This window comes from Tenrec ecaudatus, chromosome 7 (genome assembly GCF_050624435.1).
Source record: "Tenrec ecaudatus isolate mTenEca1 chromosome 7, mTenEca1.hap1, whole genome shotgun sequence".
NCBI classification, from domain to species: Eukaryota; Metazoa; Chordata; class Mammalia; order Afrosoricida; family Tenrecidae; genus Tenrec; species Tenrec ecaudatus.
In genome coordinates, this window is record NC_134536.1 from 88402312 (window position 1) to 88690669 (window position 288358).

The 288358-nt window shown below is 41.9% G+C and overlaps 2 protein-coding genes, 2 non-coding genes and 3 pseudogenes across 7 annotated transcripts; 3 read left to right on the forward strand and 4 right to left on the reverse strand.

The window, feature by feature from the left end:
* Positions 1-2785: 2785 nt before the first annotated feature.
* Positions 2786-100055, forward strand: SNX14 (sorting nexin 14). Of its 4 annotated transcripts, none has more exons than XM_075554812.1 (29): positions 2786-3074; positions 23027-23147; positions 25115-25191; positions 25273-25351; positions 29980-30023; positions 31978-32065; positions 39881-39965; positions 46542-46698; positions 47730-47805; positions 48076-48120; positions 48210-48290; positions 48380-48494; positions 51256-51411; positions 51768-51892; positions 58050-58108; positions 60065-60091; positions 64201-64333; positions 75693-75894; positions 80709-80792; positions 81773-81873; positions 83844-83955; positions 88268-88308; positions 88538-88657; positions 90209-90332; positions 90925-91089; positions 91246-91341; positions 95688-95779; positions 98576-98632; positions 99839-100055. In XM_075554812.1, the coding sequence occupies exons 1-29, from the start codon at positions 2935-2937 to the stop codon at positions 99875-99877; spliced, it is 2841 nt and encodes a 946-aa protein (XP_075410927.1). In that variant the 5' UTR covers positions 2786-2934; the 3' UTR covers positions 99878-100055. The 4 variants fall into 4 exon arrangements, with proteins under 4 accessions (XP_075410927.1, XP_075410924.1, XP_075410925.1 ...); XM_075554809.1 differs by having other exon boundaries at positions 2787-3074; positions 25118-25191; XM_075554810.1 differs by lacking the exon at positions 60065-60091 and having other exon boundaries at positions 2788-3074.
* A 5548-nt stretch (positions 100056-105603) lies between these two features.
* On the reverse strand, positions 105604-161526 carry NT5E (5'-nucleotidase ecto). The gene is made up of 9 exons (XM_075554814.1): positions 161151-161526; positions 137322-137544; positions 128248-128436; positions 115013-115210; positions 113834-113988; positions 112624-112729; positions 111056-111205; positions 109560-109760; positions 105604-106161 (listed from the first exon to the last, which is right to left on the reverse strand). Exons 1-9 carry the CDS (start codon positions 161487-161489, stop codon positions 105998-106000), a joined length of 1725 nt encoding a protein of 574 aa, XP_075410929.1. The 5' UTR covers positions 161490-161526; the 3' UTR covers positions 105604-105997.
* Positions 119216-120568, reverse strand: LOC142453093 (26S proteasome non-ATPase regulatory subunit 12 pseudogene; annotated as a pseudogene).
* Positions 130015-130578, forward strand: LOC142452845 (sorcin pseudogene; annotated as a pseudogene).
* Positions 150129-150377, forward strand: LOC142452846 (small integral membrane protein 29 pseudogene; annotated as a pseudogene).
* Positions 161527-254970: 93444 nt separating the features above from the next.
* On the reverse strand, positions 254971-255058 carry LOC142454132 (small nucleolar RNA SNORD86). Its single transcript, XR_012785653.1, has one exon. It is a non-coding gene; the product is annotated as a small nucleolar RNA SNORD86 (small nucleolar RNA).
* Positions 255059-277080: 22022 nt separating this feature from the next.
* On the reverse strand, positions 277081-277244 carry LOC142453847 (U1 spliceosomal RNA). Its single transcript, XR_012785431.1, has one exon. It is a non-coding gene; the product is annotated as a U1 spliceosomal RNA (small nuclear RNA).
* Positions 277245-288358: the final 11114 nt, after the last annotated feature.

Sequence of the window (288358 nt, forward strand, 5' to 3'; positions counted from 1 at the left end):
ACAAATTACTGAACTCGTTCTATCCAAATGTCATCTAGGTCGTCTGAAATGAGATTTTATATTTTTATGTGGTCCTTGAAATCTCAGATGATATCATTTAGTATACTAATTCAAACTAGCTATATTTCAGGTAGTGACTAGTTTTAACCATTATTGTATAGGACAGTATAGATCTAGAATTTTAGGGCAGGTAACATTTAGACCTGTTTCCTTTATGTAAACTACAAATTTAATTCCATGTTATTTTAATTTAGAGAGCCAAAAAAGTTAGTTGATTGGGCTAGTTTTTAGTATGCTTGTCAATATTAAAGTAATTTGAATTATCCATGTACAGTGATGTTTTTAAAGGCCTTTCCCCTCCCCCAACTCCCAAACCAATTTAATCCTCTCCCAAATCTTCTGAAGATGTTTCAGTTGATGCAGCTGTGATTGAGATATCTGACCTTGTTCAAAAATATTTAGAGCTGATTTTGAAATGATTACAGATGTCCAACATTCTCTTCAGAAACTTTGAACTTCAAGAATCTGAATGTCAGGTGTCAAAGTGACTACTAGATTATAAGATTAGAAAACATTTGTTTTTCCTAATAAAAGCAGCAGTCTAGTTACAGAAAGCCTGGTGGCGCAGTGAGTTAAGTTCTGCTAATTGAAAACCGGTTAAAAACCCGTCAGCTACCCTGAGGGAGAAAGTAGTTGAGACTGCTGCACAATAGAACCCTGGTGCGTAGTAAATTACTCATTGGGTTGCTGATCACAAGCCTAGCAGAGCCCACCAGCTGTTCAGAGGCTGACCAGTTTAGTGGCAACACCCTGCAGGACAACTGCGTTGGAATAGACTGCATTGGTAGTGAGTTCGCTTGTTTTGGGGACCTTTTGTTGAAAAGATGCAGTGTCAGAAAGCCTATCTAGTATATTCAGTGGCTATAAGTTGGAATATACTGAATGACAGTTAAGTAGCAAGTCTAGTTTGGGGCCCTTGTAGGGTAGTGGTTAAAGCATTCGGCTGTTAACTAAAAGGCCTACCAGCATCTCCAGAGTAAGAGGTGGCATTCAGCTTCCTTAAAGGTTTACAGCCTAGGGGGCAGTTCTGCCCTGTCGGGGCATAGACAAGGCAGTGGATTTGGTTGTCTTCATTTCACTCATTTTAAGTACCTCTGCTACTTAGAAAACCATACAAAGAACTAAAAGCATTTTAGTTTGGTTGGTGTAAAGATGTCGTTACAGTATAAATGAAAACATTCTGGTACACTGAACATTTACACAGTGATTAAAAAAAGCCTTTAAGGGTAAAATTTTTTTTTTTTTACAAAACTAGAATTCCCTACAAAAGCTAATTTAGCAAGAGTAATAGCTAATTCAAAGACAGCTAAGCTTTCATAGTTTCATGTTATACTCTATATTTCATTATCTTTCAATTTTCCTTGAACTTTTTGAAGTATCTAGAGGTATTCTAAGGAAATGTGGCACTATGCATCATGATTCAATGTTTCCACCTTTTCAGTACTTGTATGTGGAATTGATCCTGCAGAATTGGAGATTTTCATAGATAAGATCAAGTTTGGTAATCATAAGCAATTTAACAGTTTGAGAATGGGACATTGTACCGTTAGAGACAACTGATGGTTTCAGAATTGTGAATTTGGAAAATATTCCCAAAGCTACACACAACAGGTTTTTGGGGGCGATAAAGTAGTATCTGATGTGTCCTTTGTCTCCCCACTTTGAAATGTAAAATCCTAGGGATGAGGTATGAAATGTGAAGTGAGGTCTCTGTCCTTAAGCCTGGCCTTTAAATCTCAGCTTTGCTCTGATCTTGAGAAGGCATTTTCTGCCTCCGCAATCAAAATGAGAGCTTGCATCATGAGGTACTGTGAAGATCAAGTGAATGTGCTTAGTGTGTCCCTTGAGAAGCCCTGGTGGCGTAGTTGCTTACCGCAGTGGCTGGAAAAGGCAAGGTGGGTAGCTCAAAAATTTAAAAGTTGCTTTGTGGGAGAAAGGAGATTTTCCACCAGCCTCGGAAATCCAGAAAGGGCATTTCTGCTCTGCCTTAGAGGGTCGCAATGAGTCAATCGACTCCAGCAGTTTTAATGTGCTGTCTGTCGCTTAAACAATTTAGCCATTAGCAAAAGACCACTTTGGGTTTTATAATAGTGAAGGACACGGAAATTAAAACAAGTGATGCGTTAGTAATGGAAAAGTACAAGAAGACAGGAGTACAATTAATCTACCTTCCCATCTCGCTCAAACACGGATTTTAGTTAGGCTCGAGGGTCGGCGAGCTTTAACTTGCCCTTGTGCGCAAAAGATGCTCTCGCAGACGTGGTCTCCTGGTGAGTTAGGGCTGTACCGTATTCCGTGGCTGTTTCAGTCCGCTTTCACGGCCTTCAAACACGGTACTCGGGCAAAACGGAGCCCAGCTAAGCTCGAGCCCCATCCGGAATGCCAAGACCGGAAAATAAGCAGGGGCGAGGCCGGGCTCGCTCTTCCTCTGCCGTCCCGCTCGCCACCTCGGCGCCCAGTCGGCTCCGCGCAGGCAGAACTGGGCGCTCGGGCACAGCCTTTCTTTTTCTTGACCGGATGCCGGAACTTAACGATTTCCGGAACCGGACGGTCGGTCAGCCGAATCATCCTTTGCAGGGAAAGCCTGTGCACTATAATTGGGAGAAGGAAGCTGCGTGACACGAAGGGCCTCGCCGGGCCTGACGACCTCCGACACGTCCCGAAATCCTTTGGGGGGGGGGGGGAGGGGGGAGGTGGCCGCGCACGCGCGTTGGAGTCCGCGGGGGCGGGGTCTTAGGCCAGTGTAGCCGGTGGCGACAGTCCGCCAGTCGGTGGGTCCGCCACCGGGCCGCCGAGGCGGGAACCCGGGGGGACAGTGAGGGTCGCCTCGACTTCGAACTCCACGGTGTCGCAGCCTTAGCCACGCGGAAGGAGATGGTGCCCCGGGTGCGGTCGATGGGGGAGAAGCTGAAGCAGCGGCTGCGGCTGGACGTGGGACGCGAGCTCTGCCGCCAGTACCCGCTGTTTTGCTGCCTGCTGGTCTTCCTCAGCGCCGCATCTCTGCTCCTCAACAGGTAACATCAGCTTGGAGCCAGCCGCTCTGAGGTGGGCTCCTTTCCGAAGCTGGAGGCGCCTGGGGCTGGCGCTGCCTCCCGGATTGCGGTGCCGCGGCCCTTGGTGCCCGGCGGAGTGAGCGGCCTCCAGGGACCGGACACCGCTTCGGGCCCGGAAGTGCAGGCGGTGGGGGGAATTAAGAGCCTCCTTAAATCACCTGAACTGCAGGCCCCGAGTTGTACCCTCTTTCGCCTTTTTTAGAAGACCCAGTGTTTGATCGTCGTTTACCCCACCAAAGAAAGGTGGGTCTGTCTGCCTGGCCCAAGTTGAGATTCTACGAGGCTGTACAATCAGATGATGGCGGGGAGGGTTCAAGGTCTTGTTTCTGTCGCAGTTTTGGACCGAATCCCCCCGCACTGGAGCGTTGCACATCTTCGAATCTGAGTCCTGTCCACAGTGCTGTGGACTAAAAGAGAAGGTCGAACAAGCTTGCTGAACCAAAATAGGAAGTAAAAATAGTTCTTATCTCAATACCATTGGCGTATTCCTCAGGAGGTGAATGATGGCAAATAAGAGCTCACATGTATTAAAAAGTTGAGAAGATGTAAAGTTAATTAACATTTTGAAATCAATCATTCTCTCCCCGAAATAAACGTCTAGTGGATTTTCCTATTTCAAGAATGGTAGCCACTAATGAAGCAAGTAGTAGAAAAATTTCAGCTTTTTACCCCAGATTTGTTTGGGGTGGGGAATCAGGCAGTTGTCAGCGACAACATTATATATACTGTTTTCCCTGATCCCCTCCCCTCCTTAGTATTTATTTTGAGGCAGTTGCTTCAAGTATAGCAATGGGAAGCAAGTAGAGGATTAAGAAATTTTGTTTTGCTCTAGGTTAACTACTGTGGCTGAATTCGAGGTGGGTTTCTTCTCTAGCTGCTCTGTTTTCTTGTTAGTTGCTTGTGTGTTGACATAATGGGTTTAAATAATGAGTTGTTTTATTGGTAAGGAGGGTGGAATTGTGCTCTGATTGTAGGAGTGTGGAAGAAGTAGAACCTTTAACAGAGTGGAAGCTAATTGTTAAGTATGTGCTTGCTTTCTGTCATCTGGGAGGTATTCTAGGCTAGACTAACAGGTTTAGTATAGAAGAAATGCAAACTATATGATCCTCCCTCACTTCCCCACCCCAAGGATTCATTCTTAACTCCCTTGGGAACTGGGTCAGTAAGGTAGGATTTTCTGTAGTAGCAATTTGTGCCAGCTCTCTAAGGTCTTTGTTACCATATCATCTAGTGCTCAACAAGGGGGTACTCCCCCCCAAAACAGAATTCTTTTTCAAAGCTATGTATTTAATTTTTTTTAACAAAAGAACCTGTACTCTCTATTACACCTACTACATTCGTCAAATTTGCGATTCCATCCTTGGAAACATTCTTCAAACTCATCTGTTTGGATGGCTGACAGTACCTTCCTTTTCCACAAAACACTGCCCTTTCATATTCTTTGTTCTCGGTTGCAAGGAGCAAGGTCAGGTGAGTCAGTTGTGTGATGCAAGAGAGGCATGCTGATTTTTGCCAAAAACTGGTGCACTGAGATGGCTGCGTGAGTAGGTGCATTGTCGTGGTGTCAAAAACAGTCCCCCTTCTGCCACATCAGGCTTTTTAGGTCGCACGCTGTTACACAATCTTTTCAGAACCTCTAAATAGAAAGCTTGATTAACAATCTGATCAGGTGAAATGCACTAGGAGTCAATATTTTCCTCCGGTCGGGAAGTTGACGTATGTCCAGACCTAGGTGTCATCAGTCAACATTTCACCTTTTTGGAAATGAGAAGCCACTCCCACATTTGAGGTTTTCCCATAGTGCTGTCCTTGAAAGCTGTGTTCAACATCACAACAGTTTCTGCCGCGTTTTTACAGAGCAGGAAACAAAATTTCACAGCCGCACACTGTTCTCTTAAATCAGCCATCAAAAAAACAAAGTTTAAATGAAACTGCTTTCACGAAAAAATTCACTGTGACCAGAGAGAATCCTGATGCCACTGGGTGCACTGACTCAAAGTGAGTTGCCTGATGGTTTGCCTAGCAGGAAAAATGCACGCTATGCAAGCTCCACCCAGTGGAGCTTTTTCCCATTTTTTGGGGTGGGGGTGGGGGCACCACCTCATATGACTGTTCAGAAGTCATATGTACTGTTGTATACACTGTCTGATTTTTACCCTGTATTCATAGTATGCAAAGAAGAAAAAAACAAATGTTTTCAGTGAGTGTCAGGATTTAAAAAAAAAAAGTAAATAGGAAAAAAGATTAATGTGATTTGGGTGAAAGTTTACCGAGTAAATTGGTTTTCCATTCAATAATTTATACATATTTTGATTTGTGACTTTAGTTGCAATCCTCACAGCTTAACAGCCTCGTGTTTATTGTTTCCTTCTTCTCTTTCTCTTCCTGCCGTCTGAGAGTTCTTCCTGGGCACGTGCTGCCCTTCTGATTTGTTATGGTAGGTTATTCTGAGGAGCTCACCTCACAGGACTACCATTTGGCTGAAAGTTGAGTCATGAGGGCGAGTTCAGTTTTGGACCTGAAAGACACCTGAAGTCCATAGTCTTTGCGGTTCTCTATGCGACCAGTAAACCTGGTGTCTTCTCTGATTTGATTTTTGTTCCACACTTAACCCACTACATCCAGGACCTCCTACTGTATCCTCTGCAGAATGGTTGGCAGTAGTAGCTGGGCAACATTAAATCTTCTGGTGTCAGAATCCTGGGGGCTGTTCACATGGTCCATTCCAACTGGTTGTTTCCTTGTGTATTTGGTTGTCTTCACTCTTTGCTCTGGATGGGGTTGAGCGAATTATTTTTACCTGCCTTCTCTTTTATTTCTCTTTTCCATTTGTTGTATTCAGGAAAAGTGATTTAAAAGATTACAAGATATTTTAAAAATATAGTTAACATACACCCCCTCCAGGGGGGAGAACAACAGAAAACGTGTGAAGGGAGTCAGCTGTTGGTAAGATATGAAAATAATAACAACTTATCATCAAGGGGTTATGAGATGAGGTAGGAGAAGAGGAGCAGATACCAAGGGCTCAATAGAAAGTCAATGACTAGAAAAAAAAACGAAAGCAACATACAAATTCGCCTGACACAATCAATATATGGATTGTAACAATAGTTGTAAGAGTCCCAAATAAAATGATCTTTTAATTAAAAAACAAATACAAAAAAAGAGATGGTTAAGTATTTTTTCAGGAAAAGCTTTTGGAAAACAGTGCGTATAGTGAAAATTTTTCATGCAAACATATACTTATGTATGCTTAGACTCTGTGGAAGATTGTTATTCCTATTGGGAATGGGGAGTACATATATTCAAAGATTATATATAAAAAGTTTATTGTAAAAATGGCCTTTTGTGACACAAAGGATCCCTGGTGGCACAATAATTAAAGAATTTGGTGGCCAACCAGGAGGTTGGCTGTTGAAACCCACCAACTGCTCAGTGGGAGAAAGATGTGGAAGTCAAATCAACTTGGTGGCAATGGGTTTCGGCGACATGATAGGATTAGATTAAATGGAAAGATAAACGTATTCAATATTTTTAATAAGTATACAGGCATTTCACCAAGTTTTAGAAATAATCTTAAAATAAATTTTCATTTTAAAATCTTTACTGGTTAGTTTGGAGTTTTGAAGCATTCTGAACTTAGACTATTTCTAGCCTCTGGCCCTCCTTCCTCTATAGTAGTTAGTGGTTCTCAACCTTCCTAATGCCGCAACCCTTTAAGAGAGGTCCTCATGTGGCAAACCCCAACTGTAAAATGATTTTTGTTGCTACCTCATAACTGTAGTTTTTCTACTTTTATGAATATAAATATAATATAAATTATCTGATATGCAGGATGTATTAGGTGACCCCTGTGAAAGGGTTGTTCGACCCCTAAAGGAGTTGCGACCCACAGGTTGAGAACTGCTGCTCTGTAGTCTTGAAGGTTTAACTCTTAACCTCCCTGTCGGTCTAATTATGTCAGTAATTTTATACCCAAAGCGGTACATTGTTTTGTATAAAATGTGTTGTTTTATATTGTAGGCCTGTAATTCTTAAGAAATTGTTCATTTTAATCTCTGTAGTAGACATTCTAGGTATAAACTTTAATACACATAATCATAAAATAATAAATATAAAAATAATATATTTTTTCAATAATGTAATCAAATAAAAAAACACTTCAGTTTTTCAATTAGGGTGCAACATCAAGGGTGCATTCAATAAAAATCCTGGGTGTTAAACATTTGAAACATGGGACTGCACAAAGTCCGATGTCACCATCAGGACAGTGGAAGCTGGTTTCCTCTCGCATTCTCTTTCCATCGCCATCTCGCTTACAGCAACAAACCACACACATCCTTGCAGGAGCTGACTTTTTTCGTTTGGTGGGATATAGTCCATGGAGTGATGACCAGTCAGGCGTTCTGGGTTGAAAACGTCAACAGCGCGACGTCCAGGTCTGTTCACAGCCATTGATGGTGTTTGATAGTTCACAAAGATCCGTTCAGCAACTTTCCAAATGAAGTCAGAATGAACCAAAGGCTTGCCACTCTTTGCTCTGTGCAAAATGTAGGTGTTGCCCAAGCATTGCTCGAGAAGATACCTGAGGATCTTCTTGTAGTATTTCTTTTGCTGTTTCCGCATTGCTGGGTGGAATGTACGTGCTTGGTCGGCTCTGTGGACACCTCCCATGGTTGGTTGTCCTCTGTCACTACTTGTGGCTTCATGACTTCTTCCCCACCTTTCGTGCGCACCATAACAGTTGAGGTACTATGAACTGTGCTCATTTGGCGCTCATCTTTCTTGTCATGCCATCGCAGTGCCATCATCTTGCCTTTCTGCCAGCAAACCATTTCTCCAGTTTTTAGCTGCTTCTTGCCAAACATTGCTGGCATGTCACACAGTTAACCCTGACAGTTCCATAGGCATCGGTTTTGTTTTTATAAGAAACTAAAAAGTTCAGGGAATGTATAAAAGTTGTCAGTTGTAACGCAATAGCCTTGATTTAGCAATGGCTCAATGAGTGTTAGAACAGAAGATGTTGCCATTCCATAGTCGCTGTACTTTGGATTTAATTTTGTGCCTTTTCCAGTGTGTATGACCGAATTCCACATGTAGCCAGTTGACGATTCACAGATCACATAGGATTTTATGCCAAATCGTGTTCTCTTTGATGCAATGTGTTGTATCCGGGTGAGCCGCCCCTTATATTAGACTTTGATATACGCTGATGTCTCTTTCTGGCACATCGGTCTGCTGGAAATTCTTTACAATCATTTGAGATACTTCCCAAATTTTCTTTAGTTTTGGTGCAGGATGAGTAGTTTCATCAAATACTTCATTGTTTGTGAAGTGAAAAATTTCATAATCAGGGAAAATCTGTATTCCGACATGATGGTGCTAAAAAATGGAGTTGCAAGTAATTTATTGGTGGTCCAATACCATTTCCGCAGGGGTTTCCTCACCACTCCCTGGAGTATTATTAGGCCCAGAAATTTCCAAATGTCATCTTTGGTCACTGGTTCCCACTTTCTGCTTCTTGAAAACTCATGAAGCAGAGTAGCGGATTGTTGTTCTTTGTACCGGTTTGTCTCCGTTGCAATTTTTCCGATGACCTCATCGATCAGAAATACTGGTAGGTACGCCACACGTCTACTCTCATACCAGGTGCTCCAGCAAACGGGAATCTTGGGGGAGCTGCCTGATCCCTACTGCAGACAGTAGAGCACTGAGTTTGCACATTGCTGAGTTCAGGTGCAGAATGATCACTGTAGCCACCTGATCAGTGTTAGTGTCAGATGATGAATTTCCCCACGAATCCACTACCGCTCAATTCTGTGAGTAATTCTAAGTCTCTGTTGCTGTCATTTATCTGGTCTAAAACTCCTTTTGTGCTAAAGTGATCCTTTTTTAAAATGCCATGGACAAAATAATTTCCAGGTAAAATTTTTTCCAAATGACAGTAAAAGGGCAGGCAGAGCACTGGAGACTGATCTAGGGACAAATCTGAGGTGATTTGCTTTGATACAGTGTAATCCTCACAGTTACACTGTATCGCTGTTTGTGTGTGTATGTCTCTTTTAGTTGTACAGTTTTGAATTCAGAGGACACCGCTGGACAGCTAGCAGTTAAGAGACCCCTCTGCAGTGTAATCCCGAGTGTGGCTCGGGGTTACCGCTTCTGACAGTTAACATTGACCCCGAGCCACACTTGGGATTCCTGCCAGGGAGGTTAAAGAAATTTCAGGATGTCATTTAGTATATAGTCTTTTCTTTGGAGAAAGAAATAGTTCTGACATTTGGATCATTTAATTCCTTTGTGGGAACAGTAGAGTTGCATACTTGATATATTTTAAAGAATGTATTCTCTTTTACAGTGTTGTTAGGACAAACTAGGAACAGAGCTACAATTAACTATATTTACTTTTCAATCACAATGTTGAGAATTTGAGTATTCTAATAAATCAGGAATGTTTTACCTTGATGCGAATATGCTGTGAAGTGCATTCTAATTGGTTCTGATGCATAGCAACTCTGTACAGCAGAAGGAAGCACGCTACCTCATGCTGTGGCATCCTCACCATTTTTGTTATATCTGAACCCATTGTTGCAGCACTGTGCTAATCTGTCTCATTAGGGCCTCCTTTTTTTCACTGCTCCTCTTCCAAGCATGATGTCCCTGCCTTGGAACTGGACTCTTCTCATCACATGCCTACAGTACATGAGGTGAAGTCTTACCTTTCTTAGAAGCATTCTGGCTGTACTTCTTCCAAAACATTAGGTTTATTCTTCTGGCAAGCCAAAGTACTTTCAGTATTCTTTGCCAACATCATAATTCAAACACATAAATTCCTCAGTTGTCCTTATTTATTTCCCAGCTTTTTCAGGTATATGAGGCAGTTGAAGATGTCATGGCTTGGATCAGGTATATCTTAGTCTTCAAGGTAGCAGCATCTTTACTTTGTTAATAAAAACAAACAGTATAGCATATTCAAACTTCTCTCTGCTTTTGGCCTTCCTATCTCCCTTTTCATTTATAAAAAAAACCTTTTGGATTCATTAGTTACACATGCATAATCAGACCTAATCTTCTCATTTGATCCAATCTGCTAAATTTTATCACATATATACAAACATTAAAGAAAAACAACAAACATCTGTACCATCATGTACAATTTCTTTGTTCTATCCCATTAATGGATTTTTCTTATTTTCAGTTTATACACATATATTTGGGCACACAAATTTTCTAGGTAATAAATGCTTAAGAAGTTTTGGATCAAGCCAAGCATTTGCAATTTGGATATTGACAAGTTACCCTTTAGGAAAAGTGCTTATATTTATCCACATTGTATGGCACTAATTAGGTATGCCATCATGTTGTTCTCAGTACTAGGCAATATTGATATTTTAAATCTTTGTCAGTTAATAAACAAGCGAAAAAGAAACATTTTTCAAAGTATTAGGTTTTGTTTTTTCAGTATTATATTTTACCTAACTATTCTTGTAAAGATATATTCCAGATTCCCTGTGTTTCTTCTCAGTACTACAAATATTTCTGCAGTGAACTTTTTTTTCCTCAATGTATTAGAGTTGCTATGAGTCAGCATTACCTTTCTGTGGAACTGTGTCTGTTACCTTTGAGTAACATATCCTAGAATGAGATTCCCAGGATCATAGGGCTTATGCATAATTGATTTTCTAGACTTGTCAGATGTTTTCTAATGGGGCCATGCTAATGTACACTCCAGTATACAGCTTTTCCTGTCACCTCGCATTTTCATCAACACTTGATAATGTTCTTGTTACTCTGATGGTGAAAACTGATCGCTAATTTTTAAATGGCATCTCTGATTTCTAGTGTGTTTGGCCATCTCATTATATATTTGTGAGCCATTTATTTTTCCTTTTGTGATTTATCTCTGTTGCCATTCCGGTGATGTGGAGTTCAGACTATTTGGGTCCGAATCATGACTCTACCACATTTTAGCTATCTTATTATTGGCAAGGAGGCCTGGTTGTACAGAAGGCTAAGCGTTCCCCTGCTAAACACAAGGTTGGTACTTTGAGTCCATCAGCCACTCAGCAGGAGGAAGATGAAGCTGTTCCAGGGCCATTACTTTGTTTTTTGGCATCCTTATTTGTGGGTGGGTAATGGTATCTAGGTATTCTATCAGTGCAGTGGCTGAAGCTTTGGGCTGTCAACCTAAAGACAGGTGATTTTCTAACTAGTTAGATGCTGACCATTTCTTTCTGGCACAGTGATTGTGTGTTCCCTCCATGATCTGTTGCTGTTTCTTGCATCATTTACCATCCTGTCCATGATGTTGTTAGTAGGTGCTATAGGGTCAGCCCCTACGCAGGAGAAAGAGGAAGCAGTCTACTTCTGTAAGATTGCCAGCCTTGGACACCTTATTTACAGGTTAGCGTCTCGGCAAGAGCCAGTGGTGCTGAAGGAGGAAGTTCAAGTTCCACTGGAGGTATGATCCAAAAAGAAGGTTCAAGTAATTGGACAAAAGTATCAATTAAAATAATACAACAAACTGATGCAGTGCTGGAAAACTCAATTAGTCCATTCCAAGAAATTTGGAAGACAACTCCCTGGCCAGCCAACTGGAAGCGATCCATATTTGGGTCCTATCCAAAGAAAGATGGCCAAACAAAACGTGGAAATTATTAATAAATAATATCATTCATATCACCTGCAAGCACATTTTTGCATATGATAATTAAAAAACAGTTGCATTGGGCAAATCTGCTACATAAGACCTCTTTAAAGTGTGAAGGAGCCAAGATGTCACTGTGAAGACGAAGATGCACCTGATCTGAGACATGGTCTTTTCAACCACTTCATATGCATATGAAAGCTGGACATTGAGTAAGGAAGATTCTAGAAGAGTTAATGCCTTTGAATAATTCTCTTGGTGAAGAATACTTAAAGTAAAAAAAAAAGAATACTTAAAGTTCCATGGATTGCTAAAAAACACAAAAATCTGGCTTAGAATAAGTGCAGTCAACAATGCTTCTTAGTAGGGAGTATGGTAAGACTTCATGTCACATGTTTTAGACATGGTGCCAAGAGGGATCCTTCCCTGAAAAAAAGGACGTCATGCTTGGTAAAGGAGTGAATCAGTGAAACAGAGGAAGACTCTTAAAGAAATTGATTGACACAGAAACTGCAACAGTAGGCTCAAACAACAATTGTGAGGATGGCACCGGACTGAGCATTGTTTTTGTTCTGTTGTGTATAAGGTTGCTATGAATTTTCAGTGACAACTGCACCTACTTTATATTAAGTTGTAATCAATATTGAAGGCTGCAATCTTTGAGTTCTATCAATCAGCAAATGCTTCAAGTCCTCCTCAATTTCAGCAATCAATGCTGTGTTATCTGCATATAAGTCTTCCTATACTCCTGATGCCACATACTTCTTCATATAGCCCAATTTCTTTTATTAGCATCCAGATTGAATAAGAATATTGAGCATACAATCCTGCCACAAACCTGTATTACCTTGTTCTTTTCACACAACTGTGTCTTGATCCATGTGCAAGTTACGCATGAATACAACTAAGTGATCTGGAATTTCCATTCTTCTCAGACTATTCATAGTTTTTATAATTCACATAGTCAAGTAACTTTGCATAGTTGATAACACACAAGGAAATATCTTTCTGATATTCTCTGCTCTCAGCCAAGAGTCATCTGATGTCGGTAATGATATCTCTAGTTCCATGTCCTCCTCTGAATCTGGCCTGAATTTCTGGAAACTCCCTGTCAGTGTACTGTTGCAACTATTGTTAAATGCAAGCAAAATTTTATTTGCTTGTGACATCAATGATAATGTCCTGTTAAACAGAAAATATTGAAATTGTCAAGGATTTTATCTTTATGGATCCACATTCAATGCTCCTGGAAGCAGTGGCCTCTAGAGATTAGACAACACGTTGTACTGGGTAAATCTGTAGCCAAAGGTCCCCTTAAAGCAGTGAAAATCGAAGTTACCATTTTGAGGATTAAGGAACACCTGACCCAAACCATAGTATTTTCAATGGCCTCATATACATGTGACAGTTGGAACCTGAATAAGGAAGACAGAAAGAACAATCAGTGCATACAGTTATGGTGCTGGTTGAAGGATATTGAAAGAACTGTGGACTGCCAAGAGAACAAACAAATGGGTCTTGTAAGAAATGCAGCCAGAATGCTCCTTAGAAGCAAGGATGCTGAGATGTCATCTCCTGTACTTTGGATGTGTTATTAGGAGGGACTAGTCCTTGGAAAAGGACATCATGCTTGGAGAAGTAGGGAAACAACAAAGAAGACCCTCAACAAGATGGATTGACAGTGTGGCAGCAATAATGGGATTGAACATAGCAACCATTGAGGACCAGTCAGCGTTTTGTTGTTTATAAGGTCACGCTGAGTCAGACTGGATGGCATCTTAATAGCACAATGGTTGCTAACAGCAACAACAGAATTTAAGGAGCCCGGATGGCACTATCGTAAACAACACACTAGCAACCTTGCAGGATGAAGATGTGTTTCCCTAAAGGAATTCCTTCTATTCCCTATAAGGGAATGCTATCTTAGAGAGTCACTATGAGTTGGAATTAATTTGATTGCCACAGGTTTTGATATACTAGTATCTCCCTCAACATTGTATGGTTGAAATGAGTTGATTATGTACAGGACTGGGTAATGAATATAGTAGATTTTTATTATTTTTTTGAGGGAATGCGCCCTCGTTGATTTTTGGAATTTGAATATTAACCTCTCTGGCAGTAATCCCAGATGTGGCTCAGGGTAAATGTTAACTGTGTATTAAAGTTTATCATACCTGGAATGTCTACTAGAGAGATTAAAATGAGTAATTTCTTAAGAATCACAGGCTTACAATATACAACAAATTTTACAAAAACAATGTACCACTTTGGGTATAAAATTACTGACATAATTAGACTCCCAGGGAGGTTATTAAAAATTTTTTAAAATTTATTTTATTAAAAAAATATTTTTCAAAACCATTTTATTGGGAGCTAATACAGATATCATTCCATAATTCAGTCACATACAGTTGTTACCACAATTATTCCTTATTTTAGAAGATGGAGATACATTTTTATGTGTTTGTGGTGCTTAAATGGAAAATTCATAATTTTTATGTTGGCTAATGCTCTTAGTGAATATGCGGTGGACTCCTAACCATAAGGTCAGTAGTTCTAAGCCACCGGCTACTCTAGGGAGAAATATGGGGCTTTCTACTCTTGTAAAGATTTACAGTCTGGGAAATCCACAGGGGCAGTGCTACCCTGTCCTATAGGGTCTTTATTAGTTGGCATTGATTCATTGACAGTGAGTTTGGCTTTGAGAGTAGTAGAGGGTGTGAATTGGGCCACACTCTTAGTTTAATGGTTATCTTGGGTCCAGTTATTTGTCATGGATGTAAGGAGTAATAGGCTACAGTTGCAGAGAAAAGCTGCTTCTGAAGTGACTTGGGGAAAAAACAGCTGAACTGAGATTAATAGGAGGCCAATGCATTACTGGAAACATCCTGCCCGAGGCTCCTATCATACGTGCATAAATGGAATACAGTCCAGGGGTGGAGAATGGATTTTTATATTTGGGTGAAGGGTTATATGTTAATTTGATTACACAATTGATACTCAAAGGAACTCACACCAAATGACTTTCCCTGCATGCTTCTGGTAAGATGAGGAGAGGGGGAGATGCTGATAAGATTTGCCTGTGAGTAATTGTGAAAAGGATTCCCTGCAGCGCCATCCTGCAGAGTATAAAATGCGCCCTCTGAGAAAGTAGGGTTTGAGCTCATCACCGGCAAGAACATCGAGTGGAGGGTGTGTATCTTCTGGATCCACCATCTGGCTTACCTCTGCCTGACCTTCGGATATTGGATTGAACACCACCCACCACCGTGTGAGACATTTTCTCAAACTTTCATGAGTTTCTGTGGGACACTGCAGCCATTCGAAGAACCCAGAAACCTGAGGAAATATACTAAAGAGAGGAGGGAGAGGCATGGGGGGGGGGGGGAGGCGCAGATTAGTATCTTGGAAGTGTTGGAGATTTGAGATTTCTTTAATTTCCAACTCCTTGGAACTAGTTTGATATTAATTATTGCAAAAGAAACATATGAAATGATTTACTGTGTGTTTTGTCATGTCACCTACTGTTGATGCAGACACAGTGGCTCTGTAAGTCAGACTAGAACTACCCGGTAGGGTTTCCGGGGTTGTGATCTTTTATTTCTCTCCTTCAGTAGCTGCATTTTAAGGATCAAACTGCATCTTGAGGTTATTTTGAGTATCAGTACAGAGACATTATGAACAAGGCAGTCTTAATGTATAAGACATCTTAATGTACATTCCCCAATTCTAAAATGACATATAGGTTCAATTCTTTGATAAAGTCCAGTGACTTAGGAGCTTTACACTTGGAGGCAAATTTTTCTTAAGAGGATATCAAGTATCAGTAACTTCAAATGTTGGTAATGTTGATGACTGTTCAATTAATTCACAACTTAGTACCTCACACTTGTTGTTAGGTGTCACCAAGTTGGTTCCAACTTGTAGTTGGAAAACTATGCAAAACAGAATGAAACACTGCCTGGTCCAGCGCCATCCTCCCAATTGTTCTTAAGCCAGACATTGTTGCAGCTCCCCTGTCAACCCATCTTTCCAAACTTGGCTCTAAGGAATGGTCATACATCTTCCAAGACAGATAGATGGATTCAGCAGTCAGTGGTCCTTCATGTTCTTCTCCAGCAGCACGATTCAAATGCATCTATTCTTCAGTTTTTCCTAATTCAGTGTCTGACTTTCACATGCATATGAAACAATTGAGTATGCCATAGCCAGGGTCAGGCGCACCCTTAGTTCTCAAAGTAACCTCCTTCCTTTTCACCATTTTAGAGAGGGCTTGAACAGAAGATTTACCTAATGCAATGCATCTTTTGATTTCTCAGTGCTGCTTCATGAGCATTGATTATGGAGCCAAGCAAGACAAAATCCTTGACAGCTTTGACTTATTTTTCCATTTATCCAGATGTTAACTATGGGTCCAGTTGTGAGGAATTCGGTCTTCTTTACATTAAATTTTAATCCATACTGAAGGCTGCAATCCTTGATCTTCATCAGCTAGTGCTTCAAGTCCTCACTTTCAGCAATAAAGGTTGTGTCATCTGCACACTACAGATTGTAGTAAGCCTTCCTCCAATCCTGATCCCACACTCTTCTGCATATAAGCCAACTTCTCGTATTTTGAGCTGAGCATACAAATTGGATCGGTATGGAGAGTGGCTGCAAACCTGGTGCATACCTTTCTTGCAGTCTCCCCTTATGCTGATCCACAGGAGCACAATGAGCTGTTCTGGAATTCCCACTCTCAAGGTTTACCCGTCGTTTACTATGATCGGCATAGTCGAACACAGTCACATAGTCTTAAAACACGAGTAAACACCATTCTCCTTTACACAGGGCAGACTCAGATGTCCAACCTTCCACAGCACTTTAACAAACTTATCAGGAAAACTGGACTACCATGACCAAAGGTGTTACAGAATGTACAAAGTTCTGACAAGAGAGCAATGATGAGGTAACGGTTTAAGACACTATTCTGCTAAAAAACAGCATGGAAAAAGAATAAGATGAAGTGGGATTTCCTCCTGCAGAATGTTTCTAGTCCTACTAAAACTCTTGCTTTTACAAAATAATTGATAAAAAACATTCCTTTGGATGTACAAGAAAGGACGGACAGGGTCCTTTGAATAAATACTCATTAACTAGATTTAGCGGCCTTTGCGTCTCCATTTCCAGCAGGGAAATCTTTAGTTTTCTTGGTTAGCTGCTAAAGTCTGTGTCTATGTGTTCCTCTTTCGCCTTTTGCTTGTACTTTCCCCGCAGAAGGTTTATCCTTTTCTGCTGCCTTTTTTTTACTTCATCTCTACTTTTGCAGATGTGGTTTTGTTGACTACCTCTGATGTCCTCTTGGGCCCCTCCTTCTTTGCTCCTTCAGCTGAGGCTGCTCCTCCGCGGGGAGCAAGGTGCGGTGGATCATCACTCGAACACTCTACGCCACCCACAGCTCTTTCTGCCGCCGTCTCTTGGGTCTCTGCACCCAGGGAATGGCGGGAGGCGGTGGCAGAGACTGCTCTCACGTCCCCCCACTTTGTTTAAATCTCACTGGGAGGTCAGCAGTTTCAAACCACCAGCTGCTCCATGGGAGGCAAAAGAGAAGATTATCTGTCCCATAAAAAACTGTCGCCTCAGAAACCCACAGGGGCAGTTTTTCTGAATCAGAACCGACTTGATGGCAGTTTGTTTGTTCTGAAGAGGTGTGGTAGTTATATAATCATTTTGAGAGGATTAAGAGTCAATTTGAGAGGATTAAGAGTAGACTAAATAGGGATTGTGTCTAATTCAGTTATTTGTCACTCATTGTCATTGAGTCCATTCTGACTCAGAAGACCTGCAGACTAGGGTAGAATTGCTCCCATGTGTTTTCAAGACTGTTAACTATTTCTGGGAGTAGAAAGCCTCTTTATTTTCTTCATGGAGCTGGCTGGTAGATTTGAACTGCTGACCTTACAGATAGCATCCCAACAGAACCCATTAAGCCACCAGTGCTCCTTTAGTTCTCTTCTCTTTCAAAGGGAATAATCTATACTTAACCAATTCCATCTTAAACTTAAGCCTAGATTAGGCTTTTGCCTGGTTGACCAGTTTAGAAGTTTCTCAGTTTGCTTTTTATTGACAAATATTTGATCATGTTCATCCCTATTAAAGTATCTTCTTCTTTTTCAACTTGTCAGTTTTTGTGATTTGCCCTTTGTTTTTCTTTTAACTTTTCTTATTACAAGATTCCTTTTGCAGATTTCTCTTCTCTGCTTATTTTTAATTTTCCTTTGTGTTTCCTTTTACTCTGTAGTCTCTCTTTTAGCCAGATCAGTGATCCTTATGCTGATGATTCCCAAATCTTTATCCTTAAGCCCATATTCTCTCCAATTTTCTAGACTCCCTAAGATTTAGCTGCATATAAAACCCCTCTGCCTAGCTATCTTGAGATACTGTCTAAAAGAACGGATTTGTTTCCCTTGCCTTACTAGTCACTTCTGGGCAACTATTTAATCTGTTTAATTCTTCCAGATTTCTCTAAAAAAAGTCATTCTATCTCTACAATTCCTTCTTAGTATTGGCCAGCATTGATTATGGCAACAACTTTCTACTTAGCCTGTTTCTAGTCTGGGTCCTTTTCTTTATGGTAGCCCCAAGTGGTCTTCCAATGATGCAGTGAAATAGTACTAGTATATCCTGCTTTCCGAAACTTTGCCTTACGCCACTTCACTTTTCTTAAAGACCCACCTTAGTGCCTGTGGTTGCTCTCACTGGAAGCGGCAGCATGCACCCTGAGGGGGCAAGCTCTTCCTCTGGGAACTATGCTGTACATAATACCTCCAGTATATAGGCTGTGCGTCCTATGCGTCTTGCTTTTCCTCTATATCGTTAGTGTTATTTTAGGTTTTAAGCGTTATGTGACCTGGCTGGTTACTTTTTGGAGGTGGGAACACAAAACCTTTCCTTGTGTGGCATCTGCTGCCTCGCATCTCTCCCATTGGGCTTGTGAAAGATTCCGTAGGAACACTCTCCTTCAAATGGAAGGGCAAACCTACACCCTTCTCCATCTACATGCTCTTAAAACTGAAAAATTGTCAGTGTCTCCAAGTTATTACTTAGGGCTCTTGATGGGAGATGACTCGGCAAAGAAATGAATTATCGAGAAGCTATGTATGCGTACAAAGAACTGCGGGGTAGCTGGACCTCAGGGGCGTGTGGAACCAGGATCTGGGATATCTCTAATATGTTCTTCACTTTCCCGTTTTCCCTCTGTCCACTGGCCTCATTATCTTCCCTCCACGGCTTCTTTCAAGTGCTGGAGCACATGGCTGCCAGTGTTAGTAGAGCTTCACATTCTTCCTCCTGTAAGAACTGAGGCCCTGGTCCCATCTCGCTCATGGAGGCACCCTGTTCTGAGTGCACCCCACCTCTCAGATCTGTTGGTAACCCATTCCAGGACCATTCAGCTGTCACCAACAGGTGGAGGTTCTGTGATGGAAGGTCCATCCTGGGTTTTATGCCCCCTCTTAGTTTAGTTTCTCTTGTGAGGGAGATAGAACCTGAAGAAGACAAGAGCTTCTCTTCCCACTTGAACCTCCCTGTTAGAGTCAAGAAGAAGATAGACTTCACGGGGCATGCAAATTATTAACCATCTAGTGCAGTTATTTTAGAAATAAAGGCCGTTTCACTTTGCAAGTAGTGTGGGGTAGTAAAAATGACTGTGCGAGCTGCAGTTATGTGAAGTGATCTTGGTAATTAATGAGAAATGATAGTGGTTTTGTGATCTTTAAAGATTTTTGCCAAACATTAGAAACTGCCTTAACTTGATGTTGGTTGATATAAATGGAAGGGTAAATGAAATGTATTTACTTAGTACACTGTAATTAGAAACATTCAAAACATTGATGACTAAAGTGTTATTTTTAAAAGTGATCAAGAGTAATTTAGATGGTTCTTGCCATCTCATCCGGTAAGTTAGGATATGGAGCACGTATTTTTTCTAGGTGTAGGTTGTGCCTTTAAGTTCAGATCAGTTTCCAACATTTTATCCAGTGTCATAAAAGATGTGTTCTGTCTCACACAGCATGCCCTCCTTTCCCTATACTCTCCTTTTCTTCTGGGTTCTCCGATTTATTGCAGGAGCCGCATGAAACACACAAATGATGCTCATGGTTGTGGCATTTATTAGGGAAGTTAACAGGTTACAATTCAGTTGAGAAATGCCCAGTATATTGTTCAGTCAAGACACATTACAAAGTTCTTTTGGGATGCTAAATGCCCACAGGGCATGCCACTCAGCTGTAAGCCTGTGGGGTCGGCAAACTCAGGGTCCCCAATTAAGTGACCAGAGGCATTCCACTCTACAAGCCAGCCTCACTCCACTTTACTTGCTCTGTGGGCTGGGAAGGTCACTGCTTTGTCTCCCGCTCTGATTTCTGTTTCTCCTGCTGCTGTTCCTGTCACTCTCATCTAGATCAAAGGATGGTCCATGGTCCGTCCAGCAGATTTGCTCCACTCATGTTAATTGCAGTGAGAATCCTTCTTCTGCTTCTGAGCTGGCTCACTTGATACCCAGCAGAATGGCAATCAGTGTATCTTGTTAACAAGTACCCACAACTGAATCCTATCAGTATCTTCCTCCACTTCCCATTACGAAAAGGTCGTTGGGGAGTAGTGGGGTGGTGGTACAGAGACTGTGCTAGAAGAGCCACATTAAATAATTCACTGCCCTGCACATATCTTTAATATGAAAAATTAGTTTTTTAATATGAAAAATTTTGCTGGTGTCATTTCCTTGGGAACATTTTCATCCTTTTAATCACAAACACTTTCATAACTTATACCAAGAAATGCCCTTTACCAGCTTCTGTCTATAGTCCTTTAATGTCCTCATCCCTAAAATTAGCCATTTTTTCCATAATTTCATTTACACTTGTAACATGGTCACTTTTTATTTCTTTCTTACACTTTCATATTTGTAGGTTAGTTCCTCGTTAAAAGTTTAATTTTTTTTAAATGCCACACCAGCTTGCCCTGGGGAGATAAGGAGGTGATGCACTGAAATAAGGAGGTGATGCACTGAACGTTTTGCTGTCTGTGTGTGGACTGAATAACAGGTTTGTAGTGACTGATTGCTGACTGGGTGAAATTTGAACCGTGTTGTTGAATGACTAGTATTATTTAATAAAGCCATGGTAACCAAAATTCATGCTTGTTTGAACTGTGTAGTACAAGGACTGCTTGTATTGGGACTTCTTAATATATGTCACAAAGTCATTTATCTTTGCTTCCTTTTTGAGATTCATTTCAAGACCACTTCTTCCTTGAACTATTCTGTGATCCAGGGGTGGGTTTCCCAATAAGGAAGATATACATAGGCTTGCTAATGCTAATTTACTAATCTGGTGTGGATAACTTCTCCTGGGTCTCCTTGATGTGGTGAAAAGCAGACACAGCTGTTCACTAAAGATTAGTAAGCAGGCATTAGGAGGCCAGTGCTCACCTGAATGGGTAGGTGCTGTGTCCTTCTCATGAACTGTAGAGTGACAAGAGAGAGATGCCAGCCATACCTGAAAGCAAAATCTTGGATGTGAAAAAAAAATTAAATTGGTCACTGTAGATTGTCTGTAGTAAGAACACACATGCCTGTGTTTACTTTGCTTGTTGGGAAAACGAACATTACTTGGTTCTTAGTCCAAGTGGTTCTCCCATGTTGGAATTCCTTTGCCTCCTTCTCACTCCCCCATCCCTCTGCTCTGCCCTCTTCTCCTGGCTTACTCCTATCTACTCTGCACGTTTTCCAACAGGGATTCCGTTCTCGGGAAAAAGACTCTTCTGTTTTTTCCAGATTTGGGCGAAGTGCTTTCCCTGAGGTGTTACTTTCTCTGAACATAAATTCACGCTGTAGTGACATGTCTTCGTCCAGCAGGCAAGGTTCTGCTTTAGTGAATGAGCATTACTGGAAATGTCCTCTCGCCAACCCTCATTGTTTGCGTAAATAATGTTCATTCACTTCAGTTTTTAATCTGCACAAGTCAACAATCCATGTCTTTTAGTTTAAAAAGCTGTCCTATATATGAATACTTTCCTTTTGTCAATTCTATACTATTGACTAAATTAACAATACTATGAGTAGAATTACCATATGCTCCATGGGGATTATTTATAATGTTGCCCAATAAAATGATAATGTTATCTCTGAAGTGGACCAGGGACACATATAAACTGTAGCTATAAATTTGAACTTGCATTTAATAGTAAGCTCCAATCAAAGAAAAATTAGTTCTTATGATATGCCTTCATGAAGAAATCACTCAAGATTTGGGTCCTATAGCAAAGTGTGGTGAAGAAATCAGATGGTGACTGGCCATCAGAAAGAATAGCATCTGGGATCTTAAAGGTTTGTATTAAAACAAGGGACCTATCTAAGTGAGGTGTCAGCTAACTCTGAACCAACCAGCATTAATCAAAGGATTAACAATAAGATCCAAGATCAGAAAAGGAGACTTATCAGAGTTTAAATTATGTGTACTCCGTGTACAGAAAGCTGTGGATGACAGTGAAAGCTGCAAATCCATTTAGAGAACTCTCCATGGACGAGATCCATTGAATTCCCAAGACCCATTGACTAAGGAGATGAATAGACTTGCCCCCAGACAGAGTGCATAGGAGCCCCAAAAGATACAGTAGAACTGGCCCTATGGTTTCTGGAGATTGTAAATCTTTCTGGAGTAGAAAGCTTCATCTTTCTCTCATTAGGGACCCTGTAAGGACAGAATAGAATTGCCCCATACGGTTTCTGTGGCTATAAATCTTTAAGGAAGCCAATTGCCAAATCTTTCTCCTCTGGAGTAGCTGATGGCTTTGAACTGTTGACTTTTTCATTAACAACCTACTGCTTTAACCACTGCACCTCCTGGGTGTCTTTTAATACATAATAGGCACTTGGGAAAAAATTTTAATATAATGACACTCACTAATGACAAATTTAGTATGGTATGTATAATGTAAATATCAGAAGGTATTGTAAAAAAATAGTGTAGGCTAGTTAGACATAAAAACATAACTAAAAATTATGAAATAGAGAATTATATGTTTTCTTATACTTTAAATGAAATATATATTTCATAGCTTACGTTAATGCTTTTATGTAATAAAAATATTGCAAAAGATTAATCATGATTTCAAAAAATTGCTTCACCCTGATGTAGTATGTACTCAATTTGTTTTATCATGGAAAAGATAACTTGGTGTTATTTTCTTTTTAGGGGTGCTAATAATTACTTTATTTATTCTTAAGGTATCTTCATGTTTTAATGATTTTTTGGTCATTTCTTGCTGGAGTCGTCACATTCTACTGCTCATTAGGACCTAATTCTCTCCTACCAAATATATTCTTCACAATAAAATACAAACCCAAGGTAAAATTTATGTGCTCTTATTTTCAAAATAGCCTATATGTATGACTTAATATAATATTTATTCATGAAAGCATGTTAAACCAGTGACTTTTAAAAGCCCAAATACTTTTACTTAATAATGGAAGACATGAAGTCAATCAGAAAACCTTCAAAGTGAAGTTTACATGTGTATATCTTTGTAAGATATGCAGTTCTCTTAGGCAGAAACAAAAAGGGGAAGCAGAAAATTCCTAAAGAGATGTGATGTGCATTTTTACTGTCACCTTAGCTGCATATTACTTGTATTATAAGCATACATGTGTATTACTTGTAGGATAAGATCTTAAAGTAGACTCCCAAAGGTTCCAGTAGAATCATCTTGAAAATCTTTTTATTTTCCAGGTCCTCTTACTTAAACATTTTTTTTAAATCATTGTATTAGGGGCTCATACAACTCTTATCACAATCCATACTTACATCAATTGTGTAAAGCACATTTGTACCTTCATTGCCCTCATCCTCAAAACATGTGCTCTCCACGTAAGCCCTTGGCATCAGCTCCTCATTTCCCCCCCTCCCTCGCTGTTCCCCCCTCCTTCATGAACCCTTGATAATTTATAAATTATAATTTTGGCATAGTTTGCACTGTCTGACATTTCCCTTTACCCACTTTTGTCCATCCCCCAGGGAGGAGGTCACATGTAGATCCTTGTAATCGGTTCCCCCTTTCCAAACCACCTTCCCTCTACCCTCCCAGTATCCCCACTCACACCACTGGTCCTGAAGGGATCATCCTCCCTGGATTCCTTGTGTTTCTAGTTCCTATCTGTACCAGTGTACATCCTCTGGTCTAGCCTGACTTGCAAGGGAGAATTGGGACCATGATAGTGGGGGAGGGAGGAAGCATTTAGGAACTAGAGGAAAGTTGTATGTTTCATCGTTGTATACTGCACTCTGACTGGCTCATCTCCTCTCCGTGACCCAAAGATCTTTAAAAATACATTGGGGAAAAAAAGTTGCTTTAAAAACAAATAAATGTGTGTGCCACACTGCTAAATTTTGATTGAATTGTTAGTTCCTGTGTTGTTTTCCAGTTGATTCCAACTCACGGGGATGCTATAGGACAGAATAAAATGGAGGGCCATAGGGTTTTCAAGGCTGTAAATCTTTATGGAGGTAGATTGTCACTTCCTTGCCCAGAAGTTTGCTGATAGGTGTGAACAGGTGGCCTGTGGCTGAGAGCTCCTCAGTTGTGGGTCAGGCTCCTGTAATCATGCTTGTGTAAATCTCTGACGCTGCTTCTGAGGCACAGCCGCAGCTGTTTTGAGTAATGCCTCTGTGTCCCATAGAAACTGTTATGCGTTTCTGAAATGATCAGGTTGTATTTGTATTTTTGAAATTTGATAAAGGTGAACAGTACATTTGATCTTTCTTTATAAAGCAAAGGTCCCTAGTAGTAAATAGATGACTATATATTGAGATATCTTAAAGTCTTCACCTGGTAAGTCTTCAAATTGTTGCCCTCCCTTTGTTCAGATTTTTTGGTATTACTGGTTCAGGAGAAACACCAAGGAAAGTGGTGCCTCATTTTGGTGAGGAGCCATCCTAGTGATCACATCTTTTCCCCATCCCGAAGTCCAGGTTTTAGAAAAGTAGAAAATGTGTTCCTGTTTATTTGTTGTAGAGTATCATTTAAAAGTATTGATCACATTTTTTACTTATGAAAGGTTATAAAACTAGACTTTAATTTTAAGCTGAGAAATTTGACTTAAGTGATATGAAGCATTTCATCAGGCATTATTTCTGTTAATAAACATTTAAGCTTAAGAAGTATTATTACAGAGAACGGTGTCAGTGTTAAAGCAAACAAAACATAAAACATTATGACCTCTGAAATCATACATTGATTAAGAATATTTTAAACCGATATTCTTTGATAAAAATCATATTTGAAAAGGCAATTGTTGTTTTTCTTCTTTTTTTTTTAGCAGTTAGGAGTCCAAGAGTTATTTCCCCAAGGCCATAGCTGTGCTGTTTGTGGTAAAGTGAAATGTAAACGACATAGGTAAGTTCATGATTTTTAATTTGCTGATCTTTCTAATTAACATTTTGGATTTCAAGTGATCTAATGTTATGATTTCTTTAGGCCTTCCTTACTGCTTGAAAACTATCAGCCATGGCTAGACCTGAAAATTTCGTCCAAGGTTGATGCATCTCTTTCAGAGGTAATTGACCAAGCATACACCCCCAATTTTTTTTAACATACCAATATTTTTCAAGATGTTTCTATCTAATTATTTAATCATAGGACCGCTTAATATGTGCCACCACATTGAAGACACAAATGATACGCTAAAAATATTTTCAAATTGCCTTCTTAATTTAAATGGACATATTATTGAAGCAAAACCAGAGTTTTACTTGGTTGCCGCTTGCCTTCTATAAAAGCAGTCATGCTTATGACTAGGCAGCAGAAATTAACATTTTGCTTTTCCAAAGGAATGCTTGGAAATGCAGCAAAATATTATAATTCTTGCTGAATTATGATGAGCGTTTTTACATGAGCTTAGAGGTAAGGTAACTTAATTAGTTATTAATTAAGCAGGCATGCTGACTTAATTAGTATTCTCTTTTACTTCTCTAGGTTCTGCTATCCATTGCAATTGCTAAGCATAGCTCAAAGACAAAATTCATGATTAAAGAAGTTAACAAATTGTGATACCAGTGAGAAAAGCTCAGGGTATTTGTTTATCAGGACATTTACAAAGTTTCAGATCTGCTAATAAATGACCAAAGGAGCATGCCACACTGCTGGCAGCTCACCCCAAAGGCATTCAGCTCAAGCTCTGTAGGTCAGCAAACCCATCTCCCAGAATTAAGTGCTCAGAGGCATCCCCTTCCAGTAAGTCTCAGTCTAAAGGCACTCGGGCTATTCTGTGAGTTAACAAGTCCAACTCCCCCAATTCACTGCCCTAGGCACCCCACTCTGCAAGCTAGCCGCCTGCACAACAGTACTTACCTTAACTTGCTTCCGGGGTTTGGGAAGTCCCTCACTCTGCTCCATGCTCTGGCTCCTGATTCTGCTGCTTCGCCTCGGAGGGTCTAGCTGTCATCTGGATCCAGGAGGTTCACTGCACAGGGACCTCAGGTCCAGAGGATGGGCTCCACTCCCGGCTCTTGCTGGTAATGCGATCCCACTTGCTTCTCAGAGGGTTCATTCTATATACAGCAGGATGCCACTCTAGAGAATCCTGTTTGCAGTACTCACAGGTGATCCAGTCAGTATCTTCCCCTCCTTTCTTCTCCAATCTATGAAGTGAAAAGTCATTTGACAGGAGTTGGGAGACTGGCTAGAAGAGCCACAGTAAATAATTCACTGCTCCTGTGGCAGAGATGGGATTGATTTTTGCAATTGCTATGTAATACAGGAATTGAAAGCATGTTCTTATAATTTTCTCCATCATATTTTATGAATACAGTTTTGGTAACATATCAGTTGTATTATCAGTTTGTCTTCTCCATCATTTCTGGGAAACCAGTCAAGTCCTTGAAGGCAGAGCCTATGATTTCATTTCCTCGGGCACCAAACATAGGGTCATATGGCTTTAAAACAGTGGTTCTCAACCTTCCTCATGCCACGACCCTTCCATACAGTTCCTCAGGTTGTGGTGACCCCCAGCCATAAAGTTATTTTCGTTGCTACTACATAACTGTAATTTTGCTACTGTTATGAATCAGGTGACCCTGTGAAAGGGTCCTTTGATCCTAAAGGGGCTGCGACCCACAGGTTGAGAACCACTGCATTAAAAGGTTAAGGGGAAAAATTCTATTATCTTTAAGTTCTGTTTCCCATGAATTTTTTTGAGGCCCTTTGTATTCTAGGTAGCTCGTTCACTTGCATCAAATTAGTTACTGCTAATTAGTTGAAAATAGCATTAGCCATTTGAATATTGTTTAATTGTTCTTTTTTCCTATTTTGTGTCTTTCTTTGCCTAAGGATTAGCTGAACAAAATGCTATTCAAGGCTTTGGCCTTTTTCTTTTTTCCATAAAAATATTTTAATCAATTGTAATTTGCTTGGAAGTTTACGGAGAAAAGTAGTTTCACATTTAACAAGTGACACACATTTTGCTTTGTGACATTAGCTGCAGTCCCCTCCATGCAACAGCACGTCTCCCACTTTCTCTTGGGTTTCCTGATTTCTCCTTATGACCATCTGAGCTCTGTTTTTGAGTAAATGCTCCTCTTTGGGTTCTGTAGTTGATTATTTTGGAGAGTACATTCTTCAGGGGTATTAGTGTTCATTTAGTATACCTGTCTATTGTTTGACTGCAAGGTATGCTCCCTGGGATGTGTTCATTTCCAGAGTTTAAGGGGGTCTAAAGGCTGTAGTATTGGAAACTCCATTGCTATATTCAAGTCTGGTCTTTTTTTTTTTTTTTTTATGATTTTGAGTTTTGTTCTACGTTATTTTCCCAATCTTTCCAAGTCATTTTACTGTGATCCTGAATCCGGGTGGTAGATAGGGGTAACCTGGCACCTCTCGTTCTTTTGATCTCAGGGGAGTGGAGAATGTGGTATTCATCGTTCATTAGTCACTGTATAGCTTTGATTTTTTTTTTCATTCTTCTTTGTTCTGGGCAAGAAGAGACTAATAGTTACATTTTAGGTGGTTGTTTGAAAGCTTTCAAGATGTCTGCCTCTACTCAACAAAGTGAGTGTAGAACATTATCTTTATGGACTGTGTCATGCCAATGGACTTAGCTCTTCCTTGAGATGGTGATCCTGTGCCACCACGTCCAGTGAGTCAGCCACCCAAGGTGTTTGATTATGGTTAAGAAGTTTAATAGCTTTACCCCTTGTATGCTCTGCGATATACATGGGTGGATACAGTAGCACATGTAGACCGTGCTCCTGAAGGATACAGGATATTTGTTGTGGTTTATTATGAAGTTTTCAGAAAATTGAAAACTGCATTGGGGAGAAAAACACCAGGAAAGTTGAACAAAGCAATTTTTTTTATCATGACAATGTGAATGCTCATTTTTTTGAGGGTGAGTAGGATGATTGAATCCTCAAACTCAGTGTTTCAAAGAAACATGATTTGAGTCCCTCAAAATAGCTCTTAGATAGGAGCTTTTATGCCAGGTTCTCACGTCTATTCTGTTGATATATATGCCTCTCATTGTACCAATACCGACCTATTTTGCAACCTTCTGCTTTGTTTTTCTTTACTAGTGCTTTGCTTATCTGGAGGTCTCTTTTCCATAAATTTGGTGGCTAGCTTTTTTGTCTCTTTAAAGAATGGTGATTAAGATTGCCTAATATCTATAAATTGCTTTGGGTAATGTGGACAATTTCACAATGCTAAGCATCCTATCCACGACCATGTTATGTTCTTCCATTTCTCTAGGTGTCTTTGTTTCTTGCAGTAGTGTTTTGTAGTTTTCTTTATATTTTTTGTCTCTCTGGTTAGAATTATACCTTAACATTTTTTTTTGGGTGGTGGTGGTGGTATCTGCCTTATTTCCTTTTCAGAGTTCTATTTCTTGGTGTAGAAGAATATGGGTTTTTTTTTTGCCCCCTTTCTATATTGTTCTTGTACCTGCCACTTTGATGAAGCTTCTTATAAGTTCCAAAAGCTTTCTTGCTGAGTCTTTGGAATTTTCTATGTATAGAATTATACTATCTGCAAATAGAGAGTTTTACCTCTTCCTTACCAATGTGGATGGTTTTTATTTCCCTTTCCTGCCTTATTGCTCTAGTTAAAATTTAAAAGACTTCAGTAAAATACTGAATAGCAGAGGCGATAAAGGACATTTTTTGTCAAGCGGAATACTTTCAATCTCTCTTTGTTGAAACTAATGTTGACCATTTGTTTTGTATATATATATGCCTTTAGTTATATTGAAGAATTTTCCTTCTATTCCTATCTTGCTGAGCATTTTAACTAGGAATGGGTGTTGGATTTTTGTCATAGACTTGTTCTGCAACAATTGATATGCTCATGTTATTTTCATTTATCTTATTTATTGATACATTATGTTTTCTGAAGGTTAATCATCCATGCCTACCTAGTATGAATCCTACCAAGAAATGTGTGGTTCTTATCTACCAGTTGCTCTGTGAAAGAAAGAAATGGCTGCCTGCTCCTAATGAGATTATAGCCTGGGCTACCTAATGAGATTATAGCTTGGGCTACCTAATGAGCAAGTTCTACTCTTTTATGTAAAAAAACAAAAACCAAGATAAAACAACCCAACCCCCTGTCATGGAGTCCACTTGACTAGTGACCCTGCATAGGGTTCTGAGGCTATACATCTTCACTGGAGCTCACAGCTGCTTCTTTCTCCGTAGTTGCTGGTGGATTTGAGCTGTTGATATGGTGCTTAGCAACCCAGTGCTAACAGACATCACCACCAGGACTCCTTATATGATTCCTACGAATTGCAGTTGGTTTGATGGCACGTTTAACAATTTTTTTTGGTGACCTGGTGTTTTTCATTTTATTTTGGAAATATACTGCCTTAGCGGCATTAAGAATATAAAAAGATCAGCCAGTTATTTCCTTTTGGTTCAGTAAAACTGCAAACTCAGGAATAATTTCTGTGTTTTATTTGACTATAGAAATATTTGGAAATTTGTAGGCTTTTTCATAGTGTTTTAGAATTTTTAATAGATTTCTCATAAGTTTGACATAAGTATTTTGTCATATGAAAGAATATTAACAGTCATTATTTGAGTAATAAGATTGGTTCTCAGTATTATTATGTGTTACTAAACAGTACTGTTCATTTTTTCAAGATTCGTTTACTAATATGCTTTTTTTCCTTTAAAACTACTGTTTATGCAGGTTCTGGAATTAGTGTTGGAAAACTTTGTTTATCCATGGTACAGGTATGTTTTTCCTGTCTTTTTCTCTTTAGTTATACTATCAGAACTAGGATGGTGTTGTGTTTTACATGTAGACTGATGTTTTTCCAACCTTGGTACTACTGGCATTTTGGGACAATAATTTTCTGCTCTAGGGCACTGTACTGTAAATTGTAGGGTATGTAATAGCATTCGTGACTTATTTCCACTAGATGTCAATAGCACTTAAGTAGATGCCAGAAACTACCCCCATCCCCACCCCAAATAGTTGTAGATATTGTCACATATTCCCTGGAGGGACCAGAGAAAAAAAAATCACCCCTGGCTCAGAACTGCTGAGGTAACCACTAAATGATAGCAAAGGGAAAAAAATCTATACCCAGAGTTACCTTTTGGGAAAAAAGTAACTTGTAAAATTTATTGTCACTCCTAAATACATTTTTCATTTTTGAAACAACTAGCTTTGGGGAGGGGAAATCTATATTTAGATGCTTTATTAAACTGCATGGTAATTCTGATAGCATTTTTGGGTATATATTTCTAAAGTAACTTTGTTTTTGGTAACTACTGTGTAAGTACTAGGTGCGTGGGTCTCACAGGATGTAGAAAATATGTCTTTAAAAAAATCTAGCTTGAGAATCATAGAGCCAGCTTAAAAATCATTTAATAAATTAATAGAAAGGGACTTTGGAAAGTACATGGAATTGAAAGGTAGTAGAATTCTTCCATGAACATTTTGAAGCCTCTTATATGTGTTTCCTGCAATATTATGTGTGCATAGTTAAATATCTGGGCACTTAAACTTACCTGACATCGCATGTAGAAGATCTCATGATACTTATCTTAGTTTTAAATTAATTTGGTATATTTTGGATTTTTCTAACAACAACAAAAATTATATCATTTGAGTTCATCTAGGACATAACAAATCAAAAGTTAAATCTACAATTTTTATATATCACATTTTTGTAAAAAGTATTGGTTGTTTGATATTAGATTCTATCTTAAATATGGGCTGTTTGCTAATTAAGTAAAGTTCATGGTGAGGCCTTTTGTAAAGAGTTTCCTCCCACCCTGCCACATTATGGGTCTTCAGAAAATAAATCAGGCAATATTTGTAGATGTCAGAGTGTGTGTGTTCTCTTTCATCTAGCTATTGATTCGGTAATAATATCCCCTTCGCGGATAAATAGTGGAAAGCATTGCTAATATAATTATCTTCCTTGTTCTGCTGAGGGACTTGGCGTTGGGTTATGTATTGGGCTGCTACCGGCAAGTCTGAAACCACCAGCTGCTCAGAGGGAGAAAGATGAGGCTTTGTGCTCCCATAAATCTTTGCAACCTCAAATTCCCACACGGGCAGTTCCACTCTGTCCTTATAGGACCTCTGTGAGTTGTATTAACTTGATAGCAGTAAGTTTTGAGTGAGACCATCTTTAAGTTCAGGATATCACTCTTATTTCTTGCCTTAAAATGTCAGGAAAATGAACTATAGCTCCTCAGAAGAGGATTGTCCAGTTTTCTATTTAAAAATGCTTGAGTTTTAGGCTTCTTCCCCCCCAAATAGAACACATGTGTGTGTTAACTTTCAGAATTAGTTTATGTCATTAATTTATATAAATATTTAAAACTGATTAAAATGTATACTAATTAATTCTGTTGCCTCATTTTTCTTTGTTCGATTTCTTTGATACTTCAGAAAAGACATTAAGAAATATAACTGTGTACAATGTGTATACCTGGAAGAAATACATATTAAAATTTAATAGTGATTACGTTCTGGTGTATAAATTGTGAGAAGTGTTTATCTTTTTCTTTATACATTTTTCTTTAAATCTTGGTGAAATGTATTATTTGTATAAATAGAAAATAGCTTAAGTAAATAGGAAAAAGGAAGTTCTAGACTTCTTGCCTTTTAGAAGGTGAAGCTATGTAGTTCCCTAAGCTTCTAAATGTTTGTTTTTCTCCTCAATTGAAGGGATGTAACAGATGATGAATCTTTTGTTGATGAGCTGAGAATTACATTGCGATTTTTTGCTTCTGTCTTAATACGGAGGATTCACAAGGTATATGTTTATAATGAGCCATTTGGGAGTTTACCATATTATTGTTAGTACAGAGATTTTGTTAAACACCCATTTTTAGTTTCTCCTAATACGTTTTTTTCATCATATATTTATTTATTAACTTTGGAAAAGGCAATAAAAGTGGTCCAGCTTGGCTTTTAAAAATTTAATGCTTGGGTATCTTATCTTGGTTTATGAAAATTAGAGAAAAAAGATAGCTATAGAAAACAACAGCTATATTCTAGCTAGAGAAATTTACTGGGTAATGATCATCATCTACATTAGTTTCAGATCCATAGTTTGTGTATGTTTGGGTCTTTGCCTACATGTGTTTTTAGTGTTGACATACGCATGTCTACTCCCTTCTGAATTCAATTCAGTAGGATTGAACAGACTTTCAATGAGTTGATCTATAATATCTGCCAATGAGTAAATGAAATATAGATTAATCTTGTTAAATATTTATGTATACCTATGCAAGAAGTAAACAATATAATCAACCACTGTAGGAAAGATGTTAAAAATATGAGTAAAAAGTTCACAAGAGATATATATAAAGTAGCCAGTGAGCACTTGAACACATAAGGGCAAGTTAAGAAGTATTGCTATAAAAATCACAAAAAATAACAGACACAAAAAACGTGAAACTATTGTTTGTAGACATAAAATCCATCTGGGTGTACATACTTGGGAAAGTCGTATTTCCATCTCCAACCATTCCCAAAGAATTCGCATTCTTTGATATCGGCTACATCAAAATGGAGCTTTGGCATCCTCAAGAGACTCAAATCATGTTCCTTTGAAATGTTGAGTTTGGGGAGCAAACAGACGTCTGCAGGCGCAAGATCAGGGCTGCAGGGTGGTTGAGGTAAGGTTTCCCAGCGAAACCAGGGGCGGCACAAGCTACCCTCGAAGAATGAGCAGAGGTGGTGCTGAGATGGAAAGAAATTTCTCAGTGCGACTTGCTCAGCCTGTTTTCTCACCAAACCATTTTCTATTTTCTTAAAATAACTTCATTATAAGCCCTGCAATTTTCCTGTGTCCTTGGAGAAAAACGAAAACCCCTTATTTCCAAGCAGGGTCATATTTACAAGTCCATAGTTAGGATTTCAGTAGACATATATTGAGGATACATGATTCAATCCATAACTCCATATGGTTCACTCACATAAAGTGTACAATTCACTCATGTAAAGTGTACAATACGGTAATGTTTAGTATTTCACAGTTGTGCTTCCATCTCCACAATCAGGTTTAGAATACTTTTATAATTCAAAAGGACTTTACCCTTTAGCCATTAGGTCCCAGAACTTCTCTACCCTGGGCCTCATGAGGATGTTCTGCCTTTATAGACTTTATCTGTTTTGGGCATTTCATATAAATGGAATCATATAATATATAGTTTTTTGTGACTGTTGGTTTTCACTTAGCATGGTGCTTTTAAGGTTTATTCATGCTGGCAGGTTGTAGCATATGTCATTTTATTCTTTTTTATGACTAAATAACATTTCCCTATATGGAGACACACACACACACACACACACACAGAGTTTGTTTTCCCATTATCTTTGATAGATATTTGAGTTGTTTTCAGCTTTTGCTTACTAGCAATACTACTGTGAGCAGTGTGTACAGGTGTTTTGATGGCTATGTATTTATATTTTCTGTGGCTGTATTCCTAGGAATTGAATTGCTGGGTAAAATGGTGACTATGTTGAACTCTTAGGAAATGTCAAATTGTTTTCCAAAGTGACTACATTATTTTACTTTCCTACCAGCAGTGTATGAGGGTTCTGATTTTTCCACACTTGTTATCTGACTGTTTGATCAAAGCCCTCCTAGTGAGTGTCAAGTGGTATTTCATTGTGGTTTTGGTTTGTATTTCTTTGATGACTTTTTTTACAAATAATTTACATATCATACAATTCAGTAGTTAAATTGTTCAATCATATCAAGAATAATATATTGTACAATAACCATCACATCAATTTTAGAGCACCCCTCCCCCACCTTAAAGATGGTTAAATCTTCTTTATGGTGAATTATGCTATCACATTGTTTTAATGCTCCCTCCCCCGCCCATCTTCATCATTTACTCTCGAAATTTCCTCCCCCCCCCATCCACCCCTCACCCCTTATATTCTCTATATCCCCTTGTGTTAGTAATTTTCATTAAGCATCCACTCTTCCTGTGCTTAACAGCTGAGAGATCCAACCGAAAACAATAAAGAAAATCACACTAAGGTGATAAGGATAAAAGCATAATATAAAGACAAAAATAATGTGTAAGAAGGAAAAGACACCCAACAACATTAAAAGTGTTAGGGAAGAAATTTCTGTCACAGAACCAGTGAGAGATACTTGCACCCAGAACAAATTAAGTTCGTGTCTATAGGGTAGTCAACTGGCCAAGTATCAAGTTCACTCCAGCATTATCAAGATTACAGTGGTTTCTGCCTGATGGAAAGGCTACTTGAGACTCTTGCCTGTGGCTGGCTCAGTCTGACTAGATGCTCTGCAGAAGGGTTTTGGGCTCCGACCGTCCCGCATCGCCCACCACAAATTGGGTGTTCATAATTTTAGCGCTGATGCTTTTCTACTCCTCGTATTAAAGTTTTGTAATTGTCATCTCTGGATCACACAAGCTGGTGTGCTTCTGTGTGGACTTAGCTGACTCCTTGCTGAGAGGGCTGCTTGTGTGAATATAAGCCTTTAAGATCGGAGGCACTGTTCTGATTGAGAGCCGGCACCATGTGCTGGCACCACACTTTGCTGTAGCGCCCTTATCTTCAGTGATCATTTCGTGAATGTGAGTACCCCGCAGGGCACGATGTAAGAACTGATTGTTCTCAAGGTGGGCCTACGATTTGGTGCAAGTCCAAAACCCATTCCTAGATCTATGCCTTTTTAAAAAAATTGCTGTAACTTGGGAGTTAATACATATGTCGTATCGTTCAATAGTTCAATCATGCGTAACATAATTGTACAATTGCTTCCATAATCAGACTCCAAACATACTTTTTCTTCCTGGGCTTCTTGACATGTAATGACTAATTATATGAAGCATGTTTTAATATGTTTATTGGACACTTTAATATTTTAATTAGAGAGATATCTATTAAGATCCTTCACCCATTTCTAATTGGATAGTTTTAATCATTGACCCTTAAGAGTTCTTTGTATATTCTTTATTAGACATAATGACTTGCAAATATTTTTTCCAATGTTTGGGCTCTTATGCTATATATTCTTCCTTCTCATTTTATCTATATTATTATCATGGGAGATAGGTGATCAGTTTGCCCATTTTATAGCAAGTTAGTGACTTTGTGTTAGTTACATTAATAAGCAAAGGATTAGGCCTGGGTATGTTAGTCATAAGAGATTGTTCCATCATCAAGACCATCGCCTGAATTCAGGCCACCACTTGTAGGGGAGGGCTTTCTGGCACTCTTTCATCGGGATGGGTTCTTTTCAACATCTATGGCTTTGGAGCCCCTTGGAGCTCACCATGAGTGTTGGCCTAAATCTTCTCTTGGGAGATTCACAGCTTCGGGTCCAAAAACCTTGTTCTAGATCTTCTTTCTTAGTAATACCGAGGTCCCTATTCTGTGCTCCATTCTGTTTCCGTTTATTTCTTGTAAAATAAAAGGTAATGTAGTCACACCTTATATGGGAATGCCCCTTTTAGTCAGGGCTCTGACTTGATGAAAAATGTTGCATTTAGTCCCCTTTTCACAGATTGACTGAGTACATTAGATCACATCTTGGAGATGATGACTTTATTTTGCAATTGTCAAATTACATCATTATATTACCTAACTGCCAAACCACTGAGAGTCATGGCCTAGCCAAGGTGACACATATTTTAAGTGGGGGTGTGGGGCTGGGTTGACTAGAGAAACAAATTCAGTGACACTCATAAATGTGTACTAGAGAGCTTTATATCAAGGAGTAATTATGTATCAAGCAAACATCCCATCCCAATCCAGAGCAAATTCATAAATCCAATACTTGTCTCTAAGTCCCTCTTCAGACTCACACACCCACATGCAAGTATGCAGAAAGCAGGAAGATACAGGCCAGTGGGTGCAGGGTGGTGGGGATCCAAAGGTGGCTGTCCATCTCACAAAGCTCGCTCAGCTCTCGAGAGGTTCACCACAGGAAGGTGAAAGCCGAGAGGGGGTTGGACAGCCCCCAGAGAGCCACTTATCTTGGTTGCTTCTCTAAAGGAAGTTGGCAAGCTGTGACCTGATTGACAGGTTAAACTGCACCCACATCTTCTTACAGGTGCTGGTAGAACAGAACTTCCCAGCCCTGCACTGCTGTGTTCACAGTTGTTCCTGCATTTGAGCCCTTGTTGCAGCCATCATGTCCGTCCATCTCTCGGAGGGTGTTCCTCTTTTTCACTGCCCTCTCCTTTACCAAGCACGCTACCTTTGTCTAGGGACTGCTCACTTCTGAGAAAGTGTCCAAAGTGTATGAGACAAAGTCTTGTCATCCTCACTTTTGAAGAGTTCTGGCTGTACTTCTAAGAGATTGGTTCATTCTAGGAGTCCATGAAGTATTCAGTATTCTTCAGTAACATCTTAATTCAAATGTAGCATTTTTTCTTTTGTCTTCTTATTCCTCTATCATCATTTGTATGTACCTGAGGCAATGGGAAATACTGTGGTTGAGATCAGTAAACTTTAGTCATTAAGGTAAAATCTTTGCTTTTTAATAGTTTAAAGAGGTCTTTGATAGCCCAGTGTTAATATGTTATTTTTTCCCTTACTTTTTATTTGATTTGGGTGAAAATTTACAGAGCAAATTGATTTTCCATTCAACAATTCATGCCCATTGTGATTTGTGACATTGATTGGATTTCCCCACTGTAACAGCACTCTTGTATTTTCTTCCAATGAATACTATTTCCACTCATCCTCCTGTACCTTCCTGCTTGCCAAGCTTTATGCCTGGCCATATGTTGCCCTTTTAGTTCATGCAAGTGATTGTTCTAAGGAATGTGTACCTCCCTGTTGTTCATCTTACAGACATGCCTAATTTTTGACTAAGGTGCATCTGGTGGTACTGGCAAGCCAATGTCAGACTGTTGAGCTCAAGCTTGAACTGCAGTTCAAGCCATTAGCCACTCCGCAGGAGGAAGTTGAGGCTGTGTACTCCCATAAAGGTTTGTAGCCTGGGAGACCCTGTATTGGGCCTGCTGTTTTCATAATCAACTCCATGGCAATGCTTTTCAAATGTTTATTGTTTGGCTATAACTTGAACCAGGGATGCAATTTCAATTCTAGGATTAAAGGATAACAAAAGGCCTTCGTCCTTGGGGGTTCCACCAGTGTAAGCCTGGTCGTTCTTGGGATTTTGAGTTTTAGTTCATACTTTTCTCAGACCTTCTTTGGTGACCTCCTTGTAGAGGGGTTGTCAGTAGTAGCTAGCCACCATCTCTGGAAGTAGGGGTTCATGTGTGAATGACCCTTTCACAGGGGTCACCTGATTCATAACAGTAGCAAAATTACGAAGTAGCATCAAAAATAATTTTGAAGTAGCATCAAAAATAGCTTTATGGTTGGGAGGTCAATACAACATGAGGAATTGTATTAAAGGGTCACGGCATTAGGAATGTTGAGAACCACTGCCTTAGACTAAGGTCCTGAGCTCCTGAGCCCAGTGACTTACACCCTTAAGCTGTTTTGTTAAGGCAAAGGCATTTTCATAATTAGTCCTCGCATGCTCTACTATATTCATGAATATATTTGCAGCAAATTCAAATACATATATAGTAATATCCTCTGTCAAATCTCTATTTTCTCTTTTTAATTTTTTAATCGTTTTATTAGGGGTTCATACAACTCTAATCACAATCCATACATACATCAATTGTGTAAAGCATATTTGTACATTCATTGCCCTCATCATTCTCAAAACATTTGCTCTCTACTTAAGCCCCTGGCATCAGGTACTCATTTTTCCCCCATTCCTTCTTGTTTCCCTCTCCCTTATTAACCCTTGATAATTTATAAATTATTATTTCGTCATATCTTGCCCTGTCCAATGTCTCCCTTTGCCCACTTTTCTGTTGTCCGTCTCCCAGGCAGGAGGTCACATGTAGATCCTTGTAATCGGTTCCCTCTCTCCAACCCACTGTGCCTCTACCCTCCAAGTATCACCACTCACACCACTGGTCCTGAAGGGATCATCTGCCCTGGATTCCCTGTGTTTCCAGTTCCTATCTGTACCAGTGTACATCCTCTGGTCTAGCCAGATTTGTAAGGTAGATTTGGGATCATGATAGTGGGCCGGGGGGGCGGGGAGGAAGCATTTAGGAACTAGAGGAAAGTTGTATTTTTCATTATTGCTATGTCGCACCCTGTCTGGCTCGTCTCCTCCCTGAGACCCCTCTGCAAGGGGATCTCCAGTGGCCTACAAATGGTCTTTGGATCTCCACTCTGCACTCCCCCCCTCATTCACTGTGGTAAGATTTTTTGTTCTGATGATGCCTGATACCTGATCCCTTCAAAACCTCGTGATCGCACAGGCTGGTGTGCTTCTTCCATGTGGGCTTTGTTGCTTCTGAGCTAGATTGCCGCTTGTTTACCTTCAAGCCTTTAAGACCCCAGGCGCTATATCTTTTGATAGCCGGGCACCATCAGCTTTCTTCGCCACAAATTTCTATTTTCATGGATATAGTCCCATTCATCTTCCCATACCTTTTCAGCTTACATGTCTGTGTATCTGCTCATAGGTTATTGTTATTATTGTTATTGCAAGATTATATATGCAGTAGCATATGCCTCCGTTGGCTTTTATTTCTGTTGCTCTTCCTAGTGCCTTCCTTTACCTTGATGATTTTGTACTGACTTTCACTTACTGTATGTAGCTTCTCTCTTCCAGTTAACTCCTGTCTGTCCTCTAGTTTAACTTACCCTGCCTTCACCTTAGTCCTCATGGTGCCCTCTTTGCTTTTTAACACTTGACAGAGGTCTTTTGCAGATTTGCCCAATGCAGGATGTAGCCATTTCTTGACTACTGCTTTCATGGGTGCTTTCTTGACTACTGCTTTCATGGGTGTTGATGGCTCTCTTAAGTAAGATGAAATCCTTACCAATTTCAATCTTTTTTCAATTTGGTCCAGCTGTTAGGATTTTTGTTTTCCTTTTGTTGAAGAGTAATCCATACTGATCATTAGTCAGTGCTTCAAGTCCTCTTTACTTTCAGTAAGTACGGTTTTGTCATTTTGAATATTGCAGGGTATTTGTCTTCCTCCAATCCTGATGCCTTGTTTTTCTTTAGATAGTCTAACTTCTTGGATTATTTACTCACCATATAGATTAAATAAATATGATGAAAGGATACATCTCTGGTACATTCCTTTCCTAATTTTAAACCATGTAACGTCTCTTTGTTTTTATCAGGAAACTCTTGGTCTATGTACAGGTTCTACATGACCTTGGGTAGACGTTAAAACCCCTAGGAAATAAGTTACTGGAGATTTTTACTTGGAACGCACACAGAACAACATAGAAAGAAATGTTAATAGGAAGAATTTAGTATTAATATATGTATATTAAGAGACATTTTATTACTGTGAAAGAAAAATTCTAGTCATTTAATTAATGTGACTCAATGAGATATAAAATACCTTTAATATATTTTTAAAGATTTAAAGTAATACCTTTACTTTTATTTATTTATTTTATTTTTTCCCCTTTTTAAAATACCTTTACTTATTAAGGTATATTTCAATGCCCTAATTATATTATTTCCATCAATGTATCTTAGTTGTTTTAAAATTTTAATGTTGAATTTTCCTAGGTGGATATTCCATCTATTATAACCAAGAAACTATTAAAAGCAGCAATGAAGCATATTGAATTGATAGCTAAAGCCCGACAAAAAGGTAATAATACAGTTTCTTGCCATAGATTGAATAATTTCATTTATTTATTTTTTATACTAAAATTTTAAATCATTTTATTGTGGGCTCGTACAGCTCTTATTACAATCCATATGTACATTCATTTTGTCAGGCACATTTGTACCTATGTTGCCATCATCAAATTATTTCATTTTTATAAACTCGATATTTTACATGAAATTTCTGACCATGAGTACTGATGAATTAACTGATATATTTTCAGGTGCTATGAAAGTATTCATCTAAACTGAAATCCCTTTTAGTTATTATATATAGACAGGTACAGCTGACTCAAATTTATTGTTTAATATTTGCAAGAGGAGGTTATTTGGTACCATAATCCATACTGACATGAAATAATCACATTCATTATTAACATAGGCATTAATAAAATCCAAAGAATGAAGGACCAGATAGTCACACTGACTCTAATTGTAGATGAAGGCCTGACTGATCTAAATATTATGGTAGGGAGGGAGCTAGATTTGTAAAAAGAGCTTTAGTTTCTGAATTTTTCTTTTAAGCTTTTAAAAATATTTTAATTTTTTAATGTGTGACTTTAATTTCTAAATTCCTTGGCTGCACAATTACACCTAATTGACTAAATGAAAAATAACAAGCAATAATAATTTACAGTTTCTCTCCTCATGCTTAGGCACCCTTTCTCCCTTGATACTATATGACTAATCAGACACATTTGAGAATAGGAATTATATAGAGGATTTCTGTTTGTGCAATGGTAACATGGACCTCTGAAATATTGAAATACTGGTTTAATTTATATTTTATTAATTTCCTTTTATAGATCTCTCTTTGTCATGGAAAGTCATGAGTTTTCATGGAAATTGTCAAAGGAAATGTCAATGTGACTTTTCAAAATTTATCCTATTTCCTATTACTTTTTATGGTTTTATTAGCATATAATTCACATACACAATTCAGTTCAATCATTCATGTTAAGAAGAGTTGTTCAGTCATCACCACAAGTCCATTTTAGAACTTTTTCTTTTTTCTTTTACTTACTGTAATTACTGCCTCGTCTACCCCCACCCCAGTCTTCCCTGCCATACCCCCTAAGAAACCATTAATCCAGTTACTGTCTATAGAATTACTCATCCCAGATTTCATAGAGAAACACACACACACACACACACACACACACACACCCAACAACAATAAGTAAAACAAAAATCCTGAATAGAAAAGAAAGCAGAAAATCTTAAAAATTAGAACAAATATAAAATGGGTCAAAAGTGAGAGAAAATGATAAGGTGTTAAGGTGTGTGTATGTTCTGAAAACTATCAGCTGTGATTAGGTAATAGTTATAGTGATGATTATTTTGGAATGCCCATGCTGTTTTTTTTAAATCGTTTTATTAGGGGCTCATACAACTCTTATCACAATCCATCCATACATCAATTATATAAAGCACGTTTGTACATTCATTGCCCTCATCATTCTCAAACATTTGCACTCCACCTAAGCCCCTGGCATTAGCTCCTTATTATTTTGTCATATCATTCCCTGTCTGACATCTCCCCTCACCCACTCTTCTGTTGTCTGCCCCCAAGGGAGGAGGTTACATTTAGGTCCTTGTAATCGGCTCCCCCTTTTGAATCGAACCTCCCTTCACCCTCTCAGTATCACCACTGGCACCACTGGTCCTGAAGGGATCATCCACCGTGGATTCCCTGTGTTTCCAGTTCCTGTCTATACCAGTGTACATCCTCTGGTCTAGCCAGATTTGTAAGGTAGAATTGGCATCATGAAAGTGGGGCAGGAGGAAACATTTAGGAAGAGTTGTATGTTTCATCATTGCTACATCACACCCTGACTGCCTTGTCTCTTCCCCAAGACCCTTCTGTAAGGAGATGTCCTGTGGCCTATACATGGGCTTTGGGTCTCCACTCAGCACCCCCCACCCCCACCCTCCCATATTCACTGTGGTATGATTTTTGTTCTGATGATGCCTGATACCTGATCCCTTTGACACCTCGTGATTACACAGGCTGGTGTGCTTCTTCCATGTGGGCTTTGTTGCTTTTGAGCTAGATGGCCGCTTGTTTACCTTCAAGGTTTTAAGACCCCAGAGGCTATATCTTTTGATAGCCGGGCACCATCAGCTTTCTTGCCACATTTGCTTATGCACACATTTGTCTTCAGCGATTGTATCCAGGAGGTGAGCACACACTAATATCATTTTTTGTTCTTTGATGCCTGATAACTGATCTCTTCGGCACCTCGTGGTCACACAGTCTGATGTGTTTCTTCCATGTGGGCTTTGTTGCTTCTGAGCTAGATGGCTGCTTTAAGCCTTTAAGACCCCAGACGCTATATCTTTTGATAGCCAGGCACCATCTGCTTTCTTCACCACATTTGCTTTTTCATCCGCTTTGTCCTCAGCGATTGTGTCAGGAAGGTGAGCATCATAGAATGCCAATTTAATAGAAGAAAGTATTCTTGCATTGAGGGAGTACTTGAGTGGAAGCTCAATGTCCTTCTGCTACCTTATACCAAACCTATATATATATGCACAAAGATCTATTTCCCCATCCCCATATATAAATATATTTACATATGTAACTGCCTTTGTTTAGACCTCTATAAATGCCCATTGCCTCCTAGCTCTTTCCTCTATTTCCTTTGACTTTCTACTTGTCCCACTATCATGCTCAGTCTTCATTTGGGTTTCAGTAATTCCACTTGGTTACATTACCCTTGATCACGCCCTACCAGGCCTCTTACACCCTCCTCACCACCGATTTGGATCACTTGTTGTTCCCTTGCACCTGGGTTTGTTAACACCACTTCCTTTCCCCCCACCTCCCCCTCTCCCCTAACCCCCTGGAACTGTTGGTCCTGTTGTTTTCTCCTCCAGATTGTTCATCCAGCCTATTTTATTTAGACAGACCTGCAGAGATAAGAACTTGCACAAAAACAAGACAGCAAATTCAAGCAACAATATAAAACAAAACAACGACAAAAAACCAATGATACAAAACAAAACACAACAAGAAAGAAAAGCTTGTAGTTAGTCAAGGACTGTTTGTTGGCATTTAGGAATGTTTTCCAGTCCAGTCTGTTGGGGCACCAAGCCCTGGCCCCATAGTCTACCTTTGGCATTCCCTTGGGACCTCACTGCTCCGTTCCCTTGTTCTGTTTTACCCTCTTAGTGTTTTGTCTTGATGTGGCGTGATCAGATTGGGTGCAATTCCAGCACTGTGTCTCCGGTTTTGTCCCCTGTAGGACTATGGGTCAGTGAGGGATGTCATGTCTCATAGTGGGGCTGGCCATGTGGTCCTCTCTGTGGACTGGCTGCTCTAATTGGGAACATTGTCCTAAAGGCCTGGTTGGCCAGGATGTGCTCCACTCTCCTCCCCCTTCATCTGCTCCCATGTACTCTGATCAGATATGTCCCTCTCCCAGAGCAGCAGGTTCAGTGCTGTCCTCTGAAACAAATTCTTCTGGGGGAAGGGGCTGGTGTCCATGTGTAGTTGGGATTGGGGCCGGCCCCTCAGACCTCTCCACTGGTCCAGTACTCCACGAAGGCATATTGCATTCATATCTTGAAACACTGGCTTGAAGTCTGGTCCCTCTTTCCCTGTGGAGATATAAACACTACCCTCCCCTTGGGTGGGTTAGTGCCCTGTGCCCCGCTACCCATTTTTTTATTATTTTTTTCCTTGCCCCACCTCCTTTTTAATTGGCTACCTTATGTATCCCTGGGTTTGGTCAGGTCCCTGCCCAACTACCTGGTCCCCACCCCAGGAATCTTTGTATACAGTAACTTTTCCCCTATGCCCCTTTTGCATTTTTTTTTAAAGCTTACCTCAGTGGACTCATATTGTACTTGTCCTTTTGTGCCTAGCTTACTTCGCTTAGCATGATTTCCTCCAGTTCTTCCCATGCAGTGATGTGCTTCATATGTTCATCATTGATTTTTAGTGATGCGTAGTACTCCATTGTATGTATGAACCACAGATTTTTAATCCACTCATCAGTTGATAGAAATTTGGGTTGTTTCCAACTCCTTGCAATTGTGAACTGTGCCACAATTTACATTGGAGCACAGATGTCTGGCCTTGGTTTGTTTCTTGCCTCTTCTGGGTATCTGGCTCAGTAGGGGATTGCTGGGTCGTATGGTAACTCGATTTCAATCTGTTTTAGATATCGCCAGATCGATTTCCCTAGTGGCTGTACATACTGATGGGAGATGAGAGTTCCTGTCTCCCCACAGTCCCTCCAACACGTGTTGCTTTTCCCCATGCTGCTTTCTAGCATCTCTATTTTGTTTATATCCTCAATTTAATTTAAGGTATTTTCCCTCTATATTATTTTGGCTTTTCCCCCAAGCTCTTTAGTTTCTCATTCATTTGTCATTTTCAGTATATGCTGTTGAATTGATTCAGACTTAGTGATCTCCAATGACAGAGTGAAATTGCTCCGCAGGGATCTGAGGCTGTCATTTTACAGGGGCGGGTTACTAACTCTTCTTCCCTAACAGCACTGGTGCATCGACCCGCTGACTTTGGGTAGTAGCCAAGTGCTTTGGCCTCTGTGCCCTCACTCATCTCTCAGAGATACACAGCTTATTTCTCCTTAGTGATTTCATATATATTTAAATAATCTGTAAATGCTTAATCAAATCAAATATTATGTATTTTACTTGGTGATTTTTTTCATGTCAATTATTACTTAGTTCTTTCTCAACCATGGTTTAAAAATTTAATTTTTAGATTAAGTTATCCTATTTAAGTTTTAGGTATAATTAAATTTTAGGTATAATTCTGTGGCTCTGCTTTATTTGCATAAATAAATGGAATATGATTCTTTCCAATTAGTGCCTGTGGCACAGGTAAACTAAACTAAATTGGAGGATTGTTCTCACTCATAAGTACTGATTTTGAGTTTACAGAAATGCTTTCAGATTCATTATCATGATCCCAAAATTAATGGAAATGAAGTCGATCCAGACTCATAGCCAGCCCCTCCCTGTGTGTTTCTAAGACTAACTTTTGACTGGAGTAGAAATCTTTTTCTTTCTTCCGCGGGAGGCTGCTGATTTCCAATGTTTCACCTTACAGTTAATAGCCCTACATGTAACCACTACACCACAATGGCTCCTACTGATTCCAAGTGGGCAGGTTATTATCCTCATTTTACTGATGTTGAAACTGAAGGTCAGGGAAATACATAATTTCTTCAGAGATCATATCAGTTGTTATAAAACATAGCTTAAACTTAGTTCAACTGGATCTTCTGATTTTAAAATCCATACTTAAAATAATCGAGTCTTTGAAGACCTGTACCCCTCATTCTGGCTGGTGGGGGGGAAAGCTTGGCAAATATGGTAAAATGCAATTCTTGTAAATGCTAATTCTCCTTAAAAAAAAACTTTTATTGGGGGCTCTTACAGCTCATATAACAATCCATACACCAGTTGTCTCAAGCACATTTATACATATTTTGCCATCATCATAAATACTAATTGTTTTTTGTCAATCCCCTACTTTTGTAACTCAGACCCAGCAGACCTTCATTCGCTTTCTTAGTAACCAAATCATTCAAATGTACATACTGACCTTTTCTTTTAATGTGCTTGTGTTCTCTTTTAATAAAAATACATGTACTTGTTAAAAAATAAATGCCTTTTGAATGAAAGTTAAGATCCTTACATAGACTTCATTATTTTAAATCTTGGCATCGAATACAGAAAGGTAGAAATATGATTTGGCTTTTTATGGAGCCTTTTGATGTCTATAAAAAGTAGCAGTAAGAATATTAATTGTGAAATTTTGATTCAGTGCTTGTCCATTTTTTAAAATTTATTTTGGGGGGCGGGATGGGTGTTGTTATTGTTTCAGTTTCACTTTCCTCACTTTTCTTCTTTAAGCCATAGACCACTGTTTAGGTTTGAGAGCTAAGGTTGCTTGGCCTTTAAAAAAAAATTCTATTAATACCATTTTATCATCCATTAACACTTATTAAACAGTCTGCTTTTTAAAGGTCTTGACCTTTTTATTGTAGTTTTTAGTCAGAAGATACAGGGTGCATCAAAACATGTTCATGTAAAAATGGAATTACAGGATAATGGGAAAAAAAGATAATGAAATTTCCCCACAAATTTTTTGAAGCTTCCTTGTAAGAATTTAATGAAAGAAGTTGTATTGCCTTTACTAGAAGTGTCTAAAAGATTACCTGGGTGATATTGCTGTGGAAGCAGATGCTCTTAAAGTTAACGAATTTTGAATAGGGTACTTTTGTTTTATACAGGATGGGAAAGATGTGTGTGCTAAGAGAATATTTTCCATCGTTTTTCCATTTCTGTCATTAGTTTTTCCTATTTAATATAAACTTTATTGCAAAAATAAGCAGACTTCCCACTAAGAGGAATTTCTCTAACTTCTGTTTGCGAGTTTCCCTATAATACATTTGTTGGATGTAGAAGAAAAGGGAAGGAATGACTAGGGTAATGATGTTTTATTTGCTAGTGGAAATGTATTTAATATATATTAATAGCCAGCTTAGCTAGTTATATTTCTTGTCTCTACTTACAGTAAAAAGTACAGAGTTTTTACAGCAGGCTGCTTTAGAAGAATATGGTCCAGAGCTTCACGTGGCTCTGCGAAGTCGAAGAGATGAATTACACTATTTAAGGAAACTGACCGAACTGCTTTTCCCCTATGTTCTGCCTCCAAAAGCAACGGATTGCAGGTATTACATAGTCTAGAAATAGCAGAGCAGTCAGTATTTGTTTATCATGCCATAGGTATGCTGTTTGTCACTCTTCATTTTAGCATTTTAGGTTAGCCTCTGGTGTGGATACTTTTTCATTTAAAAAAGTATCATTTATTAAGTCTGAAATGCCAGTTAATAGCTGACCATGTTTGTTATTAACTGTGTTAGTTGTCAAGATGTGTTGGGCTGCTTTCAATTATTTTCCTTGAAAACGAAGTAAAAATTTGTGAACACAACTAAATTTTGTGTGGAATCATGATACTTTGTTATTTCCTTGGTTTTTCTATTGAAAGATAGGTACATTGTGATGCACATTGGCAGAAAAAAAACACTTCTAACATATTATCTAGACAAGTTTGAATATTAAGGTGTCACCTGGGAAGAATCATCAGAGGTTGTGTCATTCATGCAGCCTCCTGTTTTTTCTTGTTAGGATCATGTTTAGGCGCCCTAAGGTCACCTTGTTACTTCTGCCCTAGTGCTCCTTGGATGAGAAACAGGGACTTATTTTTTAATACTTAAATATTTCAAATATTTTAAACACTTGGAATGTTTAAATATTATAATTAAAATGTAATTATAACACTAAACATTTTAATATTAAGATAATTATAACATTGCATTTTATAATAGTTAAGTATTATAATTAAAAGATAATTATAACATTTTAGGTATTTATTAAAGATACATTAAGCACTTAAAAAATTCCTAGGCAGGAAATATTTCCTAGTGTTTACCCAGGTTCCTCCTGCTATGAAAATACTTTTTTTCTTCTTAAATGTCAATTATCTTACAACAAAGTAAGAGTCCAAGTCCTCGGTCATTCAAAGTATGGTTTCTGAACTAGCAGCATTATTGGAAGCTTGGTAGAAATACAGACTCCTGAGCCTCACCCAGGTATATTGACCCACAGTTTTCATTTAACCAGGTCCATAGTCATTCATATGCATGTGAAAGTTAAGGATTGCTATATGTCACTAAATAAGTTAAAAACATTTTTTTTCCAGACCTCTGACCTTACTGATAAGAGAAATCCTGTCTGGTTCTGTGTTCCTTCCTTCTTTGGATTTCCTCGCTGATCCAGTAAGATTTTGAAGACACAGAATGTTTAAAAAGTATTTTAAATGCCAAAGTCAAAGTAGCTTTCTGTTGCCAATTTCACGAAGGCGGAAATATCCTGCGTTGTGGGTTTTAAAGTGTCTCCCTCTGCGATACAGGAATGCATACGCCTTACCACTGTCTTCACTTGCTTCCACCCGTTTCTAGAAACTTGTGAAATAACGATAAAAGTTCAGAATTCAGGACAGGATAGTAATGGGATTTTTAAAATCTGTGTTTATTATTTTCCACTAGGATACCGTGAATCATTTGCTTATCATCTTCATTGATGACAGTCCAGTGAGTATTGAGCATACTAGGAAACATTTCCATGCTTTCAAATCAAGGGGGATATTTTTTCTAAATTGATCCATTTCCTTTTTTCAAAGCCTGAAAAAGCAACAGAACCTGCTTCCCCATTGGTTCCATTCTTGCAGAAATTTGCAGAACCTAGAAATAAAAAGCCATCTGTAAGTATTTTCAGCAATAACTTGATTTACTTTTGGATAAGCAATATTCAGAGAGTATTCATTCGAACTTACTATTCTCTTGTGTCAAGGTGCTGAAGTTAGAATTGAAGGAAATCAGAGAGCAACAAGATCTTTTATTTCGTTTCATGAACTTTCTGAAACAAGAAGGAGCAGTTCATGTTTTGCAGTTTTGTCTGACTGTGGGTAAGGCTTACTTGCATGCTCTAGTTACTAAAATCAGTTTAACATTTTTTAATTGGTGATTTTGATCCAATTCTGCGTTGTGGTAATACAATTTGTCATTCTACTAAATCTCGTTTTTCAGATACAAAGATGCCTTGTTGCGTTGAGGTTATGTGTTGGGCTGTTAACTTCAAGGTCAGCAGTTTGAAGCTACCAGCCACTCTGCAGTAGAAAGATGAGGCCTTCTACTCCCGTAAAAAGTTACAGAATTCACTCCACAACTCACTGCCATCTAGTCAATGCTGACTTACAGATAACACCTTCCGGGTTTCTGAGACTGTAACTGTTTAGGGGAGTAGAAAGCCCAGTCTTTCTCCTACTGTAGTCTTAGAAACTCACCGGGGTACTTCTGCACTGCCTTGTAGGGTTACCAAGAGTTGGAATCAACTCCATGGCAGTGAGGTGTGTTTTTTTAAATACAAAGAACACTTATGGGTTTTTCCCAAATGTCTACTTTTTCCCAGATTGGAACATGATCTTTAACTGACTATTATAACATCCTATTAGCTAGAAGAGGAAACTCACTTAAAACACAGTATAATATAACTAGAATATGGACCCAATCAGTAACCAGTATTAACAACTTTACTATAGTCTTTGTTAAGGATTGTTTAGTATAGAAATACTTTAGTCATAAATTCTGTAACATCTTGGATTATTGGGTTTTTGTGAAATTTTATGGGCTATGAAAACATTAAATTTCTTTTTTTAAACATTTTATTAGGGGCTCATAAAACTTATCACAATCCATACATATGCATACATCAATTGTATAAACCACATCTGTACATTCTTTGCCCTAATCATTTTCTTTTTTTTTTTTTTTGCTTTTCTTTTTTTACATTTTATTAGGGGCTCATACAACTCTTATCACAATCCATACATATACATACATCAATTGTACAAATCACATCTGCACATTCCTTGCCCCAATCATTCTCAAAGCATTTGCTCTCCACTTAAGCCCTTTGCATCAGGTCCTCTTTTTTTTTCCCCCTCCCTCCCTGCTCCCCCCTCCCTCATGTGCCCTTGGTAATTTATACATTGTTATTTTGTCATCCCTTGCTCTATCCGGAATCTCCCTTCCCCACTTTCTCTGCCTTCCATCTCCCAGGGAGGAGGTCACATGTGAATCCTTGTAATCAGTTCCCCCTTTTCAACCCACTCACCCTCCACTCTCCCAGTATTGCCCCTCACACCCTTGGTCCTGAAGGTATCATCTACCCTAGATTCCCTGTACCTCCAGCCCCCATATGCACCAGTGTACAGCCTCTGTCCTATCCAGTCCTGCAAGGTAGAATTCGGATCATGGTAGTTGTGGGGAGGAAGCATCCAGGATCTGGGGGAAAGCTGTGTTCTTCATCGGCACTACTTCGCACCCTGATTGACCCGCCCCCAATTACTTTTTAAATACAGCTTTCTTCAAATGTGTAATTTATGCACAGTGATATATTCAGAACTTAAATGTATAATTTGACAAGTTTTAACATGTACACTTCTGTACAACATACCTTTATTAAGATTTAGAATTTCCATCGCCTCAGAAAGTTCTGTTAAGAATTTTCTCCAGTAATCTAATCCTCCTCACTTGTGCCAAAGCTATCTCACTTAGTCTCACTTTTTCACCATAAGTTTATTCCCTGTTCAGTTTTCTTGTACAAATAGAATCAAATTTATATTCTTTTGGAATCCTCAGGAGAATGCTTTTTAAGGGGGTGCAAGGAGTTTTAGTGTTGTCGTGTAAAGAGCCATGGTGGTATAGTGGCTGCGCATTGAACTGTTAGCTACAGGGCCCACCGTTCGACATCACCAACCTCTCTGCCGGACAAAGATGAGACTTTTTACTCCTGTAGAGGTTAGTCACTGAAACCCACAGGGGCAGTTCTACTTGTCATCGAGGGTTACTATTGAGTTGTAATCGACTCAGTGGCCATGAGTTTGGGTCTTTGTCTCACTAAACTTTTTGTTTGTGTATTGGAGGCTCTCATCAATTTGGAAAATTCTTAACTTTTCTCTTTAAATATTCTGCCCTACTTTCTTGATCCTTCTTTTTGTGGGGCACTCAATTTAATCAAAATCACTTGGTGTTATCTTATCGGCCTTAAATGCCCTGTTCTAGGTTTGTTATCTCCCACCCACCATTTTTTTTAAAGCTCCATTTCCCCTCCTCTTTCTGCTTTACTTCTGAATAATGAAGAATTAAGGAAATCAATATTTAGGTTACACTACCTTTATTTTCACCATAAGATTTATTTATTCAGACTTTGGTCTTGACCACTGGTGTGTAATTTCCATAGGGGAGGAAAATATTAAAAATACAGATCAGAAAGTTAGAAAGACTTAGTTTTCATTGTAATTTAATGAACCACAGTTCAAAATATTAAATAATTTGTTATGAGAATTAACCTAATACTTTCTTTAAGGAAAATTATATAAATGGGTGTACCATTACACATTTTAGAAAATTTATTATAATGCAAGTATTTACATATTTTTCTTATAAATACAAAATATTGGGTTGAGTTTTCCTTTTATATGAGTTGCTATTTAACTCCCAATTGAATCTTCTTTTAAAGGTTAAAATGATTTAATTAGATTTTTTTTTAACAATTGCTGCTTTCAAAATTGATTACAGTTAGAATGGGAAGATGACATTTTCATGAATTATATTGAAATTATATTAAAACAATTAACTTTTCTTTCTCTTTCTTTGATTTGCTAGAGGAATTCAATGATAGAATTTTGAGACCAGAGTTATCAAATGAGGAAATGCTTTCTCTTCATGGAGAATTACAGAAGATTTATAACACATATTGTTTGGATGAAAGTATTGACAAAATTAGATTTGATCCCTTCATTGTAGAAGAGATTCAAAGAAGTAAGTTAAACATGACAATAAGACTAAATTTATATTTCTTTTGTAGTTTTCAAAGAATTTCTCCATATATTCTCTGTTTATTATCTCAACAGCTCTGGGAGTTACATGGGCAATAATTATCTTTTTTTATTGGTTAGACTAAAGTTTGTTAGAAAATTTATTCTTGATTTATATAAGTAATAATTAGAACTGGAATTTAGTTCTAATTTCTCACTCTAGTGTGATTTTAACATCTTAGAATGAAGTTTCTGTAAGACCTGATTTTAGAACTGTTATTACTATGATGAATTTTATGATAATATATATTGGTATTTATGCTGACTTAAATAATTACTACAGTACTTTTTTTTAAATAGTTGCAGAAGGCCCTTATATAGAGGTTGTAAAACTTCAAACTATGAGATGTCTTTTTGAAGCATATGAGCATGTTCTTTCTCTCTTGGAAAATGTGTTTACGCCCATGTTCTGCCATAGCGATGAGGTAAGTAAACACGTTACTTTTGTTTGAGATTTAAAAAATTTTTTTTATTTTAACAATTTATTGGGGCTGATACAATTCTTTTCACAGTTCATACATATACATACATCAATTGTATAAAGCACATCTGTACAGTCTTTGCCCTAATCATTTTTTTCTCTTTTCTTCTTTTACATTTTATTAGGGACTCAAACAACTCTTACCACAATCCATACATATACATACATCAGTTGTATAAAGCACATCCATACATTCCCTGCCCCAATCATTCTCAAGGGATTTGCTCTCCACTTAAGCCCCTTGCATCAGGTCCTCTTTCCCCCCCCCCCTCCCTCCCCTTTCCCCCCTCCCTCATATGCCCTTGGTAATTTATACCTCGTTATTTTGTCATATCTTGCCCTATCCGGGGTCTCCCTTCCCCCCTTCTCTGCTGTCCCTCTCCCAGGGAAGAGGTCACATGTGGATCCTTGTAATCAGTTCCCCCTTTCCAACCCACTCACCCTCCACTCTCCCAGCATCGTCCCTCACACCCTTGGTCCTGAAGGTATCATCCACCCTGGATTCCCTGTACCTCCAACCCTCATATGTACCAGTGTACAGCCTCTGTCCTATCCAGCCCTGCAAGGTAGAATTCGGATCATGGTAGTTGGGGGGAGGAAGCATCCAGGATCTGGGGGAAAGCTGTGTTCTTCATCGATACTACCTCACACCCTAATTAACCCATCTCCTCTCCTAAGCCCCTCTATGAGGGGATCTCCATTGGCCGACACTTGGGCCTTGGGTCTCCACTCTGCACTTCCCCCTTCATTTAATATAATATATATATACACATACATATATACATATACACATATATACACATACATACACACACATATCTTTTTTTTTTTTTTTTTGCATGATGCCTTATATCTGGTCCCTTGGGCACCTCGTGATCGCACTGGCCGGTGTGCTTCTTCCATGTGGGCTTATTTGCTTCTGAGCTAGATGGCCACTTTTGTTTGAGATTTTATAAAATTTAAAATTTTTTTAGTAAAACTTCTTTTTTTTTAAACATTTTATTAGGGACTCGTACAACTCTTTATCACAATCCATACATATACATACATCAATTGTATAAAGCACATCTGTACATTCCCTGCCCTCATCATTTTCAAAGCATTTGCTCTCCACTTAAGCCCTTTGCGTCAATTAACAGTTTTCCTTTTTATTGTAGTCGTTTTCTCTTTTGGCAGAATCTTTTAAAAAATTTTTTTTGTTGTTTGTCTTGTTTTTAAATTCAGGGTTATTTATTTATTTTAATTGTTTCATTAAGGGCTCATACAACTCTTATTACAATCTGTACATACATCAATTGTGTAAAGTATATTTGTGCATTCATTGCCCTCATCATTCTCAAAACATTTGCTCTCCACTTAAGCCCCTGGCATCAGCTCCTCATTTTTCCCCCTCCCTCCCCGGTCACCCCTCCCTTACCATTCCTTGATAATTTATAAATTATTATTTTGTCATATCTTGCCCTAAATGATGTCTCCTTTCACCCTCTTTTCTGTTGTCCGTCCCCCAGGCCGAAGATCACAGGTAGAGTCTTGTAATTGGTTCCCCTTTTTCAACCCACCCTCCCTCCATCCTCCCAGTATTGCCACTCACACCATTGGTCCTGCTCCAGTGTGCTCCGATCAGATATGTCCCTCTCCCAGAGCTGCAGATTCAATGCTGTCCTTTGAAATAAATTCTTCTCGGGGGAGGCACAGGTGTCCTGTAGTAGTTGGGGTTGGGGCCGGCCGCCCAGCCCTCTCCACTGGTTCCCTACTCCACGCTAGCATGTTGCATTCACATCTTGGAGCACTGGGTTGAAGTCTGGTCCCTCTTTCCCTTTGGAGAAATAAACAATACTCTCCCCTTGGGCGGGTTAGCACCCTGTGCCCACTCTACCCATTTCTTTTTTATTATTTTTTCCTTTCCCCACCTCCCTTTTTAGTTTTTAACCATTCACATCCCTGTATTTGGTCTGGTCCCTGCCATAATTCCTGATCCTCACCCCAGAAATGTTTGTATATTGTAGCTTTTTCTCTTTACCCCTTTTGCATTTTTCTTTAAAGCTTACCTCAGCGGACTTATGTTGTCCTTGTCATTTTGTGCTTGACTTACTTCACTTAGCATGCTTTCCTCCAGTTCTTCCCATGCAGCGATGTCCTTTATACATTCACCACTGCTTTTTAGCATAGTACTCCATTGCATATATATATACACACACATACACACACACACACACACACACACATACTACAGCTTTTCAATCTACTCGTCACTTGATGGAAATTTGGGTTGTTTCCAACTCCTTGCAATTGTGAACTGTGCCGCAATGAACATTGGAGCACAGATGTCTGGCCTTGGTTTGTTTCTTGCCTCCTCTGGGTATATGCCCAGTAGGGGATTGCTGGGTCATGGTAACTCGATTTCCATCGGTTTTAGATATTGGCAGATCAATTTCTATAGTGGCTGTACATACTTATAGGTCCACCAGCAGTGGATGAGAGTTCCTGTCTCCCCACAGCCCCTCCAACACTTGTTGCTTTCTGATTTTTTGAATTGGGCTACCTTTGAGGGTGTCAGGTGGTACCTCATTGTTGTTTTATTTTCCTTTCTCTTACGGCTTAAAATTGGGAACATTTTCTCATATGTTTGGCCATTCGGATTTCTGCCCCTGTGAAACTTCTGTTCAGGTCCTTTGCTCACCTCCTCAGTGGGCAATTACTTTTTTTCTTTTTGGAACCTAGCAGAGTATTGTAGAATTTCCTAATAAGGCCTTTGTCTGATGTGTCATTGCTATAGATATTTTCCCACTCCGTCGACTCTCGTTACTCGGTCATTTCTTTCAGTGTACACAGGTCTTTTATCTTCAGTATATCCCATTTGTCAATTTGTGCCTCCTCTGTGTTTGTGTCCTTCCCTATTTCTGATAGCCTATGTATTCCCTGTGCCAAAGTTCTCAAGTTTGTCCCAATTCCTTCATTGATGGCCCTAATATTTAGGGTTTAGCTTCAAAGTCTGTGATCCACCTTGAGTTTATTTTTGTGCCTGCAGTGAGGTAAGGGTCTTGCATCATTTTTCTGCAGGTAATATCCATTTATTCCAGCACCACTTGTTAAAGAGGGCATACGCTTCCGATTGGACGTTTTTGGGGGCCCTTATCAAAAATCATTTGTCTGTATGCTAATGATTTTATTTCTGAGTTTTCAGTTCTTTTCCATTGGTCTGAGTAGCTGTCATTGTACCAGTACCATGCGGCTTTGAAAACTGGCTGTATAGTGTGTGCTAAAGTCAGGTAATGCAAGCCCTCCCGCTGTGTCCTTCTTCTTGTGGAGTTCTCTGCTAATTCTGGGCTTCTTCCCTCTCCACATGAAGATGGTAATCAGTTTTTCATTTCTTTGAAGAAAGACGGGCGTAATTGTATCAGGATTGCATTAAATTTTCTATAGTGCCTTCGGCAGAACTGACATATTGACTGTATTGAGTCTTCCAATCTATGAGCACGGGGCATTCTTCCATTTGTTGAGGTCACTCTTGGTTTCTTGTAATAGTATTCTGTTCTTTTCCCATATAGATTTTTTTTCTTTTTTAGTCAGGTATATCCCTAGATATTTCAATTTGTGTTTGGCTATTGTGAAGGGTAACACCTTTTTTATCTCCTCTGCTGTGGTCTTATGTGATGTGTATAACAGTCCGATGGACTTCTGTTTGTTGATCTTGTATCCTGCCACTCTGCCAGACTCCTTTATTGGTTCCAGTACTCCCCTTATGTAACTTTCGTGATTTTTCATATATAAAATCATATCATCTGCAAATAACGATAGTTTCACCTCAACTTTCCCCAAATACTTTTGATGTCTTTTCTTTGCCTTATGCTGTTAGCTAAAACCTGCAGCACGATATTAAATAAGAGTGGGGACAAGGGACACCTTTGTCTGGTCCCCTTTTTCAGTGGGATTGTGTTAGTCTTTTCTCCATGGACTACCACGTCGGCTGTTGGTTTTTCATATATAGCTTGTATTGTCTTGAGGAATTTTCCTTCCATTCCTATCGTCTCAAGTGTCTTAAACAGGAATTGTTGTTGGATGTTGTCGAATGCTTTTCTGCATCTATCGATATTATCATGTGGTTCTTAACGTTTTTCATGTCTATGTGACGAATAACACTAATGGTTTTTCGTATGTTGAACCATCCCTGCCTCCCTGGTATGAATCCCAATTGGTCATGGTGATTGATTGGTTTTGGTATCAGAGTTATACTAGTTTCCTAGAAGGAGTTTGGGAGTTTTCTGCCTTTTTCTATGTTCTAGAAGGGTTTGTGTTAGTTCTTCCTTAAATTCTTGGTAGAATTCTCCAATGAAGCCATCTGGTCTCGGGGATTTTTTTATTGGTAATCCCTTGAAACCTTGTCTATTTCTTTTATTGCTGTGGGTCTGTTGAGATTCTTGACTTCCATCAAGGATAGACTAGGGAGGGATTGTTTTTCCAAGAATTTTCCATGGCTTCCAAATTGTTGAATTCATTAGAGCACAATCCTTCGTAGTGCTATGTAACTGTGCTTTTGGTTCCATTAGTGTCTGTTGTAATGTGTCCTCTTTCATCCCTTATTCTTGCTGTTGAAATTTGTTCCATCCTTTCTTTGGTTTGGTTTGCCAGTGGTCTGTCAATTCTGTTTATCCTTTCAAGGAACCAACTATTCACAGCATTCATTTTTTCCATAGTTCTCTTATTTTCCCTCTTCTGAATCTCAGACCAGATTTTTATTATTTCCTTTATTTTGCTATTAGTAGGATTGTCCTGCTGACTCTCCTCTAGTTGTTGTAAATTTTGTGCCAACATATCAATCATGAGTCTCTGTTCCTTTTCAGGTGTGCATGTATTGCCATGAAACTTCCTCTGATAACTGCCTTTGCTGTGTCCCATAAGTTTTGCTATGTCGTGTGTTCATTCTCATTGTTTTCTAGAAATTTCCTAATTTCATCTTTGATCCGTGCCAGTACGCACTCCTTTTGCATTAGAGTTATTCATCTGCCAATTGTTTGCTCTTGTTTTATTCATCTTCCTGTTGTTCATTTCCAGCCTTATGGCACCGTGGTCAGAGAGAGTTCTGTATGATATAAATGTGCTTAAATGTATGTAGCTTTGCCACACGCCCAGCATGTGGTCTATCTTTGAATATGTGCCATGTGTACTTGAGAAGAATGAATTTTTTATATTTGGATGAAAAACTCTGTAAATATCTATCAGGTCAAATAGTCTAATTGTAGTGTTTACATCTCTAGCCTCCTTGTTGAGTTTCTTTTTCTGTGATCTATCTTTCTCAGAGCGCAGTGTATTGAAGTCACTCACTATAATTATTGAGGCTGTGATTTATTTTTTCATCTTTTGAAGTGTTTGCTTGACGTATTCAGCAGATCTCATTGGGGAATATATGTTTACAATGCTTAGTGGTTCTCTGTCTACCATGCCCTTGAGCATTATATAGTGTGTTTGAGAATTTTTATATAAAATTTGAGTGCCTCTTATATATCATTAGTTGAGTGATTCAAGAAATAAATTAAGAATGAAATAAAGCAAGGTTAAGAAAGTAAATACTCTTAATAGCTTTATAGAGATTAGAAATTAATTGTAAAAACAGCAGTACCCAAACCTCGTTTTTATGTATCTATTGAGATCAGATTGATTCACCTGATTTGCTGTATGCCTAAGTTGTTTTGTAATACAGAAACATCTTTTCTCTATGTATACAGATTATTTTACAAAATGGTGGAAGTCAGACAGACTGGTTTTATCCATTTGCAATATTTTAATTTTTATCCTGTTTTTAAGGAGGTCTGATACGATAGTAGTTTATGCATTGGGTTGCTAATCACAATGTCATCAGTTTGAACCCACAGACCTCACAGCAAGAGAAAGATGAGGCTTATTGCTGCTGTAGAGATGTAGAACTGCTAAAACCCATAGGGGCAGTTCCACTCTGCTTCGTAGGGTTATGTGAGTCAGAATTGACTCAATGGCAGTAAGTTAACTATGGCTATATTCATTTGATTTAAATAATTCTTTAAATTAGGAAAAGTAGTATTCTCAATGTCAAATGTGAGTTTAATAACTTAATATTATTTTTAAAGTATTTCAGACAACTTTTAAGAGGTGCAGAATCACCAACACGAAATTCAAAATTCAACAGGTAGGCATTTTGAACCATACTTATATATTTTTTATGCCAATCAATTTCAAGCTTATCTCTTTATTGTCTTTTCTGAATGACTATGTGATTTTGTTACTACTTATGTAGACTAAACATTTTATTAATGAACTGTAGTACTGAACTATCTGTCTTTCGCTTTGCTGTGTGCTGCTGAGGCCGGGTGTCCTAGACTGTAGTCTTTATGGGAGTACATCAGCCAAGCCTTTTCTGTTGTCAAGCCTCTGGTGGGTTTGAGCTACCAGTGTTTAATCACTATGCTCCAATGGCTCCTTCAAGTGTACATTACAACCTAAACTTGCTTGAAAGTCTTTGAGAAAAATTTGATAATTAATCTATATCAGTAAATATGTATACGTATATCAATCATTGCTTGGTCATTAGGTTTATTGGGGACTATGAACTACATAAAAGAGCCCTGGTGGCATAATGGTTATGAGGTGGTCCACTAACTGTAAGGCTGGCAGTGTGAACTCACCAGCTGCTTATCGGAGAGGTTCTCTACTCCTGTTAAGGAGTTACTGTCTTGGGAGCCCACAGGGGCAGTTCTACCCTGTCCTTAGGGTTGCTGTGAGTCAGCATCGACCGATGGCCGTGAGTGAGTTTGTTGTTAACGGACTACCTGGAATCCGGTTGCAGTAGTGGCTTACAAATTGGGCTGCTTGCTAACTGTAAGGTCAGCAGTTTAAACCATTCAGAGGGAGGAAAAAGACTTTCTGCTCCCATAAAGATTTATAGCTTCAGAAACTTCAGGGAAGTTTTACTTCGCCCTATTGGGTCTCTGCATGGAAATGGTAGTGGTTTGGGTATGGAATATATATGTAAGTGAAATCGACAAACAACTCAAATTATCGACAGTAGTGAAACATTTAATTAATTTAAAAAAATAGTCCTACTGTGTTGCTAACTGAAATGCCTCCAGCAGTTCTGAAGGAGAACAGCCCTGGTGATCAACTTTAAAAAATATTGCATCCAGAAAAACCCTCTGGGGCACTTCTACAATTTAGAACTGCTCTAAAAAGCAAGAGTATCCTTGCATCTTAAAGTAGCATTCTTTACCCAATCACAGTGCTTCTTCAGTTGAATGTTTTTCTAAGGACTTTTACCAAAATTTCCAACATCAGTGGAGAAACATTTTGGAGTTTATCTCTTTGTATCTACTTAGGATGTTTGAAATCTCATACTAATATATTGGGTTTTATGAAACTCTTGTATAGGATCCATTCAGAGGGATCATTCCTTTGATCCTAAGACCTGATCTAAATCTAGGCAATGATTTCAGAGATGGGAAAAAAATTATTTTTGTCATTGTGAGGCACTTTTCATTGTCTTCAACATTTTGAAGGCACTTAATATAAAATAATAGGAAATATGGATTTTTTCCATTTTGAGTTCTGATTATGGTCTTTTAAATGGTATTTTCTTCATATTGATTGACTTGAATATTAGCTGTTGAGGACTCTGCTTCTATGATAATGACTCAGTTAATTATTGAGAGTGAGAGAACTTCTTAACATTATTTCATTGAACATTTAGAATACCTTTCACTTTTGCTGTTAAATGACTTAGTATGTACGAGATCTATTTATATGTTATCCTTACATTTTATATATTAAATAAGATTTTAGTGCATTAGCAGTATTCTTTGTTCTGTTTCATTGCATATCCAAGCAAATGTTTGGTTAACTTTGATTCTAGTTCTTTTAAACATCTAAATTAAAGCTGTGTGTAGCATGTACAGTAATACTTAGTATGAACTGCAGCAGTCCCATGTTGGAGCACAGGGGCTGTTCCGTCTCTGCATGTTTTCTGGACCATCAAGTAAACGGTGTTAATTAAGGCGAAACACCTTGGGGTCTTCTCTAAAGGGAACCTTGTTTTTATCTGGGTGTTCTCTCTGTCTTTTCCTTAAATAATTTCACATATCTATTATTGCAGAGGTAGCCTAAGTTTGGATGATTTCCGGTAAGTGTAAGACAGCATGTGATTCTTTTCAGCATAAATTTTCTGTCCAAGTCCAGAAAATATACCCATAACTGAAAAGGGGGAGAAATACAAAAACACTCTATTATGCCTTTATAACAATTCTTTGGGGGGATAGCTCTTTAAATTAGCTCTCTTTTATTCTAGATGCCACCTCTCTGAAATACATGAAGTGAAATACATGTAGCATTGTTACATGTCATAAAACAAAAAATGTCTTGATGCTTGTTAAAGATTTTAATGATTTGTTTTTTCACTTAATATCTAAGTTACCAAGACTGTTGATGGGGATTCCACCAGTCATAATTGACTTGATTGCAACGAGTGATTATTCTTGCTAAATTACTTGTAAAATTATTTGTTTAATAGCCTTTTTAAAATAAGCATGAATAGTGTTTCTGTATTTCTGAGCATAATCACAACTGAGGCATTTTAAGTATATGTTATATTAAAAAAAAGTTCAATTGTTTTATAACCTATCTAGATTCTGGACTTTAGAATAATCTTGAGAGATAGTCTAGATTCTACAGAGCTTAATTATATTTTTTCAACATATTCATATTTGCCTTTAGGAGCATTTATTTTTTCAGAGAGAACTGTGTCTATAATTTCTGGATTTTTAAGAAAACACTAGTTGCTTCTTTAAATAAAATAAGCTTTGTGTTTAAGTGCTCTTTTTATGATGTACTAATTAACATAAATTTAAAAATAATTTTAGTAATTTTCTGTGATATGTAAAATATAATTTTCTCTGATATGTGAAATGTACAATTCTGTCCAAAGTTGGGCCTATATCAATTTCCATAAAAACTGAATTGCAGTAAACAACTTAACTTTACTAATAAGAATATTTGTTATCCTTTGATTTTGACCTTCAAAGCAAACTTTTCTCAGATTTTGAAATAGCCTATTTTACTTGGGTATTTACTTCAAATATTATCTCAGCTTACATAGTGAACATGTTTGTTTTAAAAATAATTTTATTGACGGCTCGTACAACTCATCACAATCCATCCATCCATTGTGTCAAGCACATTTGTACATTTGTTGCCACAATCACTTTCAAAACATTTTCTTTCTGCTTGAGCCCTTGGTGTTAGCTCATTTCCCCCCTCCTTCCCTCATCCTTCCTCCCTTATGAACCCTTGATAATTTATAAATTATTATTATTTTTTCATGTCTTACACTAAGCAGTGTCTCCCTTCACCCACTTTTCTGTTGTTTGTCTCCCAAGGAGAGGGTTATATGTAGATCCTTGTGGTTGGTCTCCCTATCTCCCCCACCTTCCCCTTACCCGCTTCCTATCGCTACTCTCATTATTGATCCTGAGGGGTTTATCTGCCCTGGATTCCCTGTTTCCAGCTTTTATCTGGTCTAGCTGGATTTGTAAGGTAGATCATGATAGTGGGGGGAGGAAACATTAAAGAACTAGAGGAAGGTTGTATGTTTCATCGGTACTATACTGCACCCTGACTCGTTTGTCTCCTCCTCACAACCATTCTGTAGGGGGATGTCCAGTTGCCTACAGGTGGACTTTGGCTCTCTACTCTGCACTTCCCTTCATTCACAATGATATGTTTTTTTGTTCTGGGTTTTTGATGCCTGATACCTGATCCTATTGACACCTCATGATCACACAGGCTGGTGTTCGTCTTCCATGTGGACTTTGTGGCTTCTCAACTAGATGGCCACTTGTTTATCTTCAAGCCTTTAAGACCCCAGACACTATAGCTTTTGATAGCTGGACACTATCAGCTTTCTTCACCACCTTTGCTTATACACCCGTTTTATCTTCAGCGATCATGTCAGAAAGGTGAGCATCATGCAGTGCCAGGTTATTAGAACAAAGTGTTCTTGTGTTGAGGGAGTACTTGAGTAGAGGCCCAATGTCCATCTGCTACCTTGATTCTTAACATATAGACATGAGTACATATATCTATTCCCCTCTCGTTATATATAAATATATTTACATGCCTTTATTTAGACCTCTATGAATGTCCTTTGCCTCCTGGTTCTTTCCTGTTTCCTTTTACTTTCCTCTTGTCCCATCATCATGGTGAACTTAAATCTTAAATAGAATAAAAAGTATTTTTATATTTGTTAATTTATGTGACAATAGACTGGAGTAGTTTTTAATGTTAATAAAGTTACATATTTGTTTCTTTTAAATCATTTTATTAGGGGCTCATATAACTCTTAACACAATCCATACATAACATCAATTGTGTAAAGCACATTTGTACATTTATTGGCCTCATTATTCTCAAAACATTTGCTATCCACTTAAGCCCCTGGCATCAGGTCCTCATTTTCCCCTCCTTCCCCACTCCCCCCTCCCTCATGAACCCTTGATAATTTATAAATTATTATTTTGTCATATCTTACACTGTCCAACATATCTCTTCCCCAACTTTTCTGTTCTCTGTTCCCCAGGGAGGAGGTTACATGTAGATCCTCCCTCCACCCCCTGGTATCGCCACTCTTATCACTGGTCCTGAAGGGATCATCCACCCTGGATTCCCTGTGTTTCCAGTTCCTATCTGTACCAGTGTACATCCTCTGGTCTAGCCAGATTTGTAAGGTAGAATTGGGATCATGATAGTCGGGGGTGGAGGAAGGTGAATAGTGGGGGTGGAGGGAGGGAGCATTTAGGAACTAGAGGAGAGTTGTATGTTTCATCGTTGCTACACTGCACCCTGACTGACTCGTCTCCTCCTGTTGTATTCTTTTTTAAAAACTTAAATTTGGTGCATTTGCTTTTATCCTTTGTAAACTCTTTTCTGTGATGTTTTGTCCTTTTTTTATTACTTGAAAGTTAAATATATTTTCTACTTTATTCCTCATTTTAATAGTTATATTAAAAGTTTTATTATGACCATAGTGTTGAATTTTTAGACGTTCAGCAGTGATCCAAAATAAATAAACTCATTGCCATTGAGTCGATTCCACCCCATAACAAACACTGTTGGCAGGGTACAACTGCCCCTGTGGGTTTCTGAGACTAACTTTATAGAGGCTTAGAAAGCCTCAAATTTTTTTTTTTTTTTTTGGAGAATGACTCATGGTTTTGGACTGTTAACCTTAAGGTTAAGCCATCCAACAAGTAAGCACTATGCCACCAGGGCTCCTTATTTGTCAATGGTAAGGAGCATAACTGCTTTTCTGCGTTAAATACTAAGTTCCTTCTGAAAATGAAGTACATAGAAGGTCATAGTTTTTCTGAGGCAGTATGTAATTGTAGTGGTAGAGTTGTTCCCAGTGAATATTCCATTTTCACTGTTGGTCTTACCACATTTTTATAAGAGTGTACAGGCCATCTCTGGTTCATGAAAAGTTCTTTTCCTAAGTCTGTCTGTAACAGTTCATATATCGTTCTGTTGTATGTCCGTCATAATATGTGGAGTGGAGCTATCTATGCATAAGAGACATTAAAGAAACACTGCCAAATTGACTAAAACATCTTACATACAGTAACAGTAGTAATTTTGATTCACCTTGCAGATGAGTGTCCATTTTGCGTGTGCCTCGTATTTTTAATATGATCAGCTTTATGGGGCTTGCACATAAATCTGATGCTTTAACCCATGAATTGGCTATATTTTAAAATATGTATTGTAAGAACTATATACTATTAGAGGGCTCTAACCTTATTAGGTATTTACTGTTTTTAAGGTAATAGTAGCTCATTTCAAATCTGTATTCATCCCTCAAATTTAAATTTAAGTACTATAGCTTCTCAGGTGTTAAAACTTAGTCTGTGACTTGTAACTTTCAAAGTGGTGTTTACCTGTTTTACATTTTGAAAACAAACTCTCTGATTATTGTCCGGAGCAGTGGTTCTCAACTTCCTAATACCGTGGCCCTTTAATACAGTTCCTCATGTTGTGGTGACCACCAGCCATAACATTGTTTTTGTTGCTACTTCATAACTGTCATTTTGCTACTGTTAGGAAACAGGCGACCCCTGTGAAAGCATTGTTGGGCCCCCCAAAGGGGTCGTGACCCTCAGGTTGAGAACCGCTGGTCTGGAGTAAAATAGGTTTTGTAAAATTTGCTATGTATTTAATAGATTTTTTTGGTGTAATATCTAGGTGCACACAGAAAAGAGGAGAGTCATTTGGAATCAGCAGAATAGGTAGCAAAATTAAAGGAGTTTTCAAGAGCACTACATTGGAGGGAGCAATGCTGCCTAATTATGGGCTAGCTGAAGGGGAAGATGACTTTGTAAGTAAAATTTCTTCCATTTGATGTATGTTTAATTTCACATCTACTGTTATATAAAAGTTGGACACGATGGCTTATTATTTTCCTTTCCTGTATATTACTTCTTCCTTCATACTTTTTTCTAATCTCTATTCTTTCATTAGTTATTGTTTAATGGCTCTAATCATATTTTGAATTCCTGAGTTGATTGTTACTTACTAAGACAGAATACCATATATATTCGTGTATATGCCGAGTTTTTCAGCACATTTTTAATGCAGTTTTTGTGGTGAAATTTAGTGGGTTGGCTTATCCTCGAGTGTATAGGATAGATTCTGTTAAACTGAAATACTTTTTGACTACTTTTGTCTCCAGTCTTATACTCTAGAGACATAGATTAAACCCACTGCTATTGAGTCTAATCTGACTCATGGCCACCCTAGATAGGCTTTTGTAGGCTCTGTATTTCCCACAGAGGGACTGGTGTGTTTGAACTGTTGACCTTGCAGTTAGCATCCCAGTTTATAAGCCTGTACACTGCAGAGCTCTTTTCTAGAGACACAGAGTTGCTAATGAACACCCTAAAGCTTTAGGTCTGTGGTCAAATTGTAGTCTGGATCAGCAGACTCAGAAGCAGCACCTGAAAAGTTATTCTGAATCTGGCGGTTAGGCCCATCCTAGACCTGCTAAGTCAGCGTACGCATTTTGACAAGATCCCCAATGGAATCATAAGCACATTTACCTCCCTGGATGTCCTTCCTTTCTTACTTTACTTTATAAAATTCATATCTATCAGAACATAGCCCCCAATGTCATTGACTTTATTTCAATCATAGCAACCTCATGAGACAGAGTAAAACTGTGCCACACAGATGACCAACCACATCACTTCCTGGCAGTGGGTTGGAAATGCTGACTTTTTATCTAGCAGCTGAATGCTTTAATCACCGTGCCACCAGAGCACCTCAAAACACAGCTGCTCTCTAAGTAAAGTTGAACATTACCTCCTTGTGCACCTATCATATCATATGTGAATGCTTGCACAATATTGTATGGTTGTCCTTCCTCCAGTCAGATGCATGAAGACAGATTGTTGCATTGTGTTTTCATTTGTGAAATACACCTTGCGTCCTCATTTTGCCTTTCAGTCACTCTAGGGTCTGGAATAAAAAGAGCATTAAGATAGAGATTTTATTCTTAAGCAGTTCAGATAATGGGGGGCCGAGGGGCAGGGAGCAGAGCTGGATAACTGGCTGAGTATAACAGGGAATTGGCATTTGGGGAGCAGAGAGGAAATAAGGATTGACAGTGACCAGGAAGAAAGTGCAGAAGAACAGTAAAAAAGCCCCTACTCCTCTCCACCCCTTCCTTTTGACCTCCGCCCCGGTCACTTGATGAATTGTTAATTCATTATTCATATTTTGGAAATTCTATACTTCAGACTTTTTCATAATGCAATTAATTGCACTTAATAGCCTACAGTATATTGTAACATAACTTTTACGTGCTCAGGGAAACAAACAAAAAACTCGTGACTTGCTTCATTGTGATATTAGTAATATTTATTATGAGGGTTAGGAACCAAATCTGAAATATTTCAGAGATATGCTTGTGTAGAATATTCACTGATTTGGATCTACATATAACCCCTTCTCTGGGGGACACACAACACAAAAGTGGGTGAAGAGAAATGTTGGACAGTGTTAGACATGACAAAATAATAATTTATAAATTATCAAGGGGTCATGAGGGAGGGGGCAGGAAGGGAGGGGAAAATGAGGATTTGATACCAAGGGCTCAAGTAGAAAGCAAATATTTTGAGAATGATGATGGCAACAAATATACAAATGTGCTTGACACAATGGATCTATGTATGGATTATGATAACAGTTGTACGAAACCCCCAATAAAATGATTTAAAAATATATTCACTGATTCTTCATAATAATTAAAATGAGAAATGTTTAGGTTATTAGTCTAGAAGAAAATCAGTTAAAACTTTTTTCCTTTTATAATAATCCAAAAATAACATTTTGTTTGTTTTTAAAAATGTGGGTAGAAGAAAGGCAGAGCAGAGGAGGGGTTCTCTTTCAAAGTAGTGTTTATTTATATATTCTAATTTTAAGAGTATTTTAGTCTTAAGGTTTTCATAATACAGGCACAGACATATTATGGCAACAGATGTACAATATTTGTTTTCCATTTTGCAAGAGTTTTATTTTTTTTAATTTTTTTGTGGTGATGATTGTACAACTGCTTTCAGTGTTTAAACCATTAAATTGTATATGTGAATTCTATCTCAATAAAACTCATTTAACTTGATCATTCAAAAGTATAAATAGCATCTATCATTGATCACATACTAGGGGTGCCCAGAAAAAAAACAGAATCATCTCCCCAAATTTAAGTATTTAAAAACAACCATTATCATTTTCAAAGTACTCTCCATTACACTTAATACATTTGTCAAGTCTGCAATTCCATTCTTGGAAACATTTTTCTTTTTAAATTAATAAATCTTTTTATTGGGGCTCATACAACTCTTATCAGAATCCATACATATATCAATTGAGTAAAGCACCCTTATACATTCATTGCCCTCGTCATTCTCTAAATTCGCCTTCCACTTGGGTTCCTGGAATCAGCTCGGTTTCCTTTTTTTCCCCTCTACCCCTCCCTCCCCGCTACCCCCTCCCCCCTGCTCCCAGATGTACAATATTTGTAAAGCACACTCTATTATGCTTTACAAATAATTACATTTTGTAAAAGGTTTGTGGCATCAAATAAGTTTGCCAGTACCATTTTTTCCAACAACATGTGCTCATTAGTGTCTCTCATATGATTCTAAACCAGCGGTTCTAAACCCCTTACGGGGGTCGAACAACCCTTTCTCAGGGGTCGCCTGATTCATCACAGTAGCAAAAGTACAGTTATGAAGTAGGAATGAAAATAATTTTATGGTTGGGGGTCACCACAACACGAGGAACTGTATTAAAGGGTTGCAGCATTAGGAAGGTTGAGAACCACGGTTCTAGATTTTTTGATGTTATTGCACACTTAATAGGCTACATTATAGTGTGAGCATAAGTTTTATATGCTCAGAAAAATGAAACAAATACCACTCAATGTATTTTTATATTATCTTTATTATGATGGTCTGGAACCTAAAATATCACCCAGGTGATAAAAGTAGAAAGAATTTTTAAATGCCACCCATATCCTATCATCCAATAACCACTACTATTAACATTTCATTGTTTCTTTGAAAAACCCAGACATTGCTGTTAACTTGATTCTAACTCATTGTGACCTTACAGGATAAAGTAGACTGCCTCTCTAGGGTTTCCAAAGCTGTGAATCTTTCTCTCCTTCTCCCAGAGTTAGACTGTGCGATCAGGGGTTTGCTCTCTTGCTTTCTTTTCACCTAACATAACAAAAGCATTGACCCATGCTGTTGTGAACTTTAGAAACCATAATGTTTGTCGGGAAGATGTGCCTTCTATTATTTGTTTTTCCCTATTACTTGAAATACAATCTGTACTTTTGTTTCAGGAATAGGTGGCTATAAAGGCTCAGATTTTTTTTAATAATGGCACAAGGAAGAGGGAAATAATTGGTTGAAAGCAAAGATAATAAGAGAAATAGGAGAAGCAGATAAATTTATCTTAAATATGCTCCTTAGTAAATCAGGAGAAGATAGGCTACCTACCTAGACTGAGATGGTGCCACATTGGCTTTATGTAGAGGGCACTTATGGAGGCAAAGCTAATGAGACTTCATCTCATGTATTTTGGACATGTCAGGAGAGACTAGTTCCTGGAGATGGTCTTCGTGTTTGGTAAAGTGGAAGGAGAGCAAAAAAGAGGAAGGCCCTCAACAAGATGGGTTGACCCATGGCTACAACAGAGGCCCAAACATAAGAACGATTGTGAGAACCAGGTAGGGTTTGGTTTTGCTGTATAGAGGGTCGCTCTGAGTGGGAACTGACTTGATGGCACCTAACAACAACATGGAAGTTTGAAGGAGCCCGCGTGGTGTACTGGCTAAAGGGCTTGGCTGCTAATCTGAAGGTCAGTGGATCAAACCTACCAGCTTCTCTTTGAGAGGCAAAACATGGAGAGCCTGCTTTTATAAAGATTCATAGATTTGGAAACCCTATAGGGACAGCTCTACTTTGTCCTATAAGGTCAGTATGAGTTAGAATCAAGCTAACAGCAATGGGTGGATATTGCAAGTTCTTTAGGTCCTGGGAGAAGAAAGCCAGAAGCTTAGCATTTTTCAAAGAGAAAGGGTCCCATCTCCCTTTTAGTCTCTGCCTCTCATTCCCTATCCTCTGGACGAAGCATCTCTTTGGAAACCAAAAAAGTCATTTCGATTTCTCCTGATTTTACTTTTTTAATCACAATGTTTACATATTATCAAATAATATTGAGGGAATTCCTGAAAATTCTTAGGGATATATTGCCCTAGATGTTGTAAATATAGAAACCATTTAAATGGTAGGAGTAAAAAAATTATCAAAATTTATGAGCTATTTTTATTTAAGAAATAATTTTTTTTTGTTGCTTTTAGCTTACCCATTTCTCTACTCATTAGCAAAATCCATGAACAGTGTTCAGTTGTAATGACCATGTTAAGGAGGTAACTCTGACCCACGCAGGTAAAACCTACCACCAGCCATCTGTTTTTATAGTTTATCTTTTAGGCCTTGAAGATTTTTAAGGTCTTGCTTTGAATAGACCATTAAGAAGATCTCCCTAAATCATTAATAGTCTTATTGTAGACTATTGAAAAGCCAGGGTGGGATAAGAACAAAAACAGAGAAATAAAAAATAAGAACAGGATAATTCTCTGGGAACTTTTGTGTGGTGGTGTTTAGGTTTAGGTGTGGGAGGAAAATAGAACCGCGAGTTAGGTGGATGCTAGAGTGGTAGAAGCACTGCCTTTCCTTTGTGGATTTATTCTGACCAGGTAATCAGATTCCCTTAGTCTCAACTTTTGATTGGTGTGCTTAAAACAGAGCTGCCCCAGATGGGTTTGTTTTATTTATTTGTTTGCCCCCTTTATTTTATTTTATTTTTTTTTAGGTTTAGTATTTTTTTTTTAATTTTAACAATTTATTGGGGCTCATACAATTCTTTTCACAGTTCATATATATACATACATCAATTGTATAAAGCACATCTGTACAGTCTTTGCCCTAATCATTTTTTTCTCTTTTCTTCTTTTACATTTTATTAGGGACTCATACAACTCTTACCACAATCCATACATATACATACATCAATTGTATAAAGCACATCCATACATTCCCTGCCCCAATCATTCTCAAGGCATTTGCTCTCCACTTAAGCCCCTTGCATCAGGTCCTCTTTTTTTTTCCCCTCCTCCCTCCCCCTTTCCCCCTCCCTCATATGCCCTTGGTAATTTATACATCGTTGTTTTGTCATATCTTGCCCTATCCGGAGTCTCCCTTCCCCCCTTCTCTGCTGTCCCTCTCCCAGGGAAGAGGTCACATGTGGATCCTTGTAATCATTTCCCCCTTTCCAACCCACTCACCCTCCACTCTCCCAGCATCGTCCCTCACACCCTTAGTCCTGAAGGTATCATCCACCCTGGATTCCCTGTACCTCCAACCCTCATATGCACCAGTGTACAGCCTCTGTCCTATCCAGCCCTGCAAGGTAGAATTCGGATCATGGTAGTTGGGGGGAGGAAGCATCCAGGATCCGGGGGAAAGCTGTGTTCTTCATCGATACTGCCTCACACCCTAATTAACCCATCTCCTCTCCTAAACCCCTCTATGAGGGGATCTCCATTGGTCGACACTTGGGCCTTGGGTCTCCACTCTGCACTTCCCCCTTCATTTAATATGATATATATATACATATATATACATACATATATACATATACACATATATACACATACATACACACACTTATATCTTTTTTTTTTTTTTGCATGATGCCTTATACCTGGTCCCTTGGGCACCTCGTGATCGCACTGGCCGGTGTGCTTCTTCCATGTGGGCTTATTTGCTTCTGAGCTAGATGGCCGCTTGTTCACCTTCAAGCCTTTAAGACCCCAGACACTATCTCTTTTGATAGCCGGGCACCATCAGCTTTCTTCACCACATTTGCTTATGCACCCATTTGTCTTCAGCGATCCTATCATGGAGGTGTGCAGTCAATTATATGATTTTTTGTTCTTTGATGCCTGGTAACTGATCCCTTTGGGACCACTCGATCACACAGGCTGGTGTGTTCTTCCATGTGGACTTTGTTGCTTCTGAGCTAGATGGCCGCTTGTTTATCTTCAAGCCTTTAAGACCCCAGTCACTATCTCTTTTGATAGCCGGGCACCATCAGCTTTCTTCACCACATTTACTTGTTCACCCACTTTGGCTCCAGCCGTTGTGTTGGGAGAGTGAGCATCATAGAGTTCCAATTTAATAAAAGAAGGTATTCATGCATTGAGGGAGTGTTTGAGTAGAGGCCCAAGGTCCTTCCGCCACCTTAATACTTGACCTATAAATATAGACACATAGATCTATTTCCCCATCCTCCTATATATATTTGCATGTACATGTCTTTGTCTAGACCTCCATGAATGGCCTTTGACTCCTAGCTCTTTCCTCCATCTCCCTTGACTTTCCTCCTGCCCTACTACCATGCTTCATCGCCACCTGGGCTAGAGTATACCTCTTCTCTAAGCAACCTAACCCTTGATCATTTCCCACCAGGCCTGCCACTCCCACTTCTCTACCCTTTGGGGTCCCATGTTTTTCCCTTGTCCCTGGGTTTGTTAACACCACTTCCTTACCCCCCCCTACCCCCCCACCCCAAGTCCCCCCAAAACTGTCGGTCCCGTTGTTTTTCCTCCAGATAGTTCATCCAGCCTGTCCTATTCAGACAGACCTGTGGAGTCACTAACATGCACGAAAACTAGACAGAGGAAAACAAAGCAACAGTATACAACCAGACAACAAAACAACAAAAACAAACCACTGACAAAGAACAGAATAAAACAGTTCACAAGAGAAAAGCTTGTAGTTAGTTCAGGGATCGTTTGCTGGCCCTTAGGAGCGTTTTCCAGTCCAGTCTGTTGGGGCACCACGCCCTGGCCCCGAAGTCCACTTTCAGCATTCCCTGGGGACCTTGCCACTCCATTCCCTTGCTGTTCCGCTGCACTCCCCCAGTGATTTGCCTCGGTGTGGTGGGATCAGGTCAGGTGCAATTCCCACACTGTGTCTCCGGTGCTGTCCCCTGTATCGCCCTTAGTCACTGAGGGGCATCATGTCTCATAGTGGGGCCAGCCATGTTGTTCTCTCTGTGGACTGGCTGCTCTACTCAGGAACATCATCATCACGGCCTGGTGGGCCAGGCTGTGCTCCACTCTCTCCTCCTGCCCCTTCATCTGCTCCCGTGTGCTCTGATCAAATATGTTTGCCCCCTTTAACAAAAATTAGAAATGTGTATATGTTTGCGTATTCTCTTCAAATTTAATGAATGAGACTTTTTCTTCTTTCTATTTATATACTTCTGTTATTTATGGTTTTGGTTTTTTTTAAATCATTTTATTGGGGACTCGTACAACTCTTGTCACAGTCCATACATAGATACATCCATTGTGCCTCAAGCACATTTGTACATTTGTTGCCCTCATTCTCAAAACATGTGCTTTCTACGTAAGCCCTTGATATCAGCTTCTGATTTTGTCCCATTTTCGCTCCCCCCTACCTCATGAACCCTTCATACTTTATAAATTATAAATTATTATTATTTGGTCATATCTTACACTATCTGATGTCTCCCTTCACCCACTTTTCTGTTGTCTATCCCCTAGGATGGTTTTGGTTTTTAACAAGTCAAAAGTTTTCTAGTAATATTTTTAAACATTATTATTTTGGAAAATTATATAATTAAATCTTTAGAAGGAAAATATTTTTAAAAATATTTCAAGTCCACAGAAATGAAATTGATTCAGCCTTTTTTGTCCCCTAGTTTTTTCTTACTGCACAAAGTGTGATTATTATGCACATTGATTTTTTAATTGTTTTATTAGGGGCTCATACAACTCTTATCACAATCCATACATACATCAATTGTGTAAAGCACATCTGTACATTCATTGCCCTCATCCTTCTCAAAACATTTGCTCTCCTCTTAAGCTCCTGGCATCAGGTCCTCATTTTTCCCCTCCGTCCCCACTCCCCCCTCCCTCATGAACACCTGATAATTTAAAAATTATTATTTTCTCATATCTTTCCCCATCCGACATCTCCCTTCACCCACTTTTCTGTTCTCCATCCCCCAAGGAGGAGGTTACATGTAGACCCTTGTGATCGGTTCCCTCTTTTCAACCCACCCTCCCTCCATCATCCTCCCAGTATCACCTTTCACACCACTGGTCCCAAAGGGATCATCCTCCTTGGATTCCTTGTGTTTCTAGTTCCCATCTGTACCAGCATACATCTTCTGGTCCAGCCAGACTTGCAGAGTAGAATTGGGATCATGATAGTGGGCGGGGAATACACATTTAGGAACCAGAAGAAAGTTGTGTTTTTCATCATTACTACATCTCACCCTGACTGGCTTGGCTCCTCCCTGAAACCTTTTTGTAAGGGGATGTCCAGTGCCCTACACATGGGTGTGGGTCTCCACTCCGCACTCCACACCTCATTCACTATGGTAAGTTTTTTGTTCTGATGATGCCTGATACCTGATCCCTTCGACATCTCATGATTGCACAGGCTGGTGTGCTTCCTCCATGTGGGCTTCGTTGCCTCTGAGCCAGATAGCCACCTGTCTACCCCCAAGCCTTCAAGATCCCAGACGCTGTGTCCTTCAATATCCGGGCACCATCAGCCTTCCTTACCACATTTGCTAATTCACATGCTTTGTCTTCAGTGGTTGTGTTGGGAAGGTGAACATCATAGAATGCCAATTTAATATAAGAAAGTATTCTTACATTGAGGGAGTAGAAGCTCAATGTCCTTCTGCTACCTTAATAGTAAACCTAGAAATATATGCACATAGATCTATTTCCCCATCCTCATATAAAAATATATTTGCATATATACATGTCATTTTCTAGACCTCTATAAATGCCCTTTGCCTCCCAGCTCTTTCCTCTATTTCCTTTGACTTTCTTCCTGTCCCACATCATTCTTAGACCCCATCAGGATTTCAGCAATTCCTCTTGGTTACATTACCCTTGATCATGCCCTACCAGGCCTCCCACACCCTCCTGACAGCCAATTTGGATCACTTGTTGTTCCCTTGTCCCTGGGTTTGTTAACACCACTTCTTTACCCCTACGTCCGCCTCTCCTATGTCCCCCAGTAACTGTTGGTCCCGTTGTTTTCTCCTCCAGATTGTTCATCCAACCTATCTTAGTATTTTTTTTGATTGCTTCAATTCTTTTTTTTAAATCATTTTATTGAGTCTCATACAACTCTTATCACAATTCATGATTACATCAATTGTAATTACACACTTACATATTTGTTGTCCACATCATTCTAAAAATTTGCCTTCCGCTTGGTTCCTGGAATCCGCTTCTCATTTTCCTTTTTCCCTCCCAGTCCCTGCCAACCCCCCTCCGTCATGAACCCTTAATAATTTATAAATTTTTATTTTATCTTATCTTACACTGCCCGGTGTCTCCCTTCACACACTTTCCTGTGGCCCATCACCCAGAGAGGCGGTTATATGTAGATCCCCGTGATGGGTTCCCCCTTTCTACCCCTGCTTCCCTACCAGTATCACCACTCTCACTGCTGGTCCTGAGGGGTTCATCTGTCCTAGATTCCCTGTGTTTCCAGATCCCATCTGTACTGTGCATCCTCTGGTCTAACCAGGTTTGCAAGGTAGAATTGGGATCATGATAGTTGGGGGGAGGAAGCATTTAAGAACTAGAGGAAGGTCGTGAGTTTCATTGCTACACTGAACCCTAAGTAACTCATCTCCTCCCTACTATCCCTCTGAAGGGATGTCCAGTTTTCTACAGATGGGCATTGGGTACCCGTCATACGCTCTCCTCATTCACGATAAGATTTGTTTTCCCCGCCTTTGTTGCTTGAAACCTGGTCCCCTCGGCCCTTCATAATCACACATGTTGGTGTGCTGCTTCCATGTGGGCTTTGTTGCTTCTGGGCTAGTTGGACGCTTGTTTATTTTCACGCCTTTATGTCCCCAGACACTATATCTCTCAATAACTGGGCACTATCAGCCTTTTTGACCACACTTACTTATGCACATATTCGTCTTCAGCGTTTATGTGGGGAAGGTGATCACACAATGATGGTTTTTGTTCTTTGGTGTCTGCTACCTGATCCCTTCAACAACTCGTCATCACACAGAGCCTTTTCTTGTTCTGGGCCCCACTCAACAATGGAGGCTTTTCGTGTCACTTGATAAATAGGTCGAAGTAGAACACCCAAGTGAGGAATATGTTGCCTCCAAAATCCTAAGAGGCCTACTAGGTGTTGTGCCTCTTTTTTACTCTTTGGGGGAGCTAAATGTAATAGCTTATCCTTCACTTTAGTAGGAATATCTCGACATGCCCCACACCACTGGACCCCTAGAAATTTTACTGATGTTGATGGTACCTGAATCTTTGTTGGGTTAATTTCCGAACCCCTTATACGCAGATATTGTTCTAATGTATCTAGAGTCTTTAATACATCCTCCTTAGTGGGTCCAATCAGCATAATGTCATCAATATTATGGACCAGTGTGCCATTTTGTGGAATAGACAGGTAATCAAGGTCCTCGGACTAAATTATGGCACAGGGCAGAAGAGTTGATGTACCCCTGGGGGAGAGTTGTGAAAGTATATTGTTGCCCCTGCCAGGTGAAGACAAACTGCTTCTGGTGGTCCTTTGAGACTTGTTATGGAGAAGAAGGCATTAGCCAGATCAATAGCTGCATACCATGTACCAGGAGAAGTATTAATTTGCTCAAGCAATGTAATCACATCTGGGAAAGCAGCTGCGATTGGAGTCATCACAGTCCAACTCCTAGCCTCTATGCCATCGGACTCTTAAATAGAAAATGTTAGCACACTAATTCTTATTTCCCAAATTCTTACAAAATTGAACATTCAAAAAATATTTGTGTATTTTAAAATAATTTTTCTAATGGTTTCTGAAATATCTACTGTATATTTTCTATTTTATTCTTATGTATTAGGTAATATAATAAATCCTGATGGTGGTACTAGTAACGTTAAAAATTAGTTATCACCTTTTAGTTTGCTAAGTCTTAAAATATATACAGTTGATATAGATGTATTTGTTTTAGAATTGTAGCTCATATGCTATGTAGTTATAAAGTCATTAGAAATGCTAATTAAACAAATGATTATTTTCTAGATTGAAGAAGGCATTGTTGTAATGGAAGATGATTCCCCAGCAGAAGCTGTCAGTACCCCTAATACTCCCCGAAATCTGGCTGCATGGAAAATAAGCATTCCATATGTCGACTTTTTTGATGATCCCTCCTCTGAAAGGAAAGAGAAAAAGGAGAGAATACCTGTGTTTTGTATTGATGTTGAAAGAAATGATAGAAGAGCAGGTAGGAATTTTTATGAATGCTTTTCTTAAAAGATGTCCATTAGTCTTGTTATCAGGTATCATAAACATTGTGTAATTTCTGACTACTGAGTATGACTGCATATTTAAAAGTTAAGTGAACAGAATAGAAAGTTGAATGAAAACTTTGTTTTAATATTTTCAGTTAATTAACCCATTCAGCTAACACCTATTAAGCACTGACAATCTAGGGAGGCATTTAAAATGATGCGCTTTTTTTTAGGTTTATTTGCTATCATCATTAGCTATTATACTGAATATCATTAAAGCATACAGCAATATGTTGGGTAGTATACCAATCTAAGACAGCATTTCCTCTCCCTTATTATAATGGGCTCTTTAGAGTTGATAAAGATATTTTAAATTGCAACTTTGTGACAGTTTTGTTCATGTTTTACTATGTTATTTTTCTTTTGTTATTACAGGTATTTTTTATAGTAGAAGTATCCATAGCAGGAAAGTAGTCACCTCCTGGGGCTTTGAAACCCAGAGGTGGGTCAGTTGATATAAGCAAAAGCAAAAAAAAACAACAACCCCAAAATATGCAGATTATGGGAATGATGACCAGAAAGAAAGAGAGAGAGAGAGAGAGAGAGAGAAAGCAAGCAAGCAAGCAAGCTCAGGGAGAGGGAAATAATCTGTGAGGAAACAAAATTACAATGTTAGAAGATGGTTTTGTGAGAGCGGTGACTCATAATGTGGAAGTCAGTACCCATTATTCCTCTTACTGACTTAAACAAACAAAAAAAACCATTTTCTGACTGTTGAGAAGCTGATCCTAGTTGAAGAGTGTCCAGGTAGCCCCTTGGCAGCCCCCATGGTAACGGCTAGGCAGCTCTCTCTCAGCTTCTGGTGCAGTGCTCTCCTTTTGCTGTGGCTGCTGCCAAGGCTTGCTCTACCTGTTGTTTTAGCTCTGCATTCTAGCAGGTCTACCCCAAACCATTGTGTGTGTAGGCTTTGTCTCCTGATTCTACTGATTGGTATCTAAAGTGTTGGAAAGAACTGAAAAGAAAGCCCCTTGATAGATAGCAGGTTCAGCGTCTTCCTGGATCTAGTGTGTAAAATATGTTTTTCCCCATACTGTTCATCTCATCTGTTGAGAAATTATTGAAAACATTTGACTGTTTTGATATAAATTCCCTTCAATATAAATCTGTGAGGAAGTAGTAAACTACTCATTTATATGTGATACACTTCAATATTTTGAGTATCCATTCCTTTTTATATTTTTGGTAGTCATCTGTAATTTTTGTTTTATTTTTTACGTGTTTGGCTTAAAAATGTAAACGAAATTGGAACTTGTAAAGACAATTTTTGCCAACTGTGCATCAGACTTGTCTGTTGTAATATGTTCTTAGGCAAGCATGGCCTGTGAGGGAGAGTGTCTGTCGGTTACTACCTTGCGTGTTTGTGTGATGCCTGGAGTGGTACAGACAGTGAATGCACTCTGCCTCTAACAGGTCTCCTCAAGAGACTTGAGAAGAAAGGCCTGGTAGCAGTCTCCTCATGAAACACCGGCCACTGGAAACCCTGCGAGTGTAGTTGTGCTCTGACCCACTTATGTGCGTCCCCATAAGTCAGAGTTGATGAACAGAAACTGGTTTTGTTAATTTGCTTACATATAGCACTCTTGTAATTTCAGGTTTTAAAAATCAAAATGCAGTCTTGAGGACAAGTCACAAATGTCGCTGCTAGGGTTCCAGTTCGGTTTACCCCTCAAAGCCACCACTCGTTTGGCATACGTTGGTGGCTTGCATGATTGCAGTGCTGCTAGGGAACGCTGCCACTGGCAGTTCATCCATCAGTGTGGCCACCAAGGTGCGCAGGTTCCAGAGGACTAAGCAGAATGGGAAGAGAAGAAGAGGCGATCCACTTCTGCAAAATTAGCCCCTGAAAACCTTATGACGGGCAGGAATGGGCTTCATTCTGTTGCATACAGAGTCACTGTGAGCGAGAACCAGTTCCATGGCACCCATCCTCATCACCAACATTCCAAACAAAACGTGCTTAAACATGGCTCTGCCGTCAGTGGGTGGCTGCCAAGTTAATGCCAAGGAGGCCACATCTGACAATGTCCGGCCTCAGTAGGGAGTGGAATCCAACCCCATACAACACACAGCCAATTACAACAATGCAGAAGTCAGACACGCTTCCACCCTCTGTCCTGTTTTACCCAGTCTGACACCAGCTGTTCCTCCTACAGCACTGGGTTTGATAACTCATTGCAATGGCCACATAGAACTCACACACAATTATGGAGGTTTGTTAGGGAAGATAACAGGTTACCACAAGCCCAGATCAGAAACATTTAGGATACAGCTATTGGTCCACAGCATCCCCTCTTCTCATCCAGGATGTGTGTCTCCTCAGCCTCTCAGCAACATGGTCTTTTGACTTCTGCCTTGTGCTGTGGGCTGGGAAGCTTGCTTGGTACCCTCTCAGTCTCATGGTCTCGGGTCTCTATTCTGCAGCGTCTGGTGCCTCTGTGGTCTTGACCACTTCAGACAGGGGTTTCACAAATACGCCATTGGAGGCTCTTCTTTCCTGATGTTTCCAAGAGTCTCCTGTTCTTGCTTCTGAGATGGGTCACTTAAACAGAGGAATGACACAACTGACCAGTCCTCCAGCTAAAGTCTTCTATAATTTATTTTTGTGGGCCCCACCAGGCATTTGGTAGGAATTATTGAGAAATGGACAAAAGAGCCATATTTAGCAATTTCATTTCAGCACAGCTGCAAACAAGCTCTCTCGGTAATTCATTTGTCTTAGTGTCCTTAGGGTTCCAAAAAGAGGTCACATCCAAAAGTGGCTTCCGAGGGAAGTTAAAGTCAAGGCAGAAGGCTATGGTGGCCATTTCCTAGACTCCCAAGGGGTAATCTTCAGGGATTTTCTTGAAGGACGTGGGATAATTATGGGGGCTCATGAAGAAATCTTCAGAAAATTGAAAAGTGCATTGAGGGAAAAAAGTGGCAGGAAGATTGCACCTTGGACTGTTTTCCATCAGGACAATGCGCTGGCTCCTTCTTCGAGTACAGCACGGCTGTCCTGTAAGAATTCCACTGGGAGCCATTACCTCTTTCCCTCCGCAGCCCGGGTCTTGCCCAGTCAGCCTTCCTGTTCCCAAACTCCTCAGTGGGTCAAAGGAATATAATTCAAGTTCCTTAAGGATGCCAAAATTGCTCTTTTAACGTGGTATAAATGAAATAGTACAAAATTTTTAGGGGACAGTTAGAAAGACATAGGTGGAGAATATATCAAGAAAGAATAGCTTCACATCTTAATATTTACTTTTAGCAAAGTGTTTGATGACTTTGTAACAATATTTTTAAGATCATTTTATTGGTGACTCTTACTCTCCATACATCAATTGTATCAAGCATATGTATACATATATTGCCATCATTATTTTCTAAACATTTACTTTCTGTTTGAGCCCTTGGTGTCAGCTCCTCTTTTTACCTTCCCTGCCCCCTTCCCACTCAGCATGACCCCTTGATAAATTATAAATTATTGATATTTTCATATCTTATACTGACTACTGTTTCCCTTCCCCCGTGGTTGTAACAATACTTTTTAATTTAGCCTTTGTAAAATATTGGCTTTCCAGACTATTGTCGAAGAGGAAACTTGGGACTTGTTTTATATGTTGTGACTGTATCAAGTTGACATTTTATCTAAGTACAGTTTTGTATTTTTGTGGATGTGGTTGATTTAATCCATTTCTTTTAAAAAATAGTTTACTGGCATATGCTTCATGTGCAATATAATTTAATCATTCAGTCATATTAAGAAGATCTGTGTAATCATCACCACAGTCCATTTCCATTTCAGAACATTTTTTTTAATACTCCTTGTTAGCTCCCAATTTCCTCACTTTTTCCTGAATGTAATTTTGTATTCTGTGAGTTAGGTTGACTTGATCCATTGCATTTGTAAATCCATACTAGAATGATAGGTGATGCTAAGAATAGAATTTAATATTGGGGTGGTGGTGGTACTTACACACTGTACTGCTTACTCTGGCTATATAAAGGGTTTTGTGTGAATTATTTTAGGTTATCAAAAAACCCAGGCCAATTTCATTGCCCTCGAGGCACTCATGGTGATCCCATAGTAGAACCGCCCTCTGGGTTTCTGACAGTTAGATCAGTTCACGGGCTGGCATTCTCATCTGTATCCTACACAGCAATTGGTGGGCTCATCATAGCTCAATGTCTAGCCTGCTGTAGCACCAAGACTCCTTGTTTTCTGAGTGAGGTGTGAATGTTCCCACTCTTTTAGATCTAAGCAAAGTGAGGTTAGTTGTCCAAGACAATCTAGTTAGTAAATAGTAAAAAGGGAATTGGAATAGGGAATCATAATTTCAGGGAGTCTCTGTCCAATTGATAGTCCATAGCCACTTGTGGCCAGTAAAATTTAAACTTGAATGTCATCCCTGCTTGGGTGCATTTCAAGTACGCAGCAGTCATTAGGTCCGTAGATGTATCAGTCATGGTCGACACAGAGGACATTTTTATAATTACTTAAAAGTTTTTTTCAGCTCTGCGATTCCATTGTGAATAATTCCCCCCCCCCCCCGACACAAATACACCTAACTACACAAATAGGTATTTAGCAACCTTTTCTAAGTGAATTAAAATATGGGATAAAAGACGTTAATAATGTGGTAACAAATAATAAGTTGTTGGGACCCAAATAATTTCCAGCTTGGTATACTTAAGGTGTTAACTATCATATCTTCTTAATTGTAGGTTGTAAAAGTATTTGTTACTAAATATATATTCATTTAATTTACAGTGGGACATGAGCCTGAACATTGGTCTGTTTATAGAAAATACCTTGAGTTCTATGTTCTTGAATCAAAACTAACAGAATTCCATGGTAGGTTCTTTTTTAAATAAAACTTTATGTATTATCATTAGCCTAGAAATTTAGCTTTTTGACAATGACTACCAAAAGCAAATATAAATCAGTCTTAGAAAAAATGCAACCACAATGCTCCTTAGCACCAAGGATGGCAACTCTTGGGCTCGTTTGGATATGTAATAAACACTTTGCCTTTTTAGTTCTTTCTCTTATTTATTTTAGTTAATGTGAAAGTTAAAAAAATGTTTTCAGGCATTTTTTGAGTAGGCTAGTGAGTTTGATTTCTGTATTCCGAGTTTTTCTTGTGAAAGACTAGCGTGCCCCTTGAGCTAGCTTTCCATGGGTTCTGAATTGGGAAGAGCTGCAGCTCGTCTCCCTTGGTCTCAGAGCTAGGCCTGGGATGAGGAGCTCCTCCGAGGAGGACAAAGAAATGCAAATGCTTCCTTGTTATCTTGGTTGTGAGTCTTTCTCTTTGCCAATTTGAAGTAATGCCATCCATGCCTTGTTCTTTCCTTGAGAACTTTTCTGATTGTTATGACTAAGAGAAAATTTCCCCAGACTTTAAATCGCTGATGAGCCAAAGTTAGTTGCATTCTTAGTGCTATATTAATTCCTTTTTGATACTAAAATTTCCAAAGTCAGCCATATTTAAGAAAGCTTCATCTTGGTTTTTAAATTATGTTTTCATGTGTGTAGCATTGGCAAAATACTTTTTTTTAAACAAGGAAGTGTATATTTCTTTAAAGATCTTCTCATGGGATTTTCCCAATCTTAAAATAACCTCATGATAAAAAAAATAGAGCTGTTTTAATAAAATTATTTTAATAGTATACAAGGCTAATAAGCAAATCTGTCAAGGACGAGTGACTATTGATAGAGATGAATATTTCGGACATCAATGTAGGCTTAAATTCTTTAATCTGAACTTCTGAATGTCAGTTTGTTTTTTAAGTGGAGTAAAACATAATTATAATTTTAATATATATTAATTTCAGGCACGTTTCCTGATGCTCAGCTTCCTTCCAAAAGGATCATTGGTCCCAAAAATTATGAATTCTTAAAGTCAAAGAGAGAAGAGTTTCAGGAATATTTACAGGTATGGCACCAACTATACCATTTAATATGGAACATTGTTACCAGTTGCAGTCTCTTATTTGCCCCCTTTTGTATCGGCATGCTTAACTTTTTTTGGGGGGGGAAATCTATCCTTGTGGATTTTTAAAACTCTGTTTTCTTCTTGTGTTTTAAATTGGTAACTAATGAAATACCAGATATTTTGCTAGGGAAATGTACATTGGGCTTAGTTAAAAAATACTTGGTGTGGGATATATTTTGAAAAGGAGAAATTTTTGTTATAAGACATTAAATGTATTCTAAGAACACTGGGTAAGTTTTGTTAATGTTTATCTCCCTTTTTGTTTGGTTTCAGTTCATTTTTGGCACGTTCTAAACTTTGGATTCCACGTAGTCCTCAGTCCTTTTACCCTTCTGTGCACGCGTTTTGGGATCTCTCAACTCTGTGCCATTTACCTCTTAGAATTGAATTTCCATGGTTCTCAGTATGTGCACATTGTATTATATAAACAATGCATTTGGTATGTTATACCAGTAGAGGGTGCAATCATTCTAATAACTACTTGTTTAAGATATCTGGCTTTCCAAAATTTACTACCATCTTTCTTTAGCAAATGACTTAAGACCAAAAAGAGAATACCTTTGTTGAAAAAAGAAAGTCTCTCAAGTTTAGGCATGGAAATGCACAGTTTTTGTTAAATATTAATTCAGTAAAATTTGGTTACCACTCAAAAAGATTACATTTTTCAGTTAAAACATTCAGCCGTATTAGAGGTATTTAAATTTTATTTCCTCTTCTTGAATAGTCAAAAGCCTTTAACTAGAAAATAGTTCCGATATAATTGTTTTATAGTATGAATTGAAATATGAAATAACTTAATTACTGCAAGAATATTTAAACATGACAAATGAAGTGGCTTACAAAATTAATGGGAAAATTACATTAACTTTAAATTCCATTATTCTACTTAACTGTTTGAAGCCCCTCATATTAATTTGTATCTTTATTGATACGGTTAGTATATATTTTGAATAGATTGATTGTTTCTAATAATTAAATAATTTACTTTAGAAATATTTTCTCATGGGTTTCAGTTCGATATGATGGCATTACTATTTGAGGCACAGTGGTTAAAGTGCTCCCCTCTGAACCAAAAGTTATGCGCTGCAAACCCTCCAGCCACTCTGGGGGACAGATTTAGCAGTCTGCTTCTGTACGGACCAGCGATGGTGGAAGTCCTGGGAGGCCTTCTCCTCTGTCCTGTAGGGTTACTGAGTCAGAATCTACCAGCCGCAATGGGGTTGATAATGATTTTTTAAATAATAGATTTCTGTTCTTAAAGTTTTTAACTACAACATAGTTGTATTGAAATATTAGGTAAGATTCTTAATTTTGTCTTTAAAAAAGTCAGTTTGTCTTGTAAGAAAATAGTACTATAAGAATGGCAGACAACAAGTTTTTCTAAGGAATTACTTCATGTTTTCACATTTAACTTTCTGCAGCACCTTTTTTTTGCTGATTTCTTTTCATTATCAAGGAAGTTGGGTATTATGTATAGTAAGAATCATTTTATAGTTGAGAAACCCAGAAATAACAATGTTTATTCTTTGGTGCTATCAGATTCTGTGCTAATAGACGTATAGTGGCAATATCAAGTAGGTAGTGTTGTTATTCCCATTTTACAGATGAGGAAACTAACTCTTGGGTGATTTATGAACTTTTCTAAGATTACCTAGTTAATCAATGGAAGACCCAGGATTCAAGCAGATATGCATCTGCGTATAAAGGCTGAGGTCTTACACACCATGCTGTGCTATTCCCTCTGTATTTACAGTCTTTTTGGCTTTTGAAAATCAAATTGGCCTTTTAGGTTTAAATGTTTTTCCTAGTTTAAAAAATTGCTTTAATATCATTTTGGTAGCATTTCATGATTTTTTGAATTGTCTTCTTCTCTCTCTCACTCTCTTTTCTTTTTTTTCAATTCATTCAAGAAACTTCTCCAGCATCCAGAACTGAGTAACAGCCAACTTTTGGCAGATTTCCTTTCCCCTAATGGTGGGGAAACACAATTTCTTGATAAAATACTGCCAGATGTAAATCTTGGTAAGTTAGTTTAAAGAATCATATACAAGAGGATAAACTGGAAAGAACAAATTAGCATTTTCAGATTAAGTGTTTTAAAACTATTTATTTAGATAGCCAGGTGTCAAATTTCAAAGGCCTTTATTATCGCTACCTTGTGAAATAGGTTTTCAGATAAATAAATCAATTATTGGGTTAGCATGAAAGAGGCAGCATGGAAGAGGATACTGGAAGCAGTTAGAATCCTATCTGAGACTAAATCTAGCGTAAGACCATGGATGTGCAAGACCATTTTGAGAAATTATAAAACTATTAAGCAATATAAAAGAAGAGCTGTGTAAACTAAATTCATTTTTATGGTTTCAGGCTGAAATATTATAAAGATGTACAGTTACATTTTAGATGTAATTTAATCTTAAGTCAGTATCAGATTTTGTGTGTGTGTGTGTGTGTGTGTGTGTGTGTGTGTGTGCCTGCCTTGATTTTGGCATAGGCCAAGAATAGCTAAGACTCCTTAGAGAAAGAACTTTGGCTAGCGCTCTCAAATGCCTGGGTTTATACTTTCATATCATTGCTAGTGTTGTCGGTTGCTACCAACTTGATTCTAATCCTAGATGATAGAATAAAACTGCTCTGTGGATTTTGTTTTATGGCTGTAATCTTGCAGGACATGACTTTCTTTATATTAACATTTTAATGGGGGCACGTGTGGACAAAAGTGGTGCTGGCTGTCTCTGTTTTCTGTGTGAACACACTATTCCACGCTGTCCCACCAGCAGTGGATGAGGGCTCCAAGTTTTCTTCTTCCTCTCCAGCATTTGTTATTTTCTTTGTGTTGGTTTTCAGCTTGGCTTTCAGTGTCTGTTTAAGGTGGTATTTTGTTGTTGCTTTGATTTGCATCTCCCGATGGCTAGTAATTGTGTGTATTTTTATATTCTTGTTGGCCATTTGGGTGTCAGCTTTGGTAAACTGTGTTTGCTGCCTACTTTTCTTTTTTTAATCATTTTCTTGGGGGGTCTTGCAGCTCTTAATAACAATCCATACATCCATTGTGTCAAGCACATTTGTACATATGTTGCCATCATCCTTATCAAAACATATTCTTTCTACTTGCACCCTTGGTGTCAGCTCCTCATTTTTTTCCCCTCCCTCTCCTACCCTCCCTCCCTCATGAACCCTTTATAAGTTATTATTTTCATATCTTACACTGACTGCTGTCTCCCTTCACCCACATTTCTGTTGTTTGTCCCTCTTGTGTGTGGAGGGTGGTGGTTACATGTTGACCATTGTGATTGGTTTCCCCTTTCTCCCCCCGCCTTCCCCTACCCTCATGGTATCGCTATTCCCATTATTGTTCCTGAGGGGTTTATCTGTCCTGGATTACCTCTGTCTAGAGTTTTTATCTGTACCAGTATACAAGCTCTGGTCTAGCTGATTTGTAAGGTAGAATTGGGGTCATGATAGAGGCGGGGAGGAAACATTAAAAAACTAAAGGGATGTTGTATGTTTCATTGGTGCTATACTGCACTCTGACTGACTTGTCCCTTCCTTGTGACCCTCTGTGAGGGGATGTCCAATTGTCTACAGAAAGGCTTAGACCCCAGATGCTGTATCTTTTGATAGCCAGGCAACATCAGCTTTCTTCACCACATTTGCTTTTACATCCATTTTGTCTTCAGTGATCATGTCGAGAAGGTGAGCATCACAGAAGGCCAGGTTCTTAGACTAAAGTGTTCTTGTGCTGAGAGAGTACTTGAGTAGAGGCCAGTGTCCGTCTGCTACCTTATTAACACACTGGTTTTCAACCTGTGGGGTTGAGACCCCTTTGGGGGTGGAACGACCCATTCACAGGGGTCACCCGATTCATAATAGTAGCAAAATTACAATTATGAAGTAGCAACGAAAACAATGTAGTCAGGGGGTCACCACATGAGGAAGGTTGATAACCACTGACTTAACATATAATATATGCACATAGAAATATGTCCCTATTGTATACAAATATAGTAACATATTTGTGCCAGTATTTAGAACTCTGTAAATGCCCTTTCCCTCCTAGTTCTTTGCTCTATTTTCCTTTACTTTCCTCCTGTCCCACTATCACGTGCAACCCCCATTCTGCACCTCGTTCCTCTCGGCTACATTGCAGTCAGTCAAGCTCCACCAGGCAGCCTACGCCCTCCTCACCATCAATTTTAGATCACTTGTGCCTTTGTGTCTGGGTTTGTTAGCTCCCCCATTCCTTTCTTCCACCCCCCCATCTTCCGTGTCCCCCCAACCCTCTGCCTCAAACCTTTGGTCCTGTTGTTTTCTCTTCGGGATTGTTTATCCTGCCTATCTTATTTAGATAGACATGAAAAAAAACAACAACAAAAAGAAAAGCCTATAAATAGTTTCAGGTCTATTTGTTGACCTTTATGAGTGTTTTCTGGTTGAGTCTGATGAGGTGTCACGCCCTGTCCCTGAAGTCTATTTTTGGGATTCCTCAAGCTGCCCACTTTTGAATTAGGTTTTTGTCTTTTTCTTATTGAGATGTTGCAGAGTTCTATAGAATTTAGAGATTAGTCCCTTTTTTGTAACAACAGGAATTCATGGACATAAATTGGAAAATCAGTTGAAAGCAGTTTGGTGTTATGAATCACTCAACAGTCTTTTTTCTGAGATGTATACAATGGTGTCTTTAAGGATGTTTGCAGCAACATTCTTTATAACAGCTCAAACTGGAAACAGCACCAATGTGCAACAGTAGAATGGACTGACAGATTATGACTAGGTGCTGTATGTTGATGTGTGTAGAGCTATGAAAGTCAGTAAGCCGTAGCCTGTGGGATGGAATGCACTCTAAGACAACTAACAGCAACTTGTGGATAAATCTTTTAAAAATGTGCTGCCACACGAAGAATATCAGTATGTACAGCAAGGATTTATTTAGGTAATTTTCAAAATTAAACCAAACTAAGATTAACTGAAAAAGTTTGTGTGAAGTAGTTTAAAATAATGATAATAAAGCTTTATTTATAAATATATTTTATATAATGTTAAAATGTATATATAATTAAATCAGTTAATTAAATATTGCAAGTAGGCATTTGGCTTTCAGTTCATGCTCCCAAATTAATACATTCGGTTGTATCAAAATTTGGGGTGTGTATGGGTGAGGAGGGGAAGGGAGAATTTCTTATGAGAGGGAACTATTAGGGCATGGTAACGTATTGTGCTCAGGAAATAGAATCAGGTAGACCTGCGTTCTTAGGTTTGACTTAAGGGGAAAAATGATCAAAGGGTCTAGATTTGCATCTAAACAACTGATGAATGCAGTTGTTACTTACTTGAGATAAGAAGATAAATTGAGCATTTTTGAACCTCAATTTATATAATATAGTTTATTAAATTTTATAGAGAAGGGCAGGAGAAGGGCAAGGTTTAGAGTCTGAATATTACTTGACATTATATTGACCAAATAAGATAGCTCTGGAAAATGCTGGATGAAACTCTGTGAGGAACACAGACGTACATTAAGTAGGAGAGGAGAATGATTACCTAGGAGTATAAAAATCCAAACAGAAATACCTGGTTGGAGTGCTGTGTTTGCATATTGTAAAACAATCTTTTTTATTATAATGTGCCCTACTGTGCTATAAGTCTTATATCAGTTGAATTTAAAGAAATTGAAGTTTTTGCATCAGTTTTAACAGTCATTTCCAGATAATTGGGAAAATCTCTCCATCTGATATTTCATAGTCAAGGAACTTGGAGAGAATATCAAGAAGGAATTTTGGCAGACTAGAGCATCTAAAATTTAAAATATAAGGGATATTCAGATTATCAGTCTAAATGCTTTAGCAGTTCTTAGGACTTTTATTCTTATGTCTACCTTGTACCTATCTTGCATATCTTAAATATTATTGGATACTCATCATAGTTTAAGATACTTAGAAAATTTTTCTTAAAAATATTTGCAAATACAATTGATGTATGTATATGTATGAACTGTGAAAAGAATTGTATCAGCCCCAATAAATTGTTTAAAAATATATATATTTGCAAAGACAGAGAAAGCAATGTAATGACACCATCACTCTAGTTCAACCATTATCAGCATTTGACTCATGCCGTTCTTTCTCCTACTTCTCAAATCCCCACTGTATTTTTAAAAAAATCTTGAAATTAGTATGATTTCACAGTTCATAATACCATATTTACGAGATATTTTTATTGTGTGGAATGGTCAATTATAAATATTTGCTGATAGTTTTGATTGTCTTTAGTAAATATTCATATGAGAAATCATAAGAATACTTTCATAAAATTAATGTTTCACTTTTAATTGCAGGGAAAATTATAAAGTCTGTTCCTGGAAAACTTATGAAAGAGGTGAATAACTGCTTTAGGTATATTTTGTAATATAATATAAGTATATATAATTTTGCAATATAATGAATATAAGTATATATAATAAGTACCGTATTTATATAATAATATAAGTATATATCATAATAAAACAGAAGGACAATCAAATATACATGAATTATAATAGTTCTATGATACTAAGAATTATAGCTGTCACTTGGGTTCTCAGATACTGATTTTTATCTTACCACAGAAAGGCCAGCATTTGGAGCCTTTCATCATGAATTTCATTAATTCCTGTGAATCTCCAAAGCCCAAACCAAGCAGACCAGAGCTGACCATCCTCAGCCCGACCTCAGAAAACAACAAAAAGGTACTGCGAGTTGCGTTAAGGAGCCATTAAGTTTAAAGTTGCCCTAATTGAGATTCTTTAAAAGAAATTAATAGTAATGTAATTTCGGTGAGAGCTCACATAGCAAGTTAGGTACTTTTTGGCAATTTTCACACAAATTGATCAATGACATTTTTCACATTTTCATCAACAGGCTCATGAATTGTTCTGATAGTTCTGAGTTGACTTTCTATAATAAAGAAGTTTCATTGTTAAAGAAATGTATGAAACCTTAAACTTTTTTGAAAGTGGTCTTTATTGTAGTTAATATTTCTTTAGATCATTTATTTATAAATTACTACCATTTGTGTCTTTGGGAGATTTTAAGTAATGGTTTTCTTAGGATATAATTTACCAGCTTCTTATAATCAAGGTATTACTTGTAATAATATATTTATTTATTTCTGGTATTATCTTTTAAATGATAATTTTTAATAGCTTATAAAATACCCATTTACTAAACAAGCATTTAATTGTGAATCTACTCTTGACTGCTATGAATTGGGTATATAAATATTAATTTTAATGATCTATGTAATATTTCATCGATTTCTTAAACAAGCATTTCATTGTGTGTCTGCTATTGCCATTGATTACCTTAGTTCATATTTGCTATGAACTGGGGTTATAAAGAAGCTCAGTTTAGTGCCAACACACTACAAGCTTGGGATGCTGTGGTAGCTCAAAGTTAGAGCCAGCCCTCCACGAAGTTATAAACCCTTCCATTTTCTTGCTATTAGTATTTAGCATATTTATTTAATAGACTTATTATTGGTAAGCAGAAATTCACTTAATTATTTGTGTATTGAATTTTTAAACCCACCAGTACCCCTCATTTCTATTATCTGTTAGACTTCTCAGAGAGCATTGATCTGTATTGGTAGTCCGTGGTGTGTGCACATTAAATATCACATAGAAAACACTTACATGTATTTTGAATCGACCTGTAAATAAATAAAATAAGGCTTTAGTTAAAATTACCTAATATACATTTGATTATTGTAATAGAATTTTGAATAGTTTGGGGATAATCAGGGTTGAAATGATGTTTCATGTCATTTTTATTGTTACTAGTTCGAATTACTTTTTTTCCACATTGATTAAGCCTCTGGGCTTTGATTATTATTGTGCTAATAAACTCAAAGTTTATTTTCACTTCTAAGTACCTACTAATTAAATTGTGATTTTTAATTTTTGAGTAATGTAAGTTTCAAATGTCATTACCATCAATATAATTATATATATTTATATGTTCATTTCCACTCTTTGGTAGTTAAAAAAATAGTTGGTTATGTATCATGAATTATCTGTCATATCTAAAATGAGTATAGTCTGATACAGTACTTTGGAGGAATATGTATTTTTAACATAATGTTGGGTATAAATGTGGAATTTTGGAAGGAGATCTTAATCTGGTCTACATGTCTGTGAAAAGTTTAGATGCTTTCATTGGTCACTTAGCATTGGTGGGTGGAATTCTGAGTAGGCATTAATGAGATATGTTTCTCTTTATTGGTTCAACTTTTGCTTTAGCTTTTCAATGATCTATTCAAGAATAATGCAAACCGAGCTGACAATACAGAGAGAAAACAAAATCAGAATTATTTTATACAGATGATGACTGTGGAAGGAGTCTATGATTACCTGATGTATGTAGGTAAGATCTCGGTGGTGTCAGTGAAGACCTGCGGTTTAGTCGTCGATTTTATTTTTTCTGAAATGCAAATGAATGCTTCTCAGTATTGCCCCTTCAAAACGTCTCAAAATTAAAATGATTTCTCTTATAAGAATTTAATACAATTGATTTTGAATATACTAACATGTTTACAAATGAAATGTCATTTGTGTGTGTGTTGTTGTTTTTAAATCATTTTGTTGGGGGCCCTTATAGCTCTTATATAACAACCCATTTATCAATTGTGTCAAATATTTGTACAAATGATGCCACTATTACTTTATAAGCATTTATGTTGAACCCTTGGTATCAGCTTCTCTTTTTTCCCTTCCTCCCCCCATTTGTAGCCCCTTGATAAATTATAAATTGTTATTATTTTAATATCTTACACCAACCGCTGTCTCCCTTCCCTACAGTTTCTGCTGTTCGTCCCCTGGGGGAGGGGAGAGGGGGAGCGGGGATTAGTTATGTGTCAATTAATGCGATCGGTCATCTGTGTTTTTTGTATTGAACATTATTCACAATATCTGTTTATCTTCATAGTGAAGTAAGTATTCCTTGTGGTCCTTCTTAGGACGGGTGGTTTTCCAAGTGCCTGACTGGATTCATCATTTCTTAATGGGAACTCGAATCCTTTTCAAAAACACCCTGGAGATGTACACCGACTACTATCTTCAGTGTAAACTGGAACAGTTATTTCAGGAGCACCGTTTGGTCTCCCTCATAACACTTCTCAGAGGTTTGTATTTCCTTGGGTGTTTGGTTTGTGCTTTGAGTACTCTGAGCAGTAGACCTAAAAGACTAAGAAGTTTCTCCCTCTTTGGTTTATTCATATTTCTTTGTGTATAAATAGTTGAAAATTTTCAGCAGAAATTTCATTTTGTCTCTTTTTTAGATGCTGTATTCCGTGAAAATTCTCAACCTCGTTCTCTCCAAGATAAGCAAAAACGAGCAAAGGAGAGTTTTGAAGAAATGATGAACTACATTCCAGGTGTAATATTAAGCAGTAACTTATATTTATATATATGAAGTAGGACTCCTTTAAGGTCATGACATATTAATTATTGAGATTCATTTTTATCAGGCGTTTTCATTTTAGAAATATATATAGAGAACAATTAAAATAAATGAATTAATATTTGACTTTTATGATACTAGAATTTCAAGTTAGGTTATATCAAGACATATCCACAGGATTGCTAGTAAACATTCAGAAGTTTTACTAAGGACCAATCTTTGTAGTAATGGAACTAATACTTAACAACTGTGCAGTCAAAAGTAAATCTGAATGTTTAATAAAGATATTTTAAAATGGGCTTTGGGTGACTATTTCTATAGCAAATCTTACTTCCATTCAGCAATTCTTACCTATTGCTCTGCAAAGTTAGGTATAGTCCCTGTAATGTGTCAACCTTTTCATGATTTCCATCCTGCCTGCCCATTTCTAGCTACGCAGTTTTTCTGCCCCTGTTTGCCTTATTGACTTATATTTTAAAAGTGTGCATAATACATTTATTGCAAGAAACCCTCTAAGCTCATGATTGGGTACAGGGATCTTTGCATTCAAGTACACATTGAACATGAGTCTCGTGTATGCAGTTGATTATTTAAAGGTACACACTCTTACTGGGGATTATGGTTCATTTTATGAGCTGCTCTGTTTGTCGGAAAGGTAACCTCTAGGAGAGACTTCATTTCCAGGTTCAACGGGCGTCTTAGCATGTCAGTCTCATTTCTTCTAGTCTCCATTATGAATCTGAATCCATTGGGCCATAAATTAGTGCCTAAATATTTGTATTTCCCAAAATGCGTGTTCTGTGAAATAAATTATAGTGATTATTGCAAAATGTAGAGAAATAGAGGGTGGCTTACTGCAGGAAGGTCAGAATGTAGCACCTTGTCAGTGATCTTCCTCTTGACCCCATGTATAATTGCTCCAGTTTTAAATATTTTCTGCTTTGTTATAGATCATTGGTTCTTAACCTTCATAATGCTGCAACTCTTTAATACATTTCCTCATGTTGTGGTGACCCCCCAACCATAAAATTATTTTCATTGTCACTTCATCACTGTCATTTTGCTGCTGTGATGAATTGGCAACTCCTGTGAAAGGGTCGTTCGACAGGTCGAGAACGGCTGTTATAGACTGAGGTTTCTGTCTCAGTGTGTCGTTTTTGGGCCATTTATTTGTATTCTCTCGTGATTCTTTTTTAATTTTCAGTATATGAAACCCAGATTAGGTAAACCTAGAAGAAATTGGATTAATAGATTCAAAGGACCATGACAGGGATGCTAGCAGGAAATGGGGAGGTGACAATAAAGAGGACAAGGAAGAAGAAATGTCCTGGAATTGATTGTAGTGATGGTTACGTATTTCTTATGAATGTGAACTTTTGAGGGGGTGCCGCCCTCCAGGGGCTCCTCTGTGACCCGTGGGTCCCAGGCTCGAGCCCCGTGCTCCAGAGCTTGGGAGGGCCCTCTTGGACCTCGGAGCGGACGCTGGTGGCTTGAACCCAGATGGGGTGCAGTGTCAGCTTGTGGGGGACGTGATCCAAGGCTTCAGACTGTTGGGGATGAAGATGCTGCAGGCTCCAGAGAGCGTCCTGGCTGAACATTACCATGATCTGCGAAGGAAGCCCTTCTACCCACCCCTCATCAGCTACATGAGCTCTGGGCCTCTGGTGGCCATGGTCTGGGAAGGCCACGACTATCCGGGGAGATTTCAGCATCCACATCAGCAGGGACGTCATCCATGCCAGCAACTCCGTGGAGGCGGTCCAGAGGGAGATCGGCTGTGGTTCCGGAGCAGTGAGCTGGTGGACTGGCCAGACCTGGCCTCTCAAGGCAATGACTCTGCAGTCTGAGAGGGCCAGCTGCTCTCCACTGCCCTCGTTCGCTGGCTCCAGCCCCCTCTGTCACCAAGACTCAGCCTACACCCACACTTTGCCCAGCCCCCAAATCACTCTCCTGGGAACCTTCCAACCGAAGTAGGAGATGTTGAGTCATCGATTTTCTGTGCCTTTCTGTGTTTTAAGCCCACACGGCATTGGACCAAATCCTTCCAGTACCAAAGTGCCGGACCACCTGTGAGGTGTGTGACCAGCCTACCCACCAAGGAAAGCATTAAAGTTCATTGTGCAGCAAAAAAAAAAGAAAACCCCCCAAAATCCCTATGAGACTGTCCTGCTCCATACTCATAGATTTGTAGATAGTTGTTATTTTCACTTAAAGAATACCTTTATAGTTGTAAAGAACATATCAATTGTGTTTGCCAAGGAGGGTGGGACCCCGTATATCTGATCTTTTTTTTAAAAAAGGGCAATGTCTATTTTAAAAATTACTTCTATAAAATATTCAGTATATATTGCTAATTGAACAAAGCCTATCGAACTCAACTGCCATTGAGTTGATTTTGGCCCTATAGGACCAGATAAGAACTGCCCCTGTGCGTTTCCAAGACTGTACATTTTATGGAGGGGCAGGGCCCCATTTGTCTGTCTCTTTGGAGTGGCTGCTGGTTTCAAAGTGCCGACACTGGTTAGCAGCCCATTGTGTCACACCGAGCCACCCGTGCTCCTGTGTTACAGTCCGTGGCACAGTCCATCTTCTTAGGCACCAGCATAACTCAGAGGCACTCCTTTTTCTTTGGCCTTCCCTATTCCTGGTCCAGCTTTCCTTTATATGTGAGGCAACTGAAAATACCACGGCTTGAGTCAGGCATACCTCAGCCATCTTTGCTCTTTAACGCTTTAACAATTGGCCCAATGAATCTATTGTGTGAGTTCTTGACTGATGCTTCCATGAATGTTGATTGTGAATCCACATATAATAAAATCCCTGACAGCTTCCAGAAAATCCCATACAATAAAATGTCCCGTGGCTTCCACTTGTGCTAACACCCTCCTCACCTCTTACTCATTGCCACACCCCTTGTCCAGACCTGTGTCACCTCCCCTGTGCCTAAAAGTACACTTGCCTTTTAAGTGGAATCCTGGCCTTTGATGTCTCTATATTCCAAATCATTTATCTCTATAGCTAAAGCTTACTACATAGGATTTATCATATTTATCCTCTTATTAACCACAATCCTTATGTGGTTTTCCACTACTTCATGGAACAAATCTTTAAATTATGACACATTCGTATGCAGAGCCAATCAGCCTTGCTTTCAAATGTTTATATTCCACTATTATTCCTGTCTTCTCCACTCTTTCTGAATTTCACTAATTGCTATTTTCTAAACAACTCTATGCCCCATGCTTGAATTCCTCCCTTCCAAATGAATGCCCCCTGTTCCCATTCTTATGTCCGTCTTTTAAATTCCTCAGTGATGAGCTCAAATGCCAGTTTATTCATGGTCTATATGAACAAAGAATTCTATAGCCAAGAAAAATTTCTTTTGCCCCTGAATGACCACAAAATTGTTATTTGGGGGATTTTTAAAAACCACTTTATGGAATTCATTACTTTTGTCATTATATTAGTTATTTGTAGAGTTGTCATATTTTATTCTGTTACTGGACTGCAGTCTCCCGAAGGGGACATATTTCATCTTAAATTTAGGAACATTTCTCAGTAGAAGCTGAAATGGAGTTTTTAAATTTTAGAAAAGAATATTTTATTTTACCTCCCTTTGGAAGATTCTTGAATAATTTATCATCGATATTACATCATACATTTGCAATGCAATGGAAATATTTTGGCCTTTTTCTCTTGATACTTACTTTCTGTGTAATGTGAAAGTTTTGATTGGATACTAATAGGGTGTTAAATACTCTCTGAGTTAATAAAAGATTGCTTATTGTCACAAAAGAAAAAAATTTTTTAAGGTGTTCTCATTTATTGAAAAAATTATAGGTAAAAAATTTAGCTTTATTTTGAAACTCTATGAAAATAGACTACAAAGAGTCCCGTCTGCTGCATAGAAGGATCATGTGCTCCAGTTTGATGTGAAACTCTGCAGAGTTTTTCTATATAAATATACATGTTCACTCATCGTTTCAGGGTTTTATTTTACTTCATATTATCCTAGTAGGATAATAAGTTATTTCTCACTTATCTGTATCACATAATAGGAGACCATTTCTGTGTTGCAGCTTTTCTCGGAGTGGTCTGTCTTGTGCATTGATTGGGAATCTTCAGTACTGTTACATCTCAACTTGACTGTAGAGCTATTTTTTCCAGGAGCATCTTATAGGAAGGAATATTAAGAACTGATGATTTACCATTTTTAAGACATATCTGGGAAATGGGGCATTGCTTAATGATCTACTTAATGATGAGTCACTTTATAAGATAAAATTGTTTCACTTGTTGCTTTTTTGTTTGTTTGTTTAGATCTGATAGTCAAGTGCATTGGAAAAGAAGCTAAGTATGAAAGCATCCGACTTCTGTTTGATGGCTTACAGCAGCCAGTACTCAACAAGCAGGTAGTTAATTGAAGCTAATAGCCTAGTGTTGGCTAGATTTGGTGATGGCATATTTTTATTACTAAATTAAAACAATATTTAGCATAATATACAAAATTAAAATAACATTTCAGTAGAAAAAGTATGTTTTGTTACTATTTTTTTTCTGATTACCTTTTTCTTACATAAGAGGAATTATTTGGATTTAAATGAACATACACCTACTCCTTACGTAATGACTATATTGTTATCTAACATTTCACACATTTATGAATCTACTATCCAGTGACAATGTCACAATGTGAGTGTGGGAGGGGGTGCTAGAAGGGGTCTAGGCCCCCTCCCCTGAGGGACTACATGGAAGGAGCCAGTAAGGAGCACTGTGGGTGAGTAATGAGGACAGAACCTTCTGAAGGGATGGGTCTATGTGGTCTCAGGGGCAAGCAAGTGCACTGGGCAAGGTAGGCTAGGGGCCCCTGGCAGAGCCAGAGCAACAGCAGCATTGGGTCAGCATTCTGCACTGGGACCTGTTGCAGCTCTGTGGGCTGAAGCTCTGTGAGGAGGGGTAGGGAGGAGTGGGTCAGGCCACACAGAAGGGGACAGGGGAGTACAAGAGGAACATGGTAGCTGTGGCCACAATCCCAGTCTGTGTGTGTCAGGGGCTGCTGGATGGAACAGACCAGGGTGAATTGTAACACCACCAAAAGGGTGGGGGCAGCCTATAATGTAGGAGAGTAGGGAGAGACTTACAGTAGGGTACAGGGGAGCTGCTGCAGGCTACTGCAGTAGCCGAACAACTGACTGAGTTTGGAGGTAGCTCCTAGTAGCATGGGGAGGGGCTTCAAAGTTCTGGGGAACGGGAAAGCAGTGGGTACCTCAGCCAGGCTCTGGGCCTGGGAGCGACCCCTTACACACCAGGAGAGACTTAAGCTGGTAGGTAGGGTCCAATCCATTAGACTCCAAGGCCCTGAGAAGGAGGGGTACAGGAGGGACATGTATTCCAGGCTGTCTGGAAACAAGAAGCAAAAGCTATTTATAGAGGTATGTATATCTCTAAATGTACTAATTTATAGTGAAAGGGATAGAGGTCAATGTACATATATGTTAAATATTATAATATAAGCAGAAGGACAATGGGCCTCCACTCAAGTACTCCCTCAACACAAGAACACTTTGTTCTAATAATCTGGCATTTTGTGATGCTCACCTTTCTCGACATGATTGCTGAAGACAAATGGGTGCATAAGCAAATGTGAAGAAAGCAGATGGTGCCTGGCTATCAAAAGATAGAGTGCCTGGGGTCTTAAAGGCTTGAAGTTAAAACAAGTGGTCATCTAGCAGGGAAATGACAAAGCTCACTTGGAAGAAGCACACCAACCTGTGTGATCATGAGGTGTTGATGGGATCAGGTGTCAGGTATCAAAAGATCTAAAACTAACAACTGGAGTGGAGACCCAAAGCCCATCTGTAGACAATTGGATATTGGATATCCCCCCCACAGATGATTATAAGGAAGGGCTGATTCAACCAAGGTGTAGTGTAGTACCGAAGAATCACATATCATTCCTCTAGTTCTTGAATACTTCCATCCCTCCACCTCCCTTACCATGACCCAGTTTTACCTTACAAATCAGAGAGCACACATTGGCAAAAATAAGACCCCTCGAAAACAGGACAGATAAACCCCTGTACTGTTCAGGACAGGAACAGTAGTGTGCGTAGCGATATCTTGAGGGGAGGGGAATGATTGGGAAGGGTGAAGGAGGAGAAAGGGGGAACCCATCACAAGGTTTATATATAGCTTCCCACTACCCCGAAGGGAACAAATAACAAATGTGGGTGAAGGGAGACAACAGACAGTGTATGACAGGAAATTATAATAACACTATATAATTAATTGATCAAGGATTCATGAGTTGGCGAGAGTGGAGGAGGGAGGGGAAAAAAGAGGAGCTTTTATCCAGGGCTCAAGTAGAAAATGTTTTGGAATGGTGATGGCAACATGTAGAAATATGCTTGATACAATTGATGTATGGATTGTTATAGTAAGAGTCCCCAATAAAATGATTTCAAAGGAAAAAAATATATATACCCGGAGGGAAAGTGGTCCCAGAAAGAAGGGCCTTCGAGTGGCATAGGATCTGAAGGTACAGGCATAGGAGGAATGGTAACTCCAAGATAGAGGGGACACAGGATGCAGTGGTCAGGGAGACTTGGCACCCATGCCTAGAGGTGTAGTCAAAGCTGTGTGTGCAGGGATGCTGGGAAGGAGGTAAGGAAGTTCTGTAACATTCACCAACCACCAATTTTCATTTAATTAGCTGTTCTTGGAACCTAACCATGTTGATAAGTGAGGAGTGGGTGTACAGTCATTATAGAAAAATTAAAAATACAGATAAGTAATGAAAATGAAAAATTAAAAACCCAACATTCTTGTCATATAGAATAAACATGTTCACATTTTATGTTTACACCTATGTGTATTTTGAGATATTATTGGAAGTACAGTTTGTATCCTGCCTGTTTCTTTTAAATAGGTATAAATAAAAACACTTAACACAGCAGCATGTTACAGGACATTATAAAACATACACATGTGAACAAGTGGGTACCTAACTCCCATGTTGTGAAGCAGAACACTATTAAAATATGAAAGTACTTTTGGTGCTTGTTTTATAATATATTGTTAATCCTAGTCTCTATCTCCTCATTTAGAAGTAACCACTGTCCTGAATTTGATCATTTTTGTATTTCATTATTTTGTTGGGTTTTTTTGGTGTGAATACCTTCAAACCTTCCCCCCCCTGCATCTTTTAGCTGACTTACGTTTTATTGGATATTGTGATACAAGAACTGTTTCCAGAACTCAATAAGGTAAATGAAACACAGTAATTTATTCTTTATTCTGATAATGCTTATGCTGCCACAAATTCTCTGCCTCGCCTCCCTCCTCCCTGAGACCTGGGTTGACCTGGGGTAGGGGGAGGGGAGGGCAAGTGTGGAGCAGTTGGGGCAGGGCGAGGCCTGCGGGGAGGGTGGGGATACAAACGTCAAGGAAACCCTTGTGACTATGATGCTTTTAAATTCGAACAACCCAAGCAAATGGCCCTTACTGGTGTCCTTATTTAGTATGCCTACACATAAAGAGGGTTGTAATTGGGGTCAAGGACTGAATAGCCTCACTCTTGACTTCATCCCATCCTAACCAGAAGCAGATAAGGACCTTCGTTTGGTGGCAGCTGCTCCAGAGGATGAGGAAATCCTAGCTCTGGAGTGGCCCAAACTTGACAGGCTGTAGTCGACAGCATGGTATATTTTGAGTATTTTTTTAGGCACAAGTCCCAGAGTTTATATGAACCCAGAGCACAAAATGACTAGCCATGGGAAAAAGGCCATTCTACATTGAATCTTGAAGATTTAGCGATTTTGAGTAAATGTTTAAGTCATTTTTACTGTTTTTCTTACTAATCTTTTTAGTCAAAACTAAGAGCTCTTTGAGATTATAGGTTAGCAGTAATATGTCAGTCTTATAGAGAAAATCAGATTAGTATTTTTTAACCTTTTAACTATAAACTTTCATGAGATAATAATATTAAATGTGTATTAAGGCAGGATAGAAATTAGAGATTTATGTTCAATTAAATAGGAATGAATACAAAGAAGTCTCGCTCTCGGAAAATTTGTAAAGCGTTTCAGTAAACCTTATTTACTTATCTGTAAAACATAGATATTTTCTGCAGCAAATGCCAGCTGATTTCTTTTGGTACATAACCCTTACGTGTCTTAGTCTAGGATTGTACTATCCTGATTGTCTGGAGTCCTGGTGAGAGTGCTCTGATGGGGAAGCATTGGACTGCTAACCCCAAGGTCAGTGCTTCATGCCCACCAGCCACTCCATGGGAGACAGATGTGCCTGTCGCTCCTGTAGAGGTTTACAAAGCCTCAGAAACCCTAGAGAGGGTCAAAATGATTCTGACTTGGTGGTGATAGATTTAGGGTTTTTGTTTTGGTGTAGAGCTGTTAAGAAATTCACAAGCGAACCTTGTTTTTTCTGAAATGCATTTATTTTAACTTTTGTAGGTACAAAAGGAAGTTACCGCTGTGACATCCTGGATGTAAACACTTGGACTTGGGATAGAATAACCAGTTGAAATTTCTGCTGTGCTAGTGTAGTAGATATGTCCTTCCCACCCCCACCTTTACTTTTGTAAATTTTTGTACATATCATGTAATTCAGTATCTGACATTTTGGGGTTTTTTTGTTTTAATAAAGACTAACAATAATGATGAAACGTGATTGAATTTCTTAGTCTTTCATTTCATACTTGCTGTCCATACTTTACTAGCACAAAAATCACTTGTAATTGACATTTTTTTTCTAAATTAAACATTTTATTGAGGGACTGTCACAAGTCTTATAACAATTCATCATTTAGTAGTATTAAGCATAATGGTACATATGTTGCCATCAACATTTCCAAGACAGTTTTTCTTCTTGAGCCCTTGGTATCAGCTCTTTTTCCCCTCCCTCCTACTCCCACCCTTGTGAATCCTTGGTCAATAATCAAGTATATATTAGTGTTTTTTTAGTGTCTTAAACAGTCCATTGTAATTAACATTTTAAAAGAGATCATTGATAATCCTCTTAGAGCAAACAGATAAGACTGATAATTTTTATATTGTATAACTGAAAATAATTCTTCCTAGTGTGGAAAAACAATGAAATCCATTTGGCTTTATTTATAGTTAATATATTTCAGAAGATTTGTTTTTCTCATATTTTTTTAATAATTAACTGTCTCTCTAAAAACAATATAAATACTCTGGTGTTTTATAATAAAGGACCCTCTTTACTCTTGTTGGACCAGTGACTGACTATACATCTTTGTTGGGTGTGAAAATTGAATACTTACAGATGTTTGTGATTGTGCAGTTACTAATTTTCACTGAATATATGTAGCTGTATTCCAAAAGATCATGTAAACAATTTAGATAAGTAAAATTTTGGTTAATGATATCCTTCCAAAAGAAAAATACAAATTAAGTATGTTCCTCAAGAATGTTAAAGTATTGTTTTAAAAGATACAGTGTTTCAGAATTTTACTTAGAATTCCTGTCATACTATGCTTTTCACCTTGAAACAAAATTTTTTTTCAGGAATGAGCATTTTGAGTCTTCTTACTGATTATAGTGTTCATTCAAAATATGCTTATTGTGCATTTGTTATGGATTAGATCTTAAGTTGAATACTGTAGGACGTCTAAGTACACTTTGGAAAACTAACCTGTTTAATGATGCAATCCATTAATTTTTTCCCCAAGATTTTAGAAAATGGCCACTAAGATGTCAAAAGTTTTTAGAAGGTATTACTGGTTTTATTATACTTTCACATACTCAAAAATCCTAGAATATGAATGAGTTTCTGTGAATCAAAGCTTTAAAACCAAACTTTCAACGTTTCCTAATTCTTAGGAACAGGTAGAAAATTAACCACACTAACTATTCACATTCAAATCCAGAGAGTTTTGAACACAGGTGGCGATATTGAGGGCGTATTTCATAATCTTTTTATGTCATTCTCTTCTCCTTTAGATTGTGTTTAATTTAGATGGGAAGAAATGTTGTTAGAGGTGCACGTGTTTTAAAGAAAAGTTGAAATATAAAAGTCTGTCCATTGAAAATTAATAAATTCATTTGGCAGGCACGCTGCTCCCGTTACCACATTTCATCATCACAGTAACTTTGTGTAGTGCTATGCATACTTATAGTTGGAAATGTTGAGGTCAGAAAGCATGGTGGAGATAGGATTCATGTTGTTGTCCTTGCTGCTGCTCCAGAGAGCCTTTGTTAGGCTAAGAGCAGTCACTCTCGGGCTTTCAAAAAGTGTGCTACCTGATGTATTTCAAACCACTTACCTTGTCCATTCTTTTCCACCCATTTTTGTGTGTCTACTAGGGCCTGAATCTCTTGGAGATCTCTTGAAAAGTATTTGAACAAACAGAAATATGTTTCTGGTTGGGAGGGTAAAATAAAATGTATGGGTTACATGTTGAAATTTGAAGGAATGTTATAAGACTATAAATATAGTCACAGTTACAGATATCAGGAGATTCTGAAGAATGGTTGAGTCTCAAACCCTTTATGATTCATTGACTTACTGGAAAGCATTGGATTTTACAATAAAATTTCCCATTGTTCTTCTTAGCAGAACACATAATGCTATGTAATTATGGTGTTATTTCAGCTACAGGCAGGGTCTTTGTGGTTGTTCAGAATTGGACCATCACTGGGGATAGTCCAAGGGAGAGAGGTGCTGGGTTTTGCTATGGAAGCTTGAAGGCTGGGAATTAATTCCTCTCTCAGGAAAGACAGCTTGGGTATAATCTTGGAAACCCAAGGGGACAGTTCTTGCAGGGCAGCATGTCCTGGAATCAACTTGGTGGCAGTGTTGGCTGGTCTTGGATGGAGGAAGTTATGAGGCACGAGGACAGACAGAGGCCCTTGTGGCTGAGGGTGCTGTGGAGCTGAACTTGGGAGCATTGCGCGTAATGCAGGGCGGACAGTTTCAGGGTGCTGTGCAGAGGCCAGGTCTATGGCGGGTAACTTTCCCTGTGCTTCACTTTCCGTACTTGTCCATTTTCTAAGCTTCCGAGGCCTGGCTCTCCACGCTTTTTACTCTGGGTGTTTGCTTCGTTTTTGCAACCAAGAATCCTGATGACTATCTCTCCATGTGATTTCCATTGGTTGTTTGATTATACCAGACTTCCTCATCATGGACCAGCATTAATAGGTCTCAAGCCTAACTAGCTTATTCGTGTACTGAATTTGTTCGCCCACTTTCAGATTAAAAATCCAGGGGTCGGTGCCACTCACCAGTGATTTGAGATCCCTTCCGTTAATGTTATAAAAGCTTTTAGCACCCCCCCTTTCAGGGTTTCCAAAGCCATAATCTTTGAAGAGCAGGTTGCCGATCTGTATTCCTACCAGCTGCTGCGTGGATCTGACCTTCAGACTTTCACCTAGCAGCTCAAAGGTACCATTCATTATCATCTTTGGTTGCCTAGTACATAGGACCCAGAAGGTGCTCCTTGCTGCAGCTGGGTGTGTAGTCCCCCAACCCTGGTGCCCTTGGTGGCTGAGATCTAGCCTGTGCCCCATTTGTTAGGCCTGCGTGTGGGACTGGTGCAGCAATTATGACTGCTGGCCGAGCCTATGTCTACTGGACTACGTACTCCCAGAGAGGGAGCAGCTGCTGTTGGGAGGTGCATGCAGTCCAGTGGGTCCCAACGGATAGTGACTCCGAGTGCAACAGAAGGAAGTGCTGCCTAGACTTCTCCCAAGCCCTTTACTGTAGCCACCGGGTCATTCCCTTTTGTCAACAGTTGTCCTCTTTGTTGCTGCCCTTCTATTTGAACAAGCACAATGTCCTTTTCTGAGGACTGGTTTCTCCTCATAACATACCACAAGGAACAATTCTAGGGAGCTTTCTGGCTCCCTAGGCAGATGTTTATTTTGCCAATTGTGTTGGACAGGGTTCTCTAGAGAGACAAAACCAGATTGCTAGTAATTATATTTAAATATATTTATAAAGATAGATATATAATTCAAGAAATGAACCATTAAATTATATACAGATAGATAATACAAGAAATTAACAGTTAAATTATAAAGCACTGAGACACTAGCAGTCCTTTAAGGCTTGAGAGCCGCCAGTTCCTTTCTGTAGAGAGAGCTGGGCTATATATATCCAGGCAACAAACAGCAAGGCAGGTCCCCAACTGTCATCAACTGTCGGTCCCCAGCTCCAGAGATGAACATTCCAATCGTGTGGGCTTAAAGGGACCTCAACTTACAGCGACACAGTCCACAGGCTAGGCATCCCACAGGTAGTGTACCCCTTTAAACTGAGGCACAGAACAACCAAGGTGAGGCTCACCGAGCCATTTACCCTTCTGCTCTTCAGTTAATCCTATTTGTGTTTATCGGCCGGGCTGGCACAATAAACTGTCGCACCAGTCATGGTACTCTCCAGTATCTTCATCAGCATCGTAATTCAAATGCCTCACTATTAGTATCTTTAATAACCAAAAAGTTTCTTTCTCATAAGAAACCCAGTCACTGTGGCCTTTGCTGAAGGCAGCCTTAGTACCAAACAGGAATTATCTTGTCTGGTTGATTATGGTGTAATAAAATTAGTTTACTATATTACTAATAGGTTCCTACATTAGATTCTGTCCATCAAAACAAGAACACTTATGAGTATTACTTAAAATGACTTTACTTTTCTACTTAAAAATTGCATTCATTTTGCTTTAAACATTTTTGGGGGTGGGGGGGTGATAGCAAGGAGGTTAAGATCAAGAGATGGATGAGTGGTAAGTTGCCAGCTTTCCTCAGTCATAGGTTACTGCTTCACAGGTGTTGACTAGAGAAATAACTACCGAAGACCAAGGAGCATGTTGTACATTTTATTTTGGAATAAAATTTGGAGAGTGGTTCAAGGTCATATTTCAATACTGTTGCACAAAACATACACATATTTAGAAAATTTCACAAAATTCTGTTTTAAAAAACTGCTTCAATAGGATTTATCCTGTTTTACTGGCCGAGCATAAAAAATATATCCCAAATGAACCTTGCTGCGGTTTTCACAACCACACTGACATTTGTTGTAGCTAATCTATGCATAGAATCCAAGGCATGACTTTACTGCCACAATCTTTGTAAAAATGCTGTGAAACTCAAAACTATATTTTATATCAAGAATTCTTAAGTATTTGTAAACACTGTAGTACAAATATAGCTCTCTCCAAACTTCAGCTGCTGTTGGCTTATGCTTTTGACGGTGAAAGCTCCCATTTCTTGTTGAATCACTTGCATGCTGCTGAGCAGACCCACAGGTTAGCATCACTCACCCCCACCACCAACAAATACTGTATTTTTACATAGCAGTAATTTTGTCCATCTGTGTACTTCCTGAGCACCCCCTCAGAGGGATCCACTCCTTGGACTTGAGGGGGACTTAAGGGTGATTGTTAGATATGGAGGCAACGTTGACTTGAGACATGCATAACGATTCACAAAACCAATGATTGGCTCCTTTCTGTATATCTGTATTTTCCATAAGTGTGTGTGAAGTAGAATAAGTATAGTGCTAAGGAGGGGCAAGTGCAGGTGTAGAATTAGAGTTCCTTCTAGACGGTTCTCATTGGCACCTTCATTTGAGGAAGAATGAGCCAGCAGAGAGCCAGAGGGGGTTAAACCCATGAAATTACTAACTGCTAGTATCCTGTGCCAGGCACTGCTGCTACTCCCTATCAGGCATCCAATGTCCCTGAGCTGTTTTTAGTGTGACTGCATCCGTCCCGGGGTTCTTCCTTTCTCAGGAGCTGCACGGGCGTTCCATTTCCGAGCACCTGAAAGCACTGAGTGATGCAAGAGGGAAAGCTTCCCTGTGTTTTTAAACAGATCGCAACAGGAGCTCGGAGGGCAGAAGACGGACACAAAGACTTAGAGGCTTGTCATCCGTGAGCCTGGGGCCACTGGTAATTATCAAAAGAAGAGACTATTAAGTATATCATTCTCAACAGCAACTTGGGGTGTTGAAAGAGGTTCAGAGACGTAGGCCCAAGTCTTGGCTTCATCACTTTTATCTCTACAGCTTGGAGCCAGTCAACTCCCTTCAATTCCCTCATCTGTAAGCTGGGTTATTCAGTAGAGTGCTAACCACAAAGTCAACGGTTCAAATCCACCAAGTGCTCTCCTAATAAAAGGATGAGGCTCTTTGCTCCTGTAAAGATTTACAACTCCGAAACAAAGGCGCAGTTCTACCCTGTCGTATAGGGTTTCTGAGTTGGGAATCAACTTGATGGCAGTGGATTTGGTTTTGATTTTTGGCTTTACCTACCAAAGTAAGTTGTGGCTTCAGTGTGCTTAAAAATCCCTAGCAAATTATATACTTCTAGGTAAACAGAAGTTGTTTGATAAATTATAACCAGCTTGATAATTTAGTTTTACATTTGACTTTTTTTCTTGATCCTCTCTGTCCGTGTTGTCGACCTTGATAGTAATGTCAGTTTCTTCTTTTTAGAACACTGTAAACTTGTGCTTCTAGGCACCAGCGATGATGTTCTGTGCCATCACAAAGTCAAGCCCTGAAAATAAAGGCTTGGACTTCACTTGGGGCAAAAAAGAAAACAAGGTAGCTTCGTGCGCAGTAATGGCAGGAAGAAACCTTGACTATTGGCGTAAAGCAAGGCACACAGCCAAGAATGAGAGAAAGACTAGGAAGAGGTTTCCTTGGCAGCGACTTCCTGCAGAAAACTTGATCCGACCTTCAACTGCTGGGTAAACTACTTGCATTTTTAAGATGTATTCAGAAACCACGCTGATATCTTGGTCACCTAGAAAAACACATAGCTTATTTTAACCACAGAGACAGTAATTATTAATTCACAGGTGGGGTTGGGCTAATGCTTTGTAGTTATAGAATGGGTGAAAGTCTTTATAAGCCGATAGTAGCCATCATGTGCAATAAAATTGCCTTTTTATGGCCCCTATGTGAAATGTGCCCGTTATTCTATGGGGTAATTGGGTAGAGGAGAGCTGCCTCAGCTCGCGGAAGACTCGAGAGAGGTGGTTGGCATTTAAGCCTTTGAACCGTTCCCAACGAAGGTACTCAGGAACTGGGTCAAAAGCATCTCGCCGAGAGGTACAGGTGGTTTCCTTTGCTCGCCTACTGAAGAATTATTTGGACACCATGGGTGATGCGACAATGTAGTCTCACTTCCCAAAGGGGAGAGAGATGACATGTACTAATTACCTGTATCTACAACAAACCCCTGGGGAACACAGAAGTTCATTTTCAGAGTACCAACACTTTCCAAAGTAATTCATTTCTCTGTGGTTCTGACTCTGGCTGTACATTCAACTCATTGGCATTGCACTGTGATCCACAAGGTCAGCAGTTCAAAACCACCAATTGCTCCTCAGGAGAAAAACAGGACTTTCTACTCCTGTACACATAGTCTCAAAATCACAGGGGCAGTTCTACCCTGCCCTACAGGGTTGTCATTGACTCAATGGCAGTGAATTTTTTTTGGGGGGGTGTCGGTGAGGGAGGGTTTGGGTTGTTTCTCTGTGGTTCTTACTTTGATACTCATTAGAAGGAATCTTTAAAAATGTTGGTGTCTGGGATGTGCCCCAATTAACTAGATTAGAATCACTATAGAGTTGGGTCCAGATCATTGGTGCTTTCTTTAAAATTACCCCCAATAACTCCCCCAGGTATTCTAACATGTAACCAGGTTGACAGCCCTTCAGTGTGCGTTCCTCAAAAACCCACGCGTGTGGGGTCGAGGGCGCCTCTGTGCCAGGTGATGCTGTCACTGATCGCATCGTCTCAAGAGGATGCCCTTTTCGGCTTGCCCTTCCATCTCCTATCAGGGCGTGAGTGGAAGTAGTCAGTGTTCTCCCCACAGGAAGGGTGGTCTGGGGCCTGGTCTTGCCCTCCACCCTCTGTGGACTAAGCTGCTCAATCGGCAGGCCCACGAGGCAAGGCTCAGGAAGAGGCTGGCTAGGTTCCCTCCTGGAGACAAAGAGGTACCAGGCACGTCTCCTCCGCATGGAGGTGGAAGTGGGTACTATGGTGTGCACAGGGTAGCTTGCTAAAGTGGATTGGAGTAGAGTGTCTCTCAGTGATGCTGAAAATAGCAAGTAGGTCAAGGATGGCTGCTTTTACAATGTGGTACATCAGCGCCAAGAGCTGAAAGAGGAGGCATATCTTATCCATTCCTACCTGCCCTATTGACACTGAAAGCTTCTTCCAGAAAGAACATCTAGAAGCTTTACCCTGCAGACTCTCCACTGAACCTCCCTTTTTGTTAACACAGGTCGTTTCTGCCCTGCGAGGGCTTCCACTCCGGTGACTCCGTGCTAAGTCTGCTGGACAAGTGCAGAACCTCTTTTTTTTTTTTTTTTTTTTAAGTTTTCACTACTGTTGCCTTTAAAAAAAAAATTTATAGATCAGATTTTTATTTGTCTTTGGAGTTTGGAAACAAACTTAACAGATATATTTTAAAATTGTAGTAAATATGAATTGTATAAAAGATTTCATGTTGTAAATGTGGTTCATTTTAACTCAGATATGTTGCAGGTTGGGGCCTACAACAAATTAAATTACTACATAACAGTGCTACACAAATAATTCAGAGACATTGGTTACATTTTCCACAATGTTTTAGCCTCCTCTTTAATCTGGTTTTCTTCTTTCCTTACCCCTTGACCTGTGCTTTGGAGTTATTGGTCACCTCAGGATGGTCACATGTCTCATTTTAAAAAGATGTGTAGTAAGAGGGCAATTTTTTTTTACGGTGATAAGGTTTTTTTAAAAAATTAGGGCCTCAAATGGCTCTTATCACAATCCATACACACATCACTTGTGTAAAGCACATTTTTACATTCATTGCCCTCATCATTCTCAAAATATTTGCTCTCCACTTAAGCCCCTGGCATCAGCTCCTCATTTTTCCCTCCCCGCTCCCCATCCCTCATGAACCCTTGATAATTTATAAATTATTATTTTGTCACGTCTTGCACTGTCCGATGTCTCCCTTCATCCACTTTTCTGTTATACATCCCCCAGGGAGGAGGTTATATGTAGATTCCTGTAATCGGTTCCCCCTTTCCACCCCACTCTTTACCCTCTCGGTATCGCCATTCTCACCACTGGTCCTGAAGGGATCATCCGTCTTGGATTCCCTGTGTTTCCAGTTCCTATCTATACCAGTGTACATCCTCTGGTCTAGCCAGATTTGTAAGGTAGAATTGGGATCATGATAGTTGGGGGGAGATCGGAGTGGGGGAGGTGGAAGCATTTAGGAAATAGAGGAAAGTTGTATGTTTCATCGTTGCTACATTGCACCCTGACTGGCTCATCTCCTCCCCAAGACCCTTCCGTAAGGGGATGTACAGTTTGCTTACAGATGGGCTTTGGGTCTCCACCCCGCACTCCCCCCTCATTCACAGTAATATGATTTTTGTTCTGATGATGTCTGATCCCTAATCCCTTTGACACCTCATGATCACAGGCTGGTGTGCTTCTTCCATGTGGGCTTTGTTGCTTCTGAGCTAGATGGCCGCTTGTTTACCTTCAAGTCTTTAAGACCCTAGATGCTATATCTTTTGATAGCCAGGCACCATCAGCTTTCTTCACATTTGCTTATTCACCTACTTTGTCTTCAGCAATAGTGTAGGGAAGGTGAGCATCATGGAATTCCAGTTTAATAGAACCAAGTATTGTTGCATTGAGGGAGTACTTGAGTAGAGGCCCAATGTCCATCTGCTACCTTGATACTAAACCTATAAATATGTGCACATAGATCTATTTCCCATCCTCATATATAAATATATTTACATATGTACATGCCTACATTCAGACCTCTATAAATGCCCTTTACCGCCAAGCTATTTAAGAGGGCAATTTTTATGTAAGCACCAACTTTTATTTTTCACAACTGGAATAGCTCTTTATTTGTACTTGAAAGAACTTTGAAATATTTTTTTATTTAAAACTTTTCTGTCTGAGGTTGGAGGCTGGAGCGTGTGCCCGGGGAGAGGGCCACGCCAATGCAGTGGTGCCGGTTCCCACCCAGCAGAACAGGAGAGTTTGCGGCCCTGGAGCAGCACCTGGCCTCTGGCTTCACCCTCATGGGTGCCTGGAGCAACTCCCCACCTGGGCCCAGTTCTGTGAACCTTTAGTGCCACTGAAGTGACAGGAAATAGAAGAGACGTGCATGCTTACCTGAGTCATGTTTTAGTAGTTCATTTTTTATCATCTGGAATGAATCTCCACCATTGGCAAGGAAGTTTGGGAGGACCACCTTGTATACTTCATCCATTTTGAGGGGCTCATAAGTGGGCACTCGACACTTGGTGCAAAGAACCTCTACGCTGACCACTCTGTTCCCAGGCTCCTGGGTAAGGTCATATACCACGTGGATCCCTAGGAGAGAGAAACAAACAAATAGACCCCATGTTTCCACTGGAGCCAAAGGGAAATTTCAGTTACCTACTACAGGGCTCTGGCCCATGCTGGAATGGGGCCAGTGGCCTTGGATTTCATTGAGATCGAGCTGGAGTGGCATTTCAGCAGACAGCTGAGGCAGTTTGGCTGCCACTTGTTTTGAGTCCTTGTGGGAGGTCTTGGGATAATCACTGAAAAAGCTAGCTTCTGGCTCAGCATGGGTTAAGAAATGCTTGGGAAGGGGTGGTGGTGGGGGTGGGGTGAGGGTAAGCACTTTATTTTTTTAACCTCTAAAATCCTGAATTAATTGGCTCAGTAACTTGATTCAATAGCTTTGGAAATGAGAAGTCTGTGACCAGGCCAGAATATTTTTCAGAATTTTGAGGATGACTCCCTAATTTGGGGCTGCCCAGCTGACAAAGCACACAGCAACTCAGGACTTTGCGGCAGCACCAAACACTCGCTGTTGCTTCGACTTTCTCCTGGTAAAATGCAAGATACAAAGGCCCCACTGATTCTGCAAATGGCCACGCCTGATAGATGTTCCGTAGAGGGCGGGCTCAACTCGGCAAAGCCACTGCCATCAAGCAGGAACATCGTCTACAGCTGAAAACAATTGAGACTAGAATTTGATTTCAGAGTAAATAGGCTTGTTACTTTGAGGATGAGTTCCCCTTACTGTGGAGTTAAACATTGACAAAAAGCATTGCAGTAGTCCATGGCACTTGGTGGAGCACTGATTTTCATTACGACCTGTGTGACAGGAGTTTTTCTTGCTGAGACGAGGGAGGGTGGAGACTTGTCCGATCACAGAGGAACTGGAAACAGGTGCCCAGGGTGCTGACACAGCCCACTCCTTGAAAGTCTCTTTGGAACACTGATTGGCCACTGCCTTCTGGTGGACATCAATCTAGGTCCAGGCCATTAGAACCAAAGCAGATAGCGGGTTACTAATATTTATTCAAGCAAATAAGTCTGACTCATCAGCTAACACTTTAATAGAGGCAGGCCTTCAAGGCATCTGACCTGCTTGGACCCTGGAAGGCCAACTCCTGCAGAGGCCCATCTATACAACAGACTTGGGAAGGCTCACTCATTGCCAGAGCTTTGGAGGTTGACCCTTCCTGGGAGTCTGCAGCTCTCGAAGCCCATGTGTTTGCCTTGGGTGAGAGCAAACCTAAACAAACGTGGCAATGGAGGGGCGTCCCAGCGGGGGTGGCAGTGGTGACCGAGCCACCTCCATCCCTTGGGCAGTCTCGCTCAGTCTGACTTACCGCCCACCTGCAGGAATTCTCCAGTGGACTGGCCGTGCCGATGGACACTGTGCTCCAAGGCCTTCTTCAGAGTAGAGCCTTTTAATTGGACCAGGTCAAAGGTGCCTCCAAAGGGCAGTACAGCAGCTAAGTTCTCCCAGGTAATTGTGCCTGAGCATAGAGAAGAGGCAAGGACAACAGCGTGAGAAAATGCTAATCCTACACGCAGATTTCCGCAGGACTGCAGGAGGGCGTGGGATGGAAACCAGAAATTAAACCGGCTTCTATTAAGCCCATTTGCACTCATGACCGGGTCCGGGGTGTTGGAATGGAAATGTTCTCCACGGGGGTTTTGTGGGCTGAAGTCTTGGAAGTGCCCCGCTAGGCTTTTCCTCCTGTGGCATCTCTTGGGGAACCAGAACCTTTATCCCTTTGGTTAGCAGCCCACCATGCCGACTGTTTGTATCAGCCAGCGACATGGGGGTACTTTAAGAACAGCATCCGCTCTGGTGAGCCGGTCAAGGCAGGAGGCTGGGTGGTGAAGTGAGGTGTCCTCAGGCTAGATTTGATGACGTCACCACTAAACCGAACTTCCTTTGGGCTGAGACTGGCTGGGAGAGTGGGGTGCCTCTGTACACTTAATTGGCAAAGCTAAAAGAGTTTTCTAACCCCAGCCCAAGCAAAGTAGAGGCAAGACCTGGCCTAAAAGGGACAGGCCAGAGAGCAGCCTGCCTAGGGGCATGGCCAAGAAGACGCTGTCCTGATCGGAGAACTGTGTCCTGAGCGGTTACTCCCGCGCTCGCCCCTGTGACTGTAAGTCTGCTCTGTGACTTGTGTGTGAGCGCTGCAGTGAACACTGAATCCACGAGAGGAGAGGAGAATGCTGTGTGAGGAAGGGCCAGGGTCAGAATTGGGGGAAAAGGTTGGGAGAGAAGAGGTATGCCTGACCTCTGACCTACGAGTCAGCCTCGGGCTGTTGCTAAGGTCACACACCCCTGCCATCGCGTTTTTATTTGAATTTCTGCAAATACACTGCGGTTCGGGCCTGGCAAGTTGGCTTTCGCCTAAGCACACGGCCCTGTAATAGAGCAGGTTATCCGCGGCTGCTAGGTTTAGAGGAAGCGATGATGCCCTTTTGTCCTGTGGAGCCATAGGGTGGCCTTGAACCGCTAACTCTAGCAGCCGAGTGCGGAACCATGTGCCACCAAGGTGGTGCGACAATGTGGCTACAGTAGAGTCACAGTGTCATCCGGTGACAGGTCTTTTCCAACCCAGAAGTCTGCTGCTTTTATTTTTCTATTCTCCACTGCCACGGCGGAGGCTATCGGTATTTGCATCCATCATCAATTATTCCTGAGCCCCGGGAGTCAGAGGTTTAGATCAGCTTGTGTGACCCCTACAGGAACACGTCTGTGTGGGTGTGTCCTTTCGATCAGGGCTGGAGCGGCGGCTAGCACACACTCCAAGGGCTGGTACTCTGCTGTGTGGCTGGCAGCAGAGCGGAGCTGAGGTTGCCCCAGGCCAGGCCGTGGGCAGGGCAAGTTCCTGATGCCAAGACTGGGCGCAAGGATCCCACGCCGAGAGCATACCGTTGTCCCGCTCGTCGATGGGCGACCGGATGCTGCCTCCATTGATAATGCACATGGACACGTGGTTCCAGGTCATCTCATCTGGGTGTCTGAGGTTGTTGTTAATCTGCAGCGGTGGCATGAATGGACATTAGTTATTCCCAGGCTACTCCTTTAGGATTCGTTTTAGAATTCTAGTTTGCCTTCTTGAGAAAGTGACCTTGGGCGGCACCAACAAGTAAGGGCAAGGCTACTCACTAGAAGGGGGCACGGGGAGTCCACCCAGAGGTGCCACAGGAGACCTGGCGATCGCCCGGGAAGGACCAGGCCCCTGTGCAGTGCCCTTCTACTTTAAAGCACGTGGTTCGCCAAGTTGGACTCCACGGGGCAGCAACTGTTTTGTCCCTCCCTTTCATTGAGGTAAGCTGTTTTTCTCCTGCTCCTCTGTTCCTGGAGACTTGCTGAGTATAATTCGTCAGAGCTAACTTTCTGTTCCGAGAGGCTAAACATGATGTTGTGGCTCATCTGAAGTCACAGTGAGCTGGCTCTTATGTTTCGGCTCTTAGGAAGTGGCGGCTTTTAGCTTCCTCTCCTAAGTCCCCTGTATGCCAGCAGCTCTTTCTGGGCACCATGCTGAGCCCTGACTAAGGAATGGTCTTGGGGGGGGGGGAGGGGTGGATGTTGAGGGAATGGTGAGCCTCACCTTAGAGACTACGGTGAGCTGGTCCTAGGGGGCTACCACGGTCATTCTGCCCACATTGGCAGAAGGGTACCTTTTGTGGATGACCGTGCTCAGTCATGGGACTTGATCGCCGCATGCTGTAATTCTATGCTGGTAAAGGAAGTTCCGATCACAGTAGGCCTGCGTTCTCTGGAGCCGTGGACAGGCTGTTGAAAAACAAGCTGGCCAATTGAGGCTCAAGCAGCTGTGTTTTAGCTATTGTGTCTACCTATCCAGGGCAGCAGGGCGAGTCTGTGTGTTCTGGTCATCTTACAAAATGAAGCAACATCTGGAAGTTGGACATCCCAGACAAACATCTTAAAGTCTGTAGTTCCTGAAGAGCAGTAAAATGAGGAGCACCGGAACTAGTTCTGGCACCTTCCCAAGGCGCCAAGGATGCCATCCGATAACCGTGAGTACCAGTGTGTTCCTCCTAGTGGCTGACCTCCCTCCCTCCCTCCCTCCTCCCCGTCCTCCTTAGCTCCAGGCCTGTCTCTGTGGATGACTTACCATCGCATCACAAATCAAGTTGCCCATGTTGCATTCTCTGAAGCGGCATGACTGAGTGGACCCATCCAAATAGACAATTGTTCGCCCCAGTTCCTGGGAAGAATAGTTATCTAATTTTATCCTCCATTTGTTAATATCTGCTTTAATGGCTGGATCTAGAGGGTGAAAGAAAACCTACAATGAAAGCCTACCTCTCACTGGCTTCAATCTGGAGAAGAAACCAAACAGCTGCCATGTGGATGCCTGGCTTTACCATCTTTGTGTTCATTTGGGGGTTTGACTTGCAAATTCCCTTACTCTCCTCACTGCCCCGGAGTCCATGCTGACTCACAGTGACCCGCTGTGGGTTTCTGAGATGGTGACTGTTTCCAGGAGTAGAAAGCCTGGTCTTTCTCCTTTGGAGCTGCTGGTGGTTTCAAACAGCCAACCATGAGGGTTACAGCCCAACTAGTAACCACCACACCACCAGGGCTCCTGGAGGAACCTCTAGATCCTAACATCAACTCAGACATCTGTAGAATGTACCTGTCAGTACATTCAAGCATCAGAGGTGTGGTACAGACTATCAAAGGCCCAGGGACAGGCATGCAAGGCCTGTCCACTCAGGCTCTTGTATCTGTGTTGTCCTGATCTCTTCCCCTGCAGCTACTGGGAGACCTGTGTTCATCCATCCCAGATCTGCTCATGGAACAGGTACTGAGATAAGGGCGGCAGTGCATTCATGTAAACCGTATTCGAAGGGATAGCAGAAAGTGTATTTTCAGCCAGAGTCCCAGACAAAAATGTGTGCTAGACACTACTTGTCCAACTTCCTCATGTGATACAGAAAGAAGCAGGCTAATAGAGACTAGACAATGTGTAGAAGGCACATTAAATGGTAGGGCCACAGTTTGAGCCCTGCTCAGCCCAATTTCAATCTCGACACTTCAATAACAAGTTCTCCTCTGGACATGGGTAGTGGGCGTGGCTGTCCCACACTGGAAGAAGCATCTGTGATGCCTAGCATCTGATGCTGAGAAGAAATGGAATTTTTTGGCCTTTAGGTGTGTCTTCAGTGTCTTTGAAGTAAGAACAAAATTCTTCAAAAGTTTTACAGCCTTTTCCTGAAACATTGAAAAATGAAAAACTCCAGCCATCTAATTTTTGGATCAGCTGAACAGCCCACTGAATTCCACATACCTTCAGGAATACTGCTGTTTAGAAGAATGGGATTTCCATATGAACTGATGACATTGCCTTTTTCATCAAACTCAACATTCAAGTAGCCCAAGTATTTGCCAAAAGCATAGGCCTGGACCACGGGAACCTTGTGTCCGTCGTCGGAGGTGACTATGAATGGGTACTTCCCAGCAGGCTCTTCTTTGGAAGGTGGGGTGCCTGAAATAAGAGACAGAGCTGATCAAGTCGACCCTCATACACACTGGCTGCAGGCCAGCAGCCCACTTTCCAGAGGGCTGTGAAGCTTAAATGATTTGCCAGCTGCGGCTCCATTGAGCTGGTCATTCAGAGTACTGCCCAGGCATGTCTCCATTGTCCAGTGCCCTATGACACATGGGCATGTATTCACTCACTGCTACGGAATCAATCCCCATGCGTAGTGACCCCAAAGCCAGAGTAGAACTGCCCCTGTGAGTTCTAAGACTATAAATCTTTACAGAAGTAGAACATCTCATCTTTCTTTATTCTGAAGAGTGACTGGTGGTTTTGAATTGCTGACCTTGCTTTTAGTGTGATAGGTTTATTGCCAACCTGGCCAATAGAAACACATGGGATTAATCAGGTCTCAATTTAATAGGAGGGCAAAGAGATAAATGTCTCTGAAACGCCACCCCCCTCCACCCCACATCCCCCGCACCCTTGCTCTCTGGTGATCAGAGCCTGCTGGAGCCTGCTGCTGCTTTAGCTAGTTCTCTGCCTCATCCTGTAAGCTATACTACCTATTGGTTAAGCCAACCCGTGGATCCTCTGCTAGAACTTGAGTCTCCTTCGAGATCTGCTTCACTGCTGATGCATACATCACATGAGCTTGAAGCTGATGGATTCATTTGCCTAGCTTAAGCTCCCAAGCCACTGACAGCTGGTGACCTACCCTGCTGTTTGCTTCCTTGACCTTGGACCCAGCAGCTCATGAGTTGAAGGACTTCCAGTAGATTATAACTGTTCCATGGCAGTGAGTCGAACTGAACCCTCTGTACTGCTATGTGAACTATTTAGTTGTTATAGGCATTCTCACTGTATAAACTTATCCATATATATGGATATATAATATATATTATATATGATCATAAGTATCCTGGTTTTGTTTCTCTAGAGAACCCTGCCTAACACATTTAGTAACCCAACTGGTAACCCTTGAGTCTACTCCAAGTAAGGAGACACAGCTGCAGAAACCTGCTAACGGTTGGAACGAAGTATGAATGTGGGAAAATCGGAGGTCGTCAAAAGTGAAATGGCACGTATCACGATCAATATCCTAGGTGTTAGTGGGTTGAAATGTATTCAAAACTGGCCATTCTGAATCAGAAAGTCAGAATCCATTCAGAATCGGAAATAACACAATCAAGAGACCCTGCCAACCCTGTCTCAAGAGAGGACCCTGGGGCGAGCTGGGAGCCATGCATCTCCCTGGGGCTGGGTATCCTGCCACTCTTTCAAGGATACCTACCTGGACGAGGACCACACAAGAAACGTGAAGCCCAGCTTCTAACCCTTGGGCATGATTAAGTGCTTTCATAAAAGAATCCGTGTCTGCAGTCCTCCTCAGGCACACTGGGGCTTGCACTTTACCTCCCCAGAGATGGTGACACATCATTTCGTCTGCTGTGAATCAGATGCCCTTGACTCAGCTGTTTCTATCACTTCCCACCTGCCCCTCTTGTCCGTCTCTCCTGTTACAGGTACGCTGGCGAGCCTGGGAACATGGGCCAGCTGTGAGTGTGCTGGGTACCAGGCCCTGGGCTTGCTTTCACTGACGTCTTCACCTAAGAGGCAAGTTTTATTCTCATCCCCCACTTTCCAGATGAGAAGACCCACTGCCACAGGCAACGTAATAAGGTCGTATCTGTGACGGAGGCCAGCAGTGTGGCACGGCACCACACAGCCTCAAAACACCTGCACCAACAATGACAAAACAAACAGCAGAAAGCCGGGCAGGCACAGGACCTTCATCTCTGGGCCTTCCCCCCCACGATGAATCAGGCGAGATGCTGCGAAGAACCCATCGTGGTCATGTTGTGATGTCGACCCACAGTAACTCCTCCCAGCCCAGTGAACAGCAAGGCCAGCACTTCACAAGCAACTAACAGCTGCTGGGAAGCTAAATGTCTCCTTGTCTTGCCCCCTCTGGGGGGGGGGTGAATAAAGGAAAACCACCTGGAAACTTTTCTTTTACAGAGACTCCCATTTGAGCTTCAGTAAGCATCTTGTCCCATCCTGTGTCAGGGTCATGCTGAGATGTTGGTTGTTGCATTAGAAGATCCCTGCAGAGTGGCAGGGAAGGAAGGTTCATACTCAGTCATCCTCCTCCTGGATTAGCCTGGAGTGTGGTCTTTACTTCAGGGGCCAAGGCATGTGGCAGCCCCCTCCTACCCATTCTGCAGGGGCGGTTTTGGGGAAGGTGGAATCCTTGGCTGAGTCCAGACCCTGGGAAGGTGCTGTTCTGCGTATGCCCACAAGGTGGCGGACAATGCCCCCATCAGGAAGGCAGAGTAATCCTCAGGCTGGGGGTGAGACTGCAGATTCCTGGAAACCCAAGAGAAGGGCAAGCCTTTGTTTTTTGCCTTTTCTACAAGTAGCCATACTTATCAAGAATTCAGACGCTGGGAGCATGATGCGTTGGTCAAATGCCTCATCAAATCAGTGTTCAGGCAGCAGGTCCAGAGTCCTGTTGGACTGGCTCTCTCCTCTTCTGAAACACCACGTTGTGGTTCTTTTCCGCAGACAAAATGTGACCTGGTCTGTGTCTTAACCGAATGGATTCAGGAATAAGGTGGCCGCTTCAGATGTCTCTGATGCAATGGCAGGCCAGGTTTTGCTAGTCTCTGCTCCTCCCGCCTCAAAACCCCAGAAAGCCACTGGCAGAAGAAACAACCCAGGGCTTCCCCTTTTCCATACCACTTCACGCCATCCAGCCAACGATGCTCAACTGCTTTAGAAGCTCAACTCCTCCTCTTGGCAAGAAGAACTCGTTCACGGGAACTCGATCTCAGAACCCATGGGGTTGGAAGGCACGGTGGGTGGGTGAATGCAGTGTGGTGCCTGAGGAGGGTCAGTTTCAGCCTGGCCGGGTGCTGCGGCCACAGCAGTCCCTGGAACACGGTGGTCACAAGTAGAGGCCTGGGCAGCCGATGTCCCAGCGGTCAGAACAGGCGAGCGAGCAGACTAAGGGGCGACAGAGGTGGAGAGCAGCATTCTGACGCTGTTTTCTTATTAAATACTTTTACTGGGGGCTCTTACCTCTCTTATCCCAATCCACACATTCATCCAGTGTGTCAAGCACATTTGCACATATGCTGCCATCATCATTTTCAAAGCAGTTTCTTTCTACTAGAGCCCCTGATATCAGCTCCCTATCTATCCCCCCTCCTTCCCTCATGATCCTGTGATAAGTAATAGATTATTATTTTCATATCACCCACTTTTTCATAATTCATCCCCTGGGAAGGGGTAATAGATTGATCCTTGTGATCAATTCCCCCTTCCTCCCCCCATATTCCCCTAATCCTCCTGGTATCTCTAGTCTCCTTGTTGGCCCTGAGGGATTTATCTATCTTGGATTCCCTGCTTTTAACTATAGCAGTGTGCATGTTCTGGTCTACTCCGATCTGTAAGGTAGAATGAGGTCATGTTAGTGGGGTGAAGGAAGCATTAAATAAGTAGAGGAATGTTGCATGTTTCATCGGTGCACCCTGACTGGCTCATCTCTTCCCTGTGACCTTTCGGTGAGGGGATGTCCAATTATCTACAGATGGGCATTGGGTCTCCACTCCATGCTCCCCTCCCCCCTGTCCCCTGCCCCTGGCTTCACACTGGGTATTTGATGCTGTTTGCTTTCTTTCTTTTTTTGCACACACTGCTTTTATCAGATGATGGTTGTTAAATGAATGAAAACAAATAATAGTTCAAAAGTGACACGTAGAAAAACATACTTGGGTATGTTATGACACATTTTTTTAGTCAGAGAATAAAAAAAGGCATATTCTTGCACCACCTGCCAATGCAAGAAGTTAAACAATGAATAAGTCAACTTACAAGGTCAAAGACAGCTCCAAACATATTCACGATCTTTTAAAATTTCAGACAAAGAAACAGAATAGAAGAAAAACCCAACACACACACCACGGTCATAGTCTTAATTTCAGTGCCTTTCATTTCCCCCCTTTCCTAAAAGCACGACGGGTACCGCGAGCCTCGTTGCAGATCATGCAGCAGCTCCTCATGGGCTGCGAGGCATGTCATCTGTTCCCTAGCGACATCAGTGAGCTCCGCTTCGGAGACCAGTCATTTAATAAATCGTTTGGATCCTTGGGTCTCTGGAAGTTGACAATTCCTGCCACCCTGTCGACTTTCGCAGAGATGGTCTTGTTAACCACGAGACTTCAGAGCGAGGCCTCTGCCTCATCCACAGATCCAGGAGCTGTGCCATCGTCTTCACGATATCCGGGTATAATAGTTGGGCATTATTCTAATATGTTCAGCAGCTCTGTTCTTCAAGTCTTTCCATCTTTTTCACCTTCCTCTGTGGAGCTAAACGCATCAGTGACTGGACTCTTGCAAGAGCCTTTCTTAATTCCATGCCATAGTCCTCCACAAGCGTGGTCCAGCGCACCAACGCCATGGTGGTAAAAGCTTCAGAAGATCCTTGAACTTGGGGATTTCTTCTAGCTTCTTGTCAGCACTCGCTCGGTGAACCAAGTCTGACTGCTGCTTGTGGAACGGAGCCAGGATAACCGAGTGAGAACCATGCTCTTCAGAGGCGGCTGCCACTTCCCCTTGGCAGGGAGTGTCACGGACTGCTCTGGCGTGTTTACCGACAGACAAGTAAGAGCCCTCGTGTGGATCCAGCTGAATCATTAAGTTATAATACTTCAACTTTAATTTCTCTGTGTTTTCTTCCTGGAAAAACTTGGTGTTCATTTTCGGGCTGACGATTTGTGTCCAGATGTAATCCTTCACAGCACGGCACAGCCGCATTTGCTCCAAGATCAACTCCACTCGCTCTTTCGTTCCCATCGACCGGCACGTTTCCACCTGTAGCTCTTGTAAGATGGAGGCTGCCTTGTTCACGTTACCATTTTCTTCTTTTATGGTTGTCAATGTTTTAGTCGGGCGAGCCCGCTCAATTTCAACATAAACGGTCCCCTCTGTGACCCTTTGTAGAGTATCACTTAATCCAAGTTTGGTTGGGAGGCCTGTGATTTCCTCAACGTTAGGTACAGCGCTGTCGAACCATTGTTGGAACAGCTTGTCTTAACTGCATCTTTTGTCAAAGGCTTAATATTTTCACTTAGTAAATCCCATTCTTCAGCCTCACAGCACAGCTTCCTAGTGCCACCAGGCTCCGGGACGTAGACACCATGTCTGAGGCCGTAATGCCGTGCTTTTCCAAAGAGACGAGGTCTCAATTACTCCTTGAAGTCTTCCTTCCTTGGCCAGCTTCTCGCACACCAGCAGACGCTGAGCTACTTCCTGCTTGACGATGCGCCCATCAGACCATTCCCAGCCACCGTCCGCCATGGTTTCTGCCCCAGTGTCCCTCGACGTGCCCTGTTTCTCCCTGAGGCTGTTTTCAACAAGCTGGATTCTGGACTGTTTCAAGGCTGTTCACACTGTGGGTTTGAGGCAGACAGTGCTAACTGAAGAATCTAAGGATTGGGATCCTTATTGAAACAAATGAGTAAAAGTAATTAGCGCTTAGTTGTTTTCATTAGTTGCGGCCTTAGGTCTTTTGTCTTGCTATAATAGAAATACCACCAGTGGGTGGTTTTAGTCAACAGAAATATATTCTTTCATAGTTTAAAAGGCTATAGGCCCAAATCCAGGGGAGGTGCTCTCTGTGTGTTAGCTCTGGCGGAAATCTTCACCTCCTTACAACATCTGGATCTGATGATCTTGGAGAGACACACGTGTCTTGGCGCTAGGAGATCTGCAGGCGCTAGGAGATCTGCAGGCGCTAGGAGATCTGCAGGCGCTAGGAGATCTGCAGCCCAGGGACCTCCAGTTCTTCTTCCTTGGAAGTAGTCAGATCCTTGATCTTTGCGTAATCCTGGACCCCTTTTTGCTAAGCCTTTTTTAAGGTGACACTCAAGGACACTCGGTTTACATCAGGTCAGGCCTGTTCCCCACCTCGTTGATGGTGTTCTTTTCCACCTGAATCTCCTTGCAATTGATTGGGTGATCACACCTGATCACATCCGGGGATGATCCATTACACAACATCCAAAAGTTCATGGGGTAAAAATTCATTATCTTTCCATTCCACTGCCCTACAGACAGTTTGAAGCCTCTCAGTATAACTGCTAAACCACTGAGAACCATGGCCCAGGCAAATTGACACATACTTAGGGAGGACGCTATTCAATCCATGAGAGTTGTCTTTGCGTTGACCCTGACCTTATAGAAAGCAGAAAGAACCGTTGTCCAGCGCTACGGCATCTTCAGGATCACGGGTAGATCTGAGTCCATTGTTGCAGATAGTGTCAGTTCCTCTCACTGAAGGAAAACTACTAGCTCTACTTTACTAAACAGAAGGTCCTCTGACAGTGATCGCCCTTCTCTGAGGACACATCCAAATGCGTTAAGGCAACGTCTTACCATATTTGATCCTAAGGAGCATTCTGGTTGTATTTCTCCTCAGAGGGATTTGTTCTTCACACTGGTAATTAGCATATTTCAAATCAGCGCGTCTAGGGAGCACGAGTCTCTCCTTGAAATGGCTTACACGTGCGCTTTCTCCACAGGCACTGTGATCAGTCTGCTGCTTTAGGTTTCTCAGCCAGAGCCGCACTGTTGGCCACTATTATCTTGTGTTTTGGTGGCACCAGGGGTTAAGGGAAAGGTCGGTGAGTCCAGCCCATCAGCCACTCCCCAGGACAAAGGTGAAGCACACTGCTTCTGTGAAGAGTCCCGTCTTGCTGTGCTCTGTCCATGAGTTGGCATTGACTCATGGGCAGTGGTGAGTGCGTTTCTGCTCCCTTCCCAGAGGCCCATTCAGGCCTCTTTCTAATCCACATGACATCCTGAGTGCCCTTCCTAGGTACGATCACGTTCCTCCCAGAATTCAACTCTTCCCCTGGAGGAAAGACAGAATGTGTCATGGGAGCATCATAGATGATGAGAGCTACGCGGTCCGGCCCGTCTTCCCCCAGCTCTATCTGGAGCAGCCCCTCTGCACCGTGCTCCCTTGGTCCATTTCTAGACCACACCCACCTGCTTCAGAGCCTCTGCGAATGAACGGCATTAAGAACTTTTGGAATCAGAGGTCCGCATCTGGGTTATCTACATCTTTTCATCTTAGTTTATTTCTCTGTGAAGGGGAGAAAATTGTATGCCCCATCTCTCAGGGTTATTAGGAAAATTAAACAAGTTACTGCAGCGAATTAAACTTGACTTGAGGTTAATAAAACAAAAACCAACCTCCATGCGGACTCCTCCCTCGCAACACTGCAGGGTTGGGGTAAACTGCCCTTGTGAGGTTTATAACCGTCTACAGGATGAAAAAGCCCGTCATTCCCCAGCAGAACGGCTGGTGGTTTTGAACTGCTGACTGCAAAGCGAGTATCGTTGATAGCCCCGGTACCCAGGGCTGGGTGACATGAGGTAAGCGCTCAGTAAAGATTCCCTCTGGAGCCCCTAAGGAGCCCTGGGCTGCTGTCGGGTAAGCATTGGGTTACTAACCACACGGTTGGCGGTTTACACCCCTCAGCTGCTCCTCAAGCTGGAGAGGAAGCTTCCTCCTCCTGGAAAGATTTACAGCCCCAGAAACTCTATACAGATTCCTGTCCTTTGTACTCAACCTTATCTGGCTGGTACGAGTTCGAATCGATTCTACGGCAGTGGGTTTCGGTTTTTATAGTGTGCCTGGGTGGTACAGAGGAGCCCTGTGCCATAGTGGTTACACATTGGACTGATTCACAAGACCAGACGTTCGAAACCACCAACTGCTTCTCGGGAGAAAGATGGGGATTTGCTCCTCCCATTAACAGTTACAGATTTGGAAACCCCCAGGGGCTGTTTTACCGGGTCCTATAGGGTCACGTGCTATAAGTTGGCATCCACTCAATGTTTGTTTGTTGTGGTGGGGGAGGCAAGGAGTTGCTATAAATATTACTCAGATAATAATTTTTTAAAATCATTTTATTGGGGGCTCGTACAACTCTAATCACAACCTATATATCTATCCATTGTGTGTCAAGTACATTTGTACATTTGTTGCCATCATCATTCTCAAAACATTTGCTTTCTACTTGAGCCCTTGGTATCAGTTCCTCATTTCCCCCTCCCTCCTCCCTCTCCCCCAATCCCTCATGAACCCTTGATAATTTATAAATTAGTATTATTTTGTCATGTCTTACACTGTCTGACATCTCCCTTCACCCACTTTTCTGTTATCTGTCCCCCAGGGTGGAGGTTATATGCAGATCCTTGTAATTGGTCCCCCCTTTCTACCCCACCTTCCCTCCACCCTCCCGGTATCACCACTCTCACCACTGGTTCTGCAGGGATCATCTGCCCTGGATTCCCTGTGTTTCCAGTTCCTATCTGTACCAGTGTACATTCTCTGGTCTAGCCAGATTTGTAAGGTAGAATTGGGATCATGATAGTGGGAGGGGAGGGTAGGAAATGCAGATAATAGTTTAAAGAGTGATGGTTTGATTCCACTCAGAGGTGCCTCAGAGAATAAACCTGGTGATCTATTTCCAAAAAATAAGCCATTGAAAACTCCATGGAACACAATTCTACTCCAAAACACATGGGTCACCATGAGTCAGAATCTACTTAATGCCAACCGATTATTATTAAGTTGATATCTGCTCTTAGCCAAATGCCGGTCCCTCAGAACTCCTTCAATTTGACTAGATCCTTCTATTGTATTTTCACATCTTGTATTTCTCTCCTCTCTAGCACGATTTGGAATGATTTATTTATACATTTATTATTGTCTATGCATATGTGTATTTTTTAAAAGTCTGGTCAGCATCCATGTCCCTTTCAAGACAGTACATTTTATGAGAGTGGGGGATGCTGTGTGTCTATGGTTTGTCCATATTTTAGACTGCATGGATCACAACAAACTCTCTAACACTGTGAATGAACAGAAATTCCAGAACACATTGCTGTGCTTGTGCAGAGTTGCTACATAAAACAAGAGGCACCATCTGAACAGAGCAAGGAAACACAGCAGGGTTTAACATCAAGGAATGTGTGTGTGAGGGTTTTACCCTTTTGTCATAGTGAATAAATAATCCAAGAGACTGGAGTATATGAAGAAGAGCATGGAATTGGGATTGGAGGAAGGGTCATTAATCACTTGTAATATTAATATGCAGATAACATAAGTCTGCTTGCTGAAAGCTTACTAGATTTGAAATACTAATGAAAATCAAAGAATATAGCTTTCACTATGAATTATAAATCAATGTAAAGGAAACCAAAATCTGCCCACTGGACCAATAGACAACGCTATTATAAGTGGAGAAAAAATTTACGTCGTTAAGGAATTCATTTTACTTGGATCCACAATCAATGCTCTTGGAAGCAGCAGTCAAGAGTTCAAACACTGGGCAAGTTTGCTTCACAAGAGCTCTTTAAAGTGTTCAGGAGCAGAGATGTCCCTTTGAGGCCTGAGGGGCACTTGACCCAGGCCATGGTGTTTTCCTTTGTCTCATCTGCATATAAAAGTTGGACAAGGAGTAAACAAGCCTACAGAAGAATGGACACAATCGAATTGTGGCACTGACGGAGAATACTGAAAGTGCCATGTTCTGGGAGAATAGCGAAGAATCTGTGTTTGAAAGAAGTAAATCCAGAATGCTTCTGAGAAAGGAGGATAGTGAGACTTTGTCACACATATTTTGGACATGCTACGCGAGACAAGCACCTGGAAAAGGCTGCATGCTTGGTAAATCACAGGGTCAGTGAAAAGAGGAAGATGCTCAATCAGAGAGACTGATACAGTGTCTGCAACAAAGGCTGAAACATAACGATCGTGAGGATGGGGCAGGCCCGGCGGGGTTTAGTTCCGCTGAACATACATGCAGGGTGGCGAGTTGGTTCCAGCTCCACAGGACTTATTAACTAATACCATGTATTTGTAGCTGTTCTTGTTGGCTTAGATTCCTCTTTTTTCAAAAAATAGTATTTATCCTTCCTACGAACAGTGACTGCCAGACATATGTCATTTTGTCATTCTGTATTGTGTTGTGATGCTGGGCACGATGCCACCAGTCACTCACAGTGGACAGGTTTCAGTGGTGCTTCCAGACTAAGACAGACTAGGAAAAGGGAAGAGATGGTTCGCTTCTGAAGAACTAGATACTGAAACCTTCCAAATAGCAGTGGAACATTATCTGACACAGTGCCACAAAATGACTACGTGGGTTCGAAGACACTCAAAATCCAACTGGGAAAGAGCAATTTCCTCAAAACAGAGTTGATCTTAATGACATTAGTTGGGATTCAGTAACCTTAACTATTTGTTATATATAATATCTATTTAGAAACACACGCACACACACACACACAACAGCAACAACAATCCAGTTGCTAACAATATGATTCTGACTCATAAAAGCCCTAGGTGCTTACGTGGAGAGGAAATGTTTTGAAAATGATGAGGGCAATGAATGTACAGATGTGCTTTACACAATTGATGTATGTATGGATTGTGGTAAGAGTTGTATGAGCCCCTAATAAAACGTTTAAAAAAAAAGCCTTCGGTGCGTCAGAATAGAACTGAACTCCATAGAGTTTCTTGGAAGATTTTTTTTAATGGAAAAAATGTAATTTAGCATTAGCCAGAAGGCCTCTGTTAGATGATTCTGATTTTGTTGACAAGAGCTAAAGCATCATGGTCAGGAGCCAGTCATACACATGCCTTCTTCTCTCTGTCAGGCCTGATCAAGGTGTTGACCTTGGCTACATCAGTGTCGTAGAGCTTCTTCACAGTCTGTTTCATCAGGTGCTTGTTGGCCTTGACATCCACCCTGAACACAAGTTTGGTGTTATCTTCGATCTTCTTCACGGCGGACTCTGTGGTCTGGGGAACTTGATGGCAGCATAGTGGGCAAGCTTGTGCCTCCTGGGGGCTCTCTTCTGAGGGTATTGGTCTGCCTTCTTAGTCTCAGGGTCATGGGCTGCTGAAAGGTGGAGGTGCAGATCTTTTTGTGTATGTGTGTATGCCTGTGGACACCTTTCAGCATGGCTTTCTTGGCTTTTCACACCTTTGCTTTGGTTTCTGTTTTGGGAGGGGCAGGGCTTCCTTGTTCCCCATGGGCTTCATCTTTGTAAAAAGGTCCATGGGTCTGTTGGTAGAAAGAGGGAGAAGGCCAACCCTCTAGCGGGGGAAAAATGATGAACAATACTTTCATGGACCCCAAGAGGAGAGTATACCTGACATTATGCTTCTTATAGGGTACATTGGTCCGAGTGTCTGTACTGCCCTCAAGGATCCCAGTTCATACCGAGACATTGACCCCCGAATCTTCAAGGCTCAAAACATACTCCAAAGGCCATACCAGGAGGATGTGATGTGGAAACCATGAGATGAACTGAGCTCTACGTCAATCACACCTGTAACCTGAAGACTTAAGGCCAAAATTACAAGGAATGTGAAGAAGCAGAGGACAGCTACCCCAAGAGTATTGTCTGTCAGCAGGCAGACTAGCATATACGTACTACTTCAGTGCCCTCCTTGTATTACTAAGATGCCTCTTAGTCTGGCAGACCTGGGTCTGACATGGTCAGTGAGTATTATGTAAGTTTTACTTGACCACTGACTCCCACTGTTTGTGTAAATAACGTCCAGTCACCCAAGGACTTAATCTGTGCCAGCCAGGTACCGTGATGTGTGGTCAACCTACACTTATTTAATCTCCCTTCCTCAACTGTGTTCTAAATACATGATCATGGGCTAAATTGCTGACACTATAAACAGAAGAACCATATACTCCAGGAAGAGGATCCGTAAGATTTGTTACCATAAAATAACAAAGCTGTCTCTCAGAGAACCAGAGGTAGATAGAAAACATAGATTTAGGAATGGGTTTGGGGCTCAAATGATCCCAGCTTCAGAGCTTCAATCTAAGAACTTACGACATGGCCTTGCTTGACACCTGTCCTCACAAAGGAAATACGGGGTGCTACGGCAAAGTGTAGGAAAGAAATTAGGTGGTGCCTGGCTACCAGAAAGAATAGCATCTGGGGTCTTCATGACTGGTTTTCAAACAAGCAGTCATCTAAGTGGGGTATCAACTACGCATACATTGAAGAAGCACATCGACATCTGTGAGCCAGGGGTTATAAAAGATAAAATCCAAATCCAAAGGAGGAAATATTATCAAGACCTTAAATTGTAAAATTCTCATTTGCAGAATGCTATGGATGACTGCGGACATCCAAGACACATTTGTAAGATTTATGCATGGAATACGCCTTTGGTGATTCACCTGCAACCATTATGAAAGGATGGGAACAACCTGGTTATCGGACAGAGTATCAGAGAGATGATTATTACAGATTAAAAAAGGATAAATCTGATGTAATGGTGAAAACCTTGTGATCTGATCTTCCTTTTGATACTCTTTGACTTACTTTACCTGGTTTTAAATTTTTTTTTTCACATAGGGCCTTATCTCTGTTGTATTTTGTTATTGTTGTAGCAGTTTTGACCCTCTGATACGTATTTTTAGTTTAGGAAACCAAGTTTGGGTGAACCCATAGAGACAATAACTAGAAGAAAGGTTCCCGGGGGTATGGCAGACGAGGTAAAGGGGAGTTCCTATGGAAGAGCTCTATACATCTTTACCAGGTTCTGCAGCCCCATCTTTTTCCAGCACAGCAGCTGGTGGTCTGAACTGGCAACCAGGAATGGAATTGACATGCAATTGTGAAATCAACAAATTATTCTTAGTCATGTCTCTTTTTTGTAAGATTTGCACACGTTGACATTCAGTATATATTGAAATACAGTAACAAAAGAACTGTTGCAAAGGCAAAAGAGACAAAGTAACTCATGTAGCTTCAGTATATATTGAAATACAGTAACAAAAGAACTGTTGCAAAGGCAAAAGAGACAAAGTAACTCATGTAGCCTCAGTATATATTGAAATACAGTAACAAAAGAACTGTTGCAAAGGCAAAAGAGGCTAAATAACTCATGTAGCTGTCCTGGTTGTGTGGTCTAATGAGAGAGTTACCTGTATACAGAAACGTGTTGGAGTGCCCTCCTATCACCACATCCACGCCTCTCACTTTCTGAGCAATGAGTTTATCCATTTCAAAGCCAGAGTGTCCCAGTGCAATAATCTTGGTCACATTTAGAGTTTTTAGCTTATCCACTTCCTGTTGCACTGTAGTGATTTCATCTTCAAACACTAAATTCGTTCCTACAGAACAAATGAAGTAAAATGGACATTAATTAGCATTATTTATTATTACATTGCTTACATACATGCCAGGATACCAAGTATAAGCACCTTAATTTGCCAAAGCTCTGAGATGATTTAGACTACAACATGTTTGCAAATTCAATACATTTAAATTAAATAAAACTTAAAGGAATATCATTCATTCACATTCACTTAACACTGCAACCATTACTTTAACCTTGTGGATGATATCGTTCTGCGCAAACTAAATTCCACAAAACAATGAGATTTCACATCTGGATTTGTTTCAATCTATTTTTATATTTAGACTTCCATAAGACCACCAGTGCATAAAATGGCATCGCCTGTTTATAGAACAGTACTATATAAGGCAACTGCAAGGCTTTGTTTGCAAGTTCAGGATCATCGGTCTTTAAATGTAACAAAACACTGCTAGCAAAGAGTCTTTGAACACCAATTTTAACATGCTGGCTGAAAACTTTGTTCAATGGAAGATGAGGTTAACATATAGGCATGATTGAAAACTGTGTTAAATACGGTTCTAATCTATTTAGTGCTGGGGCTGGAATAGTGAATATTCTTCGCTGTCTGTGTACGCCATGATGTCATGGAACCAAACATTGCCCCTTGGCAAGTCTCACTGCATTAGCACTAATTTCTCCCACTGTTTCTGTTTCTGTAGCCAGCTCTGAGCCAACCCTGCGGTCTGTGGCTTTTATTGGTACAGATTTGACTGCAAACCCAGGCAGAGGGTCGCTGTGCAGCCCTCTGCTACAGGGGAATCCTCCAGATACGTCAGATTTCCAGGTGCTGATTTGTAAAGACCATCATTAAAATAAGAATGCCTCCCCCCAAATTAGTAACCTCTCATATAGGAATTTCAAATGCCCTGAGTCTGCAATTCACAGGTGGAAAAGTATTGACCCTGTCCAAGAGCAGTAAGAGTGCTCAAAACAGTGGGTGAAGGGAGACAGAGGACAGTGTAAGGTATGAAAATAATAACAATTTATAATTTATCAAGGATTCATGAGGGAGGGAGGGATAAAAGGAGCTGATACCAAGGGCTCAAGTAGAAAGAAAAATATTTTGAAAATGATGATGGCAACATATGCAAAAAAGTGCTCGACAGGAATCAGGTATCAAGGAACAAAAATCAGATTATTGTGAATGAGGGGGAGTGTAGATTGGGGACCCAAAGCCCATCTGTGGTCAACTGGACATCCCCCCTTTTTTTTTCTTACCCAAGATACTAATCTTTTTTATTGGGGTAAAAATATATGTGGCAAAACCCCTGCCAACTCAGCAATTTCTACCCGGTCAATCCAGTGACTTGATATTCATCATGTTATACAATCACCCCTATTCCTCTCCAAATGGTCCTACAACCTTGAATAGGACCTAAATGTCCCCAAAGCAACGACTCCCCCCAACCCCTCCTGCTCGCCCTTGGTAACCACTAATCAGCGTTGCTCTCTGTAGGTTTGCCTATTTCACACAGGCCGGCTCATACAATACCCCGGGGTACTTCTTGTAAAATCGCTCCTAAAAAAAGGCCCAACCCTGAGCGTAGGCACCATGTCGTACCCCGGGCACCCAAGCGGCGGAGGAGCAGGCGGCAGCTTCTACCCAGGGGACTACGGAGGGGCGCCCAGAGGGCCCGCGTTTCCTGGACAAACTCAGGACCCGCTCTACAGCTACTTTGCTTCCGTCGCCGGACAGGATGGGCAAATCGATGCAGACGAGTTGCAGAGATGTCTCACCCAGTCGGGCATTGCCGGCGGCTACAAACCTTTTAACCTGGAGACATGTCGGCTGATGGTTTCTATGCTGCATAGAGACATGTCTGGCACAATGGGTTTCACTGAGTTTAAAGAACTCTGGGCTGTACTGAACGGCTGGAGACAGCATTTCATCAGCTTCGACAGCGATCGAAGTGGCACCGTGGACCCTCAGGAATTGCAGAAGCCTCTGATGACCATGGGATTCCGGTTGAGTCCCTATGCTGTGAACTCAATTGCAAAAAGGTACAGCACCAATGGGAAGATCACCTTTGATGACTGCATCGCCTGCTGCGTCAAACTCAGGGCGCTCACAGACAGCTCTTGAAGACGGGACATGACCAGCAAGGTGTTGTAAACTTCCCATACGATGACTTCATTCAGTGTGTCATGAGTGTCTAAATCAAGAGGAGCTGCGTGGCCACTCGACATTCCTCCTGGGCTCTCCTGTCATCCTCCTCAGCCGTGTGTACACTTAGGTCTCCATGTATCCGCAGCAGCTTGTAAAAGTTTATGTACTGCTTCAGTTTTGTGTGTAGTTTTGATAATAAGTTCTTTGGAATTTAAGTAATCCACAACCATGACTATCATACCATTTTGAACTTCCTGGAGCCACCGTCAGTCATGTCAGCCAGCCACGCCTTATTTTCTTGCTAATGCACTTTCTTATAGACCATTTCTGTACAGTCCGGCTGCTCATCCTCACTATAGAGCTGGGAAGGCAGGTTGTAAATCCGTAAGATGTTATCAGCACTATTGGTCAGGATGCAAGAACCATCGGGGTCCCACTTACAGCCTTTGGTTGGGTGCTAAACTCTGACCAGGAACCACTGAGAAATCGAGGTGGCTTTGAGAAGCTGTAGGTCCAAGAGATGCTTCCCTCATTCTCTACTGCTGGTTCCTCAGACACACCTTCCATGGCTTCTCCAGGCTCCAACTCTGACCCGTTCGTTTCTTCCACAGGAAGGCTGGCATTTTCCGGGTCTTGCTGCTCGATTTGGGGGCTCAACTCACTAGGAGTGCCAGTAACCCCCGTTTCCAAGAGAGTGGCGGGAGACACTTCCTCACCCGGTTCCAGGGCCCCAGATGAGATAGTTATGGGGTCCGGGGATGTCCTGAGGGGATTGTCCCCGTCGGTCCCGGTGGCAGTAGTTCAGGGTCCGCATTCCTGTCCTCCGGGGAACCTGGGGCCTGAACTGCAGGCAGGAAGTCCGGGGTTAACGGCTGCGCCTCCAGGGTCTTCATGCTGTGCTTGCCTTCCTCTTCCGGGAGTGGGCAGACAACTCCAGCTGGGGAGCCAGCCGATGCGACCTACCGAGTAGAAAGCCTGGACATCCCCTTAAGAAGGGTCACGGGGAGGAGATGAGCCAGTTAGGGTGCAGTGTAGCAACGATAAAACATACAACTTTCCTCTAGTTCTTAAATGCTTCCTTTTCCCCACTATCATGATCCCAATTCTACCTTATAAATCCAGCTGGACCAAGATGTACACTGGTGCAGATAGGAGCTGGAAACACAGGGAATCCAGGGCGGATGATCCCTTCAGGACCAGTGCTGAGAGTGGCAATACAGGGAGGGTGGAGGAAGGATGAGGTAGAAAGGGAGAACCGATTATAGGTATCTATATATGAAACCTCCTCTCTGGGGGATGGACAAGAGAAACGTAGGTGAAGGGAGACATTGGACAGTACAAGACATGATACAATAATAATTCATAAATTGGGAGGGAGGGGGGAAATGAGGAGCTGATACCAAGGGCTGAAGAAGAAAGCAAATGTTTTGAGAATAATGATGGCAACAAAGGTACAGATGTGCTTGACACAATGGATGTTTGTATGGATTGTGATAAGCGTTGTACAAGCCCCCAATAAAATTATTTTTAAGTGCTTGACACAATGGATATATGTATGGATTGTGATAAGAGCTGTAAGAATCCCCAATAAAATGATTTTTTTAAACACTAAAAGCACATTCTTTGTTGCACTGTAAGGAACCAATACTTGTGTACTGAACACCTTGAATAACACAAACTGTTAAGTGCTTGAGTACTCAAGAAAACAACAACAACCCCCAAACCCACTGCCATTGAGTCGATTCTGATGCATAGTGACCCTACAGGGCAGGGGAGGAGAGACCCTGACTGTGTATGGGAGTGGAAAGTCTCATCTTTACAGGAATAGAAAGTAGGGCACCTGGTGGCATTGACCTGCTGACTTTGTGGCTAGTAGCCCAACTCATGACCCACTACACCACCAGGGTTGGAAACCCACCTAGAGGGGAAGCCTGGTGGTCTGTTTCTAAAGTCCCCAGTCTTGAAAAGTCCTATGGAGTAGCTCCACTGTGCACACCTGGAATGAACTTGATGTCAACTAACAACTAACTACAACACTGTATGCTGTGGTGGGGGAACTCTAAAGGTTTCAACATCAGTCACTCAACATGTGGACATTAGCATGGGAGATAAACCACTTGACTAATGACAGAGATACGAAGGTCCCACCCAAATGGCCTAAAAATCTGAAGTTCCCGTATGTCTTGTGTTTGGGGTGACAGCGAGTCCAGAAACATGTAAGCAACATTCAAAGCCCGGAGTTGCAGCAGCTGTGCCACCACTGTCAGCTATGACACATCAAGAGTCAATGTGGTTGCCCTGCTTGCTCTCAGCACTATGCCACCTTTCCCGTGACCCTTTCCCTGGCTAGGCCTTTAAGGCAGCGGTTCTCAACCTGTGGGTCTCGACCCCTTTGGGGTTCGAACGAGCCTTTCACAGGGGCCGCCTAAGACCGCTGGAGAATGTATTTCCAGTGGTTGGGGGTCAGCACAACATGAGGAACTGTATGAGAGGGTCACGGCATTAGGAAGGTTGAGAACCACTGCTTTTAAGTAAAGGACGTGCCCTCCCCTATGACACACTTGCCTTTGCCTCCTCCTGCTCAACGTTCTCCGTGGTGCCGGCCAACTTTACACACACTAGACATCTCAAGTGTTCTCCCACTGAATATGTAAGCACCCATGGCTAGGGATTTTTGTTCTTTATCTGAGGAAGGGAGTTAGTAATCTTGATGCCTTGAATAGTGCCTGGTATGTAAAGAAGCACTAAGAGCAATGGATGAACAAATGAAGAATGGAATGCTGGGACCGTCATGTAATGCTCCCAGCAGCTGCTTTGGTGTGACGGCAAGAAGGAACAGCCAAGCTCAGACTAAAGCCTCCGAGGACAAAGGGATGCATTCTCTACACACATCAAACTCCTACCTCCCGGGACCAGGTACCACACCAGGAAGCCAGGAGATGGATTTCAGGATGCCAATAAGAGAATTGTAGGCATCTTAGTTCCTCACCAAAATAAAGGAACTAGGAGTCCAAGTTACAGCTGTGGGATTCCAGACTGAGGGACTGGGCTGGGTTAGGAGCCAGAGATTAGAAGGAACTCGTGCCAGCCTGCTGAGTCTTGGCCTTAGAAGAGGTCCCACTCACTCCAATTCACCCCAAAACAGTCAGTGGACAGTCCAGCCCAGGATTCCCGGGAGCTGCTATCAAGAGCGCTACCCCTTCCGATGCCGCTGGGCCCCCAGCACAGCTTCCAGCGGTTCTCCCCTAACACTACCCACTGCAGTCTGATTCTCCACATCTCTATCAACCACCTCTCTCACCTCTTCTGTCTTTGTGGCTGACAGTGAAACACGCATGAAACTTTTCTCCACATTCTGCCTGAACTCAGACAGGTGTTCAAAAGACCCTTCACTCAAGTCTCAATTCAACCCGAACTTTCCTTATTTGTTACCTGTGTGGCTCCCACATTTCTTGCTCTCATGTATTCATTCCAGTGAAAGAGGTGGACAAAGTTCCCATGCGCATCAAGCTTAACAATCTAGTATGTGACTCCAGATTCCCTTCTGGAATGCCTTGGCTCCCAAGATGCTTCACGTGGAAACTCCTTGTGGGGATCAGGCAGTTCTTCCCCAAGACTACCTGATCCCCAGGCCAACTATCAACTTCCTTCCCTGAGTCCCGACTTTGTTCATGATTCTCTTACAGCCCAGAATCACATTTGGTCTTAAATGAACCAAAACAAACCCAGGAAATGAAATACAAATTATACAGACAGTCTGCTTTTGAATTTGCTATCTAATGAGCACTTATTCGGTTTTTCAAGAAACTCACATCTTCATCCAAAGATCATAAAGTAGTCTCTATAATAGGCTTCAAATGCAGTGAGGAGACACCTAGGCTCTGACCGCAGGTTGCTCAGGTCATGTGGGAAGCAGAGGGTAAGGGGCAAATGGGATACACCAGTGTGGCTGTACCCAAGGACACATGTGTGAGCCGGGCATTGGTGACCCAGAGGGAGAGTGCCCGCCCTTCTGGGCCATGTGCGTTCTCTAGCCCTCTCCATGTCCAGAGCTGGTTTGTTAGCATGTCGGGCAGTCTTTCCCCACATTTTGCAGATAGACTAGGGAGGCCTGTTCTCTGTGGAGGGAGCTGGAAGGACCACGGGCTGGTTGGACAGGTTGGAGAAGGCCAGCCGCAGACTGCTTCGTCAGGTCCTTGTGGTGTGATCACATCCCTCTTAGTCAGCAAGGTACTCCCTGAACGTTTCGAAAGCGAGAGAACGCTCAAGAGGGCGCTCATACGCACATGCTACCGCAGTAATCACCTTCAGAGGCACAGCTAACACCAGTGGCTTCAGGCAGTTTAAGAAGGCTTGCTCACCCCCAGGCAATGTCCCGTGCCGCCTCTAGCACGGATACCCCCTGCCATACTGTGGCGAGCAGAAAGGCCCCACTGCTGCCCGGCCTTTCTCAACAGCTGACCTTTGTATTGATATTTTTCAATGGCCTAGTCTTTCTGCAACAAGAATAAATATACTTGTTTTCTTGTTGTGAAATCTTCTGTCAGTTAATTCCTAATGGAAACTCTTGTTTCTGAATGGCTAGCTCCTACCTTCCTTTTTATCCTCCAAATATGGAAACAAACTTAATTTGGATACATTCAGAGAAAACGCATTTCTGCTCTCCCTGCCAACGTGTTTCAGTAAAAGCAATTCAATGGCAACTGATTAAAAATAGTTTTTGAATGGTTATTACATATACACAAGAGGGCTTCAAAAAGTCCGTGGGAAAATGGCATTAATCATTTCATTTCTGCACAATCTTTTTTTGAAGCCTTCTTGTATTTCTATGTGTGTGGACGCACACACATGTGAATGTATATATAGCCACGTATGAATGCATACAGACATATCTTGGCGGCACAATTGTTAAAGCACTTAGCTGCTATCTGAACGTTCTAGACCACATTTTCTTTGATGGAGAGACGTGGCCGTCTGCTTCCACAGGACTCACAGCTTTGGAAAGCGGGTGGGGTAGTTCTATGTCCTCACCAGGCCGCTCTGAGTTGTCCACAAATGGATGGCAATGACTTTGGTTTCTGGTTTTCTTTGGGCACTATTGAGTTGATTTCAACTTGATGTACACAACGGGGCTTCGGCAAGGTCATGGGAAAATGGAATTAAAAGATAAAGGGATATTTCCACGAACATTTTGAAGTGACTCATATATAGGAGGGTAAATAAAAAGATATTGCTACAAAGTCATAGGAGTTTCCGTTAAAAATACCTCAGAACGTGAAGCTATTGTCCCTTGACAGAGCCCCCATCTCGGCCTGTGAAGGCATTCTTTCCATCTCTCTGACCCTTTCCCAAAGATTCTGCCCTTTTCCATTTTTCAATTTTAAAGTATTCAAAGTGTGTTTCTTTGAAGTATTCTTTAAAGTTTCAAGGAAAAACAAAAGATGAAGAAGAAGTCTGAAGGGGCCTGATTAGGACAGTAGAGTGGGTGGGGTAAGGTTCCCAATGGAATTCTCCTTGCATGAGAATGAGTAGGTTCATTGTCATGATGGGAAAAATTTCCATGATTCAAAGTTCTTGCCATATTTTCTCACCAATACATGTTTAAAATTTTCCTAATGCTTCTTCCTAATAAGCCTCTATGATCATTCTGTGTCCTTGGAGAAAAATCTATCAAGTTGACCCTGTTGGAATCCCAGAAAAAAAGTTACTATAAACTTCTGAGCTGACCTCTGTCTTGAATTTAGTTGGCTCAGCAAGTCCTCTCAGAAGCTGCTGTTTTGATTGGACCTTATTTTTGAAGCCACCTATGGAGACCAAGACAAGTGTATTACTGGGAGAACTTGTCTGTAGCTATGCACGGATGGCAGACAATGTTTAAACATCTTTTGTTTGGCATAAACTCATTCATGTATCAACTGAAACCCTGATAGCAATCATTTTTTACTCACTCTCAGATATACACAAAATGTATATATATGAGAATGAATCAAAAAGCATAAATATATATATATACATGTATGTATGTATTCTATATTCATGTGTCTTGAATATATAGACACATCTCAACTGATACACACTACCCATAGAATATACATATTTTCTACAAAAGCTTTAATATAAAGAAAGTCATTAAAACTACAAAATATCCAAAGAGGAAAGGAACATAAAGATCAAAGATAGGCAAGCTGCTGTAACTGATCTCAGGCCCCAGGTCTGGAGTTCCGTCTCCACCCAGAAAGAGGTTGTGTGACTCATTCTTCAGCAGGGCTTAGCTCTGGATCCAAATGGCTTTCACCTCCAATTTAAAAGTACAGGACAAACTTAGAAAAAATGATCATTTATGTCAACAAAGATGCTCACTGTGCAGAAGAGCAAAAATCTGTAAGAAAAAACTTCAGACTCTGTGGAACTGAGGAAACCTTCTGCCCAGTCCTACACATTGTTCCTACTCTTACCACAAAACAAAACAAAACTCATTGCCACCACATCAGTGCTGACTCATGGCGACCCTAGAGGACAGGGTAGAACTGCCCTTGAGAGAGTTTCTGAGACTCTTTATGGGAGTAGAAAGCCCTGTCTTTGTCCCACAGCACCTCTGGGGGTTTCAAACTACACACCTTGCAGATCACACCCCAACACCAGGTCTCTTAGCACTTCTACCTACATTCTGTAAAAATAATGCCATGCTCTGATTTACTGCATCGATTTTCAAAGAATGTGTGCTTTGTAGTGATTATATAATGAGAAAATACCTGGATTTGAGAGAAAAGGGGTCTCTCTTGAGGTGTATCCAACTATTCCCACAACTTCACGACCAACATTAAGAATTTTGTATGGAAAATAGAGACCAGAGATTTGAGATGCTAGCGGCCCTTTTGCCTTAATGTTAGCACTCAGAATTGGAAATTTCACATTTCTAAGAAGAGGATCCATCAGTCCTTCTACACCATTATCGAATTCATGGTTTCCCAGGGCCTAGTGGAAAAAGGGAACAAGAATTAGATATTCTGAATGTCCAATAGAAACACACTTTAGACAGTATTACTCCAGGGTCTCCCAAAGCTGCCAAGGGGTCTATGGAACAGAGATTCCAGGACCTCATGTCCACACATTCCAGTCAGCAGGCCTGGGGTCTGCCTCAGGGCCCCCCAGGCCACCAGGCTGGCCTTCAGCTGCACACCACCTCCTGAAGATGACCTCAGGGTACTTGAGCAGCCATGGCATGGCTGTGTGGAGTACAGTGTTCCACAACTCTCAGACATTCCCAATTTGTCCGTGGAGGGCAGGATCAAGGGGATACACTGACCAGGCACTGTTTAGCCTATAATATCTCTCATAATCCCACATCATGCCAACTGCCTTGTGGAACAATTATAACCAACAGGATTTTAGCAAAAGGTAGCGCATGTCGCCATCAGATACAAGAGGTCTCTCTTCCTGGTCATGAGTCCTCCATATTCCTACAGCAATCCTGCCCCACCCCCACCCCAGGGACTCGAGTAGTCCTCTCATTGTTCAGGGAAAATCAAGATCCCAAAAGGCAAATAGGATAGCATTGTCCCTATTGACAGGTGGCAGTAGTCCCTTCCTCAGGAAGATCAGGGTCACCCTTTGTTTAATCTCTGGCAGCTTCCCGTCTGCGGAAGAAGGTGGCCACGCTGCCATGAACCCGAGCTGCCTCCCCTCCCCTTTCCCTGATGACCTGGAACAAGCTTTCCAGTTTCCTTTAAGTGCCCGCCCATCGAGTGACTCCAGGGGCTAAGGCTCTTCTACGAACTCAGTGCTTAAAATGAATGGGTTGCAAACTTCCCGCCCGCCTGCCCCCCTCCCACCCCCAGGCTTCCTTATTATTTTATTAATCGGGATTTAATACATATATCACATCATTCTTTAGTTCAATCATGTCCAGTAAAATTGTACAATTGTTACCACAATCAGTTTCCAAACATTATTTCCCTTTTAAACCTCCCCCCTACCCGATCTGCCCCCACTCCCCCCCCACACACACTCTACTCGCTGTCCCCACAGGCTCATAAATCCTGGATTTCTTAAACTGAAAAATGGTAGAACACATTTTATTGGTCAATGTACTTTGGAAGAGGACGTCAACCCGACTGCTTCCAATCCCAGGAGGAATTGCTGTACCAGTGTCAAGGGGCCCACAGGGTGTTTCATGTCCCTGTTACTTACCCATCCAGTCACAGCCAGGAGACGTGTAGCCCACCCATTCCTCCGGCTCAAACCAGATGCTGATTTCGTTCTCGGAGCCTTTGACCCAGTCTCTGCCATGAATGCTGTTCGCACCCACTTGAACACAGAAGTCCCCCTCGAATAGTGCTGGTTTGGAATCCACTGGGTTGGTCTCCCCCAGCATCACCCGGGCTGTCTTCACCACTGACGGCCCCTCCCAGACCATAGCCACAATGGGTCCAGAGTGCATGGACTTCACCAGCCCCATGAAGAACAGGTGGTCTTTGGAATTCACTGAGTTGGTCTCCCCCAGCATCACTCGGCCCGTCTTCACCACCTACGGCCCCTCCCAGACCTTGGCCACAATGGGTCCAGAGTGCATGGACTTCACCAGCCCCGCGAAGCACGGGTGCTCCTTCAGGGCCACGTAGTGCTGCTTCAGGTGTTCCTTGGAGCCCTTAACTCACTTCACGACCACCAGGCAGAATCCCGCCTGCTCAGCGCGCCTGATGATGTGGCCCACCAGGCCCGTCCGGCTTGATGGCAATGAAGGTGCCCTCATTGTTGGCAAGGGTGCGAGTCAGCTGGCGGGAGTGGGTGACTGGAGCTGGGCCAATTTTTTTAAACACCATACCTGACATTGTAGATTATTTGGGAACAGGCCTGGGTGTGCTGGCTGGTGACCCTCCCATCTAGAGTCCTTATTTATTCTCTTATAATGTCCATGTGACGCAGTGGCTTATTGGTGATGTCATGCATTTATGTCTGTCTTCTCCATTGACTGAGTGCACCCTCAATTACCATGTCCTCAACCCCCACCCCTGTCCTGCTCAGTGTCACAGCTCTCACTTGGCACATGGGGATTTGTTGCGTATCTGTGTCACACAAGATTAGGTGTGACATATCCTTCTGTGTATCTGTTCCACAGAGAAAGTGACATAATGTCTTTAAATTCCCACATATCATGCTCCTAGGTTTTTTTGTTTGTGTGAATCTTTTTTTTAGCAAGCATTTTTAGGAAAAGAGGTACACAATTTTTTGAGCCCTCTACACAGAGGGCACCCTAAAATAATTCCCACATATCTGTCTCCCTTATTAAATTTCAAATTTCTGAATTTGCCAGTTTCTCCATCGTGACCCTTTTTCACTTCTTCACCATAGCAAATTCACTTCCTTCTTAAAGGTTTCTATTCTGCAAGTTTCTCCCAGTCTGGTCCTTTTCGCCTCTATTCATCATGGCTTCTTCCTTGGCAAAGTCAGTCCTTATTGTATTACAATCACCAGGCTGCCTAACTAATTTTTAAAAATGAATGTTCCTAGAGAAATATTATTTCCAAAATAACTCCTAAAATTTATTGTGGTAATGATTGTACAATTCTTCTGGATATGGTTGAATGATTGAACTATTGAATTATATGCTATGCGGATTAGGTACCACTAAAAATGTACAAACAACAAAAAAAGAAATAGTATTTCACTTGACACCCCCTTTGCAATCTACTGGCAAAAGGCTCTTTCATGCTTTTGGCAATAGTTGAAGTTACGTTTTTCACATATCTGCTCCTTGTTTAATGTCCCCCTCATCTTTCTCCATTTGAGTGTAGCCTTTTGATTATGAGGCTTTGACTGCCTTTTTCACCCCCCCCCCCCACCCCGTGTGTTGGGAAAAAGAGCATCAATGGTGTTTTAGAAACACTTGTGAATTGACCAACCCAATGGTCTCATTCACAATCACATCTTCAGCTCCAAGATTAAAAGTTCCAACTCAGACTATTCTCTTGGCCTCTAGATCTGTGTGTCTAACTTCCATGGCACAGGTCTCACAGATATGCCTAGATTATCATGCTCAGAGCCCCTCTTCTAAGATCCTCCTCCTTGGCCCATGGGGCTGCCATCTACCCAGTCAGATCCTAGAGCAGCTTGAACCCACTGCGCCCCTCTCCGCCCCACCCCTCACCGTTTCTCCAGCCCTGCTCTCTTCACCACTGTGGCTGATTATGGTGGAGTCCATTCTGCTCCACAGTGTCCCAGTATCTACAGAATAGAACTTCTCCACAGGGCTTCCAAGGCTGTGACCTTTTGGAAATAGATTGCCAGGCCTATTTTCCAAAATGGCTTTGGGGACTCTGAACTGTCAACTTTTGTGTTAGCCATCAACTGCTTTACGTTTGCACCACCACGGCAGATAGCTAGAAGGACATCAGTTGATATCGAGTCAGTTCTTACTCATGACACCGAGTAACACTGTGTTGTAATAAGGCTTTTCGTGGCTGATTTTTTTGGAGTGCATCATCAGATATTTCTTACATAGTGCCTCTGGGTGAACTTGAACCATCAACCTTTGCATTAGCACCATAGATAGATAAGCAGAAGGACTAGTCCCTCTTCTGTCAAGTGTGCAAACTGCCTTGTCAACGAATGGCTTCAGCTCCTATAGTCTAGTAGTCCTTCCAGATGACGTACTGCCTAACCACCATCCCTTGTCTTCCCTGAGCTACATGCAACTCCTCTGCTTGGATGGGCATCCCTGTGCGACTCTGCCAGCCTCTCCTCTGCTCATGGAGGGCATAGCCCCTTCACAGGGTGGCTTTCCTCTTAGTACCGTCTGGTAAAGACACAACAAGAAGCATCTCTAACAAATAGATTGTCTTTCTGTGTTACACAGATAGCTCTTCCTACAACAACGATCAGAAAAAATCCTTTCTTGACAGGTGTTTTCTTTAGAAACTCTTATTTCCATTTTCTCACCTTTACTTGGACCTGTTTTTTCTTTCGATTGCATTGACTGGAGCTTAATTATCCACCAGTTCTTTTAGAAGGAAGGTCATGCCACTTATCTTAGGGTACCAGGCACCCACCACATTGCTGGTAGTAAATACATTAATCTTATTTATATATTTCTATTATTTTATTAATAATATAAAAATACCTCAGAAAAAATTCTGCCCAAGAGAAAAACATGAAGCAATAAAAGAGAGACCAGCATAACAGAACAGATCTTTCATTCTTGAACATTTTATAAAGCTTTTGGAGCACAAACACAGGACATTAACAATTCATATTACAGTATTATTCCTCCTTTTATCATCCTCTGTGATTTTCATCCAACTTTCCTAGTGCATGCTGGATAACTTCTGTGTCTCAGTGTCCACAGTCCTCATGCCATTAATCTAGATTTTAGCTAAACTGTTATTTGCCACTTACTCCTTTAATGCTTGTCTTAGGCAAGTGATCTCCCTGACCTTCACTGCTTGTATACGCACATGCACACAGGCTCGCTTTCTCCCCCATCCCAGCATTTCATTTGTAAAGCCGGCCTTAAATATTTTCTAATCCTTTTGATTCACCAATGCTCAGCCTATGGCAATGTTGTGTACTTTTACTATAAACATTACATTTCACCAGATGTATTTTTCAAACAACTTAAGAGAGCTGATTCTAGCAAAATTATCTTCATTAGAAGGTCCAACACCAGAAGCCTAGAAATGCAATATGAACATTGTGTCCAGCTGCACCTCCTCAGCCCCAACAGCTTTGTGCAGGAGAAGGCCAAAGACGCTAATATATATCTGTTGAATACATTTGTGACAGCAATGATCGAACCTGTGAGTGTCCTGTATTGCGGTGGCTTGTAGGTTTCTGTGATGCTAGAAGCCACACCTGGCATTTCAGATACCAGCAAGGTCACCTCTGGTGAACATGGTTCAGTGGAACTTCCAGACTAAGAACAGACTAGAAAAATGGAAATATGTTGTCTACTTCTGGAGATTAGCCATTTGCATATGTATAGCATATGTATAGCAGTAAATCTTATGTATAGCAGTGAAACCTGGTCAGATACAGTACCAGAAGATGAGCCCCTCAGATTGGAAGGCACTTGAAATACAACTGGGCAAGAGCTGCCCCCTTAAAGTAGAGTCAACCTCAAAGACAAGGATGGGTTATATCTCTCAGGACCTTCCTTTCCTGATGGGGCATGATTCACAATGAGGAGAAACAGGTGAAAACATCTATTAATAATAAGAACATGGAATGTTCAGCGTAGGAATTGAGAAAATTTGGAAATTGTCAAAAATGAAATGGAACCCCCAAATGACTACCTTTGGCACTAGTGTGCTGAAATGGACTGGTACTGCCCATTTCAAGTTGGAGAATCATATGGTTTACTAGCACGGAATGACAAATTCAAGAATGGTGTCCCATTCGTTCTCCAAAAGAACATTTCCAGATCTATCTTGAAGAACAATTCATTCTGTAACAGGATAATCTTTGTACACCTACAAGGAAATCAGTTAATACGCCTGTTGTTGAAATTTACATACTAACTACTAAAACTAGTGAGGAAGAAATTGAAGAAGTCTTCTAACTTCTTCAGCTTGAAATTAATCAAACATGCTATCAAGGCACATTAATAATTACTGGCAAGTGGAATGAGAAAGTTGGAAACAAAAAGAAAACTTTACTAGTTGGAAAATATGGTTTCGGTAATAGAAACAAAGCTGGAAATGGAATGATATAATCTTTTAAAGACGAATGACTTCATCACAATTATCTTTTTTCAACAACATAAATGATGACTATACAATTGGGCCTCATCAGATGGAATACACAGGAGTCAAATTGACTTTGTGTGGGAAGAGACAACAGAGAAAAAATATCATCAGTCAAACTGAAGTCAGGCACTGGCCGGAACAGCCTGTTGATTACTTATAGATAAATTCAGATTGAAGCTGGTGAAAATTAAAACAAGTTTACGAGAGCCAAAATAATGCCTTGACTATATTCCACCTGAACTTAGGAGAGATTTCGAGAACAGATTGGACACAATGAACATTAACGACTGAAGACATGATGAGTTGTGGAATCACTTCAAGAATAAAGCAACAGATCATGAACAAGGTAAGGAAAAAAGAAAAGACCAAAGTGGATATTAAAGGAGACTAACAGGCTTGCTCTGAAATGTAAAGCTGCTATAGCAAACGGAAGAAAAGGAAAAGCAAGAGTTGAACACAAAGTCTGAGTGATGTCAACAGCCATGTTGTCAGACAGAGAACACTGTGACGTCTATTATGACGGACACAGTTTCAAACATAATGTCTTATCATTTGCTCTCCCTTTGGACTCATGCTAAAGTGGTTTCAGTTTAAAAAGAATTGAAGAGGAAATACATGTTATGTTAGCCCCTGGTGAATCCCCCCTGACCAGAGACAGGCATGTGAATACCCTTGCTATAACGCAGAATGCACTGGGGAGTGGATTATTGCAGTTAGATGGAAAGTTGGCACGTTATCATTTGATCTCCCTTTTATCCCACTTTTAATTTGCTCTAATTAAAAAATGTTTTCCACTCTCTTTTTTACTGAGGGTTTCCTCTAGTTTACTTTGTTATTATTGTTAGTGTTTTAATGTTTTTGTGCATAGGAGATCCAGGAAAGGCAAGTCTCTAGTGACAGTAACTGGATTAATGATTCCTTGAGGGCATGGCAGGGGAAGTGTGTGTGTGTGTGTGTGGGGGGGAGGATGGAAAGCTAACAGCAATGAAGAAAAGAAGGAAGAAAATGTTCTAAATGTTCTCAAATTGATTGTGATGATGATTGTCCAGCTCTTCTTACAATGATCGAACTATTGGATTTTATGATTTGTGAATTATATGGTAATGAAACTTCTTTTAAAAAGGTAGAAGGAATCACTGTACCCAAAAGAACTTGATGACACTCAGTCATTTTTCGAGGTAGTGTATGATCAAGAACTGGTGGAGCTGAAGGAAGACCACTACACTGCACTGAGAGAATTAGCAAAAAACAAGCCCCCAGGTATTGACAGATATCAAATGAAATGTTTCATAAGATGATGAGACACTCATTTATCTGTGCCAAGAAATTTGGAAGACAGCTACCTGGTCAACCAACTGGGAAAAAAATCTGTATTTGAGTTCATTCTAAAGAAAGGTGGCCCAAGAAAATGCAGATGTTATTAAACAATACCATTAAAACCACATTCAAGTAAAATTTTGCTGCAGCTAATTTTAACATATTTATAGCAGTGCATTAACAGGGAACTGCTAGAAATTCAAACCTGATTCTGTAGGGCAGTGGTTCTCAACCTTCCTAATGCCTCAACCATTTATTATAGTTCCTCATGTTGTGATGACCCCCAACCATAAAATTATTTTCATTGCTACTTCATAACTGTAAGTTTGTTACTGTTATAAATTGGGTGACCCCCAAAGGGGTCATGACCCACAGGTTGAGAGCCACTGCTCTAGAGGATGCTGCATACGGGATATTGCTAATGTTAGATCTATCTTGGCTGAAAGTACAGAATACCAGAAAGACAGGTACTTTTATTTTACTGACTAAGCAAAGGCATTCAGCTGCCTGGATTAGAACAATAGCTGACATGAAGAAGAATGGCAGTTCTAGAATAGTTAATTGTGTTTATGCAGAGCCATAACACAGGCCAAGCGACAGTCATCCAAGCAGAACAAGGAAGCACTGTGTGGTTAAAAAAAAAAGATGTGTATTAAGGTTGTATCTTTTCATCATACTTGTAAAACCTGTAGGCTGAGCAAATAACCTAAGAACCTGGACCATATGAAGAAGAGTGTGGCATCAGGATTAGAGAAAGGCTTATTACCAACCTGAAATATGCAGATGACAACCTTGTTTGTTGTGAGCAGAGGACCTAAAGAACTTTTTGATGAAAACCAAAGATGCAGCCTTCAGTATGGATTGCCACTCAATTAAAAAAATCCTCATAACTAGATCAACAGACAACATGATAAGAGATGAAAAGATTGAAGCTGTAGGGATTTGAGTTTGCTTGAATTCATAGTCAATGTTCATGGAAGAAGAAGCAATGAAAAAATATGCAAATTTTAAGTTTTTATTGGACAGATTTGCTGCACAAGACCTCTTCAAAGTGTTAAAGAGCAAAGATTTCACTTCAAGGACTAAGGAGTCTATGACCCAAGCCATGACCCCCAAAGACCTGAGGACGACACTCCAGCTTGGAGCAGCCACGGCACAGAGAGGACCGTAGGGCCGGCCCCACAACCAAACACATAGTCCCCTCACTGACTCACAGCACTACGGGGGGTAGCACACAGTGTGGAAATTGTGTCCAGTTTGACCCCTGCCCTCCCCCCCCATCCTCTACCACCCACCAGGGTGAAACACAAAGGGAGAGCAATAGAGCAGCAAGGGGAGCAAAACACCGAAGTTTCTGAGGAATCCTGAAAATAGACTTCTCACTTAAGGGACAGGGCTTAGCACCTCATCAGACTCTATCAGAAAATACTCAAAAGGGTCAGCAGACCAGCCTGGTTCTGGGAAGACATGGAAGAGGAGAAGGCGGGGGAAAGGGATGTGGGAGCCAAGAAACCCTTGGACAAGGGAACAAGAGATCTAAAATCGATGATGAAGAGGGTATAGGATACTTATACCCTCCTGGTGGGGTTTGATCAAGGGCAATGTAGTTGAGAGGAATTATGGAGAGCTGAATAAACATCGAACATGATAGTGGGACAGGAGGAAAGTAAAAGGAAATAAGAGGAAAGAATTAGGAGGCAAAAGAAATTTATAGAGATAGAAATATAGGAATGTATAGATGTAAATATATTAATATTTAACTATGGGGATATAGGTCTATGCACATATATTTATACGTGAAGTATGAGGGTAGCAGGCAGACATTGGACCTCTACTCAAGCCCTCCCTCAAAGCAAGAACTCTTTGTTCTAATAACCTGGCATTCTGTGATACCCTCTTGACAGTATCCCTGAAGACAAAGCAGGTGCATAAGAAAATGTGGTGAAGAAAGCTGATGGTGCCCAGCTATCAAAAGATATAGCATCTGGGGTCTTAAAAGCTTAAAGTTAAACAAGTGGTCATGCAGCAGGGAAGCAACAAAATCCACATGGAAGAAGCACATGGGCCTGTCTGATCACGAGATGTTGAGGGGATCAGGTATCAGACATCGGAAGAGACAAAACAAATAATCATGCCAGCAAATGAGGAGGGACGGAGTGGAGACCCCAAACCCATGCATGGACAATTGGACATGCCTTTACAGAAGGCTCACAAGGAAGGATTGAGTCAGCCAGGGGGCAGTATAGCACAAAACACACAACATTCCTCTAGCTCTTTAATGCTTCTCCCCCGCCCCCCCCATTCCACTATCATGTCCTCAGTTCCACCTTACATATCCGGCTAGACCAGAGCACACACATTGGTACAGATAAGAGCTCTGTACACATGGAATTCAGGACAGATAAACCCCTCAGAAATAGTAATGGACATAATGACTCCAGGAGAGTAGGGGGGACATGGGAGAATAAGGGGGAGAAAGGGGAAACTGATTATAATGATCAATGTATAATACCTCCCCCACTCCAATAGGGATGAACAACAGAAACATGGGTGAAGGGAGTCAGTGGATGGTGTAAGATATAAAAATAATTTATAATTTACTAAGGGATCTTGAGGGAGGGAGGGGGAAAAGGAGCTGATTCAAAAGGCTCAAATAGATAGAAAAATGCTTTGAAAATGCTGATGGCAACATATGCACAATGTTGATTGATACAATTGATGTTTGGTTTGTTATAAGAGCTGCAGGGGCCCCCAATAAAATGATTAAAAAAAGAAATATCACTCTACCACATGATCAAATCCGTGCTTATTTATTTTCAATGCACTTTATGCTAAAAAGAAAACTTGAAATTCGATAATCATGTCTTGAACAGCAAATTAAATGGAAAGCACCTCGTGCCTACTTTAGCTGATGGACAAACAAATAGACATTATCATAATGCCACCTTATAATTGAGTCCGTCTTTCCCATCGAATTTGAACGGAGCCTCAGAATCCTTCTGATCCTGGAACTCCAGGCAATTCCCGCCACTCAACTAAAGACAGCTCTTCAGGTAAACTTATTTTGCATGCTGGCACTAAGACAAGAATTATAGCCACAAGATCTGTTTCAATACATCTTTAGCCAAGAACCAGCGCTAGAAGCAATACATTCCAACAAAGAGAAAAGCAGTCGGTCTCATGAAGAATGGATGGACTGAACTGAACTCAGCTCTTCCACCGGCACATACACTGCCAGCTCTCAGTGTCCTCCGAGGGAACAGGCTCGTTCTTTCCGAAAGCTCTTCCTGGGAGGAGCTGCCATTCAGCCATTTACTCTTCCACCGGTAGGCAAACGCTTCCATGGGGGGGGGGGGGGGGAGTGAGTGAGTGGATGAATGAAAGAAAGAGTCAGAACCCGTCTGGGGGTGAGCGCACTTAAGGGAAGTGAATGCAGGTGGGGAGCATGAGTCAGAGGGATTGTGGTTAAGAGAGGAAGGAGAATCAGGCCTGGCCCTCAATGCAGCTGTTTTCTCATCGTCTGCAGGAGACAGAGGATTCCGTGAACCTTCACTGGCTCTCTATGAAGGCCTCCATTATCCAGGGGTGTTTTCTTTTTATGGAGAAATGTTCCACTTTGCGCTGTTCCCAGCTGCAGTTAATTATCAGGAGCAACCTCTCGTCCTTGCTCTTAAACAATATGCACGAGCTGATCTTCAGAACCCATTTAATATGTGCCCTGATACACATTTGGAGCCTGGGTGGTACACACGCTTGTGACTGTCTGTTCACCGAAGGTTGGTGGTTTGAACCCACTCCATGGTGCCAGGGGAGAAAGGCCTAGTGATCTGCTGCTGTAAAAACCACTAAGGAAACCCAGTGGAGCTCAGGCCTACTCTGTAAAACATGAGGTTGTCATGAGTTGAATCTTTTGTTCATTTAAGTTTTTGGGGGGGCTTCAATACTTTTTTACTGAATGAGTGAACCAATAAATAAATGGTAGAGGGAATTAGTGAATTCCAAAGTTATTTGTCACTCAGTCCCTGGACAAGTTGCCACCAGCAGCCTCATCCATGCAGCCCAGAATGCTGTATAAATTCTTTGTGTAGGATGCTAGGGAGAATAGGTTGAGAACACCAGGCAACACACTGGAACGGGGGCCTGCTTTGAGAGCCTCTGATGAATAGAGGCAGCAGCTGCAGGGTGATAAGTTTACCAAGAAACTAAACCATGAAAGTCAAGCAAATCATGAAGCCTTGCAAGCTGAAGAACTCACAGACCATAACCAGTACGGCCTCACCCTCAGACAGAGCCTACCTCCCCAGGTGGGACAAATGTAGCAGTGGAGGAAGGGCCCTGTGGTCCACCTCTGCGGAGCTCCAGCTGCAGCATCTCTGGCTAGTTTGCCTCAACTCCAATCATGGAAACAGCATACAGGTCTGTGCAGATCTGTGCTCCAAAGGGTTTTCAATGGCTATTTTATAAGCAGTCCGTCAGGCCTTTCTTCCGAGACACTTCTGGATGGACTCAAATCTGTAAGCCTTCTTAGTGAGCAGCGGAGTATGTTAATCACTTGCACCCCCAGGACCTCCAAATGAGTTGCAGACAATATGAAAATGTACGGGCCCGGCAAGGGGCAGGGGACCTCTCATTTTCCTCCCTCCAGGAGACACTGGGTGTGATGGGACGGTCACTGAACCTTCTCCCCTCCCCCTCCCCATGAATGTCACTCTTCTTTGTCCCTGACAGCAGAGTCCCCTGCAAGGTAAACCACCACTTACTCCCAGTCACCAAAGAACAAGATCAAAATGAGGAAGTAGGTGGGCTCAGGCATCAGGAAAGAGCCTTACCACGTCCAGTAGGAAGCACTTGGGGAAGCAGTGAACCGCTGGGATCATTCTCACCACCAGTCCTTATGCCCAGCCAGGCGCAAAGTCCTGTTGCTCTCTCGCTGAGCCATCTCCTCGAATGGCCATCTCCGCCCACCCCCATGGTCCCACGCAGCCTCACTGCTGCTCACCAGCCTGTCTGTGCTACCAGACTCAGCACGTCAACCCATTCACCACAGGCCACCAGAACACACAGCCCATTTCTCACCATTGCTTTCACACTGACAAAGGACCTCCCGCTTCCTGCCAGAATGCTTCAGCACACCACATGAGACCCTCCCTCGTTTCTTCAGCTAGTGCCCTGTGCTGGCTAATTTTTCATACCAACCTTTCAGGTGCTCTACCCTCCAGGAAAGGGGGAAGTGGTAGTTCAGTGGTAGAATGATCACCCTGGTGGTGCTGGCTTAGGTACTGGACTGTTACCCAAAAGGCCCTGGGTTCAAACCCACCAGTCACTCTGAAGGAGAATGATGAGACTGTCTGCTCCCATAACGATCTATGGTCTTGGGGCCTTGGAGCCAACGAGGGCATTCCTGTCGGGGCTGCAGCGGTGGGAGGGAGCCCGCGAGAGGCGCCACACTGCCCATGCTGCTACCTGGCCTTCCAGGCTGGGCCTGCCACTGCCGATGTCATGAGTAGCACCACGGTGCCCACCGTCCCCCAGGCCAACAGCGACTCCATGGTAATGTACATACGGAAGAAAAAGCGGGTGGACCGGCTTCGCCACCACCTGCTCCCCATGTACAGCTACGACCCTGCTGAAGAGCTGCACGAGGCTGAGCAGGAGCTGCTTGCTCACGTCGGAGTCCTCAAGGTGGGCCATGGCTGGCAGAGCAGCTCCCAGCACAAGAGGATGCCCTTGCTGGAGGTCAAGACCTGATCTGGACCTTGCCCCGCAGTGTCTGGTCCTGTAACTGCTGCACCCCCCTCCCTACACCCACCTAGCCCCCTGCTGGGGTGAACCTGGTACTGAACCCCTTCTCCGATTCACCCCAAAGCCCCATTCCCATGCCTACTTCACAGGCAGCCCTTCTCTCAGTTGTCCTGTCGGCTGAGCTTTGGGGGGAGGGGATGTTAATGTGCTAGGATGGAATGGTCTTGGAAGGCCTGGGAACCTACACCCCCAGCCCAGACTGACATAACCTGGGGTTGCCCCAGTGCAGCAGTTCTCAACCTTCCTAAGGCCTTTTATATATAGTTCATGTGCTGAGCCCCCAACCATACAATGATTTCAGTTGCTACTGCATAACTTGGTCGGGCAACCCCTGTGAAAGAGAACCATTGCCCTGGCAAGACTGCCTCTCCCCAACTTGGCTTTGATGTAAACTCCCAGGAGGGCTTGCTGTATATTTTGTAAATAAAATGTTTTGTGGCAAAAAAAAAAAAAAAGATCTATGGTCTCAGAACCCTAAGGAGTAGTTCTCCCTTGTCCTTTAGAGTCACATCAACGTGGTGGCAGTGGGCTTGGGTATGTGAATGACCTGGCTTTGATTACTACTCAATGGACTTCATAAAAGGCCATCTTCTGCCAAAGGGGGCTCATGTGTTGTTATAATGCAGACTAGGTTCCAGTTGAATTTCCAGACGAAGTCAGACTAGTAAGAAAGGCCTGGTGACCTAATCCTGAGCTTCGCTTACAGAGAAAATCTACTAGCAAATGATATCAAAGGAAAAGACTAGTGAGGGAATAAAAATAAGTGGGATGAGGCAGCAAAGAATGTTTGGTAGTGAAGACAGAAGCCTTAAAAATGCTATTAGGAGGAGAACAAAAGAAAGGAGAACTGATTTAAGCGGAATGCGGTGAGTATGACATTTTCATCCATGGAAATCAATGGCAATAACGTCATGTAGCCATTTGTCAGAAATTTATCACACACTGATTTAGCTGGTCGTGCCTATTGAGCTGATTCTGTAATAGAGCAGCAGATGAAGCAAACCCTGTAAATGATTGGTCAAAAGGAGGCCTCATCCATTACACAATGAGGCTCACCTGTCAGTCTCTGGGGGACTCGACCACATCCTGAAGATGAGGTGGCCGATTGTGGGTTTTATCGCTGAGACAGTGAATTGTTTCGGTGGTTGCGTTGTGCGCCATCTCCCAGCGGCTCCCAAGGCACGCTGGCCCTGGAAGGTCAATGCCACATCACATCAAGTGGCAAAACACATTTGGGGTTCACACCAGCTCACCTGCCTTCACTATTTGTTGAATGAAAAGGGAACTGAACAGGCAACATTCAACATGTCAGGTGACACGGTTTACAAACTCTCTATACATGAATCAAGTGCATGTCAATGCTATTTAGAAACAATTGCTCAATTAATTGGAGTTCAGGTAGATAGAACTACTCGGAGCACTTAGAGGGTGTCAATTGATGTCGGAGGATGTCCAAATGAGTGCAGAGACGTATCCGGAATTTTCTAGTTCAGTGGATCGAGGGAGTTTCCAGAGCAGCCAGGCACCCTCTGTGACTGGAATACAGACGCTGCCCGTATGGTGGTCTGTTTGGTTCGTTCTCATTTTCAGTGAGGACAACACAGATGCACAGACAGAGAGGAAAGGAGCCAGGAGGTCCTCTTTTCTTCTTCCTGCCTCTCCCTGAGGCCCATCTGGAGCTTGGACTGGAAGCAGAAAGCATAAGGTCACAGTCATAGGTTGGAGCTGGGGTTGATCAGATTTTTGAAGTTTGGGGATCCATGCCCCTCAAGATGTTTGCGTGTTCTGAAGTCTTAACTAAGGAGAATTACTTTCTTTGCACTAAAAAAGAAAAGAAAAGGCTATTGCTGCAGCATCCCTCTCTCCGGCTTCGCACACTGGCATTGTTCAGTTCTCCTCCTAAGCAGGGGCTGCAGTGGCCTCGTTCCATGTGGGGCCGCGATATGAAACGTCAACAGCTTGAAACCACCAGCCGCTCTTTAGGAGATAGACGGGGCTCAATAGAAAAGTGGGTGAAGGGAGATGTCAGGCAGTGTAAAATATGACACAATAATAATTTATAAATTATCAAGGGTTCATGAGGGAGGGGGGAACTGGGAGGGAGAGGGAAAATGAGGAGCCGATGCCAGGGGCTTAAGTGGAGAGCAAATGTTTTGAGAATGATGAGGACAATGAATGTACAAATGTGCTTGACACAAATGATATATGTATGGATTGTGATAGGAGTTGTATGTGCCTCTAATAAATGGTTTTAAAAACATGTCAGTGAAGAGACAGAGACTCAGGAACTCACAGAGGCAGTCCGCCCCATCCTGTGAGTTGGCATCACCTCAGTGGTAGCAATTTTGTTTTGGAAGTAAGGCTTTGTTGTTCGAGATAAAACTGTAACCTGGGAAATTTTTTGAGCACATGAGTATCAACACCCCAGGTTTCTTGGGAATTATTTGTGGGGTAGGGGGGAGCACGAAACCTGTTCACTTTCTGTTTGGGCAAATCCAGAATTTGCGGTCCTGGGTGAGTCTCTTACAAAATGGGACGTAGCGTTTTCTAGAACTCCCCATCTCCAACCCGAGGCCCCTATGCAGCTGTCGGGGCTTCAGTCTATTTGCTTTGCTGTCTATCCCCTCTGCTCCGTAGATCTCACCCAGGCTCGCTGTGGGATTCCAAGTCGAAGGAATCTAGTCCTGTAGGACAGACCAGAACCGCTTCACGGGGTTTCCAAAGTGGTAACCTTTCGAATCAAGTTGCCACTTCTCCCCAAGGAATGGCTGGTGGGTTTGAACAACGGATCATTCATGAAGCAGCAAAGTGCTTAACACTGGGCCACCAGGGCGCCTACTGTGTCAGCGATTCTCAACCGGTGGGTCACGACCCCTTTGGGGGTCGAACAACCCTTTCACAGGGGTCGACTGATTCATAACAGTAGCAAAATGACAGTTATGAAGCAGCAACGAAAATAATTTTATGGTTGGGGGGGACACCTCAACATGGGGAACTGTATGAGAGGGTCGCGGCATTACCAAGGTTGAGAACCACTGTTCTCTGTGGTTCCGAAGGGCTCATATGGGCATTGCCTCCTCTACTGTCAGGCTTAGGAAGGGTTTAAGGCTACACTTGTCAAATAGCCGCCTTCAGGTATCAGGAAATAAGTGTAAGCAGAAGAATCCGCATGCCATATAGTTGAATCAAAGTCTGTTCACTTTCCAGGTGACCCTGATTTGAACCTTCTTAGTCACCTTTTGATTACACACTGTCCTGGACTACCATTACCGATGGAAGGTGAGTACAGCCATGGTTTACTGGGGCTCGGTTCTTTGCATCAGCACCTTACATGGAATGTCATGTCCCTTAAGTCCCACAAAAATGTATGAGGCGGTTACGGCCATCACACCCATTTTACATGTGAATACAGAGCTTAATGAGATCAAATAACCTGTTTCCTGTCCATAGCGTCTAAGTGGCAGAGAAGGGACTCGTGGGGTTGACTCAATTAGCACCCCACCCCACTGCCTGCATACTGACAATTCCTATCAGCCCTCCATTATTCTCTGGTCCAGGCTAATGGAGCATCTCAAGTAATCACCTTGCCTCTGGGCTTGTGCCCCACCCCTCTATCCCTTCACTAAATCAAAATATCCCATGTGTCAAAATGGAATCAAGACATTTAGTAGGACTGCGGTTGGTCAGAGATGCAGGGTACCTCAGATATGGGTTGACTCCGCTAGATGAGGAAATGGTGACCCAGAGATATGAGTGGACCTAGGCACAGACTAGAGAGCTGTTCTCTCGAAAGGAAGAGAGAACGGGAGTCATCGCTGAATTTTCAAACAAGAGTGCAAGGGCGGTAAGCTTCAAATGAACAAACTACATAAACATCAAAATAAATCAGTGCAGTTGCACCCAATAAAGAATTTATGCTCCATGAAAGACATTGCTAACAACATGAATAGAACTATATAATCAAAGATAGTTTGTCTAAAATAGCAAACCATTTCCTCCAAATTAAGAAAAAAAGAGAGATAAAACCCGCTAAGAAAAAAAGACTGAGGGCGATGAGGCTGCAGATAGGAATGAGGAAACCCTCCAGAATAAACAGATCAACAACAATGAAAGAACCCAAAAGCCAGAGCACTGAGGCCGTTCTGCTCACGGCACAGGGTCCTGGGCCGTGGTCTTTATGGAGGCAGGTGTGCCAACCTTTTCACCACAGTCCTGCTGGGTAGGTTCAAATCTCTAGATGAATTCTAACCAACTCAAACCAACTGGCATGCGGGGCCTCCACTTCCCAGTGAGAAAACCTACCTACAGGATGTCTGAGGCTACAAATCTTTTTTTATTTTATTTTATTTTATTGGGGGCTCGCACAACTCTTATCGCAATCCATACATCCATCCATTGTGTCAAGCACATTTGTACATTTGTTGCCATCATCATTCTCAAAATATTTGCTTTCTATTTCAGCCCTTGGCATCAGCTCATTCCACCCCCTTCTCCCTGCTCCCTCCTCCCGCATGAACCCTTGATAATTTATAAATTATTGTTATTTTGTCATATCTTACCCTGTCCAATGTTTCCCTTCACCTACTTTTCTGTTGTCCGTCCCCCAGGGAGGAGGTTATATGTAGATCCTTGTAATCTTTTCCTCCTTTCTCCCTCACCTTCCCTCCACCCTCCTGGTATCGCCACTCTCACCACTGGGTCTGAAGGGATCATCTGTCCTGAAGTCCCTGTATTTCCAGTTCCTATCTGTACCATTGTCATCCTCTGTCTAGCTGGATTTGAAGGTAGACTGGGGATCATGATAGTGGGGGGGGGGAAGCATTTAGGAACTAGAGGAAAGTTGTATGTTTCATCGATACTATATTGCACCCTGACTGGCTCGTCTCCTCCCTTTGACCCTTCTGTAAGGGAGTGTCCAGTTTCCTACAGGTTGCTTTGGGTCTCCACTCTGCACTCACCCTTATTTACAATGATATGATTTTTTGTTCTTCGATGCCTGATCCCTTCGACACCTCATAATCACACAGGCTGGTGTGTTCTTTCATGTGGGCTTTGATGCTTCTGAGCTAGATGGCTGCTTGTTTACCTTCAAGCCTTTAAGACCCCAGATGCTATATCTTTTTATAGCCGGGCACCATCAGCTTTCTTCACCACATTTGCTTATGCACCTACTTTGTCTTCAGCGATCATGTCGGGAAGGTGTTCATCATGGAATGCCAATTTAATAGAACAAAGTGTTCTTGCATTGAGTAAGTACTTGAGTGGAGGTCCAATGTCCATCTGCTGAGGCTGCAAACAATCTTTATGGAGTATATAGCCTCATCTTTCTCCCGAGAAGAGGCTGGTGGGTTTGATCAACAGATCTTTTGTCCAGAATTCCAATGCTTACTCAACAGTGGTGGAGCACAAATGAAGCGCATCACCCAGGAACCTATGCAAATTGAAAGGTGCTCAAATTCACTCATTATTAGACAATGATGAAACAAAACAATAGTGAGATGTAATATTGCACCTGCTAGAAAGATAGATAATACCACCAGGTAAAGATACAGGATTTATATATTGTGTTTGAGGAGAGTTCACGGCTCCAGTCATTTAGGAAAACCAAAAGTCAGTGCTGAACCCACTGCCAGAGAGTCCATTCCAGCCCCTAGTGACCCTACAAGACAGCGTAGAACTGCCCCTGTGAATTTCCAAGGCTTTTAACCCTTTCTTGGAGTAGAAAGCCTCATCTTTCTCCCTCAGGGTGGCAGGAGGTTTCCGACTGCTGCCCTTTTAGATGGCAGCCCAATGCAGAACCAACTCACTACACTATCAGGCTTGGAGATGCCTGCAGGAGGGCATTTGGAGCAGCACAGGGTGTGGGGACAGGGAGGTGTAGGCAATCACCCAGTGGCTGGTGGTGTTTTAGAGCACAAAAGAGACCCCAGACTCTAACATACTCTAAGGAGAATATTTATTGTCTTAAAAGGGAGAAAGACACAGACCTATCATCCAGATGAGGGAGGACACAGGGTCATAACAGCATCCAAGGATTCATGTCAGGAAGCCAGTTAGAGAAAGCATGGAGCAAAGGAGACTGCCACAAATTCACGATTCGTAGCAGATTCATACATACAATTATAGGTGAGACAACAGGAATGGGAACATGATTGGGACACATACATCATATTAGATACAAGTTTGGTCCAGGGCCTTCTGACCAAGGCAGTCAAGGAACGACGGAGGGCAGAACTCATGAGTATTAGACCCCCTGGACCATTCCCAGTTTGACGGCATCCATGAAGGACAAATCCAAGCAAGCGTCTCAGAGAGATTACCCCTCTCTGGACTAGCTGGAGAAGAGTGATTATCATCCAATTTCTAATGTACTCTGCCTGGGGCAAGACTATAACCTTGGCTAAAGACCAAAAGGAATTCAGTGAAGTCTTAATCTACAGGGAGACTCTGCAAGTAGATGTTGGGTTTTCACTGACATCTATAGTCTTCTGGAAGTGGGGTGATCAGGATATGCACTCTAACACAGCGAGTAAAATGAAAGACCACCTCAGTGCACCACTGATGGATGCACGCATGACAGGAGTGCACACAGCAAGTGGACCAGCCACAAACGTAACCACTTGAGAAGAAGTGAAACAGAATGGTTAAGCTAAAAGGTTTATTTGTATAATTTAAGAGCATGTGTATGTATAAAAAAGACAGCATTCAAATATAGAAGAGTTGTCATGGAGGATGGGGAGAATGGCGACAAGGGCCACTGAGAAGAAACCTGCCTTATCCCCATGAATGAAACAGGCCCGTGGCCCCCACTTTGACTTCTAACTTCTAGTATTAGAATACTGCAGCTGCTGCAGTCTTTTGGATAGAAAGTGAGCTCAGGGGCCAGGCCCTCAGAATCAGGGGTCATTCACAGAGACAGTCTCCCTGGGAGGGGAGGGGGTAACACACAAGAGACTCACTCAGACCGTCCTCCTCACACCAAGACTCAGTGCCAAGAACACCATTGCTGGAGATGAATCTCTTTGAGCTTTACCTTGTAGGGGAAGCTCACGAAGCTGCTCAGTCAGTTGACATGAAGAATAGCTTAGACAATGGGGCTTTGAAAACATTGTCCTAATGAAGTAGAGATCAAGTACCAAAGGCAAAATATGGTGTGATTTCACAACAGGCCTATCTCATGTTATTGCACTTCACTTTATTAGGCTTCACAGATATTAAAAAAAAAACTTAACGAAAAGAAAAAAATTTAATGCCAACGTTGCATCAGCGTGGGTATTGGTGCCATTTTCCCCACTGTATGTGGTCACTGTGCTCTGTGTCACATTTTGGCAAATCTCATAATACTTCAGGCTTTTTCATCATGCAATCGCACACCTAATAGACTAAAGTATAGTACTGACACAAATTCTATATGTAAAACTTCCTTAAACCAAAAACTTCACTATTGCTTCATTGCAATATTCACTTTATTGTCATGGTCTAGGACTGAACCCACCTTATCTCTGAGCTATGCCTATACACGAAGTACCTAGAATAGGCAAACATGAAAAGATCACCCTCAAGTAATAGTTGTCACCAGGTGGGGGTGGGCAGTCATTATTGGGGACACTTTGAATTTCTGTTTAGGGTGATAGAACATTTGGAAAAGGATGACATATACAGATGAAAAACGTTGAGTTGGCAAATGTTGTGCTACCTATATTTTTACAATACCAATAATACTTAAAAAACGTTTCGACATTGGGACAGAGAAAACATGAGAACAAGGGGTGGGAGTAGACCGGAGCTGCTGGAAAGAGATAAACCAAGATAGGTAAAAATCAACTATTCCCTTCCTTACAATGTCAAGTGGGGTGGACCACAGGACACATAGACCGACGGCTGCCTGAGCACCTACTACGTGCCAGCTAGGAATCCTTATATTACTTCATGCATTGCTCACAAACCCCTCTGTAGTTCGGTTACCGTTCCTATTTCCCAGTTCAGAAACAAACGCCAGAAAAGTCTGCAGGCCAAGAGCCCCCTGTGAGCGCACCAGATGCCACATTCCAGAGAACTGCACAGCCTCCTCCACAACAGGTTTCCACTCTAATCTGGTAACAAGACCTTGGCACATGAGTGTGGTGGGGAAGCTTCAGAAGGCCATAAATTCCCTAGTGGTTTTATAATATCAGCAAAAGGGTGAGAAATTTCTGTAAAGCGCTAATACCCCAGAGCTTTATCACATATTTCGGCATTGTAAGGATAGGCTTTTACACGGGTCAAATCATGTCAGCCAAACCCTCCAAACTGCAGAGGCTAAATCCTGATGCTATCAGAGATCCAATCATCTGCCTTAATGTATAATTGCTTCCCACTCCTACCTCCTACATTAAAAAACATTAAAACAAAGTAAAACAAAACATTTTTTTTCCTCCCACTTGAGGCCCCAGGCCAATTATTCTGAGCAAACATAAAAGAAAGTAGTTCCATTCAACACATATTTTAACCACTCCTGGTTGGGTGGGGCTGTGACTTGTGGTAGATTGTCCCTGCCTTGCCCAGGTATCCTGTCATAAACACTTGATACCATCATCAACACTATGAGATCCTTTGACTTAAAGAGGAAAATTCTCTGAGGGGGAGTAGAGAAGTCTCCACTCTATTTTCACTATGAAGTTTATATGACTGGGAAGGAAAGGCTGTCACAAAAAGAAACTTTTACCAAATTGTAGGAAATGGGGATGTGGGCTTGTCACAAGTAACTTGTATAAATATTTAGTTTGTCATTGGTGTGCACAAAGCACCAGGCTGGTCTCTATCTGGGGACAACATGTGGAGAGACCATTGACTCCTTGAATGCCCCCTTTTTCTGAGGACTCTAAAGGTCTGGGGAGTTTGGGGATCTGTGAAACGGCTGGATTTTCCTGGCAATCCTAAACACAACAGTCAGAATGGAGAGGAACCCTCTGTCTTCCTCTCTCTAATGTGTTCTGGAAAATAAAAATGACACTAAGAAAACCACACCCCAAACCATCCTCTCTGGCCGTGTTTTCCCATGCAGGGGAAGCAACAGTCAGGGTGCTGTGCTCTCCTGACCCCTCCTGGTCCTGCTCTACTGTACCTCCCCGGGCCCACACCGCCCCTTCTCACCACACCAGGCTCCTCCAGGCCAACTTCCTTGGAGCCTAGCTTTGTTCTTTGTCTAAAGCTTCTAAGATTCCACCCTCCCAATGCTCTCCAGACTTGCTGAATTCTTTCTTCTTTTATACAATGAAACGCTGTCAAATCCACTCCGATTCCTGGGAGCCCCGCACGTATCAGAGTAGACGGTGTACAGCGAGGTTTTCACTGGCTGACTTTTGAAAAGCAGATAGCCAAGCAACCTCCAGGTGGCTCCCAACCTGCGGCCTTTCCATTAGCACTGAGGGCCTTACCTGTTTTCTTCCCCAGGGATCCCTTTACTCTAGGCTTTTACACAGACATCCAAAACAAGGTTTGTCACCAATTGACATTTCCCCCCTTTTAGAAATGGAAAATCCACTCGTACATTTGACATTTTCCCATAGCACTGTCCTTGTAAGCTGTGTTCAACATCACAACAGTTTCTGCGACATTTTTTCCAAGCAGGAAACAAAATTTCACAGCTGCATGCTGTTCTCTTAAATCGGCCATCACAAAAAATGAGGTTCGAGCAAAATTACTTTTATGAAAAAATTCACATTGACCAGAGAGAATCTTCCCAGGTGAGGCCACTGGGTGCACTAACTCAGAGTGAATTGCTTGCGGGGGTGGGGGTGGGGGTTGGGAGTGGGGTGGGGTGCGCATAATACAAAAGTTCTGCCAGCACAGCTTTTTTCCCCTGTTTTTTTGGGGGGTGTACTCCCTCATATGTTTCCATCATATTTATCTACAACTCTGTAGTCCTCCTCTTTTCCTTTTCTAGAATTCAGTCGAGCAAGCCAGGGATAGTTTTTAATAGAATTGAAGGGAGCCTGGACTAAACTCTCGGACGTATCTGAAGCCCCCTTATGGTCAAGCCGTACGCTTCCTGAAGCTCTGTAGCCAACCTGATTTTACTGAAATCGTTTGAAGCCCCAATGTTTCCACACGTTATTCCTCTTCGAAGTGGTTTTTGTTTCTATTATTCTTCTTTTCCTTTGAAAAATATATACCGTAGTGTGTGGTCCCAATAAGAACACACATACATCGACAGGGTCAAGCAACCCTTTGAGTTAGATACAGTAAGTACCCTGATGTTATAGAGGATCAAAGAGAGGCACAGAGAAAATTAGAAAGCTGTTGGTAAGCCCCACAACCAGAAGTAATCTGCCCTATGGTTATGGGCTTCGTGTCTCCATCTTTTGGCCCTGGTGGCATTTGCTCGCCTTCTCTGACCCTCAGTTTCCTTGCAACAAAATGAAGATCAAGCAGTCTTGCCAATACAGGAGAGAGAAGCGAGACAGTTCTATCTCAGTCTCTGACTCTCAGTAATCAATTCTCCAGTCAGCCCAGCTGAGCCCCTGGCATAACAGCTGGGCCTCCCTCCTGTACATTTAGAGGGTGGTTCAACACTGTCTGCACAGTTAAAGGGAATCATCCAGGGAACTTCGATGTCCACATCCACCTGGCACATCCGTGCTTTATTCCCTGCATTTCTCCGCGCCTTGGTTTCCACCGCTGTGGCACTCTTCTTACCACATTGTCTCTCAGCCCCAGCGAGACCCCCCCTCTCCTTACCATGGCATTGTAGGACAGGGCGTTCATGAAGTGCACCACCTCGGCGCCCTTGTACACCGTGAACCAGATGGTGCCCTGATACTGGTCGCCGGCGTCTAGCAGCAGCACGTTGGGTTCGGAGTTGCGGATCTGCTTCACCTTGGTGAAGAGCCGGGCCACGCCGCCCACGCAGAGGCTGGGGTTGACACACTTGCCCGAGTCCTCGTTGGTCTGCTCCAGCCGGCTGTGCACGTCGTTGGTGTGCAGAATGGTGAGCTTCCAGGCGCCCGCGGAGGACCACAGAAGCGCGCCCAGAGCAACGACTGGCAGCGCGGGCGCTCGCGGCGCTCCGGGACGCATGGCTGCGGCGTGGGCACCCGGCGCGAGTAGGACGCGAGAGTGGATGCCCGCGGCAGCACGGGAGGCGGCCCTGAGGGCCGGGGAGGGGCGGGGCCGCCGGAGGGGCGGGGCCGAGGGGCGGAACCGTGGAGCGGGGCCAGGTTCCGGCTAGAAGCGGAGCTGGTGGTCAGCACACGCCCGCGCGCTCACCCGATCCGACCCTGACACGCGGATCCGCTGTGGCCCTGCAGGCAGCTGGCACGCGCTCCTTACAGGAACAGTAGGGAGGTTGTTCCCTGCCTGGCGCTGGGCGCTGGGCACTGGCCACTGGCCACTGGCCCCGATCGGGTCCGAGAGGACCGAGCGCGCTGCCAGTCTTGACGCGGGTGCCTGCTGTGTCTCCCGTGCGGGAAAGGAGGTGGAGGGGTCCGGCGGGCGCGTCGGTCCTCGCTGATGTGCGCCCCTTAGAAGGCCCGGGTTTTTCTGAAAGCACTAAAGGTCTGTGCTGGCCTCGTGAGAGCGCGAAGGTGGGAAAGAACTGGGCACTGGGGTGAGTAGGGAGGGAGGCAGAAGAGGGAGCCTTTATCTGGGCTGCACTCATTCACTGCCTGCCGTAGAGTTGATTCTGACTCAGAGCGACCCTTAGGACAGGGGAGAACTGCCCCTGTGGATTTCTGTAACTACAGGATTAGAAAGGCGTTATCTTTTTGCCTCAGTGGGGCTGATGGTTTCGAACTGTTGATCTTGAGGTTAGCAACCCAAAGCATAACTCACTACTCCACCAGGGCTGCAATGGGAGAACCAGCTCCCCGCCCCCCACCCCAACACACACATACACCCCGCTTGAGAGACATCAAACCTTGGGTTCTTATACTCAGATCCGCGCGGAAGCTAAAGAAGCATCAGAGGCCAATCCCGCCCTCATTTATTCACGCTTAAAACCTTGTAGTGATAAACAGCAGTGCTCAGGGAGCGCCTGTAAGTCGAAACAGAAGGTGCCACTGCCTTTTTGTCCTGGATTTTGAGGTTTTCATGGTTTAAGGATGCTTGCGTTTCCTGCCTCTCTGTGTCCTTTCTCCTCACTTTCTCTGTTCTAAGGCAAAGCCTTTGGCAAGGAAGACAATAACAGGAATGCATAATTAAACAAACGATCATCTATAAAGCTGCAGAAGTTCTCCATGCTTAAGGATTGTCTCCTGAGCTTAAATGGAATGTGACTAATTCAGTCACTTGTGGAAAGGTAGGGGAAAAGGAATAGTTTTGGAGTTCCTACGAGTTGTCCTTCCATTTATGCTTCACTCAGGAGAGCGTCTGTAATTCTTACACTCTTCAAAAATGCGCCAAGCCAACCTTGTTTGGAGAGAAGGGGTGAGGCCAATAGTGTAAATCATTTCCCCGGAAAGACTGTTTGGGAGCAGCAGAGTATAAGACTATGTGAGTCCGTGCTAGAAAATAGCAGAGGAACAAATAGTTAATGTTTTTTAAATTAAACCTTAATATAGTTACTTTTACAGTTTCATTGACATATGACTCACATATCATCCAGTTCAACGGTTTTACAATCAACGTCTCAATTAGTTTTAGAGCATTTTCTTCATTCTTGTACTTGTATTAGCTCCAGATTTCCCCCAAACCTCAAGTATCACTGGTGGTGCAAAGGGTTACAGTTAGGCCGCTAACAGCAAGGCCAACAGTTCAAAACCATCAGCCAATCTGAGGAAGAAAGATGAAGCTTCCTACTCCCATAAAGATTTACAGTCTCAGAAACCCACAAGAGGAAGTTTAGCCTGTCTTATAGGGTCACTGTGAGTCCACACTGGCTCCATGACAGTGAGTAAGAGTCACTATGAATAAGAATGGACACTTTGACAATGAGTTTGGTTTTTGGTTTGTTTTCCCTGTCATAACCCCAAGAAATTATTAATACAGTTATGGTCGCTATAGCTATACCTATCCTCGATTTAACGTAAAGAAAAACCTACAATCTTCCCCCTTTCCAAGAACAACACTTATAAAATAAGAGACAGAAAGGCCTTAATTCAAATGGAAGCAAAAAATAGAATAAATTATAAATGGGCAAAAGGGAGAACAAATGATAAGGTCTTAGATTTTAACCTAACCACATCTGCATTAACTCATTTCCCAGTGCACTGTGACTGATAGCAAGGCTGCTTACGTCTTGATCAATGGTCAGAAGGGTTTCACTGTAGGCTTAATTTTTTATATCGTTTTATTAGGAGCTCATACAACTCTTTTTTTAACAATTTATTGGGGCTCATACAATTCTTATCACAGTTCATACATATACATACATCAATTGTATAAAGCACATCTGTACAGTCTTTGCCCTAATCATTTTTTTCTCCTTTCTTTTTTTACATTTTATTAGGGACTCATACAACTCTTATCACCATCCATACATATACACACATCAATTGTATAAAGCACATCCATACATTCCCTGCCCCAATCATTCTCAAGGCATTTGCTCTCCACTTAAGCCCCTTGCATCAGGTCCTCTTTTTTTTCCCCCTCCCTCCCCTTTCCCCCCTCCCTCATGTGCCCTTGGTAATTTATACATCGTTATTTTGTCATATCATGCCCTATCCGGAGTCTCCCTTCCCTCCTTCTCTGCTGTCCCTCTCCCAGGGAAGAGGTCACATGTGGATCCCTGTAATCAGTTCCCCCTTTCCAACCCACTCACCCTCCACTCTCCCAGCATCGTCCCTCACACCCTTGGTCCTGAAGGTATCATCCACCCTGGATTCCCTGTACCTCCAGCTCCCATATGCACCAGTGTACAGCCTCTGTCCTATCCAGCCCCGCAAGGTAGAATTCGGATCATGGTAGTTGGGGGGAGGAAGCATCCAGGATCTGGGGGAAAGCTGTGTTCTTCATCGGTACTACCTCACACCCTAATTAACCCATCTCCTTGCCTAAACCCCTCTATGAGGGGATCTCCATTGGCCAATACTTGGGCCTTGGGTCTCCACTCTGCACTTCCCCCTTCATTTAATATGGTATATATATACATATATACATATACATATATACATATACACATATATACACATACATACACACACTTATATCTTTTTTTTTGTTGCATGATGCCTTATACCTGGTCCCTTGGCACCTCGTGATCGCACTGGCCGGTGTGCTTCTTCCATGTGGGCTTTTTTTGCTTCTGAGCTAGATGGCCGCTTGTTCACCTTCAAGCCTTTAAGACCCCAGACACTATCTCTTTTGATAGCCGGGCACCATCAGCTTTCTTCACCACATTTGCTTATGCACCCATTTGTCTTCAGCGATCCTATCATGGAGGTGTGCAGTCAATGATATGATTTTTTGTTCTTTGATGCCTAGTAACTGATCCCTTTGGGACCCCTCGATCACACAGGCTGGTGTGTTCTTCCATGTGGACTTTGTTGCTTCTGAGCTAGATGGCCGCTTGTTTATCTTCAAGCCTTTAAGACCCCAGTCACTATCTCTTTTGATAGCCGGGCACCATCAGCTTTCTTCACCACATTTACTTGTTCACCCACTTTGGCTCCAGCCGTTGTGTCGGGAGAGTGAGCATCATAGAGTTCCAATTTAATAAAAGAAGGTATTCATGCATTGAGGGAGTGTTTGAGTAGAGGCCCAAGGTCCTTCCGCCACCTTAATACTTGACCTATAAATATAGACACATGGATCTATTTCCCCATCCTCCTATATATATTTGCATGTACATGTATTTATCTAGACCTCCAAGAATGCCCTTTGACTCCTAGCTCTTTCCTCCATCTCCCTTGACTTTCCTCCTGCCCTACTACCATGCTTCATCGCCACCTGGGCTAGAGTATACCTCTTCTCTAAGCAACCTTACCCTTGATCGTTTCCCACCAGGCCTACCACCCCCCCTTCTCTACCATTTGGGGTCCCATGTTTTTCCCTTGTCCCTGGGTTTGTTAACACCACTTCCTTACCCCCCCTACCCCCCCACTCCAAGTCCCCCCGGAACTGTCGGTCCCGTTGTTTTTCCTCCAGATAGTTCATCCAGCCTGTCCTATACAGACAGACCTGTGGAGACACTAACATGCACGAAAACAAGACAGAGGAAAACAAAGCAACAGTATACAACCAGGCAACAAAACAACAAAAACAAACCACTGACAAAGAACAGAACAAAACAGTTCACAAGAGAAAAGCTTGTAGTTAGTTCAGGGATCTTTGCTGGCCCTTAGGAGCATTTTCCAGTCCAGTCTGTTGGGGCACCACGCCCTGGCCCCAAAGTCCACTTTCAGCATTCCCTGGGGACCTTGCCACTCCATTCCCTTGCTGTTCCGCTGCACTCCCCCAGTAATTTGCCTCGGTGTGGTGGGATCAGGTCAGGTGCAATTCCCACACTGTGTCTCCGGTGCTGTCCCCTGTATCGACCTTAGTCACTGATTGGCATCATTTCTCATAGTGGGGCCAGCCATGTTGTTCTCTCTGTGGACTGGCTGCTCTACTCAGGAACATCATCATCACGGCCTGGTGGGCCAGGCTGTGCTCCACTCTCTCCTCTTGCCCCTTCATCTTCTCCCGTGTGCTCTGATCAGATATGTTCATCTCCCGGAGCTGCAGAGTCAATGTCGTCCTTTGGAACAAATTCTTTTCGGGGGAGGGGCAGGAATCCACTTAATTTATGGTGCTGGGGCCAGCCTCCCAGACCTCTCCACTGGTTCCCTACTCCACGCCGGGATATTGCATTCACACCTTGCGACACTGGGTTGAAGTCTGGTCCCACTTTCCCTGTGGAGATATAAACAATACCCTCCCCTTGGGTGATTAATGCCCCCTGACCCCACTACCTTTTTCTTCCTTGTATTCATCCTTTTGTTTTCCTTTCCCCACCTCCTCCACCATTGTCTACCATGTACATCCCTGGTTTTGGTCTGGTCTCTTCCATACTACACAGTCTTCACCCCTAAAATGTTTGTATACAGTAGCTTTTTTCCCTATGCCACTTTTGCTTTTAAAAAAATTTTTTTAATTCTTACCTCAGCGGGCTCATGTTGTACTTGTCCTTTTGTGCCTGACTTACCTCGCTTAGCATGATTTCCTCCAGTTCTTCCCATGCCGCTATATGCCTCATACGTTCATCACTGCTTTTTAGTGATGTGTAGTACTCCATTGTATGGCTCATACAACTCTTACCACAATCCATACATACATCAATTGTGTAAGGCACATTCATTGCCCTCATCATTCTCAAAACATTTGCTCTCCACATACGCCGCTGGCATCAGTTCATTTTACCCCTCCCTCCCCGCCTCCCCCTCCCTCATGAACTCTTGATAATTTATAAATTATTATTTTGTTATCTCTTGCCCTGTCCTACGTCTCCCTCCACCCACTTTTCTGTTGTCCATTCCCCAGGGAGGAGGTCACATGTAGATCTTTGTAATCGGTTCCCTCTTTCCAACCCACCCTCTCTCCACTCTCCCAGTATCACCACTCACACCACTGGTCCTGAAGGGATCATCCTTCCTGGATTCCCTGTGATTCCAGTTCCTATCTGTACCAGTGTACATCCTCTGGTCTAGCCAGATTTGTAAGGTAGAATTGGGATCATGATAGTGGGGAAGGGAGGAGGGGGTGAAGGAAGCATTTAGGAACTAGAGGTAAGTTGTATTTTTCGTCATTGCTACATTGCACCCTGACTGGCTTGTCTCCTTTCAGAGACCCTTCTGAAAGGGGAAGTCCAGTGTCCTACAAATGGGCTTTGGGTCTCCACTCCGCACTCCCCACTCATTCACAGTGATATGATTTTTTGTTCTGATGATGCCTCATACCTGATCCCTTCAACACCTCGTGGTCGCACAGGCTGATGTGCTTCTTCCATGTGGGCTTTGTTGCTTCTGAGCTAGATGGTTGCTTGTTTACCTTCAAGACTTTAAGACCCCAGATGCTATAACTTTTGATAGCCGGGCACCATCACCTTTCTTTACAACATTTACTTATTCACCCACTTTGTCTTCAGCGATTGTGTCAGGAAGGTGAGCATCATAGAATGACAATTTAATAGAAGGAAGTATTCGTACATTGAGGGAGTACTTTAGTGGAGGCCCAATGTCCTTCTGCTACCTTAATACTAAACCTGTAAATCTATGCACATAGATCTATTTCCCTATCCTCTATATAAATATATTTACATATGTACCTGCCTTTGTTTAGACCTCTATAAATGCCCTTTGCCTCCTAGCTCTTTCCTCTATTTCCATTTACTTTTCTCTTGTCCCACTATTACGCTCAGTCTTCACTGGGATTTCAGTAATTCCCCTTGTTACCAGGCCTCCTACACCCTCCTCACCACCAATTTAGATCACTTGTTGTTCCCTTGTCCCTGGGTTTGTTAACATCTCTTCCTTTCCCCCCACTTCCCGCTCTCCCATGTCCCCCTGGAACTGTCAATCCTGTTGTTTTCTCCTCCAGATTGTTCATCCAGCCTATCTTATTTAGACTGACCTGCAGAGATAATAACATGCACAAAAACAAGACAGAGCAAAACCAAGCAACAATATACAACAAAACAAAAATGACAACAAGCCAATGAAAAAAACAAGCCCTGGCCCCAAAGTCTACTTTTGGCATTCCCTGGGGACCTTGCCGCGCCCTTCGCTTGCTGTTCTGTTTCACCCCTTAGTGTTTTGCCTCCGTGTGGCAGGATCAGATTGGGCACTAATCCCACACTGTGTCTCCAGTGTTGTCCCCTGTAGGGCTATGGGTCAGTGAGGGATGTTATGTCTCATAGTGGGGCCAGCCATGTTGTTCTCTCTGTGGACTGGCTGCTCTACTCAGAAACATCATCCTCACGGCCTGGTGGGCCAGGATGTGCTCCCCTCTCTCCTCCTCCCCCTTCATCTGCTCCCGTGTGCTACACTGGAGACTTAATTCATGTGAAGATGCTGCCAATGGATTTAGGGTTTTGTTGTTATTTTTAAATAAGAGTTTCCAAATACCCTTTACCCAGCTTCTCTAATGTTATCATTTATCAAAAAACTCACTTCCATTGAGTTGATTCTGACTCATAATTACCATGTAGGATAAGGCTGACCTGACCCTGTGGGTTTCCAAGACTGTAAATCTTTACAGGAGTAGAACACTTTGTTTCTCTCCCATTTCAAACTACTGACCTTGCAGTTAGCAGCCCAGTGTATAACCACTATGCCACAAGGGCAACTCTATATGAGGATGAAAACGAAACGAAATGAACGTTGATGTAACAATTATTAATAATGCTACAGGTTTCATTTGGTTCTACCAGTTATTCCATTAGTGCCTTATTTTTATGTTTGAGGACACCACACATTTCTAATATGTCCCAGTTTCTCCATCTTTCCTGGCTTTGGCACTTGTGAAGAGTTCTTTTTAAGTTTTTGTACATTGTTGTAACATGCCATTGTATCCTTTCCAACTCACAAAGAGTCTGTGTGAAACAGAACTACATACAACCTGATCCTGCCCCATCCTCACAATCCTTGTTAAGTTTGAGTGCCTTGTTGCAGCTCTGTCAAACATCTCCGTGACAGTCTTGCTCACTTTGTGCTGACACCAGAAATGATGTCCTTATGCTAGTAAAACTTAAAAAAAGAAAAGAAAGAAGGAAAGAAAGAAATATCAAGACTGCCATGCTGAGTGAGAAGGTATTTATTCCTTTTTAGGAATTCCTCCATAAAATTCTCTTGCAATTGAAAAAGAGAAGAAGGGAAAGGAGAAGAGAGAAGAGAGAAGAGAGAAGAAGAAGAAGAAGAAGAAGAAGAAGAAGAAGAAGAAGAAGAAGAAGAAGGAGGAGGAGGAGGAGGAGGAGGAGGAGGAGGAGGAGGAGGAGGAGGAGGAGGAGGAGGAGGAGGAGGAGGAGAGTTATGTTCTTTTTCAGCGACAGTTCATTCCATAATATGTGAATCCTTGTCATCTTCTCTTCTCAGGAGCTATACTTCTTCTTTGATTCTGACTTTCACATTCCAATCACCATGACTATCACTGCATCTTGATTGAATGTTTGATCAATTCCAGACTAAAGATATTGGTAACGCCTAGATGTTAGTGTACTGAAATGGACTGGAATTGGCCATTTTGAATAAGAAAATCATATAGTTTATTATGCCCGGAATAGCAAATTCAAGAGGAATAATTCCACATTCATCATCAAAAAGGACATTTTAAGATCTATAGTGAAGCTCTAATATCTATCTAAATACAAATACATCTAATCGGTATAGCTATAATTTAAAATTTTACACCAACCACCAAGGCTAGAAATTGAAGAATGTTACCAATGTCTTCAGTCTGGAATTGATCAAACATTCAATCAAGATGCAGTGGTAGTCATGGTGATTGGAATGTGAAAGTCAGAATCAAAGAAGAAGGAACAGTAGTTGGAGAACAGGGCCTCCATGATAGAAAAGAAGCTGGAGATCACATGGAATTTAATGAGGTCAGTGTCTCCTTATTGCAAATACCCATTTTCAACAACACAACAGCAACTAGACATATGGGCTTCTCCAAATGAAAGAACCTGAATTAAATTTGATTATATCGTGGGAGGAGATGATGGTGAAGCTCAATATCAATAGCTAAAATAAGACCACTGTCAACTATCGAACAGACCATAAGCTGTTCATATGTAAGTTCAGGTTGAAGTTGCAGAAAATTAAAACAAGTCCATGAGAGCCACAATGCAACCTTAAGTCTATTCTGCCTGAATCTTGAGACCCTCACAATCACAGATGGGGTACGTTGAAAGAAGAGCTCATGAGCTGTAGGATGACATCAAGAACACAATACAAGTACAGAAGACAAGAAGAAAGCAAAAGATCCTTAAAAAGGCAGGAAAGAAGAAAAGATCTTCTTTTCTTTTGACTATTGTCAAAAGAGTCTGTGAAACTTGCTAAGGCAACACTTCTTTGTTCCTTTATTCAGTGAAGGTTTATTGAGCACTTACACTCAGTGCATCGGGCATTCTACATGGTTCTGGGGTTTCAGTGAAGAACAACACATTCAGAGTTCAGAGGAAACCAAAGGCAAAAATGAATGAATCACACAACTGATACTGTACATAGAGCGTGTGTGTAGGAGCACATATCTGGACACCTCACCCAGGTTCTGAGTGAGGGATGTGTTCTCTGAGGAAGGGCCACCTACATTTAGATACAGAAAAAATAAATAGGAAGAGGAATGTGTCAAGTAGAGATATAAGGCCCAGAGGAGAAACAGGAATGAGGGGGGGGGGAATCTTATAGGGAAAATGAGAGAGGGTATGGGGAAATGAAGACCAATCAACTTCAGGTTAAGATTTACCTTAGGTTAAAGATCATGGAGGGATAAGGATAGAGGCACCAGTCAACTGCAACAGACTCAGGGGCTACACACACACACACACACACACTCTCTCTCTCTCTCTCTCTCTCTCTCTCTCTCTCTCTCTCTCTTTCTCTTTCTCTCTCTCTCTCTCTCTCTCTCTCTCTCTCTCTCTCTCTCACACACACACACACACATATAATGGTTCTTCCCCTGCTTAAACTTTTTTTCCTGAAAGTATAGAGGGTTTTCTGAACCAACCAGAGCTCAGTGCTGGAGCGAAGCCCCAGAGGCCTTGGCAGCAGTGGGCAGATAAAGAGGAAAGCATGCAAATTGCTCTTCGATGGGTTTTACAATGTGCACGTGGTTCTACACAGCTGTCCACCCGTCTGTCTTCCAATTCATGCTGCCAATCTTACACCAAAGTGCCATGGAAACTAAACAATGGCCTGGGGGGGGGGTTCCTTGAATTTTAACAGTTTTATTGACATATGTGTCACATATCATACAATTAAATGTTTAAACATATAAAAAGAAGTGTGCAGTCATCACCATAATTGGTTTTAGAATGGGTTTGTCTTTCTTATACTCATTATTATTAACTCCTCATTTCCCCCCAGCCTCCATTGAAATAACCCTAAGAAACAATTAATCCATTTACTGTCTCTATAGCTTTACCTAGCTTGAATTTCATATAAAGAAAATCATACCAACCGTCCACACACACAATAGCACAATAAAGCACAGAAAAACCTCAGTGAAAAAGAAAGTAGAGACAGTGGATGTATGTATGGATTGTGATAAGAGTTATACAAGTCCTCAATAAAATGAATTTAAAAAATTGAACACATTTAAAATAGGTCAAAAGGGAAAACAAATGAGGTCTTAAACTTTAACTTCAGTATATCTGCTTTTGTCCACTTTTAATGTACTCTGTCTAACAGCAAGGTCATTCACAACCACTGGAGCCAAGGACCGAGGTTGGAATTTAGCCCGGAGAGAAAGACCTTACACTAACATTTTTTAAAAGCCAGAATGTCTATGAGTGAAATGATTTGAATTATATTATGTTTTAACCAATGATTTTTTTTCCCTAACAGAATTTTGAGCTTACGAAGAGAATTTATGCTTGGGGTGATAAGAAGAATCCACATGATCTAAGGAAATGACAAGAAGCTTGAGCCCAAATCTTAAAAATTTCCCAGGAAAACTTCCTAGAGAAAAGGCACATATCCAAAAATGTGTGTGTGTGTGTGTGTGTGAACCTCTCCATTTTTAGTAATATGCTCACTTTTAATGCTATTGCTTTTAATTCTCAAAAATACATCCTTCCATGTAATTATAAAAAGAAAACAAAAAATTTGTGTACATGGTCTGTCTTTGTTAGATGCCATCGACTCAGCTCTGACTCATAGTGACCTTTTTTGCCTCATAGCCTCACAGTTGCTATGTTGGAGCCTATTGGTCCAGCTGGGAGGAAGACAGCCTTTGTACTCCTGCACTGAGTTAGTTTCAGAAACCCAGAGGGGCCGTTCTTTCTGCCCTGTCATGTAGGGTGGCCATGAGTCAGAACTGACTCAATGTAAGTGAGCTTTGCCCATGTCAACCTACCTCCTTAGGGGCTGCGTCCTTTTGCCGACCTTTTCAACCAGCATGTAGTCCTTTACCAGCAACTGGTCTCTCCCAATCACATATCCATAGTAAGGGAGACAAAATCGCTCTGTCCTTGCTTCTAAGAAGCATCCTGTCTGTCCTTCCTTCAAGACCTATTTGTTCATTCTTCATATCTCACGCACTGCCACTGAGTTGATCCAGACTTTTAACAACCCTATAACCTCATTTGGGTGCCTTAGAAATTAAGGTCCAATCAAAACAATGGCTTCTGAAGGAAATTGCTGGTCCAATTAAATTCTAGGCAGAGAGATAAGCACAGAAGATTATGCAGCAATTTGGAGGGGATTTCCAAAAGCTAATAGTGATAGATTTTTCTCTAAGTCATCACAGAATGAGAAGCATAGCATGAAGCAGTTTTGAGAAAACTGAAAAATGCATTAGTGAAAAAAATGCCAGGAGAGTGGCACCATGTAGTCTTTTAAAAAATCATTTTATTGGGGCTCATGCAACTTATCACAATCCATCCATGCATCCATTGTGTCAAGCACATTTGTACATTTGTTGCCATCATCATTCTCAAAACAGTTGCTTTCCACTCGAGCCCTTGGTATCACCTCCTCATTTTCTGCTCCCTCCCCGCCATCCCCTCCGTCATGAACCTTTGAAAATTTATAAATGATTTTTATATTGTCATATCTTACACCAAATAATCTTTTTATATTAGGACCCAGTACCTGCTCATTCTTCAAGGGCAGTGAAGGTTGTCATATCCTATGCACCTTACAGCTCTTATCTGCTCCTTAAGATTTGTTTTTGTCCATAAACTCAGAACACCATAAAGGAGCACAATTTGAGTCCCTCCAGGGTGCTCGAAGTGCCACTTTCACATGGCATAAATCAGAGTGCAGGATCCTTTAGGGGAGTGAGTTGTAGTCAATTAATATAGGCCTTCTAGCCCCAATTCCTTATGGGAAATGCTGTAATTCTGGGCTCTACTCCTGGGGTTGTCACCCCGCTTTGGAAGGCTTCTTCTACTTTAACAATGGATAGGATTAGGAGGAAGCTCAAACCTGCTTTTAATAGAGGGTGTGAACAAAGTCATACCCTTTTCCTTGGGCTAGCTTTAGATCCTACCTTATTTGTGGTGGTTGTTAGATACTTTCGAGTCGGTTCGACCCACATGGACTCTATGTACAACAAAACAAAACACTGTCTGGTCTGAGACACCTTCACAGAACCCAGTTCTTATGCTTGAGCCCATTTTTGCAGCCACTATATTGATCCATCTTGTTGAGGATCTTCTTTGTTGCTGCCGCTCTATTTACCAAGCATGATGTCTTTCTCTAGGACTTCCAAATTCTATCACACAAAGTCTCACCATCCTTGCCTCTAGGGAGCATTTTGGCTATAGTTCTTTCAATATATATTTGTTTGTTCTTTTGGCAGTCCATGGTACATTTCATATTCTTTGCCAGCACCATAATTCCAATGCACTGATTTTTCTTTGGTCTTCCTTATTCAATGTCCAACTTTCACATCCATTTGAGGCAACTGAAAATACCAGGGCTTGGGTCAGGTACACCACAGTCTTCAAAGAAGCATTGTTGTTTTTCAACTCTTTAAAGAAGTCTTGTGCACCAGATTTCCCCATTGCAATGTGTCATTTGATTTCTTAGCTGCTGCTTCCATGAGTATTGATTGTGGATCCAAGCAAGGTGAAAGATTTGACAACTTTAACATTTTCTCCCCGATGGTATCTGAAATACCAGCAGCATAGCTTCCAGCATGCCACCACAGCAAGCCACCACAAAAGACAGACTGACAGTCAAGTTTTATTGTTTTTAGGTCCATTGAGTCACTTTTGACCCATAGTGACCCTATTCACAACAGAAGGAAACACTGCAAGGTCCTGCGCCATCCTCACAATTATACCTGGGCCTGAGCCCACTGTTGCAGCCACTGTGTCAATCCCTCTCGTTGAGGGCCTGCCTCTTTTTCACTGCCCTTTCTCTTTACTAAATATGACGTCCTTTTCTATGGACTGACTGGTCTCTCCTGACAATATATTCACAGTATGTAAGACTATTCTCTTGCTATCCTTGTCTCTAAGGAGCAGCCCAATGCATAACCTACTACGCCATCACAGCTCCTTCTAAGGAGCACTCTGGACATGCTTGTTCCAAGATTTGCATGTTCTTTTATCAGTCCATGATTCTTTCAATATTCTTTTCCAGCACCATAATTCAAATGCATCAATTCTTCTTTAGTTTCCTTATTTAATGCCCAACTTTCACAGCATATAAGGCAATTGAAAATACCATGACTTGGGTCAGGCTTACCTTTGATTTTCAATACTTGTGCAGCAGATTAATGTATCCTGTCAATGTTTGAATTTTTTTGCACTCTATTTTTTGAAGCTTATTAAACAAACCAAGATTCAAACAGGATCACATTTTCTTCTTCATTCGAAAGAAAGATTTCAGACAAGGGACAATATTCAGACCAGAGTCAGATAAAAGGTTTGAATTGAAAGAGTGTGTTTTTTTAAAGATGTACATTGAGGTAGAGCACTGTGGGAGTCACCTAATCTGGTGTCAATTTGAGGAGTAAGGGTGTAGGGGTGGAGTCTAACTTGTCAATCAGATCATAGCCAATGAGGCCTGTGTGTGGGCATGGCCTTCTCCTGAGAAGGTACTTACTTCCGGGAGGTGGGAGACTACTCACACTCTGGGAGACATAGCAGCTGACAAGACACATAGACCCACCCTGATGCAGCCCTGGGAAGCCATGCAGAGACCCCTGCCAGTGCTGAGATGTTTCCAATGCCACTAGATCCAAAGACTTTCTACCCATCGGCCCTTGGTCTTCTACATTCGGTGTCATTGCATGTGTTTCTTGAGTCTGAATAGGACTTTATAGATTGATATCAGACATATGGGTTAATATCACACTTATGGACTTGATCTGGACTGCTCTGGGCTGTTTTCTCAAGTTTCAATTGCTCTCTTATCTAAATCTCTTTCTTATACACACATGTGTGTCCATGGATTTGTTTCTCTAGTCTGCCCAGACTAATACAGCACCAAAGGGCTCTCAGCTAACCCAAGGATGTGGTAGAAGGGAGATGTAGACCTTTATTATGCCAATGGCAGATCTTCCACCAGTGACTGGCTTTCTGGAGGACCTTCCCATAGCAGGCCACTTCTCCTCAGGTATTTGCACTCCTACACCCTAACTTTCATGCTGAACCCTTGTCTCCAGGCCTAAAAGAGAGTCTATTCAGCCATGGGGGGGGGGTGGTAGTGTAAAGATACTGTCTGCTTTTAGTCTCTTTTTGCTTTTAACTGTGTGTTCTCTTCCTTTACCTTCCTTGTATTAGGAAAGCCTGAGGAAATGTGCCTCCACCTTTCCTTTCGTTTCTATTAGGGTTCCTGCCCCTGTCACCCTCTCTTTTCTCCCCTTGCCTGGTTCTGTCTAGCCAACACATTGGCCATGCCATCAGGAGGGATCAGTCCCTAGAGAAGGATATCAAGCTTGAGAAAGTAAATAAAGGATCAGAGACAAGCTTATCAATTGTTAGCGTGTGAACTGACTGCATGGCCCCCAATCACAGCAGGTTGACTGAAAGATGACTGCTGGGGGTAGCTTTTGTTTTAGGTTTATGGTTTAAAGTGTAGCACAATAGTTTCAGGAAGCATCCAGCCACAGTGACTGAAGAAACTCTGGATTGCATGAGGATTTTAAATTATTTCTCACATTTTAATCCATTTTAAACAACTTTTAAAAATAGAATCTTTGATCAAACATTCAATAGTAATTTTCAGAACTATCCAATTCTAGTCTCATGGCAAAGGAAGCAATTGCACATGTGTTCAAGTTCTTCATCCATTTCCTGACTAACTTCTGCATTAGAGCTTAAATTCTTGAGCACTCTCCACATATATTCAGCCTCTTTTGAATTCTTTCCGACCCTTTAACCAGCAAGATCAGCAATTCTAAACCACCAGCCACTCAGTGAGAAAGACTAGAAAGGCGGGGCTTTCTAACCTGTAAAGAGTGAGTCTCAGGAACTCACAGGGGACAGGTCTGCCCTCCCTTTTATGGTTGCTATGAGTCACCCTGTACTCAGTGGCAGGAAGTTTGGTTTTTGAGCGCACAGTTTTCCCCTCAGGCCTCAGAGATGGGTTGCTGCTGCTCCCCTAGTCAGATGGGGTGATCAAGTCACACAGCTGTGACTGCTTTGGTTGGATGGCCCGGAATTAATCTTGTAAACTCTTCTGTCTAGAATAGATCATGGTTCCCTTCTTGGTTCTGTAATGACACCTGTAACTGCGAGGCAGTCTCCACGTCCTTTTAAAGTCTCCCAAACTCTACTCTTGGGGCCATTGCAACTTCAGGCTAATGCTCTTCCTTATCCAGATCATAGGTCTTGGCTTTTCCTGTTAAAGAATTAATAAATGTTCTCTTTAAATTGTATTTGAGATGTAGGGATTCTATTGTACCTCAAAACACCTTCTCTGCAGCCAAAGGCAGATAGAAACCAACTGTATTTGTGAGATGTGATTTTGAAGTGCTGGGAACATTTTGTTCTATCACCAGAATTTCCAAAAAAATTCATAGAACCTCACCTAGCTATGATATTTATCAACTTTGTATCCTTACATCAATGCTTGTTCAATGTTTCTGCACTTTTAGGTTTAACATTGAATGGCTACCTTCCACAAGGAGATATTTACTGGGGACATTGTCATACTGTAGGCTGTCAATTTTTAATGTCTCTGGAGTTTTTCTTCTCATGTTATTATACTAATTATTATTCTCTCTCTTACTGCCATTGAGTCAATACTGACTCATAGCGATCCACTCAGGTTTATGAGATTGTAACTGTTTACAGGAGTGGAAAGCCCAGACCTTCTCCTGAGGAGCTGCTGGTGGTTTTAAACTGCCGACCATGCCTGCTGACCATAGCCCTGTATGAGTAACCACTACACCACCGGGGCTGCATAATAATCATGAGCACACCAAATCACATCTCTTTATCTCTCTTTTGTATTCATTTATTGGGGCTTGTAGAAACCTTATCACAATCCATCCACCCATTGTGTCAAGCACAGTTGTACCTTTGTTGTCATCATCATTTAAAAATATCATTTTATTGGGAGTTCGTACAACTCTTATCACAATCCGTACATTTGTTGCCATCCTAATTTTCTTTTATTTAGTATATTAAGAACATTATATTGAGTAAAGAATCCCATCTCAGAGGCCACAGTCTATATCATTGTGTCTTGTTTTGTCTTTTAAAAAATATTTTATTTGGGGCTTGTATAACTCTTATCACAATCTGTACATTTGTTGCCATCATAATTTTCAAAACAGTTTCTTTCTACTTGAGACCTTGGTATCAGCTTCTCATTTTTTCCCCTCCCTCCCCACCTTCCTTCTCTCATGAACCCTTGATAATTTATAAATTATTATTTCTTTACGTCTTACATTGACTGGTGTCTCCCTTCACCCACTTTTCTGTTGTCCACCCCCCTGGGAGGGGGTTATATGTATATCGTTGAGATCAGTTCCCCTTTCTCCCCTACCTTCCCCTTCCCCTCCTGGTATCAGTACTCTCAACATTGGTCCTGTGGGGTTTATCTGTCCTGGATTCCTTGTGTTTCCAGTTCTTATCTGTACCAGTGTACATGCTCTGGTCTAGCTGGTTTTGTAAGGTAGAATTGGGATCATGATAGTGGATATGGAGAAAGCCTTTAGGAACTAGAGGAAAGTTGTATATTTCATCATTGCTACACTACGCCCTGACTGGCTGGTCTCCTCTCCACAACATTTCTGTAAGGGGATGTCCAATTGTCTATAGATGGGCTTTGGGTCTCCACTCCACCTTCCCTTCATTCACATCAATATGACTTTTTGTTCTGAGTCGGTCTTTGATGCTTCATACCTGATCCTATTGACACCTCATGATCACATAGGCTGGTGTGCTTCTTCCATGCGGGCTTTGTTGCTTCTCAGTTAGATGGCTGCTTGTTTATCTTTAAGCCTTTAAGACAACCGACGCTATATTTTTTGATAGCCAGGCACCATCAGCTTTCTTCACCACATTTGCTTATGCTTCTACTTTATCTTCTGTGATCTTGTTGAGAAGGTGCACATCACAGAGTACCTGGTTCATAGAACAAACTGCTCTTGCGTTAAGGGAGTACTTGAGTAGAGGCCCAGTATCCATCTGCTACCTTAATACTAAACCTATAAATATATGTACATAGATCTATTTCCCCATCATCATATATAAATATTAATTTACATATGGACATGCCTGTATTTAGACCTCTATAAATGCCCGTTGTCTCCTAGTTCTTTCCTCTATTTCCTTTTACTGTCCTCTTGTCCCACTATCATGTTCAGCCTTCATTTGTTCAGTAATTCCTCTCGGTTACATTGTCCTTGATCAAGCCCTACCAGGCCTCTACACCCTCCTCACCATGTCCCCCAACCCTGCAACCATTGGCCCTGTTGTTTTCTCCCCTGGATTGTTTATCCCACCTATCTTATTTAGATAGACCTGGAGAATTAATAATAAGCACTGTCAGGGTATCTGCCCTAACACATCATCACTGGTCCAGTAGGCACATTTGTACAGTGATAATAAGTAAAGATTATAGTAAAGTCATAGACAGCATGAGAGATAGAAGAGAGATTGAAATAATGGAGTCAGACACAATTCCTGGTAGCAATGCTCACCTCAGCCTCACTTGGTGGTCCAAGTGGAGAGAGAGAGAGAGAGAGAGATATTTAATGCTAACCAAGGCTTTCATATTCTCTGGGGATGTGCACGCCCCCTCATTACAGGTGAAGACATACGTAACAGGAAAGGGTTGTGCTATAGGTAATACAGTGATGGAAGGGAGTGATCTAGGGGTATACACACAATAGGAAGAGGAGGGATTGGGGGTATACATGTGGCAAGATGGCGGATCCTAGATTCATGATGGCTGCTTAACTTGGATGTCACTGAGTCGGTTTGACCTGTTCCCTGGCTCAACGGATAGAAACCATCATCAATAGAGTGTGAAATTCACCCATAGGAACCAAATCCATGACTGCAAATCTCTAGGGAGTAGTCTATTGTCCTTAACAGCAGGGAGCTGTGACTGACTGTCTCCAGGGAGGATGTCTGTAAGCATCTGACTTCCCCTCATATGCTAGCAAAAAGCCTCTAATGTTTGGCGTGACTTTGGGGGAGACAAAACTGGGGAAAAGTCTCTTTATAATCCCACAATGCACAAAAACAAGACAGAGAAAAACAAAGGAACAAAAGAAAACAAAAAATGACAACAACAACAAAGAAAGAAATGCCTATAAATAGTTTAAGGTCTGTTTGTTGAACTTTCAGAGTATTTTCTGGTCGAGTCTGATGGAGTGCCACACCCTGATCCCAAAGTCTATTTTCGATGTTTCCCGGGGACTTCATTGCTCTGTTCCCCTTGCTGTTCCGTAGTGTTTCACCTCAGTGTGGCGGGGTCAGATAAGGCATAATCCCCCCACTGTTACAACAGGGTTGTCCCTTGAAGCGCTATGGGTCAGTGAGGGACATCATGTCTCATAGTGGGCACGGCCCATGTTCCTCTCTGCATTGGCTGCTGTAAGCAGGAATATCGTCCTCAGGGTGTGGTGGGCCAGGATGTGTTCCTCTCTCTTCCTCCCCCTTCATTTGCTCCTGTGTGCTCTGATCAGACATGTCCTTTCCCTGAGTTGTAGCTTCAGTGCTGTCCTCTGAAGTGAATTCTTCTGTGGGGAGTAGGGACTATCCATGTAGTTGGGATTGGGGCTGCCCCCTTTTGACTATTCTTAAGTCGAGTTATTAATCATTCTAGTGTTGTGTTATCAGTCTGGCTTACAAATAGTTTGATTCTATGGATTGCCTTTTTCACGTTCTTGCTGGTGTCTTTTAAAGCATAAAAATTTTAATTTTGATGAAGTTCAAATTATCTATATTTTATTTTATTATTTGTGCTATTGGTGTAGTATCTATGAAACCCAATTTCTCTGTAATATTTGTACATGTATGCATATCTCTCTTTGCTGAAAATATACCCTGAATGTGGCTGAACATACATGAAGTGAAGTTATGACAGAAACAAGCCCCTTGAAGGCATGAGACACTAGGCCTGGGGGAATAGTGTCAATGGGATGCCAAGGTCGCTTGGCACAACACAGTTTACAAAGACAACTTTCTGCATTCTATTTGTGTGAGTAATAACCAGGGACTTAAAATCTCATGAGCAGTAATCTAAAGGACTACAGGGGTAACCACTGGTTTCTCCCTGTCCAGAGCAAAGAAACATGATGAAAATTGATGACCTTCATATTAGAATAATCAACTATTTAAGATCACAAGATGGTAAACAAACAAACAAACAGTCTTTTGATTGAACTAGCTTGTGTGTCACAACAGAATTGAAGAAAGTTTCCATTTTCCTTTTTTCCCTCTTGTAACCACTCAGACCAGTGCTTAGATCTGATGGTAAAGGAGCCTGAAGGGGGTTTTAAGATTGTGACATTTTTCTCTCTATTAAAAAAATAGTTAAATTAAAAAATTGTTATTATCTTTTCCCTTTTATTTGTGGAATATAAGATATACCAAGAAAAACATCCTGTACATAGTTGTACAGTTCATTGTACCAGAACAGTGGCAGCATCCCAGCAAACCTCCACCCTCACACTCCCCTGCCATGCATGTGACTTTCCTCCTTTCTGCCCACACTCCTTCCTGTCCTCCTGTGCTAGACAGGGTTCTCCAGAGAAACAAAACCAGAACGCTAATAATGTTACATATATTTATACAGATAGATAGATGTATAACATAAGAAATAAACAGTTAATTAAATTATGAAGCAGTACAAATGGCTCAGTGCAACTCACTGCCGTGAGACAGCTGTGAGACACTGGCAGTCCTTCAAGTCTTGAGGGCCGCCGGGTAGTCTTCTGTAGAGCAATTCAGGCTATCCGGGCACAGGCAGCAAACAGCAAGGCAGGTCACCAATAATCAGCCAGATGACAGGGTCCAACAGTTCCCAGTTCAAGAGATGTAAGTTCCAATAGTGTGGTGAAGCAGGTCTTGAAGGAACCTCAAATTTCAGTGACACAGTCCACGGGTTAGGTGTCTCACAGGTTGTGTAGTTTGCAAATTGAGGCAAAGGACAAACAAGGCAGCTGCACACTGGTCCGATAATCAAAGAGCAAGAGACAAAAAGGCAAGGCTCGCTGAGCCATTTATCTCACCACCCTTCAGTTAATCCCACATGTGTTCATTGGCCATGTTTGCACAATAAACATTAACTATCTCACTTCCCTGTTCCTCTTGTATCCCTTTCTCCTCTGCCCAGTCTTGTTATAGTCCTCAAAGTCTTCCCTTGGTAGGAAGCCAGTTTTGCCTTGTTTTATTTGCCTTTATTATAATAATGTCATGAAGTATTTATCTTTATGAGATTGATTAACTTTGCTGAGAATAATAGCTCATAAAACTCTTTAACAATCCATACATACATCAATTGTATAAAGCATATTTGTACATTTGCTGCCCTCATTCTCAAAACATTTGCTTTCCACTTGGGCTCTTGGAATCAGCTCCTCATTTTTCATTTTTCCCTTCCTCCCCTCTCCACCCTCCCTTATAAACCCTTGATAATTTATAAATTATTACTATTTTATCATATCTCACACTGCCTGACGTCTCCCTTCACCCACTTTGTTCATAAGATATTGACCAGTCTTGTCCTTGTTTTTTTGTTTTGTTTTTATGTCTTTGTCTTATAGGGATGCATGAAGTCCATTGTGTATGTACCAGAGTTTGTTTATTCATTCCTCCACAGACACAATTTTTGGTTATGTCATCTTTTTGTAATTATAGAAATTGCTGAAGTATACATAGGTGTGCATCTATCTGTTTGGGCTTTGTTCTTTATTTCTCCAGGGTACAGACCCCGTGGAGAGATTTCAGGATCAGATGGTAGCTTTGTGTGCATCTGTTTAAGGAAGCCATGTTGTTCTCCGCAGTGGCTGTGCAGTTCTGTGAGTCCACAAGCAATGCATGAATATTCCCCTTTTCAGATTCAGCTCCTGCATTTAGTATTTCCTGCTCTTTTAAATTTTGATAACACTGTTAGTGTGACGGGGTTTCTCACTCTTGTTTTAACATTTATGTTCATTATAGGTAGAGATAATGAACAGTCTTCATATGATGGTCACCTGGAGGTCATCTTTAGTTATTATCTCTTCATGTCTTTTGCTCATTTTTCAGCCAATCCATTTTTTTGATTCTCCAGTTATTGACATTATAGAACTAAACTGAAATTTTTTTTTAACATTTCACTCTTACATTTCTTATGAACAAACAGAAATAAAATAAAATTCATGAGCCAAAAAAAAACAAAAACCCAAACAAAACTAAAAACGGGGGGAAACTCTGTAAATTTTAGAAATTACTTTTTTATCTGATATTTCTGCACAAATATTTCTTCCTAGTTTGTGGGGTTCTCTTTTTTTTTAAAATTGTATATTCCTTTTGTTGTGGTGGTAAATCGTTTTATCGGGAGACTCTTATAAATCTTACAATAATCCTGTATTCAGTTGTATTAAGCACACTTGTTGCCATCAACACTTCCAAACCATTTTCTTTTTACTTGATCCTTTGGTATCAGTTCCTCTTTTTTTCCCTCCCTTCCCCTCCCACCCTTGTGAATCCGTTCTTTCTTTTTAATTTCCTTTGTGAATCCTTGATAATTATATATTATTATAGTTATTTCGTATCTTACGCCATCTGTTGTCTCCTTCACCCACATTTCTGTTATTCATCCCCCTCGGGGGTGGGCTATATATCCAGCCTTGTGATGGGTTTCCCCTTTCTCCCCCTCCTTCCCTCCGTCCCCTCATGATATCTGTTCCTGAGGGGTTTATCTGTCCTGTATGTGTCGAGACCGCCTATCAATGTGTATACTCCAGTCTAGCAGGATTTGGAAGGTAGAGCTGGGTCATGGTGCTGGGGGTGGAAAAGCATTCAGGAACTAGAGGAATGATGTGTGTTTCGTTGGTGCTACACTACACCTTGGTTGAATTGTCCCTTCCTTGTAACCCTTCTGTGGGGGGATGTCCAATTGTCTACAGATGGGCTTTGGGTCTTACATGAAGTCTTTTGATATACTTTGAGAAGTTACCAGACCTCTGTTTGTCTTCTGTGATGTGGGTAATTTTCATGATACTAAGTAGTGTCTATATGGCTTGTATTAAGGCTCTTAAGTTTATCTCTATTTTTCATTTATGATCATTAAGGTTCTAGGGTTTTCATTTAGGCTTAGTCTACCTTGAGTTTGTTTTTGTACATGGTATAAATTTTGGGCTCTATTTCATTCTTTTGCAGGTGAAGTGCTCTTTTTCTCCAGCACCAGTTTTTGAAAAGGCTATCTCTTCCCCCACTTAATGTGTTTTGGACATTTATTAAAAATCTTGTGTCTGGAGTGCTGTAGTAGGCTACGAGTTGGTCTGTGAACCAAAAGGTCAGCAGTTTGAAACCACTAGTCCCTCTGTGGGAGAAAGATGAGGCTTTCTACTCCTGCAAAGAGAGTCTCATTTCTATCAGAGGGATGAGGGATACTGATGAGAAAGTCAAGTCTGAAGCAGGGAAAGAGAGCAGACATGTCTGGGAGAAGACAAGTTTGTTGGTAGAAAAAAGGGGAAGGACCACCTTCCTGTTGGGGAAGAAATTAGATGGTGCCTGGCTATCAGATAGAATAGAATGTGTGGTCTTAAAGGCCTGTTTCCAAACAAACAGCCATCTAAGTGAGATGTTAACGAAGTCCACATGGAAGAAGCACACCAACATCTGTGATCCAAGGATTGTAAATTATATAATTCAAATCTGAAGGAGAGAATAGTTTCAGAGGTTAAATTGTGAGATGCTGGTGTGCAGAAGGCTATGGATGACAGTGGAAACCCAAAATACATTTTCAGGATCAACACAGGGAATAAGGCTCTGGTGATTCCCTCCAACCATGATTGAGGGATGGGAACAAATGGTTCACCAAACAGCGAGTGTTGGAGAGACAGCTGTAGTAGATTAAAATGACAAATTTGACTTGCATGGTTAAATCCATGTCACTTTATCTCCTCTCTGATCCACTTTGGTTTTAATCTGGTTTTTAATATTTTCTGTTTTTCATATTGGGGTTTATTTCTGTTGCATTTTGTCATTGTGGGTAGCTCTCTTAACTATTTGGTAGGTGTTTTTCTGTTTTTTGGCCTATGAAACCCAGGATACATGAATCTATGAGACAACAATTAGAATAAGGTTTTCTGTGGGGTACAGTGGGGGAAGTGGGGGCCATATGGGGGAGCTAATATCAAGTTGTTCAATAAGGAAGAAAATATTTTAAAATTGGTTTTGGTAGCAATGTACAATACTGCTTGATGTGATTGAAATATGGAATGGTATGGTGTCTGGATTAACTCCTAATAAAATGGTTTGTGGGGGGAAAAGATAGTCTTATAAAACCCACTGGGGTAGTTCTACTAGGTTTTATAGAGCCCTGTGAGTCCAACATAGACACTATAGCAGTCAGTTTGAGTCGTTGGTTAATTGTGTTTCTGGGCTCTCTGTTCTAACCCACAAGTCTATATATCTATTATTGTACCAATGATACCAAGTTGGTTTGATTACCTTGGCCCTCTAATAGCCTTCGAAATTGGGGAGTGGAAGGCATCATGCTTTGTTTTGATTTTAAAATAATATTTTGTTTATCTTTTTTTCTTCCATGTACGTGTAAAATGAGTTGTGAAATAATGCTTCCTCTTCTATTTTTGGAAGAATTGGCCCTTAAACACTTGCTAGGACTTACCAGTGATGCCATCTGGGCATGGGCATTTGTGTATGTGGGGAAATTTTTTGGTTACTGTTTATTTACTATTGATTTATTTAGATTGTCTATTTTTACTTTATTTCTTTTTTATAAATAATTTTGTTAGGGGCTTTTACAGATCTGATAACAATCCACACATCAATTGTATTAAGCGCATTTGTACATATTTGGCATGATTTTCAAAGCATTTTCTTTCTACTTGAACCCTTGGTATCAGCTCCTCCTTTTTCCTTCCCTCCCCCACCCTCGTGAACCCTTGATGAATTATTATTATTTTCACATCTTACACCATATGCTGTCTCCCCTCACCCGTGTCTCTGTCATTCTTCCCCCTTGGGTGGGGTGGGGTTATACGTCAATCATTGTGATTGGTTCCTCCTTTCTCCCCCTCCTTTTCCCACCTTACCCTTATCCTCATGGTATCACTACTGTCCTGGATTCTGTGTGTTGAGAGCTCTTATCGATCCTGTCTAGCAGGATTTGCAAGGTAGAACTGGGGTCATGATAATGGGAGGGAGAGAGCATTCAAGAACTAGAAGAATGTTGTGGGTTTCATCGGTGCTGACTCGTCCCTTCCTTGTGACCCTTCTGTGAGGGGATGTCCAATTATCTACACATGGGCTTTGGTTTCCATTCTGATCCTGTTGTTTGCGTCACTATGATTGGTTGTTTTGGGTCTTCTGATGCCTGATCCTGTTGACAGCTCATGATCATACAGGCTGGTGTGCTTCTTCCATGTGGGCTTTCTTGCTTCCCTGCTAGATGGTCGCATGTTTAATTTCAGGCCTTTAAGACTCCAGATGCTATAGCTTGTGATAGCCAGGCACCACCATCAGCTTTCTTCACCACATTTGCTTACGCACCCATTTTGTCTTCAGAGATCATGTAGGGAAGATGAGCATCACAGAATGCTAGGTTTTTAGAAAAAACAAACAAACAGTTCTTGTGTTGAGGAAAGACTTGAGTAGAGGTCCAATGTCCAACTGCTACCTTAATACTTAACCTTTAAATATATACCTATATCACTGTCATTATATATTAATATATTTACATATGTATATGCCTATGTTTATATCTCTATAAATGTCTTTTGCCTCCTAGTTCTTTCCTCTATTTCCTTTTACTCTCCTTCTAGCTCACTTTCATGTTCAACCTTCATTTGGCTCTCAGTAATTCCTCTCGGCTACATCACACTTGATCAAATCCCACCAGGCATTCTACTCTCTCCTTGCCATTGCTTTTAGATCTCTTGTTGTTCCCTTGTCCCTGGGTTTGTTGGGTCCCCACTCCCTTTCGCCCTTCCTCCTCTCCCATGTTCCCTTGAAACAGTTGGCCGCCATTGTTTTCTCCTTGTGATTGTTTATCCTGCCTGTTGTTATCCTGTCTATCTTATACAGATAGACATGAGCAAAAAACCAACCAATAAATAGTTCTATTTTGGGGATTCCTTGGGGAGTTCATTGTTTTATTCCCCTTGCTGCTCTATTGCACTCCCTTCATGTGTGTGTGGGACAGATTGGGCACAATTCCCACACGGTGTCTCCAGTGCTGTCCCTCATAGTGCTGCGAGTCAGTGAGTGGGTGGGGTGTCATGTCTCCTGGTGGGGCCAGCTCTACAGTCCTCTCTGTGCAATGCCTTCCTAGAGGCTTGGTGGGACAGCATGCGGCCCACTCTCTTTCCCTCTTAGTTTGATCCCCTGCGGTCTGGGCAGACCCACCACTCGCCCCAGGTTTATCTTCCATGCTGTCCTCTGTAGTGAATTCGCTGGGGAGGGATATGTGTGTGTATGTGAATGTAACAGGGATTGGGGCCGGCCCTGAAAAGCTTTCTGTTAGTTTGCTGCTTCGTGCCAGTATGTTGCCCTCGAGGTTAGGTGCACCAGGTTGAAGTCTGGTTCCCCTCTCCCTTTCTTGTGGTGTCATAAACCCTCCCACAGGGAGGGTTAGTGCCCTGTCCTCCCACTATCCAAGTCTTTTTTATCTTTTCCGGCAGTAATGTTTCCCTGTGGTTTAGAGGAAAGGCCCATAAGCTTCACATCACCCAAAGTAGTCTCTATTTTCCTTTCGGCAGTATTTTTTTGAGTATTGTCCTGGTTGCCGGACCTATCGATGACATATCTCTCTTTTGTGATGTTATACTGGATGGGATTGTCCGTGAGACACAATCTCCACAATATGGTTTTATAATTCTTTCAAGTCTCTAGTCCACAAGGATAAAAAAACTGCAGAGTAGATGAGATTACATTTCCTTCCCTTTGTACAGGGAAGACATGAGTCATTAACCCACACCGTGATTTCCATACCTTCCCAGAGAGCAGGATGTAAGAGGGGTGGATCAGGAACAAAAGCCTAGTACTGCTCCCTGCACAAAGTCTTCAGAAGCACTTGGAGGCAAATTACCATCTGCATGGTTTGCAAACTGCACCAACCTTTCTGGCAGTCACCTTGCTCCATCAGCATCCTGTGGGAAAAACACAAACATGTCCTCATCCCCATATTAGTTGGGGCCATGCCATGAGGCAAAACAAGCCAATGATATCTCTTCATAGGCTCTTTAAGGTTGGTAGAAAGAACTCTAAAGGCAAATTTTTTACAATCATTTGGATCCAACGGGATAGTGTAAAAACAGTCTTTTAAGTCTATATGTATTGGTTGGAATAGCAGAGGGGGAAGGGAGCCCAGGCTGCAGGGCTACCATAAGTTCCATAGTATCATTAATCCTCCTTTACTGTTTGTCCTTGCAAACCAGCTGCTATAGCAAGCCCCCGAGTAAAGGAAGGTCCAATGTCTGAGCATAGTCTGATATAATAGGACTGGCTGCCCTTTTTTTCTAAAAGGTCTCAGCACTGCCTGGCAGGCAGTATTTGCATTTTTTAAAGCCAATTGTTTAATTTTTAATACAATTCCTGATTTGAATTAGACAAAGGGACAAAAAGTAGCACATACTTGAAGATTACATAGTCTACAAATGATGGCAATACTTTCCTTGGGAGAGTAATTTTGTTGGTATAATTATTTTTTTTAAATACTCAAAAAAAGGATCAACTTCAAGCAGTAATAAACACAAGCAAAAGTGATTTCATCCTTAAAATAAATATTCAGAAAAACCTCTCTGTACATACAAGTGAAAGAGTATGTAATACTTTCACATGCACGCGCGCGCGCACACACAATTTGTTTACGCAAACAGCTTCCATCTGCTGTATTATGACAACCCTCATGAAACTCCGATTTCCACTAGTAATCTCCTCCCGACAAACACGTTTGAGTCAGCTGTTTCCAGTCTCCTGCACAAAACACATCATCTCCTATGGCGACTACTAATAACTGCATAGTAAAGGGAGCCACGGGACCATATTGAGAACAAGCAGATTTTAAATCGTTTATAGTTTTAAACGGAATGGGGGTGAACATTCGCCCCTGTCCTTGAGTGTTTTGTGCCCTAACTGGGTAACATCCTGGAATTCCTAAATCTACTCCCTGTTCTGTTGCTAATGATGCATAAGCTTTCTCCCAGGCTACCACCTTTGTTGCATCCCAGCAGGACTCCTGAGTCTTTTGCACCCGGTCTCTACTCTCAGGTTAAAGCTTCTCAGAGGTGGCAAACATTCCTAAGTCCTCATCATGATAGTGTACTGACTCGTCCTCTAACTGCTCTGTTTTCCCAGGGTCAAGGGGTTCCTCATGCTCACTTTCAGAGCCCTCAAGTTCACTTTTCAGCGGCTTCAGCAGCTGAGGAGGTGGAGGCGGAGGTGCAGAAGGAACTTTACATTCACTTTTGTTAGAGCATAGAAACGAATTATTCTCACCCCAGAGTCCCTCATGCCTAGGATCCAGGCTATCTCTAACTAAATTCCACAAGCTAAACATGTCTATGGGAACGTTACTAGGTCCATTAGCGGTATAGTAATCTTTTAACCATTGCCCTACTTTTTGCCAAGTTTCATTATTTAGAGTCCCGTCCTTAGGAAACCAAGGACATACCTTAACCACAAAATCTTAAAACTTCTCTAGTTTTGGTAGCTTACTTTTGCTCCTCTAGCTTTTAACATATTTTGAAGCATATTTACATACATACATTTACTAGAAGGCTGTCCCATCATTTATTACTCCCAACTTTTCACCACTTACCCTTAATTTTCTCTGTAAAGATTCATGGCCTTGCTACTCAATGGTGTCCGTCACGAGGTCCTTGGTTTTCAAAGTCACACGTTGGACACCAATAATGCGGGTGATTGGCCAGCTATCCTGCATCAAGCTGCATCTGAAATGAGGCGTGCAGATGAAAGGAAAAGAAAGAGATACACACAAAGTATGTTATTGGGTGAACAACAGTCTGATGGACTGAAATACTGAGTATATTCAAAGCTTGGTTTTTATACTCTTCTTACAAGGGTTACAAAACAAACATCAAAGAACTTAAAAAAATTCATAAACTCTTATCTATTCTTAACATTTGACTAATAAAAGCACTATGTTCTAAGACAAGCACACGGATACGCAAGGTTCAAAAGAATCTTAAAGAGGTCATAAATAACTGAGTTATCTCTCGTTTTTAGCTGCAAGGTCATAAATAACAGTTATTTTGCAATGCTTTTTTCTGCAAAGACATAGAGGCACAGGGGACTAATTGGTCACCCATCAATAAACACCTTCATCAGCCAAGGCCTCCTACATTTTCCCCTCCTTTTAGTTGGCTACGATATGCATTTGTGGGTTGAATCTGACCCCTGCAAGAGTGCCTGGACCTCACTCCAGGAATTTATGCTTTTGGTGGGGTCCCCCTATTCCCCTTGTGCTCTAAAGCTTCCCTCAGTGGACTCATGTTGTACTTGTCCTTTTGTCCTTGACTTACTTTTCAGCATCGTTTCCTTCAACTCCTCCCATGAGACAATGTGCTTCATGAATTCATTGTCTGCTTTTTCCTGAGCCGGTTTCAGCAATGCACACTTTTCTAGGTCGTTTTTCTATTTCATTTAGGTGATCTACTTTGTTGGCATGCAGCTGGTCATTGTAGCTCCTTATATCCTTTTATTTTTGTAAGGTTCATAATAATATGCTTATTTTCATCCTGATTCATGTTACTCCTGTGAATGATCAAGTTTTCCTATTACTTATATTTCCTTACAGAGAATTTATTCAAAACCTCAAATCCACTGCCATTGAGTCAATCCCAATTCATAGCAGTCCTGTATGGTAGACTGGAACTGAGGTTGTAAATCTTTGCGGGAGTCTAAAGCCTCATCCTGAGGAGCAGCTGGTCAGTTTGAACTGCTGTCCTTGCTGTTAACAGCTGAACACAAAACTCACCACTCCACTGTCCAGTTTTCATAAGTTGTTCCTTGGGATATTGTCCCACATAATCATTTGGCCTTCTTCAGATTCCTTTGCTCTTTTTGCTGAGTATTCCTCTCATTTGATGTGGGTGAGACATTTGTCTTCAAGCTCGCTCATTTGACCTTCCATTGCTTTGACTCTTTGTGCTGCTCTTCAAAAGGTTGTCTAATTTTGGTATTATAGGATTCAGCTAGTGGATGTCTATTAGTTTTCTTGTTGTAACATTTCTAGTTTTCCATTGTTCCTCCCTGTAGCTCTCTTAATCTCCACCCATTGGAAGTATCTGCACATTCTTCTTCTGAATCCCTTTTAGGTAATTCCAGAGTCAGCAAATTCCTGTGAATTTGGGTATTGTTTCTTGCTTGTGCTTGTTTTTCTTTCTTTCTTTCTTTCTTTCTTTCTTTCTTTCTTTCTTTCTTTCTTTCTTTCTTTCTTTCTTTCTTTCTTTCTTTCTGTGTGCACATGCACTGATGTGAACTGCCATGTCCATGGCATTACAAGGAAGTTGTTAGGAGTGGGAGGGAGGCTGGGTCATGTGGGGGTAGTTGGTCAGTGGAGCAGGAAAAGAGTAATAGGAACCACTAAGGGAAAAAAGGGATCAAGGTGAAAAAAGAAGAAAGAGATAGTGAAAAGGAAAAAAGGCAATAGAAAAAGATATTTAAAATATATTATAAAAGGGGAAAGGGCGGAGGGGCAGAGGGAGAGGGGAAACGCCCTGGGTGATCCAGCTCTTCTCTTATTCCAGTAGCCTTGCAGTTGTAGGGGTGAGCAGCGCTGTTGAGCTGCCTCAACCAGGGCCAGAGGGTGTGTGGAGCCCACGCTGGTGGAGTGCATGCAGGCCCCAGGCCTGCCAACAGTCAAGTGCACAGCAGTCGGGGAGCATGTGGTGGCAGCAACAACTGGCGATGGGGTAGTGCATGGCAGTGGCAGCACCCCTGTTTGGGAGCACTCAGTGGGAGCAGAGGCCAGTGGTACGGGGGTGCGCATTGGTGGTGGCACCCTGTGGTGGGGGAGCCATGGCGGTGTCCTCACATGGTGGAAAGGTGTGCTGTAGAAGCCCTGGCAGGAGAGAATGAGGCTTGGGCAGTGATGGTTTCCAGTGAGGGAGTGAGCACACAGGGATGGCAAGGGAGCGGGTGGGGTGCCTTTTGAGTGGCTTTGGTCCTTATTTTGCCTGAGTTCATGTTCCTGTGATGTGGAGACCTCAGCTCATTTGCCTTTTAATTTGTTCTCTAAGTTTCCAGGGGGTCTGCCTTTAACGTCCCATCGATCTTTCCCTGATTGTTGTAGTGGGGGCTCCTCTTGCACAATGTGTTTCGGTGGCCATTGGACCGGAAAATCAGTGCGACCATTCTTTCCCCTCCTTTTCTCAGTTGTTTCTCCCATTGAACATAAATTAACTGCATACTGTTTCCTATTTCATCTTTAAGGTTGCTGCTGTTAATCTGATCTCAGGTAGATAGATATTAAAAGAGCTTAAGTGGCTGCTGAATGCAGACATTTTTTTTTACAAGTTAAGTTAAACTATTGATTGCTTTTGCCAAGATTTCAGAGGATACTTGTGGTTTAAGGTTTAAAGATGATTTCAAGGCAAACGTTTTTTGGGGGCTGTTCATTGTTCATTGTTGTAGAAAATCTCTGGATTCCGTGAGAAGTTGTGTTCCTCCTTTTGTTCAGGATTCTTTTATAGAATCTTTGATCAAAACTTTCAGTCATGGGAAGCAATAACCATCGAGTTCTGGTTTCATGACAAATGAAGGAAACAGATTTTGACTAGCTTAATTCATTTCATTTCTTTTTATTTTGGATGGGCACAATGCACTTTATTGATGGTACATGACAGTGTAGCCCAGGATGCTCTTTAGGGGACCATCTGACACCCGCTTCACCACTTTCTTGATGTCATTGTACTTGGAAGCTTTTTCCTGACGGCAGGTGAGATCCACGACCGGCACATTAGGGGTGGGCATGGGAGGCCATGCCAGTGAGTTTCCCATTCAGCCCGGAATAACCTTGCCCACAGCCTTGGCAACACCAGTAGATGCAGGGATGATGTTCTGGGCAGCCCCATATCATTGCATTAGGCTTTCACAGAGGGGCCATTCATGATCTTCTGCATGGCAGTGATGGCATGGACTGTGGTCATGAGTACCTTCACGATGCCAAATTGTCACGAATGACCTTGATGGGAGGTGGGGTGGGGACAAACAGTTGGTGGTGTAGGAGGCATTGCTGACAGTCTTGACGGAATTGTCATACTTTTTGTGGTTCTTGATCATCACAAAAATGGAGGCAGACGGGGAAGAGATGATCATCCTTTGGGTACCACCCTTCAAGTGAGCCCCATAACTTCTCTATGATTGTGAAGAAACCAGTGGACTCTACGACATACTCGGTACCAACTTCACCCCACTTGATGTTGGTGGGATCTCATTCCTGGAAGAAGGAGATGGACTTCCCATTGTTGGTAAACTCCCTGTTCTCAGCCTTGATGGTGCCATTGAACTTGCCATCAGTGGAATTATACTGGAACATGTAGACCATGCATTTTAAGTCAATGAAGGGGTCATTGAGGAAACAATGGCCATTTTGACAGAGTTGAAAGCAGTCCTGGTTACCAGGTGCCCAATGCGGCCAAATCCATTTTCCGTGAACTTCATTGTCTTGTCTCCAGGATGTGCTGGGATTGCAGCAGAATGGGATGATGTGGCTGCCTGTTGCACAAGGGGAGGCAGAGAGCCAATTCCTTTCGTTTCTTACAAACTAGATATTTCTTGCATTAAAAAAAATATTGTCAGTGCTCTCTGGTGTCGAAGGATGGCTTTGGTCTGGAAGAGGCCCCTGTTCACCACTAAGCGGGCTCCAGAGATGTCATTCTAGACATTGTGCAGGCCTCACCACACAGCTCGCCTCTCATTTGCACATTCTTTCACCGTTTCCCTCTCTTGTCTTCCATCTCTCTCCCTCCTACCCTTTCCTTCCCTCCTGGCCTGTGTCTGGTGAGCTCTAGTAGCAAAGTCAATCAGTTACCCAGTAACCAAAAAAACAAATCAAAGTGACTGTCAAGGTGATCTGACTCGTGGCAACCCCACGTGTGCAGAGCAGAACGGGAAACCACGGGGTTTTCAAGGCTCTGACGCTTCTGAAGAAGATCACCAAGCCTTCTCCCAAGGAGATTTTGGGTGGATTCAAACCACCCACCTTTTAATTTGTAGTCAAGTGTTTAACCATTTGTGCCACTACATAGGAACTCTCAATCATTCAATAGACATCTATGATGTACTAGGCATGATGCTGGGAAATACGGAGGATACAAAGGTCAATGAAACATGTATTTGTGCTCAGTGAACACATACCTTACCTAGAAAGACAAGCATATGAAGACATAAGAATACATTACTCATTGCACACTGTGGTATATATGTAAGTATTATAGGAGAAAAAAACTCTGAATTCTTGGTAGGCTTGAACTGCTGACCATGAGGATCACAGGCCAATGTGTATGGGTCACTATACATGAGAAATGACTTGATGGCTATGAGAGAGAGTGTGAGCCTGGCCTTGCCATAGGTAACCAAAGGAACATTCATAAGTCTTTTATAAGTCACATAGGGAGGGTGCTTATTTGAAGCAAGTCATTTTCCTGAAAACAGAGTATTTGTGGGGGTTCTTTTTATTTTATTTTGTTTTTTTGTGTTTGTGTATAAGAAAGAGGTTTATATACAAGAGCAATTGGCTATTGAGAAACCATCCCAGCCCCATCCAGATCAAGTTCATAAGTCTGATATTAGCCCATATGTCTGATACCAATCTATAAAGACCTCTTCAGACTCAGAAAACACATGCAAGGATGCCAAATGCATGAAGATCACAGGCCAGTGAGTGGGAAGTCTTGTGGATCCAGTGGTGGTAGAAGCATCTCAGCATTGGCAGAGGTCTCCATGTGGCTCCTCCAGTTCCCAGAGCACAGGGTTTATCAGTGTGGGGCCATGTGTCTTGTCAGTAGAGCATCTCTCAGGAAGTGAGCAAAGAAAGAAAATGTCTCCTGCCTCCAAGGAGGAAATACAAGGGTTCCCAGAATTCTCAGGAGAAGGCCATGCCCACACAGAGGCCTCATTGGCTATGACCAGATTGACAGGTCAGACTCCACCCCTACATTCTCAATCCTCAAATTGACACCAGATTATGTAACTACCACACCTTCCTCTCTCCTCCTTCTTTCCAGTTCTTCTTCTTTCCTAATCCTTCTTGCCATCTGAATTTCATTCTTGAGCAAATGCTGCCCTTTTTTCTCAAATGGTGGATTACTCTAAGAAATGTGTATCTGTGTCTGTGTGTGTATATATATATATATATACACACCACATTGAATGAAGGGGGGAGTGCAGAGTGGAGACCCAAGGCCCAAGTGTCGGCCACTGGAGATCCCCTCATAGAGGGGTTTAGGAGAGGAGATGGGTCAGTCAGGGTGCGAGGTAGTACTGATGAAGAACACAGCTTTCCCCCAGATCCTGGATGTTTCCTCCCCCCAACTACCATGATCCGAATTCTACCTTGCAGGGCTGGATAGGGCAGAGGTTGTACACTGGTACATATGAGGGCTGGAGGCACAGGGAATCCAGGGTGGATGATACCTTCAGGACCAAGGGTGTGAGGGGCGATGCTGGGAGAGAGTAGGGTGAGTGGGTTGGAAAGGGGGAACTGATTACAAGGATCCACATGTGACCTCCTCCCTGGGAGAGGGACGGCAGAGAAGGGGGGGAAGGGAGACTCCGTTTAAAGCAAGATATGACAAAATAACTATGTATAAATTACAAAGGGCACATGAGGGAGGGGGTAGCGGGGAGGGAGGGGAGAAAAAAAGAGGACCTGATGCAAAGGGCTTAAGTGGAGAGCAAATGCTTTGAGAATGATTGGGGCGGGGAATGTATGGATGTGCTTTATACAATTGATGTATGTATATGTATGGATTGTGATAAGAGTTGTATGAGTCCCTAATAAAATGTAAAAAAAGAAAAGGGGGAAAAAAAAGAAAGAAAGACATAATACATCATCTCCTTAAATTATGTTTGAGATTGGGGTCTCTTTTGAACTCTAAAACAAAATATATATAGTTTTAGAAATTTCAAAAAAAAAAAGAAAAAAGAAATGTGTATCTCAATAGTGTTATTGCTCACCTTATGGACCTATCATTTGGCTGAGAGTGTGGCTGTAAGAGGTGGGCAGGGTAGTGATGAGTTAAATTACAGGTCTGAAGGGTGACTAAGGGCCCATAGTCTTGAGGGTTCCTCTAGTATCTTTCTTATCAGTAAGCCTGGTCTTTATTTTAAATAATTTTGAGTTTTGCTCCACATTTTCCTCCCTTCTCTATTCAGGACCTTCTAATGTGTTCATTTTCAGAGGAGACGGCAATATCAGCTTGGCACTATCTAGTTCTTCTGATCCCAGGATGGTAGATGCTGAGGTTCTCATGGGTCATTGGGACACTGGACCAATCACTTTTATTTATTGTCATTTTTATTCACTCTTCTTTGCTCTGGATGGAGAGAGACCAATAGTTGTCCTTTAGATGGCTGTTCACAAGCTTTTAAAACCCCAGTTGGTACTTTCAAAGTAGGATATAGACACAGTCTTCAGAGACTATGTCATGCCATTGACCTTGATGTCCCCTGAAATATGGTCCTGAGCCCCCATGATGCAGTGTGTTGATGGAAGTGAAGGTTATTAAAGATGAGAGAATTCACTCATATAGACATTATATCACCTCAGGAGCCAAGACAGTATCTAGGTGGAGCAGGCAGTGGGTCCAGTGCTTAAATCTTCAAATAACAGGAAGGGGGTAAAAGGAAGGAAGGACATTCACAGCATAGTAACTATCGATTGGTTCAAACCCACCTAGCAGCTGAGCAGAAAGACCTGCCAATCTGGTGGGGTTTCTTTAAATGCCACTCATAAGGTGGCAAAGTTTAATATTAACACCAGGAATGTCAGGGCTACTAGGATTTGGAGACATCAGAGATCAGTCATTAATTTCCATCCCTTGGTGCACATTTTAGTATAACCTTTGCTATTTAGAAAGGAAATTTCAATATGAATGCCTTTTGTCTCCTTGCCCACGCTGTTTTGCCCTTTACTTCCATGCCTTCCTCTTTGGCAATGGCTTGACTTGCATGTGGTGTGCAAATTTCACTTAACTGACCTTGGAAGGAAGAAAGAAAAGCCAGAAGGTCAAGGGCTTCTGCTTTTTGCCATGGGATTGCAACTACTTTTCCTACACTTGCCTCTGTCCATGGAGAGATGGGGCACACCGGGGTAAGTGTCGGACTGCTCACCTCACGGCCTTTGATGCAAATCCACCAGCCTCCACAGGGTTGACCTTAAGGGATGCTCTGGTTGGAATAAACTCAACAGCTATGGGGTTTTATTTTAATGCTCTGTGCAGGTGGTCCAATTAGTGATCCATGTGTGGGGGAGTGAACTTTTGTAATATGGCTCTTCTACTGCTGTCCTAACTCCCACCAAACTGAGAGGTGGCCCTATGCAAACAGGGCATATGTGCCACGAATAGAGATATTGGTCCATATTTTGTTATAACTCCCTTCCCCCGCCCCTCTGCTCTCATCCCCAGCTATCAGGATGAACCCTCTTTGAAGCAGGAACAGAGAAAGGCCAGGGCCATTGGAAGAGCACATTCCAGATTGCTGTCTGAAGCGACAGAGATTGAAACCAGAGACTGTGGTGTAAACACTCGGAGAAGTAGTATTCAGACTGTGCAGTACCTTCTCATTTGGCCCAAGACTGTGGAACTGTGAGACTGAGTGACAGGTGGTCTGACTTCCTGGCCCGCAGAGGCAGAAGAAAGGTACCACAAGACTGAAAGGCTGAGGATCAGTGAGAGGCTTGCCTGAAGGCTGAGGAGAGGTGTGGCTATACACCTTACTATTTATTAATTCTGACTGTGATAACCCATTAACATCCCTGATCAACCCCTATAATTGTCAGCATTGCCTGTGAGTTCTGTGTGGTCATTGTGATGAATTACTGAATGCAGTCTAGAAGTCGAGTACCATGGGAGGAAAGGCTTTTATCAGAATAGGAAAAGAAGGATGGGGCTTGGACGCATCTCTGACCCCTGCCTTGAGGCCACTGGGAAGCCAGAGGAAGTCAGATATGGCCACCTCCATGACCTTTATTGTAGTTGGTGTCAGAAGTTTGGTTCCTTGCAAATGCTACAAGCTCATGGACATAAGGGAATTTTTAAGAGAAAGAGCAAAGAGGACATAGGAAGTGAAATTTGTTATGATTGGATCACTTCTTTGGTTATTCTACTTGTACTTGCTGGAAGAGATATAAAATTCAGAAAACTAATTTCACCTAATTGATGCTGATTCATAATGACCTTATAGGACAGAGCAGAACAAAACCTGTGGGTTTCTGAGTCTGTAATCTTTTTGGGAGTAGAAAGCTTCATCTTTCTCTCATGGAATGGCAATGGTTTTGAACTCCTGACCTTGAGCATAATCCACCTTATGCTACTCCACTAATGCATAATCCACTATGCTACTAGGGATCATGAAAAGAATGTGTGTTAGTCCGGGTAGACTAGAGAAAAAAATACACTCAAGTGTATAAGAAAGAGCTTTATATTTGAGAGCAATTGGATATTAAGAAAACATCCCAGCCCAGTCTAGATCAAGTCCGTAAGTCCATATGTCCAATACCAATCTATAAATTCCTCTTCAGAGTCACGAAACACATGGAGTGATGCCAAATGCAGGACCATCGCAGGCCAGGGGGTGGAAAACCTTATGGTCATTGTAAGCATCTCAGCACTGACAGGGGTCTTCATGTGGCTTCTCTAGCTCCAATCTCTGGCTTCCAGCAGACTGTCTCCATGTGGTCTGTTAACAAGAATGTCTCACAGGGACTGAGCATGTGGCTCACCTCCAGCAAGCTACTTATCTCCTTAGCATCTTCAAATTGAGGTCATTGCAATCTGATTGACAGGTAAACTTCACCCCTTCACTTGTAAGTCTCAAACTGACAACAGATTATATAACTACCACAGAATGTATGAGATAAGGGATAGTAAACTGCAGCTTCTGGCCAAGGCTTGCTGGATACATCTTGCTAGAAACCTAAGACCATATGCATTTAATTAGTATAGTCATGATAAGAGAAGAACTTAACTATTTTAAAAAGATTGTGTTTATAATTATTTGTTTATGTGACTGTACAAGGATCACCTATATTGGTTTGTCCCATAAACATAAGATATGATAGAAATGGATATTGGAAATTATAATTAAAGAGAAATTGTAAATTAGAAACAAAGATGGATCAGTAGTTTTAAAATATGATAACCAAAATGACACTAGGGAATCACACGAAAGAATTGTACAAGAACAATGACTTCATTGTATATATTATTCTCAGCAACGTAAATACCCATCATACATGTGGACTTTGTCAGATGAAAGTGTAGGAGTCAAATGAACTTCAAATGAACTGTGAAGAGAGATGAATTTTAATAGCACTAGGGGCGACTGTGGAACACATGATTACTTACTTTTATGTAAGTTCACGTTGAAACTGAAGAAAATTTAAACAAGTCAATGAAAGCTAAAATATGGCCTTGAGTATATTCCATATGGAGTTAGAGACAATCTCAAAAATAGACTAGGTGCATTAAACATTACAGGATCAAGGACCAGATGAGTTGTGCAATGATATCAAGAACATCAAGTAAGAAAGAAAAGGCCAACGTGGATGTCATAAGAGATACTCGATCTTGAATATAGGTAGCAAGACTGAATGAAATAAAAGACACATTCCTGAATAGAAATTTTCAAAGGGTAATTCCAGAAGAAAATGTAAAGTATAACCATAAAATGTCCAAAGATTTGGAGTGAGAAAAACAAAAGAGAAGATACATGTTCAGTGTTGTTCAAGCTGAAAGAACTGAATAAAATATTCACATCTTGAGTTTTACTGCTAGAGGATTCCGTGGGCAAAGTATTGAGTGATGCAGGAAGCATCCAAAGACAATGGGAAGAAGACAGAGTCACTGTATGAAAAAGTATTGACTGATGTCCAACCACTTCAGGAGGTAGCATATGACCAAGAGCCAATGGTATGGAAGGAAGAAGTCCAAGCTGCACTTTTCACATTACTGAGAAACAAGGCTCCGGGAAGTAATGTATACCAACTGTAATTGCAAACCAATGGGGCACTGGAGGAGCACACTCCTTTGTGCGAAAACATTTGTAAGCCTACTGACTGGAAGAGATCTGTATTTGTGCCCATTATAAAGAAAGGTGATCCAACAGATTGTGAACAATTCAAGAACAATATCACTAATATCAAATTCAGGTTATAAAAATGATTTTTGCATTACATCAACATGAACTGCTAGAAATTCAAATCCGATTCACATGAAAATGTGGAACAAAGGTTACCATTGATTATGTGAAATGAAACTTGACTAAAAGCAGAGAATACCAGAAAAATGTTTACTTGTACTGTATTGATTACACAAAAGTATTTGACTATGTGTGTTAGTCTGGGTAGCTAGAGAAACAAATTCATAGACACTCATATACAAGAAAGAGCTTTATATACAAGAGCAATTGAATATTAAGAAAACTTCCCAGCCCAGTCCAGATCAAGTCCTTAAGTTCCATAGAAGTCCATATGTCCAATACCAGTCTATAAAGTCCTCTTCAGACTCATGAAACACATGCAATGATGCCAATGCAGGCAGATCACAGGCCAGTGGGTGGGAAGTCTGTGGATCCAGTGAAGCATCTCAGTGCTGGTGTGGGTCTTCAGGTGGCCCCTCCAGCTCTAGGGCTCGGACTGCCACAGTATAGCTACAGTAGGCTTGTTCAGGCTCCTCGGAAGTAATGTAATGCAGGAAGTGAGCGTATCTGGCATCCAGTGAGCTATTTATCTCCATGGCACCTCCCAGTGAAGTCATCAAGCCAGATTGACAGGCTAGATTCCACCCCTTTACAAATTGACACCAGATTATGTAGCTACCACAGTGTGGATCATAACAAACTATGTATAACATTGCAAAAGTGGTACTTTTAGACACTTCATTGTATGCAGACCAAGAAGCAGTCACCCATTCAAACAGAACAAGGGGCTATTGAATAGTTTACAATCAGGAAAGTGTGCAGCAGGGCTGCAGTCATTCACTGTACTTACTCAATTTGCATGCCAAGGAAAAAATAATCCAAGAAACTGGACTATGAGAAGAAAAAAACAGCATCAGGATCGGAGACTCAATAACCTTTTATGTGTGGATGACACAACCTTGTTTGTTGAAAGTGAACAAGACTTGAAGCATTTACTGATGAAGATTAAAAATATACACAACCTGTAGTTATGAAAAACCTCAATGTGGGACACCAACGTCCTGTGGCACAGCATAGTCCAAAAAGAAAATGTTTAATCCTAACCCCATGAGTGGCTACTGAGGTCTTAAAACCTTGTGAATGACCATTGAAGGTGCAACCACTGAACTTCCTCCATCTGGAGCAAAGATGAGTGAAGAAATCTAAACACATGGACAAAATTAGGCCATTGGACTCATGAGCCATGCAAACCCCAACCTCCATGAACCTGAAACCAGAAGAACTTGGTAGTTCCCAGCTACCACTACCTACTGCTCTGGAAGGGATCACATTAGAAAATCCTGCATGGAGTGGAGGAAAAATGTGGAACAAAACAGAAAATCATTCAAAGCTTTAGGTTCATGGATCATTTTGAGATCGGTGGCACTACGTCCCTTCCTTGCAGTACAGGCCTGGAATTGAACTCTCCTGTGACTCAGTTTTCCACAGGAAAAACAGAGGTTTGCAGTGTGACAGTCACACTAGGGCGGTACACACCTCTTAGAACAAGCAACCATTTGAGGTCAAAAAGGCAGCATTTGTCCATGGACCAAGTTGAGGAGTCAAAAAAGGGTCGGAGCACAGGATGAATGGAAGCAGGGAGAGTGTGGAATAAGTGAAACTACATTGTGGTCATTGCAGTGAATGACAGGAAACAGAACCTGTATGAGTTGTTGAATGTAAAACTGAGTTTTCCCTGTAAACCTTTCTTTATCCAGTTCACAATATGATGTTGACAACAACAAAATAAAAAGAATTGGTAAAAAGCAAAGATGCTACTATGGAGGTAAAGGTGTATCTGACCCAAATCATGGTGTTTTTAATTGTCTCACATAAGAATATGAGACAATGAATAAGGGAGATTTGGTACATTTGAATTGTAGTACAGAGGAAAACTATTGAATATACCATGGACTTTGCAGATGAATAAGCAAATTTGTCTTGGAAGAAATATAGCAGGAATATATATATGTATATTAGATTTCTTTTAAAAACATCATTTTATTAGGGATTCATACAATTCCTATCACAATCCATACATACATCAATTGTGTAAAGCACATTTGTACATTTGTTGCCCTCATCATTCTCAAAACATTTGCTCTCCACCCAAGCCCCTGGCATCAGGTCCTCTTTTTTTCCCCTTCCTCCCCCTCCCACCTCCCTCATGAACCCTTGATAATTTATAAATTATTATTTTGTCATATCTTGCTCTGTCCCACGTTTCCCTTCACCCACTTTTCTGCTGTATGTCCCCCAGGGAGGAGGTCAAATGCAGGTCCTTGAAATAGGTTCTCCCTTTCCAACCTGCCCTCCCTATGCCCTCCCAGTATTGCCCTTCACACCACTGGTCCTGAGGGGATCATCCGGTGAGACTGGTGACACTTTTTAAAAAAACAATCATTTTATTGGGGACTCTTACAACTCTTGTTACAATCCATACATTAATTGTATCCGACATATTAGTACATATACTCCATCATTCTTTTCTAGACATTTACTTTCCATTGAACCCTTGGGATTAGCTTCTTTTTTTTCCCCTCCTCCCGCCCCCCCCATCCCCAACCCCACCCCCACTCCTCACCCCTCATGGTCCCTTGATAGATTGTAGATTGTTAATTGTTTTCAAATCTCACACCGACCACTGTCTCCCTTGCCCTCTGGTTTCTGTTGTTCTTCCCCCTATCAGTGCCCCCCTCCCTCCCCACCTCTCCCCCACTTCCCCCACCCTTTTGGTGTCTCTATTCCCATTCCTGCTCCTGGGTTCCATGAGCTGTGAGCTTCATCTCCTGCCTACACCTATGCACATGCTCCCGTCTAGTCTAAATAGGGAAGCAGCACTGAGGTCATGGCAGCAGGGGGTGGGGAGGGGAGAGGCAGGGGGGAGTATTTTGCGTACTCCGTTAGTGCTCTACTGTGAGACTGGTGAAACGTTATCTCATTGGAAGCAATCAGTCTGTGGAGAAGGGCATTGTGCTTGGTAGAGCATTAGTAACAAACAGGAAGGCCTCAGTGAGACAAGGATCGACACAGTAGTTGCAACAATTGGCTGGCACAGGAGTGGGCGTTTTGTTCTGCTGTACACAGGGCTGTTATAAGTCGGAACTGAGTGGATTACACTCGACAACACCGATGCTGTCAGGATTCGCTCATATCGTAGCGTGTATCAAAAGCTCACTCCTTCTGATAATGCCTGGAGAGTATTCCATTCTGCGGGTATATTCCATTTCGTTTATTTATCCGTTGATGGTACTTCGGATGTTTCTGTCGTTTTGCAATGGCATATTGTTACACAAATTGTATGTGGAGATTAAACTGGCCATTCGAGAGCAATAAAGTGAAATGCCTGAGTTAATTTGAATCGGGAGGAGGCTTGAGTAAGTTTCTCTCTCAAAGTCATCCTTCTTTTTCTCTAGTTTCGCAACACTGCTCCGTTCAAGGTGGCTACGGCTGAGGGCTAAGACCTCCGGGGAGAGTCGCCTGAGCAGACACCAGTGTACGCGCCCACGGCGCGGGGAGTGTTCCCGAGAGCCCGCTAAGGAGGATTCTGCTCGCCAGAGCCTCCCAGGCCCTCATGCTGATCTTTCGTGGCTGCTTCCCTTATCTCGAATCGTGAAGAATGCTATTGTTTGCGTTCTCCTCCCTGTTCTGATGAATTTCCGCCCTGAGTAATGATTCACATTTTTCTCAAGCCAGCTCCTGTCGGATGAGCAGGAATCTAGCAACAGAAACACAAAGTATTTTCAAAAGGCCTTTTTACTAAAAATCCCTAAACCTTAACTTCAGAGGGACTAAAGTTTTATAGATGTGTGCAAATAGAGGCCAACCACAGAGTAGTTTCCATGGATACAGAGCTTTGCTTGTTTTCCCGATTTCGTGCCTGGTGGTGTGTGGGGAGGAGAGGGAGGCAGCGAGGGAGAGGGAGGGCAGAGGCCCGTGTGTGTCTGTGCGTCGGTTGCCATTGAGTGGGTTCCGGCTCATGGAGAGCTCGTGGGTGTCTGAGTAGAGCTGGGCGCCACAGGGTTTCAGTGGTGATTTCCCGCAGCAGACCACTAGTTCATTCATCCAAGTACCTCTGGGTGGACTTGAAGCTCCAGTCCTTACAGGAGCTGTTCAGGAGGTTTCCATCGGGGCCTGTGTGTAGGGGTTGTCTTTTAGATCCATCTTGGTTTAGATTCATTATCGATTCTCTCCCTCCCCCACCATTGCCACTTTCCCCCTAGTTTTCTTTTTTCACCTGGTTTCAAGGTATTTTCTTCTTCCTTGCTATCGCACCCTTTGGCCTCCAGAAAACACAAGCGAGATGAGCGGTCAGCTAGATGACAGCAGCATGGCTGGAGTGGATGTTGACTGCAGCCCAGACTCTCTACCTCAAGGCAAACAGCTGTGGTTCTGAGCGCCGCTGGCGTGCTTCTCTTCAGCTCCCAGACTCGCCATGACGCAGGGCTGCATTTGACATAGCCAGGGTTGGGTTGGTCTTCTGGAATCCTGTGTCAGTGCTGCTCCTTCCTCCACCCACTCTGCTTATTGCTGCCGTCTGTGCTAGATCACTCAGTCTGGATTTCTATTATCGTGCCCTGAAAATAACAGGCATTAACACTGTAGAGCCCTTTGCTACTTAGCCAGTCTTAGTTCTGGAAGTCAGCCACGATTTAGGAAGGAAACACAAACACACACACACACACACACACACACACACACCCTTACTTTGCTACTTAGCCAGTCTTAGTTCTGGAAGTCAGCCACGATTTAGGAAGGAATCACACACACACACACACACACACACACACACACACACACACACCCTTACTTTGCTACTTAGCCAGTCTTAGTTCTGGAAGTCAGCCTTATCTCTGAGCACACATTCCATAACGTGCAGGCACTGAGGATTATGCATTCCCTCATTAGGAAGAATAGTCTGACCATTTTGATTGATGCACCACAGACCTGTCTATCTTCCCGAAGCTGGAGCTTCCTGTCCCTCGGCACATTTAACTTCAACTTCAGCGACCTCCAAGGCCCTTTTCAAGAAAAATATATTTTGCACATGGTAAACACGAGATGCATAAGAGCTCAGTAAATAAATAGTCAGGGACTGCACAAGGTCACTTTTGGCGCCAAGGGTCTAGGCATGTGGTTGCTTGTGTTTGCTGAAGAGAGTGTAAGTGTGTAATTATGATTCTTCATTCTTGAGCACTACTTATCCATGGCAACCAAGTGAAGGTGGGATGAAATGATAAGCGTGAATGTGGATGTCAGGATGTTTGGAAGGGAAGTGGTTTGGTTTTTTTGGAAAAAGTATTTGAGTTTTCTAAGTCCTAAGACAGCCAAAACGAGAACCCAATGCCTAACGAGTCAATTTCCAGTCAGAGAGACTCTGTAAGGACAAAGCAGAACTAGAACAGAGGGCTTGCACACCTCACAAATCTTCACGGAAAGCATACTTGTGACTTTCTCCTGCCACCAAATGTTTGGTGGGTTCAACCCATTGATCTTTCCATTAACAGTTGAGGGCTTTAACCACAGCCTGTCTGGGTCTCCTTGATGACAATAAAGGCAGAAGTTCAGAATGGAAACCAAAGAAATTCCTAGTCTCTTGTTGCTGAAGAGTCATTCATTGTTTTCGGCGGCTCTAGAGGGCCATAACCACCCCCCCACCCTACTCACACTTTCAGGTTTCCTGAGTTTGAAATCTGGGTAGAGTGGTTCCAGCAACCTAAAAGTACTCCTTTGCAGAAAGTCCCTGTTGAGAATCATTGGGAATGAAGAATAGAGAAACTCACGCGTGAGGCAGATACAGCTGGTGGAAGGGACTAATGGGGATCTGAGTGGAACATCAATATGGTTTCGATAACAACTGTCAAGTTGGATAACTGGAATGTACTTCTGTTTTCTATTTGTAAGATAGTGTGCCAGGGTTCTTTTGAGAAATAGACTAAGTGATTTGTGTTTAGACAAAGAGGAAGAACACAGCATATCTCCAGTTGCAAGAACTGTGGGGGAAATAATGCAAGCCTGGAGTTAACTTAGTTGGATCTATGCTCAATATTCATGGAAGCAGCAAATCTGCTTCACAAGACCACTTTAAAGTGTTAAAAAACAAAGATGTCAGTTTTTACCTGCACTAAATCATGGTGTGTGTGTGTGTGTGTGTGTGTGTGTGTATTCATTCTGGGAATTTGTGGAAAGGTAATAGAATTTTTCAACATATTTTTGAAGCCACCTCTCACATGTTCATGAAGAGAAAGTGAATTACCTTACAGGGTGCACAGTGAAACAAGAGAGAGTGTGTGCGTGTGTGTAGTCTAACAAAATATTTATGGTCTGGAGGCAGAACACACCCTAAGCAAGGTCCTCTTTCATCTGATTGATCACATCATATTAGATTATATTACGGAGTGTGATTACATCACATTACATTCTGGAATAGCAATTAGTTTGGTCAAGTTGATACATGAAAATTAAATACTTTATGTGTAATCAAAATTAACTATAAAAGAAGGGTATTCAATATTTTCTTTCTGTATCAAAGTGCATGGAGCTGAGGTCTGAAATGCCAGTAGTTTGAAATAGTAGCTGATCTGAGGGAGAAACATGGGCTTTCTATTCTGATATAGAGTTAGCATCTTGGAAACCCACAGGGATAGTTCTGCCCTGTCCTATAGGGTCGCTATGAGTCGGCATCAACTTGATGGCAGTGAGAGTGGGTTTTTTAAAATCTTTTCTTAGCTATTCAAGCTGTTACAAGTCATGGTTAGTTAGGTACTGTCTAGTTGGTTCCAACTCACAGTGACGCTATGTACAACAGAACAAAACACTACCTGCTTCTGTGCCATCTTCATTCTTGTGGTTCTGTTTGAGGCCAGTATCTCAATTCACCTTGTCAAGGGTCTTCCCTTTTACCACTGCCCTTCCACTTTACTATGCACGATGTTCTGTTTTTAAGGTCTGGTCTCTCTGGTTATATGTCCAAAATATGTGAGATGAAGTCTCGCTAGTTTTTCCTCCAGGGAGCATTCTTGTGGTCCTCCTTCTAAGACAGATTGGTTTATGCTTTGCCAGTCCATGACGCTTTTAATGCTCTTTGTCAGCACCATGATTCAAGTTCACCCATTCTTCTTTGGGTTTCCTTATTCAATGCTCAATTTTCACAGGCATCTGAGGCAATTGAAAATATGAGGGTTTGGGTCAGGCACACATTAGTCCTTAAAGGGACCTCCTTGCTTTTCAATACTTTACAGAGGTCTTGTGCAGCAGACTTACCCCATAAAACATGTCATTTGATTAAAATTTTATTAGGGGCTCATAAAATTCTTATCACAATCCATACATACATCAATTGTGTAAAGCACATTTGTACTTTCATTGCTCTCATCGTTCTCAAAACATTTGCTTTCCACCTAAGACCCTGGCATCAGCTCTTCATTTTTCATCTTTCTCCCTACTCCCCTCCCTCCTGAACACTTGATAATTTATAAATTATTATTTTGTCATATCTTGCACTGTAGGATGTCTCCCTTCACCCACTTTCTTTTGTCCACCCCCCAGGAAGGAGGTTATATGTAGATCCATGTAATTGGTTCCCCCTTTCCACTCCACCCTCCCTCTACCCTCCCAGTATCGCCACTCTCACCACTGGTCCTGAAGGGATCATCTGCTCTGGACTCCCTGTTTCCAGTTCCTATCTGTACCATTGTACATCCTCTGGTCTAGCCAGATTTGTAAGGTAGAATTGGGATCAAGATAGTGGGTGGTGAGGAAGCATTTAGGAACTAGAGGAAAGTTGTATTTTTCATCGTTGCTACATCATACCTTGACTGGCTCATCTGCTCCCCGTGACCCCTTCTGTAAGGGGATCTCTAATTGCCTACAGATGGACTTTGGGTCTCCACTCAGCACTCCCCCATCATTCACAAGGATTTGATTCTTATGTTCTGATGATTCCTGATCCCTTTGACGTCTTGTGATCACACAGGCTGGTGTGCTTCTTCCATGTGGGCTTTGTTGCTTCTGAACTAGATGGCCATTTGTTTACCTTTAAGCCTTTAAGGCCCCAGAGGCTATATCTTTTGATAGCTGGGCACCATCAGCGCTTTTTTTTGGCCACATTTGCTTATGCACCCATTTATCTTCAGTGATCATATCATGGAGGTGAGCACATAATGATATGATTTTCTGTTCTTTGATGCCTGATAACTGATCCCTTCGGCACCTTGTGATCACACAGGGTGGTGTGCTTCTTCCATGTGGCTTTGTTGCTTCTGAGCTAGATGGCAGCTTGTTTACCTTCAAGCCTTTAAGAGCCTAGTTGCTATACCTTTGATAGCCGGGCACCATCAACTTTCTTCACCATATTTGCTTATGCACCTGCTTTGTCTTCAGTGATTGTGTTGGAAAGGTGAGCATCATGCAATGCCAGTTTAGTCATTTGATTTCTTGACTACTTGTTTCTAAGAGCATTGTGTACCCAAGGAAGATGAAATAATTGAAAACGTCAATCTTTTCTCTGTTTATTAGGATTTATCTATTGGTCCAATTGTGAGAATTGGCCACTAATATTAGAAATCATTCTTGCTAAAAGCCTCAGAAGCAAAGTAGCTCTTGAGAAAGGAGAGAAATCCCAGAAACAGATATACTTCAGACCCCTTGGAGCCCACATACCCTCTGATCTAGACTGAGTTGTAGTTCTTTCATAAATTAAAAAAAGTAAAATCCCCCAAAATAGAAAAACAAAACCCAAACCAGAATAATCGACACCCAAATACTGCTTTCTTTGTTTCATCAGCATTTAGTATCTTCCCACTCCAACATATACATGATAGACACTTTCCTTTTGTAGACCTTATAAAAGTCATACGCAGACATTAGGACACTTCTCTCATAAATAATGAATTTTATTCAAAGAAATTTTTATTTTCTTATAAAACAATCACAATATCTGCACACATAAGACAATATGAATTCAGTAATATCATCCAACTTATAGTCAATGATCAAATTTTGGAAACAATTTGTAGAATTTTCAGTCGCAGTTAATGCCTTGCATTCGGTTGTAATGCTTCCTTAGTAGCCTCCAGCCTAGAGCAGTCTTTCCTTGTGCCTCACTGAATATTTGAAGTGCCCGTGACAGAAGCCCTGCAAAGCACTTCAGAGATTCCCATGACTGCTTCCTTTTTCAGTTGTATTTCTGAATCAGCTTCTATTCAAATTCATCGTGAGTTTGTTTGCCTTTGGTGCTAGGGTGTGAGGACCTGCTGGGTGTTTGGGTTATACACTAGAGAACCCAGGTCAGTCTGCACACATTTGGAGGTCCAATTTCATTAAAATACCTGTGGAGAATTTCAGGCACATTCCATTCCTGTTCACCACCACCACCCTAACCTATGTTGACTGTGGGGCTAGTCATCTTTGCTACACAGCATGACCTCTGAAATAATTGTTAAAATGTGAAGCAGAAAACAACCAAACCCCCAAATACCACTGCTATTGGGAAATTTTCACTCATAGCAACACAAATGGACAGAGTACAACTGCCCCATAAGGGTTCCAGGTCTGTAAATCTTTTTGACAGTAGATTGCCACATCTTGTTTCTCATGACACAGCTATTGGATTCAAACAGCCGACTGTTTGGCTAGCAGTTGAGTGTTCCAACCACAGTACCACCAGGGCTCCTTAGAAAGGCACAGGATGCTTACTCCGTTGTTCTCTAGGTTAAGGAAGTCAACTGATTCTCAAGAGGCCAATATTAAAGTGAAGTTTGATTTCAGATTTGGAATAAAAGTATTTGTTGATTCTACTTCAGATGCGTGTGAAGAAATCTCCGCATCTTCCAACTTCCCCACAATAGATTTACATTTTGTAAGTGGTTACTTGGGAAAAAATTGTGAAATGTGAGGTGGGTGGGTTATCACTGTCACCAACTGTGGATTATCACTGTTGCAGACTATGCAGCAAGTAGGCGATGAGGAAATGCAGAGGAAGCATTTTCCCCAGGTTACCCAGTTTGCTGCTGGGATGCTTTGGGATCGAAGTCTGTTTCCTAAATCCAGGCCTGTGCTTTTTCTATTCTCTCCCAAAGATGGTATCTTTGGGTTTGGTTTTTATATGCCTTATGAAATAATTTAAAAATTGATAGTGCAGATAAAGAAGACATGATGAATTCAACAGATTGGAGAGATGTTTATAATTGTGACCATCAGAGCAAGACGTGTTCTGATACGACATTCTCTGTAGCAGGGTACAGCACTTGCTTCCTGGAAGCACTTTCCTTTTGGATCTGCCAAAAATCATAGTCCAAACAGCCAGCATTTAACCCAAGCTCCTATCTGTGGCGGTACTTTTTTTCTTAGTTTTTTTTTTTTGGTCTATTAGCTTGCAAAACAGAATCAGATTAAGAAATATAACTGAACAGGCATGTTCTTTCTGAAGTAATTTTGCAAAAACTTCTCTTTGCCTCCTCCACAGCTACATAAATACTCTTTGAAATTACCCCCTGCCTGTCTTCACCTGTCTATTTTTCCACAGGGAGTTTATAAAAGTTCCAATTATGTGTCACATTATAGATCCTGACCTAGACTGTGCTTTTTGGTTGTTTTATTTCTTCACGAGTTTTAGTGTGTTAAAAGTATCTATAAAGTACTTTAAAGAAGTTTGTGGAAAATTCCATTTTCCCACAATTTTTTTCTTTCCTTTTTTTTTCTTTTTAAGAGTACAGTGTTTAATGTTTGTCGGGTTGCATTTTCACAGCTGACAAGAAGAGCGTTACTAGGACCCAGATCATGTCCCAGGGAATGTTTGTTGGGGGATCCCGATCACACCGCAAGCCCATGACGATGCCCAGCATCCCTGTCTTGGTACTTTCTTCCTCTTTCTCTTGGGGCCAGTGACCCGGCTCCTGTGAGCACGATCGGCCGTCAGTCAGCCCCTCGGCCACACCACCTTCACCAGGGGGCTCTTTGCCCAGGGCGCCGGCTGCCTTTCCCGTCCGTGGCCCCCGTGGCTCTTGCGTGGAGGGTTGACGTGAGGACCAGCTCTGACGCATCCTTGCTTGTTACCTCCAAACGGATGGCTGTTATTTGTTCATTTCTGTCTGGTTTATTTCATTCAGCATAGTATTTTCAAGTTCAACAACACAGGAATGTGCTGTAAGATGCCAGGGAATGGGTGCCAACCCATAGCGACCCTATTCACCCCAGCAGGAAGCACTGCCCGGTCCTGGGCCATCCGCACAGTTGTCTGATGTCGGAGCCCGGCCGTGCAGTTACCGTGTCAATTAGCCTCGTTGAAGGCCTTCCTCCTTTTCTCTGCTCGACCGACAGCTTTACCGAGCGTGATGTCCTGTGTCAGGCACTAGTCTCTCCTGATAGCGTAACATGAGACAAGTCTCACCACCCGGGCCTCTACAGGAGCTGTTTCATCGAAGACCGATTTTGACGTGGGTAGAGTGAAGCCTGTGGGAATAAAGCCTTAGGACTTTCATTTGATGATGAAGCGTGACTCAACATGAGAGGAAACAGGTGCAAACATCCATTAATAATCAGAACTTGGAATGTATGAATGATGAACCTAGGAAAATTGGAAGTTGTGAAAAATGAAATGGAGCACATGAAAATTGACATTCTAGACATTAGTGAACTGAAATGAATTGATATTGTTCATTTAGAATCCTATGGTTTCCTATGCTGGGAATTATAATATGTATTAGCAGTTTATTTCTCCTTAAGGTTGAATAATACTCCATTGCATGGCTAGTTCCATTTGTTTATCCATTCATCTGTCGAAGGACACTTTCACCGTTTCCACCAATGAACATTGGCATAAAAGAAATACCTACGGTTTTTAATTTTGTGCCTTTTGTAAATTTAGATAATTTTAAAAAGCTGTATAATAAATGCCACTTTCTAATCTGGTGATATAAGGAGATTTTGCTTGGTTTGCTTTTTAATCTCTCAGGTTATTCTTTTGTTATTTCAACTATATAATATATATGTCCCCCCCAGCCCTTTTACAACTCATTGAATAATACAACAAGCCAAACTCACTGCCGTGGAGTCAGTCCTGACTCACAGTGACCCTATAGAAGGGGAGAACGGCCTCTGGGAGCTTCTGAGATTGTAACTCTTCACAGGAATCGAAAGCCTTGTCTTTCTCCCCCAGAGCGGTTGGTGGTTTTGAACTGCTGACCTTGTGGTTTACAAGCCATTGCATAATCCACTACACCACCACCACCACCACCTCATTGAATTATAGATATGGAAAACAGAGTTTCATCTACCATCCTGTATTATTGTGAACATTCCGGATAAGGCTAATTTTGCTTCAGAAACAACAAAATTCTCCAAGTGTGGAGATTGATCTTTATTAACAATGCCACCTAACCTTCCCTGTGTGGTTTATTTGCAGTTACTAATTAGTTGGCTTACAAATATAGTTTTACTTTGCCTCCAGAAGGTAATCTGCCATGACAATTAGATGAATTTATTGAGACAAGAAGCTGATGACCGTCCCTGTCATGTTCCTGCGCTCTTCTCAGTGTTCAGTAGTATGTTCAATAAATACTGTTAAGTTGAACAGTTGTAGTGGCACAAGTGTAATTTCTCTGACTGGCTCCTCCTCCCGTAGCTCTGTAATAACGTCATCTGGGCTACTTGTATGTCAGGTCTGGAGATTGGGGGCTTTTAAAGATCTTCAATGAACCAGTCCCTGGAGAAAGACATCATGCTTATTAGAATAATAGGGTCAATGAAAAAGAGGAAGATTCTCAACTAAATGGATTGAGAATGCGACAATGGGCTCAAATATAATAATTGTGAAGATGGCACGAGACTCTACAGAGTTTTGCCCTATTGGAGGGAGTCATGCGGCCACTGGGAATTGCAGTCAACTCCATAGCACCTAACAGCAACAACACATACATTTATGTATCATACATTATAATTAAACAATCGTAATTGTTATTGTTGGATGCCACTGAGTCGGTATAATAGAGTGGAATGTTTCCTGCACATCCTCAAGATCTTTGCTGGATTTCAGTTCAGTGTTGAGGCCACTGTGACAATCCACTTTGTTGAGTCTTCCTCTTTTCCATCGTCCTTCTATTTTAATAAATATGACGTTCCACTCCAGAGACCAGTCCCTCCTGATAACATGTGCAAAGTATGTAAGACAAAGTCTCGCCATCCTTGCTTCCATGGAGCATTCTATTCTTCCAAGAGAGACTTACTTATTTTTCTGGCGGTCCACAGTACTTTTAATATATTTTCCAATACCATTATTTAAATACATCAGTTCTCCTGCAAACTTCCTTATTCATTGTCTACGTTCCATATGCATAAGAAGCTATTGAAAATATCATGGCTTTTTGGGGCAGAAGCCCCTTAATCCTCAAAGTGACATCCTTGTTCTTCAACATTTTAAAGAGGTTTTGTGAGGCAGATTTGCCCAGATCAGTAAGTCGTTTGATTTCTTGACTGCTGCTTCTAGGAGCATTGAGTGCTGATCCAAGTAAAATGAAATCCTTGAGAAGTGGTATCTTTCCTCCATTTATCAGCAGTTGTCTAAAGGTCCAGGTGTAAGGATTTTAGTTTTCATTACATTGAGTTGCAATTCATACTATAGATCTTTAATCTTCACCAGCACGTGCTTAAGTTCTCCTTGCTCTCAGCGAGCAAGCTTGTGTTGTCTGTATCCTTATTCCAAGTTATTAATAAGTCTTTCTCCAGTTCAGATCCTCATTTGTCTTCATGAAGTCTAGCCTCTTGAATTATATGCTTAGCGTAGAAATTGAAAATTATGGTGAAAGGATACAAATTTAGCACATATTTTAGCACACTGATCTAAACCACAAAATACTCCCTTGTTCGGTTCAAACCACTACTTCTTAGTCTATGTACAGATTCCATAATAGCACAATGAAGTGCTCTGGAATTCCCATTCTTCTGAATATTATCCATGGTTTGTTATAAGACATACAATAAAACACAACTAATAAATATTTCTGGTACTCCTGCTTTCAACCATCATTTTTCTGATGTCAGTAACGATACCCCTCATTCCACATCCTCTTCTGAATCCAACTTGAATTTCTGGCAGCTCTGGGTCAATGTACTGTTGCAACCATATAAAAATTATCTTCAGATAGTTTATTTGTGTGTGATGTTAATAATATTGTTCAATCATTTCTACATTCTGTTCGGTAACCTTTCTTTGGAACGGGCACAGATAGGCATTTCTTCCAGTCAGTTGGCCAGGTTAGTGTCTTTCAAAGAGACTAGTGAGTGCTTGCAGGGATTCGTCAACTTGTTGCAACATTTCACTTGGCATCCGTCCTTCAATGCCTGAAGTCTTGTTGTTTTGCTAATGACTTTAGTGCACCTTGGACATCTTCTTCCAGTATCATTGGTTCTTGATCATGTGTTACCTCCTGAAATGATTGAATGCCAAATAATTCTTTTGATACTGTGACTGTGTATTCACGCCATCTTATTTTCATGCTTCTTGCATTGTTCAGTGCTTTGCCCATTGAATCCTAAAATATTGAAATTCCAGACTTGATTTTTTTCCCCTTCAGTTTTATGCTTGCGCTGTGATGAGCATGTTCCTTCTCTGTGGCTTTCTGACTACAGGCCTTTGCACCTTTTATATAATACTTTGTCTTCTTGAGATGCCCTTTGAAATGTTTTCTTCAGCTTTTTTACTTCCTTGTTTTTTCCACTTGCTTTAGCTACTCTACATTCATGAGCAAGTTTGATCACCTCTTCTGACATCCAGTTTGGTCTTTTCTGTTTTTTCAATGACACTTTGCTTTCTTCATATATGATATTCTTGATGATATCCCACAATGCATCAGATCTTTGGGGCTCAACATATTAAGCCTGCTTTTGACATGTTCTCTAAATTTAGGTGTAATATATTGAAAGCTTTATTTTTGCTCTCATGGACCAATGGCACTTTGGTGAGGCTAGCCCACATTGAGTTGACCAGAATCTGACCAGATGAAGAGATATTTTTCAGCCTGTTAACTGGTGCATATTGATACAGACTTTATGGATGGCCTGTCCTGATTGGACTTTGCTTATGGATGCGGATTTCACAAGGTCCCAACTGGAAAGAAGATTCTTCGCATCAAAGAATATGATTGTGTCCTCAGAGCACTGGGCTGACGTAAGTGGGAAAAATAGAAATTGGATACCCAAAATTGGGAGGATAAAGGCATGATGTGATTGGCTCACAAACTTTCATAGGTGCTGAAATATATTCATAGGATTATAGGATTAAGGTGAAGGTGTTACTTAACTGCAATTGTTAGGTATAGACATTTTTGTTTTGTTCTCAATTTGAATGTTATGTTTCAATGAGGGTGGCACATTTTTGAATTGTATGCATTTTAATTTTATACTATTAACTATAGATATGATTTTATTATTGTTTTAAAATTACATATAGCTAAAGAGTTATGTGGAAGTGTCAAATTGACAAGGGGTGTCTGTCGTAGTTATAGAATCTGTTGTGAAGGGGTGGAGTGTAGGCTGTCAATCAGTTAATAGCTAATGAGGCCTCTGTGTGGGCATGGCCTTCTCCTAAGGATCCTGGGAATTCCAGTATTCCTCCTTGGAGGCAGGAGACACACTCTGTCTTTGCTCACTCCCTCAAGAGACTCTCTACTGACAAGACACATGAAGCAATGCTTATAGCAGCGAGAGCCCTGGACCTGGGTAAGCCACGTGGAGACCCCTGCCAGCACTGAGATGCTTACAATGCCACTGGATCCACTAGATTTCCCACCCACTGTCCTGTGATCATCCTGCATTCTGTGCCATTGCATGTGTTTTTTGAGTCTGAAGAGGACTTTATAGATTGGTATTGGACTTTTGGGTTCATATTGAACTTATTGACTTGATCTGGACTGGGCTGGGATGTTTTCTCAATATTTAATTGCTCTTGTATGTAAAGCTCCTTCTTAGACACATATGACTGTCTATGAACTTTTTCCCTCTTGTCTACCCTGACTAACACAGTAGGTCTTACAGAGATGAAAAGAATGTAGGGAGGTTATAGTAGGCAGCAGAGATAGGTGATCAGAGGCAGGGAGGGAGGGAAGTTATGGGACATCGGGGATGCAGCAAGTTCTTTGGTTCTCTGGAGTGTCAGATGTGAGGCGAGAAGTGGTGAAAGTGGAGGTCCACGAAGCAGCAGAGGCCAGACTAAGACACCCCCACATCCACCATTAGAGGTTTGGATTTTATAGCATTTACATCATATCTAGTTAGAAGCGTGGAAGCATTTTAAACTTCTGAGCAGTAAGGTGACCGAGCCACACGGCAGCCCGAGGGATGTAATCCACATATCCTTGGTTTCTTCTGCCTGAAGGCACAGGTGACTCAGTGCTAAGAGAAGTCCTTTATCACATCTTCAGTCGGCAGCCCCTGGGTAGTCAAAACAGTCAACATCCTCGGTTGCTAACCAGCCATTTTGGAGTGCAGGAGCTTGAGGTAAAATAGAGAGGTTTAAGGGTAAACTAGTTTATTCTAGGCAAAATAGACAGATTTAAGGGTAAAGTAGAGAGAACTTCATGACCCATTAAAAAGAAAGCCAAGGAGTATGACTCACCCGAATTATACAGATGTTGTTATTGGTTTAGTTAGAGATAAGTTAGAGGTGAGCATGAACTCCTCCAAATGTTCCGAGAGCAAACCCTAGTTGGAATTGAGAGCGCGTCCCACCCTCATCAAACAGGTCTAATGGGAGGACTTCAGACCCAGAGAGGTCTTACTTAGAGGCAATCATTTGGATGTGGGACAGGGGATAGGGCACAATAAGAGCTCCTGCAGGTATGCCCCATACCACTGCACCCCGGCCCCACCTGGGGCTCTTTGTAGACAAGGCCTCTCTGGATCCCGCACCGACATTAGAAATGTAGTAGAGAGAACTTGAATGCTGTTTTAATGAAGGGATTTTTAAAATAGGTTTAAAGGACAATTCACTTTGGGAACTTGGTGGATATCAAAATGAAACCATGGAATCTGATGCACAGTACTTACAAAGGTGTTTGTATATGTCTTAGACGGAGAGCAGGGTTATAATATTCAGAAGTCAGAGGCGTGCTCTCTCACAGTTGCCCTATTTAATGATGGGATTAAAGATCTACCAGTAGATTCTGATAGCTGGAACAAAAGGCCAGTGACAGGATATTAAAATAGAGGGCTTGTTCTGAAATCAGGTAGCAAACAGGTTTGCAAGTTATTGATTAATTTATCTTAAGACACAGGTTTCCAGAGATTGTATAGTGCAGGCAGTTAACAATATTACATGCCAGGCAAACGGCATTTCCTGAACAAGTTAAGTCAGATAAACTGAAACTTGATTGCTTGCAGCAATAGATCCTCTGAGAACCTGCCGCGTCAAAGATTTCAGATGGTAATTTGTGACTCCTTCTCGGAACAGGAGATGGCATCTTGAGGCTGCACATCCGCAGAGGAAATGCCCTTTGGAAATAAGCGACTGGCGTCCTGCCCTATAGAGAACAACATTTTGTTTAGGTGTATGGTTAAGGCCAGTAGAGGAAAAAGCTGCTGCTAGAAAAGGTAACTTTAAAATTCAGGATGGAGTCCAGAGTCATTCAAGATTTAAGATGGAGATAAGATTTCACGTTCAAGCTTCTCTATTTACACTCAACAACTGCCTCCGGATTTAGACTTATGCAGGCTGGAGGTTCAGTTCACTCAAAGGCACCTTGAAAGAAAGAACTGGCACTATGGTCCTCTATTGAACACCTTATCATTTTCAGTTCTGCTCTGACACACAGGAGGTCCCTTGATTTGGAGTCAACTCAGTGGGAACTAACAACTGGTGCTCAGCCAATATTTATGGAGCTTCCAAGTTCTTCTGGGAGCTGGCAATTAAGGCAACCCTCTAGCTGCTGGTGATAAAAAAATAAAAAAGACAGAACCTCTTCCCTGGTGGGGAATGGCAAGTAAATAGATCAAGTATTTTTAGGAAGAGCGTTGTTCCCTGGAAAATGACAAGGGAAGGACTGCTTGTGAACTACAGCAACAAGAAGAGGAGTAGGCATGAGCTGACCGGATGACTTGTGTACTATCTCCTGGTGCCAGCCATGAAAATCTGTGTTACCAATCGCAACTAATTTTGGAAGACTATCTGTGTCCTCAAGCAGTGTTAGGCAATGTAACTGATTTGTAAGAAAGGATTTCATCACTCTAGAGCAGACATGTCATCATTCATTGTTTTCTTGTGGGTATGGTCCGTTGAGCAACAAAAAGCACACCTCTGTCAAAGCCATTCCATCCTCTGTGCATAAGCATCACCTCCGATACAAGGACGCAGAGCAATCCCCAGACCACCAGAAGAAGAGGCGCCAGTGGAGTCCACTAGAAAGCTCGGTCTGAAATGGCACAGGCTAAGACCCCAGGTACTGGAGGCTGCAACATGGAGACCATGAGGCAGAACAGACAAGACTAGGGACTGTGGGGCAGAGCAGTCTTCCTGGACCACAGTGGCAGAGCCCAAGGGACCACGTGACTGAGAACCCGAGGACCGGAAGGGAACGTGGCTGCTGGCTGACAAGAGATACTGCTGTGGACCAAGAAAGACTCTATTCATGCTGTTTACTGATCCTGATCTGTTAACTTTCCTAATAAACCCTATTAATTGTGAGTTTTGTCTATGAGTTCTATGTGATCATTGCAACGAATTATCGAACTTCGTAGGAAAATAGTGTTGGGAGGAACACTTGGTGTCAGGTTAGGGTTAAGATGGTGGAGGACGCCGGCATGGCTGGTCCCTGCCGTGTGGCAATAGGGAAGCCAGAGGAAGTCCGATGTGGCCTCTTAACGATTTTTGCACCTCCGAGAAGAGTTCCGGGAGCGGAAACATCCTCTATCATCTCATTACAGATAAAGGCAAGAAATAGTCATGAGACAAAGTCCCCAGCATCAATAGCTTGACTTGTCTTGGGGAAGAGTCCAAGAATGGGCACCTGATGTGCTTGAGGGCTTCTAGGGCCCGTGCGAGTAAGTGCAGAAGAAGTTGTTGTTCCCCAATCCGTCCAACTAGAGTGGCCAAGCCATGTGAGACGTACTGTGAAAAGGTGAGTCAACTTGGGGAATCCACAGAGTTGGAAGCTTTCACGGAGGAGGTGATGGCGGCCGGAATCTTAATGCGAAATGGGAGCTCACCCAAGGCAAAGAGAGGAAAGGGCATTATGGATGTGAGAGCCCACATTTTCAAGAACATTGAGATCTGGTCAAATTTTAAGAAGTGGAAACAGTGAAGGGTTCTTTAGGTTTGCTGAGGATTTGGGGGAGTGGCATGAGCTCAGGGGAGCATAGCACTGTGGGCACACTGTGGGAATATTCGAATTCGAAAGCAATGGACAGCAATAAATGGTTACGGCCTAGATGTCTCTGTGAGGTGGAGGGGAAGGCGTGAGGGTGGGATGAAGGAATGCGATGGTTGAAAGGGGTTGTCAGCGTGGGATATTTGGGTATTTTCTGTTAACTTTCTAAGGGAGAAGAGTTCTGGATGGTGGAAGATTTAGAATGTGGTTTTTAAAGTGAGAAACCTGTCTAATGGCAGGTAAGGTGCATGTGTACGGCAGAGACTGAGAGCGAGAAAGAAAGAGATTTTACAATCAGAGACTATAGGAGGGGAGGGCATGCTTGGAAGTGAGATACTCACTTAGAGCCTAACCTGGCCCATAGACAGTTAGGGATTGGATTATGTCCTCAGAAAGATATGTTGAATTCCTAACCCAACTGTGATTTTGTTTGGAAATATATCTTTGAAGATAGTATCAGTTAACCAGAGGTCGTACCAGAATAGGGTGGATTGCAAAACAATTTGAGTTGTATCTTATAAAAAAGGAACGGAGACAGCAGAGAGTCAGACATATGGAAGACGGCCATATGACGACGTGGTTATGTGGCAGGTGTAAGTCAAGAAATGCCTGGCATGAATTAAAGATGGGAGAGACCAGAAAGGTCCTCTCCTTGGAAATTTTGGAGAGAACATGGTCTGCAGACACCCTGGATGCAGACTTCTAGCTGTTCAAACTGTGAGACGCTACATTTCTATCATGGAAACCCACAGACTTTGTGGACACTTTAATAGAGCAACCTAAGAAATGAATACAAAGACCCCCAATAAGTGTTTGTTCAATAAATGAAGGAAGCTCGGGGTCTTGTAGACCTTCCCTCAAGGAGAGTTGATTTGGTCAGAACGGATTGTAAGTCTCGTGCAGTGTCCGGCCTAACTTACTACAACGGGGAAGCTGCCTGATCCGAGGGAAGGCTTTTCTGTGGTGATGCACCCCACTCTCAGGGACCTGACCGAGTGACCCTTCTGCAGTGTCCCCCAGGCCACCCCCTGTGCTGCCGGTTTGTTTGTAAAGCACACTGTTCGCAAGATGCACACAGATCGAAACTGTTCTGACCTATTTCGCTTGTTTGTTCCCTGCTTTCTCAAGGACAGACTTCCCAGTCTTGCGATCATAAAAAGGTTATTTGCATGCCTCAGCTATATCAATCTGAACCAGAGGGAAGTAGAATATGGCCATTTAAGGAAGAAGACTGCATAAAGGAATAATGTACAAAGGTGGAGTGGGCTTAGGGAGTGACTGGAGATAATGCATGGCGGGAAAGAGCAGAGCTTAAAGGGCCCATCAGAGAAGGAAGTAGTCCTAAGGAGAGACTACCTTGAGAGAAATTGTTCCCTTTGGTTGACAAAATTTCCAGGAAGGAAGCAGGGAGCAAACACCTCAATCCCCTTGCCCTCACTTCCTCTGATCTTTGGCCAGGTTCCCCGTCACCAAAATCACTGGCACTCGGATGGCAAGCAGCCCTTTGGTGTGGACCCCCATCCGGCCTGCTGGGCAGAGAAGCAGGAGAGGGGTCCTGGAGGCATGGGGGCTCTCCAGTGTAGGAACAAATTGATTTTAGCGCACAGTGATGTTGTAGGGCAGAATGGAACTGCGGTTTCCAAGGCTGTAGGTGTTTATGGAAGCAGACGGCCACGCTGTTCTCCTGTGGAGAACTCCTTGCTCTCCTGTGGAGGGGCTGTGGGCTTGTGGCATCAACCTTTCGGCCGACGGTAGAGTGTTTCCTCCTTTGCACCACTAGATAGGACGGCTATCTTGAAGGTATCTATCTGTGCTGGCCTGTGATCTGTAAACCATGTCCCACTGATGGTAAGTGGGAGTCCTGCTTGGTGAGCCCAGCAGGAGAGAGAATCTGTGGCCGCCCGCCTCTCATACGGGCCATTTGTCAGTCATGCTGTGAGACTGTGTGTCTGGAAAGCCACGGGAATCTTCTGAGAGGGCCGATGGTGGCCCAGGAGAGGACTGGAGCCTAGCTTGGGGCACGGAGCTAGAGGAGCACTAGAGCATGTGATGAAAAAAACAAAACAAGCCGAGGAAAGCTTAGAAAGCTGGAAGGAGTGTCCGTCGCGTTGATCCTGAACAACAGGGCAGACGGGAGTCCCAGATGCCCCACGTCGGAATCGTGGCAGACTGGCGGCCTGGAGCTTGCTTAGATTAGAGAAGTCCTTGAGCTCCTGCGTTCGCCAGCTCTAATTCATTAGGACAAACCTGCCTTTAGAAAGAGGAAGCTTTCCATGTCTCAGCCAATTGTTTTCAGCCACACCTTTCCTCTGATTGTCCTTAGAGACGTGCATTCCTTTCACAATACCAGCTGGCTTTCTGTTCAGAGCTTTGCAGCTTTCCAAGTCAGCACTGTTGGTTTTGAATTCACAGCCACATACGTGATTTGGACAGACAGGAAAAGACTTGGAATCAAAATTTGCTGTTATGGTTTGAAGAGATCTACTGGTTTGGGGAGAGCTGACATTTTTGTTCGGAACTTGGTCAGAGTTTTTTCTGTGCCCAATAGGGACTGACAGCAGTGATTTTATCACCCGGGCCTTAGCTTCCTAGTGATAGTGTAATTAAAAATACCAGACGTGAGTGGCTGCAAAGAACTGGAGAGGCTTACAGCCCAAACGAGGATCTTGGCCATGCCAGTTTCTTCTGTGACCCTCTCTCCTAGTTTCGGGTTACTATCAGGCGTCCTTGGAGTTTCTTGGATGCTTCTAGGTACACGGATAATGTCTCGTCCTTCTGTGTATCTGCTGTGCTCATTAAAAAATTATTTAATTGAGGTTTGCATAACTCATATCACAATCTATATATCCATCCATTGTGTCAAGCACATTTGTACATATGTTGCCATCATCTTTTTCAAAGCATTTTCTTTCTACTTGAGTCTTTGGTATCAGTTCCTCATTTTCCTACTTCTCTCCCTCCCTCATGAACCCTTGATAATTTATAAATTATTATTATTTTTTCATGTCTTGCACTGTCTGATGTTTCCCTCTCCCCTCCTTGTCTGTTGTCCATCCCCCTGGGAGGGGGTTATAGATAGGTCATTATGATTGGGTCCCCTTTCTCCCCTCACATTCCCCTTACCCTCCTGGTATGACTACTCTCAATATTGGTCCCATGGAGTTTATCTGTCCTGTATTTCCTGTGTTTCCAGCTCTTATCTGTTCCCATGTACATGCTATGTTCTAGCCAGATTTGTAAGGTAGAATTAGGGTCATGATAGTGGGGAGGGGTGAAAGTATTAAAGAACCAGAGGAAAGCTGTATGTTTCATCAGTGCTATACTGCACCCTGGCTGGCCTGCCTTCTCCCCATGACCCTTCTGTCAGGGGATGTCCAATTGCTTACAGATTGGTTTTAGGCCTCTACTCCACACACCCCTCCTCATTCACATTGTGATTTTTTGCTCAGGGTCTTTGATGCCTGATCCTTGATCCCATCAACACCTCATGATCACACAGGATGGTGTACTTCTTCCATGTGGGCTTTGTTGCTTCTGAGCTAGATGACCGCTTGTTTACCTTCAAGCCTTTAAGACCCCAGATGCTATATTGTTTGATAGCCAGGCACCATCTGTGCTATGCTCATTTTATAAAATGCCAGCCAGAAGTGATCCGGTTTAGAAACCACTGTACTCTCATACTACGCTGTAGTGTTGACAAGAGAAACCCTCCATTTTCAAATGTGGTCACATTCACAGGTCTAACTGCTGAGACTTCAACATATATGCTTTGTGGATACCATTCAATCCCTAACACCTTAGAACCCACGCCAGCTGGGATCTGTGTTCTTATTGCTGAGACAGTTTCACCTCGGTGAGCAGTCTGATCCCTTTGGCAATTATAAAGAAAAGGTAGAGGCAACTGTTGAGATTTAATGGCCTGCCTCTTGCTCCCATTTGCTGCCCATTGCTTTTCATTTAAGACTCAATCTCAGTTTTGGAAAATGTTATTTATTTGCATAGCCTAGACAAGCTTCACATCTGTTTTCCTGAAGTTTTGCCAGCTTGACTGACTTCCCCCAAATACCCACTTATTTCACTGTTCTTAGGCACTGTCAACTTGGTTCTGATTCGTAGTGATCCATCTACAACGGAATGAAGCCCTGTCGGTCCTCAGCATGGTTGCTGTGTTTGAGCCCCTTGTTACAGTCACTGTGTTAGGTCATCTTGCTAGAAGTCTTCCTTGCGTTTGAGAGCCTTCTCCAGGGTCTTGTCCCTCCTGATAACATGTCCAAAGTACAGTTGCCACCGTCGATTTTAAGGATTATTCCTGCTGTAATATTTCCAAGACAGATTGTTTGTCCTTCTGGCAGGTCATAGTTTATTCAATATTCTTCACCAGTTTCATTTTCAGAGGCCTTCTGAATCCAGCTGTCTTCCTCATTCTTTATCTTTATTCAACTTTCATACAAAGGCTTGGATCAGGCACACCTTATTTCTCAGAGTGACATCTTTGCCCTTTCACACTGAAAAAGGTCTTATGCAGCAGATCTACCCAATGCAATATGTCAATTATTCCATGAGACCAGAGAGGCAGGGGAAATATTGTGAATATAAAAAGAAGAGACGGTTCCTTCCTTCAAGCTAATCTCTGGACTTTAAGTTCTAATTCTATTTACTTTTTTGGCACGTTGATGAAAGATGCAACAATGATACAGTCTCCCCTTGTTAACTCCTTAGTAGTTTTTCTTTTAAAATAAAAAGTGATTTAAAGATACCATCACGGTTTTAAGAGACTCACTGAACTAGCCTTATTTCTTAAGCTGTTGCAGAGCTGTGGTTTCCATAGCCCAGCATTTCCTCTGAGGTGTGATTCCTTCATACTCAGCAGAGGTGGAAAGATCTCAAACCACAGGTGATTTTTTTTTGGTATGTAGATGTAGCTCTGAAGTAAAATTGAGAATGAGCATAAAACTATTAATTTTATTTATAAAATTTTTAAAGAATATTATTCAGATCATGCTGATTTCATTATTTATAAAAATGTACTTATGGGCCTTGAATAATTTGTAAATTGTTCTGAGGGACAGGATTAGCTCTCCCATCTCAAGAATTTGCCAAGCCCTGGCCTAAAGAAAGGAGAGATTGGGGGTTCAGGGCCAACAGGCAGGCAGGTGCTCCTTGGAGATGTCCTTTTGCCTGGCCATAACGCTTCAAAGTAAATAAGATGGAAGGCAAAAACACAACAGAAACTTGCACATCTGTGTTTCTTACAGTATTGTTTTCAGTAGGCTAATGGTGGAACAACCACCAGGAGGACCTTTGCTGGAAACAACCAAATGTCCATCAGCAAGTAAGTGGATAAATAAAATGTGTTTGATGCGCACAATGGAATAATACTCATCCAGAAAGGGAAATCAAGTCCTCATGCATGGCACACATGGATGAACCTTGAAAATATGTTGAGTGGAGTAAGTGGGTCACAAAGGGTAAATATTATATGACTTCACCTATATGAACTAATAAAATGCATAGTAGCCAAAGATTTTTAGTGGCTGGGGGGAGGGTAGGGAGGGGTGTTTTAGGGGTTATTGAGTCCATGTTAATAGTGGCATGATTTGGAAAGACAGCAAGAATAGATGTACAACTCAAAAGGATATGAGCAATGCCACTCAATTGTACATGAAGAAATTGTTGAGGCGGTGTGTGTTTTGAAATGTGTATTTCAACAGCCAAAAAAAAAAAAAAAAGAAGTTAAGAATTTGTAGCTGTGAGCACTCACAGCTAAAGCCCTGTCTTGGGGCCTTCTTCCAAGGCAGGTTGCAGGGACTCTCGGCTAGGTTGCTGAGAAACTGTGTACTATCTGTCTCTCTTCTTGTCAAAACACAGCCCTTGTTTTTCTGCACTAAGTAACTTTCATTGTTGCTCCTGGATCCCGGGCTCCAGTTTTGCTTTTCCCTCTTGGGGAGAGTGGTGAACGCTGAAATACCGAGTTGCCATGACAAACGATGGAGAAAGGAACTAAAAGGTTGAGGACAGTGGGCACTCTGTAATGAGTCTTACACGAAGCCGAAATACCCACATGTATTAAAATTCATTTAGAAAAGATTCCAGAATGCAGAGAACAGGGTTTTAATTTCCTTTAATCCAGGAAGTTTGATAGGGAGCCAGATGCCTGTGCTGACTGGCCCATTTTGATGAGCCCTCCAAGAATGTTTGATTCCTCCTTCACTCGGAATTCAGCACAGCCCAGTAATACATATGCCGAGGTTCCAACTCATACTTGCTGCTAGAGCTGCTGACACAAGCACAGTCAACTGGACGATTTAAAACAATAGCGATGCATTATCTCAGAGTTCAGAGGTGAGAAGTCTGAAATCAAGGTGCTGGCCGGGTCTTGTTCTTTCTGAAGGTCATTGGAGAAGAACCCTTTCTTGCCAATTTGAACTTTGGTGGTTTCAGATGTCATTTGACTTGGGGCTGTGTAAATCCAATCTCTGCCTCCACCTTTATGGGGCATTCTGTTTATGGGGCATTCTGTTTATGTCTGAGTTTCTTTTTTTCTTCTCATAAGGATATCAATCATAGAAAAAGTATGGACTACCCTAATGGTTTCATTGTAATTTAAATGTTAAGAATAAACCTCACAAGAGTTCTTTAGATAACAAACAGGCTATTTCCAAATAAGGTCACATGTACAGGTACTGGGATTAGGATGCCAACATATCAATTACCGTACATATTCCACATACATTTATTAAACACTAACTATGTGCCAGAATTGTACATTTATTTGGAGACACTTTTTTCACCAAAATATTGGTAGGGACCAGGACAATTTGCTGCCGGATCTAGGAGGACAGGGCTGAGCTGGCCTGGACTTCTCAAAGAGACTTTGAACACGGTGCCTGGTGACGACTTGAACTGAGTCTGGCATGCAGCAAGCGCATTACAATCCCATGATGCACTTCTGCCCAAACTCCTAGAGCCGTCGCACTCAGTTTTTAATGGTTAATGAACGTTCATTTGCTTTTAGAAGTCTAGGGAAAGCAGTGGTTCGTGCTGAGTAAAGCTGAAATACCTGAGTTGCCATGACAAATGATGGAAGAGGAAATAAAAGGTTGAGGGGAGTGGGCATGCTGTAATAAGTACTGCATGAAGCCTAAATACCCACAGTGGATTAAAATTCATGGGAGGGCCCAAAAGACCATTCAGCAAGGCCACCTGTATAACTGAGAAGTTCAATATTAGAAAGCATGTAAGACAAAGTTTCCCTTCTTCAGTGCAGGACGGCTCTCTCAATTTCTCTTGGTATGCAAGACAGGAGACATTCCATTTTGTAGTGCATGCCCCACTCTCAGCTGCATATGACTCCTCTTGCTCCCCTGAGGACAGGCCTTCTCTTAGTTCACTGAGGACAGGCCCCTCTCTGTCCTCTACGTACAACCTCCATCTATCCTCCTCTAAACAGCGTTCTCTCTGGGACTGTGGGCCTTGGTTCTCAGCCCTCTTCCCTCAGTTCTTAGCCCTCATGGTTGGCTTTTGGCTGAGCCTCTGCCCTACTCAAGGAAGTGTGACAAAGCTCTTTGGCTCTGCAAGGAAGAGCTGGAAGACACCCCATTCTCCCGGAAGCTTCCTATTTGAAGGTGTTCAGCTCTCTTGCTCTGTGGGTTGGCAAACCCACTGTAGCTGCCTTGTGCTGTGGGCCCAGAAATTCAATGCATGGTCTCATGCCAGTCTCCTGGTTTTCTCTCCTTATGCCAGTGCTGTTGAACTCTGAAAGGCTTGTCCCCATTTCTCATCCCAATTAGTGTTATAGCTCTCTCTGCCCCATGGGTATAAGAGGTTCTCAGTGCAAAGACCCCAGGTCCAAAAGATACACTCCAATCCTGACTCTTTTTCTGGATGGTAAAGGGTCACCCTCTAGTCTCTGGCATTGGCTCAAGTTAAGCCTAATGAGATAGCAATACGGACCAATCTCCTATAAGAGTTCTGTGCCTTAAAAAAAATCATTTTATTGGGGCCCATACAACTCTTATCACAATCCATACATACATCAATTGATTAAAGCACCCTTATACATTTGTTGCCCTTATCATTCTCAAAATTTGCCTTCCACTTGGGTTCCTGGAGTCAGCTCATTTTCCTTTTTTCCCTCCTACCCCCTCCCCACTCCCCCCTCCTTCAAGAACCCTTAATGATTTATAAATTATTATTCTACCTTATCTTATACTGCCCGAAGTCTTCCTTCACCCACTTTCTTGTTGCCCATCCCCCAGAGAGGAGGTTATAAGTAGATCCCTGAGATCGGTTCCCCATTTCTACCACCCTTTCCCTCCCAGTATTGCCACTCTCGCTGTTTGGTCCTGAGGGGTTCATCTGTCCTAGATTCCCTGTGTTTCCAGATCCCAACTGCACTGCTGTGCATCCTCTGGTGTAACCAGGTTTGCAAGGTAAAATTGTGATCATGATAGTTGGGGCAGGGACGAAGCGTTTAAGAACTAGAGGAAGGTTGTGAGTTTCATTATTGCTACACTGAACCCTGAGTGACTCATCTCCTCCCCACTACCCCTCTGCAAGGGATGTCCAGTTGTCTACAGATGGGCATGGGGTCCCCATCATGCACTCTCCTCATTCACGATGATATGATCCCCCCACCACCTTTGTTGCTTGAAACCTAGTCCCCTCAGCCCTTCATGGTCACACATGTTGGTGTGCTGCTTCCATGTGGGCTTTGTTGCTTCTGGGCTAGATGGCCGCTTGCTTACTTTTAAGCCTTTAAGTCCCCAGATACTATATCTCTCAATAGCTCGGGGCCATCAGCCTTCTTCACCACACTTACTTATGCACACATTTGTCTTCAGCATTTATGTGGGGAAGGTGATCACACAATGATGGTTTTTGTTCTTTGGTGTCTGCTACCTGATCCCTTCAACACCTCGTGTTCACTTAGGCTTGTGTACTTCTTCTCTGTGGACTTTGTTGCTTCCGAGCTAGATGGCCACTTGTTTGCCTTCAAGCCTTTAAGACCCCAGATGCTTTATCTTTTTAATAGCCTGGAACCATCATCAGCTTTCTTCACTATGTTTGCTTATGCACACGTCTGTCTTCAGCGATCATGTCGGGAAGGTGGGTATCATGGCATGGCCGTTTAGCTGAGCAAGGTGCTATTGTATTGAGGGAGTGCATGTGAGGAGGCCAATGTCCACCTGCTACCCTACTACTGAACCTATAAATGTATGCACATAGGTCTATTTTGCCCATAATCATAAATATATTTACATATGTACATGTCTGTATGTAGGCTTCTCTGTATGCACTTTGCCTCCTACCCCTTTCCTCCATTTCCTTATGCTTTCCTCCTGTCCCACTACCATGTTCAGCCTTCATTCTGGTTTCAGTGTTTCCTCTCAGTTACCTTGCCCTTGGTCACTCCCTACCAGTCCTCCCAACCCCTCCCTCCACTGGTTTTGAACCACTCGTTGTTCCTTTGTCTCTGTGTTGGCCAACACCTCCTCCCTTCCCCTACCTCCCACACTCTTATTATGTCCCTCTGGGACCATTGGTCCCGTTATTTTCTTCTCACATTGTTTGTCCAGCCTATCTTATCTAGGTGGACCTGCAGATATAGTAATATGTGCATACAAATGTGGATGGCTTTGACAGCACCCAAGTGGCACATAAGAACATGGTGTCGACAGCAGCAACACCGACACGCTGACAAACAAAAAAGCCACTGACATACAAAGTTTAAAAGAAGAGAAAAAGAAAAAAAAAACCTGTTAGTAGTTTGAGGTCTGTTTGTTGACTTTTAAGGAGTGTTTTCCAGACAAGTCTGATGGGGTGCCACATCCTGGCCCCAAAGTCCATCCTTTATACTCCCTCAGGACCTCCTTGCTCTGCTTCCCCCGCCTGCTCCATTGCACACTCCCAGTGTTTTGCCTCATTGTGGTGGGGTCAGCTCAGTTGCACATCTCCTACTGTGTCTCCGGTGCTGTCCCGTGTAGGGCCATGGGTCAGTGCAGGATGTCGCATCTCGCCGTGGGGCCGGCTATATGGTCCTCTCTGTACATTGGGCCCTTTGAGCCAGGCTATCATCCTCTGAGCTTGGTGGGCCCAGGTGTGCTCCACTCCATTCTTCCTCCTTCCTTTGCTTCAGCTTCCTTCTGGGTGTGGTGTGATAGGTCAGTTCCTTTCCCACACCAGACAATCTATTTTCATTTTCTGTGATACTCCCTTTGATAGTGTGGCCCGCTAATTATGGTTGGGGCCAGCGTATGGTTCAGTCTCTTTGTGTATTCCTCTGTGCTTTACGTTGCCCTCCTGGTTTGACGTGTCATGGTGGGATCCGTATGCATGTCCAGTTCTGTGGGTACATGAACAATACTCTCCCCCAGGTGGGTTAATGCCCTGTTTCCCCCATGCCATCCACTCAGTTTCTCCCCTCCCCGCTTCTCCCTCCACCTGCCCCACTTCCCCTTCTTTATGGTGGGCTCTCATGTACCTCCCTAGGTGTGGCCTGCCCTCCCTCCAACTATCTATGCTTCCACCCAATTATTGCGAGATAGGTGCTTATTCTTCTATTCCTGCCGTGCTGATAGTACTTACCTCAGGGGACTCATGTTATACCTGTCCTTTTGAGTCTGGCTTACCTCGCTTAACATGATTTCTTCCAGCTCTTCCCACGAAACAACGTGTTTTATGTGATCATCCTTTCAGTGCTGCATAGTACTCCATTGTGTGTATGTGCCAAAGTTTACTAATCCACTCATCTATCCATGGAAACTGAGGCTTTTTCCAAGTCTTTGTGATTGTGAATTGTGCTGCAATAAACATTGGAGCGCATATGACTGGTCGTGTTTTATTTGCTGCTTCTACCGGGTTTATGCCCAGTACAGGGGTGGCTGGGTCATACGGAAGATCAATTTCCATTTTCTTTAAGTATCGCCAGATTGCGTCCCACAGTGGCTGTACAAAGCTACACGACCACCAGCAGTGGAGGAGGTTTCCTACTTCACCACAGCCCCTCCAACACTTGTTGCTCTCTGATTTGCTGATTTGGGCTAGCCTCAGGGGTGTTAGGTGGTATCTCATGGTTGTTTTGATTTACATTTCTCTTATGGCTAATGACAGGGAACACTTTCTCATATGCTTATTGGCCATATGGGTCTCCTCCCTAGTGAAAGTTATTTTCAGTTCTTTTGCCCACTTCCTTAGGGGGTTAACTGTTTTCCTCTTTTTGCGGTCATGATGGTGTAATGTGTCATTACTGAAAATCCTCTCCCAGTCTGTGGGTTGTCTTGTCACCCTCTCGGTAAAGTCTTTCAAGGTGCACAGGTGCTTTATTCATATTAAATCCCATTAGTCGATTTCCAGTTCACCTGTGTGTGTACCCTTCCCTATTTCAGTGAGCCTACGAGTTCCCTGGGCCAGTGCGCTGAAGTTGGTCCCAATTCCCTCCTTGATGGTCCTGATGGTTTGGGGTTTAATTTCTAGGTCTGTGATCCACCTTGAGTTTATTCTTGTGCATGGGGTGAGGTAAAAGTCATGTTTCATCTTTCAACATGTGGAAAGCACCTGTTTCCAGTACCACTTGGTTAAAAAGGGCATCTGCTTCCCATTTGATGGTTTGGGGACCCTTTGTTGAAGATCAGTTGTCTATATGTGGATGGTTTTATTCCTGGCCTTTCTATTCTTTTCCACTGGTCCGAGAGTCTGTCATTGTGCCAGTACCACACTGTTTTGACCACTGTAGCTTTGTAATAGGCATTAAAATCGGGTAAGGTGAGTCCTCCAACTGTGTCCTTCTTGAGGAGTTCTCTGTTAGTTCTGTGTTTTTTCCCTCTCCATATGAAATTGGTGGTTAGCTCTTCCAATTCTTTGAAGAAGGTTGATGGTATTTGAATTGGTATAGCATTGAACTTGTATAGTGCTTTAGGTAGGACTGTCATCTTTACTATGTTGAGCCTTCCAAACCATAAGCAGGAGATGTTCTTCCATTTGTGGAGGTCGCTTTTGGTTTCCTGTAGTAGGGTTTTATAGTTTTCCTTATATAGGTCTTTGTATTTTTTGTTAAATATATTCCTAGGTATTTCACTTTGTTCTTAGCTACTGTGAAGGGTACTTCCTTCTTCATCCCCTCTTCCCTGGCCCTGTCCGATGTGTATAGTAAACCTACCGACTTCTGTTTATTGATCTTGTATCCTGCCACTCGTCCATATTCCTCTATCACTATAAGTACTTAGCTGTGGAGCTTTTGGGGTTTTCAATGTACAGGATCATGTCGTCTGCAAATAGCGATAGTTTCACCTCCTCCTCTCCCATTTGGATCACTTTGATGTCCTTCCACTGTCTTATGTTGGTAGCCAGAACCTCAAAAATGATGTTGAATAGAAGTGGAATGGGGCATTCTTGTCTTGTACGCTTTTTCAGTGGGCTTGTTTTTGTCTTTTCTCTATGGACTATGATGTTGGCCATTGGTCTTTCATAGATAGCTTGTATGAGCTTGAGGAACATACCTTCCAATCCTATCTTCATGAGTGGCCTGATTAGGAACGAGTGTTGGATGTTGTCAAATGCTTTTTCTGCATCTATGGATATTATCATATGGTTTTTATCCTTTTTCTTCTCGATGTGGTATATAATATTGATTGATTTTTGCATGTTAAACCATCCCTGCATCCCTGGGATGAATCCTACCTGGTTGTGGTGGATGATATGTTTTATATACTTTTGTATTCTATTGGCCAATATTTTGTTAAGGATTTTTGCATCTATGTTCATTAGAGATATTGGTCTGTAATTCTCTATACCTGTGGAATCTTTACGCTGTTTGGGTATCAAAGTAATACTGGCTTCATAAAATGAGTTTAGAAGCTTGCCATCCTCTTCTATGTTATGGAATTCTTTGTGGAGGATCGGAGTCAATTCTTCCCTGAATGCTTGGTAGAATTTTGCTGTGAAACCATCTGGCCCTGGGGCCTTTTTTCTTGGTAGGTTTTTGATGACCCTCTCTATGTGATTATCCTTTTAATCTCATTGGGGTCTGTTGTTAATACCCCTGATTCATCCCTCATCCTGGCTATTGATGTTTGCTCCTTTCTATCCTTGCTAACGTTTGCCAGAGGACTGTCCATTTTGTTAATTATTTTGTAGAATCAGCTTTTAGCTGAATTTATCTTTTGCATCGTTCTCTTGTCTTCCCACTGGTTTAACTCGGCCCTGATTTTTATTATTTCTTTTCTCTTGTTATTGGAGGGGTTGTTCTGCTGACTCTGTTCTAGTTGTTGGAGGTTTTCTGTTAATGTATCTGTCATACACCTTTCTTCTTTTTTCATATATGCATTTAATAATATCAAGGTATGTTTGATAATTGCCTTTGCAGTGTCCCATAAGTTTTGATATGTTGTATTCTTGTTCTTCTTAGTTTCTAGAAACTTCCTAATATCCTCTCTGTTCTGGGTCTGTACCCATTCATGTCGTAGGAGATCATTGTTCATTCTGCAAATGTTGCCCTTGCTTTTCTGGACATCCTTTTATTAATCTGCAGATTTACAGCACGATGATCTAAGAAAGACGTGTGGATAATATCTATGTGTTTGAATTTACTCATGCTGGCCTTGTGTCCCAGCATGTGGTCTATTCTTGAAAAAGATTCATGTGGATTTGAAAAGAATGTGAAACCCTTTGCTTTTGGATGGAAAGCTCTATAGTGTCTATCAAGCCCTGTTGCCTCATTACATTGTTTAGCTCTCTGGCCTCTTTGCTGAGCTTCTTTCCCAGTGATCTAGATTTCTCTGATAGCGGAGTGTTAAAGTCACCTACTATGATTGTTGATTCTGTGATGTCTTTTTTCATCTTTTCAATAGTTTGCTTGACGAAACTCGCTGCACCATTATTAGGAACGTAAATATTCAATATGCTAACTGCTTCTTGGTTTACTGAACTTTTGAGCATTTGTAGTGTCCCTCTTTGTCTCTTTTTATGGTTTGGATTCTTGAAGTCCATTTTGTCAGAGATTAAGATAGCCACCCCTGCCTTTTTGGAGTAACCATTCGATTGATAAACTTTCTGCCAACCCTTTATTCTTAGCAAATTCTTGTCTGTGCTCTTAAGATGTGTCTCTTGCAGGAAACAGATTGATGGATTATGTTTTCTGAGCCAGTCTTCCAGCCTTTTTCTTTTAATGTATGAATTGAGTCCATTTGTTTCAGGGTTATTATCACTATCTGTGGATTCATAGTTGTCATGCCCTGTTTTGTGTTTTGGGTCTTTACCTTTCTCACTTCATATCAGTATGCTGTGTTTGAGTGGAGAGTTTCTATCTTATCCTCTTTTCCATCTGAGACCTTGTTGTCCTGGTAATTGTTGCTGGCATGTTGGCTTCTAGATGGAGATGGGCTATATGGTGGTCTCCTGTTTGTTCTTGGTGGAGGTTGCTCCTCTGGCCATAGTGAGTCAGCCAGTATTTTCTGCAGGGTTGGGTGACTTGCAGAATATTCTTTGAATCTTTCCTTGTCTTGGAAGACCCAAGACACTATATAGCTTAATTGATAACTTGGCAGGGTACAGGATTCTGGGGGAGGCATTTTGTCTTTCAGCTATTGGAAGATGTTGCTCCATTCTCTCCTATTCATGGTATCTGCTGATCGGTCTGACCATATTCTTACCTGTGCTCCTTTGTATGTGACTGTCTTTCTTTCTCTTGCTGCTCATAAAATTTTCTCTTTTTCCTCAAAGTTGGGTATTTTATGTCTTGGGGTGTTCTTCTTTGGATTTAGTCTAGCTGACACCCTTTCTAGTTCCTGTATGGGTGCCTGGTTCTCCCTTGTTAGGTTGGGAAAATTTTCTTCCAGAAATTCATTTGCTATATTGGCTTTCAACTTGTGTGTTGTGTTGTGCTCCGGTAGACTGATTATTCGAATAGTATTCCTCTTCATAGCATCTGTCATTGATTTCAGGCTATTTTATGTTCCTTTAATATTCCTATCTGACTGTCTTTCTCGCTTGCTTAGGTCTGTTTGAGTGTCCTCGAGATCACTGATACGGTTCTCCGCCTCCTCAAGCCTAATCATAAATTCTGTGACATTGTGTGTGGCCTCTGCTACCTCCTCTGTTAGCTCCTGCAGTTCCCTTTGGTGGGTGGATTTCATCCCCTCTATTGTGGACTTCATCCCCTCTATTGTGGTCTTCATCTCCTCTATCATTGCATACTTATTCTGGGTTGCTTTCCTTAGCAGCAGACTTCTGCGAGCAGACTTCTGAAGATTTCCTTCTGTGGCAGATCTCTATCTGTTTCTTCTTTGAGAGACATTAGCTCTGCTACTATGTTTCAGCTCTGTTTATTTTGTTGGGATATGATGTGGTCTGTTGATTTTTCCTTGATCCTTTCATAGGCCCCATGCTTCTGGGAGGCCAGGGTAAACTTATCTGTGTTACTGTTAAAGATTTTTTCAGGCAACTGCCTATGACCTACTATAAGAATGGGTCAGACTGCTGTGTAGGCAGAGTTCCCTGACGGCTTAGTGACCCACAGTGGTGAGATGTTTCAGCAGCTGGAGTGGGGGCTGGAGCCTCAGTGAATTCCCTCAGGCTGCTTTGACCTGGTTTGTCAGGATACCCTTAGCCGCCCTTTTTTTTTAGTAATAAAAAAGAATTTAAAAGTTTAAAAATTAAAAAATAATTTTAAAGAAAATTTTGGGCAGAAAAAGAAAAAAATGGAGAGGAAGAAGGAGAAGCTATAAAAGAGGGGAGAAAAGAAGTTATAATAGTATAAGTGGAAGGAGAAGAAAAAAGAGATGGAAGGAAAACCTATAGAAAAGGGGCAGAAGAGAAGTACTACCAAAAATGAAAAAGGAGGAAGAAAGAAGAGAGAAAAGGCAACACAGAAAGTAAAAGAAAGAAAAGAGAAAAACCAGCATGAGGTGAAAGATGTATACATGTGTACATATAAATTTCCCTCCTTCTTTTCCCTCTAAGTTCTAGTGATGCCTAATAGAACGTGGAGGTGGGCGAGGCCTCGCTGTCACAGGACAGCGTGCCCCTCGGTGGTGAGAGCTGGCTGGTGCACAGAGATGGCTCCGGTAGGGACCGCAAAGCCGTGTCCTTGCCTCCCTAGCAGGCGGGGACATTTATTGCTTAATCCGCCAACCCTGAGAGTGGTGCAGGCTACGCAGTGATGTGGTCCCAACAGGATCGGCAGGAAACTGCGGGAAATGGCACTTGTCTTCCGTCCAGGCTCAGAACTCGGAGCCACTTGCCTCTGGAATCCCCGCAGCACACCGTGTAGGGCAATGCCACTCCCGCAGGACTGCAGAACCCTGTCACTCGTGCTCCTAGTAGGCAGGGGCACCCACTGTTGCACCTGGCGCTGTTGATGCTGGAAGGGGCACCCTCAGTAGGGAGACGTAGTGCTCCGGGTCGTGGGTACAGCTGTCTGCCATGGCGCAGGCCAGCCTGACGTGGCTTCGGCAGAAACACAGTGTTTGGGGTAGGGTTCTGTGACTTTTATTTGCATTAAGAAGACGGTCCAATCTTCTTGCTGGGCCACAGTACCTTATTTGCATAGGTCCACTCAATTATTTTGTCAGAGTCATAAGACAGTGGATAGAAAGGCCACATAGAATGACTAAGTTGATAATATCGTCAAAGAAAGACTCTATTCCCAAACAAGGTCACATTCACAAATACAGGGGTTAAGCTTAAAAGCTTATGTTTTAAAGCTTAAAAACATATGTTTTGGGTGGGGACACCTTTAACTTACTAAATTAACTTACTACCACGTTTAACTAAGTACTACAGGCCTGAGCCTTTTTATCTTTATTATGAGAACTGTAACAAATTCCTATGAGTCAGTTTTAGACTTGGGCCAACTGATTCAAGCTTTGGCAATGTCATTCCACCCTGACATGATAGAAGTTTCAGTAAGTCCCTTAGGATGAATCTTAGAGCTTGAGATCTTCACAAAGAATTGGTTATATGAGTCCTTTGCTCTCCTGGTTTAAATATCTTAAAGTAGATGATGTTGAAGACAGATATACACAATTATGCATGTATAAACTAGGTCGAATTGTAGATAAAAGGCTTAACTTAGAGCCAGCAGAAAAGACATTTTCTTTGGGAAGCTTAGCTGAAGGCTGATGGACTGCTTTCTTGCTCATCCCTATTCTACAATGGGCCCTCCTTTTCACTATTTCACTGTAGGCAAACCAGTTCTAAAGTCTTATTAAATCCCATGACCTATGACACCCTTCTGGGTTATTTCCTGGCTCCACCCCAGCCCAGGGATCACTCTGAGCAATTGTAGTACTTGTTCATCATACCAAAGTCGGTGCTAATTTTGTGCAGTTACAAGAGGGTACCTCTTCTGGGCAGAGAAATTAGGAAATTTCTTCTTGCAAACATCACTGTCCTCAAGCCCAAACCCATGTTCTTCAGGTGGATTCCACCTCAAAGTAAACCTACATAGGTTTTCTAGGAACTACAATCTTTTATAGAAGTAGACAGCTTCTTCAGATCCCCTTGGAGCAGCTGGTGGGTTTGAACTGTGGACCTGGAGACTAGCAATCCAACACCTAGCCCACAGCACCAACAATCGGCATGGCACATAGTCAATTGGCTTGGATGCTGAGGCTTCTTAATTCAAAGAAAAATAAGGCAGTGGGCTCAGTCACAGAACCAGGATCTAGTCTGAGGGACTTAACTTTCAGCCTACCTGCCATAGCAACTGGGTGACTAATCTGAAGGAACACACACCACTAGCTTTGTTCCATCAGTCTTTCTTATTCACTGTTTGTTTTGTTGGTGGGAGACATTAGCTATAAGTGGGATAGCTTCAGGCATTTGCTTGTTTGTCTGCCAATCTGTAATGTTGATATTGTTAGCAACTGTGGTGCATGCAATGAGTTATTTACTATGGTCCTTCTAGCTATAGTTTTTGCAGTTACCACCAAATGATTTTGTGGAACTATGCAAATTATGTACTTGTGGTCCACCACAGGGATTGGATATCTTGCTAATAATGTAAATAAGTTTATGGCACATTTGTGGGGATGCTATCATTCATATAATGTATATGGAACTCTAAGGAGAAGATTGCCCTGTTTGGTAGAGCCCAGGCGGGACCTGACTACCAGCAAGAAGAAGAGAGAGGAGCAGAGTGCTATTTTGACCTGGGATCTCAGCTCTGGGACCCTCCGGACAAGAGTGGATGACAAGAAGCACAGGCAGAGAAACAGCAGCAGCCGTGGCAGCAGAGCCAGGAGACTAGCAGCAGAAGACACCCTCACGGAGTGAGAAGCTTGCATGTCTTCTGTCTGGAGACTTGCTGGTAGAGGGTGTGCCTTCAGGCACACACTAGTGCAGTTAGAGAGGAGCTTTGTAACATTTTCCAAGCAGGGCCCAGCTGAGAAGAAAATGAACTCTGAGTCATTTTGAATACAGATTGAAGAAGTGTATCCTGAATTATTTCTGAACCTGAATTGTAACCTGTTATTTCCTTAATAAACCCCATAATAGTCATCTGTGAGTTCCGTATAACTCTTCTGACACATTATTAAGCCTAGCAGAGAAGTAGAGGGTTCCATGGGAGGGACAGATGATAAAAAGATTTGATGCTCAAAATTGGGGGAAAGAGTGGAGAAAGGAGGTGTGCCTGACCCCTGCCCAATGGAAATCAGCCTAGGGCTGTTGGTGCTGATAATGATCTTCCTTCCCTCTTGTGAAATTAGAAGAGGTGGGACACTTCCCCCACCACACTATTTTTACAGACACTCATCTCAATGAATGTTATTATAGCAGTAATGGTCCCATCACAAATAATAAATATCTACTTAGTGCTTGCATCGGCAGCACCTCTCTAAATAATAAATACCTATTTTAATTCATAGTAGATTGTATATCTCTTAGCTACTACTTATATCGATAAAAAAGTGAGTTCATGTTCAGGGTGGGACTCAACAGAACTATACTTTGAGCAAACTCTTCTGAATAAAAGCTGATGGAGATAGCTCATAATAATAGCAATCATAAAGATAAGAAACTATTTATTAGCCACTGAACTATCTTATCAACTTTAATAGGTTTCTGGGTAGTACAAATAGTTTGCACTTGATTAAAAGTTGGTGACTTGAACACACCCAGTGTGGCTGTGGAAGAAAGTCCTGAAGGTCTGCTGCTATAAATATTACAAACCTATGGAGCAATTCAAGGTGTCCTCGTGGTGCAGGGGTTAGGAGTTGACCTATGATCCTCAAGGACAGCAGTTTAAAAACAAACACTGGCCCCTCCTTGGAAATAGGACAGGGCATTTATTCCCATGAACAGTTTTGAAAATTCACAAGGGGAGTTCTCCCCTGTCCTATAGGTCACTATGAGTCAGTACAGAGCTCATGGCTGTGAGTTTGTTTGTTTGTTTTAAATGGAACAATTCCACTCTGTCACCCATGAGATCACCATGAGTCAGAATTTACTTGTTGGCAACAGGCTTGGTTTTATTTATGATTTTATTTTTAACTCAGCTTTAAAATCGCCTACTTGTTGAATCCTCATGGTAATTTTGGGATCCTCATTGGTAAGGAAAGGGAAGCCCAGAGAAGTGAAATGATAGATAAGGGACAACCAGTTTTCCCCCAAAGTTGAAATCTAGTGAGTTAACTGACTCTTTGTTCTCCTTTAAGCCCGGGAGCCTGGAAGCGGGGCTTGCTTGGAGACATTTATTTTGATTTTATGTCTGTACTGTAACCACCTGGGTGTAACCACGTTGAGAGTGAGGATGAAATCTCGTCTTCTTTGCATCCTAAAATGCCTAACTTTGTTTTTTGAAAAGAGTCAATATATACCTATGGGTGGCTAAAGTATTGATTTCTAAATGTGCCAATCCTGGTATGGCGAGGAGGAAATAGAAAAACTGCCTTTATAAGTGTCTTAGTCTATTCAATGCAACATTTGCTATTTTCTCACCATGAAGCTGTGAGCACATAACGTTTTAGTGACCTCAGTTTCTATTTTAAGCCTGTCTTCAGATCTTCACGATTAACAGGGATCATACTAGGCCTGCCCTCCCCCCACCCCCACCACTGCTTCACTAGTGTGCAGGGCTCATGGAGCCTATGTCTGGTACACATGTTTTTTTGGTGTTGTTTCACCCTTCATGCCCTCCACCCTTTCTCTCCTGTTCCTTAAAAACAGAACCAAGAAAAAGGCAGTTCTTTGCAGGAGACTTCGTAATGTTTATGGGACTCTGAAAGTTCTGTGCTCTGAGGATGGCTGTAAAACTTGGATACTGACAATATTTGACATTAATTAGGAGATTTTATATTTTAGTATGAAGCTTACTTTGATAAAATAATCTTCTTTTAGCACCATCATATAGTCAAAAACACACAGAAAGAGGATGGCTGTAAAACTTGGATACTGACAATATTTGACATTAATTAGGAGATTTTATATTTTAGTATGAAGCTTACTTTGATAAAATAGCCTTCTTTTAGCACCATCATATAGTCAAAAACACACAGAAAGGAATAGTCCAAACCTAAAAACCAGTTTCCTAAGTTTAATCCTGAGGAAACTGTTCATAAACTATTGCTCACAAAGATTGTTTTCATCTTTAGTTTCAGAAAATTAGTTTTGAGAATAGACATAATTGTCCTGGAGTTGCTTATATTTATTATAGGCCTTATTCTAAGCAGGGGACTATATTAAACTCTGGACCAAATTCTAATGCATCTGTGAAAACTCTGATCCTGAAATGGGAATCTTTAGTTTAAGGTGTTGATTGAAAGATACAACAGAACAAGAAGACTAAAATCAATATGGATTAATACGCAAATCTGGGCTTCTTAGTGCTCTTCCACTAATTGGAAGATAAATCTTGTTTATTGATAATAGGCTAATCTGACAATTGCAAATGTAGAAAATATTTCTTTTAAAATCCCCTAGAACTTTCTGTGTGAATGGTGTAGTCTGTTGAAAAGCATTACAATTTGGCATTAAACTATGGAGCTGTGCTTTTACCACTCAGGGTTGGGAAATGCAGTGAGGAGTCAAGAGAAGCTATTTGACTCATGGAGTTGTTTGTACCTCCGGGAACAGCAGGTCTAGGAAACATCAAGTCATGGTGTTTTCAGGGGGAGGGAAAATATTACAGAAACATGAAATGAATGACGAGCTGGGTGTGGTATTGAGGCTCTTGGTTGTGCGAGTGGTTAACTGTTTGTCTTTCTTATTTGGGCTACTGGAAAACTTGAGAAATTCTAAGTTGTTTTGCAACCTGAGAGCTGGCTTACTCTTTGGATGTGGGCAAGTCTGTGCATTTTGTAAAGAATATCTGAGAAATGGTCAAGAAAGTTGCTTGAAGAATTCTAGTACCCATAGTCTGTGTCATTTACAGCAATACCAGAGATTTGAAAGTCTCTTAATCAGAACCAGAAGGGAAAATATCAATTCACTTTATTCTAAAACACATCAGAATTGAACCTCGGAATATTATGAAGGAATTGGGTTAAATGGAATGCCGACAGAAAAATATTGCTGAAACTCTCCTAAATATAAATAGCTGGCTTTGTATTAAGATCTGCCAACATTTATTTTTCCATTCATGCAATATTAGTGGATTTTGGAAGCACTGCACCGAATGTTCACTTGCAGCTGCAGCAGACCGTCTTTGTGCTCCCTGGCAGCCTCCCACTGAAAGAGCTCGTCGCTCTCTTCTCTCCCTGGAATCAGAAGAGCTTGCTCAGCCTACATATAGAGCTGCTGACAGTGCTGGAAATTAATGGCCCCAGGGGGAAACGCTTAACCTATGAGGGATGAGAGTTAATGAATAACTGTCCAGTTTCTCACTCGGTGGGACAATTCTGAAGCACATGCCTCAGAGGAACTCGGCAGGACTGAATGCTTGTTGCTCACAATGGCAATCAGGTAATAGGTGCTTCTTTTATTAGCATTTCTCTCTTCTCTGCCTCTTTTTACCCACACGCACTTACTGGGGTGACCCCAGCGATTTCTTTTAAAAAATCATTTTATTGGAGGCTTGTACAAATTCTTATCTCAATCCACACGTATATCCATTGTGACAAGCACATATGTACATTTGTTGCCATCATCATTCTCAAAATATTTGCCTTCTACTTGAGCCCTTAATATCGCCTGCTCCTTTTCCCCTCCCTCCCCACTCCCCCTCCCTCATGAACTCTTCATACTTCATAAATTATCATTATTTTGTCTTATGTTATACTGTCTGACATCTCTCCCCACCCCCCTTCTCTGCTGTCCATTCCCCAGTGAGGAGGCTATACGTAGATTCTTTTTTTTAAATTAATAAATCTTTTTATTGGGGCTCATACAACTCTTATCACAATCCGTACATACATCAATTGAGCAAAGCACCCTTATACATTCGCTGCCCTCGTCATTCTCAAAATTCGCGTTCCACTTGGCTTCCTGGAATCAACTCGGTTTCCTTTTTTCCCCTGCCTCCTCCCTCCCCACTCCCCCCTTCCCCCTGAACCCTTAATAGTTTATAAATAATTATTATATCGTATCTTACACTGCCCGGCGTCTCCCCTCACCCACCTTCCCATTGCCCATCTCCCAGAGAGGAGGTTACACATAGATCTCCAAGATCGGTTCTCCCTTTCTATACCCCCTTCCCTCCCGGTGTCGCCACTCCCACCGCTGGTCCTGAGGGGTTCATCTATCCTAGATTCCCTGTGTTTCCAGATCCCTGCTGCACCGCTGTGCATCCTCTGGTCTAACCTCTCCTGTGTTCCCCGGGAACCATTGGTCCTGTTGTTTTCTCCTCCAGACTATTCATCCAGTCTATCTTATCTAGATAGATCTGTAGAGATAATAATACGCACCAAAAATCAAGTCATTGCAAGATAGGCAATGAGTGAGAACACAGCGATGACAACAAAAAAGAAAACCAATTACCCATAGAAGAATAAATTAATTAAAAGAAAAAATTTTAAAAAAAGAAAGAAAAACCTGTAAATAAATCAAGGTCTGATTTTTGATCTCTAGGCATGTCCTTCAGTCAGGTCCAGTGGGGTACCATGCTCTGGCCCCAGAGTCTGTCCTTTGTACTCCCTCAGGGGCTCCCTGCTCTGCTCCATGGTTGCTCTGCCGCATGCCTTTAGAGGTTTGCCTCTGTGTCACGGGGTCAGTCCCGGCCAGTTCCGACACTGAGTCTCCAGTGTTGTCCTCTTTAGGGCCCTGGGCCATCAAGGGATGGCATGTCTCATAGTGGGATCAGCCATATTGTCCACTCTGTGCATTGGTTGTTCAGAATGGGGATATCGTCCTTCAGGCCTGGTCGGCCAGGATGTACTCCACTCTGTCTTCCTCCCACTTCATTTACTCCCATTTGCTCTGATCCGACATGCCTATCTCCCCTAGCTGTAGCTTCAGTGCCACCCTCTAAAGTAAATTCTTTTGGCGGGGGGGGGGGGGGCACAGTTGTCCATGTAGCTGGTATGGGGGCCAAGCCTCAGGCCCCTCCTCTGACTCCCCACTCCTTGCCAGCACACTACATTCGGCTGGCACTGGCTTTAAGTCTGGTCCCTCTTTCCCTTTGGAGACACAAACAATACACTCCCCTTGGGTGGGTCAGTGCCCTATTCCTCACCATACATCTTAAAAAAAAAATTCCCTTTTCCTCCCTCCCCACAAGCTTTTTCATTGGCTACCATATGTACACCTGGATTTGGTCTGGCACCTGCCATACTACCTGGACCTCACCCATGGAGTGTTTGTGTACAGTAGCTTTTTCCCTGTGCCCTTTTTGCTTTTACTTTTCTGTTCTTTCTTTTTATGTAGATATAAACTTACCTCAGCGGACTTATGTTATACTTGTCCTTTTGTGCTTGACTTACTTCAGTTAGCATAATTTCCTCCAGTTCTTCCCATGAGGTGATGTGCTTCGTGCGTTCATCACTGCTTTTTAGCGATGTATAGTACTCCATTGTATGTATGTACCACAGTTTTTTAATCCATCCATTGATGGAAATTTGGGTTGTTTCCAACTCCTTACAGTTGTGAACTGTGACTCAATGAACATTGGAGCACAGATGTCTGACCGTGGTTTGTTTCATGCCTCTTCTGGGTATAAGCCCAGTAGGGGGATTGCTCAGTCATATGGTAGCTCAATTTCCATCTGTTTTAGAAATCGCCAAGTTGATTTTCTTAGTGGCTGTACATACCTACAGGTCCACCAGCAGTGGATGAGAGTTCCTATCTCACCACAGCCCCTCCAACACTTGTTGCTTTCTGATTTTTGAATTTTGAATTTGGTTATCTTTGAGGGTGTTACTTCATAGTTGTTTTGATTTGCATTTCTTGTATGACTAATGGTCGGGAACATTTTCTCATATGTTTATTGCCATTCGGATTTCAGACTCTGTGAAACTTCTGTTCAGGTCCTTTTGCCCACATCCTTGGTGGGCAATTGGTTTTTCTCTTTTTGCAAGCTTTCAAAGTATTGTAGATTTTAGTAATATGATCTTTGTCTGATGTGACATTCCTAAAGATGTTTTCCCAGTCGCTGTACTCTCTTATTACTCTCGACGAATTCTTTCGAGGTACACAGGTGTTTTATCTTCAGTATATCCTCCTTGTTTATTTGTGACTCCTCTCTATTTGTGGCCTTCCCTATTTCTGATAGCCTATGTATTCCCTGTGCCAAGGCTCTCAGGTTTGTCCCAATTCCCTCATAAATGGCCCTAACTGTTTGGGGTTTTATCTCAAGGTCTGTGATCCACCTTGAGTTTATTCTTTTGCATGGAGTAAGGTAAGGGTCTTGCTTCATTTTTCTTCAGGTAGATATCCATTTTTTCCAGCATCATTTACTAAAGATGGCATCTGCTCCTGATTTAATATTTTTTGGACCCTTCTCAAAGATCAGTTGCCTGTATGCTGACATTTTTATTTCTTGGTCTTCAGCTCTTTTCCATTGGTCTGAATATCTGTCATTATGTCAGTACCACACTGTTTTGACTACTGTGGCCGTATAGTACGTGCTAAAGTCAGGTAGAGCAAACCCTCTGACTTTGTGCTTCTTCTTGAGGAGTTCTCTGCTAATTCTGGGCTTCTTCCCTCTCCATATGAAGTTGATAATCTGTTTTTCAAATTATTTGAAAAGGATGGTGATATTTGTATCATGATAACATTGAACTTATATAGTGCCTTGGGCAGAACTGACATCTTTACTATATTGAGTCTGCCAATTCACGAGAATGGGATATGCTTCCACTGTTGAGGTTACTCTTGATTTTTTGTAGTAGTGTTTTATAATTTGCCTCATACAAATCTTTCATTTTTCAGTCAAGTATATCCCTAGGTATTTCAGTTTGTGCTTGGCTATTGTAAAGGGTGCTACCTTTTTAGTCATCTCTTCTGTGATCTTGTCTGATGTGCAGAGCAGTCCAATAGACTTCTGTTTGTTGATTTTGTATCCTGCCACTCTTCCATATTCCTCTATTGCTTCCAACACTCCACTTGTGGAGTTTATGGGATTTCGATATATAGAATCATATCATCTGCGAATAATGATAATTTCATCTCTTCCTTCCCCAGATGAATACCTTTAATATCTTTCCTTTGTCTTATGTTGTTAGCTAGAACCTCCAGTATGATGTAAAATAGGAGTCGGGACAAGGGGCATCCTTGTCTGGTTCCCTTTTGCAGTGGAATCGTTTTCATCTTTTCTTCATTAATTACCACATTGGCTATTGGTTTTTCATATATGGCTTGCATAATATTGAGGAATTTTCCTTCTATTCCTATCTTCTTGAGTGGTTTAAACAGGAATGCGTGTTGGATGTTTTCAAATGCTTTTTCCTCATCTATTGATGTTATGTGGTTCTTATCATTTTTCCTGCCAATATGGCGAATAATACTGATGATTTTCGTATGTTGACCCATCCATGCATCCCTGGTATGAATCCCACTTGGTCACGGTGAATTCTTTTTAAATATTCTTTTGTATTCTATTGGTCAGTATTTCGTTAAGGATTTTGCATCAATGTTCATTAGGGATATTGGTCTGTAGTTCTCAATTCTTGTGGCATCTTTGCTCACTTTAGATATCAGAGTTAAACTAGCTTCATAGAAAGAGTTTGGGTGTTTTTTTCTATTTTTGGAAGAGTTTGTATAGGATTAGTGTCAGTTCTTCCCTGAATGCTTGTCAGAATTCTCCTGTGAAGCCATCTGGCCTGGGGGATGTTTTTGTTGGTAATCCCTTGATTACATGGTCTATTTCTTCCATTGCTATGGGTCTGTTGAGGTTCGTGACAACCATCTAGGATAGTCTAGGGAGGGATTGTTTTCCAAATATTTGTCCATGTCTTCAAAACTGTTGAATTCGTTAGCATATAGACCTTCATAGTACTGTGTAATTTTCCTTTTGATTTCAGTAGGGTACATTTCAATGCCCACTGTTTCATCCCTCATCCTTGCAAATGTTGTTTGTTCCTTCCTTTCTTTGGTTAGGTTTGCCAGAGGTCTATCCATTCTGTTAATTCTGCAAAGAACCAACTTTTAGTGGCATTAATTTTTTTCCATAGTTTTCTTGTTTTCCCTCTCCTGTATCTTGGCTCTGATTTTTATTATATCTATCCTCTTACTATTAGTGGGGTTGTTCTATTGACTCTTCTCTAATTGGTGTAAGTTTTGTACCATCATATCATCCCTGAGTCTCTCTTCTTTTTAAATGTGTGTATTTGTTGCTATCAACCTTCCTCTGATAATTGCCTTTGCTATATCCCACAGGTTTTGGTTTGTTGTATTTTCATTCTCATTGGTTTCTGGAAATGTCCTTATTTCATCTCTAATGTGGGTCAATGCCCACTCCATTTACAATAGGAAATTTTTCATCCTCCAATTGTTTGCCCTTGTTTTCTTCACCATCCTGTTAATTCCCAGCTTTATGGAGCAGTGACCAGAGACAGAGATGTCTGTATAACCTCTATGTGCTTGAATTTCCTCAAGTTCGTCTTGTGTCCCAGCATGTAGTCTATTTTAGAATATGTGCCACACCAGCCTGTGTGATCACGAGGTGCCAAAGGGATCAGATATAAGGCATCATCAGAACAAAAAATCTTACCATAGTGAATGAGGGGGGGGGGGGGAATACGGAGTGGAGACCCAAAGCCCATTTGTAGGAAGCTGAAGATCCCCTTACATGGGGTCTCAAGGAGGAGACAAACCAGACAGGGTGCAACATAACAACGCTGAAAAATACAACTTTCCTTAAGTTCCTAAATGCTTCCCCCCCACTATTATGATCCTAATTCTACCTTGCAGGTCTGGCTAGACCCGAGGATATACACTGGTACAGATAGGAACAAGAAACACAGGGAATCCAGGGCGAATTATCCATTCAGGACTAGTGGTGTGAGTGGCAATACTGGGAACACAGAGGGAGGTTGGGTTGGAAAGGGGGAACCAATGACAAGGATCTACATGTGACTTCCTTCCTGGGAGGTGTACAACAGAAAAGTGGGTGAAGGGAGACATCGGACAGGACAAGATATGACAAAATAATAATTAATAAATTATAAAGGGATCGTGAGGGAGGGGGGAGCAGGGAGGGAGGGGAAAAACGAGGACCTGATGCTAGGGGATTAAGTGGAGAGCAAATGTTTTGAGAATGATGAGGGCAATGAATGAACAAATGTGCTTTACACAATTTATGTATGTATGGATTGTGATAAGTGTTGTAAGACCCCCTAATAAAATGATTAATAAAAAGAATGTGGAAAATTCTGAAAATATCTATCAAGTCAAGTCGTCCAATTTTGCTATTTAGATCTGTAGCCTCCTTGCTAAGTCTTGTTCCCAATGATCTGTCTTTTTCAGAGTGGTGTATTAAAGTCACCAACTATAATTGTTGAGCCTGTTATCTCATTTTTTATATTTTGGAATGTTTGATTTACAAATTTTGCCGGTCCCTCATTAGGTGTATATATGTTTATTATGCTCACTGGTTCTTGGTCTGTTGTTCCCTTGAGCATTATATAGTGCCCCTCCTTGTCTCTTGTTATGGCCTGTATCTTGAGGTCAATTTGGTCAGATATTAATATCGCTACCCCTGCTATTTTTGCATTATCATTTGCTTGGTACATTTTCCTCCAGCCTTTAATTCTCAACCTGTTTTTGTCTGCAAGCTTGAGATGAGTCTTCTGGAGGCAGCAGACCAATGGGTTATGTTTCCTGAGCCATTCTGTTAGCCTCTGCTTTTTAATGCCTGGGTTCAGGCCATTGATATTCAGTGTTATTATATCCATCTTGTACCTTTTGTGTTGGATATTTTCCTATCTACCTTTCTTATCTGCTTGTGTTGTGTGTGTGGTTTATGTTTGTCTTCTTTCCACTATTGAGCTGATACTATGCTGGGGGCTGTTTCCTCTTTGCCACTATATGGGCAGAGTTGTTCTATGTAACGATCTCTTATTTGCCCTCGGTGAGTGTTGATCTTATGCCCATGCTGGATCAGCAAGGATCTTTTGTAGGACTGGGTTTCTTTTTATGTATTCTTTGAGGTTGTCCTTGTCTGAGAATACTCTTACTTCTCCATCTGTCTTAATAGATAATTTGGCTGGTTAAAGCTTTCCTGGGTTTGCATTGTTTTCCTTCAATCTTTGGAATATGTTACTCCATTCCCTCATTTTCTTCATCGTTTCCGCTGATAGGTATGAACATACTCTTATTGGGGTACCTTTATATGTGACTGTTTGCTTTTCCCTAGTTGCTTTTATCATCTAATTTTCCTCATAGTTGGATAATTTGACAATTATGTGTCTTGGTGATTCCTTCTTGGGATTCAGTCTGGCTGGTGTTCTTTCAGTCTCTTAAATGGTTGCCTGATTTTCATTTATTAAGCTTGGGAAGTTTTCCTCTAAGAATTCCCTTGCTATTTTCACTGTTGACTTCTTTGTTGTGTCTTGTTCCAGTAGTCCAATTATTCTAATATTGTTCCTTTTCACAACGTCAGATATGGCTCTCATGTTTTCTTCAGTTTCTTTGATTGTCTTATATGACTGCTTTTCCCATTTGCTGAGGTCTGCTTGGTTATCCTCTAGGTCACTGGTGTGATCCTCTGTCTCCTCAAGCCTATTGGCAAGGTCTGTGAATTTGTCACTGGATTTTGTTATTTCATCCCTTAACCCTTTGGTGCGTTGCCTTTATCTCCTCTATCATTTCATCTTTTTCTGCATTGCTTCCCTCATATTCTTTATGAATTCAAGCAGCATTCTGAAAATTTCATTTTGTGGCAGGTCAATATGTGCTTCTTCTATGCCCACCATTAGGTTCATGACTTCTTCTGACATTGTCTTCTGTTTTTCCTGATTTTTTGTTGAAGCTGTTAGAACTAGTTGCTGTTTATGTGTTGGTTAGAGGAGCCTGGAGCCCTCTTCCTGAGTCGAAGAGTCCTGGGTTCTCTTTTGGGGGATTCGTATGAGTACTTCTATGAACTATATGCCGGTAGCTGTACTGAGGGGTCAGGCTATCACTATATCTTCCTGTGGTTTCACTCTTATCCCAGCCATCCAGTATTCTGTTCTTTGGAATGTGTGTTGGATATTCCTCTCATTTGATGCTGGTCGGATTGTTGTGGGCCCATGATGGCATTGCTTCCCTGACCGATGTCTAAGTAGGCTTCACGGTTCTTAGAGCACCTCAGCTGGCATGTGGTGTTTTCCTCTACAACTGGAGTGCTGAGGAGAGTTTGTCGGTATACCCTCCTTTGTGTAGAGCTCTGTAGCTGTCAGGGAAATTACCGTAGACAGAGAGATCGCCTTGGAATTTGGGTGGATATTCCCGCAGTAGCGTGGAGCCCACTAGTGATGGTCAGGTGTTTCCCCCAGGCACTTGTTTGGCCTCAGGATTTAGGCTGGGGATGCACCCAGTTTTCAGAGGGGAACCCCCAGCTGCTTGGTGTGTGGAAGAGGACCGCTGTGAATTCCCCAACTGCTTGCCAGGCCAATAAATGCGGTGGGAGTTACCTCAGTTGGGCCTTCAGAGTTGCCCTAGGCAGAGGTGAGTGGACTGGAGGCTGCTAGTGTCTTTTGAAAAGGAAAGAGAGTGAAATGAGAAGAAAAAGAGAGAAAGAAGAAGACACAGACTGGAGCAACAATGCCAAGCAAACTGACATCCACCTACCAACATACAACTAAAATGCACAGAGTAAACAAAAGGGAAAACAGTAAAAAAAAGAAAGAAAATTAAACAACAAAAAAGACAACTGAATCTGTTGAAGCTGTGGTATGAGAGATAGATGAGCTAGGAGAATATGAGAAAAGAAGAAACAGTGAATGAAGTACACAAAGAAAGAAAGAAAAAGAAGAAAAAAAGAAAGAAAGAGAAAGAGGGAAAATTAAAAATTTGAAAAAGAAATTGCTGACCTCATGCTGTGCTGTGTAGCAATGACTCGTCCTGTGTGTAGCTCTGTCTTAGTGGTCAGGCTGCCCACTGGTTGGGCAGAGTTGCCCTAGGCAGAGGGTAGGGGTATGGGAACCATCAGTGGCATGTGAAAGGAATGAGAGGGAGAAGAGAGAATCATACAAGCAGAGCCAGAAGCAAAGAGAACAAAGAATGATACAGGCAAGAAAGAAAAAGGAGAAAGAGAAAGAAGGGGAAAAAAACTCAAGTGTGTTCACTAAGATTGGCTGTGATGGTAAAAAGGGAAGAGAGAGAGAAGGAGGAAATAATGAATAAAGAGATAGCTGATCCTTGATTGCTTTAATGTGGGGCCAGAAGGGTTTAGACTCTGCCCCACAATGGCAGGTTGGTGTGCCCTTTTAATTCAGGGACCCCGTGGTGCTGGGTAGAATTGCCCTAGTTGATGAGATGCCTTAGAGGTCCTACGGAGGTTTCCTCAGCAGCACAGCGCGGTGTAGGTGCTTGTCCCAGCTGCCTTGTGTGGTGTACAGCACTCTCATGAAGGGCAGGCTGGAGTTCCTCCTGCTATTTGGGTTGATTTGCCCTAAGCAGAGGGTAGTGACCCAAAAGTTAGTGGTGGCATATGATAGGAGAGAGTGGGAGAGAAGAGGAGAAAGAGGGGAAAAGAGAAAAAGACGGAAAAAGAAGAAAGAGAGAAAAAAACCAACACAAAGCTTGTTGAAACTGACTGTGGTGGGAAAGGTAGAAGGGCTAGTGAATAAATTGAGAAGAAATAGAGTAGGTAAGGAGATAACTGAGACTTGATCACCTATCCGTGAGGCTAGAGGATTTCTAACTCTTCCTCAAGGTAGCGGGGTGGTGTATCCATTTGATGTAGGGTTTCACAGATGCTGTGTGGGATTACTTTCAAAGGCAAGATCGTACCCATGGTCAGGCATCAGTTGAGTGCTGGAGTTCATTGGTATACCTGCCTTGTTCTGTATGTAGCACTGCAGCAGGCGCGTGGGTCAGGGTGTTTCGATAGCCCTGTCTTGGGCCAGGACAGAAAGGACCTCCCCAGTTATACGTAGAATCACTGAGACGGAAGCTGGGCTTATTGTCCTATCTAGACTGCTGGTGCCCTACTAGATCAGAGGATTTTAATTTTTATCCCCCTGGCCAGCTAGAATAGAATCAATTTAAATGGTCTCCCACAGTCTAAGGGCTGCAGGTCTGTGCTGTGTGAAGCTGACACTTGCTACAGTGGGTCTTTGTTATGCAAAAAGCCGCCTGGCCCTGTAGCTGAGTTCTGGCATTCCTTACCTAGGCTTCTTCTTCTGCTGATGTATGTTAAGGCCCCCGCCCCATGTGTTCCTTGTAGCTGAGCGACAAGACTGGGGGTTGAGTTTTTAACCAATAATATATATTTCAGTCTTTTTTTATATTATCCTTGTGATGTGCTCTGATTTGGGGGCTGTCAGGCTGACTTCCAGAGGGGGAGATCCAGCCTATCAGAGGGTTTGGTTCCTTCTCAGCCACTTGGAACTGAATTCGCTCCCTGGAATCTGACTATCTGCCTATTTTCTTCCACACCAAGATCTACTACAGGTAAAAATCGTTTTCTTCTTCTCTAATTTATGACTACTCACCACCGCCACTCCCCAGGCTGTGAGCTCAAGGCAGCCAACAGCGTGGAGAGCTCCAGTGTGGGGTTCTCCTCGTGTCTGGGATTCTGTCCCCTTTAGGACATCAGCCTGGAGAAATTGCTGCTCCTGGCAAGGGCTCAGCTGGCTCCCGTGGGATCGCCAACCCTAGAGCACTTTAAAGCGTTCTTGGTTTGCTTTGTGAGTGGAAATCACACACAAAAAAGGAGAGACCCTAGTATTCTAATTTCAGGACTCCACCTCCCCGTTGTCTTCACCTTACCTCCCAATTTTCTGGTCTGGCAGCAGGCGCTCCGGATGGGTGAGTGCTATTGAGTCACCATTTCCCCCTGGAGTCCACCCACCAATTTCTAATGAATGGTTTGCTATTGGAGGAGCCAAGCTGAAGACAAACACATTTTGAGTAAGGTGCCATGTCACACCAGAGTTCTGAAGGGTCTAATAATGGAGTTGGAAGGGACCAAGCCAAAATGCAGAATGCGCCTATATGCCATGGATTGTACAAAATTAACAGCTATAAAACCAGATCAAAACCAAGACTAAAGGCACTGTATAGGCTCAATTGTGATGATAGCAACCCGATAGGATTGGGTAGAACTGCCCCTGTGGGTTTGTGAAGCTGTAACTCTTTATGGGAATAGAAAGCTTCATCAGGAATTTGAGGAGCAGTTGGTGGTTTGAACTGCTGACCTTGTGGTTAGTAGCACAACACTATAACCCTCTATTCCACCAGGCTTCTTAACAACTATAGAAGGGCTCAAAGAAAGGAGAGGTCATTTCAGTGTGGGATGAACATGATCACACAGGAAGCAGGATGAGTTAGAATGATGTTGTTTTGCTACAGTTTGGGGAGGATGGAGTTGAGTTTGTGATCTGTGGCTGAAAAACAGGCTTTTCCTGGAGGGAAATGAATTAACAGCTTGAGTGTCAGCACTGACTCACATCCTAAAAGGGTCACAGTGTATAGAGAAGCAGATTTTAAGCATTTGATCACATTTAGTCCTCCAAGAAAGATTACATTCTTATCTGTAGTCTATAGATATATCAAGTTCAGAGAGTTGAAATGGTTGGCTCAAGCTATAAAAGGGATCCATTGGCTCCACATTATGTACACCATTAGTTAAACAGACCAGAGCAAGGGGAAAAGATTGACAAATGAAGGAATTTCCAGCAAAAAGAGAGGTGAACGCCTCATTTCCCTTAGCCTCTCAGCGCAAAGGAAGGTGAAGGGCAGGTAGGACACATTCCCTTAGTAATGGAAGAGACAGATAGTGAAGGGGTGTCGGATTCTAAAGAAGAGATGTTCATTATGTACCCACATAATGGTTGAATTGTGCTTGGTTTTGAGGCCTGGCAATAAAGATTTAAAATGAATTGTGGGGCACCTGAATCTAGAAAGAGGAAGTACAGCTAAGGAAAGCCAGCAAAAACAGAAGACACGCAGGAAAGTCAGCCCATGGTGGAAGGTCCAGTAGCCGGATAAAAATCCGGCTCTTCACCAACATTGCCTGCAGGTTATCTGGGGGTCATTTGGCATGTCACCTTAAAGCACCTTAATAACTCACTTGTTCTGTTCAGACCTCTTCTCTGACTGGCTTGAATGCTGTCCTACGTGTTTGGCAGCAGAATAAGAACCATGAGAGGCTGGACACCTTGAGCCTCTGCTGGGTATCACTGCCACATGCCAGGAAAGAGATATAAACACAACTGGTTGAAAGTGACAAAATTAATTTAACACGATCCTATCTGACTATAGTGTAAAAATGATCTTCATTTCCCCCTTTACTCATGTTCTGTTTTATTATTTGACAAAATTGAATAAAACCTGACAGGGAGTTCCAATCATGATGACTTAATAGTCACACAGGAAGAGCCTGAGAAACCTGGGAGTAGTAAATGCCAAAAGTTCTAGGACACCGAGTTACCATTAAGATGCAGTTTTCACTTTGATTTGTATTTCATTGACACTGGCAAGAGAGTTTGGGTGTGGTTAATTAATGTAGATGCTTAAAAATGTGCTTTGACTGATCTGACCCTTGCTGAACAGGGAGAATGGACTTGATTAGGGTGCTTTCTTTAACTCACGTGTCCTCCCAGATCTGATTTTAATGCCAGGAGTGGCAAGGAACGCATCCCGTTATACCTGCAGAGTTGCAGGTGCAGGGGGTCGGGGGTGTCGGTTCTGTCTTGGTGACTGTAGACACAACAGGATGAACCGGCCCCGTCCTGTGCCACCTTCCCGATTGCTATGCTTGCTCTCATTATTGCAGACACTGTGCCAATCCATCTCCTTGAGAGTTTTCTAATTTTTCACTGACCAAGCATATCGTTTTCCAGGGACTGGCCTCTTGTGATAAAATTACCAAAGCACATGAGACGAAGTCTTGTGATCCTTGCTTCCAAAGAGCATTCTGGCTGTACTTCTTCCAAGACAGAGTTGTCTGTTCTTCTGGCAGTCATTTCCATATTTATGGCCAACACCCTAAATCATATACATCGGTTCTTCTGCAGTCTTCCTTATTCATTCCCCAGATTTCACATGGATATGATGTAATTGAAAATATTATGGCTGGGGTAGGCTCACCTTAGTCCTCAAAGTGACATCCTTGATCTTCAACACTTAGAGGTCCGAAGCAGCAGATTTTCCAATGTAATACATTGCGTTTATTTCTTTTTTTTTTTGTTTGGAATTTATTCTTTTTTTATTGAGAGGGTTGGGGAGCACCACCCCAGGGAATGACCATTCTAACCTCCCTGGGCTGCTTCTTATCTTCCTTTCTTTCTTTTTCTGTTGCTCTTGCTGCAAGCCGCAACCTCCTGGGGTCCCCTGCTGGCGGGCTCCTTCGGGGAAAGCTTCCTCTTTTTCTTTGGGATGCTCCCGGCACCTTCTGCTGCCTCTTCAGAATCACCTGCAGGTTCCTCTTTGGAGGGAGATTTCAATCTCTTCCTCTTGGGGAGAGGTGTCCTTCCAGATCACTATAAACCAACTCCTCTATAGATTTCTTTTTCTTGGGTTTGGGGAGAGCGGCTGGTTTGACCTTCCTGTCTGTTTCCCTGGGGAGTCTCCTGAGGCCTCTGTTTTTTCTTCTTTTGGGCCTTTTCCCGGGTCTCCTGCCTGCCAACCCCACTCAACTCAGGAGCGTTGCTGATTTCTGGAGAGACAAGCCCAAGTGCAGCCAGTTGATTCTTTACCTTTTCCAAGTGTTTCGTCCCTGCTTCCTAGTCATTTGCACAGTGCCTCCTTCATCCCGGCCAGATTCTTCCCAGGGGCCTCCCAGTCTCCTAGAAGGAGAGCTGCTCCTCATCTTGCTCTCAAAGCTTCTCCCCAAATACACTTGTGGGCACCTCAGAGAAACAATCGATCTGAGGCAGCACTGCATCTGTTTGCCAGGTATCAAGATAAGCGGCTTTTGTTCTTGACAGCTGCTCGGCCCATGAAGGTGGAGTGGAAAATGAGTCCATATTCAGGGGTGTATCCCATGGCCTCCAGGCCTGTGGAAGCTTGGTCTCATTGGCTGGGCTCTGGGACTCACTCAGACACCAGGGCCGGCCCATCACTCCATGGCACAGGCCTGTTTCTTTCGGTCAGGGGCCCTGTTTTATTTCTTGACTGCTGCTTCCATGAGCGTCGATTGTGAATCAAGCAAAATGAAATCCTTGGTAACAGCCGTCTTTTCTCTGGGTACCACGCTGTCATCTGTTGATCCAGTTGTGAGGAACTTGTTTTCTTATTTCACAAATAAGATCTTATATTTGTCACCATTGAAAGTCTGAGATTTAAACAGATTCATGACCTGGTGGCTCAGCCATCAGCTTGTTCCACTTCAGCACCTGTCTCATCTCCACGAACTCTCCCAGAACTGCCACCTTCCCCACAAAGCTCCGTGATTTTTCTCAATTCAAACTCGGGCTTCTTCACATTTTCATTTTTTCTGACCAACACATTGAGGAGAGGATAAGGAGATTGGCAAGCTCTTTCGATGTCTTCCCCAACACTGTCTGAAATCCATTTATCGACCACTTATTTCAAGTTATTTGTCTGCGCGTCTCAGGTCATGATTTCCATAATTTTCTTTCAGATTTAGTTAACCTGCTGGTACAGAGTGTAAAAGGTCTTCTGAATCCAATTGGTTCATTTTTTAGTACAACTAACACAGAACAGATGAAGCAGAAAGTTATTGGTAGCCTTGACATTGATATGAACTTCAATCGTAGTCTTCCATTTTGTTAATCATTGAGCAAATTTTATCACAGGTAAGATCCATGCCATGGAAGTCGGTCAGGCATTTTTTGCCCTAAACTTCCCCAGTAACTCGTTTGGATTTTCTAAAGGAAACTTCATCATTCTGCAGATCGGCAAGGCTTACTTAAAAATATATGATACTTGAGGCCATCCGATGCAATTTTGATTTCTTGAGCCCCGGCGATGAGTAATTTTCCAATATTTCTTATATCGAACATAGCTGGTGCATTCACATCATACCAGATTTCTTAGAAAACAGATCAACCACTTTCTTTTTTTTCTTCCAGATCTGCATTCTTTTTTAAAAAAAGCATTTTATTAGGGACTCATACAACTCTTATCACAATCCATACATACAGCTATTGTGTAAAGTACATATGTATATTCTTTGCCCTCATCATTTTCAATGCATTTGCTCTCCACTTAAGCCCTTTGCATCAGATCCTCTTTTTTCCCCTTCCTCCCTACTCCCCCTCCCTCACGAGCCCCTGATAATTTATAAATTATTGTTTTGTCATATCTTGCCCTATCGAATGTCTCCCATTACCCCCTTTTCTGTTGTCCATCTCCCAGGGAGGAGGTCACATGTAGATCCTTGTAATAGGTTCCCTCTTTTCAACCCACTCTCCCTCTACCCTCCCAGTATCACCACTCACACCCCTGGTCCTGAAGGGATCATCCGCCCTGGATTACCTGTGCCTCCAGCTCCTATCTGCACCAGTGTACATCCCCTGCTCTATCCAGACTTGCAAGGTAGAATTTGGATCATGATAGTTGGGGGCGGGTGGGGGGCGGGGAAGGAAGCTGTATTCTTCATCGGTGGGTGCTACATCGCACACTGACTGACTCATGTCCCCTAGATCCCTCTGCAAGGGGATTTCCAGTGGCCGACAAATGGGCTTTGGGTCTCCACTCTGCACTTGCCCCTTCATTCACTATGGTAAGATTTTTTTGTTCTCATGATGCCTTACACCTGATCCCTTCGACACCTCATGATCACACAGGCTGGTGTGCTTCTTCCATGTGGGCTTTGTTGCTTCTGAGCTAGATGGCCGCTTGTTTACCTTCAAGCTTTAAAGACCCAAGACACTATCTCTTTTGATAGCTGGGCACCATCAGCTTTCTTCACCACATTTGCTTGTTTACCCGCTTTGTGTTCAGCAGTTGTGTCAGGAGGGTGAGCATCATAGAATGCCAGTTTGATAGAAGAAAGTATTCATGCATTGAGGGAGTACTTGAATAGAGGCCTAATGTCCTTCCACCACCTTAATACTAAACCTATTAATATAGGCACATAGATCTATTTCCCCATCCTCATATATATATATTTGCATATGTACATGTCTTTATCTAGACCTCTAAAATTGCCCCTTGCCTCCCAGCTCTTTCCTCCATTTCCCTTGACCTTCCTCCTGTCCCACCATCATGCTCTGGCCCCACCTGGGTTTCAACTATACCTCTTCGGTACATTACCCTTGATTATTTCCTACCAGGCCTGCCATACCCACCTCACAACCAATTTGGATCACTTGTTGTTCACTTGTCCCTGGGTTTGTAAACACCACTTCCTTAGCCCCACCTCCCCCTATCCCATGTCCCTCCAGAACTGTCAGTTTCGTTGCTTTTCCTCCAGATACTTCATCCAGCCTATCTTATTTAGACAGACCTGCAGAGATAATAACATGCACAAAAACAAGACAGAGCAAAACTGAGCAACAGTATACAACAAAACAACAACAAACCACTGACAAAGAACAAAACAAAACACAACAAGAAAGAAAAGCTTGTAGTTAGTTCAAAGATCATTTGTTGGCATTTAGGAGTGTTTTCAAGTCCAGTCTGTTGGGGCACCGCGCCCTGGCCCTAAAGTCCACTTTCAGCATTCCCTGGGGACCTTGCCGCTCCATTCCCTTGCTGTTCTGCTGCACTCCCCCAGTGCTTTTTCTCGGTGTGGTGGGATCAGGTTGGGTGAAAATCCCACACTGTGTTTCCAGTGCTGTCCCCCGCAGGGCCATGGGTCAGTGAGGGACATCGTATCTCATAGTCGGGCTGGCCATGTGGTCCTCTCTGTGGACTGGCTGCTCTAATTGGGGTCATCATCCTCAGGGCCTGATGGGCCGGCCAGGATGTGCTCCACTCTCCCATCCTCCCCCTTCATCTGCTCCTGTGTGCTCTAATCAAATATGTCCCTCTCCCAGAGCTGCAGATTCAATGTCGTCCTTTGAAATAAATTCTTCTGGGGGGAGGGGCAGGCATCCACTTAATATTTGGTACTGGGGCCAGCCTCCCAGACCTCTCCACTGATTCCCCACTCCATGCCGGAAGGTTGCATTCACACCTTGAGTCACTGGGTTGAAATCTGGTCCCGCTTTCCCTGTGGAGATATAAACAATACTCTCTCCTTGGGTGGGTTAGCGCCCCATGCCCCTGCTCCCCTTTTCCTCTATTTTGTTTTTAATTTTTCCTTTCCCCACCTCCTCCCCAGTTGTCTACCATGTACATCCCTGGATTTGATCTGGTCTCTGCCATACTGCATGGTCCTCACCCCAAGAATGTTTGTATTAGTAGCTTTTTCCCTATGCCCTTTTGCATTTTTTTAAAATACTTACCTCAGCGTGCTCATTTTGTACTTGTCGTTTTGTGCCTGACTTCCTTCGCTTACTATGATTTCCTCTAGTTCTTCCCATGACCCTACATGCTTCATAAGTTCACCACTGCTTTTTAGCATTGCGTACTACTCCATTGTATGTATATACCACAGTTTTTTAATACAATCATCAGTTGACGGAAATTTGGGTTGCTTCTAACTCCTTGCAATTGTGAACTGTGCCACAATGAACACTGGAGCACAGATGTCTGGCCTTGGTTTGTTTCTTGCCTCCTCTGGGTATATGCCCAGTAGGGGGATTGCTGGGTCATATGGTAATGCTATTTCCCTCTGTTTTAAATATTGCCAGATTGATTTCCATAGTGGCTGTACATACTTACAGGTCCACCAGCAGTGGATGAGAGTTCCTGTCTCCCCACAGCCCCTCCAACACTTGTTGCTTTCTGATTTTTTTAATTGGGCTACCTTTGAGGGTGTTAGGTGGTACCTCATTGTTGTTTTAATTTGCATTTCTCTTATGGCTAAAGATCGAGAACATTTTCTCATATGTTTGTTGGCCATTCGGATTTCTGGCCCTTTGAAACTTCTGTTGAAGTCCTTTGTCCACATCTCAAGTGGGCAATTAGTTTTTTTTCTTTTTGGAAGCTAGCAGAGTATTGTAGATTTTAGTAATAAGGCCTTTGTCTGATGTGTCATTGCTAAAGATGTTTTCCCAGTCTGTGGACTCTCTTATTACTCTCTTGGTGAATTCTTTCAATGTACACAGGTGTTTTATCTTCAGTATATCCCATTTGTCAATTTGTGCCTCCTCTGTGTTTGTGTCCTTCCCTATTTCTGATAGCCTGTGTATTCCCTGTGCCAAAGTTCTCAAGTTTGTCCCAATTCCTTCATTGATGGTCCTAATAGTTTGGGGTTTAACTTCAAGGTCTGTGATCCACCTTGAGTTTATTCTTGTGCATGGAGTGAGATAAGGGTCTTGCTTCATTTTTCTGAAGGTAAATATCCATTTTTCCAGTACCAGTTGTTAAAGAGGGCATCTGCTTCCCATTTGATATTTTTGGGGCCCTTATCAAAGATCAGTTGTCTGTATGCTGATCACTTTATTTCTGAGTTTTCAGTTCTTTTCCATTGGTCTGAGTATCTGTGATTGTACCAATACCATGCGGTTTTGACAACTGTGGCTGAATAGTATGTGCTAAAGTCACGTAAAGCAAGCCCTCCCACGGTGTCCTTCTTCTTGAGGAGTTCCCTGCTAATTCTGGGCTCCTTCTCTCTCCATATGAAGTTGGTAATCAGTTTTTCCATTTCTTTGAAGAAAGTTGAGGGTAATTGTATCGGGATTGCATTAAACTTATATAGTGCCGTTGGCAGAATGACATCTTAACTATATTGAGTCTTCCAATCCACGAGCATGGGATATTCTTCCATTTGTTGAGGTCGCTCTTGGTTTCTTGTAATAGTGTTCTATAGTTTTCCCTATATAGATCTTTTTTTTTTTAGTCAGGTATATCCCTAGATATTCAATTTGTATTTGGCTATTGTGAAGGGTACCACCTTTTTGATCTCTTCTTCTGTGGTCTTATTCGATGTGTATAACAGTCTGATGGACTTCTGTTTGTTGATCTTGTATCCTGCCACTCTGCCAAACTCCTCTGTTGCTTCCAGTACTCCCCTTGTGGAACTTTTGGGATTTTCCATATATAAAATCATATCATCTGCAAATAAGGATAATTTCACCTCTTCCTTCCCCAGACGAATACCTTTGATGTCTCTTCTTTGCCTTCTGCTGTTAGCTAAAACCTCCAGCACAATATTAAATAAGAGTGAGGACAAGGGGTATCCTTGTCTGGTCCCCTTTTTCAGTGGGATTGTGTTAGTCTTTTCTCCATTGACTACCATGTTGGCTGTTGGTTTTTCATATATAGCTTGTATTGTCTTGAGGAACTTTCCTTCCATTCCTATCTTCGCAAGTGTCTTAAACAGGAATTCGTGTTGGATATTGTCAAATGCTTTTTCTGCATCTCTTGATATTATCATGTGGTTCTTACAGTTTTTCATGTCAATGTGATGAATAATACTAATGGTCTTTCGTAGGTTGAACCATCCCTGCATCCCTGGTATGAATCCCACTTGGTCATGGTGAATTATTTGTTTTATATACTTTTGTATTCTGTTGGCTAGCATTTTAAGGATTTTTGCATCAATGTTCATTGCGGATATTGGTCTGTAGTTCTCAATTCTTGTGGGATCCTTACCCGGTTTTGGTATCAGAGTTATACTAGCTTCATAGAAGGAGTTCGGGAGTTTGCCATCTTTTTCTGTGTTCTGGAAGAGTTTGTGTAGGATTGGTGTTACTTCTTCCCCAAATGCTTGGTATAATTTTCCGTTGAAGTCATCTGGTCCAGGGGATTTTTTTGTTGGTAATCCCTTGATAACCTTTTCTATTTCTTCTGTTGCTATGAGTCTGTTGAGATTCTTGACGTCCACTGAGGATAGTCTGGGGAGGGATTATTTTTCCAAGAACTTGTCCATGTCTTCCAAATTGTTGAATTCATTGGAGTACAATTCATCATAGTACTGTATAACTATCCTTTTGATTTCATTAGGGTCTGTTGTAATGACCCCTCTTTCATCCCTTATTCTTGCTTTTGAAATTTGTTCCCTCCTTTCTTTGGTTATGTTTGCCAGAAAGCTATTGATTCTGTTTATCCTTTCAAAGAACCAACTTTTAAAGATATTAATTTTTTCCATAGTTTACTTCTTTTCCCTCTCCTGGATCTCAGCCCCGATTTTTATAATTTCTTTTCTTTTGCTATTAGTAGGATTGTCCTGCTGACTCTGCTCTAGTTTTTGTAAAATTTGTGCCAGCATATCAATCATGAGTCTCTCTTCCTTTCTCAGGTGCGCATGTATTGCTATGAAACTTCCTATGATGACTGCCTTTGCTGTGTCCCATAAGTTTTGGTACGTCGTGTGCTCATTTTTTTTGGTTTCTAGAAATTTCCTAATTTAATCTCTGATCTGTGCCAGTATGCACTCCTTTTGCAGTAGAGAGTTACTCATCCTCCAATTGTTTGCTATTGTTTTCTGTGTCTTCCTTTTGTTGATTTCCAGCCTTATGGCACAGTGGTCATGACGCAAGAGATGTCTATTATTTCAATGTGCTTAATTTTCTGTAGATTTTCCTTATGCCCCAACATGTGCTCTATCTTTGAATATGTGCCATGTTCACTTGAACAGAATGTGATTTTTTTGTATTTGGATGAAAAGCTCTGTAAATATCTATCAGGCCAAATTGTCTAATTGTGGTGTTTAGCTCTTTATTCTCCTTGTTGAGTTTCTTTCCCTGCAATCTATCTTTCTCAGAGAGTGGTGTGTTGAAGTCACCCACTATAATTGTTGAGGCTGTGATTTTGGTTTTAATCTTTTGGAGTGTTTGGTTGATGTATTCAGCCGGTATCTCATTCGGGGAATATATGTTTGCAATGCTTCGTGGTTTTTCGCCTACCATTTCCTTGAGCATTATATAGTGTCCCTCCTTATCTCTTTTTATGGTTTATACTTTGATGTCAATTTTATCTGTGATTAGGATTGCAACCCCTGACTTTTTTGTATTGCTGTTTGCTTGGTAGGACCTTCTCCAGCCTTTGATTCTCAGCCTATATTTTTGTCTGTAGCCTTGAGACGTATCTCCTGTAGGCCACATATTGATGGGTTGTGTTTTGTAAGCCAGTCTGCTAGTCTCAGTCTTTTAATGCCTGACTTCAGGCCATTGATAATCAGGGTTATTATGTCCATCTGTGGACTCTGTGATGTCATCTTATACCTTTTGTGTTGGGAGTTTTCCTATTTTCCTTTCTCATTAGTGTGCTGTGCATGTGTGTGTGTGTATCATTCTTGACTTCTTTTCATCATTAAGCCAATTCTATCTTGGTGTTGTTTTCTTTTTGTTTCCCTCTGGATGAGGTTGTTCTATGTGGCAGTCTCTTATTTATGCTTGGTGAGTGTTGTTCTTCTGCTCATACTGAGTCAGCAAGGATCTTTTGTAAGGCTGGGTTTCTTACAATGTATTTTTTGAGTTTTTCCTTGTCTGGGAAGACTCTTACTTCTCCATCTGTCTTGATCGATAATTTGGCTGGGTAGAGTATTCTTGGGTTTGCATTGTTTTCCTTCAAATTTTGGAATATGTTACTCCACTCTCTCCTCTTCTTCATAGTTTCTGCTGATAGGTCTGAGCATATTGTTATGTGGGAACCTTTATATGTGATTGCTTGTTTTTCCCTACCTGCTCTCATGATTTTCTCTGTTTCCTCAATGCTGGATAGTTTATCTAAAATCACGCATTTGTGTGACAGGGGTTCATTTGCTCACCATACAAATTCTGTCTGTACACGGAAGAAATAATCAGAGGAGTTGTATTATATGAAGAAGAACATGGCATCTGTATTGGAGGGCAGCTGACTAACAACCTGAGATATGCAATGACTTCGCTTATTGTAAGTGAGGTGAACTTGAGACACTTGTTAATGCAGACCAAGGATTGTAGCCTTCAGCCTGGATTAGGACTCAAGCCAAAGAGGTCAAAGTCCTCACAACTGAACAAATAGTCACATCATGATAAATGGAGAAAACATTATAGTTGTCAAGGATTTTGCCTTGCTTGGATCCACAATCAATACTCATGGAAGCACCAGTTAAGAGATCAAAATACACATTGCACTGGGTACATCTGCTGCATAAGACCTCTTTGGAACTTTAAAGAGTAAAGATGTTGCTTTGAGGACTAAGGTCTGCCTGAGCCAAACTAGAGTATTTGCAATAACTCCATATACATGTGGAAATTTGATATTAAATAAGAAAGAGCAAGGAAAAATTTGGGTCTAATTGTGATGCTGGAGAAGAATACTGAAAGTATCAAAAGTATATTGAAAATACCATAAGGACAAACAAATCTATCTTGGAAGAAGTACAGCCAAATAGCTCCTTAGAAGCAAGGATGATCAGAGTTTTTCTGACACACTTTGGATGTCAGAAGAGAGCAGTCCCTGGAGAAGGACATCATATTTTTCAAGTGGAATGGCAGCCCAAAAGAAGAAGGTTCTCTATGAGATGGATTGTCACCATGGCTGCAACAATGGGCTCAAACATAGGAACGATTGTGAAGGTGGTGCAGGAATGGCCATTGTTTCAGTCTGTTGTGCATAGGTCGTTTTGGGTTGGAGCTGACTCAATGAGACCTGTCAACAACAATAACCAAGACTTATATAAATTTGTAAAATTCAGTCTCAGTAAATTAAAGTCCACCTTTATAAATTTTGTTCTTTATTTCTGACAACTGTGAAAGTACTATGAAATGTTTTAGCATTGTACCCTAAATATAATTTTATAGTCAATGTATTGTTGTGCTTAAGAGAATACCACCTTCTAGCTTTCCTAAGTCTGAAATGGAGGAGAAACCAACCTATTCTGTTAAGTGAAGTGCCCTTTTAGAAATGAAAGAGCAAGGGGAGATGTAGTAGTTCAAATCTAGCTCAAAAAATTTTTAAAAAGGGAAAAATCTATGTGTTACGTTGGGTTGACTAGAGAAACAAATCTAGAGGCACTCATATATGTATAAGAGTTTTATATCAAAGAGTAATTTGTATATTAAGAAAACATCCCAGCCCAATCCAGAGCAAATCCATAAATCCAATATTAGCCCATAAGTCCAATGCTAGTCCATAAATCCCTCTTTAGACTGACATTAACACATGCAGTGATGGAAAACATAGAAGATCCCAGGATAGTCTGTGCACAGTCTTGTGGATCCAATGGTGGTGGATGCATCTCCAGGGCTCTCGCAGATCTCAGCATAGCTCCATGTGGCTTGACACCAAGAAGGTGAAAGCAGAGAGTGTGTGGCCTGCCTCCAAGGAGAAAAAGGAAGAGGCCAGTCTAGAAAAGCCATTTATCTTGGTGACCCTCCAATCAAGCTTCACCCTGATTGACAGGTTAACGCCACCCACATGTTTCTACGGGAGCCAAGTTAGCCCCACAAACCTAACTTTCACTGTCTATAAACATTTTTAATTAGTTCTGAAAGCTTTATTTCCTTCCTTTCAAATGGCAAAGGTGATCAGTTCTAATTGAGATTCAGAATTTAACAAAAACCAGTCCTTGAGTTGAGGACTATGTTTTAAGTTAAGCCTTGAAAAGTTATTTTAGCTTTGGGGCAAAGAAAGTTGCTACAACGTGCCTTCTGGAATATACTTGAATAGCCTAATTAATTTGTTAAGTACTCATTGCTACAATTAAGCAATTATTGTCCAGATACTTGTGTGAAGTGTGCCCCCACCCCTCACTCCCCTAATACTCCTTCTTTGAGTATACTTTCTTTCCACAAGCCTCCATTCAGAGCAGGCATCAACGTGGGAAAAAGTGGAGGTCTGAGCCCAGTTCCAGCCCTCATCTTTCACCCATGGAGAGGGTGGTGGTTTCCAACTTGCATATGCCACCAGGGTCCTTTTGCAAATACAGAGCCCTACCAAGCTCTGCCATGGAGTCCATTGCCACTCCAAGTAACCACACAGGACAGGGTAGAGCTGTCCCTGTGCGTTTCTGAGACTGCAACTCTACCAGAGTGGAAAACCCGGTGTCCTCCCATAGATCTGCTGGTGGTTTCGAATTGCTGACTTTGCTGCTAGCAGTGCAATGTACTGGTCTGTCGAATTCAGATAGCATGATATATGTATTTTAAGATATATATTATATATATAAACAGATAGCTTTGCTTTAAAAAATACAGATAGCTTTGCTTAATGTCCATTTGTTTTCCTGGTTCAAAGGGTGTTTTTGGTTTTTACTGGGGCTCTTACAGCTCTGTTTGTTTTCAAGGAAGTGTCTTTCCTTTTGTTTCTTATTTCCCGTAGACACTGGCAGCTCTGGACCAAAGGTGAGAGACAGTCAGGTGAGGCGTAGGTCATGGGTGTGGCCACCAGGTCTAGGGCTCTCTCTGGTGGGTGGACTTGGAGGCATTGTCAGGGGCTGCAGGACTGAGTGGTTCCTATGCTCAGCAGGGGAGAACTGTGGACGGACTGAGTGACCTCTGCTCCTTCCCTGCTGGCTTACCCTTACCCCTGCCCACAGCCACTGATGCTTCCAATGTTTCAGACCTCTGCCTTCAGCGCCACTAGGGGCAGCAGTGGAAGAAGTGGTGATAAGTACAACTAGAATAGGGTCCTGTGAAGTTTTAATATGGTGTTCACACAATGTCCAAATCACATAATGTTGTATTTCATAGAGCACATCTTGAACATGAAGCAACACATATCTATAATTAACTAGAAAATAGATCAGTGAACTAGTGCCAATTAAAAAAATTAGTTGAGTAGATTATAAGTGAGGTAGGAAGACTACATGTCTGTGACAGATTTAGAACAATTAAAACAAACTTTTTCCTTTAAACAAGTTTGTTGACAGAGCATGTAAATTGGCGTGTGGGAGCTTAAATGCAGAGAGTTCATTTACTGGTATTTCAAGTCATGCCAGAAAAATTGGCAATGCTAGTCTTTTAATTTTTCTTTTGATGTAAGTCTTTACTTGTATTTGAAAACATTATTGGTGAGACAGGGCTGAAAGTCTCATGAGTGTCTACTTTTAATGACTATTTTTTTCTTCTGTTTTTTACTCAAAATTAAGACAAAAACCCCTTATTTTCCAATATCTTTTTACTTTCTCACTTGAATTGATTGAAACATCTAAGAATAAATGCAGAAAAGCAGTAAAATACCAGGCAATTCAAAGCTCTGTTTTAGACATGTGCTTTCCCTTTCCAGTTATTGACTTGACCGTTGATAAAATGAGGGGTTATATTTGATGGTTGTCAAGTTTCCTCCAACTTTAATATTCCACTTCAAAGAATATTTGCAGTTCACATGTATTTTCAGTGATGTTATGTCCTCCCTAATATGACAGAAACTAGAAAATCTCTTGGACGCAGAGACGCAGGTGAATCCCAACTGCAATGAGAAAACAGCAGTAGCGTGAATTTTAGGACAGTCGAGAACTCCTTCTATCAAAAACACCTTCCTCTCATAGTTTCTGGGTACCTGAAATGTTCATAATTGACCTCACTTTTATTTAGGGGGAAAATAAAAAATTGCCAGGAAGGAAATGAAAACAGAGAGGAGGGTTGGGAGGGTAAGGGAGGGATGATTGATGGGTTGAGGAGAAGAAAAATGTCCTTTCAAAGGAGAAAATTGCTGCTCACTTTCAGCTCGTTGCTGCCATCCAGGAATAAGGGATCAGGGCCCATCTTAGGCTGGGTTTTCAAGAGAAGCATGACCAATGATACATATGTGTGTATGTAGATAAATTGATATCAAGAAAGGTTCACCTAGTTGTAGAAGTAAGGAAGATCAAGTCCAGGGAGTTTTTAAGTTCATGAGTTAATGTGAAGCTAGACACTTCTTCTGATTTACGTAGCTTCAGTATTTATAAACCCAAGATTGGCAGGAAGACCCCAGGCTGGTGGCTGCAGAGTTAAGTTGACCCAGGGTCAGGAGGTCACATAGCAGGTATCTGATGATTCTGAGATCAGCAGACAATATGGCAGGCTGTTGGTTTACCTTCCAAAACTGGAGGTTAATGAGTAGAATGAAGACCCAGAGAAATGGAAACAAGCTTTTCCAAAACATTTCTTTACCTCAGAAGCAGCCTAGAACTCCCAAGGAAACCTAATAGCATCAGGGGTAGGACCTGAGTAAGGGTGTAGAATTCTACCTGAATCTTATCAAATATGGTGGCTTACAATAGATTGTGTGTGATTACATTGTGTTAGGTTAGGTCATGGAGGACACTAGGTGTTAACTGCCAGATCAATACCCTAGGCATTAGTGAGATAAAGTAAATTCATATTGGACATTTGGAACCAGGCATTCATATGATTTACTTCGCTGGGAATGACAAATCCATAAGAAGGACATTGAATAAATCATCATCAAATGTGATATTTCAGTATCTACCTTGAATTACAATGCTGTCTGTGATAATATTCTAAAACAAGGAAATCAGTCTACATAACTATTATTGAAAATTTTGCACCAACCACTAAAGCTAGATGAACAAATCAAAGAATTTTACTACCATCTTCAATATGAAATTGACCAAACAGGAAATCAAAATGCTCTGATAATTATTGGCAATTGGAATGCAAAACTTGGAAACATAGAGGAAGGAACAATAATTGGAAAATATGGCTTTGGTGACAGAAATAAAGTTCGAGATTGCATGATAGAATTTTGCAAAACTAATAACTTCTTCATCACAAACACCATTTTTCAACAACACAAAAGGTGACTATGCACATGAACTTCTTAAGATGGAATACAAAGAAACCAAATTGATTACTTCTTTGGGATAGACCATCAATTGCTCATGTGTAAGTTCAAGGTTGCAGCCGAAGAAAATGAAATCAAGACCATGAGAGCCAAAATATGAACTCTAGTCTATCTCACTTGAATTTCAAGAACATCTCAAGAACAGATTTGACATATTGAGCTCTACTGACAGAAGACCTGGTAGGACAACAAGAACATGAGGAAAGTGAAAGGCCATTAAAAATACAGGAAATAAAGAGAAGATCAAGCTAGATATCAGAAGAGACTCTGAAACTTGCTTTTAACCATAGAGCAGTTAGGGAAAATTGAAGAAATGAAGTCAAAGAGTGGAAGAGAAAATTTCAAAGAGCAGCAAGAGAAGACAAATAAGTATGGTAATAAAATATGCAAAGACCTTGAATTAGCAAACCAAAAAGGAGGAACATGTTCAGCATAACTTAAACTAAAAAAAAGAAAGAGAAAAGGTCCAAGCCTCAAGTTGCAATTTTGAAATATACTGTGGGCAAAACTATTGAACAATACAGGAAGCATCACCAAAATATGGAATAAAGACAAAAAAGAACTAGTTGACATTCAACTCTTTCAAGCTACGAGTAAGAACCAATGGTGCTGAAGGAAGCAGTCTGAACTGCACTGAGGGCTTTAGCCAAAAACACGGTTCCAGGAATTGATGGAATATCAAATGAAATGTTTCAACAAGCTGATGAAGCTCTGGAAGTGAGTACTCCTATATTATAAGAAATTTGGAAGAAAACTACCTGACTGAGTGTACCCATTCCAAAGAAAGGTCACCCAACAGAGTGCACAAATTATAGAGCAGTATGATCGATATTACATACACGTAATTTTTCTGACAACCAACAGTGATTGTAGCAGTACAATGACAGGGAGTTGCCAGAGGTTCAAGCAAGATTCAGAAGAGGATGTGGAACAAGATACCAGGAAGATGTTTACTTCTGTGTTATGGAATATGCAAAGTCATTGGACTGTGAGAACTATGACAAACTATGAACAACCTTGAGAAGGATGGGGAACCTAGCACACTTTATTGTGCTCATGTGAAACCTATACGTGGATCAAGAGGGCGTTAAGAAGAGAACAAGGGACTACTGCATGGTTTGAAATCAGGAAAGACGCATGTCATGGTTATATCTTCTCACCATACTCATTCAATCTGTGTGCTGAGCACATTATTAGAGGAGCTGGATTATATGAAGCAGGATGTGGCATCAAGATTAGAGGAAGGCTTATTAGCAATCTGTAACATGCAGATGACACAACCTTTTTGGCTGAAAGTGAGGAGGATTTGAAACACGTGCTGATTAAGATTATAGCCTTCAGTGTGGCTAACAACTCAATGTAAAGAAAATAAAAACTGTCACAACTGGACTAGTAGGTAGCATCATGATAGACAGAGAGAAGATTGAAGTTGTCATGGATTTTGTCTTGCTTAAGCTGCACAGTCAATGCTCATAAAGCAGCATTCAAGAACTGAAACAACACCCTGCCACGGGAAATCTGTTGCTCAAGACCTCTTTAAAGAAAGAAAAGCAAGAATGTTACTAAGATATGCCTGACCCAAACATGATATTTTCCATTGCTTCATATGCGTATGAAAGTTGGACCTTGAATAAGGAAGACTGAAGAAGAATCTATGCATTTGAATTATATTATTGAAAGAATACTGAAAGTTCCAGGAACTTCCAAAAGAACAAATTCATCTTGGAATAAGTACACCAGAATGAGCCCTAGAGGCAAGGGTGGTAAAACATTGCTTCATGGACTACGAACTTGTTATCAGAATATTAGCTTGATAGATTAGGGACAGAGGGGGTTGTCTTCCCAAGATCATCCAGCATCTGGATCACCCCAGTCCCCATTCATCATGGACCCCTAAGTGGATGACACCCCCTCCTCATAGTGTAGGAAGGGTGTGGACCCCAAAGCTGCACGTCATGTCCATTTTGACAGCAGGAAGCAGCCAGAGATGGTCATCAGCCAGTACCCCCAAAGATTTGGGTCCATAACTCCTTCAGTGGGGAATATTAGGTAGCTAGATTATGGACAAAAGTGGTTGTCTCCCCAGTGCCTGCAAAGGGCCCCAATACAAGGTTAGAAAGAGATCAGGCACGCTAATTGGACACCTATGGGAAGATCCAAACTGAGCATATGCAAACTAAACCCCCTAGCACAGGTGAAACCTAAGCCTAAAGCCACCTAGGCCGATGACATCAAACAGGTGGGCCTGAACTCAGCCAATGATGACAACCAATATTCTCAATGGGAAGTCCTGGGCTCTCTTTTTCACTCATCTCCTGTTCAGATACAGGTAGAGGGTGGGAGTCTCTCCCAACTGTGGGTGTACACACGCGCCCCCGTGCTTCTTCAGTGCCCACGTGCTCTTGATCTCCAGGGACTCTACAGTCCCACGTGTGTGGGTTTCATGCTCCTGCCCTGGGGTTCTTTCCACGTGGTTTGTCTTGCCCAGCTGCCAACCCTGGAGTGGCTTCTGCATGGCCTGGCACGCTTTCCGGGAATAACGTGTACCTTTTCGAGACTGTACTACTCGATACTTTCCCTTTCCTCCAAAACACTCCCTGGGATTACAAAAGTGCTTCTGCTGCATGAATTCCTTCAGCGTCTGTGAAGCAAAGAACCGAGGTAACCAGCTTTGACTCACAGTGACCCTATAGGACAGGGTCGAGCTGACCCTGTGGGTTTATGAGACCATAAACCTTGACTGGAGTAGAACGCCTTATGTTTTGTCTGAGGAATGGCTGGGGATTCAAACTACTGATTTTGAAATGAGCAGCCCTACTCCTGATCCAGCCATTCAAAGTGTCTTATAATTCGAGGACACTACTCCTCCCTCTCCACCCCCACCTTCCCCTTTAGTTCCTTAGAGCCGCACAATGGCTAGCTCTCAGGCGGCTTAATTGGTGTTTATTGAATAGACTGAGTACTTCAGCATAGTGCTTAAAACGAGGGAGTGTGTAATGAAGGAGAGGGTGGGAGGATGGCTTAAATAGACCAGGATCGGTTTCTAGCGGTGCCAGCTGCTTTCCACGTAGCTCTTAACTAATCAGGGAATTTTTCTATACAATGAAGAACCCATCAGTCATTTCAGTCAATGAAAGCAATTTATATCTTAAGGGAGCTATTTCAAGTATGAATCTTTTTTCTATTTCTAGTCCAACTCTTCTACCTTGAGTGACGCTCGTATATTTGAACCACCTGGCTGGGAGTTGGTGCTAAAATACCCCGTAGGATGATTATTTCCCTTTAGAGCAGATATGGCGAATGCCCTGCCCATCAGCCATAGATAGAGTCCCTGCCCATCGGCCATAGCCGACTATGAAATCATCAATACCAGCTACCGTCACATGGCTCGACATAACATCAAGGGTGCATTAATTGGAGGTTTTCCCGAAAATGGCAGGCTGATTCTTAAGTTCATAATTTGGTATTGCCTGCGAATGATATTATAAATATCCAAATGGACCTTGGCAGAAAAAAGGTCCCTCTTTTTTTGGTTTAGGGATCCCGTCCTGGAGGGCAGTAAAAATGATGTAAATTGCCTGCTTGAGGGTTTGCTTTGTTTCTTGACTTTTTAAAAATATAGAATGTTTTCCCTGCTTGTTATTGTTTTGTCTTTTGTGAATTAATATTTTAGGAGCCCAGAACAAGAGAAGGCTCTGTAGCAGGCTCAGTCTGCTGTGCAAGCCAATCTGCCACTTGGGCCACACGACCCAGCTCCGCCAATGGAGCTGGAAGCGGCAGTGGAAGATAGAGACGCAGTGTGGAGTCTTTGGTGGGACCCTATTGGGTATTCACAAGGTAGACCCTTAGGGTATTGGAGTAAAGCTCTGTCATCCTCTGCAGGCAACTCTCTCATTTGAAAAAACAGTTTTAGGCCTCTTACTGGGCCTTGGTGGAGACTGAACCATGGGCCACCAAGTTACCCTGTGGCCTGAGCTTTCCATCATGAACTGGGCGTTATCTGACCCACAGAGTCATAAAGGTGGATGTGCACAGCAACACTCCATCATTAAGTGGAAGTGGTATCTACAGGATCGGGCTGGAGCAGGACCTGAAGGTACAAGCAAGCTGAATGAAGGAAGTGGATCCAAGGCCTATGGATTCATAGGCCTTTCTCCTGATCTGCCAGCAACAGAAACCAACACTGAGTCCAAGATACAGTGCCATTCCTTGGGGAGATCAACCGGCAACCTGGTGCTATGTTGATTACATAGGACCACTTTATAGAAAGGGTAGCATTTTGTTCTTACCGGGAAGATACTAACTCTGGATATGAGTTCACTTTCTTTGCACTTAATGCTTCTGTCAAAACTATCATTTGAAGACTTACAACATGTCTCATTCACCAACATGGTATCCCGCACAGCATCACTCAGATCAAGGGACTCACTTCACAGGCAATGCAGGGCGGCAATGGGCCCATGCTCATGGAATCCACTAGTCTTACACGTTCCCCATCACCCTGAAGCAGCTGACTTGATAGAATGATGGAGCAGAGTTCTGAAGACACAATTATGGTGCTAGCTTGGAGGCAACACCTTGCATAGTTGGGGCAGTGTTCTCAACCAGCGTCCGCTATGTGGTACTATTTCTCCTACCCAGAATTCACAGGTTTGGGGTTCACAAGGGGTGGAAATGGGAGTGGAACTATTCAATATTACTCCTAATGACCCACTCACTACATTTTTGCTTCCTATCCCTGAAACCCTCTACTCTTCACATCTGGAGATCTTAGTTCCAAAGGGGGAATACACACCCTTGGAGACTCAGCACCAATTCTATTGAACTGGAAGTTAAGAATGCCTCCTAGCCATTTTGGAATCTTCACGCCTCTGGATCAACTGGCAAAGATGGGCATTACTGTATTGAATGATGTAATTGATCCTGATTACCAACAGGAAATTGGGTTAGTACGGTGGTAAAGAAAAATATGCCTAGTATCCAGGAGATTTCTTAGGTGGTCTGCTAGTACTACCATGTCCTATGATTAAAGCCAAGGTAAAGTTGTTGCTGTTGTCCATTAGGTTGGTTCCAATCCATAGAAACTCTATGTACAAGAGAACAAAACACCGCCCAGGCCTGTGCCAGCCTCACAACTGTCCCTATGACCTGAGCCCATTGTTGCAGCCATTGTGTCAATCCATCTCCTTGTGGGCCTTCCTCTTTGTAACTGCCCCTCTACCAAGCATGATGTCCTTCTCCAGGAACTGGTCTCTCCTGATCACATGTCCAAAGTATGTAAGATGAAGGCTCACCATCCTTGCCTCTAAAGAGCACTCTGACCATACTTCCAAGACAGACCTCTGTCCTTTTATCAGTCCATGGTACTTACAATAGTCTTCTCCGGCACCCCAATTCAGTGCACCGATTCTTCTTCAGTCTTCCTTATTCAGTTCCCCACTTTCACATGCATAGAGATGATTGAAAATACCACGGCTTGGGTCAGGTACACGTTCATCCTCCAAGTAACAGTCTTGGCTGTCAATACTCTGAAGCGGTCTGTGTGCCGCAGATTTACGCAGTGTAATGCGTCGTTTGATCTCTTGCTTCCGTGAGCATTGATTTTGGATTCAAGCAAGACAAAATCCTTAATACAATCAACCTTTCTCCATTCCTCATGGTGTAACCTACTGGACCAGTTGTGAGGATGTTAGTATTCTTCATGGTGAATAATGGTAAAGGCCAGCGCTAATTCTAATAGGACTACTGAGTGCCCAGACTCTCCAAGAACGAAGGTTGCAGTCCCATCACTACTCAAAGACCCATCATCAGCCGAGGTGCTCACGGAGGGCACAAGGGAAATATGGAATGTGTGGAGGAAGGAGGTAGTTTTAATGACTAGGAACAGCCATGTGACCAGCTGCAGAAACGAGGACTGGAATTGTTACAAGTAATTCCTATTTGTAGGTGTGCAACAAATATTTTTGTTTTGTTCACGTGTAAAATAGAAGAAGAAACTGGGATTAGTGTGTTTTCGTCTGTATGTATATTTAGCTGTGTCACGTTAGGCGCAAGTAGGATTTCATTATGGTTTTTATTTAATAATTATGTGTGGGTGAAGAGTGTGTACAGGTATCAAATTGATGAGGGGTGGTCTGTGATGGTTAGGGGTTATGTGAACTAGACACTCCTCGGTGAGGGAAAGGGTGAAGCGAAAACTATCAGTCAGGTTGCAGCCTGACGATACCTCCTTGGGGGTATGGTCTTTTGTATAAGAGAGCGCGGCTGAATAGAGCAGAATCACCTTGGTCCTTTACCATGTGCTGGAGTGGGATTTTACATCTGGTGCCTCGATCTCCTGGTGCATTGTCTCCTGATCCCAGGAGCTTCCTGAATACCACCGATGGCAGATTCATTCAGCGTGAACCCCAGGTTCATTTGTGTTTGCCTTCCCCAGCCTGTGCCCCACCGCCCTCTTTCTGCTTGTCATCCTGGTTCCTGTTCGTCAGCTTCCACAGCTACTACAAGATTCAGGATAAGCCTGACCTGAATGGGACTGGACTGACTTACTTCTACAACTGTGTAAGCCATCTCTTGAGATAAATCTCTTTCTCTATACAAACACATACAAGTGTCACTGGTTTTGCTTCTCCAGAGAACCCAACCCAACCAAGACTGTGTAGACCATAGCAAACTATGGATCGCCTTGAAAAGAGCGGGAATTTCAGAACACATCACTGTGCTCATGCAGAACCTGTACATGGTTCGAGGCAGTTGTGCAAATAGAACAAGGGGATACTGCGTGATTTAAAATGAAGAAAGGTATGTGTCAGGGGTGTATCCTCTCACCATACTTACTTAATCTGTATGTTGAACAAATCATCAGATAAGCTGGTTTATTGTGGGATACCAGCCCCCACAATTGAATGGCCCCAAAGGGCAGTTGTGTAATTGAGGGGTAAATTTAAAGAGACATCAGACAGGATAAGGCATGCAATTGCTCACTTTCTGGATGGCCATGATCTTAGCATCCAGGTCCACGCATAGAGAGCAAATGTATTTCTCATGATGGCTTACATACATTTAGGGGAAATGCAAGCTCACCTGATTACATCCATAGGCATACAAGCAATAGGAGGGGGAGGAGCTTGAGGTGTACACACAATAGGAAGGTGCACATGTGGCAAGATAGGCAGACCCTAGGGGTGCACATGTGACAAGATGGGCAGACCCTAGATTCAAGATGGCAGCCTAGCCTTGGTCCTCCTTGAGTTGGCTTGACCCTGTCTTTGGGCTCTCCTTCAGGGGAATAATACACTATCCCTATCAGCATGGAGTGGGCCCCACCTAGGATGGAACAGACTATAGGGTCTGATTGCCTTAGATAGCTGATAACCCTCAGGGAGCTTATCTTTAAGCCATTGACCTCCAAGTGTATAGACATAGACCATGTATTAGCAAGCAGAATCTTAGGTTTGACATATAATGGGGGGACAACCTGGGGAATACTCTGTCTGTATCCCACAGTTTATATGAAGACGAATGAAGCATCAGGATTGGATGAAGGCTTATTGACAACCTACAATATGCAGATGATACAACCTTGTTTGCTGAAAGTGAGGAAGGCTTGAAGCACTTGCTGATGAAGATCAAGGATTTCAGCCTTCAGTATGAATCATAACTCAGGATAAAGAAAACCAAAATCCTTCCAATGGAGCCAGGAGGTAAGATCACGGCAAATCGGTAAAAGGTGGAAGTTGTAAAGCCCTTTGTCTTGTTTGGATCAACAATCAATCTCATGGAAGCAGCAGTTGAGAAGATCAAATAACACACTGAATTGACTGAACCTGTTGCCCAAGACCTCTTTCAAGTATTGAGAACAGAGACTAAAGTGTGTCTGACTCAATTGCCTCAAATGTATGTGAAAGTTGGACACTTAATAAGAGAGACTGAAGGGCTCGCTTTGGCAGCACATCTACTAAAATAAGAGGGACTGAAGAAGAATCAATGCATTGGAATTATGGTTCTGATAAAGAATATTGAAAGTATCATGGCCACCAAAAGAAGATGTAAATCTGTTTTGGAAGAATTACAACCGGAATCCTTATTAGAAACAAGGATGGTGAGACGCTGTCTCACATACTTTGGACACGTTATCAGGAGAGATCAGTGCCTGGAAAAGGACATCCTATGTGGTAAAGTACAGGGTCAACAAATAGAGGAAGATACTCTAGATTGACAGAGTGGCAGAAACAATGGGCTCAGACCTGAACTGTGAAGTTTTTTGTTGTGCATTGGGCCACTGTGAGCTGGAACTGAACTGCACCCAGCACCAACAAAGCAACAACAGGTTGTTGATAGTTTTTGCTTAAACTCTTTGAGTGACAGGAAACTTGAAAGAGGGTTCTAGAACCAAAGTGCTGAGTTCTGATCTTACCTCTCGCTTCCAACTTTGGGGAACTTCGATACCGATTGCTGTCCTTAGATAATTTAACATTTTTACATTTGTATTACCTAATATGGACAATATACCAATATTCAAATTTCTCTAATTGTCCAAACAATATCTTGTATACCTTTTCACCTTTTTGCAAACCAGAATTCAGATTCATTTCGTTGTCTCCTCTCTCTCTAGTGTCCTTTAATCTAGAAAAATTCCTCTTTTTATTTTTCATGACATGTGTAGACATTTTTGAAGAATTCAGACTAGTACTTTTGCAAACTAACTTATGATTCTGATAATTCTTCATTTCCATGTAATCTTTATAGAGCACTGAATTCTGGGAGGTTGGTTCTTCATTTTATTAAACTAAAAGTTTTCATGTTATTTCTGCCCATGGTTGGCTCTAACTTTTAGAAGAGAACAAAAATATGGTATTCTGAAAATTTGTTGAAAAATAGAGTGCATGAATGGATGTTTACAAGTTTAGTTGAAAATTCTGCATGTTTGGCGATGCGCTCCTTGGTGTCGGGAAACACTTGAAGGTGGCTCTCCCTTGAACCAAAGCACTCCCAACTTAGGGTTCTGGGCCAGCAAACTGTACTGTGAATATGAGCAATTGCATTTATAATGGGAGAAATGGAATTATAAACAAAAAAGAAGATTGTAGCATTTGGTGCCTATTACAATTTTCTGGTTGAGGCACGCCCTGTCTTTGCCTGGAAAAGGGGAAAAATGTGTGTTCTGCAGAAGTCAGGCTGGAAAGCAACCTTTAGACTGCCACATTTCCCCATGCATATAGTGCACGCACATAAATACCATGCACAATGTGCATGGGAGACTAAGGCACAAAGATGTGCTGAAAATGGTATAATGCACCTACTATTTGTGCACAAATAAGGCATGCAATCTGGTGAGCAGCATTTGCAATTCCAGTGAAGATTTAGAAAAATAAATGGTCTCAGCCTTCTTTCTTTCTTTTTTCTTCTTCAGGGGAGAGGACGAACGCAGTCCCCCACTACCACAAATTATGCAATCGAGTTTCCCACATTTGGGGACCTGGCAGGGGTTAGCATATCTGAGTGCAATGGATAAGCCTCACCCTGGGAAAAACCACCTTTGTGATCATGGTATCTCCCCTGCCAGGTAAGTATAGTCTTATTTCTTTTAAGCGAAAGTCATTCTATACATAGTTGCCTTATTAGAATAAAGCACTAAGTTTTATATCCATATTTATTTCTATAGCTCACAGATTGGCAGGCAAGTAGCATAGTGATCTGTGCTCATAGGAATATATCTAAAGATGCAAACTCCCAAATAAATGTTCTTGTTTAAAAACGAATGCCCTGTGAGTTTAGCAATGCTTCTTAGGAGCTGGGAATGACGTCTAATCAACACAGTTCCTGAAGGCTCGAAGCAAAGCCATTAGATAGTTTCATTTAAAAAGTGAAAAATAAGGCACAACCCATCCAGAGGAAGTGAAAAGCAAATGAAAACCAAAGATGTAAACAGCTGTTTGTCAGCAAACATCTCACAAAGAAAGGGTGGTTCCGAGTGCTCTGCACAGACCCCAGCTCTTGAAAGCGCACAGGGGAGGGGCCAGTGGATGGGAGGCTGGCTCTGCTTTAGCCCGGAGGCCATTTATTTAGTCTCTTCCCACATGTGTTAAAATGGGGCTTATGGACCCACAATTACTAACATTGCCTTCAACAGTTATCCATTTGAATTCAATAAAGAAAATGTTTGATGTGAAGGTGGGGGGAAATTGATTGGCAAAAGGAAGATATGTAGCAATGGAAAATAACTTTTCAAACAGATTACCTCATCAGCACCACCCCTACCTTCATCACCATCATCTTGTCACCCGTTGATTGTCTCTGAGGTTTCTGTCTTGGAGATAGAAGAGGTGACTGCAAGCACATCTTATGTGTTTGCAGGGAGTGAAGTGGGGTTGGAGGGAGGCAGATTTAAACAACACTAATGCTCTCCATTCTTTTTGGCAAGGGGACCTCTCTAGATTCTACCTATTTGTAGAGACTTTGTCTCTGTGAATCAGAACTTGGATTCCTGATATCCTCAGCGCAATCTTTTCGCTCTAAGTATTCCTCTCAGGTGCCGTTGCTAAGGCATCACTAACTCATTTCCAAATCACATGGCAGACACCACCCCATACAGTTTCCTACGTTGTGTTGAATCAGATCGTCCTGTCTTTCTCCCTCAGAGCCCTGATGGGTTTGAACTGCCAACCTTTCGCTTAACAGTTGAGTACTTGGCCACTGCATCACCAAGGTTCTCTCAGTCCTCCCTGGATGGGCCGACATCCCAACACTGGATAATGAATTCAAAAAATTCGACCAGATAGCCACCAGTTTCTCTGTTATACCATTGCCTCTCCCTTATCTCTGCTGCCAAAAAGGTGGAATCCCTTTTGGAATATCTTTTGGGTGGTTCATCGACTCCCCTCCCAAAACCACCCAAGTACTCTCATTCCTGTGTGGCTTATGAACCGAAGAATCAGATGGAAACTCATTCCAGTGGCAGGGGGTCAGGGACACACACACACACACACACACATATATGCTTACTAAAATAGTTTATATTATTAATTTATATGATACATGTTTACTGTAACTAGATAGGAAAGTCTTATTTTGTTAACCACAAACAAACAAACAAAAACAATCATGTTAAGATTAGTAGATAATTCATTTCACTGATGTCCCCAGATCTTCCAAATGGTTTGTCTCAGGAATTGTGTAACTGGCATCTCAGCCTGGCTGGATCTCTTCATTTCTACGGTTGACACATTAAAATCCTACTGAAGCTTTAGCTGTGGAATATTAGACCCGTGCTAGCTGAAACAATCGGTGGCTTTGAGTCTGTGCTCTGTGGCTTCGGAGGCACGTGCTTTCCTTTTCCCTGTAATTGTTGTCGTTGCTACTGTACTTGCATAAATTTATCTGTCAGGTGCTCTCTAACCATAGCAGCGTCTTGGCGGATCTTTGCCCCTCCACCCCACCCCACCCCACTCCACCCCCGGGCGTGGGCATACTGAGTCAGGGATGCTGGCAGGTGATGGTCATAAAGATCAGGCTGTTGGCCGTTTCCTTCCCATAGCACATAGTGAGAACCGCCACTGGATTTTGAACTCTGACAGAATTTTCCAACTTGCATGCATATCTTTGCATCTGGCTGAAGAAAAGCAAGTCATGTTATTCATTCGTGAATTATGTCAAGATCATTTTCTTGGCTTCTTTCCTGATCTTTAGTCAGCATTTTCCTTCCTTTAAACCCATACCAGTTAAGTCTGACCGTGTCTACCTTCCAGGTTAGCCAAAAGCAAAATTTGAACTTGGCGGGCCCCTTCTGCTACGTCCTGGAGTTTGTCTCCCCGAAGGCAGAAAATGGGGTGGGCTCTGACACTAGGAAGCCGTATCTAATCTGCCCGAAGTTCTGAACGGTCTGAGTCCAGAGTCTATTTATGAGACAACGCTCTTTGTTTGCCCTTAGGCTGTCGTTACTTCTTGCCAGCATTGTGGTAATGCTTAGTGCCTTCCGCTTTCAAAAATCCACCAATAAAAACTTTAAGAGCTTGCAGCTACTAAAAACACACAGCTCGGTTCCCTAGAGCTCCAACTGAAAATCCCTTCTCACTGTCGGCGACAGCTTTCGACTTGCGTTGGAGCGTTTAGCTGAGACACCGGGTTTCCTTTCCAAAGTTCTAAGTTGAAAGAGCAGGAATCTCAGGACCCCAGCGCTGACTCCATGCTGTTCATGTTACTGATCACGAATTTGAAACCTAGAGTCGTTATAGGTCACCTCGCGAAGACTGAAACATGGACCCCACGTCCTGAAACTAATCTCGTTCTGCCTACTCGTTCTTCTTAGTTCAAAATGGAAACAGCATGCACCTCGTGGAAGAGCAGCTATGCTCTGAAAAACAGAAGTTAAAAGGTACTCTCTGTGACATCAAGTGTCAGAAGGGAACTCCCAAAGCTGCCATGCAAAAGTTGGTTAAATGTCATGCCATGGTTTGCAGGGAATCCCCTCTTACTCTGACAAAAGAGCCCCTGATTATTTAGGCCAAGGGTAAATCTTTTGCTATCTGTCGTAAAAATATTGTCTTATTTAATAATATACAAAATGATACAATAATGCAATTCAAAGAGATGAATGTACAACAAAGAAATGAAGTACAAGCTTACATAGTAAGCAAGGTCTCCCCTGTTGATCCCTCAGAGAAAGACCTCTGAGTTAGAATCTTTGTGAAGACACCGTGATGTTCTTTCTGAGAAAGTATTAGTCAGCTTACCCCTGGGCCGCTCCGGCAGTTTTGGCCCCAGTCTGTTTTTGTAAACAACACAACCCCAGCACTGGGGGACTTGAACAATAGACCCAATGCCATTAGATGATTAGTTCCTTAGACCTCCTGGCCACTTGTGGGCATTTAAACTTAAATAGAAATGAAGTAGGGTTAAAAACGCTGTTGCTGTCACACAAAATTGTGCTAAGGTCACTGAATCCAAAAGTCACAGTGAAGTGGTAAGGAAACCTTCAGGGAAATTCCAGTCAAGATGCAAGGGGGTGGCTGTGGGGAGTGTGCAGGTCTCACAGAAGGCAATTACATCTCAGTTGGTAGGGAGGAGCACCTTCTCCTCGGGGGGGTTGGCGGGGGGTTTAACAATGCTTATGTGGGAACCAAGGTGGAGCACATGCCAGGTACTAGCTTCCTGAATGGACACTTTTGGCCTAGTTTCTATGCAGCCGTGGTGACACAGTGCAGGTGCTCTAGACTACTGGGACTTTAGACTCTGTTCTTCAAAGGCGCACAAGATCTGGCATAGGCCATGCCAGAAGGGTTCTGTGGAAACCTCACGTAGCCACCTGAGCTGTACCTGACACTGGTACAACCATTGGACTCAAGGCGGAAACCCTCTAGCATGAGAAGAAGCAGATGACTATTAGGCTGAGGGCAGACAACTGGTGGACACTGGACTTTGGTTCCAATCTCTAGCCTCGAGGGTGCCCTGGAGCTACACACTGATTAATGTCGCCTTGCTTCATTAGGACATGTCTTAATCTGTCAGGCGTGGCTCTGATGTTGTGAATTAATATTGTTGGACGATTTGCTCGATCATTGACCCTATGGTTTGTGTAAATAGTGTCCAGTCACTTACGAGTTTCAATTTGTACTAAACAATTCATGTATTGTGGTTCATAGCTGGCCTATCCACTTGTAATTTCCCTTTCTCCCTCAGCAGTGTTTAAATTCTCTACCGCTGGCTAAATTAAGGGCAGTGTCAGTTCGTAGTGGTTATGCATGGAGCTGTGAACGGCAAGGCAGCAGTTTGAAGCTGCCCCTGGGCTCTGCAGGGGAAGGAGGAGTCAGAGGCCTACAGGGACCGCTCTACTTTGTTTTGTAGGATCTCTGTGAAGCAGTATTGACCTGACGGCTGTGGAAGTGATGCCCTAGGGGAATGATTGATAACGCTCTTTAACATAAACTGACAGTGCTGACTCTCAGGTGAATCAGAGCCAGATATCAACCATAGACAAATGAACAGATTTGGGGCTTTCACTTAATTCCAACCCCAAAATAAGAACAATGCGTCCTTATGACATGACCTTGCGTGATACTTGGTCTGTGATGGAGGGATCACTGAAGGTGTGGGAAGCAAAGTGTGGAGAAAAAAACTAGATGCTGTCTGATTATCAGAAACAATAGTGCCTGGGGTCTTAAAGTCTTGTTTCCAACAAGTAGTCATCTAAGTGAGTGGTTACCTAACTCTACATGGAAGAAGCCCACTAGTCTGTGAAATCCAAGGATTGTAGGTAGTATAATCTAGATCTAAAGGAGGGAATGATATCCGGGCTGAAACTGTGAACACCTAGTTTGCCGAAGGCGATGGATGACAGTGGGAGGCTAAAGTACATTTGCAGGGTGTACACATGGACAAAGGCTCCAGTGGGTCCCTCTGATGCTAGCTGAGGGAGGTGCAGAGCCCTGCTGTCAGACAGAGAGCATTGCAAAGTCCATCTGGCATACAGGTAAAAATGTAACACCTTATTATTTGATCTCCCCTCTGACCCACTTTAAAGCTGTTTCAATTTTAAACAAACAAACAAATAAATAAATGGGAAATACGCGTGACCATGGATCAGGGATGGGAAGAGCCTGGCTCTGATGTGGAATACATAAGAAAGTGGATTGTTGCAGATGCAATTAAGTTAAAATTTTGCACCTGATCATTTGAATTCCCTTAGGATTCATTGACATTTGTTCTAGTTTTTATTTTCTGCTTTCTTTTCATTTGAGGTTTTTATCTGTTTCATTTTGTTACTTTTTTTTTTAGCCATTTTTCTGTCTGTGAAATCCAGGATAGGTAAATCCGTGGAGACAGTTACTAGACGAATGGTTCTGTGAAGTTATGGCAAAGAAGATTGGGGGAAGGCAAGATGGTAACAATGATGATTACAAGGATGAAGAAAATGTTCTAAATGATTATACAATTCTTATTGATGTGATCGAAATATTCACTTGTGATGATATGTGAATTGAAATAATATGTGAATTATATGCCAATAAAAGTTTCTAAAAAACCAAACTTCCGTTTCTCAGGTGTTTTCAATTTGGTAGCCACAGGCGTAGTGGTTATGCATTGGGCTGGCTGCAATCTGCAAGGTCAGCAGTGTGAAGTCACCAGCTGCTGCAAGAGAGAAAATTGGGGCTTTCTACTCCAGTAAAGAGTTACAGTCTTGGAAACTCACAGGGCAGTTCACCCCTGTCCCGGGAGGTTGCCAGAGTCAGTAACGACTGGCTTTGGCTTGGTTTAGTTTTTCGAGTCATAATTCAAAAGTTCCTGGGTGGAGCTAACAGTCAAAAACCTAACCACCCACTGAAAGGTTGACAGTATGAACCCACTTAGGTACCCTGGAAGAAAGGCTGGCTATCTGCTTCCGGAACGTCACGGACTTGAAAACCCTGTGGAGCAGCTCTACTCTTGTACACCACACGGGGTCGCCAGGGGTCAGAGTCAATGCAACAGTTACATTGCACATCTTCCACAGCCTGGATAGCAGACAACCTGGCTATTATGAAAGAAAGTTTTACTGCTTTATGTAAGAGTTAGCAATTTTCCCCCCTATAAAAGGCCAGGTAATTATTTCAGGTTTTGCAAGCAAAGAGACAAAATGGCGAATATTAGCTTTCTAATGGAAAGCAGCTGTAATGACTGTATTCCGGTAAAGCTGTTTACAAAAAACCGGAGGTCATAAACCGCTCGTCTCTCCTTTCCAGTATGAAGCTACTGAGGTAGACTTTCGAACCACCTTATCCTAAAACTTTCTTCTCTATTGGGTGCTCTATAGATCATACCTTTAATATCATTCTCAAAATTGCACGCAAAAAAGTATCAACATAAACCTAGAATAAAGGCAAACATTTAATGCTTATAATTTTTTTGAGTTAAAAACACTCCTAGTTCAGCACAATTTTACAAGTATAATTTTTAATATTTTATCAGCCTACAAAATTTCCACCCCTGGTACTGTTTCCTCAAGCCCTAATATCCACACTTGGCTATCGCCTCAGATTGAGCATGTTGAAGAATTAAAGCTGGCCACAGGGCTCATGAGAAATCAGTGACATATAAATATGATCTATGATATGTATGACTTCTTATGCTGCAACATCAATTGCTCCACAGGGTTGTAATATTCATAGAAGCAGATCACCAGACGAGCAGCCCAACTTGTGACCACTACACACCAGGGATAGGCAGGTGAAAGAAGTAAAGATGGACTAGTTTGTGCCCTTGAGAAAATAATTCACATACTCAGGCATGAATTTTTAAAAATTATAACTCCTAGCACTTAAAAGTCTGTGGTGGTGGAAGACCAGTTATGCGTTCCCCCTGACTTGTGCAGTATTTTTTTAGTATTACTTCCCTCTGCTGGGTGCTTTGTGCATCTGCACTATGCTTTCGTTCCTTTGCCAGGGCCCAGCCAAGTGGTCCTCTGCTTACTTTATACCATGTGTCAGAGGCTGCATCACCTCAGTGATCACTGACAAGACAAGGGTATAAAGCATTTTAAAAGTCCCTTCACTTCTGTTATTCTATGCAAAATCCATAGAAATTAAAGAAAGGACCTTAGATATTGTGCCAAAATGCCCCAACCAATACTCACACTATTTTCAAGTACATAAATGCATCGTGAGAATGTAAAAACACAGACAGGAATGATAATGTTAGGATGGGGTCACTAGAGAAACAAAACGAGTGTGAGGTAGTTAGTTTATTGTGCCAACCTGGCCAATAAACACATGTGGGGTTAATTGAAGGGCGGAGGGATAAATGGCTCACCTTTAGAGTTTTCAGATCTCTTGCTTTCTGAAGGTCAGACCAGGGTGCAGCTGCCTTCGCCGGTTACCTGCTTCAGTTGCAAGGCTCTCTTCCTGTGAGACATCCCTGAGGGAAAGCCACATGGACCTATGCCGATACAGCCCTGGGTGCTGGAGCAGGTGTGTGGAGACCCCTGCCAGTGCTGAGATGAGATGTTTACACATTCACTGACTTGGCTTTCCTCCTGCAGTCGGAATCATTGTGCCTGTCTTGTGAGATGGAGGAGGACTTTGTGGGTGGGTGTTGGACACAGGGGTTAATGTTGGACTTATGGGCTTGGGCAGCACTGGGTCGGGATGTTTTCTTGATGTGCACTTAACCTTTATATAAAACTCTCTCTTATGCATAAGTTTCTGTGGCTTTGTTTCTCTACCAAGACTAGCACAGTGACATTTGTATGTGATGTATAAAGAATGGAATTTATATCGAGGACTGGCTTTCACAGTTGTAGAGATAAGTAAGTCCAGTCAGGTTCAAGTCAGACTTCTCTTGACATGAGGAAGCTAATGAACAAGAAGCAGGATTGCAAAGTGGAGACAGCAGGAGGCACAGGCTGGTGGATGCAGAGGTTGGAAGCCAGCTGAGTGAATCCACTGTCAGTATCCAATGTCAACTTCGGGATCTGTAGATGATGCAAGAGGAGATCAAAGAACCCGGCACAAGATCCAGGTTCAGCAGAACTCCAAGGGCCAAAGACGATTCGACTTTCCAAGGTCTGTGTTTCTTATATTAAAAAAAGACTTATGACACCAAGGAGGTGTCCTTAAGCTGTGACGTAATGATTGGTTAAGCTCTGCCTCTACCTTAGTGTCTAGTTGACATAAACCCTAACCATGCTGGGTACACACTAGCATTAGGATACGATTGCGCCTCAAATGGGAGGGAGGTCAATGATAATAGAAATAAGGGACATCACTTTATCTGTAATATTTATGGGTTAGAAAGAAGAATCTGAGGCCACTTGAAAAAGATTTATGTAACATCTGGGCTTTGTGAAGCATACACTATAAAACAATTTTATTTGTCACACCACTAATTTCACATGTTCCATATGAAATCTCTCTTCCCTAATCTGGTGTGAGAGTATAAGTATAGTTTCCTGACAACTTGGCAGCATTAGGATTCTCCATTAGGTGACCTAACACAATGTGGTCAACTCTTTGACAGGATCTCAGTAGTTGGGGGAAGAAGACAGTGCCACTGCCCATTTAATATGCAGATGACACAGCCTTGCTTGCTGACCTGAGAAGGATTTGAAGCACTTCCTGATGAAGATCAACAACTACAGCTTTTCATATGGATTATAACTCAATATAAGGAAAATAAAAATCTTCATAACTGGATCAGTAGGCAAATCATGATAAAAAAAAGGAAAGGTTGAAGTTGTCAAGGATTTTTGTCTTGCTTGGATTCACGAAGAATGCTCATGGAAGCGGCAGTCCAGAGATCAAGCAAAGCATTGCACCGGGTAACTCTGCCACACCAGACCTCCTTCAAGTGTGGAGAAGCAAAGATGTCCCTTTGAGAACTAAGAGACACCAAACCCAAGCCAGGGTGTTGCGACCAGGAGGGGGGTCAGAGCTTCAAGCCTCTCTACTCCCAGGTTCTTGTTCTGCTTGTAAGAAAGATTTCAGGGAAGGGACAACATTCAGACAAGAGTCAGAGAAAAGGTTTGGATAGAAAGAGTAAGTTTACTGAAGGGGGTTACTTTTGAAAAGAAATTCAAAGTGCCTTTACCTAGTCTAAAAGGCCTGGCAGCACGTAGAGTCCAACCTTATAATGTGCTAATGTTGCACCCACCATAGGCTGGCTTTCTGGTGGGATTTCTGCTATTGGCTGACTCTATTGAGTGTGCCTCCTTTTTGCAGGTCACTCCAAACTTCATGCTGTGCCCTGTCTGAGACCTCAAATCCGAAAGACTATCCGGTCATTGTCGGGGATGGTGTTACCATCTTGGCTTTCTCCACACAGCCATCACTATCTCTGGTTTCTTCTACTGAGGACAAGCCCCATATCTGCCCTTTACCTTCCTTTGCACTGGAGAGAGGTCTTAGGGAAACTGTCTCCACCTCCTCTTTATGTTGGAGAGGTGTGTATGGGAAGTGGGTGTCCACCCCTTTCAGTTACAATTTCTGCCAGATTCATGCCATCACCAGCTCTTCTCTCTTCGCCAGCCAACAGTATTTTTGTTAGAGTTGTCTAAAATGAATAATTAACAGTAATTTATTTTTGATGTTTATTTGGATTGCTGTGGTTTTTTTTTTTAGTTTTTATTTTATTGGGGACTCTTACAGCTCTTATCACAATCCATACATATATCCTTTGTGTCATACACATCTGTACATATGTTGTCATCATCTTTTTCAAAACATTTTCTTTCTACTTGAGCCCTCGGCATTAGCTCCTCATTTTCCCCTCTCTCCCCCACCCTCCTATCCCCATGTCTCCTTGATAATTTAGAAATTCTTCTTCTTTTTTCCTTATGTCTTACATTGACTGCTGTCTCCTTTTACCCACTTTTCTGCTGTTTGTCCCCCTGGGAGGGGGCCATACATTGATTATTGTGATTGGTTCACCCTTACTTCCCACCTATCCCTTACCCTCCTAGTATCACTGCTCCCCTTATTGGTCCTGAGGGGTTTATCTGTTCCCTAACAGTATTTTCAATGGCCTCATATGCATGTGAAAGTTGGCCATTGAATAGGGATGACTGGAAAAGAATCAATGCAGTTGAATTATGGTGCTGGCAAAGCATATTGAAAGGACCATGGACTGCCCAAAGAGCAAACAGAATGCTCCTGAGAGCCAAGGATGGAGAAATTTCAAACCTTGTACTTTGAACATGTTACCAGGAGAGATCAGTCCCTAAAAAAGGACATCATGCATTTCAGGATTGGAAATGCTCAAGATAGAGCTCTTTGATCAAGACAGCCTCCACTCAGCCATGGCTGCAGGCATGGCTCTCTCTGGCCCTGGGCCCTTGGCCTGGCCACACCCTGCATGAGCAAGTGTTACAAAGCTCTTTTAATTCGGCCAGTAGGTACCTATATGATCTCCATTCTGCTCAAAGGTCTCTTGAGTCCACTACCTCTGTTGTCCCAGCTTCTTTGCTATTGCTTCTCACCATTTCTTGCCTTGGCTGTCACAGCCCTTGGTCTCCTGGGTTGAGGAGACTCAGTGCAGGGATCTCTGGTTGTGCTCTACTCTTGGTTGTTCTTTCATGATGGTAGTCAGATTCACTCTTTTCTTCTGGTTTGGTCCATTTTAAGTTTACTGGGATGAGAAAACTGACCAATCGCCATGTTGGATTCCATACACCTTATTTGCATGTTTCTGCCCCTACATAGTACAATGTACTTTACTTACATTATCAGCAGTCTATCTAAACTCCTTAGTCATAAGTACCGTATATTTACATAGTCTTTTCCCTGTCATTTGGTGGAAGTTAAGGATGATAACTAGAAGGACCATATTAAATAATTCACAGCACTGCATTCTGGTACCTATGAATGCAAGTTTGGAAACTGACTCTTTAAAAATGTTACCAGTTTAGTACTATGAGGTCATATTGGTTCTAATCCAATGAGAATGTTATTATGAAAAAGGGGAAGACTTATACACTGTGGTAGTTACATAATCTAGTGTCTATTTGAGAGGATTAAGAGAGAAGGGGTGGAGTCTGTGTGAGGGCAAAGTCCTCTCCTGAGAATTCTAGGAACTCCTATTTTTCCTCCTTGGAGGTAGGAGACATCTTCTCACTCTACTCACACCCTTGGAGACTCTCTACTGACAAGGCTGATTCCCTGGGAGAAATCCCTGAGGAGAAGCTACATGGACCTGATGTTGCCCTGGGAACTGGAGAAGCC

Bases quoted from the DNA above. Each gene is read 5' to 3' on its own strand.
- SNX14 (XM_075554812.1), top strand. From the start codon at position 2,935: ATGGTGCCCCGGGTGCGGTCGATGGGGGAGAAGCTGAAGCAGCGGCTG. The intron at 32,066-39,880 runs GTATATGTTTAT...GAATTTTCCTAG, and splicing joins TAATACGGAGGATTCACAAG to GTGGATATTCCATCTATTAT. The intron at 88,658-90,208 runs GTACTGCGAGTT...CTTTTGCTTTAG, and splicing joins CCTCAGAAAACAACAAAAAG to CTTTTCAATGATCTATTCAA.
- NT5E (XM_075554814.1), bottom strand. From the start codon at position 161,489: ATGCGTCCCGGAGCGCCGCGAGCGCCCGCGCTGCCAGTCGTTGCTCTG. The intron at 109,761-111,055 runs GTAAGTCAGACT...TCTCTCTCCTAG, and splicing joins AGAATTCCTGCAGGTGGGCG to GGATCCACGTGGTATATGAC. The intron at 106,162-109,559 runs GTAAGCATGCAC...GTGTTTTTCTAG, and splicing joins ACTACTAAAACATGACTCAG to GTGACCAAGATATCAGCGTG.